The sequence below is a fragment of the Equus caballus genome, chromosome 19 (genome assembly GCF_041296265.1).
Source record: "Equus caballus isolate H_3958 breed thoroughbred chromosome 19, TB-T2T, whole genome shotgun sequence".
In the NCBI taxonomy this organism is placed as follows: Eukaryota; Metazoa; Chordata; class Mammalia; order Perissodactyla; family Equidae; genus Equus; species Equus caballus.
In genome coordinates, this window is record NC_091702.1 from 8,482,758 (window position 1) to 8,770,101 (window position 287,344).

At 43.6% G+C, this 287,344-nt stretch overlaps 4 protein-coding genes and 1 long non-coding RNA gene across 11 annotated transcripts; 2 read left to right on the forward strand and 3 right to left on the reverse strand.

Annotated features, from left to right (window-relative positions):
- Positions 1-58,541: 58,541 nt before the first annotated feature.
- On the reverse strand, positions 58,542-61,016 carry LOC138919025 (basic proline-rich protein-like). Its single transcript, XM_070242936.1, has 3 exons — positions 60,312-61,016; positions 59,333-60,249; positions 58,542-59,148 (listed from the first exon to the last, which is right to left on the reverse strand). The coding sequence occupies exons 1-3, from the start codon at positions 61,014-61,016 to the stop codon at positions 58,542-58,544; spliced, it is 2,229 nt and encodes a 742-aa protein (XP_070099037.1).
- A 2,523-nt stretch (positions 61,017-63,539) lies between these two features.
- LOC106781115 (ral guanine nucleotide dissociation stimulator-like) lies at positions 63,540-108,515 on the forward strand. Of its 5 annotated transcripts, XM_070243124.1 has the most exons (22): positions 63,604-63,784; positions 84,121-84,243; positions 86,037-86,108; positions 86,506-86,854; positions 92,036-92,146; positions 92,557-94,285; positions 95,487-95,636; positions 95,753-95,814; positions 99,043-99,153; positions 99,906-100,016; positions 101,047-101,228; positions 102,584-102,777; positions 102,920-103,299; positions 104,058-104,273; positions 104,628-104,731; positions 105,234-105,303; positions 105,411-105,437; positions 106,359-106,436; positions 106,870-106,944; positions 107,498-107,530; positions 107,899-108,020; positions 108,227-108,515. In XM_070243124.1, exons 10-22 carry the CDS (start codon positions 99,921-99,923, stop codon positions 108,261-108,263), a joined length of 1,614 nt encoding a protein of 537 aa, XP_070099225.1. In that variant the 5' UTR covers positions 63,604-63,784; positions 84,121-84,243; positions 86,037-86,108; positions 86,506-86,854; positions 92,036-92,146; positions 92,557-94,285; positions 95,487-95,636; positions 95,753-95,814; positions 99,043-99,153; positions 99,906-99,920; the 3' UTR covers positions 108,264-108,515. The 5 variants fall into 5 exon arrangements, with proteins under 5 accessions (XP_070099227.1, XP_070099225.1, XP_070099226.1 ...); XM_070243126.1 differs by lacking the exons at positions 84,121-84,243; positions 86,037-86,108; positions 86,506-86,854; positions 104,058-104,273 and having other exon boundaries at positions 63,540-63,784; positions 95,487-95,814; XM_070243125.1 differs by lacking the exons at positions 84,121-84,243; positions 86,037-86,108; positions 86,506-86,854; ... (1 more) ...; positions 92,557-94,285; positions 95,753-95,814 and having other exon boundaries at positions 63,662-63,784.
- Positions 108,516-130,507: 21,992 nt separating this feature from the next.
- LOC138919089 (uncharacterized) lies at positions 130,508-137,120 on the forward strand. Its single transcript, XR_011428991.1, has 2 exons — positions 130,508-132,079; positions 132,995-137,120. It is a non-coding gene; the product is annotated as an uncharacterized lncRNA (long non-coding RNA).
- Positions 134,923-169,468, reverse strand: LOC138919087 (ral-GDS-related protein-like). 3 transcript variants are annotated; one of them, XM_070243119.1, is made up of 15 exons: positions 164,149-164,416; positions 163,616-163,726; positions 162,753-162,863; positions 161,541-161,722; positions 159,992-160,185; positions 159,470-159,849; positions 158,496-158,711; positions 158,038-158,141; positions 157,466-157,535; positions 156,339-156,407; positions 155,831-155,905; positions 155,245-155,277; positions 154,774-154,895; positions 137,806-137,866; positions 134,923-135,226 (listed from the first exon to the last, which is right to left on the reverse strand). In XM_070243119.1, exons 1-15 carry the CDS (start codon positions 164,272-164,274, stop codon positions 135,071-135,073), a joined length of 2,010 nt encoding a protein of 669 aa, XP_070099220.1. In that variant the 5' UTR covers positions 164,275-164,416; the 3' UTR covers positions 134,923-135,070. The 3 variants fall into 3 exon arrangements, with proteins under 3 accessions (XP_070099220.1, XP_070099222.1, XP_070099221.1); XM_070243121.1 differs by lacking the exons at positions 134,923-135,226; positions 162,753-162,863; positions 163,616-163,726; positions 164,149-164,416 and adding exons at positions 167,088-167,237; positions 168,437-169,468 and having other exon boundaries at positions 137,008-137,866; XM_070243120.1 differs by lacking the exons at positions 134,923-135,226; positions 162,753-162,863; positions 163,616-163,726; positions 164,149-164,416 and adding an exon at positions 168,437-168,586 and having other exon boundaries at positions 137,008-137,866.
- A 149-nt stretch (positions 169,469-169,617) lies between these two features.
- On the reverse strand, positions 169,618-232,760 carry LOC138919088 (protein phosphatase 1L-like). Its single transcript, XM_070243127.1, has 3 exons — positions 232,004-232,760; positions 170,586-170,707; positions 169,618-170,175 (listed from the first exon to the last, which is right to left on the reverse strand). The coding sequence occupies exons 1-3, from the start codon at positions 232,550-232,552 to the stop codon at positions 170,166-170,168; spliced, it is 681 nt and encodes a 226-aa protein (XP_070099228.1). The 5' UTR covers positions 232,553-232,760; the 3' UTR covers positions 169,618-170,165.
- Positions 232,761-287,344: the final 54,584 nt, after the last annotated feature.

Sequence of the window (287,344 nt, forward strand, 5' to 3'; positions counted from 1 at the left end):
GCCTAATATGTTCATTTACTACTCTTTCTAGCGTAAATGCAACGGGAATTCATAAGGATAATCATTAAAATTACTTCTTTGTATTGCCTTTTTTATACTTTCAACTGAATTCTACTTTTATGCTCGGCAAACCCACAACACTATGAATTGGGGGGTGGGGAACAATTCAGCCTATAGTATCCATTATTGAAATCAGAGATTTTCCTTTTCAAACTTTCCAATTCACATTTATCAAAGATACAGGATTTCTTAAATATTTCAGTACTTTAAATGAGACTTTGTGGCAATTTAGAGTTAAGAAGTTATTTTACTTGTGAAAACAAAATGTAAACATAGTTTAAATGCTTAATTCTTTGAGTGTATGCAAACTTGTGTCAAACATGCTTACAAAGTGGGCAGTTGAGACTCTATACTAGAAACAATTCATAGGGTTATAATATAAACATAATATGAAATTAATATATTAATGATATCAGAAACAAGTGGAAGTCATGACTTTGAAAGAGTTATAGAAATGGAAAACATAAAAAATCTTATCCACTACATGATTTGTCGTAGGTAAAGAAAGAATTTTTCAAGTAAAAAACGGTATTCAAACACATAATAGTGTAGAGTTTTCTAGAATACATTAAAGTGTATTTACATTGAGGGAAGGAAATATCATGTTTTAGAAAACCTGAAAAATCTCCTGATAAAAACATGCAGAAATGCTAAATAAAATCAAATTAATATCATTTTTATTTGGTATAGAAGTAACACATAAGTGGGTTTTTCTCTTTATCCAGATTGATCACCTTTGCTTAATTGGGATTTATAATGCTTTATATTGAGTATAATTACTGCCATAATTTGCTTTAAGCCAGTGTGATACTGGTAAATATTGAGCAAGTTGGCCAGATAACTAAAACAATTAGTATTTTATTTTCCTAGGACCATATTTCCAGACCCTATCCTTGCCCTAATTGCTTTCTCCCAAACATCTGGGGACACAATATTGAGATTGAGTAACTCTCCTGTAGACTCCCATTTCGGGGTCTCCTTTGTGGATCTTGTTTCCCATGTTCCACTGTGAGAGTTGTTTGCAAAGGCACGGCACTAGGTCCATTTCCTGAAGGACATTTAGCCTCTGAATCCACTCTGTGTGGATCTTATCTGCAGTAAGTAGACAAGTCAAAGCTACCTGAACCTAATGTTTTGTTGGACTAGAATTCCTTCACTCCTTGATCACTCTGTTGTTTTTTGTGTTTTGGTTTTTCTTGAGTACTCTCACCACCATCAATCAGACAGGTTTATATTACTGGTTATATATTTGTCTCTTCTGATTCAATCTCCCCTTTATTGGTTGCAGTGAGTAAATATTTACTTTTTCCTAATTTATTTACGAAACTAAATAGTTCAGAGAAGTAGGAATGAAGTTTGATTTTTGTCAGCTTAAGCTTAGAGAAAATGATAGGATTCAAATTTACCCCTTCATATACTGTTCAAAATTAGTCTGATCCACTCTTCCTGTTGCACACACTTTCAACAATAAAGAAATTTTATAATCAAGTAATCTCGAAACAGCATGCTCTATGTGACTCTCATTCTCTAAGAAGATCAGTTTATTCAAAAAATCTAGTGTAATATAAATATCTTCTATCATTTCTCCTCTCTCTTCCTTCTCTGGGAATTATCTTAGAAATCCTTTAATAAACTGTATTAAATGGTCAGTGAAGCCATACGATTCTGCTCCATGGCCAGAGTAGTAATATGATATACTGGTTAAGAAAACAGATTATGAATCAAAGTATTCTGAGTACTTATCATGAGTCTATTCTCTATTTTTATGTAAACTGGGGAAAAATTAATTAATATTTCTGTACTTCAGTTTTCAGAAATAATATAAACTTCACACAAAACAAATCTAAAGTTTGCTTATTTTTCTTTAGTTACATTTTGATTTTACATACGAATGGACCAAATTTAAAGTGTAGATACTAGATATTGGAATACTTATGAAAACATTCCTTATTTAAATTTTAAAGATTGATGTAAAAATTTAACATGTTGTAGCTACCTCTGACTCTTCCATCTGAAGAAAAGAGGATTTGTATATGTTAGAATGAAGTAAGCCACAATTAACAGAAAACACTGAGTCCCATACACTTAAATAATAATTAGACTTGTTATATCATATCGGCTCCACTCCAGAGACCTGACTGATGGGTAATTGAATAGGTTAATGATATCACGTCCTTTGCATCTCTCTGCGCTGGCTGGCATCCTGCGTCTAAGTGTTACCTTCAAATGACTCTCATTATAGGAATAATACAGTTGTGATAATTCTATATAACAGTAACAAATGAAAAACCCACACCAATGCACAAATCAATTACCGGCGAGACAATGGAATCTCCAAAATGTAAGATTACTCACTTCGAGTGGAATGGATACTGAGGTGTCAACAAAGTGAACTAAGGAATTGTTTATGATCGTGAAAATATAGATTGTGGTGTCTGGTCTGCATACCACCCCCTCTCCCCGCCAAAAAGAACAACAACCAAAAAATCCCTGCGTGATTGATAGCATTTTCTTTTCAAATTTCTTTTTGAATATTATTTAGAAGTTTATTATAAACATATTTAAACTCAGAGAATTAAAATTTTAGTGCCATAAGAGACTTCACAAATAAAAATTCTGACTACTTCATATTGTGAACAGGTTGATTGTCTTATGCAATTGGTCTAAACAATGATCAATTTGATACAGTAACTAAAGCCCTAGGGTAAGGGTAAACTCTAGATGTATCAAAAAAAAAAAAAACCTTAAAAACAAACCTCAAAGAAGAGACTAAATTAACTACCTGACTGTAAAAACACAACAAACAAACAACAAACAAATCCCCACCATTCCTTTAAAAAAAGATCACAAAATTCAGAATTTCTATTTGCTCACTAAGTCCAGAGTACAAAATCACCAATTACTGGACCTAGTAAGAAGTAGGAAAACGTGACCCATAATTAGAAAATAAAATTGTTAAAAAAACAACTCCAAGAAGACTAGTTATTGGGTGTAGCAGGAAAGGCCATTGAAGTGACTATTACAAATAGGCTCAAGAACTTAAAAGAAACTATGGTTATTATAATGAAGGAACATACAAGGAATTTTAGGAAATTAAACTATAAAAATAAGCAGATAAAATTTTAGAACTGAAAAGTACAATACTTGGAATTAAAACTACAATAGATGGAATTGACATTAGATTTGAAACGGCAGAGGAAAATACTCAGATCAGTCAACAGGAATTATCCAATCTAAATATCAGAGAGATGAAAAATTGAAAAAAAAAAAGGAAGAAACAGGGCCTCAGTGATCAGCTGGATATTATCAAGTAATCAAATCTGCATAAAATTGAATCCTAAGAAATAGAGGCGAGCGGGAAAAAACTGCAAAAATATATTGGGGGAAATAATGACTATGAGATTTACATATTTGATAAAAAATATAAACTAATATATCCAAGAATCTCAGCAAATAGCAAACAAGATAAATAAAAAAAAAAATGCATCCTAGGCACATAATAATCAAATCTTTGAAAACCAACAATAGGAAGAAAAGCTGAAAGAATCAAGAGAAAAATGACATACTACACACAAGGCAAGAATGATATGAATAAATCTGACTTTTCATCAAAGACAATAAAAGTCATAAAAATATAACAATATACTTACATTTCTGAAAAGAATGTTAACCCGGAAATCTATATCCAGAAACAATATCCTTTAGAAATGAAGATTAAATAAAATAAATAATCAAGAAAACTAGAATATAGTTTATTGCTAGTAGACCTGCACAGAGGGGATGTGAAGGACATCTCTGAGTCCACAAACCATTGACACCAAACGGAGATCAAAAACTACAAGAACGACTGAAAGGCTGTAGTACTAGCAAATATTGCAGTAAATATAAAATACTATCTTATTACCTATTGACTTTCTTTAAAAACATATGGCTATGTAAAGCAATACTGTGTTATTGGATTTAGAATATATGTACTTGTAATATTTATGAAAACAGTGGCAGCCATGAGAGCGAGTGGTAAATAGCCGTAGACAGTCACTAGGCTGTCATTTTACGATGAATACAATGATACAATAAATGATATGATACAATTTTATGATACATAAAATGATACACTATTAACTCAATGTAGGTTTTAATAAGTTAAAAATTCATGTTCAAATCCCTAGAGAAAATAAAATTTAATTTAATGCAAAAAAGGATAGCTTAAAAACTAATAAAAGAGTTAAATTGGAATTATGCTACATTTCTACTTCTGGACAGTAAAGTGGAGTTCTGACATGTCACTGATAGTCCCAGGCTGGCTGAGCTCTTCTATTTAAAATCACTGGTCAGTGTGGTAGATGACAGGAAATGTGCTGAATCACAGAGGTGACACACATGTCATTGATCAAAGTCATTTAAACATGTCCAGCTACAGGTAGCCAGGGAAAGGCAACTGTACTAAGTGCCTTGTTCCTATTTGAAAGATACAAAAAATAAATTCTAATCCTCTGTTAAAAATTTTACGAGTTGCGGTAAACAGAATAATTGACCCCCAAATATATTAGATCTGAATACCTGTAATGTATAAATAATTTTATAAGGAAAAACATTTTTGCAGATGTGATTAAATGAAGGTATCGAGACAGAGAGATTACCTGGATTTTCTGGGTAGGCCCTAAATGCAATCATAAGGAGAAGGAGAGAAAACATTCCACAGAAGAAGAGAAGGCATTGCCATGAGGGAGGCAGAGATTGGAATGATGTGGGCACATTCCAGGATTGCAGGCAGCACCCAGATGCTGGAAGAGGCAAGGGACGGATTTTCTCTCACAGCCTTCTGAGGGAGCATGGACCACCTTGATTTCAAGCCCATAAAAATGGTTTTGGACATTTGGCCTCTAGAACTGTGAAAGAATAAATTTCTTTCTTCTTTTTTTTGAAGATTGGCACCTGAGCTCACATCTGTTGGCAATCTTTTTTCTTTCTTCTCCCCAAAGCCCCCCAGTCCATGGTTGTATATTCTAGTTGTATGGCTTTCTAGTTCTACTTGGGATGCCACCTCAACATGGGTTGATGAGTGGTGGTAGGTCCTCGCCTAGGACCCGAATCCGCACAACCCTGGGCCGCTGAAGCTGGAGCAAACAATCTTAACCAGCGGGCTACAGGGCCAGCCCCAAAGTCCTGTTGTTTTAAGTCACTGTTTGTAATCATTTCTTACAGAAGCCATAGGAAACTAATTTACCAAGTTTTCCTAAAATATCTTGCTACTTAATTTTCTCTACAACTTTACCAAAACACCGCATGTTGCATTTAATTACGTTTTGAAATATTAAGTGTATTCCTTTTAATTTGCATTTTATAACATTTTAAGATGATGCTTTGTGATAGTTTCCCCCTAATGTAGCTTTTTCTTTCATTGGTTGTATTCCACAGAGAGACTCAATTCGAGTAAATTTGATTTCTACATTCAAATCACTCTGATGAAATAAGTCAAGATATAAAATGAACATATAATTTATTTGCAGCCAGCATGTAAATTAACATTTTTCAGGAAAAAATCCTGCTTCTACTTTAGCATTTTCTGATAAATCATGACATCTACAAAATAATTTATTTATGAGCATATTTTATTGATTAAGCCAATAACTAAAGAACTCCCCTGAAGGTATTTACTAGAGCAATCAATGACAGAAATCAGTGACAGAAAATGACATTGTTATAATTTTAGGAGTTAAGCGCCTATGTTTATTTTTAAGAAGTGCATTCTGATTCTATATTTCTTTAACAAAGGAATCTATTACACGATTTACATATGATGAAATGTTAGCGAAATATTGTGAGGTTAATGTAAAATTCACACAGAGATTCAGGGTAGCAGTTACCCAAAGTCAAACACATATCTTCACTTCTTGGGAAGCATCTGACTTTAAACTTTTTAGGTCAAATATAAATGCTCAAAATGTGTGGAAAATATAAATCTGTGTCTCAATCAGGATCAAAAAATAAAAAAACTGTGAATCACCAACAAGTTCAGGAATTAATTAATAGGAAATTAATACAAAGAGTATCTTCTGATCCAGAACAGAGGTCTAAGAATCTAATCATACTCAGTGATGGGCTTTTGGGGGCTATGGGTTAAACAAAACTGGAGAGAATTAGGGGGAGGTGAGGATAATAAGCAACCCACCCTAGAAACCAGAGTGAACTTAGACAATGCTATTGCCACGACTGAAAGCCCAGCTTCTGATTTTTTCAAGCCCTAAGACTGGTTTAGGGATACCATCAAAATTTGCTAATGATCCTAGATTCCTATCAGAAAGAAAGGCAAATCTCTTAAAGAGAAGATAATACCATCTTTAGCTTTATTTTTTTTCTCTAATTCTTCGTACACAATTCTCAGCACTCAATCAAATATAACCAGGCACCCAAGATGACAAGATGACATAAAAGAAAACTGTAAGAGACAGCAAACCACACAAACAAGTCCACAGGGATAGTATGTATAGGAGGAGTCAAGTTAAAATAACTCTGTTTATTAAAATAGAGATACACAAAACGTAAGACTGATAAATTCAGAAGAAATCAGAAATCAGTTAAAAAGAACTGAATACTGTAACATGTTTATCCTGTTGAATTTTCTTGTCCACTTTGTTGAAAATCAACTGATTATATATTTATTGGTTTATTTTTGTACTCTCTAATCTGTTCTATAATCTCCATGATTCTCTTTATTCCAATATTGCAGTTATGATCTCATTAGGTTCATAGTTAATCTTGAGAACATGTTGTGAAAGTGCTCCAATATTTTTCTTCTTATTTTGAATTCTTTATGCTATTCTAGTTCCTCCGCATACCCTAGTAATTTTACATCCAGCGTGTCCATGTCTACAAAAAAGCCTACCAGAATTTTGATTGGGATTACATCGACTGCACAGAAAAGTTGGGGGGTAAATGACACCATTAATATAAATTCTTCCAATCGCAAGCGTGGTTTCCTCTTGTTTAATTAAGTATTGTGCCTCTTTTGTTAAATCTATCCCCAGAGATATCATAGTTTTGAGGCCATTCTAAAATTTGTCTTTAAAATTTTATGTTTCAATTGGTTATTGTTGGTATACAAAAATGCCATTTATTTTTGTGCCCTCTGTTTTTTATGCAACCCTTCTAAATGTACCTTCATCTGGAAGTTTTTAATAGTTTCCTTTGGATTTTCTACATCATATTTATATGCTTGAGGATTAAAAACAAATTCTATTCGTCATTTCCAATTTGAATTTTTGGGGGAAGAATTTAAGTTTACCTTAGTCCTAATATGACCTTGTTAGTAACATTGCAAGATAAAAGCAACCATGATATAATTGTGTTTAATAATAATTTCCCTCCAAAATTCTATAAGAAGTCTTTTTGAAACATGAGTTTGCTTCCTTTACTCTAAATGAAAAGCTTGTCATAAAATTATAGTAGATTATCCTTGATATATTAAAGTAACAATATTATAATGAAATATGCATAACTAATTAAATAAACACATATTAGAAGTGCAAACTGGAAATCTTTCTTATTCTTCTTTTGTCTGTTTTGATGAAGTCTACAGCAAAATAAAAATATGTCACCACTGCCCTAAATATAGGAGTATTAGTTACCACACTGGAAGCCCCTATATCAAGAACATTTTCTTTGCCTATTATATATCAAAGTCCAATAGCTGTTTCTTGTTTATTTATTTACAAATTTGATGTTCATATCTGACGTTTAAATTTGTAAGCAAATATCTGTAAAACTTCCTTTTCATTGTTTTCTTTAAAAAATTCCCCTTAGGAAACAAAGGAAAAGAGATATTTGGCATAGATAACACCCAGTGAGTAAATGACCAGGCAGCAGATATGGTGTCTCTGGAATAGAGTTTATCTCCTATTGATCAGTGCACTTGCCTCTGGGTTAGCACACAGGAATATACAGGGTTGTATTTTCACCTAAGGGGTCGTTTGCCTGGCCTTTCTACTGTGGTATTTTTAAATAACATATGAGGGAAAACACTCTCTCAAAGCCTAGTGTGATGGAAGATTGAGATACAGCAGTAAGATCATTTTGAAGAATCTTGGCCTCTTGCCCTGTATTGCTACCTTACTCCAATGAGGAAGCGCAAGCTACTTACCCACAATTGTCTGAAGCCAAGAGTCCAAGACTTGAAGCTAGTGCCACATGACGTGGTAGAAAATGGGCCTCACTTGAGTATCTGTGGCTGAGGAAACACTAGCCCTTCCCAAGCTGTAACCAGGGCTGTTTGATCCGAGCTTTCTGATACTAGCTCTATGGTTTGGGAAACCAGTGGCCTTTGGGACTGATTAGCTGCCTCAGCATTCTATGAGGATGGATGCACTTAAATTTCCATAGACTCTAACTGGAGCTCTGAAGAGGACAGCTCCCTCTCTGGAAGGCTAGTCTACAGGAGAGCAGTCACATTAGCCTGTACTTCTTGTTAGATTTAATCCAGGTAACAGAAAGCAATTTCTGTCTTGATAATTCTTCATTATGCATTTCAAGGGATGCAAAATGAATATATACAGTCATATTATACAGCGTTTATACTACTAGAGAAGCTAGACAATTTACATTGATTGTCCATGTTTTTTTACAAATTTCCGTAGGATTTTCTACCCAAATCCAAAATACCAATACTTTTAATATCGCTTGTCACTTTTCACAGAATGTCAGGCAAGATCCACAAAAGTTTTAGTCAGCAGAAATAGCAATAATGGTACCTTCGATGATGCTATGAGTTATAACATGCGACACTAGTCAAAATCCTGAAAAGAATATGACATTGAAATTAATTTTTTTTTTACTAAAGTCTGATCCCTTTTTCATCACGGCAATTCTTCCTAATGGCTGCATTTGCATTAGGCTGCAAATCCCTAGCATTGCTGTTGCAAGTGACAAATAAAAATGGCAAGCAATAGGATATATTGGAGTATATGAGGAAGCCATTTGGTATAAACCTAATTCGGCCTGACCTTGTCTTTCCAAAAGGGCCTGAGCATGGCCACTGAGCATGCATTGTATATCTGCTTTAGAGATTCCCTATGGCAAGAGCAAAGGCCCTTGAGATAAAGGTGCAACTTCTCTCCCCCTCCCAACCTTGGCATCTCCTTAAGGATTAAGTATCTTTCCTTAGGCTAGAAACTGATTGCTGCGCGCACCTGTGACCACCCAGCTTGAGACAATAGACTTGCCTCCTGCTACGCCCACCGAGATAGCAGACCCACTAACTGCTGTGTTCATCAAGCGCTGTGCTGACAGGGCAATCTTGTGACTATTGTGGGAGGGACATTTCAATCATATGTGAAACATACTCTTTGAGGGTATATAACCACCCTATGTACCCTCACTTCTTTGGAGTGCTCTGTTTCTTTGTGGAAAGACTCTCCCGGGTTATAATCCTAAGATTTAAGGTCAGAATAAACTCACCCAAATTTTCATTTATAGACTGGTTATGGATTATTTTCGTCAACACAAGAATTTCTAACTTGTTTCTTTATTTCTTGAGTTTATCTTTTTTGTTCATTATTTAATAACCAAAACCCAAGATTTTTAATTTTTTGCCCTGGTCGTCTCTTGTCTTCAGGGTGACCCATGGATGCTAGCCTCCATATTTCTAGGGCTTGTCATTACTTCTACTTCTCTCTTTCTTGGAAACATAGGAGATGTATTTCCCAGTACCCTGTGATAGTGGGGCCTGGACATTAGGTATATGTCACTTTGGGGATCAAGTATTGAAAGGCATTGTGGGATTCCTCATGCTTTCCTCCACAGCAGAAGGAAATGCTGAAGGCCTGTGTCGACCTGGTAGAATTATTAGCAGGGGAATCCTCTGTCACCCTTGCCTCAGGTTCCGAGGGAACTGGAATGCAGCCCACTTGCTGACTCATGTGACAAAACAAGAAATTGTCACATAGTGTATGTTTATATATGTTTGTATATATATATATATATATACATACACACACACACACACAGATACACATGTAAATAATGTATTATTACACAAATACGAAGCACCTAGAATAGTCAAATTAATAGCAATACACTCATGTATATCTGTATATATATGTTTAAACATACATATATGCAAACACATAAGCCTATATGCGTATATACACAAACATGCCATACATTACATGTATTATTAAATGTCTACATATTGAGTATTTAAAATAGTGCAACCTCTTTTGCAGAGTACTTTAACAATAATTCATCTCAACATCAGTGTATACACAATAAAAATTTATCAGTGTGTTTTTAGGTATTTAAAATAAGTGTTACTTTGATTAAAGGTATTTGTAAAAATAGTCCAATAAGGAAATTGTTTTGATGCAAGCAATCTTTCATAATCACCTGTCAGGAAAAATTTCTAGAAACAAATAAGGTGATCTTGAATTAAGCCCTCCCTCAAGGGAATTTTTGTTTTTATGAGGTATAAAAATATATATTTTTCAATTAAAAAATAAAATCCATCTATGTATATCCATGTTTATAGCAGTATTATTCATAATACCAAAGGTGGAAGAAATTCACAACCTCATCCATAGATGAATTGATAAAAATAATGTGGTATGTACATTCAGTGGGAAATTATTCAGCCTTAAAAGAAAAGGAAATTCTGACACAAGCTTCAACATGGAAGAATCTTAAAAACATTATACTAAATGAAATGAACCAGTCAGAAAAGGACAAATAAAGTATGATTCTAGTGATAAGAGATATCTAGAACAGCTAAATTTGTAAAGACAGAAAGTAGAATGGTGGTTGTCAAGGGCTGGGGGAAAGAGGAATGGGAAGTCATCGCTTAATTGTGCAAAGTGTCAACTGGGAAAGGTGAAAATGTTCTGAAGACAGATGGCGGTGATGGTTACACAACAATGTCCGTGTACGCAAAGCCACTGAACTGCATGTTTAAAATGGTTAAAATAGTAAATTTTATATTACGTATATTTTACCACAGAAAAAATCCGTCTGTGAAACATTAATGACTAAGTGTTTGGCTGAGACGGAAACTTAAAAATGAACAAGTTTCAAATTTAAAAAAAAGATTATTACTTTAAAAATATTTACCATAAATTGTAAACATCAGAAATGAAAAAAAATTTAGTACCACATTTCCTTCAGACATTGAAAAGAAAGTAAGAGGCTACAATGAATAAAATAAATACTATCTAAAAATATCTAATGAAAACTGGTTTTTTTCTTGTATGAGATGCCATTTACTGTTTTGTTCAAAGGCAAAACACAGCTCAAATTGTCAATTCTTCCATGTATTTATAAGGGCACCATACAAGTATTCTCTTAATTATGAATTCTGTCCAAATAAGACCTACGATATTTGTTCAACATTCTAGAGACTGCTTAGATAAAAAATAATACATGGTAGTCATTTCGAGTTTAAATTTTACAGCAAGTAATAAGACTGTGTTATTATTTTCCTTCTCAAGCATTGTGTCGTTTGAAGTTGGAATGTGAGTTACTGTGTGCTGTGCATGAACATGTATGTTTATGCAGAAGAAAGAGACACAGAGACATTTCTCTGATTTCACATGTTACTTTAAAAGGGAATAACTAAACTTTGTACTTCAGTTTCTAATAGGTTACAGATGCCAAAGATAAGGTAGGTGCAAGATGCTGACAATATTAAGGATACTAATAATCTGAAGCTGGAGTCCTTAATTTTTAATAATATTTTAAACACAGAAATCTGATTTAAATTCATCCATATGAAAAACGGGTTCATTTAGAAAAATACATTATAGTCTAAGTTTTTCATTATACTTTTGTTAATATTTTGAAATTCAATTCCAATGTGAGTAATAGATTTATGACTATACACTAAACTTTTATAATTGGAATAAATATGCATATTGTGGATACTGACACTATTTTTAGCTTTGTGTGCAGGATGCTTTTTCATTTGGTTTTTGGGCAGTGGTCAGGGAACCATCACTGGCAATTTATGACTCTAAAGTCAAACAATATTTTAGACTCATGATATGCCATTTAAGCCAAAGGACATATTTACGGTAAAAGCTCTTTTCCTCTTCTCAGCAATCTTTCTCTGTTTTTAGAAATATTTCAAATTCATGGTCTTCAATACGTGTTTGGCATTACAAAACTAACTTCTGGAATATTAACATGGAGCTAGATATAACCTCATCTGTACTTTCATTACTTTAACGATTCCACAAATATTTACTGAGGGACTTTTCATGTATCCCACACTGTTTTGGTTAACTGAGAAGCATCAGTGTATAAAAGAGAGGAAGTACGTGCCCTTGGGGAGCCTTCATTCTAGTGCAAAGAAGAGTGACTGACACAGAACACTGTGTTAGTTCTTCTACCAGTTAGTATCATCCCAAATGAAATCTAAATCACAAATTCTGTAGAGTAATTTGGTTCACTATTCTCCACAGTCTTTCTATCACTCTGGACTTGAACTTTATTTCTTTATTGACTCAACATTTACAATATTTTCTGGCTTATTCCTAACTATAATCTAACATTAACAAAGTTGAACACCTATTCCAGTCTTCAAGGCTAGAAGTCCAAGATCAGGTTGTTCCCAGAGTTGGTTTCTTCTCAGGTCTCTCTCTATAAAATGTCCATCGCCTCTCTGTGTCTTCACATGGTCTTCTGTATACATGTCTGTGTCCTACTTTTCTCCTCTTATAAAGACACCACTTCTATTGGATTGGGTCTTGCCCCTATGACCTCATTTTGCATTACCTTTCTAAAGGCCCAACCTCCAAGTATAGTCATATTCTAAGGTACTGAGAGTTAAGACTTCAAAATACAAATTCTAGGAGGCCACAGTTCAGTCCATAACATAGTCTTTATATTTATCCACATACTGATCATTTCTGGAGCTCTTCAATTCTTCATGTAGATTTGCGTTTCTGTCTGTTATTCTTTCCTTTAAGCCTGATGGAGTCCTTTGGTCTTTTTTTTTTAAGGGAAGTATGCTACCCATGCATTCTCTCAGCTTTTGTTTATCAGGAAATGTTTTGACTTTGTCTTCATATTTTTGTATGAGGAAGATTGGCCCTGCGCTAACATCTGTTGCCAATCTTTGTATTTTAGCTTGAGGAAGACCTCTTCTTCCTCTATTTTGTATGTGGGATGCTATCACAGCATGGCTTCATGAGCAGTGCATCAGTCCATACCTGGGATCTGAACCTACAAACCCCAGGCTGCCGAAGTGGAATGCATGGACTTAACCACTATGTCACCAGGCCAGCCTGTTGTCACTTCCGACTGATAACTTTTCTAGATATAATATTCTTGGTTGACAGATTTTTCCTTTCTGTACTTGAATATTTCATTTTATTTAATTCTGGACTTTCTTGTCACTAAAGAAATGTCAGCCATTAATCCTATTGTTACATCCCTGTAAGTGATGAGATATTTTTTTTCCTGCAGCTTTCAAGATTTTCTCTTTCTCTTTAATATTCAGTTGTTCTACGAGTTATTTCACATGTCTGACTGTGGATTTCTTTGTGTTTAGTCTAATTGGGATGGTTTTCATTAAATTTGGGAAGTTTTCTGTCATTATACATTAAAATAATTTTTACTTCTTTCCCTTCTCCTTTCTTTCTGAACTCCCATTATACTTATGTTGGTGTGCTTGATGTTGTTTTCTGTTACTTTTAATCTTTCTTCAGTCTTTTTTCTCTTAGTTCAACAGACTATTTCTACTCATCCATCTTCAATGTAACTGATTATTTATTTCACCTTAAATCCACTCTTTAGAACTTCTAGTGTATTTTTGTTTCCTTGTTCTAATTTTAGTTATTATATTTTTAAATTTAGAATTTCCATGTGGGTTATTTTTGAAATTTCAATCTCTCTATTGAAAGTATCTATTTTTAAAAACATTGCCATTATCTTTTAAAAATGATTTTCATATATTTCTAATAGCCACTTTGAAGTTTTTGTTTACTAAATCCAATATTTGAGCCCACTCATGTGTGGAACCTATTGATGGCTCTTGTTTTGCTGAGTATGAGATACATTTCCTAGTGTGAACATTTTAGATAATATATTTCACTAACGGTGAATTCTTATTATTTGTTTTTCCCCCACTTTGTAACTTGTCTGGACCTAAACTGAGGAATGCTTCCCATAGTCTATGACTGCTCATGTTTCTGCCTTTTAAAAAAAATATTTTTATGTCTTTTATCACTGCTTTCTATAGATTTCCCCTGTGTTTGTGTAACTTTGTGTTTGGCCAATGATTTGAACATAGATTCTGGTCAAACATCTGAAACCCACTAGGCTTCCACCCTCTGATAATCACTCTTGGTGGCTGCTTAAAAGCACATTCAAAATTGAGTTGGTTCTCGTTTCTCCATGGTTTTTCTTACCACCATGCTCACCCTGGCATCCCTGTGCATGCATATAATGTCCAGACAGCCAAGGATTTAGGGAGACTTAACTGGCCTTCCTGCAGCTTTTCCCAGACAACTATGATAAATTTCTGGCTGGTTCACTGCTTATCCTAAGCTAACTATGGCCCGAGTCTCACAAAACTGCAAGTTTCCCATGCCTTTTCTGTCCACATTTAACACTTTTTTCTGACAAAGTCATGTGTTTTGCTTGCCCCTTCCCTTAACCTAAAACATGTCCACTACATCTCTCAGCAAAGTTGCTAGCTTTCATAGCCAGCCTCACCTAGTGAAACTCTAGTTTTTGGCACAGCTTAGGTGAGGGAGGGAATGTTATAAATCAGCATACTCTATAACTGTCCTGAGTTCACAAGAAATCAATGTCATGAAATTTAAAAGTTGCAGCACCTTCACCTTTGATTACATTGACAACACTGCAAGAACATCATGCTATCTAATTCAAAAATTTTCATCAACCAAAGCAGACTCTCTACACCCATTAAGCAATAACTACTGATTCTCTCCTCTGTTCAGTCTCTGGTAACCTCTAGCCTGCTTTCTGTCTTTATTGATTTGCCTATTCTAAATAATATCAGTGGCATCATACAATATTTGTCCTTTTGTGTCTCCCTTATTTCACTTAGTACAATATTGTCAAGTCATACATTTTGTAGCATGTATCAAAACTTCATTCCTTTTTATGCCTGAACATTATTCCATTAATATTATACTACATTGTTTTATCCATTTATCTGTTGGTGGACACTTGAATTGTTTCCACTTTTTTGTTATTGCAAATAATTACTGCAACAAACATTGGTATACACTTACATGTTTGAGTCTCTGTTTGGAACATAATTAGGTATATACCTGGGAGTGCAATTACTGTATTGTATGGTAAATGTATACATAGCGTGTGCCTTCCAGGAGTCTATAGCTGTCTTTTTCATTTTTCCTCTGTTGAGGGATTACAAATTTCAAAATAACTTGTTTAAATCACAGCTGTTCTTTTCTAACACTTTTCACAAAATTTGATTACCACCTTTTGTTTCATAAACACTCCTTACTGCTTTGGTTATGTCTTATAGTGCATAGGCTGTGGTGTGATTATCTTGTAAATGGGAAATCATATTTTAGGTTCCAAGGACATGGCATCAAAATATTTTGCCATGTTGAAACTTATTACCTTTTGGCCTTGGACAATTTCTGAGTTTATGCCACCTTCATTTTTTCCAACATGTCTTTTGCACCTATTTTTACACATAGAGACAAAGTGGCCAGAAATTAATATAGGACAATCTTATAAAATAATTATATCTGATCTTAGCTAAGCTATTTCTACATTTTACATTTTATTTATTGTAAATACATAATTTAAAAATGATTAAATGATGAATCAAGATTCTACACTGTTACACAAAGGTATTCAATAAATATTGTGAAAGTCATTCCATATTCACTTGGATAATATTTGAATTCTTTAATAAATATAAAATCCCAAACTGGGCCCTGTTATGTGTATGCATCCAAAAATAAATAAAATAGGAGCATTACAAGAATTATCTGCTTATTTAGTTGCATAAATTTTACAAGTTGTACCTATAGTATATTTTAAAGTCTGAAAGAAAGTAAACTATTTGAAATTTACTTACTATTCAATTTTCAACAAAATGTTTTATGGTTACTAGATTAATATTTCTATAAATGTTACAGGATATATGCTAAATATTTTGTTCTTAATATGTTTTCATTAAAGAAGCTTACATTAAGCATCTACTATAGATAGTAGGAAAGGAAAGGGCTAGGTGCTGTAGAAGAGAGAAAGATAGAGACAGACTTTTGAAAGAGGAAGATATGAAGGCAAATATTAGCCAACATACTAAATGCACAATTGAAAGCTTTTTTGTAAGGAAGATTCGCCCTGAGCTAACATCTGTTGTCAATCTTCCTCTTTTGCTTGAGGAAGATTGTTGCTGAGCTAACATCTATGCCAATCTTCCTCTATTTTATGTGGATGCTGCCATGGCATGGCTTGATGAGTGCTGCTAGGTCCGCGAACGGGATCTGAACCCACGAATCCTGGGCTGCCAAAGCAGAGTGTGTGAACTTACTCAATACACCACTGGGCAGCCCACATGATTGAAATATTTTTAAAAGCCACTAGCATCATAGGCTAGAGAATGATTGATATTAACACTTCCATAAGGAATTTATATTTAACAAAGTAGGCAATTTTGATGTTAGAGCACACATTTAAATAAATTCGGATTGAATAATTAATATACTAATCACAATAAAATTTGGCAACTTTAAAAAAAATTTTTTCTTTAGCAGTTTCTTACAAATATTATCTGGTAAAAAATACAGAAATTATTTGAATTAAATAGAAGTTTCTGTGAGAAATATTTAACATAAGTAAGATCAAACATTTAGATATTTTTGAAAATGAGTAGTTTAAGCTTAAGTATATTTATGTTAGAATATGCTATATTTACAGACACACAGATAGTGATTTCATAGTTTTTAGTCTGTTAATTTTCATGGTACGTCAACGAATAATCAGCTTCTCTAAATAAGCTTATAGATGAGCTTCGAAATTACACCTCATTTGGAAACATTACAAAATAATATGCAGGTAAATTTATTCTAATATTTGTCAAAAGTAATTCCTTTAAATTATAATCATCATGCTATGTCTGATTCATATCTAGCGCAAGTTCTTGAATGAATTAAAAAATGTTTCTATTAAGTTTGATCTGATAGTAAAATAGTGAACGTTTGAAAGTAGTGCTCTTGGAAATGCATCCAGTGAATAATGATCAAAATTCTAAAATATGCAGTCTCTATATGTTTACTGCTAATTACAACCAAAAATTTTACAGCAACTTGATGACCTTCTAGGATGGAATTCAGAGATATAATACATTTAACTTGTAATTAATTTGTACAATAATTTGCCACCTTGAAGTTTTATTTTATTGAAGTTATATCAAAATAAAAATTTTATTGAAAGTGAATTATATTTGTACCACATATGATTTGTACTTTTACAGTTGTCACCCTATGACTGATTAACTCTTCCGGAAGATATTAACAGCCTAGCCTGTTGAGTTTTCACTTTTCAGCTCTGCTGCACTTCGCATTTCTAAGATTGTTATTATATTGCTTCAAAATCTATTTGCCTTTGAAGTCTAAAATATCCAACTGTCAGAAAGCAAAGGCATTTGGTAATTAATTTAACACCAAATCAGGCATCTGCCATGGCAATGGACAGAGTTAATTGCATATGCATTTTTTAATACTTGTTATGCTTTGAGTACAGGCTGATAAATTTTCTTGAAAAATGTTTAATTGATAACTTTTTAAGCCATGTTATCAATTTATCACATATCAATAATCAGTAGAAGCCTTCTTTGCTTACTGATTTTGATTGAAAACCTCAATGACAACATTGGTGATCAACATTTCAAATTCATGTATTTCTATGCCTGCGGCAGACAGACAGACACTCCAACCCGTACAGATGGAAAGCAATGTTTATCTCAATGTTGGTGTCTAGAACAAATGGCTAAACCTACAGAAAGAATATCATCAATCACTTTCTCACTAACTTATGACTCTAAGAATTTGGATAAAAAAAGGAAATTATAATGATAAACATATGGGTGCATTTATGTATTAATCATATCATAAATTATGGTGTCTCTGGAAGAGGTCAAATATTTCACATACAAAAGTTCACACATCACAGAATTATGTTCATTTGTTATGATAAATGAAAGCCTGTTGATGGCAAATAGCATCTAATAACAAAGTTATTATCATTTAAAGAAAAAGACCTTTCTAATTTTCACTAGACACACTTAAAACCAGAAACACGCCAAGCCAATCTTTGAGTTATTTACTTAATGTTAAAATACAGCTGATAAAAATATTCATAATGCTCTTTTATGTAGAGAGTTTGAAGGTAAAGTTCCTTGAGAAAACTACAGGTTTTTGTACTTGGTACACAAGGAATGAAATTCTAAAGCACGGAGAATGCGCATTTCTTCATGTGATTAGCTCCCCAGTTTTAGTGAATACCTCTGAGAGATGTGCAAATACAATAAAGTGTATGACTAAAGCATCACACTTAACTCAAGACTCATTCTATACAGTCACCCTATCTGCAAATATTTAGTATGTTATTTCTAATACTTCACAGTATCACTGCCATCGATGATAGTAATACTAAATTTCCCTTTGAAAGCATCATAACTTGCCAATTTCTTTGACTTTCTAATACTAGAACACTTATATAGGTAAACTGAATATGTTAAAAATGAAATGGAAAACAAGGTAAAATTAAGTTAGCATAACAAAATTATTTGATGTACTTAAATATTTGAAGAAGATAAAATTAGATAAAATTTATTTGAAAAAATAAAATGTCAACAATTTTAAAATTAAATAATGTGTTTGAAAATGGTTATATGCATTTAAATATAATGTATTTAATATTTATAATTAATTTGAATATTTGTATGATTTAGTGATGCTGCAAGTATACATTTTTACCAAATGAAATGGGTATATATTAAAATTAATTCCCTGTCAAAGACCAGATCAATGGCAAACATTGCTAAAAAGAACAAGCTTCTGAGATTAAGAATTAAATCTAAAAACTGAAAATTTTTACTATCAAATATAAATTACAAAAGGTGTTTTGAGTCAGATTTTTTAAAGGAAAATTATTTCTCAGCATTGCCGGATCTCATAGCATGCACAAGATGGCAACATTCTACATAATACCCACTTTCTCCAGAGGGGTGTGGAGAACCACATTAGATTTTGGTCAGCTCTGAAGTGGCTGCCACCAGGTTGTTTGTCTTAATTCTCTAATAGTAAATGAACTTGACAAAGATTTCTCTTTTTTTCCATACTTGGACTTGAATGATTTCATTGTTTGTGGTCAAGTAGATTGATTCAAATAATCTCATAAAGCAAAAGTGTTTATAGCTTGAGGAAGATGCTCTCCGAACATTTCCTGAATTGAGTTTGGATTGTCATCCTCATTAGATCTTTTACTTCTAGTGTTTCTCATACGCCTGCTGCCTGATTAAAACTCATCCTTACAATATGAATCAAGAAATGTGGCCAAAGAAGGATGTGATTGGTTTTCAAAATAGACAGATAATCTTTGAATTTTTAACTATGTCTTGCCTTTTATTTTACACACATTGAATAATGCACCTTTCCTGATATAAAATGTTAAGGGCTCTTTAGAGCAAGTAGCAAATTAGAATCCCCTTGCCTGTTAATGAGTGGTTCCAGCAACATATCGACTATGACTGCTTGTAAAATAAAATTTGTCCCCAGTTTGTGTTATTATTTGCAAAGTACAGTATTTGGGGGTTTTTGTGTGTAAGCAGAAATTTAAACTTACTTTTTGGATATTGTTGAAATTATGCTGTTGATTTTCCCTCAATTTTTATTATGAAAACACTTAAGTATATAAAATAGTTAAATAAATAATTTTACTCCTTCTTCACAGATTTCACGGTTAACCTTGGGCCTTATTTGCTGACTCTCCCTCTCTCTCTTTTTCTCTCTCTTTTATTTATTTTATATCACTTGTAATTCACATACAGATTCCATGATACTTCATGCCTAGATAGTATATTTATACTCTAAGTTTTTCCAAAAATGACTTCATAAATATTTTTAGATATATGATACAATATAATTTCACTCGTTGAATTTGGTTGTTATATCATCTTAGTCACTTTTCGACACTGAACTTGCTTCAACTTTTTTATTTTGTGACATTAATTTCTTATGAACTAATGACAGTTGTCTTATAGATTGTCCTGCTTCTGGATTTACTTAATGGTTTCTTCCTAATTCCATTTATTTCCTATAATTTAGAAACAAGGTTTAAGGAATTAATTATATTTAGATTAAATATTTTAGCAAATATACCTCATGAAGTATCATATCAGAAACACTATAAGTAGTTGCTTTTTCATTTTCTTTCAACATCATGTACAAGTTTGTGACAAGGCAAAAATTGTTTTTAGCTTTATTGAGATACGATTGCTAAGGTAGATCTTAAAAGGTCTCATCACCAGAAAAAAAATTGTAACTACATGAAAATATGGTTTTAATATCATTTTTAACTAGTGTCTTGTCTTTGAGGAAAGATAATGAAAATGGGCTTCTTTCTTCCCCACATTCAGTAATTCTGTAACATTAGGCTATGTGATAGTCACAAATAAAGGCTTAAAAAAGCATTAAATTTTTGCAGTTCCTAACTCACTCATGGACTTCATCATGCTTGTTTCATGAGCTTTAACATTTGTGTGACTCAAATATTTCACCAATATCTGAAAGTCACTATATAGCTATTAGCAATAATTTTATCAACAAGCTTTGCTCATGGTATTGGTGTTTTATTCTAATTTGAAATGAAGGTAACCTAAAAGATTTCACAGTTATTAGTCAAGAATATGCTCGATCAGCAATAGCAGTGTGAAAATCAATAAACAGAAACCTCACTGAAAATAGAGTTGAGAGGCCAGAAAGGAGAGCTCTCACATGTATTAACCATTGCAGAGCCCAACAGGAAGAAGACTTCCTCTTCCTGCCCAGTAATAGCCAATGAGAGACTGTCACAACACGGCCAACGAAAAGCCACCACACTTTGATCTCCTAGTCTCCTCCTATGGACTTTTTGCTTACAATAGCTCTCCCAACGGTCTTTGCCCTCTATAAGAGGGTTTCTCCTCCCCTTGTTGCTCAGGACTTGCATGTGGCTCGCCATAGTTGCACACTCCAAATTGCAGTTCTTTGCTGATCCCAGGTGAAGCCATTTTGGCTGGAGAAATAATTGGCTGTCTGTTTCTTTAAGGTCAAGACCAGAAAGAATGTTGAAGTCACCATGTAATAGAGCCTTCTAAATACTGACACTGAAATCAAATTGTAATTTAAAGCTCTTGTTTAGTTTATCCCTAACATGTGAATGCGTATACAAATGCAAAAATGAACAGTTTCTTATAGAAAAATGAAATCTAAAATAAAAGTCTCTCTATATCTTGAATCTAACTTACAATTTCCACTGTGTTATTCTATATCGGTCAAATGTTGCCAAAATAATATTGTGAAACGAACTACCCCAAAATTCTGGATCTTAAATGGGAATCATTCATTTTCATCTGTGTATTTGTACATAAGTTTATTTAGGGTGGGCTCATCTGGGCTTAGCTCCAAGCTGGAGATTGCCAGTTTGTTTCATCTGTTTCCCATCCTCTATGTATCAGCAGACTAGCAGAGACATCTTTTTCTTTTTTCTTTTTTTTTTTAAGGAAGATTAGCCCTGAGCTAACATCTACCGCCAAACCTCCTCTTTTTGCTAGGAAGATTGGCCCTGAACTAACATCTTTGCCCATCTTCCTCTACTTTATATGTGGGATGCCTGCCACAGCATGATTTGAGAAGTGTGTGTAGGTCCACACCCAGGATCGGAACAGGCAAACCGTGGGCCTCTGAAGAGGAGCATGCGAAGTTAACTGCTATGCCACTGGATGGGCCCCAGAGACATCTTCTTACTGTGGCAATACAAGAACCACATAAAGGAAAGTCCAACTGTGTAAGTCCATTTTAAGCCTCAATTTGCACAATGTCGGCTAGCATCCTTTGAATCAGGGAACCACATGCCCCAGTCCAAAGACAAAGGTTAGAGAAATAACCTCTGCCTCTAAAGGGAGAAAATGCAGGGTTATGCGATCAACTGCCTGGAAACAGAAAGGAAAGAAGCATTTGTTCCAATTACTCAATTTAGTACACTTCTGATGTATTGTCTACTATGGACTCATCAAATGTAAGAAGTATTTCCTGAACTTTCTATAAGCTTTCATGCTTTGGGCATTTAATTTCATTTTCCAATGACTTTTCCTAAATTTGTACTCTTTCCCTCTCTGTCTCCGTCTGTATCTGTTTCTCCCCCTCTTTCTTAGCCTATGAAAACAACATGAAGTGTCTATTCTCAGTGAGTTATTTTTCAAAACATCAAAATTCTTTTGTCTGTGACAGAGAGCAAAGAGAACAGAAAAAATGCGAAAGTCATTAAGATATTTCTGGGGAAAACTAAACGAACGAGGAGAAAGAGTACTCAAAACAACCTTGGTTACCTGTCCCCCTTAGCGAACAAGTGTGAGGAATGTGCCCGTGCAGGGTTTCCTATTGACCGGGTCCCGGCTTCCTTTGCACGTGTAGCGCTGTACAGATATCTGCGCTCATGCTCTCCATCAATACTGTGAATACAAAGTACATTGTAATTACAATACAATCCACTGCCAGGAACTGCTGAGAGGCTAATTAAGTAATTTCTACAAATTACTTTTAGATGCTTCAAGGAAAGTAGTTTATGGATGTCAATTATAGTTCTGAAGTATTTGCTGCTAGTTATTGTCTGAAAAAAATGACTACTCCCATCTTTGTTTAATGTGTTGAATATTGTCCTTAGTTGTATAATGTGTTGACAATCTTCCCTATTTTCCTTCCTAGAGAAGTAAATAAAATTTTGTTCAAATTAACTCTGAACATAGAATTTTTCAAACAAATAAATGGAAAATTACATTAATAGAAATTAATAAAAGTAATTAAATAGAAAACAAATCACATGTGATTCTATAACATCAGAATAATTGTAAAATATCAAAATATTTTAATAAAATGTTAAGGAAACTTTGAGCAGAATTTTGTATGTCATTAACCATGAAAGAATCTGTTCTTCAAAAGCGGAAGTAAGTTTTAGTATAATCTTACTAAGAGAATTGTTTCTGTAAAAACATTTCAATGATGCAATAAATAGACAAAGAATAAATATATAGAGCTATTCACAGCTAGATACATGGATAATCCACAGCTTCCTGGATGTGGGAGTAGTTCTACAATTTCATCATTCAGTATAAAAAAAGGAGTATTTTTAAAAATATATTTTACAAAACAAAAATACGTGTATGCATCATTTAAAGCAATTAGAAATCTACCAATCTTTTTTATAGTGGGGTATTTTATAAACATTTCATAACACTGTAATGAAATGGAAATGAAAATGACTATGAAAAGTAAGCCAGAGCAATTACCACAAAAGGAGGAAAGTCTGCATTATTTCTAAGATAACATTACCCCTTTTCATTTAGAAAATAGTAGGAAATGTTTTCATTAAAACAATTAGTAACTTTGAATTTGGGCACGTTTAAAGAAAATTTCCAAGTATTTCAATATTAAGGAATATAATGTATGCAGAATATTCATGTGTGAATTGTGAACAGAAAAAAATCAGCATATATGAAAAGGACATTTTGTCCTAGACTTACGGTCTCTTTTATTATATGATATTTATATATTTATTCTTGTATTTTTCTATTGACACTTCTACCTAGACTTATCTAGACTTACTTTTAACAGTTTCAAGCTGAATATACTTACACTTATAAGTATGATAAAAATGATGTGATAATGTTTCTCATACACTTTAATGCAAAAAGCTTAATTATATTTCACATTATATCTTAAGTATATTGACAGGCTAAAATACAAAAAAATGTGTGTTCATGACATATTTTGCATTGCATATCTTAAAACATTTTACATGGTTGAATATTAGTAAACATCAATTGAAATATTTATTTTATGTACCAAATTCGACTAATTATCACTCTCAGAAGAAGGCAATCTTTCTTTTGCTTTCTTTTTACTGAGGAAGATTCACTCTGAGTTGACATCTGTGCCAATCTTCCTGTATTTTGTGTGTGGGTTGCTGCCACAGCATGGCCAGTGATGAGTGGTGTGGGTCTGTGCCCAGGAACAGAACCCAGGCCACTGAAGCAGAGTGTGCCAAACTCAACCTCCAGGCGGTGGGGCCAGCCCCTAACACTTTTTTAAGATTGTAAAAATTGTAAGGGAAAACAAACTTTAGAATACACATACACACACACGTATTCACAAAATAGTTCATTTGATAAACATTTAATAATCATTAATTAATAAATGAATGAAACAGTTAATAGATTAAAAATTCTCAGAATTCTCTAATTATAGCTAGTTAAATCAGCATAGCCATAGATGTACTTGGAAAAATTAGCTGTACCATTTTTATGATTATATAATTTTTTTTAATTTTTATTTTTTCAGATGTACATCATATTTCGAATTCTGTATACATTACATCATGTTCACCACCCGAACACTAATTACAGTGCATCCCCTCACATGTGAGCCTAATCACCCCTTTTGCCCCCCCTCCTCCCCCTTCCCCAAAGGTAACCACCAGTCCAATCTCCAATGCTGTGTTTTGTTTTTGTTTTTGTTTTTATCTTCTACTTATGAGTGAGATCATATGGTATTTGACTTTCTCCTTCTGACTTATTTCACTCAGAATAATACACTGAAGGTGCATCCATGTTGTCACAAATGGCTGGATTTCATCATTTCTCATGGCTGAGTAGTAGTCCATCGTGTATAAATACCACATCTTCTTTATCCATTCGTCCCTTGATGGGCACCTAGGTTGCTTCCATGTCTTGGCTATTGTGTATAATGCCACAATGAACATAGGGGTGCAAGTATCTTTATGCCTTTGTGTTTTCAAGTTCTTTGGATAAATACCCAGCAGTGGAATAGCTGGATCCTATGGTAGATCTATTCTTAATTTTCTGAGGATACTCCATACTGCTTTCCATAGTGGCTGCACCAGTTTGCACTGCCACTAGCAGTGAACAAGGGTTCCCTTCTCTCCAAACCCTCTCCAACATTTGTCGTTTCCTGTCTTGTTAATTATAGCCATTCTGACCAGAGTGAGGTCATACCTCATTGTAGTTTGGATTTGCATTTCCCTGATAGCTAATGATGTTGAGCATCTTTTCGTATGCCTGTTGGCCATCTGTATATCTTCTTTGGAGAAATCTCTGTTCAGATCTTTTGCCCATTTTCCAATTGGATTGTTGGTTTTTTTTGTTGTTGAGCTGTATGAGTTCTTTGTATATTTTGGATATTAATCCCTTATCTGATATATGGTTTGCAAATATCTTCTCCCAATTGTTAGGTTGTCTTTTTGTTTTGTTGATGGTTTCCTTTGCTGTGCAGAAGCTTTTTGGATGATGTAGTCCCATTTGTTCATTTTTTCTTTTGTTTCCCTTGCCTGGTCAGACACGGGACTTGAAAATATGCTGCTCAGACCAATGTCATAGAGCGTACTGCCTATGTTTTCTTCTAGAAGTCTCATAGTTTCGGGTCTTATAATCAAGTCTTTAATCCATTTTGAATTGATTTTTGTACATGGTGTAAGGGAATGGTCTACTTTCATTCTTTTGCATGTGGCTGCCCAGTTTTCCCAACACCTTTTATTGAAGAGACTCTCCTTTCTCCATCGTATGCTCTTGGCTGCCTTGTCGAATATTGGTTGTCCATAAATGTGTGGGTTTACTTCTGGGCTCTCAATTTTGTTCCATTGATCTGTGTGTCTGTTTTTGCGCCAGTACCATGCTGTTTTGGTTACTATGGCTTTGTAGTATAATTTGAAATCAGGGAGTGTGATACCTCCAGTTTTGTTCTTTTTTCTCAGGAATCCTTTGGCTATCCTGGGTCTTCTGTTGATCCATATAAATTTTAGGGTTCTTTGTTCTATTTCTGTGAAAAATGTTGTTGGAACTTTGATAGGCATTGTGTTGAATCTATAGATTGCTTTAGGAAGTATGGGCATTTTAACGATGTTAATTCTTCCAATCCAAGAGCACGGAATATCTTTCCATTTCTTTGTGTCTTCTTCGATTTCTTTCAACAATGATTTATAGTTTTCAGTGGACAGATCTTTCACCTCTTTCGTTACGTTTATTCCTAGGTATTTTATTCTTTTTGTTGCAATTGTAAATGGGATTGTATTCTTAATTTCTCTTTCTGCTACTTCGTTGTTAGTGTATAGAAATGCAACTGGTTTTTGTACATTGATTTTGTATCCCACAACTTGACTGTATTCCTTTATTATTTCTAAATGTTTTTTAGTGGACTCTTTAGGGTTTTCTAGATATAAAATCATGGCATCTGCAAAGAGTGACAGTTTCACTTCTTCTTTTCCAGTGTGGATCCCTTTTATTTCTTTTTCTTGACTGATTGCTCTGGCTAGGACTTCCAATACTATGTTAAATAAGAGTGGTGACAGTGGGCATCCTTGTCTGGTTCCTGTTCTTAGAGGGATAGCTTTCAGTTTTTCTCCATTGAGAATGATATTTGCTGTGGGTTTGTCATATATGGCCTTTATTATGTTGAGGTATTTTCCTTCTCTACCCACTTTATTTAGACTTTTTACAATAAATGCATGCTGTATCTTGTCAAATGCTTTCTCTGCATCTATTGAGATGATCATGTGATTTTTATTCTTCATTTTGTTAATGTGGTGTATCACGTTGATAGATTTGTGGATGTTGAGCCATCCCTGCATCCCTGGAATGAAACCCACTTGATCATGATGTATGATCTTTTTAATGTATTGTTGTATTCGATTTGCTAGTATTTTGTTGAAGATTTTTGCATCGATGTTCATCAGTGACATTGGCCTGTAATTTTCTTTTTTGTGTTGTCCTTGTCTGGTTTTGGTATCAGGATAATGTTTGCTTCGTAGAAGGAGTTAGGAAGCCTTCCCTCCTCTTCGATTTTTTGGAAGAGTTTGAGAAGGATAGGTATTAAGTCTTCTTTGAATGTTTGGACAAATTCACCAGGGAAGCCATCTGGTCCTGGACTTTTATTTTTTGGGAGCTTTTTGATTGCTGTTTCGATCTCCTTACTGGTGATTGGTCTATTCAAGTTTTCTACATCTTCTTGGTCCAGTTTTAGAAGGTTGTATGTTTCTAAGAATTTATCCATGTCTTCTAGATTATCCAATTTGTTGGCATATAGCTTTTCATAGTATTCTCTTATTATCTTTTGTATTTCTGAGGTGTCTGTTGTAATCTCTCCTCTTTCAATTCTGATTTTATTTATTTGAGCTTTCTCTCTGTTTTTCTTCGTGAGTCTAGCTAAGGGTTTGTCAATTTTGTTTATCTTTTCAAAGAACCAGCTCTTGGTTTCACTAATTTTTTCTATTTTTTTTTAGTCTCTATTTCACTTATTTCTACTCTGATTTGTATTATTTCCTTCCTTCTGCTGATTTTGGGCTTTGTTTGTTGTTCTTTTTCCAGTACCTTTAGGTGCACTTTTAGATTGTCTATTTGGGATTTTTCTTCTTTGTTGAGGTATTTTTTGATTTCTTCTTTGATTTCTTCATTGGCCCAATCATTGTTCAGTAGCATTTTGTTCAATCTTCACATTTTTGTGGCTTTTCTGGTTTTCTTTCTGTAGTTGATTTCCAGTTTCATACCTTTGTGGTCAGAAAAGATGCATGGTATTATTTCGATCTTCTTAAATTTATTGAGACTTGTTTTGTGGCCTAATATGTGATCAATCTTGGAGAATGTTCCATGGGCATTGAAAAGAATGTGTATTCTGTAGTCTTTGGATGGAAAGTTCTGTATATATCTACTAAGTCCATCTGGTCTAATGTGTCCTTTAAGGCAAGTGTTTCCTTATTGATCTTCTGTTTGGATGATCTACCCATTGGTGTAAGTGGAGTGTTAAAGTCCCCTACTATTATTGTGTTGCTGTTTATTTCTCCTTTTACCTGGGCTAACAATTGTTGCCAGTCTTCCTTTTTGTTTTCCCCAAAGATTGGCACCTGGGCTAACAACTGTTGCCAATCTTTTTTTTTTTTCCTGCTTTTATCTCACCAAGCCCCCCACACACACACACAGTTGTATATCTTAGTTGCACGTCCCTCTAGTTGTGGGATGTGGGACGCCGCCTCAACGTGGCCTGATGAGCAGTGCCATGTCCGAGCCCAAGATCCAAACCCTGGGCCACTGCAGTGGAGCCAGCAAACTCAACCACTTGGCCACAGAGCTGGCCCCTGATTATATAAATTTAATTAGCACAACTTTCCCATTAAAAAGGTTATCCATAGCAACAGACTTTAGGTGCCCCTAGATTGCTATTGTTATTGGCAAATGAAATTAATAAAAGAATATTGGGCAAATAAGAAACCTAGGTGTTGCTTCTCTCACTGAATTTAATAGACAGTGGCAAGTGACCCTAACCTCCTGGCAAATCACTTAACCTCTCTGAACCTCAGTTCCCTCCACTGTAAAATGAATGGCTGTGCTAAATGAACACCACATTCACTTCACTTCGCTTTCTGAGATTTCCTGCACCTCTGAAAAAGACTTCTGAATATCAGGATGTAAAAACTCTGATTACCTGCTAAATCTTACATTTCTATTTTGCAATATGTTCATTTCCTAAAAATTTGAAACTTTATTTGTACATTTCCATTATGCTTATTTATGGACTTTTCACTAATGGAATTTTGAGCATATATATCTTCCTAGAAATTAAAAAATTTCTCTCAACTTCACCTTCATCGGACTCATTGTTGCAAATAATTAAATGTCTCAAGGTGTCAAAACTAATTTGTTCACAGTAACATGTAGCTTGGTTGTTCAAGGTTCTGAAAAGAGAAAGGCTAAAAGGGTTGGCAAATGGATTGCACTGTGAAAAATGAAGAAACTATGGCCTTAAATTGTATATATTTAAAACTTTCTTGAAAAAAATAAATCACCTCGTTTGTACTTTCCTATGCTGTGTAATAGCTATGAGAATACACAAGTTGTAATAGCACTATCCTAGGAAAATAACATGTACTCTTTTTACATTTTCTGTTACAGTTTTGATTCTTTAGCTTATAGTCGATTAAAAACAAAGTAAGAGAGAACATTTTAACTAAGAATTTGGCCCATTAAATTTCTTAGTCTTGGAATTACACAACTGTCATTATTTCAAATGCTGAGAAGGAAATAATATATAGTATATGCAAAAACAACACTTATAGACATACCTGAATGTGGATATAGGTCCATAACCATTAAAAAAATCAGTGGCTTTGGCTTACAATAGGTGAAGTAAGTAAATCTTGAAAATTGGAAACTAATTCCACTTTACTTTCTGAAGTTTTCATATCTTAAATCCATGTTTCTAAAATCTATTTCACATGTATTAATTAACTGAAGTTCAGTGTTTATTTTATTTCTTAACTATACACAATATCACTTTCTTCTTTTATTTATATACTAAAATAGTACATTTTTGCTTCAGATTATTGAATGACTTGGACTTTATTAAACCAATTTAATTCTGATGTTTCCTTCTAATCATATTAATATGTACATTCTATTGCTTTTCACTAGTCAAAGTAGAATGTCATTACTTTGATCCTTAAACTCAATACACCTATATACAATTAATCTTATGAAGACAGAATTTTTAAGGAGTATGATTTACTTTTTTTTTTCTGCTTTATCTCCCCAAACTCCCCCATACATAGTTGTATATCTTAGTTGCAGGTTCTTCTAGTTGTGGGATGTGGGACGCCGCCTCAAAGTGGCCTGACGAGTGGCGCCATGTCCGCACCCAGGATCCGAACCCTGGGCTGCTGCAGCGGATCGCGCAAACTTAACCACTCGGCGACGGAGCTGGCCCAGTGTGATTTACTTTTCACCGATCTGAGCGTAGAAGTTTGCTACATTAGAGTCAGAGCTTTCTATCCCTTTCAAGTTTCAAAACATAGGATCCCAACACTCAGAGCTACATTAATATTACAAATAGATTGATGATAATAAATTAAACTACACAATGAGAAGTAGGATTCTACATATGTCTACTTATTGAGTATCTTAAACAAGTGAGGCACTGTGTTAATTATGCTATAGATATAAGTTTTAATTCTCACAAGCCTTCAAGTTAGGTATTTTTTTCTTTTCATTTTTCAGTTAAAGTAATTAATTCACCCAAAAATCACACAACTAAAGGTTGACCCAGTATTAGAAGTCATGATTTCTCCAACTCCAAGGCATTTTTTGACTTCTTGATTGTACACACCAATATGTAACAACTATAAATAAAAGAATCGTGTATCCTGCTTTGCTCAAGCGAGCCCTGCTTTCCTCCTGTTGTCTTAGAAAAATAAAAATAGAGCTTTCTTCATTATCAGAAAAATCCTGGCTTGGATGAAAAATTATATGGTGTCCCTAAATATAGAAATTATATAAGGGATTTTTACTTTAATATCTAATCAACAAGGCATTTGTGAAAATCATTAATTAGCTCAGTATAATCTGTATTCCAGTAAAGTCTAGTTCCTTTTCTGTGGTTCCTCAGCTGCTATTTTCTAATTACTACTGTGCAAAGTGCCACTCTGTTGTGTCAGGAAACTTATTACTGAAATTCTGATTGTTTATTACATTGTTCAGTGCATAGATGTTTAAGCGCCAAATTGTCCATTGATTTCTGAAGAAGGCTTTGCAAATTTCAGTCTGCCTGTTCTTGTAATTGAAGAGTGGGGGTAAAATTTAGTTCTGTTTAATTAAGCAACCTGTTCTATGGTTGTGCCTATATGGGTTTTTGTTTGTTTGGATTCTCTATGTAGATACATCTGGGTCAAAGTTCAACATGTTGGCAAGGTAGGAGGTGTGTTTTAAATTTTTCCTTGCAATGTCAGTTGAAAAATGGATCTCTCCTTTCATAGTGCCATAAGATCCTGAAAAAAGCCACTAACCCTCACCTGGCCACAGCAGTTAGGGAGCAATTCTGATTAATGACGTGGTCACCTGCTTAGAGCAGGTTATTACACGTAAACTTCCATTTCTCGAAGAAGCATTGTGGACCTCTGACCTTGAACAAAATTTGTATCTCCACATTTCTTTTTAAACTACTTAAGATCTACAATTTCTCTAACTAATGGAAGAAGCAGAATGTAGAGTATGAAGAATAGGTTGTGAGTCATATAGATGCAATTGTTAATCCATGTCCTGCCACTTATTAGGGTGTGACCTCAGGTAAATCTCTTTAAACACCTTCAGCCTCCAAGTTCTTATCATCATATAAAGACCTGAGTGCATAATACACTATGCTGTCCAAGGAAGATATGATTTATAGCTCAGACAAAGCGTTTATCTCAGGGCCTGGAGCATAATACTTGCTCGGTAAAATATACCTGCTATGGTATGATTATTACATTGCACACTCGGTTTTAAACATCAAGTTTGCAACTACCCAGAGACACAAAGTTGTGAAAATCACAACGTAACTTCCACAGTCTAGATAGATGGACTGTAATGCAGAGTGAAAATACAAACTCAACTATTTTATTTGTAGATGTGACAACATTTTATAACATTTGAATTCATCATTAGTATTTATTATCTTCTACTGGTTTCCATACAAAACTATTTTCCTCATTTTCTTAAAAATAGACTCAAATAAATTTTTGATAAATTAATGCCTTAAACAAAAATCAAGGTATCTGCCTTCTAGTTCCTAGACTAACAATGTGTTCTTTGGGGAAAAAATATCAAATTGATTAATTCTTATTCATAAGGAGGAAATGTGTAAAATAATCTGTCCACAATGATAAAGATAAGATTTTGTTAACTCTTGTACGAGAAGGATTTGTGGCTGCTAAGTTTAATACCTCACGGGGAAAATATCTGTTAATATTCAGCAAATCTTAGGAATATGTGTTTGTTCTCTAAAATGAAATAAATATAATGGAATATTTAAAACAGATAAAAATCAATAACATTTCACCCATGTTATTTCAGAACTAATATGACTCTATGGAAGATCTTCATTCCATAATTTCTTATGTTATAGAAACTTTTTAAAGACTCCTTAACTATATTTTTTCTCAGTGGTATATTATTTTATGGTGAATACCGTTCTAATAATAGTAGTTAAAATTTATGATCCTCATATCAATAATATGATTATGTTTCCAAAGACACAGAGTTTCTCACATGTTTAACAAATAATTTTTAAAATTTTATTTAATAATTTTGATCTGAGGAAATCATTTTGAAATTTAATACTCACTGTGTAATCTTCACCGTGTCCATGGTGACTTTGCAACAGTCCAAGCCCTTTTTATAAATGCAGTTAAGCTTGTATCCTTAGCAGATCAAGTACAAATACTTCCACTCTGTTCTCTTGACTTTTAACTCACTCTTTTTTCAACTCAAACTTAAAATTCTCATTTTTTCCTCCTATTTTTTCCAGCTAGAAGTGGCCTTCTATATCTAATAGAACAAAGGTTTATCTCAGTTCAGGGAAAAATAGTTATTCTAATTGCAAGTGCCATAGAATATATTGTCTGTAAAAGATGAGATTGTGCTGAATACACTCACAAATCAGTTCATCATACTTTTTTGGTCTCTCTAATGTATACCAGGTAGTTCAGCTTCTGATTCTTTGCTAATATTCAGGGACACTGAGCATTAATAAGAAACCATATCTTTTAATTTGCATGAAAACATAGATTCCTATAGAAAGAACAGGAACCTGATTTACATTGCTATTCAGGATGTTTTGGAAATTATCACGTGTGAAGATGTTTTGAAGAGTAAGGCATACACTAAAAGAAAAGCCTAAATGTTACTATGGGACTTTACCTTTCCAGCCTCAAACTTTGCTCACCATTTCATTGTTTGTGTTCTCTAATGAAGCAAGAATGTGGTTGAAATCAAGAACCACTTTCCTGAGGGCAGCAGAGCTACTTCAGGACCCATGACCGCCTGTGCAAGTAGATTATTAGAAGAGGAAGAAATTCAGATAGACAAAGAGAAGTATCAGACAGCATTGGTTAAGAGACAATTAGCAGCAGCATCGGCAGCAATCCATGAAGAGAAAAATAATAATAATGCAAAACAGTTGTATGAGTCCCCTCCACGTTCCTCCATAAAGATCCTTGTTTTCTGAGAGTAATAGAAATGATACTACGGTGGAAGATATTGGATTTGCATGGTAAAGAAACAAGACTACTTCTTTGGGAAAATGTCTGTGCGCACCCTCTGCCCATTTTTTGATCAGTTTGTTTCTTTTTTTGTCATTGAGTGGTATGAGTTCTTTGTATATTTTGGAAATCAACCCCTTGATTTGCAAATATATTCTCCTGGTTGGTGGGCTGTCTTTTCATTTTGTTCATGGTTTCTTTTGCTTGCAGAAGGTTTTTAGTCTGACATAGTCCCATTTGTTTATTTTCTCTTGTATTTCCCAGGTCTGAGTAGACACAGTATTCAAAAAGATGCTGCTAAGACTGATGTCAAACAGTGTACTGCCTATATTTTCTTCTAGGAGTTTTATGGTTTCAGATCTTACATTGAAGTCTTTAATCCATTTTGAGTTAATTTTTGTGTATGGTGTAAGATAATGGTCTACTTTCATTCTTTTGCATGTGACTGTCCAGTTTTCCCAACACCATTTTTGAAGAGACTTTCCTTTCTCTATTGTATGTTCTCAGCTCCTTTGTCAAAGATTAGCTGCCCATAGATGTGTGGTTTTATTTCTGGGCTTTCAAATCTATTCTATTGATCTGTGTGTCTGTTTTTGTGCCAGTACCATGCTGTTTTGATTACTATAGCTTTGTAGTATTCTTTGAAGTCAGAGATTGTGATGCCTCCACTTTTGTTCGTTTTTCTCAGTATTGCTTTGGCTATTTGGGGTCTTTTATTGTTCCATATAAATTTTAGGATTCTTTGTTCTATTTCTGTGAAGAATGTCATTGGGATTCTGACTGTGATTGCATTGAATCTGTAGATTGCTTTCACTAATATGGACTTTTTTTTTTTTTGGAGTAAGATTAGCTCTGAGCTAAGGTCTGCTGCCAATCCTCCTCTTTTTGCCGAGGAAGACCAGCCCTGAGCTAAGATCCGTGCCCATCTTCCTCGACTTTATATGTGACATGTCTAACACAGTATGGCTCACCAAGCAGTGCCATGTCCATACCCGGGATCCCAACCAGCAAACCCTGGGCTGCCAAAGCAGAACATGTGCACTTAACCACTGCACCCCTTGGCCAGCCCCTGAGCATTTTAACTATGTATATTCTTCCAATCCATAACATTGAATATCTTTCCATTTCTTTATTTCTGCTCCAAAGGATATGAACAGACATTTTTCCAAAGAAGATATCCAGATGGCCAACAGACACATGAAAAAATGTTGAACATCACTAATTGTTGGGGAAATGAAAATCAAAACTATGAGATATCACCTTACGCTGATCAGAACGGCTATAATTACCAGGACAAAACGTAAAAAATGTTGGAGATGATGCGGAGCAAAAGGAATACTCATACACTCCTGGTCGGAATGCAAACTGGTGTAGCCACTATGGAAAACAGTATGAAGAATTCTCAAAAAGTTAAAAATAGAATGCCAAACAACCTACCTATCCCGCTACAGGATGTTTATCCAAAGAACTTGAAGTCAACAATTCAAAGAGGTTTATAAATCCCTGTGTTCACTGCAGCATTATTCACAATAGCCAAGACATGGAAGCAAGCCAAGTGCCCATCAACTGATGAATGGATGAAGAAAATATGGTAAATATACACAATGCAATACTGCTTAGCCATAAAAAAGACAAAATTGTCCTATTTGCAAAAAGATGGATGAGCCTTGAGGGTGTGATGTCAAGCAAACTAATCCAGACAGAGAAAAACCAATAGTGCATGATTTCACTCGCATGTGGAAGACAAACAAACATGTGGACAAAGAGAACACATCAGTGGTTACCAGAGGAGAAGCGTTGGAGGGCTGGACAAAACGGGTAAACAGGCACATATGTATAGTGACAGATGAAAACTAGACTATTAGTGGTGAGCATGATGCAGTCTATACAGAAACTGATAAGCAATAATGTGCCATGAAATTACACAATGTTATAACCCACATTATGACCTCAATAAAATAATTGAAAAGAAAAACAAGAGTGCTGATGTTCAGAGAAGTGTCTTTATGTGTATCTACTCACCAGCAAGTGAAGTATTCCTTCACTTCCAAGTTTTAATGCTAACTTAATTTAAAGTATTAACAATTTCTATTAGCAAACAAAGGGTTCTTCCATTTATTAAATTCTGAATATGTGCTATGAATTCTTTGGTGAATTTATGGCTAAATTTTTATTTTTATCATTATACCAATCTAAAGGCAATTAAAATTGCTATCACTCCCTCAGAGGAGGAACTAACTCTTTTCTTGTGTCACACAATTCTTGAGATGTAGAGCCAGGATTAATTGTTGCGGATGAGATACTAAAGCACAGGTTTCCACGATCCCATGGAAGAAATATTCCCATGATATTCCTTTTGTTGTTAAAAAAAACTATATCAAATGTAAAAATGTAAATAGGCTTACATAATTTAAATATCATATTAAAAAGTACAATTTGTCTCTAAATAGAAAATATTTTTCTGGGGCACTTTAAACCATAAAAGGAGAACAGGAGGAAATAAAGGCAATGGTGAAAGATAGCTCCCACTGGCTTTTAACGTTCATTTTTATTAATTTAATCCTGAATGTGTACATAGGGTATTCTAGATAAGAGACAGATTTCTCATGAAATGCCTCGCAGTAAATAATATGTCTGTTGGTGCCCGTTGCCCTAGTCCTTACCCCTAGATCAGCTTGATGAGAGCCAGGTCAGTTGTCCTAATGAGTAGCTGGATACTTCATAGGCAAGATATGGGGGAAAATGACACACTTCTGCTTATAAAGGGGAAGGGGGCAGTTGTTCCCTCCTGAAATATAATGGGCCTGAATCCTAACTGAACCCTTTGGCATGTAAATAATCTCTCCCGGAGTCAGACAGCCTCATGGTTTTGGCTTTTACCAACTAGAGGTGTCTCCAACCCTTGCGTCTTATTTCTCCTTGAAACGACAGTCCCTAGGGAGATGTCTTAGTGGTCCACCCTGACTAACTTAGGTGCCCATCTTAGGGTGTAACCATTTGGCTTTGGGAGATAAGAGAACTTTTAAACAAATGGATATGGATTTAATCCTTATAGTACATGGATGTTTCTTAGAGAAGTGAAAGCAAATGTTCTCCCATTTTACAGCGCGTGTTTCTGTGGCTCAGGAGACTAGGCCTTTTACAGGAGCACAGAGAATTTGCCAGCAGCAGCAGAACTGTTTTTGGAAATGAGCAAGTGGCAAAGTGTTGAGAAGGGAAAAGATCTTGTGAAGACCTGTGGTAAAGCATTGTTGGCTATACGATTTGGGGAAACTTTATAACTGGCACGACGTTCTCCTCTACTCTTAACAATTGTTGGAAAATTTTCTCTTGTAAACTAAGCAAGATCAGTCTTAGGTTAATTTACTCAGGTGGAGAAGCATGCTTTCTCTTGTTCACTGTACGATGTGTGAGAAAGTAGAGCGGCCCTCTCCTCTTTTCCCATTAGTGGGCCAATGAAAATGCCCCAGTGCATCCCCAGTTTACGAGTACTCAAGGCTACTAATTCTCAGTCCGCCAAACATTCATCACATATCTAAAATGCATGAAGTGTGTGAGGTTCCAATTTTTGAAGGTATCTGAATAATTAAAGTTTCATTATTCCAAACATCATATAGTGAAATGTGTTGATAGGTTAACAGATTACTTAGGAATAAAGTGCCAAAGGCAGTGTCACGATGTTCTCTTCTGAAGGCCATGCCCACAGCCAGCTCTGTGCCACAACACCATCTAAATTGCTATGCTGGGATGGGTTTAGGTACCTACCACATCATAGGCAAGAGGGCTAACCACTGACTCGTGGATCTGAAGCTTCTTATTACAAAGCTAATGCATTGTGCAGATTGCATCATGCCACATGGGTATAAGAAAAATCACAGTGCTTATTGTTTTGCTCAAGATTTTGTGGAAAATCGTAATGCTGGATTTTGTCCAAACTTTAATTCTTTGTGAATCTTCTTTCCATAAAATTGTCCACTTTGTAAAATGAATCTAGAATCTGAAATACAGGGCCTTAATATCATTGTCTTTGAACTTCCTTTTCTCAGCATTATCCTTGGAATTAGAGGAAAAAAAAATGATTATTTTATTGACAACCTCTAATAAAGCTTCTTTTATTGCCCCTTTTTTTTCCGCGCAAAAAACCGCCTGCATTTTATCTGCCCCAGCACTATAAAGTATTCTGCAGGATCATTTCTCATTCTTCATAAACCGGCAGCATGCCCCAAATCAACAGTGACTGGAGTTGCTTGTCTCTAGGTCAGTTTGCTCAAACAGTTAGAACTTGTTTGTCATAAATCAGTTGAGTCCACACGCAGAGATTGATATTAATGCTTTGTTAAGAGATTTTCAGTATGGTTATTTTATACATTGCTGGTTTTGTTTGCAAAATTTAACCAGTGAAAATTGCTCCTCAAGACTCAGAAGCAGGCAACGCCACAAAGTTTACTGTCCTAAGTGGAAGTAATTGCACTCAAATTGACCCAACCTGGAATAGGAAAACATTTAGTTACAGTAATGTTCCTTTCCCTTCTCCTCCCACATGATGATCAAGGCCTTGATGCTTACCACGTCAGAAATATTAAGGAAAGGCCTGTGATCTTTTCTATTGGCGTCATCCATTTTCCTTGTGCCAAGCTCAGAGCTTAGTCATGCAGATATTTGTCATATCTTCCAAGGTCAACTCACATTGTGATCTGTCTCCAGGTCTCATGCAGCCTATAAGAGATTTTCCATTTCTCATGGTCCTTGTTTGAACTTCTCAGTGACATTCCACAACTGGCATCTCTACATTGGTTTGTTCCGAGGGCTTACATATTCATTTTGTAGAGAAGTGTCCCCTCTGCTTGAGCACAATATTAAGAAAATATTGTGAAAGTTTCTCACAATATTTTCTTAATATTTCAACAGGCATAATGGTAAAAATACAACATTCAAAATGGTTGACATCCAGATACAGTAGTGTTTACAAGGTAAAATAAAGCCATATATGATAATATTGGAGAAGACAAATGTCATAAAATCAATGGTCTGACATTCCTGGTTAAAATACTTTAAAAAGGGGGGGAAATTATACAAAAGGTAAACAAATAAAAGAAACTAATAAAGAACAGGAATCAATGGAATAGAAAATAGAAAAACAATGAAGAAAATTAATAAAATGAAAAACTGATTATTCAAAAATATCAATAAGAGGGATGAACTTCTAATTAGGCTAATACAAATATGAGCAAAGGCAAAAATTAATAGTATGGAGAATGGAGGAGGGAACTTCCATAGTTATTAAGACATTAAAAAGATAATAAAGAGATGGTATTAAATTTTATGCCAGAAAATTTGACTACTTGGATGAAATATGCAAACTATTTGAAAGATACAAATGACCCATGAAGAAATAGAAAATCTGAATATCTCTATATGCATGAAAGATAATAAAAAATGTTTTGTTGAGTAAGCAACTTCCCACAAAGAAACTTCTAACGTCTGAAGAAAGACAAATATAATTCTTAAACAGACTCAGAAAATAAACTTGCCTTGTTAGAAACGTTAAGAAGTTCTTCAGAAAGAAGGAAAATGCTGTGAGTCAGAAAATGGGTCTTTCAATAGACGAACGGATGGAAAAACTGCGGTACATGCACACACTGGGATATTTTCATAGAAAAAAATAAATGAGCTATCAAGCCACAAAAAAAACCATGGAGGAACTTTAAATTTATATTTCCCAGGGTAAGCAGTCGGACTGAAAAGTCTACATATTATATCACTCCACTTAAATGGCATTTTGGAAAAGGCAAAACTACAGAGACATTAAAAAGATCCGTGGTTGCCAGTGGTTTTGGGGAGAGGGGAGGAGGGATGAATATGTGGAAAACAAGGACTTTTAGGGCAGAAAAATTACTCTGCACACTATTGTAATCGTGGATACACAATATTATGCATTTGTCAAAATCCATACAACCGTACAGCACAAAGCATGAATCCTAACAAAATTAATTTTAGTTGCTGATAAAGTGTCAATATTGGTTGTTCTTCACTTGTCACAAATGCACCATACTGAAAGAAAATGTTAATCACACGGGAAACTGTGAGTTTGGGAAGGAAGTACACGGGGACTCTCTGCACCATCCACTCTCATTTTAAATCTTTACAAAAGTAACTGACCAAGTTAATATGGAGGAAAAGAACTATCTTGACCTCCTTTACGCAATATCAGGTCAAATCAGTCGTTGATAAACTTTGTTTTAGCCTGGTTAAAGCAGAGTAGTACAGCTTGAAAAAATTGTGTGTTATTCCAGGAACGCAAGGTTTGTTTAATATATGAAAATTAATGCACTTCACTATATTAAAATAATACATAAGAAAAGACATGATCATTTTAATAGAGGCAAAGAAACCATGTGAAAAAACTTTTAAAAATTCATGGAAAACCTCTCAGCAAACTAAGAATAGAAAGACAAATGCTCAGTGTTGAAAAAATAAAAATAATGATTTCTACCTAAAATCTTAAACAATGCAAGTATATACTTGTCACCATTCCTTTTCAACTTTGACCAGATATCAGTGTAAAAAGATGAGAAAGAAGAAACGGAACATAAAATTCGAAAGGAACAAGTAGAACTCTATTTTCTAGAGATGATGTGATCATCTATGTAGATAATTCAAAGGAACCCCAAAAAAATGAATACTAGAAACAATAAGTAATTTTATTAAGTAGCAAGACACAAAGTTAATACACAAAAGTCAAATTTACTGCTATACCTCTCAATGGGCAGGTACAAAATAAAATAAAAAGTAACATCATTTACAAAAGCATAAAATTAAAATTCTAGGAGTAATTTAATTGGCAATTTATAAGATGTGTCCACTGGAAGTTAAAAGTAAAAGACTCAGAGAAATTAAAGATAGAGTAAAGAAATAAATATACAATTCTATCAACTGGAATATTTGACATAAAGATGGCAATTCTTCCCTGAGTTCATCTATAGATTAAATGTAGGCCTAATTGAAATTGAAATTCTAGCAGGATTTTTAAATTATATAAGAAACTGAATCTAAAACATATTTGCTAAGTCAGAGGTCCTAGAATATACAAAATGATTCGATTAAAGGAAAATACTTGAGGACAGATATTTCCTGTGTTTAATATTTACTATTAAGCTATATGGAACAAAACAGTGTGCTGCTGGCATATGGATTCGTAGATAAAGGAGTTGAACAAGCTAGAAAGTCTGGAAATACATCCCCTCTTACGTGATAAATTGGCATTCTACAAAGATACTAAGATTTGTATGATAAAATGAAAATGACTGTTAATATCAAATATCTGGCAGTTTTTATAATGTTAAACAAACACCAGATGACCCCACAATCCCACTCTAGGTATTTAACCTAGTGAAATGAAAACCTACGTCCACACAAAATCTGTTCGCAAATGTTTATACCAGTGTTTTCTCACAGTTGCCCCAAACTGGAAACAACCCAAATGTCCTTCAACCAGTAAGTAGATAAAGAAACGATGGTGCAGTCGTACCATTGGATACCATGCAACATTAAGAAGGAACCAACTGTTAATGCTCACAAATACTTGGATGAATCTCAAAGGTAATAAGCAAAGTGAAAGAAGCCAGACTCAGAAAGCTGCACACCATGTGAATCCGTTTATGTGGAAACAGAGAAGGCAAAACTACAGGATGGAGAAGAGACTAACTTCAGGGTTAGAGATGGGGAAGGCATTTGACTATAAAGAGCAGCTCAGTGATATTCTGGAAGACGACAAACTGTTCTGTATCTTGAGTGTGGTGGTAGTTTACACAATCATATGCATTTGTCAATTCTCACAGGGCTGTGCCTCTCAAGAGAGTGAATTTCACTTTAGGTAAATTACAGATAATTTTTTACAAGCAAAGAATAATGCACATTTCTGCCTATTTTCTTTCTTGGTGTGTCTTCTTTGCACCTTCCTCCCCAGTTTCTGTTGTCAAGAGAAGGCAAAGGTAATATATACGATTGTAACCTGTGGTGTCTTGCCATGAGAAAACATGTCATAGACAAACTGGAACTAGGGAGCATTAAGGTTCTTTCCAAAATGATGGGCAGGGTTTAGGTCAAACAAGATTTAGCAATGAAGAGATCCATTACTGCCTCTAGGCCTGAAAGAACAAAGGAGGGAGCAGTCTCCGGACTTGGAGAGAAAGTCATCTGGTGAGGGCTGCCTGGGGCCCTCAGTCCAGGGAAGCACCCTATCTGCACTGCCCAGCCCAGGGACCAGAGGGAATAAATATCCTGAGGGCCCTCTTCTTCCTGCAGGTGGCTGACGCTTGCAAAACTTAACCAGAAACTGTGAAGCAAGAGTTCCCACCAGTGCAGTCCAAGCAGGTCAGCCTCACTGGGCACAGAGCCAGGCAGAAAATGGGGACATATATCTGGATGGGCAAATGGAGGCCATCCAGCAAAACCATAGCATTTCCAATAAGGAACTGAAGGAATAGAATCCATATTATTGAAAAAAAAAAAAAAAAGCTGAAACACCTAATGTTAGTTATCCCATCTTTTGTAGCTCCTAAGAAGCTCCTGTTATTTCAGGATTACATATTCACACTAGCCTTTGTATTACTAGGAAATCGTGTGTAACGATGCATACTACAACATTATTTTTCAAATAAAAGTGAAATTTTGTAAATATATACTAAATGATCAAATATAGATAAATTAACTTTTTTTTTTGCTGAAAGCTATTCAAGGAAATTCCTTGTACTTTTTACAAAACAGACTATTCTTTTAGATATTTTTTCAGACATAAATTTGTATCTAACAATAGATATTGGGTTTCGCATTGTCTTTTCTCTGTTTAGTCTGTCACTTTTTATCCTATATCCAGAAACTCTGAACATCTCATCAAATCCCATAGCTTCAACCGTAATCTGTGAGTGTGTAACGAACACACCTTCCCCACTCGCCTTCACCTCCTTCCATTCTCCAGTCATAATGTCCTTCATTGGATGACATTTCCACCTAATGTACTGAAGTCACATTCTCATCAAAACAGTTCAATACAAAGCTCATCACACCCTCTTCTCCATGAAGAGACATTCTTTTTCCTTCATCCCATGAAGAGACAACCTTCTTTCTAGCTTCTCTTTTCATTAATATTCCATAAATAGGGCATGGGGTATTTATCTATGGTACCTTTTCAGAAAGATTGTTGTGAAGAATAAAAAGATAAAGAATGTGAAATATTCTGCTAAAACGTTAAATAAAAATGTTTTGAGATTTTATATTCCATATTTTCAATGTATAATAAAGATTGGCGTGGATTAGGAAAACTAGATTTATTTTTCAGACACACTCAGTGTCTTCAGTGATCTATTTTTACGTTATTCATGTTTAAGACGTTTCAGAATTTAAATTTCCAACATTTGGCGTTTACTTGAAAACATATGTACTGTCTATAGTAATTTGCTCACTAATAGGTTGGGTACCTTTTTATACATATGTCACATTTCTAAAATTTATTTGGCCACTTCCTATATTAGAGGCTTGCTAAATTTATCTCAACATTTTTAATAAGCACATGCTTATTTGCAGAATATCAGCATCCATATAAATTGCTTACAAAATATGGCTCTGTAAGTATTTTATATTAAAACATAAATATAGGTGATACCTTTGTTAATGATTCAAATAATATCCAGTGATATTATAAATTTGATATTTTCACATTTAATTGATTTTTTTTACATTTTAAGATTACGTGCTGTAAAAATGTCACATTCTATTTATTCAAGTGACTTTTGATTTCTCCATCTTGATTCAATGACAGATGCTGTCAATGTTTTCTACATTTGGTCACTAAAAAACATGTTTTGTTTGAATTACCAATGCTTCTACTTTTAACGTGACTATCCTAATTTAGCAGCTAGCAGAATAGTTTCCACATTTTCAATTTATTGTGCCCAGTGCACTAGATTCATTTATGAATACCTTTGTTAATGTCAGCTCCAGCTGAAAATTCTCAGAGGCTCAGTATAGTTTTAAGATTAAAATTGAAGCTCCTTCCATTAGTTCTTTTTTTATGGCTGAAAATATCTTCCTTTTTTCATTTTCCATTCTTTTAATTTCAACTTGTATCTTTTTTTATTGTGGTAACACTGTTTTATAAAATTATATAAATTTTAGGTGTACATCATTGCCTTCTGATTTCTGTGTAGATCGCATCATGCTCATCACCCAAAGACTAATTACAATCCATCACCACACACATGTGCAAATCACTACTTTCACCTCCTCCCTGTCCCCCTGCCCTCTGCTAACCACCAATCCAATCTCTGTCTCTATGCGTTTGTTGGTTTTTTATTTTGTTTTGTTTTCCCAGTAATCTTACTGAGATCACAATGGTTTATAACATTGTGTAATTTAGGGTGTACAATATTATTTATCAATTTCTGAATACACTTCATTGTGCTCATTCTCAGCAGTCTAATTTTTATCCATCACCGTACATATGTACCCCTCTGTCCCTTTCGCCCACCCAGCAACCTCCTTCCCCTCTGGTAACCACTAATCTGTTCTCTTTATCCATGTGTTTGTTATCTTCCACATATGAGTCAAATTATTCAGTATTTGTCTTTCTCTGTCTGGCTTATTCCACTTATCATACCCTCCTCAAGGTCCATCCCTGTTGTTGGAAATGGGACAATTTTGCCTTTTTTATGGCTGCATAGTATACTATTGTGTATATATATATATATATATACCACATCCTCTTCATCCATTCATCTGTAGAAGGGCACTTGGGTTGCTTCCACATCTTGGCTACTGTTAACAAACTTGCAATGAACATAGGGGTTCATAAATCTCTTTGGATCATTGACTTCAGATTCTTTGGATAAATACCCAGTAGTGGGATAGCTGGATGGTATGGTATTTCTATTTTTAATTTTTTTAGAAATCTCCATACAGTTTTCCATAGTGGCTGCACCAGTTTACATTCCCACCAGCAGTGTAGGAGAATTCCCTTTTCTCCACAACCTCTTCAACATTTGTTGTTTTTTGTCTTGGTAACTATAGGCATTCTGACTGGTGTAAGGTGATGTCTCATTATAGTTTTGATTTGCATTTCCCTAATAATTAGTGATGTTGAACATTGTTTCACGTGTCGTGGGCCATCTGTATATCTTCTCGTATTTTCAACCTAAATGTCCATTCTGGCTTTTTCTGCCCCTTCTGTCTAATAATAAGAAGGAGGAGGAGGGGGGGAGGAGGGGGAGGGGAGGGGAGGGGGAGGGGAGGGGAGGGGGAAGGGAGGAAAAGAAGAAAGAGCGTCAGTTCACTTGAACTGCACATTGATCACCAAGTGCATTATTTCATGGCCTCAGCTTTGTGGTTTTTTGAATTGCTGTTTCTTCGAATACGTACTTCCACACTTTCTATACCTATGAAAACCCATTTTATACTACAAGGTCAAATGACACCATGTCCCCTAATAAATTCAATTTTCCTTCTTCGAAAAACCGGGATCATTTTCTACTGTGCATCTCATCATATATAACCAACTCTGGAAGAGCCTCCATAACAGCTTATTGCCTAATAAAGCTTAAATTCCTTCAATGCAAAGTCTTTTCTATTTACATATTAAGACAAACCTAAATACACCCACACGTAGCTATTTAACACACCTTGATTTGATTTGACGATACATCACCATCTAGACTATCATTTAAATGTGTATTTGTTAGGATCCTACTCTCTCATATTGCTTCTTCTTGAAAAATACTGCTCTTTCAGATGACTGAGCTACGCAGTGATGGTAATGACTCATACATTCTCCTGAAAGTCTTAATCACAGAATCATCTTGATTCTCTATGCTTTTGACATTCAACTTTAAATGAAATTTGACAATTATACCTTTGTTTTTTGTAAGAATCCTTTTTATTTTTAGTCCAAAGTGACTCATAGAAGCCATCTCTTTGTTTACTTGTCATATCTGAGAGACGATGTCTACCGTTTAGGAAATTATTCCTTCTTCTGATTACCACTGTTGCATCCCCACAGCCGTGCACTGCATTCTATAACTTTATTCCAGAACACAGTAAACATTTACATAGAAAAATTTGTATTAAATATAACCTTCAAATTCTTGCAAACTCATGAGTCAGATACTTGGAGCAGAGGAAATAGAAAGTACCTTTAGCAGACATCATTTTCAAAAATACTGCCCTGAGTTTTCTTTGCTAGAAGAAATACTATTGTCTGGAGGTTCTGTTTCTGTTTTGTTAAAACACCTGCACAGCTTTCAAATTCTCCTCTGAAATCCCATGCTACCAGGAGAGAATGCTGACCTTTTAGCTCATTTTTATTTTCTGGCTGACTTTACAGAGGGTTACTTATTATATCTACTGTTGATAGCTATAATGACCAGTAATGCCAGGTCATCTTTCAGACTCTTTTTCCACAATACCAGGATTGTTACAGCGATTTAGAGATCTTGGAATACCTCCCACATTACTTTGACTTTCTCTCTATTCTACCAGCACTAGACCAACAGCTGCTGGGGTGTGTATGTCTATCCATAAAATGTAGATTTTTCCATGTTGGTACTCAAATTATTTCATTTCACTTAATTACACTCATGCCTGTCTGGCTGTGGCCACCATGATATCTCCCCAGACATGCTCTTCTGCACTTGACCTTGTCCTTCACCCATCAGGAAGGAGAGTCAAATTCCATGACCACTGAATTAGAGAGAAAAAACACATCATGAAGAAAAAAACATACTAAATAAGTAAAAGCCATATATACAACAAAGAATATGAGAAATAAAGCAGGGTAATAAATTACATAGTCCCAGGTGTGGACCTGATGCACCTTTTAAATAAGGAGATAGGAAAGTCTTCACTGAGTGGATGACATTTAAATAAAAACTTGAAGAGGGGGCCATGTATTCACTAAATTTTATTAATTCTGTTTTTTCATTAAATTCCACTTTATTTTCTGTAATTAATGTTTTCCCTCACTTTTTGGGTAGCTTTTTAAAGTTACTGTCTTTTTGATAGGCATAATTGTTTATGGTAAAGTTTATTTATGTACATGTTCAATAAATGTTTTCTTTTCCCCATTAATCAATTCATTAGAAATATTATAAATTCAGCTATTTTGTGTAGATATGAATTCCAGAAAAGAAAGATAACACCAGAATTATTAGAGCTATTACAGCAGCTACAAGGTGCTCTCTCTCTTTGTCCCATGTGACTCACAACTTTAGAGTTACTCTTTAAAAAGGGAGAGAATAAATTCTGATTTAAAAACTTACCAAAGAAAATCAGGCTTCGTTTTTCCTTTTTCAAATCTCTTGGACAAATCATATATGTTTAAAACTTGTTCTTTTATTTATTAGTTTTTCAAAAGAAGACATCTTATTCAGTAGTGTATATAATTAAAGGAAAACAATTTTCTTAAAAAGACAGTTTACAAAAAAATATATTTGGGTTTTTAATAATTCTCATTGAAAGAATATCTAGTAATTTAAAATGGAAAAATGCAAAAAGCCTGAGTGGAGCATGTTTTGTATGTTTATGTCATTGCAAGGGGACCTGTGTCATTGGAGTAGCATCAGGAACAATGAAGAGTACTGGGAGATAAGATCAGGAGGGAGCAAAAAGCTAGTTTCTGCTGGCCTCTGCCAGCCACTCTCAGGAATCTGCCTGCATTGTGAGAGCGACCGAGAGCCACGGGAGGAGGACTGAGCTATAGAATGACATGATGTCAGCTATGTTTTAAGAGGACCACTCGGGCTTTTATCTCAAGAGTAGACTACATGGAAAGGAGAGATTGAGTTACAGATTATTGCAATAACACAGGCAAGAGAGGCGGTGTCTTCATCCAGGGGGCCAGCAGTTGAGTGGTGAGAAACTTAATCACAGAGAGAACAGAACTGAGTGATTATATCAGAGGCACGAGAGAAAAAGAGGAGGCAGAGAGGACGCCAAGTGTTTGTCCTCAAAAATCGGAAGGATGAGGCTGTCATAAAAGGAAGCATACATACTGCAAGAAATAAGGTGATATAACATTCATCAATACTGAAATTAGTGTCTACCCTAGTAATATCAGAGACCATCAGTTTCCTTCGCTAAATGAGTTTATGAAAGCTAACAAACTTTGGTATAATAATAAAGAATAGGTAGAAAAAACTTAAAAATAAAAGAATTTCATTTGTAAAGCATAAGCTGTTCTCCCATACATAAATCTCTAGTTCCTATGAGGACATTTTACCCATACTATTAAATTAACTAATTAATCTATGCACTGATTTATTAACTTAATCAATAGGAATGAACACCTACCATAGGCTACTATTCTGTGATCAAGTAGTAAAAAATGTGTACCTAAATTCTAATGAGGATAAGATGTTAAGTAGATAATTTCTTTTTTTTAAGAGAACAGGAGGATGAGCCTTCTTTTTTGTTTTTAAGTAGGCTTTTTAATTTTTTTTTGGTGAGGAAGATTGGCCCTGAGCTAACATCCATTGCCAGTCTTCTTTGTTTGGTTCCCCCGGAGCCCCAGTACCTAGCTGTATGTGCTAGTTGTAGGTCATTCTAGTTCTTCTATGTGGGATTCCGCCACTGCATGGCGTGGTGAGTGGTGTGTAGGTCTGCGTTCAGGATCCGAACTGGGAAACCCTGTGCTGTGGAAGTGGAGCGCACAGACTTCACCACTCGGCCACGGGGCAGGCCCCCAAGTAGATAGTTTTAAGTAGACATTTATACAGTGATTTTTGATACTTACATTAATTCTTGGAGTGCTATCTTTAATTATTTTAAATATAATGTGCATGCAAATATGGCAAGGAGATATTTTTTGATATTGATTATTAATTGAACTTTAGTATTAATTGGGTATTTAGGATAAAACAAGAGAGAAAGGAAAATAATTGTGATAGACGCTGTGTATCTGGAGGACTATCATGTTCCAGAAGTTGCTTTTATAAAGAAAGCAGAGGGGGAAGAACTGAAGAGGTGGAAATAGGAAGCAGAAATGAGTAAAATTATGTTTAGAAATCATTTGACTTAGTGTGAAAATGAGGTGGTAGAGATTGTAGCAAAACATAAAACAGGGCCTCTGCCTAAAAGATTGTTTCAGGGACCAGCCTGGTGGTGCAGCGGTCAAGTTTGCATGTTCTGCTTCTCCACGGCCCGGGTTCATGGTTCAGATCTCAGGTGCAGACATGGCACCACTTGGCATGCTATGCTGTGGTAGGCGTCCCACATATAAAGTAGAGGAAAATGGGCACGGATGTTAGCTCAGGGCCAGTCTTCCTCAGCAAAAAGAGGAGGACTGGCAGTAGTTAGCTCAGGGCTAATCTTCCTCAAAAAAAAAAAAAAAAGAAAAGAAAAGAAAAAGAAAAAGATTGTTGCAGTAGAACAGACAATATATTTTGGAGGTCTATACTGTCCCTCAGTGATTGAGTAGCCTGGAGAAGAGAACACCAAAACCAAATGCAGAGCCAACGTACCTGTACAATTAAAAAAGGCATTTTCTTTAGCAAAACATTGGGCGTGAGGCATTGTGAAAAATTCCTACATTTTGGCATAACTGACAGTCTCTAGATAAGGTTCAAAGGAAGAGGCACACATTTTTGGAGAGAGTGGAGAATAGAGACAATCTTTTTCTCACCTCGTATCCTTCTGTCCGTGAACTGAAATCCATCTCATAGTGGCAAATTCTATGGGTGAAGAAAAAATATGGAGGCACTGTGGACAATTAGACCGGAGCAGGCTCCGGGCAGATGTGACTCAGCATGTTGCTGCAGGCAGCGCATGCGCCACCATGTATATGAACACCTTATGGAACCTACATAATGTAAACATCTGCTGGCTGTACGCCACTTTTGTCTAGGGTCATATAAAAGCAGCCACAAGGGGAACTGCTGCGCTCCCACTGTCTCTTGGCCAAAGTGAATAAAATGTATGTCTACCTTGCCCTCGGGTGCTCAGACCTTTTTTTCAACTCCTCCAGCACCGAGCCCCATGGTCCCTTCATCTGCTGTTTCTCTCCTGCATACACTTGGCATAGTCAAAAGGATTCTGAGGTGTATGGACCTATGGCTCCTGAGGCTGCCGGGACAGACATGTGGCCACCCCTGTGGAAGGATGGGAGTCCGTGGAGGGTACCCTGGTCAGCACTGAGATGGCTCTGCATGCCCAGGGGAGCAGGTGCCAGAGAACGCCTGGCCTGCCATGGGGCTGGCGGGCCGGCTGTTTTTGACAGCCTTAAGCCGGAACATGGATTCTGCCTTGTGGGATGCAGCCGGCATCGGGGAACTCCTAGCCGAGGAGGACACCCTGGAGGCACGGGTGCGGCAGTTGGAACAGGAGCTAGAAATGCCGCCTCGCAGCGACCGGCAGAGGACGCTGAGGACTGGGACGTAGAGGAAGCACGCCCTCTCCACGCTTCGCCAGTAATCCAGCCAAAGGTAAAGCATGAGCAGCCCTTGGGTCCAGGCGATGTTGCCCAAGGAGCCCTGATGGTGACAGAGTTCATGGCGTATACCACCTATACGCCAAAGGAACTGCGATACCACCTATACGCCAAAGGAACTGCGGGACTTGTGCAGGCAGCGGCTGGGGGAGCCCATACCAGCCTGGCTCCTGCCGCTATGGGATGAGGGGGCAGATCCCTTCGGCAGCTGCTACAGCCGCTGGCTAACCCAAGGGCAGGGAAATTACTCCATGACGGAGTGGGTGACGGCTGCCGCCTGGGACAGTGTGAGAGAATGCCGGGGAGCTCCCGGAGACTGTAAGCCCATGGCAGACCTATGTGGAACTGGTCCAAGTTATCCGCGTGCTGGGAACGAGATCCCGTCTGATTCTTTTGGGCCAGATACATGAAGTAGCCACTACAATGGCCACTTTGGGGAACGTAGAATGCCCAAGGAAGGAGAAAACCGTGCATGTCTCACTGCGGGGGAGGCCCCCAAGCCTAGAGCAGACTCGGCAGAGAATAGGCCCAAGCAAGTGACTGCATGCAGATGTAGATTGACCTGTTAGCTGCAGGCATTGATCAGACGAAAATAGACAGGCAACCAAACACTGTCCTGATGGCACTGAGGCACTGGTTAAACCCTGAGAAACAGTTCTAGAAGACAGCAGGAGTGGGGAAAAATCCTGGCAAGAGTCACCAGGCAAGCCTTCAGGATTTCTGAAGCCCTCAGGTGAGGAGCTCATGTACCTCTTTGACTAGGGGGAAGGCTGAGGTGCTCGGCTTAGGGGATCCCCAAAGGACCATAGGACTCCCGTGGAACTTGGGATTTACTGGTCCCCGAGCAATGTACAGTCTGTGCTGGTATTGGTAGATATTGGAGCTGATTACAGTCTGATTTACGGCAACCCGGTTAAGTTTCCAGAGAAGCTGGCATATGTTGATGGCAATAGAGACAGTAGGTGAAAGTAAAGCCAGTGTCTCTGTCCTTTGGCATTGGCCATTTACCACCCCGAGTGTACACAGTGTATGTCTCCCATGCTTGAGTATGTTCTGGGGGTGGACGTCTTGAAAAGACTGCGTCTACAGATGACCATGGGTGAATTCCACCTACAGGTGCGTGTGGTTGAGACCGTTGTCCTGGTGGACATGAGGAGATCACACAGACTACTGCAAAGTTAAAAGAGGTTGGGATGGTACAATCCACCCACGGTCCTTATAATGCCCTGGTTTGGCCCATGAAGAAGCCTGATGGCACATGGAGTATCACTGTGGACTACTGGGAATTAAATAAAGTGACTCCTCCATTACATGCTGCTGTGCCCTCAATGCATGACCTCATGGATCAGCTGACAGTCCGATTGGGACAGTACCACTATGCTGTAGACCTTACTAATGCCTTCTTTTCCATTGATGTTGCCACTGAGAGTCAAAATCAGTTTGCCTTCACCTGGGATGGCAGGCAGTGGACTTTTCATGTTTTTCCACAAGGATACTTGCACAGCCCCACTATTTGTCATAGATTTATCACCCAGGACTTGGCTGCCTGAGTTCATAGTGATACAGTGCTTGTATTTCACTACATTGATGTTGTGTTAAACTCTGACTGTCTTACAGATCTCAAACAGGCTACCAACTCCCTGCAGAGACATCTGGCAACATGTGGTTGGGCTGTGAATGACGCCAAAGTCCAGAGACCAGGACTTGTTGGGATATTAGCAAGTGTTTATCTCTCTTTTAGTCCAGGTGGTGAGACCCCGGTATGCTATGGAGAAAAAGCGGGCCCCTTGAGACTGGACACGCACTGCGAACCAAGCATTTAAGGTCACCAAGCATGCAGTGCAGCAGGTACAGGCTCTGCAAGTGGCTGATCCAGGACGGCCATATAAAGTGGGTGTCTGTGTTACCCAAGAGGGTTTTGGCTGAGGCTTATGGTAGTGACAGGACAGGATATGAGCTCCTGCTGGGTTTTGGTCCCAACTTTAGAAAAGGGCAAAAATGTGATATTCTCTACTAAAGAAACAGTTGACAGCTGCCTATGCTGCCCTGGTAGCATGTGAGGCCATCACACGAATGGCCCCTGTAAAGCTCAGAACTACATACCCTGTACAGGGATGGCTCAAACAAAGGAGTTCAGTGAGCTCCAGCCCCCTGAATATAGAGTTATAACAAGTGTTGGGGCCAGCTGAGTTCCTCGCTGTGGAAGAAAAGGCCCCAAAGTCTCCTCTAGAAATAGAGCCCACACCCTATGCTAAAGAAAAGTCCCTGTCCTAGAGAATGCTTGGTATACTGAAGGTACTAGTAGAGGGCATGCGCCCTTGGTCCGATGGCAAGTGGACTACATCGGACCATTACCAAAGACCAAAGGCACTGTGTACGCCTTTATGGCTGTTGATACGGCCACTGCTTTACTCTTTACATGGCCCTGTACGGCCACAGATCAGAGACAGACAATTCAGGCCCTACAGGTACTCTTTATGGTCTTTTTGGTTGACCCTTGGTTGTAAAAAACGACAAGGGGACACATTTTACAGGACAAGAAGTCCAACAGTGGGCCGGCCCAAATGTGCCTCAACATGAGACAAGTACAAGAATAAAAATGGTCATAAAATATGAAAGCCCCCACTGTAGATGGTTGGTGCTTTTAGCTCCATGGGGACTTGAAAAGCAGCGAGACTTACATATCACCCCGTGGGTGACTAGCAGTTGGCCCCCTTGGGTAACTGTCAGGCTGCCACAGACCAGTGCTGGTTCTATCCTAAAGGAAATGCATGTGATTTCTTTGTGGCCGATAATGAGTTCCCCTCTACTCCTCCATGTGGAGCCCACGCTTGCGGCATCTCTATGGACACGAAAAGTGTAATATCAATGGCCAGGAAGGCCCCTGTTGGTCGCCACCCTCTTGCCCCAAGATAAGGGACTAGCATGCATTTCGCTTAAAGAACGTGATTTATCTTTGTTGGCTCCTATCACTACCTTGTCCTTTTGCCCATAGATAAAGTACAGCGAACAGTATTGTAGAAGGGGCATACACCTGTACTAAGCTTGCCAATGTGTCTAACTGTTGGGTGTACACGGAACTGCCCACCGGAGCAGTAGAAGGCTTGCCATGGCGCATCCACCCCGCTTCGGAAAGAAACGAGACCTGGCTGTATTCCTAGAGACCATCTCATGCTCAGAGGTGCCAGGTGGCTCAACAGATACGCTGACAATGTGGACATAAGCAGCCCTGGCCAACCCCAAGCCTCTGAGACGGCTATGGGTGCTTACCCGGGGAGGCTGTTGTGCTCCACACACCTGTGCCCTTGTACATAGGACAACAAAAGGGAGAATACGACAACAAGGTGGATACCCCAGGGGCTCTGTCAAAAGGTTACACGAATGACCTGGCCCAAATATTGGTGAAACGTCCCTCCCTGTGTGGGGGTGGCCCCCACAGATATAGTACCCTTGGGCAGCTTCTGGGTCTATGGTAGTCATGAATGGCCTTATCTCCTGACTAACTTGATAGGACAATATACTTGAGGGTGGCCCTAAGCTGTCCTCCCTGCGGCAGTGGGTTCTCGCCACGCTGGTGGGTGTAGCTTGTCTCTTGGTGGCTACTTACTGATCATTGTATTGTTGTTGTAAAATGTAGCTTTAAGACGTCGTGCTGTGTGCACGTGCACACACCTCCTACAAGCCCGCGACTGCTGCACTCTAATGGGTGTAGAGTGAAAGAAAAATATGGAGGCGCTGTGGACAATTAGATGGGAGCAGCTTCCGGGCAGATGTGACTCAGCATGTTACTGCAGGCAGCGTATGCGCCACCATGTATATGAACACCTTATGTAACCTTCATAATGTCAACATCTGCTGGCTGTATGCCACTTTTGTCTAGGGTCATATAAAAACGGCCACAAGGAAAACAGCTGCACTCCCACCGTATGTAGGCCAAAGTAAGTAAAGAGTATGTCTACCTTGCCATCGGCGGCTCACCTCGTTTTTTCAACTCCCTGAGCCCTGTAGTCCTGTCCTCGGCTGTTTCTCTCCTACTTACAATGGGGCAGGACAAATATTTCTGTAATTAACCTGAAGTAGAGGCTCCAGAACCTGCTGGTCTGGGAGGAACAATAAAACCAGAGTATAACCTTGAATTTAAATGTTGACTCCTTCATATTAAAAGACCCTAGCAGCCCTTTATTAACAGGTTCTAATCGTGTCTTCACATAAAGGAATCCACACTCTAGATTGTAACGCTGTCCCTTCCAGCATGCAGCTGATGAAAGAGATATTTCTAGAGTGTCAAGTATTCGTTGATTCTAGAAGTCTTGAAAACGGTAGGTTTTATGTAATGTCAAAGCCTGTGTTTACTCCAGTGACCACTCAGATTATAGCTACAGTGTGTTTAGGAAAATGAACAGAATCTTTAGACTATATTTGCATATGTAGATGCAGCATGCATAATGGTTTCAACAAATATTTTTAAACCACTCTTCAAATCAGGATGAAAAATTGATCTTAAAATGGTTGACATTTTAATGATACAACACTAATCAAATATATTTAGAATTTTATTTCAGATTACATAATTTCATGATGGCTTTTAAAACTTGGCTGAGAATCACTGCATGGAAATAAATGAAAACTGGTAAGTATAGCTATGTACTGTGGTGTAATCCCTGATTTTCATCACAGGAATTTAGTCGTTGGTATTTTCTTTGTAGCATTAAATTGTTTTGTTTAAAAAGCTTTGTATAATTTGTGTTTTTAATTTTGTAAACAGCATCTATGTTGTAATGAGAGGTACTTAGAAAAATCATTAAAAAATTGTTTATTAACTTGCCTTGCCTTTTTGAAAATGCCTCAATATTCTGCACGTTATGAGTGCTCAGAACTATTGGCCAGCTGCAAGCATTCTGTTGAAATATTAGAGGACTTGTCCTGAATATCTTAAAGGAGACCTACTAATTAATTTAATCGTGATTTTTATTTTCAAATTAAAACAGCTGTGCTTTACCAAAGCTTATAACTGAAAATTTTTGTTTCCCAATTTCGATATACATTTGTAATTACACAGTACCTGATACGTCCCGAAACTGATAGGAACAAAAACATGGTGCTCCCCATTCATTAACTCAACTGTTTGGATTCAGGTAGTTGTAGGGGTGAGTAACATGTGAGGACACAGATATTAATTAAAAAACCTCACAACTAAATGCAAAATCTTAACTGGGACAAACACCCTGAAATATAAGCACACAATATCATGAAACCATGTTTTAGGAGATAGGACTTAGGGAATTTCTGAAAGGACTCCCTAAAGAAATAGAAATTGGTCATAGAAAAGTAAAATGAATAAAGCCGGGATTAAAAAGATCTCCAAACAGAGGATACAGGGTTGCAAAGCTCTCTGGCAGCACGAGCGTATGCAGCGCTGAAAGGAGGTCAGCATGTCTTGAGTTCATAGAGTGAGGGGGGAGATGGTACAAGACGAGACAGGAGGGCCAGGGAGCAGTCAGAACAGCAACATTTTGAAGGCCATGATTAATTTTTTAAAATTGTGTGAACAAGTATCTAAAACACAGAATTCTTTTTTAAAGCTGGGAGAAGATAATTCTTGCCTTATTACTCCAGAAAAACTATGGCATAGGAATTTACAAGTTCTGAAATATATGTAAGAAAAACAAATTTAAAAATGCTTCCTATTTCATCAATCTCAGCTATTACTGAAGAGCAGTTTTCTTACTAATTTTACCATCCCTAACATCTTTAGGAGACATTAAAATGTCAGAATAATTATTTTAACACTATTTTTGCATTGAAGCAAGATAAACCAAACAGATTATGCTTCTAGTCTAGGAAATTAGTCAAGAGCTAAAATTATATGCCTTATTATTTCACAGAAAGTCAAATGAGAGATGTGTTTCTGTTTCAATAAAATAGAGGTTGGCTTTGAGAGATTGGAATACCTAAATTTTCAAACAAAAATTATAGCATCGTTATAGATGTGACAATGTCCAATGAATAAACCATTTTTCAAGCAAGCTGGAGTGTGTGGGGACAGGGTGAAGAAAGATGTGATTTCTACAGTGATGTGTCCCTGGTAACCATGCCCGAACGGAAGAGGAAGATTGCATTCTTTGTGTACAGATTCCCCTAGTCAGGATGGCAACACTCACTGGGGAGAGGGAGAGACTCCTTCCAGACCACGAAGATAGAAACTATCTGGTGTCTATCTCTGATGTATTATATAAACATAAATACTCTTTTGTTTATAAGAGTGGTCTTTGTAGAGGGTAAATTTATCTAACTGGTCTAAAAAGGAGGAAGTACTCCTGTGGCAAACAGGTAACAGTATGGTGGAAAAAAAGCAGTGATATACCTAATAATTTTCTGTTGCATATTACAGATCATTTGCTTATACATTATTTTAGTTGACTCTCAAAACAAGCATGTAGAGAATGACTTGTCCTGCCTCTATCAATTAACTCATTGCCAGTTCTTACTTTTATAACGTGCATTCTGATAATAAATGCATGTCTTTATCAAGATAGCTCCCTAAAATAAGTGTTGTGCTATATAAGAAGAGATCACCAAGAAAGAATACTGGACTGCTCTTTTGGGGGGAAAGCACATTTTCCCTAGATAAGTTGTCAAATATAAGAATCTCCTTGATGTCTGGAAATGTGTTTCTTAATTAAGCATAAAGCTAGGTTTTAAAACCTGTTCTAATTATAATTTATCAAACAAATGTTTTAAAAGTTCTCAAATGTTTCTCCACTGGGAACCATTTAATAATTATATTGTAGATATAATTAATTAATTTAGGTCAATAAATGCATCTCATTTTCAAATTTTGGAGGTGTTATAAAATCCAGATTCTTTATCTGTGGTTTTCACCAGCAGCCGGAGTGATTTCTTTTCAACACTATTACTTCTTTTTCAGTGATGTTGTACCATCAATCATCTCTCCTCTTCCTATCGATGTCAATGTTTTCCTTTCCATGGCTTCTTCCCCTCAGCAGATGAGCAAAGTCAACATCAACTTATGCTAAAATAGCTTCCTCATTTTCTCATTTAATATTATATCCTTTAAAATCCTTTTCAAGTTATGTTTCTTCCACCTTCCCTCATATGTGCCACATTGGTCAACTGGCTAGTCTTTCAATGGATTCTGAAATCTTACTCTGTCCCTACAATCCTGTTGTTCTTTCCTTGGGGCACATGCTTCCTTTCCCTTTCTGCCTCCCTTGGTCCATTATAAATTCATTTATTCGTAAAATCCCAATTAAAATAAGACATCATCAATTAAAGATAACCACATATTCTCCACTAGAATCAGTATCTTGAACTCCCTAATCTCATCATATTTTGTTTCTCCACTGAGCAGCATGACCCTCATGGCCTGATTAGGGTTGCAGGCATGTACGTTTGATACACTAGAGGGCGGGGATTCTGTTTTGTTTATATTTCCTTGGGCATCACTCCAGCAGCAGTCTTGCTCAAAATTGCTACTAAGCAAGAATCTGACATGTGGAATATCAGTCTCATTCCAGCTTTGAGAGTGAACATTCAAGGAGGGTTCTTATATGCCTTTGTATTCGGTAGCCAACTGTTCTTGGGTTCTGGTCTGGAGTCAAATATTCTTAGATTCTAATGTTTAAATGATACCAAGAGTTTTCTTCTCAATCTGAGAAACCAAGAAACTGTGGCCTTCCAATGTCAAAGTGTTTTGCTGGGTCAAATACCTTAAAATCTGTACAAACCAGTTAATTGAGCCCAGCTCAAGAATACTTATGATTTTCTATCTACAGAGGCATTGCTACTTTGATATATGTTCTCAAATAAAAATGCCTCATGTGGCAGCTCAGTGTGTTATTTTTATACTTGTGTTTCTAATGTTTTGAATTTTTTAAATGTCTCTATGTGTGGTGTCTAAAATAAAACTTTACTTGAATTGCTGTGTAAAAATCTAGATCGCACTTGTCAAAATGGTCAAGAAGTGTGTTCCTCGATTTAAAAAAAGCTCATACATTATATTTATTTTTCAAGAACATTTCAAATCTCCACTTGATCATGCCTTATATGGACTTATGTTTTCTCCTCACTATTTTTCTTAAATTTTTGTACATTTGATTTATGTGGTTTTAAGATAATTTACTTTGAATTTTAATTTTTATTCAAATTCTAGAATATGGGTACCATAGGATCTCATATTTGTAAATCCAAGCAAACACCATGTGTCAAGATATCCTAATTTGAACAGAACACTTTGTTTTTAATTGTACAAGTTGTTTTTCATTAGTAATGAATAGAGAAAACTTGACATGGCAGATGGTGGGTGGGTGGACCCCCTGTAGGCACAAACTATCTTGGAAAACTAGAAGCCCTGGAGAAGGATTCTGGATAAATTGGCATTTGAGAGGATGATCTGTAGACAAAGAGGTCGGTGGGGGCTGGGGGGCGCTCCAGGGCTGAGCAGCGGGCGGGCTGCCACTTTTTCCCACTCTCGCGGTGGGCCATCAGAGTGGGTGGGGAGGGCCCCCAGGGCTGAGCAGCGCGGCGGCTGCCACTTTGACCCACTCTGGCGGTCGGCCTCCTGAGTGGGTGGGGAGGGCCCCCAGGGCTCAGCAGTGCAGCGCGCTGCCAATTTGACCCACTCTGGCGGTCGGCCGCCTTAGTGGGGGGAGGGCCCCTGAGCTCAGCAGTGCGGCGCGCTGCCACTTGGACCCACTCTGGGGGTCGGCCGGCTGAGTGGGGGGAGGGCCCCCGGGCTGAGCAGCGTGGCGGGCTGCCACTTTGACCCACTCTGGCGGTCGGCCGGCTGAGTGGGGGGAGGGCCCCCAGGGCTGAGCAGCACTGCGGGCTGCCACTTTGACCCACACTGGCGGTCGGCCACCTGAGTGGGGGGAGGGCCCACAGGGCTAAGCAGGGCAGTGGTCTGACACTTTGACCCACTCTGGGGGTCGGCCGCCTGAGTGGGGCTGGGGTCCTCAGGGCTGAGCAGCAGGGCGGGCTGACACTTTGACCCATCTGGCGGTCGGTCGCCTGAGTGGTGGGGGGGGGGGGGGGGGCCTCCAGGGCTGAGAAGCGCAGCGGGCTGCCACTTTTTCCCACTCTGGCGGTCTGTCGCCTGAGTGGGGGTGGGGCCCCCAGGGCTGAGCAGCGCGGCGGGCCGACACTTTGAACCAATCTGGTGGTCGGTCGCCTGAGTGGGGGGTGGGCCTCCAGGGATGAGCAGCGCGGCAGGCTGCCACTTTTTCCCACTCTGGCAGTGGGCCGCCTGAGTGGGGGTGGGGCCCCCAGGGCTGAGCAGCGTGGCGGACTGCCACTTTGACCCACTCTGGCAGTCTGCCGCCTGAGTCGTGGTGGGGCCCCCAGGGCTGAGCTGCAGTGCGAGTTGCCACTTTGACCCTCTCTGGGGGTCAGCAGCCTGAGTCGGGGTAGGGCCCCCAGGGCTGAGCAGCGCGGCGGGCTGCCACTTTGACCCACTCTGGCGGTCGGCCGCCTGAGTGGGGCTGGGGCCCCCAGGACTGAGCAGCGTGGCGTGCTGCCACTTTGACACACTCTGGCGGTCGGGCGCCTGAGTGGGGTGAGGGACCCCAGGGCTGAGCAGCAAGGCGGGCTGACACTTCGACCCACTCTGGCGGTCTGCCACCTGAGTCAGGTTGGGGCCCCCAGGGCTGAGCTGCACGGCGAGTTGCCACTTTGACCCACTCTGGCGGTCGGCCGTCTGAGTGGAGGAAGGGCCCGCAGGGCTGAGCAGCGTGGCGGGCTGCCACTTTGACCCACACTGGCGGTCGGCCGCCTGAGTGGGGGGTGGCCGCCAGGGCTGAGCAGTGAGGCGGGCTGCCACTTTTTCCCACTCTGGCGGTCTGCCGCCTGAGTGGGGCAGGGGACCCCACGGCTGAGCAGCACGGCTGGCTGCCACTTTGACCCAATCTGGCTGTCAGCCGCCTGATTGGGGGTGGGCCCTCCCGGGCTGAGCAGCGCGGAGTGCTGCCAATTTGACCCACTCTGGCAGTGTGCCGCCTGAGTCGGGGTGGGGCCCCAAGTGCTGAGCTGCAGTGCGGGTTGGGACTTTGACCCACTCTGGGGGTCGGCCGCCTGAGTGGGTGGGGAGGGCCCCCAGGGCTGAGCAGCCCGGCGGACTCCCACTTTGACCCACTCTGGCGGTCGGCCGCCTGAGTGGGGAAAGGGCCCCCAGGGCTGAGCAGCGCGGCGGGCTGCCACTTTGAACCACTCTGGCGGTCGGCCCTCTGAGTGGTGGAAGGGCCCCCAGGGCTGAGCAGCGCGGCGGGCTGCCACTTTGACCCACTCTGGCGGTCGGCCGCCTGAGTCGGGGTAGGGCCGCCCGGGCTGAGCAGCGCGGCGGACTTCCACTTTGACCCACTCTGGCCGTCCGTTGCCTGAGTGGGTGGGGAGGTCACCCAGGGCTGAGCAGCGTGGCGGGCTGCCACTTTGACCCAGCCTGGTGGTCGGCCGCCTGAGTGGGGTAGGGCTGCCAGGGCTGATCAGCGCGGAGGGCTGCCACTTTGACCCACTCTGGCAGTCTGCCGCCTGAGTCGTAGTGGGGCCCCCAGGGCTGAGCTGCAGTGCGAGTTGCCACTTTGACCCACTCTGGCTCTCGGCCGCCTGAGTGGGGCTGGGGCCCCCAGGACTGAGCAGTGTGGGGGGCTGACACTTTGACCCACTCTGGCGGTCGGCCGCCTGAGTGGGGCTGGGGCCCCCAGGACTGAGCAGCGTGGCGTGCTGCCACTTGGACATTCTCTGGCGGTCGGGCAACTGAGTGGTGTGAGGCCCCCAGGGCTGAGCAGCGCGGTGGGCTACGACTTTGAACCGGTGTGGCTGTCGGCCTCCTGAGTCGGGGGGTGGGGGGCCCACCCATGCTCAGCACCTCGGAGGGCTGCCACTTTGACCCACTCTGGCGGTCGGCCGCCTGAGTGGGGGTGGGAGCGCCAGGACTGAGCAGCGCGGCGGGCTGCCACTTTGACCCACTCTGGCGGTGGGCCCCCTGAGTGTGGGGGTGGCCGCCAGGGCTGAGCTGCGCGGCGGGTTGCCACTTTGACCCACTCTGGCTGTCTGCCGCCTGAGTGGGCTGAGGGCCCCCAGGGCTGAGCAGCGCGGCGGGCTGCCACTTTGACCCACTCTGGCTGTCCGGCGCCTGAGTCGGCATGGGGCACACAGTGCAGAGCTGCGCCGCGGGCTGCCACTTTCACCCACTCTGGCGGTCGGCCGTCTGAGTGCTTGGGGAGGGCCCCCAGGGCTGAGCAGCGCGGCGGGCTGCCACTTTGACCCACTCTGGCCGTCCGTCGCCTGAGTGGGTGGCGAGACCCCCAGGGCTGAGCAGCGCGGCGGGCTGCCACTTTGACCCAGCCTGGTGGTCCCCCGCCTGAGTGGGCTGGGGCTGCCAGGGCTGAGCAGCGCGGCGTGCTGCCACTTTGACCCACACTGGCGGTCGGCCACCTGAGTGGGGTGTGGCCGCCAGGGCTGAGCAGCGTGGCGGGCTGCCACTTTGACCCACACTGGTGGTCAGCCACCTGAGTGGAGGGAGGGCCCCCAGGGCTGAGCAGCGCGGCGGGCTGCCACTATGACTCACTCTGGCGGTCGCCCGCCTGAGTCGGGGGTGGCCGACAGGGCTGAGCAGCGCAGTGGGCTTCGACTTTTTCCCACTCTGGCGGTGGGCCGCCTGAGTTGGGGTGGGGCTCCCAGGGCTGAGCTGCGCGGCGGGCTGCCACTTTGACCCACTCTGGTGGTCGGCCGCCTGGGTGGGGAAAGGGCCCCCAGGGCTGAGCAGTGCAGCGTGTTGCCACTTTTTCCCACTCTGTCGGTGGGCCGCCTAAGTGTGGGTGGGGCCCCCAGGGCTGAGCACGGCGGCGGGCTGCCACGTTGACCCACTCTGTCGGTCGGCCCTGTGAGTGGTGGGAGGCCCCCAGGGCTGAGCAGCGTGGCGGGCTGCCACTTTTAGCCACTGTGGCGGTAGCCCGCCTGGGTGGGGGGCGGGGCCCCCAGGGCTGAGCAGCGCGGCGGGCTACGACTTTGAACCGGTGTGGCTGTCGGCCTCCTGAGTCGGGGGGTGGGGGGCCCGCCCATGCTCAGCACCTCGGAGGGCTGCCACTTTGACCCACTCTGGCGGTCGGCCGCCTGAGTGGGGGTGGGAGCGCCAGGACTGAGCAGCGCGGCGGGCTGCCACTTTGACCCACTCTGGCTGTCTGCCGCCTGAGTGGGCTGAGGGACCCCAGGGCTGAGCAGCGCGGCGGGCTGCCAGTTTGACCCACACAGGTTGTGGGCTGCCTGAGTGGGGGATGGCCGCCAGGGCTGACAAGCGTGGCGGACTCCCACTTTGACCTACTCTGGCGGTCGTCCGCCTGAGTAGAGGGGGGCCCGCCCGGGCTGAGCAGCGCGGCGGGCTGCCACTTTCAGCCAGTCTGGCTGTTGGCCTCCTGAGTGGAGCGGGGCCCGCCCATGCTCAGCACCTCGGAGGGCTGCCACGTTGACCCACTCAGGCGGTCTGCCGTCTGAGTCAGGGTGCGGCCCCCACGGCTGAGCTGCGCCGGGTTGCCACTTTGACACACTCTGGCTGTCGGCCGCCTGAGTGGGGCTGGGGCCCCCAGGACTGAGCAGCGTGGCGGGCTGACACTTTGAACCACTCTGGCGGTCGGCCCTCTGAGTGGTGGAAGGGCACCCAGGGCTGAGCAGCGCGGCGGGCTGCCACTTTGACCCACTCTGGCGGTCGGCCGCCTGAGTCGGGGTAGGGCCGCCCGGGCTGAGCAGCGCGGCGGACTTCCTCTTTGACCCACTCTGGCCGTCCGTTGCCTGAGTGGGTGGGGAGTTCTCCCAGGGCTGAGCAGCGTGGCGGGCTGCCACTTTGACCCAGCCTGGTGGTCGGCCGCCTGAGTGGGGTGGGGCTGCCAGGGCTGAGCAGCGCGGCGGGCTGCCAGTTTGACCCACACAGGTTGTGGGCTGCCTGAGTGGGGGATGGCCGCCAGGGCTGAGAAGCGTGGCGGACTCCCACTTTGACCTACTCTGGCGGTCGGCCACCTGAGTGGGGTGGTGGCCGCCAGGGCTGAGGAGCGCAGCGGGCTGCCACTTTGACCCACTCTGGCGGTCGGGGGCCTGATTGGGGTGAGGGACCCCAGGGCTGAGCAGCAAGGCGGGCTGCCACTTTGACCCACTCTGGCGGTCGCCCGCCTGAGTCGGGGGTGGCCGACAGGGCTGAGCAGCGCGGTGGGCTTCGACTTTTTCCCACTCTGGCGGTGGGCCGCCTGAGTTGGGGTGGGGCTCCCAGGGCTGAACTGCGCGGCGGGCTGCCACTTTGACCCACTCTGGCGGTCGGTCGCCTGAGTGGTGGTGGGGGGGGCCTCCAGGGCTGAGAAGCGCGGCGGGCTGCCACTTTTTCCCACTCTGGCGGTCTGTCGCCTGAGTAGGGGTGGGGCCCCCAGGGCTGAGCAGCGCGGCGGGCTGCCACTTTGACCCACTCTGGCGGTCGGCCGTCTGAGTGCTTGGGGAGGGCCCCCAGGGCTGAGCAGCGCGGCGGGCTGCCACTTTGAACCAATCTGGCGGTCGGTCGCCTGATTGGGGGCGTGGCCTGCAGGGCTGAGCAGCGAGGCGGGCTGCCACTTTGACCCACTCAGGCGGTCTGCCGCCTGAGTCAGGGTGGGGCCCCCAGGGCTGAGCTGCGCCAGGTTGCCACTTTGACACACTCTGGCTCTCGGCCGCCTGAGTGGGGCTGGGGCCTCCAGGAGTGAGCAGTGTGGGAGGCTGACACTTTGACCCACTCTGGCGGTCGGCCGCCTGAGTGGGGCTGGGGCCCCCAGGACTGAGCAGCGTGGCGTGCTGCCACTTGGACATTCTCTGGCGGTCGGGCAACTGAGTGGGGTGAGGGACCCCAGGGCTGAGCACGGCGGCGGGCTGCCACGTTGACCCACTCTGTCGGTCGGCCCGGTGAGTGGTGTGAGGCCCCCAGGGCTGAGCAGCGCGGTGGGCTACGACTTTGAACCGGTGTGGCTGTCGGCCTCCTGAGTCGGGGGGTGGGGGGCCCGCCCATGCTCAGCACCTCGGAGGGCTGCCACTTTGACCCACTCTGGCGGTCGGCCGCCTGAGTGGGGGTGGGAGCGCCAGGACTGAGCAGCGCGGCGGGCTGCCACTTTGACCCACTCTGGCTGTCTGCCGCCTGAGTGGGCTGAGGGACCCCAGGGCTGAGCAGCGCGGCGGGCTGCCAGTTTGACCCACACAGGTTGTGGGCTGCCTGAGTGGGGGATGGCCGCCAGGGCTGACAAGCGTGGCGGACTCCCACTTTGACCTACTCTGGCGGTCGTCCGCCTGAGTAGAGGGGGGCCCGCCCGGGCTGAGCAGCGCGGCGGGCTGCCACTTTCAGCCAGTCTGGCTGTTGGCCTCCTGAGTGGAGCGGGGCCCGCCCATGCTCAGCACCTCGGAGGGCTGCCACGTTGACCCACTCAGGCGGTCTGCCGTCTGAGTCAGGGTGCGGCCCCCACGGCTGAGCTGCGCCGGGTTGCCACTTTGACACACTCTGGCTGTCGGCCGCCTGAGTGGGGCTGGGGCCCCCAGGACTGAGCAGCGTGGCGGGCTGACACTTTGAACCACTCTGGCGGTCGGCCCTCTGAGTGGTGGAAGGGCACCCAGGGCTGAGCAGCGCGGCGGGCTGCCACTTTGACCCACTCTGGCGGTCGGCCGCCTGAGTCGGGGTAGGGCCGCCCGGGCTGAGCAGCGCGGCGGACTTCCTCTTTGACCCACTCTGGCCGTCCGTTGCCTGAGTGGGTGGGGAGTTCTCCCAGGGCTGAGCAGCGAGGCGGGCTGCCACTTTGACCCACTCAGGCGATCTGCCGTCAGAGTCAGGGTGCGGCCCCAAGGGCTGAGCTGCGCCGGGCTGCCACTTTGACCCACTCTGGCGGTCGGCCGCCTGAGTGGGGCTGGGGCCCCCAGGACTGAGCAGCGTGGCGTGCTGCCACTTTGACACACACTGGCGGTCGGGCGCCTGAGTGGGGTGAGTGACCCCAGGGCTGGACAGCAAGGCGGGCTGCCACTTTGACCCACTCTGGCGGTCGCCCGCCTGAGTCAGGGGTGGCCGACAGGGCTGAGCAGCGCAGTGGGCTTCGACTTTTTCCCACTCTGGGCGTCGGCCGCCTGAGTGGGGGTGGGGTCCCCAGGGCTGAGCAGCAGGGCGGGCTGACACTTTGACCCATCTGGCGGTCGGTCGCCTGAGTGGTGGTGGTGGGGGGGGGTACTCCAGGGCTGAGAAGCGCAGCGGGCTGCCCCTTTTTCCCACTCTGGCGGTCTGTCGCCTGAGTGGGGGTGGGGCCCCCAGGGCTGAGCAGCGCGGCGGGCCGACACTTTGACCCACTCTGTCGGTCGGCCGCCTGAGTGGGGCTGGGGCCCCCAGGACTGAGCAGCGTGTCGTGCTGCCACTTTGACACACTCTGTCGGTCGGGCGCCTGAGTGGGGTGAGGGACCCCAGGGCTGAGCAGCAAGGCGGGCTGACACTTCGACCCACTCTGGCGGTCTGCCACCTGAGTCAGGTTGGGGCCCCCAGGGCTGAGCTGCACGGCGGGTTGCCACTTTGACCCACTCTGGCGGTCGGCCGTCTGAGTGGAGGAAGGGCCCCCAGGGCTGAGCAGCGCGGCGGGCTGCCACTCTTTCCCACTCTGGCGGAGTGGACTAAAAATAAAACGGATTCTTACAAAAAAGAAAGGTGTAATTCTTAAATTTCATTTAAAGCTGAATGTGAAAAGCATTGAGAATCAAGATGATTCCGTGATTAAGACTTTCAGGAGAATGTATGAGTCATTACCATCACTGTGTAGCTCAGTCATCTGAAAGAGCAGTATTTTTCAAGAAGAAGCAATATGAGAGTGTAGGATCCTAACAAATACACATTTAAATGATAGTCTAGATGGTGATGTATCGTCAAATCAAATCAAGGTGTGTTAAATAGCTACGTGTGGGTTTATTTAGGTTTGTCTTAATATGTAAATAGAAAAGACTTTGCATTGAAGGAATTTAAGCTTTATTAAGCAATAAGCTGTTATGGAGGCTCTTCCAGAGTTGGTTTTATATGATGAGATGCACAGTAGAAAATGATCCCGGTTTTTCGAAGAAGGAAAATTGAATTTATTAGGGGACATGGTATCATTTGACCTTGTAGTATAAAATGGGTTTTCATAGGTATAGAAAGTGTGGAAGTATGTATTCGAAGAAACAGCAATTCAAAAAACCACAAAGCTGAGGCCATGAAATAATGCACTTGGTGATCAATGTGCAGTTCAAGTGAACTGACGCTCTTTCTTCTTTTCCTCCCCTCCCCCTCCCCTACCCTCCCCCTCCCCCTCCCCTCCCCCTCCTCCCCCTCCTCCTCCTCCTCCTCCTTCTTATTATTAGACAGAAGGGGCAGAAAAAGCCAGAATGGACATTTAGGTTGAAAATACGAGAAGATATACAGATGGCCCACAGACACGTGAAACAATGTTCAACATCTCTAATTACTAGGGAAATGCAAATCAAAACTATGAGACATCACCTTACATCAGTCAGAATGCCTATAGTTACCAAGACAAAAAACAACAAATGTTGAAGAGGTTGTGGAGAAAAGGGAATTCTCCTACACTGCTGGTGGGAATGTAAACTGGTGCAGCAACTATGGAAAACTGTATGGAGATTTCTAAAAAAATTAAAAATAGAAATACAATACCATCCAGCTATCCCACTACGGGGTATTTATCCAAAGAATCTGAAGTCAGTGATCCAAAGAGATTTATGAACCCCTATGTTCATTGCAAGTTTGTTAACAGTAGCCAAGATGTGGAAGCAACCCAAGTGCCCTTCTACAGATGAATGGATGAAGAGGATGTAGTGTATATATATATATATATATATATATATATATATATACACACACACAATAGTATACTATGCAGCCATAAAAAAGGCAAAATTGTCCCATTTCCAACAACAGGGATGGACCTTGAGGGTATGATGTTAAGTGGAATAAGCCAGACAGAGAAAGACAAATACTGAATAATTTGACTCATATGTGGAAGATAACAAACACGTGGATAAAGAGAACAGATTAGTGGTTACCAGAGGGGAAGGAGGTTGCTGGGTGGGCGAAAGGGACAGAGGGGTACATATGTATGGCGATGGATAAAAATTAGACCGCTGAGAATGAGCACGATGAAGTGTATTCAGAAATTGATAAATAATATTGTACACCCTAAATTACACAATGTTATAAACCATTGTGATCTCAGTAAGATTACTGGGAAAACAAAACAAAATAAAAAACCAACAAACGCATAGAGACAGAGATTGGATTGGTGGTCAGCAGAGGGCAGGGGGACAGGGAGGAGGTGAAAGTAGTGATTTGCACATGTGTGTGGTGATGGATTGTAATTAGTCTTTGGGTGATGAGCATGATGCGATCTACACAGAAATCAGAAGACAGTGATGTACACCTGGAATGTATATAATTTTATAAAACAGTGTTACCACAATAAAAAAAGATACAAGTTGAAATTAAAAGAATGGAAAATGAAAAAAAAGAAGATATTTTCAGCCATAAAAAAAGAACTAATGGAAGGAGCTTCAATTTTAATCTTAAAACTATACTGAGCCTCTGAGAATTTTCAGCTGGAGCTGACATTAACAAAGGTATTCATAAATGAATCTAGTGCACTGGGCACAATAAATTGAAAATGTGGAAACTATTCTGCTAGCTGCTAAATTAGGATAGTCACGTTAAAAGTAGAAGCATTGGTAATTCAAACAAAACATATTTTTTAGTGACCAAATGTAGAAAACATTGACAGCATCTGTCATTGAATCAAGATGGAGAAATCAAAAGTCACTTGAATAAATAGAATGTGACATTTTTACAGCACGTAATCTTAAAATGTAAAAAAAATCAATTAAATGTGAAAATATCAAATTTATAATATCACTGGATATTATTTGAATCATTAACAAAGGTATCACCTATATTTATGTTTTAATATAAAATACTTACAGAGCCATATTTTGTAAGCAATTTATATGGATGCTGATATTCTGCAAATAAGCATGTGCTTATTAAAAATGTTGAGATAAATTTAGCAAGCCTCTAATATAGGAAGTGGCCAAATAAATTTTAGAAATGTGACATATGTATAAAAAGGTACCCAACCTATTAGTGAGCAAATTACTATAGACAGTACATATGTTTTCAAGTAAACGCCAAATGTTGGAAATTTAAATTCTGAAACGTCTTAAACATGAATAACGTAAAAATAGATCACTGAAGACACTGAGTGTGTCTGAAAAATAAATCTAGTTTTCCTAATCCACGCCAATCTTTATTATACATTGAAAATATGGAATATAAAATCTCAAAACATTTTTATTTAACGTTTTAGCAGAATATTTCACATTCTTTATCTTTTTATTCTTCACAACAATCTTTCTGAAAAGGTACCATAGATAAATACCCCATGCCCTATTTATGGAATATTAATGAAAAGAGAAGCTAGAAAGAAGGTTGTCTCTTCATGGGATGAAGGAAAAAGAATGTCTCTTCATGGAGAAGAGGGTGTGATGAGCTTTGTATTGAACTGTTTTGATGAGAATGTGACTTCAGTACATTAGGTGGAAATGTCATCCAATGAAGGACATTATGACTGGAGAATGGAAGGAGGTGAAGGCGAGTGGGGAAGGTGTGTTCGTTACACACTCACAGATTACGGTTGAAGCTATGGGATTTGATGAGATGTTCAGAGTTTCTGGATATAGGATAAAAAGTGACAGACTAAACAGAGAAAAGACAATGCGAAACCCAATATCTATTGTTAGATACAAATTTATGTCTGAAAAAATATCTAAAAGAATAGTCTGTTTTGTAAAAAGTACAAGGAATTTCCTTGAATAGCTTTCAGCAAAAAAAAAAGTTAATTTATCTATATTTGATCATTTAGTATATATTTACAAAATTTCACTTTTATTTGAAAAATAATGTTGTAGTATGCATCGTTACACACGATTTCCTAGTAATACAAAGGCTAGTGTGAATATGTAATCCTGAAATAACAGGAGCTTCTTAGGAGCTACAAAAGATGGGATAACTAACATTAGGTGTTTCAGCTTTTTTTTTTTTTTTTCAATAATATGGATTCTATTCCTTCAGTTCCTTATTGGAAATGCTATGGTTTTGCTGGATGGCCTCCATTTGCCCATCCAGATATATGTCCCCATTTTCTGCCTGGCTCTGTGCCCAGTGAGGCTGACCTGCTTGGACTGCACTGGTGGGAACTCTTGCTTCACAGTTTCTGGTTAAGTTTTGCAAGCGTCAGCCACCTGCAGGAAGAAGAGGGCCCTCAGGATATTTATTCCCTCTGGTCCCTGGGCTGGGCAGTGCAGATAGGGTGCTTCCCTGGACTGAGGGCCCCAGGCAGCCCTCACCAGATGACTTTCTCTCCAAGTCCGGAGACTGCTCCCTCCTTTGTTCTTTCAGGCCTAGAGGCAGTAATGGATCTCTTCATTGCTAAATCTTGTTTGACCTAAACCCTGCCCATCATTTTGGAAAGAACCTTAATGCTCCCTAGTTCCAGTTTGTCTATGACATGTTTTCTCATGGCAAGACACCACAGGTTACAATCGTATATATTACCTTTGCCTTCTCTTGACAACAGAAACTGGGGAGGAAGGTGCAAAGAAGACACACCAAGAAAGAAAATAGGCAGAAATGTGCATTATTCTTTGCTTGTAAAAAATTATCTGTAATTTACCTAAAGTGAAATTCACTCTCTTGAGAGGCACAGCCCTGTGAGAATTGACAAATGCATATGATTGTGTAAACTACCACCACACTCAAGATACAGAACAGTTTGTCGTCTTCCAGAATATCACTGAGCTGCTCTTTATAGTCAAATGCCTTCCCCATCTCTAACCCTGAAGTTAGTCTCTTCTCCATCCTGTAGTTTTGCCTTCTCTGTTTCCACATAAACGGATTCACATGGTGTGCAGCTTTCTGAGTCTGGCTTCTTTCACTTTGCTTATTACCTTTGAGATTCATCCAAGTATTTGTGAGCATTAACAGTTGGTTCCTTCTTAATGTTGCATGGTATCCAATGGTACGACTGCACCATCGTTTCTTTATCTACTTACTGGTTGAAGGACATTTGGGTTGTTTCCAGTTTGGGGCAACTGTGAGAAAACACTGGTATAAACATTTGCGAACAGATTTTGTGTGGACGTAGGTTTTCATTTCACTAGGTTAAATACCTAGAGTGGGATTGTGGGGTCATCTGGTGTTTGTTTAACATTATAAAAACTGCCAGATATTTGATATTAACAGTCATTTTCATTTTATCATACAAATCTTAGTATCTTTGTAGAATGCCAATTTATCACGTAAGAGGGGATGTATTTCCAGACTTTCTAGCTTGTTCAACTCCTTTATCTACGAATCCATATGCCAGCAGCACACTGTTTTGTTCCATATAGCTTAATAGTAAATATTAAACACAGGAAATATCTGTCCTCAAGTATTTTCCTTTAATCGAATCATTTTGTATATTCTAGGACCTCTGACTTAGCAAATATGTTTTAGATTCAGTTTCTTATATAATTTAAAAATCCTGCTAGAATTTCAATTTCAATTAGGCCTACATTTAATCTATAGATGAACTCAGGGAAGAATTGCCATCTTTATGTCAAATATTCCAGTTGATAGAATTGTATATTTATTTCTTTACTCTATCTTTAATTTCTCTGAGTCTTTTACTTTTAACTTCCAGTGGACACATCTTATAAATTGCCAATTAAATTACTCCTAGAATTTTAATTTTATGCTTTTGTAAATGATGTTACTTTTTATTTTATTTTGTACCTGCCCATTGAGAGGTATAGCAGTAAATTTGACTTTTGTGTATTAACTTTGTGTCTTGCTACTTAATAAAATTACTTATTGTTTCTAGTATTCATTTTTTTGGGGTTCCTTTGAATTATCTACATAGATGATCACATCATCTCTAGAAAATAGAGTTCTACTTGTTCCTTTCGAATTTTATGTTCCGTTTCTTCTTTCTCATCTTTTTACACTGATATCTGGTCAAAGTTGAAAAGGAATGGTGACAAGTATATACTTGCATTGTTTAAGATTTTAGGTAGAAATCATTATTTTTATTTTTTCAACACTGAGCATTTGTCTTTCTATTCTTAGTTTGCTGAGAGGTTTTCCATGAATTTTTAAAAGTTTTTTCACATGGTTTCTTTGCCTCTATTAAAATGATCATGTCTTTTCTTATGTATTATTTTAATATAGTGAAGTGCATTAATTTTCATATATTAAACAAACCTTGCGTTCCTGGAATAACACACAATTTTTTCAAGCTGTACTACTCTGCTTTAACCAGGCTAAAACAAAGTTTATCAACGACTGATTTGACCTGATATTGCGTAAAGGAGGTCAAGATAGTTCTTTTCCTCCATATTAACTTGGTCAGTTACTTTTGTAAAGATTTAAAATGAGAGTGGATGGTGCAGAGAGTCCCCGTGTACTTCCTTCCCAAACTCACAGTTTCCCGTGTGATTAACATTTTCTTTCAGTATGGTGCATTTGTGACAAGTGAAGAACAACCAATATTGACACTTTATCAGCAACTAAAATTAATTTTGTTAGGATTCATGCTTTGTGCTGTACGGTTGTATGGATTTTGACAAATGCATAATATTGTGTATCCACGATTACAATAGTGTGCAGAGTAATTTTTCTGCCCTAAAAGTCCTTGTTTTCCACATATTCATCCCTCCTCCCCTCTCCCCAAAACCACTGGCAACCACGGATCTTTTTAATGTCTCTGTAGTTTTGCCTTTTCCAAAATGCCATTTAAGTGGAGTGATATAATATGTAGACTTTTCAGTCCGACTGCTTACCCTGGGAAATATAAATTTAAAGTTCCTCCATGGTTTTTTTTGTGGCTTGATAGCTCATTTATTTTTTTCTATGAAAATATCCCAGTGTGTGCATGTACCGCAGTTTTTCCATCCGTTCGTCTATTGAAAGACCCATTTTCTGACTCACAGCATTTTCCTTCTTTCTGAAGAACTTCTTAACGTTTCTAACAAGGCAAGTTTATTTTCTGAGTCTGTTTAAGAATTATATTTGTCTTTCTTCAGACGTTAGAAGTTTCTTTGTGGGAAGTTGCTTACTCAACAAAACATTTTTTATTATCTTTCATGCATATAGAGATATTCAGATTTTCTATTTCTTCATGGGTCATTTGTATCTTTCAAATAGTTTGCATATTTCATCCAAGTAGTCAAATTTTCTGGCATAAAATTTAATACCATCTCTTTATTATCTTTTTAATGTCTTAATAACTATGGAAGTTCCCTCCTCCATTCTCCATACTATTAATTTTTGCCTTTGCTCATATTTGTATTAGCCTAATTAGAAGTTCATCCCTCTTATTGATATTTTTGAATAATCAGTTTTTCATTTTATTAATTTTCTTCATTGTTTTTCTATTTTCTATTCCATTGATTCCTGTTCTTTATTAGTTTCTTTTATTTGTTTACCTTTTGTATAATTTCCCCCCCTTTTTAAAGTATTTTAACCAGGAATGTCAGACCATTGATTTTATGACATTTGTCTTCTCCAATATTATCATATATGGCTTTATTTTACCTTGTAAACACTACTGTATCTGGATGTCAACCATTTTGAATGTTGTATTTTTACCATTACGCGTGTTGAAATATTAAGAAAATATTGTGAGAAACTTTCACAATATTTTCTTAATATTGTGCTCAAGCTGAGGGGACACTTCTCTACAAAATGAATACGTAAGCCCTCGGAACAAACCAATGTAGAGATGCCAGTGTGGAATGTCACTGAGAAGTTCAAACAAGGACCATGAGAAATGGAAAATCTCTTACAGGCTGCATGAGACCTGGAGACAGAACACAATGTGAGTTGACCTTGGAAGATATGACAAATATCTGCATGACTAAGCTCTGAGCTTGGCACAAGGAAAATGGATGACGCCAATAGAAAAGATCACAGGCCTTTCCTTAATATTTCTGACGTGGTAAGCATCAAGGCCTTGATCATCATGTGGGAGGGGAAGGGAAAGGAACATTACTGTAACTAAATGTTTTCCTATTCCAGGTTGGGTCAATTTGAGTGCAATTACTTCCACTTAGGACAGTAAACTTTGTGGCGTTGCCTGCTTCTGAGTCTTGAGGAGCAATTTTCACTGGTTAAATTTTGCAAACAAAACCAGCAATGTATAAAATAACCATACTGAAAATCTCTTAACAAAGCATTAATATCAATCTCTGCGTGTGGACTCAACTGATTTATGACAAACAAGTTCTAACTGTTTGAGCAAACTGACCTAGAGACAAGCAACTCCAGTCACTGTTGATTTGGGGCATGCTGCCGGTTTATGGAGAATGAGAAATGATCCTGCAGAATACTTTATAGTGCTGGGGCAGATAAAATGCAGGCAGTTTTTTGCGCAGAAAAAAAAGGGGCAATAAAAGAAGCTTTATTAGAGGTTGTCAATAAAATAATCATTTTTTTCTCTAATTCCAAGGATAATGCTGAGAAAAGGAAGTTCAAAGACAATGATATTAAGGCCCTGTATTTCAGATTCTAGATTCATTTTACAAAGTGGACAATTTTACGGAAAGAAGATTCACAAAGAATTAAAGTTTGGACAAAATCCAGCATTACAATTTTCCACAAAATCTTGAGCAAAACAATAAGCACTGTGCTTTTTCTTAGACCCATGCGGCATGATGCAATCTGTACAATGCATTAGCTTTGTAATAAGAAGTTTCAGATCCACGAGTCAGTGGTTAGCACTCTTGACCTATGATGTGGTAGGTACCTAAACCCATCCCAGTATAGCGATTTAGACGGTGTTGTGGCAGAGAGCTGGCTGTGGGCATGGCCTTCAGAAGAGAACATCGTGACAGTGCCTTTGGCACTTTATTCCTAAGTAATCTGTTAACCTATCAACACATTTCACTATATGACCTTTGGAATAATGAAACTTTAATTATTCAGATATGTTCAAAAATTGGAACCTCACACACTTCATGCATTTTAGATATGTGATGAATGTTTGCCAGACTGAGAATTAGTAGCCTTGAGTACTCGTAAACTGGGGATGCACTGGGGCATTTTCATTGGCCCACTAAGGCGAAAAGAGGAGAGGGCTGCTCTACTTCCTCACACATCGTACAGTGAACAAGAGAAAGCATGCTTCTCCACCTGAGTAAATTAACCTAAGCCTGATCTTGCTTAGTTTACAAGAGAAAATTTTCCAACAATTGTTAAGAGTAGAGGAGAATGTCGTGCCAGTTATAAAGTTTCCCCAAATCATATAGCCAACAATGCTTTACCACAGGTTTTCAAAAGATCTTTTCCCTTCTCAACACTTTGCCACTTGTTCATTTCCAAAAACAGTTCTGCTGCTGCTGGCAAATTCTCTGTGCTCCTGTAAAAGGCCTAGTCTCCTGAGCCACAGAAACACGCGCTGTAAAATGGGAGAACATTTGCTTTCACTTCTCTAAGAAACATCCATGTACTATAAGGATTAAATCCATATCCATTTGTTTAAAAGTTCTCTTATCTCCCAAAGCCAAATGGTTACAATCTAAGATGGGCACCTAAGTTAGTCAGGGTGGACCACTAAGACATCTCCCTAGGGACTGTCGTTTCAAGGAGAAATAAGACCCAAGGGTTAGAGACACCTCTAGTTGGTAAAAGCCAAAACCATGAGGCTGTCTGACTCCCAGAGAGATTATTTACATGCCAAAGGGTTCAGTTAGGATTCAGGCCCATTATATTTCAGGAGGGAACAACTGCCCCCTTCCCCTTTATAAGCAGAAGTGTGTCATTTTCCCCCATATCTTGCCTATGAAGTGTCCAGCCACTCATTAGGACAACTGACCTGGCTCTCATCAGGCTGCTCTAGGGGTAAGGACTAGGGCAACGGGCACCAACAGACATATTACTTACTGGGAGGCATTTCATGAGAAATCTGTCTCTTATCTAGAATACCCTATGTACACATTCAGGATTAAATTAATAAAAATGAATGTTAAAAGCCGGTGGGAGCTATCTTTCACCATTGCCTTTATTTCCTCCTCTTCTCCTTTTCTGGTTTAAATTGCCCCAGAAAAATATTTTCTATTTAGAGACAAATTGTACATTTTAATATGATATTTAAATTATGTAAGCCTATTTACATTTTTACATTTGATATAGTTTTTTTTAACAACAAAAGGAATATCACGGGAATATTTCTTCCATGGGATCGTGGAAACCTGTGCTTTAGTATCTCATCCGCAACAATTAATCCTGGCTCTACATCTCAAGGATTGTGTGACACAAGAAAAGAGTTAGTTCCTCCTCTGAGGGAGTGATAGCAATTTTAATTGCCTTTAGATTGGTATAACGATAAAAATAAAAATTTAGCCATAAATTCACCAAAGAATTCATAGCACATATTCAGAATTTAATAAATGGAAGAACCCTTTGTTTGCTAATAGAAATTGTTAGTACTTTAAATTAAGTTAGCATTAAAACTTGGAAGTGAAGGAATACTTCACTTGCTGGTGAGTAGATACACATAAAGACACTTCTCTGAACATCAGCACTCTTGTTTCTTTTCAATTATTTTATTGAGGTCATAGTGGGGGTTATAACATTGTGTAATTTCATGGTACATTATTGCTTATCAGTTTCTGTATAGACTGCATCATGCTCACCACTAATAGTCTAGTTTTTATCTGTCACTATACATATGTGCCTGTTTACCCGTTTTTTCCAGCCCTCCAACCCTTCTCCTCTGGTAACCACTGATGTGTTCTCTTTGTCCATATGTTTGTTTGTCTTCCACATGCGAGTGAAATCATGCAGTATTGGTTTTTCTCTGTCTGGCTTGCTTCCATGTCTTGGCTATTGTGAATAATGCTGCAGTGAACATAGGGATTTATAAACCTCTTTGAATTGTTGACTTCAAGTTCTTTGGATAAACATCCTGTAGCGGGATAGGTAGGTTGTTTGGTATTCTATTTTTAACTTTTTGAGAATTCTTCATACTGTTTTCCATAGTGGCTACACCAGTTTGCATTCCGACCAGGAGTGTATGAGTATTCCTTTTGCTCCGCATCCTCTCCAAGATTTTTTACATTTTGTCCTGGTAATTATAGCCGTTCTGATCAGCGTAAGGTGATATCTCATAGTTTTGATTTTCATTTCCCCAATAATTAGTGATGTTCAACATTTTTTCATGTGTCTGTTGGTCATCTGGATATCTTCTTTGGAAAAATGTCTGTTCATATCCTTTGGAGCAGAAATAAAGAAATGGAAAGATATTCAATGTTATGGATTGGAAGAATACACATAGTTTCAATGCTCAGGGGCTGGCCAGGGGGTGCAGTGGTTAAGTGCACATGTTCTGCTTTGGCGGCCCAGGGTTTGCCGGTTGGGATCCCGGGTATGGACATGGCACTACTTGGCCATACTGTGTTAGGCATCTCACATATAAAGTCGAGGAAGGTGGGCACGGATCTTAGCTCAGGGCTGGTCTTCCTCAGCAAAAAGAGGAGGATTGGCAGCAGACATTAGCCCAGAGCTAATCTTACTCCAAAAAAAAAAGTCCATATTAGTGAAAGCAATCTACAGATTCAATGCAATCACAGTCAGAATCCCAATGACATTCTTCACAGAAATAGAACAAAGAATCCTAAAATTTATATGGAACAATAAAAGACCCCAAATAGCCAAAGCAATACTGAGAAAAAGGAACAAAAGTGGAGGCATCACAATCCCTGACTTCAAAGAATACTGCAAAGCTATAGTAATCAAAACAGCATGGTGCTGGCAAAAAAACAGACACATAGATCAATAGAATAGATTTGAAAGCCCAGAAATAAAACCACACATCTATGGGCAGCTAATCTTTGACAAAGGAGCTGAGAACATACAATAGAGAAAGGAAAGTCTCTTCAATAAATGGTGTTGGGAAAACTGGACAGTCACATGCAAAAGAATGAAAGTAGACCATTATCTTACACCATACACAAAAATTAACTCAAAATGGATTAAAGACTTCAATGTAAGATCTGAAACCATAAAACTCCTAGAAGAAAATATAGGCAGTACACTGTTTGACATCAGTCTTAGCAGCATCTTTTTGAATACCGTGTCTACTCAGGCCTGGGAAATACAAGAGAAAATAAACAAATGGGACTATGTCAGACTAAAAACCTTCTGCAAGCAAAAGAAACCATGAACAAAATGAAAAGACAGCCCACAAACCAGGAGAATATATTTGCAAATCAAGGGGTTGATTTCCAAAATATACAAAGAACTCATACCACTCAATGACAAATAAACAAACTGATCAAAAATGGGCAGAGGGTACACACAGACATTTTCCCAAAGAAGTAGTCTTGTTTCTTTACCATGCAAATCCAATATCTTCCACCATAGTATCATTTCTATTACTCTCAGAAAACAAGGATCTTTATGGAGGAACGTGGAGGGGACTCATACTACTCTTTTACATTACTATTATTTTTCTCTTCATGGATTGCTGCTGATGCTGCTGCTAATTGTCTCTTAACCAATGCTGTCTGATATTTCTCTTTGTCTATCTGAATTTCTTCCTCTTCTAATAATCTACTTGCACAGGCGGTCATGGGTCCTGAAGTAGCTCTGCTGCCCTCAGGAAAGTGGTTCTTGATTTCAAACACATTCTTGCTTCATCAGAGAACACAAACAATGATATGGAGTTCAAGGTTTGAGGCTGGAAAGGCAAAGTCCCACAGTAATGTTTAGGTTTTTCTTTTAGTGCACGCCTAACTCTTCAACACATCTTCACACGTGATAATTTCCAAAACTTCCTGAATAGCAATGTAAATCAGGTTCCTGTTCTTTCTATAGGAATCTATGTTTTCATGCAAATTAAAGGATATGGTTTCTTATTAATGCTCAGTGTCCCTGAATATTAGCAAGCAATCAGAAGGTGAACTACCTGGTATAAATTAGAGAGACCAAAAAAGTATGATGAACTAATTTGTGAGTGTATTTAGCAAAATCTCATCTTTTACAGAAAACATATTCTACGGCACTTGCAATTAGAATAACTATTTTCCCTGAACTGAGATAAACCTTTGTTCTATTAGATATAGAAGGCCACTTTTATCTGGAAAAAATAGGAGGGAAAAATGAGAATTTTAAGTTGGAGTTGAAAAATAGTGGGTTAAAAGTTAAGAGAACAGAGTGGAAGTATTTGTACTTGATCTGCTAAGGCTACAAGCTTAACTGCATTTATAAAAAGGGCTTGGACTGTTGTGAAGTCACCATGGACACGGTGAAGATTACAAAATGAGTATTAAGTCTCAAAATGATTTACTCAGATCAAAATTATTAAGTAAAATTTTAAAACTTATTTGTCAAACATGTAAGAAACTCTGTGTCTTTGGAAACATAATCATATTATTGATATGGGGATCATAAATTTTAACTACTATTATTAGAACGGTATTCACCATGAAATAATATACCACTGAGAAAAAAATATAGTGAAGGAGTCTTTAAAAAGTTTCTATAACATAAGAAATTATGGAATGAAGATCTTCCATAGAGTCATATTAGTTCTGAAATAACATGGGTGAAATGTTATTGATTTTTATCTGTTGTAAATATTCCATCATATTTATTTCATTTTAGGGAACAAACGCGTATTCCTAAGAGTTGCTGAATATTAACAGATATTTTCCCCATAAGGTATTAAACTCAGCAGCCATGAATCCATCTCCTCCAAGAGTTAACAGAAATCTTATCTTTATCGTTGTGGACAGATTATTTTACACATTTCCTTCTTATGAATAAGAATTAATCAATTTTATATTTTTTCCCCAAAGAACACATTGTCAGTCTAGGAACTAGAAGGCAGATACCTTGATTTTTGTTTAAGGCATTAATTTACCTAAAATTTATTTGAGTCTATTTTTAAGAAAATGAGGAAAATAGTTTTGTATGGAAACCAGTAGAAGATAATAAATACTAATGATGAATTCAAATGTTATAAAATGTTCTCACATCTACAATTAAAATAGTTGAGTTTGTATTTTCACTCTGCATTACAGTCCATCTATCGAGACTGTGGAAGTTACGTTGTGATTTTCACAATTTTGTGTCTCTGGGTAGTTGCAAACTTGATGTTTAAAACTGAGTGTGCAATGTAACAATCATACCATAGTAGCTCTATTTTACTGAGCGAGTACTAGGCTCCAGGCCCTGAGATAAACGCTTTGTCTGAGCTATAAATCACCTCTTCCTTGGACAGCATAGGGTATTATGCACTCAGATCTTTATATGATGATAAGAACCTGGAGGCTGAAGGTGTTTCAGAGATTTATCTGAGGTCACACCCTAATAAGTGGCAGGACATGGATTAACAATTGCATCTATATGACTCACAACCTATTCTTCATACTCTACATTCTGCTTTTTCCATTAGTTAGAGAAATTGTAGATCTTAAGTAGTTTAAAAAGAAATGTGGAGTTACAAATTTTATTGAAGGCCAGAGGTCCACGATGCTTCTTCGAGAAACGGATGTTTATGTGTAATAACCTGCTCTAAGCAGGTGACCACGTCATTAATCAGAATTGCTCCCTAACTGCTGTGGCCAGGTGAGGGTTAGTGGCGTTTTTCAGGATCTTATGGCACTACTAAAGGAGAGATCCATTTTTCAACTGACATTGCCAGGAAAAATTTAAAATACACCTCCTACCCTGCCAACATGTTGAACTTTGACCCGGGTGTCTCTACATAGAGAATCCAAACAAACAAAAACCCATATAGGCTCAACCATAGAACTCGTTGCTTGATTAAACAGAACTAAATTTTACCCCGACTCTTCAATTCCAAGAACAGGCAGACTGGAATTGGCAAAGCCTTCTTCAGAAATCAATGGACAATTTGCCGCTTAAAGAACTATGCACTGAACAACGTAATAAACAATCACAATTTCAGTAATAAGTTTCCTGACACAACAGACTGGCACTTTGCACAGTCGTAATGAGAAAACAGCAGCTGAGGAACCGCAGAAAAGGAGCTAGACTTTACTGGAATACAGATTATACTGAGCTAATTAATGATTTTCCCAAATGCCTTGTTGATTAGATATTAAAGTAAAAATCCCTTATATAATTTCTATATTTAGGGACACCATATAATTTTCATCCAAGCCAGGATTTTTCCGATAATGAAGAAAGCTCTATATTTATTTTTCTAAGACAACAGGAGGAAAGACGGGCTCACTTGAGCAAAGCAGGAGACACGATTCTTTTATTTATAGTTGTCACGTATTAGTGTGTAGAATCAAGAAGTCAAAAAATGCCTTGGAGTTGGAGAAATCATGACTTCTAATACTGGGTCAACCTTCAGTTGTGTGATTTTGGGTGAATTAATTACTTTCACTGAAAAATGAAGAGAAGAAAAATACCTAACTTGAAGGCTTGTGAGAATTAAAAATTATATCTATAACATAATTAACACAGTGCCTGGCTTGTTTAAAATACTCAATAAGTAGACATATTTAGAATCCTACTTCTCATTGTGTAGCTTAATTTATTATCATCAATCTATTTGTAATATTAATGTAGCTCTGAGTGTTGGGATCCTATGTTTTGAAACTTGAAAGGGATAGAAACCTCTGACTCTAATGTACCAAACTTCTACGCTCAGATCGGTCAAAAGTAAATCATACTGGGCCAGCTCCGTCGCCGAGTGGTTAAGTTTGTGCGCTCCGCTGCAGCGGCCCAGGGTTCGGATCCTGGGTGCGGACATGGCTCCACTCGTCAGGCCACTTTGAGGCGGCGTCCCACATCCCACAACTAGAAGGACCTACCACTAAGATATACAACTATGTACGGGGGGGTTTGGAGAGATAAAGCAGAAAAAAAAAGTAAATAGTACTCCTTAAAAATTCTGTCTTCATAAGATTAATTGTATATAGGTGTATTGAGTCTAAGGATCAAAGTAATGATATTCTACTTTGACTAGTGAAAAGCAATAGGATGTCCATATTAATATGATTAGAAGGAAACATCAGAATTAAATTGGTTTAATAAAGTCCAATTCATTCAATAATCTGGAGCAAAAATGTACTATTTTAGTATATAAATAAAATAAGAAAGTGATATTATGTATAGCTAAGAAATAAAATAAACACTGAACTTCAGTTAATTAATACATGTGAAATAGATTTTAGAAACATGGATTTAAGATATGAAAACTTCAGAAAAGTAAAGTGGAATTAGTTTCCAATTTTCAAGATTTACTTACTTCACCTCTTGTAAGCCAAAGCCAGTGATTTTTTTTTAATGGTTAGGGACCTATATCCACATTCAGGTATGTCTATAAGTGTTGTTTGCTTTTGTTTTTGCATATACTATATATTATTTACTTCTCAGCATTTAATATAATGACAATTGTGTAATTCCAAGACTAAGAAATTTAATGGAGCAAATTCTTAGTTAAAATATTCTCTCTTACTTTGTTTTTAATCAACTATAAGCTAAAGGATCAAAACTGTAACAGAAAACATAAAAAGAGTACATGTTATTTTCCTAGGATAGCGCTCTTACAACTTGTGTATTCTCGTAGCTATAACACAGCATAGGAAAGTACAAATGAGGTGATCTATTTTTTTCAAGAAAGTTTTAAAGATATACAATTTAAGGGCATAGTTTCTTCCTTTTTCACAGTGCAATCCATTTGCCAACCCTTTTAGCCTTTCCCTTTTCAGAACCCTGAACAACCAAGCTACATCTTACTGTGAACAAATTAGTTTTGACACCTTGAGACATTTAATTATTTGCAAAAGTGAGTCAGATGAAGGTGAAGTTGAGAGAAATGTTTTAAGCTCTAGGAAGATATATATGCTCAAAATTCCGTTAGTGAAAAGTCCATAAATAAACATAATGGAAATGTACAAATAAAGTTTCAAATTTTTAGGAAATGAACATATTACAAAATAGAAATGTAAGGTTTAGCAGGTCATCAGAGTTTTTACATCCTACTATTCAGAAGTCTTTTTCAGAGGTGCAGGAAATCTCAGAGAACGAAGTGAATGTGGTGTTCATTCAGCGCAGCCACTCATTTTACAGTGGCGGGAACTGAGGTGCAGAGAGGGTAAGGGATTTGCCAGGAGGTTAGGGTCACTTGCCAGTGTCTATTAAATTCAGTGAGAGAAACAACATCTAGGTTTCTTATTTGCCCTATATTATGTTATTAATTTCATTTGCCAATAACAATAGCAATTTAGGGGCATCTGAAGTCTGATGCTATGGATAACCTTTTTAATGAGCAAGTTGTGCTAATTAAATTTGTATAATCATAAAAACGGTATAGCTAATTTTTCCAAATACATCTATGGCTATGCTGATTTAAATGGCTATAATTCGAGAACTCTGAGAATTTTTAATCTATTAACTATTCCATTCATTTATTAATTAATAATTAGTAAATGTTTATTAAATGAACTATTTTGTGAATATGTGTGTGTGTGTGTATGTGTATTCTAAAGTTTGTTTTCCCTTACAATTTTTACAATCTTAAAAAAGTGTTAGGGGCTGGCCCCACCGCCTGGAGGTTGAGTTTGGCACACTCCGCTTCAGTGGCCTGGGTTCTATTCCCGGGCACAGACCTACACCACTCATCAGCAGCCATGCGGTGGCAGCAAACCACACGCAAAATACAGGAAGATTGGCACAGATGTTAACTCAGAGTGAATCTTCCTCAATAAAAAGAAAGCAAAAGAAAGATCGCCTTCTTCTGAGAGTGATAATTAGTTGAATTTGGTACATAAAATTAATATTTCAATTGATGTTTATTCATATTCATCCATGTAAGTTAAAATGTTTTAAGATATGAGATGCAAAATATGTCATGAAAACACATTTTTTTGGTATTTTTGGCCTGTCAATATATTTAAGATATAATGTGAAATATAATTAAGCTTTTTGCATTAAAGTGTATGAGAAACATTATCACATCATTTTTATCATACTTATAAGTGTAGGTATATTCAGCTTGAAACTGTTAAAAGTAAGTCTAAATAAGTGTAGGCAGAAGTGCCAATAGAAAAATACAAGCAGAAATATATAAATATCATACAATAAAAGAGACTATAAGTCTAGGACAAAATGTCCTTTTTATATATGCTGATTTTTTTCTGTTCACAATTCACACATGAATATTCTGCATACATTATATTCCTTAATATTGAGATACTTGGAAATTTTCTTTAAACGTGCCCAAATTCAAAGTTACTAATTGTTTAAATGAAGACATTCCCTACTATTTTCTAAATGAAAAGGGGTAATGTTATTTTAGAAATAGTGCGGACTTTCCTCCTTTTGTGATAATTCGTCTGGCTTACTTTTCATAGTCATTTTCATTTTCCGTTTCATTACAGTATTATGAAATGTTTACAGAATCCCCCACTATAATCAAAAGATTGGTAGATTTCTAATCGCTTTAAATGATGCATACACATATCTTTGTTTTGTAAAATATATTTAAAAAATACTCCTTTTTTAATGCTGAATGATGAAGTTGCAGAACTACTCCCACATCCAGGAAGCTGTGGATTATCCACGTATCTAGCTGTGCATAGCTCTATAGATTTATTCTTTGTCTATTTATTGCATCGTTGAAATGTTTTTACAGAAAGAATTCTCTTAGCAAGATTATAATAAAAATTACTTCGACTTTTGAAGAACAGAGTCTTTCATGATTAATGACACACAAAGTTCTGCTCGAAGTTTCCTTAACATCTCAATAAAGTATTTTGATATTTTACAATTATTCTGATGCTATAGAATCACGTGTGATTTGTTTTCTATTTAATTATTTTTATTAATTTCTATTAAGGTAATTTTCCATTTATTTGTTTGAAAAATTCTATGTTCACAGTTAATTTGAACAAAACTTTATTTACTTCTCTAGGAAGGAAAATAGGGAAAATTGTCAACATGTTATATAACTAAGGACAATATTCAACACATTAAACAAAGATGGGAGTAGTCATCTTTTTCAGACAATAACTAGCAGCAAATACTTCGATACTATAATTGACATCCATAAACTACTTTCCTTGAAGCATCTAAAAGTAATTTGTAGAAATTACTTAATTAGCCTCTCAGCAGTTCCCGGCAGTGGATTGCATTGTAATTACAGTGTACTTTGTATTCACAGTATTGATGGAGAGCATGAGCGCAGATATCTGTACAGCGCTACATGTGCAAAGGAAGCCGGGACCCGGTCAATAGGAAAGCCTGCACGGGCACATTCCTCACACTTGTTCGCTAAGGGGGACAGGTAACCAAGGTTGTTTTGTGTACTCTTCCTCTTCGTTAGTTTAGGTTACCCCCGAAATATCTCACCGACTTTCACATTTTTTCTGTTCTCTTTGCTCTCTGTCACAGACAAAAAAATTTAGATGTTTTGAAAAATAACTCACTGAGAATATACACTTCATGTTGTTTTCATAGGCTAAGAAAGAGGGAGAGACAGATACAGAGGGAAAGAGTACAAATTTAGGAAAAGTCATTGGCAAGTGAAATTAAATGCCCAAAGCATGAAAGCTTATAGAAAGTTCAGGAAATACTTCTTACATTTGATGAGTCCAGAGTGGACAATACATCGGAAGTGTACTAAATTGAGTAATTGGAACAAATGCTTCTTTCCTTTCTGTATCCAGGCAGTTGGTCACATAACCCTGCATTTTCTCCCTTTAGAGGCAGAGGTTATTTCTCTAACCTTTGTCTTTGGACTGGGGCATGTGGTTCCCTGATTCAAAGGATGCTAGCAGACATTGTGCAAATTGAGGCTTAAAATGGACTTGCACAGTTGGACTTTCCTTCATGTGGTTCTTGTATTGCCACAGTAAGATGTCTCTGGGGCCCATCCAGTGGCGTAGCAGTTAACTTCGCATGCTCCTCTTCAGAGGCCCACGGTTTGCCTGTTCAGATCCTGGGTGTGGACCTACACACACTTATCAAATCATGCTGTGGCAGGCATCCCACATATAAAGTAGAGGAAGATGGGCAAAGGTGTTAGTTCAGGGCCAATCTTCCTAGCAAAAAGAGGAGGTTTGGCGGTAGATGTTAGCTCAGGGCTAATCTTCCTCAAAAAAAAAAAAAAAGAAGAAGAAGAAGAAGATGCCTCTGCTGGCCTGCTGATACATAGAGGATGGGAGACAGATGAAAGAAACTGGCAATCTCCAGCTTGGAGCTAAGCCCAGATGAGCCCACCCTAAATAAACTTACGTACAAACGCACAGATGAAAATGAATGATTCCCATTTCAGGATCCAGAATTTTGGGGTAGTTTGTTTCACAATATTATTTTGGCAACATTTGACCGATATAGAATGACACAGTGGGAATTGTAAGTTAGATTCAAGATATAGAGAGACTTTTATTTTGGATTTCATTTTTCTATAAGAAACTGTTCATTTTTGCATTTGTATACGCATTCACATGTTAGGGATAAACTAAACAAGAGCTTTAATTTACAATTTGATTTCAGTGTCAGTATTTAGAAGGCTCTATTACATGGTGACTTCAACATTGTTTCTGGTCTTGACCTTAAAGAAACAGACAGCCAATTATTTCTCCAGCCAAAATGGCTTCACCTGGGATCAGCAAAGAACTGCAATTTGGAGTCTGCAACTATGGCAAGCCACATGCAAGTCCTGAGCAACAAGGGGAGGAGAAACCCTCTTATAGAGGGGCAAAGAAAGTTGGGAGAGCTATTGTAAGCAAAAAGCCCATTGGAGGAGACTGGGAGATCAAAGCGTGGCGGCTTTTCATTGGCTGTGTTGTGACAGTCTCTCCTTGGCTATTACTGGGCAGGAAGAGGAAGTCTTCTTCCTGTTGGGCTCTGCAATGGTTAATACATGTGAGAGCTCTCCTTTCTGGCCTCTCAACTCTATTTTCAGTGAGGTTTCTGTTTATTGATTTTCACACTGCTATTGCTGATCGAGCATATTCTTGACTAATAACTGTGAAATCTTTAGGTTACCTTCATTTCAAATTAGAATAAAACACCAATACCATGAGCAAAGCTTGTTGATAAAATTATTGCTAATAGCTGTATATTGACTTTCAGATATTGGTGAAATATTTGAGTCACACAAATGTTAAAGCTCATGAAACAAGCATGATGAAGTCCATGAGTGAGGTAGGAATTGCAAAAATTTAATACTTTTTTAAGCCTTTATTTGTGACTATCACATAGCCTAATGTTACAGAATTACTGAATGTGGGGAAGAAAGAAGCCCATTTTCATTATCTTTCCTCAAAGACAAGACACTAGTTAAAAATGATAGTAAAAGCACATTTTCATGTAGTTACAATTTTTTTTCTGGGGATGAGACCTTTTAAGATGTACCTTAGCAATTGTATCTCAATAAAGCTGAAAAAAATTTTTGCCTTGTCACAAACTTGTACATGATGTTGAAAGAAAATGAAAAAGCAGCTACTTATGGTGTTTCTGATATGATACATCATGAAGTATATTTGCTAAAATATTTAATCTAAATATAATTAATTCCTTCAACCTTGTTTCTAAATTATAGGAAATAAATGGAATTAAGAAGAAATCATTAAGTAAATCCAGAAGCAGGACAAGCTATAAGACAACTGTCATTAGTTCATAAGAAATTGCTGTCACAAAATAAAAAAGTTGAAGCAAGTTGAGAGTCGAAAAGTGACTAAGAAGATATAACAACCAAATTCAACGAGTGAAATTAAATTGTATCATATATCTAAAAATATTTATGAAGTCATTGTTGGAAAAACTCAGAGCATAAATATACTATCCAGGCATGAAGTGTCATGGAATCTATACGTGAATTACAAGTGATTTAAAATAAATAAAAGAGATACAGAGAAAAAGAGAGAGAGGATTTCAACAATATCCAAAAAGTAAGTTTGAATTTCTACTCACACACAAAAAAACAAATACTGTACTTTGTAAATAATAACACAAACTAGGGACAAATTTTATTTTACAACCAGTCATAATCGATATGTTGCTGGACCCACTCTTTGACAGTCAAGGGGATTCTAATCTGCTGCTTGCTCTAAAGAGCCCTTAACATTTTATATCAGGAAAGGGGCATTATTCCATGTGTGTAAAATAAAAGGCATGTCTTCGTAGTTAAAAATTCAGAGATTATCTGTCTATTTTGAAAACGAACCGCATCCTTCTTTGGCCACATTTCTTGATTCATATTGTAAGGATGAGTTTTAATCAGGCAGCAGGCGTATGAGAAACACTAGAAGTAAAAGATCTAATGAGGATAACAATCCAAACTCAATTCAGGAAATGTTCGGAAAGCATCTTCCCTGAGCTATGAGCCCTTTTACTTTGTGAGATTATTTGAATCAATCTACTTGACCACAAACAATGAAATCTTTCAAGTCCAAGTGTGGAAAAAAAGAGAAATCTTTGTCAAGTTCATTTACTATTAGAGAATTAGGACAAACAACCTGGTGGCAGCCACTTCAGAGCTGACCAAAATCTAATGTGGTTCTCCACACCCCTCTGGAGAAAGTGGGTATTATGTAGAATGTTGCCATCTTGTGCGTGCTATGAGATCCGGCAATGCTGAGAAATAATTTTCCTTTAAAAAATCTGACTCAAAACACCTTTTGTAATTTATATTTGATAATAAAAATTTTCCGCTTTTAGATTTAATTCTTAATCTCAGAAGCTTATTCTTTTTAGCAATGTTTGCCATTGATCTAGGCTTGGACGCGGAATTAATTTTAATATACACCCATTTCATTTGGTAAAAACGTATACTTGCAGCATCTCTAAATCATACAAATATAAAATTAATTATAAATATTAAATACATTATATTTAAATGCATATAACCATTTTTCAAACAGCTTATTTACTTTTAAAGTTGTTGATATTTTACTTTTTCAAATAAATTTTATCTAACTTTATCTTCTTCAAATATTCAAGTACGTCAAATAATTTTCTTATGCTAGCTTAATTTTACCTTGTTTTCCATTTCATTTTTAACATATTCAGTTTACCTGTATAAGTGTTCTAGTATTAGAAAGTCAAAGAAATTGGCAAGTTAGGATGCTTTCAAAGGGAAATTTAGTATTACTATCATCGATGGCAGTGATACTGTGAAGTATTAGAAATAACATACTAAATATTTGCAGATAGGGTGGCTATATACAATGAGTCTTGAGTGAAGTGTGATGCTTTAGTCATACACTTTATTGTATTTGCTCATCTCTCAGAGGTATTCACTAAAACTGGGGCGCTAACCATGTGAAGAAATGCGCATTCTCCGTGCTTTAGAATTTCATTCCCTGTGTACCAAGTACAAAAACCTGTAGTTTTCTCAAGAAACTTTACCTTCAAACTCTCTACATAAAAGAGCATTATGAATATTTTTATCAGCTGTATTTTAACATTAAATAAATAACTCAAATAAAGATTGGCTTGGCGTGTAACCGGTTTTAAGTGTGTCTAGTGGAAATTAGAAAGGTCTTTTTCTTTAAATGATAGATTTGTGATCACTGACTTAGCCTCCGTATCTGTCACTGGTCTGTTCCGTCGTCTGTTTCCTCCTGAGTGAGATTGGGTAGGTTGTTGCTAGGAACTTAGTCTGCTGGGTCACTCAGTGTGTTAGTGAGCAAGAGGATGGAGGGTCTCTATGATCTTATTTCTGAAGCATCGATTGTGAGGCCTCCTCTTTCACTTCTCATTTACTTTACTTGATTGTTCTCTCTTTTCTTCTGTCAGGCGTTCTGTCTTCTAAGGGTTGGTCAATTTTATTTTTTCAAAACATTGACTCATCCTTTTGATCTTTTGTCTTTCTCCTCTATTTCCTTTCTTCTGTTCTCACCTTTGTGACTTCCATCCTTCTGTTAGCTTTGGATTCAGTTTTCCCTTTTCCTAGTTCTGTGTGTTCTCACTTAGGTTGTCAATTTGAGGTCCTTCTTCTTTAAGACATTACAAGTTGATCACTGCAAACTTCCCTCAGTATTATTTTTGCTGCATCCCATAATTTTGGTGTGTTTTTAATTCTTTTTGTTTGTCTTGAGCTATTTTTTAATTTCTCTCTTGATTTCCTCTTTGACCTAATGTCTGTGTAAGAGGCTGCTGTTTAATTTCCATCTCTCAGGAATGATGCAGGTTTCTTCCCGATATTGATTTCTAGTCTCACTCCATTGTGTTCAGGACAGATGCTTGGTATGATTTCAATCGTCTTAATTTTGTTAAGATTTGTTTTGTGACCTCAAACGTGATCCCTTCTGGAAAATACTCTGTGTGCTCTTGAGAAGAAGGAGTATTCTGCTGCTCTTCAATAAAATGTTCTTAGTATTTAATGTCATTTATTTCTACCGTGTCCTTATTTTCCGTCTGGATGTTCTATCCATTGTTGAAAGTTGGGTCTTGAATTCGCCGACTTTCAACTTGTATAATCTAGTGTTCAGAATACATAAATATCTCTTAGAACTCAATAACAAGAGACAAATAAAACAATTAAAATAGGCAAATGGTTGAAATAGACATTTCTCCAGAAGATATGCGGATGGCCAATAAGCACAAGAGAGATGCTACATGTCATTCATGATTAGGGAAAGGGAAATTCAAACCACAATGTGCTACTGTTTCAAACTCAATGTGTAGGCTGTATTCAACATAAAGGAAAATCACAAGTGTTGGTAAAGATGAGGAAGAAGGGGAGCCCTCATACATCACTGGTGGGAACGTAAAATGATGCAGCCACTGTAGAGCACAGCTTTGCATTTCTTAACATCTTCAAGCAATCATTGCCTTTGAGTTGGACAGTCCATTGTGAGGCATCTCCAAAAGAACATGGAAAACATATGTTTGCAGGAAAACCTGTCCATGGACATTCAAAGCAGCATTATTCACAGTAGCCCAAAAATGAAATAAACCCAATTTTCCACCAAATTATGAACACATAAAGCAAATGTGGCATATTGATACTATGGGATATAACACAGCCCTAAAAAGGAAGAAAGCACTGCGACGTGCTAGGCCCTGGATGATCCTTAAAAAAAGTGTGCTAATTGAAGTGGTACACAAAGCCACAGATTCTATGATTCCATTTGAATGAAATGCCCAGAATAGCAAATCTGCAGGGAGAGGAAACAGATAAGGTCTTTCTGTGGACTTGGGTTAGGGCAAAGCACAGAGACAGCGAGACTGGGTTTCTTTGCAAGGTATTAAAACTGTTCTGCAATTAGATAGTAGTGAGAGCCACACAACATTCTCATTGTCCTAAACGTCACTGACTTGTGTACTTTCAAATACTTAAAATGGTGTATTTTATGTTGAGCAGATTTTCTTCAGTGAAAATTTGAAATTAGGGTAATTCATGCAGCTATTAGGGGTAAGGCACGGTGTAGCCCTGAGAGTAAACAGCTGATTAGGGTCTAGAGGCGAGTACGAAAATCACACAAGCAACAGTCTGACATCCAGTCCATAGTCATGGTCTCCACCTTGAAAAGACCAGTCGAGAAAATAGGTCAGTGGTCTTGGGGGCCCTGGGAATCTGTTCAGAGATCTCGGTTATACTGGGCAGTATTCTCACCTCTTGGACCCTCTGGTGTAGGTAGGTTTGAACTTGTCAGTTGTTGATGTACATGCAGGTGGTAGACCATGGGAGGGCCCCGACCCCTCCTTCCTTGGCCAGTAGAGATAGTCTGAGGCCAGGTGGTTTCCTAAAACCATTTGGCAGAGACTTAGGCGACTGTCCTACAAGGAGTAGAATAGAGTCTCATGGAGCTGCTGTCCGTGTTGGGTTGTTTGTCCACACTTCTGGGTGGCCTCAATTACCTGCTTTTCTGTGGCTACGGCCACTACCCTATGCCAGTCCAGTCATCCTAGTAGAACAGACATATCTCTTTGGGTCGGTGGTAGCCTGTCAGGGCAGGAAACTCAGGGACTCTTGGTCTGTGGGGTGCACCTCTAGGGGCAGGTCCGTGGAGACAATGATGTACTGCAGAACATCGCCTGGGGAAAGCTGGTCAGAGGATGTGGGGGAGAGCGGGGTACCAGGGAGCGCCTTGTGACGTGCGCCCACAGGAAGACCCGAAAGTAGATGTTCCTGCTATGAAATAGTCACCGGCTCTTGGGGGTCAAACCAGCGATTGGTGCCCATCCAGTGGCTCCCTGTGCTCTACGATTCCAGGTGATACAATCAAAGCGTGTGTGGGCCAAGAGCTGCTTGTGCCCGGGCACAGAATCACCAAGGTGGCCTCAAAGGCTCCCCCAAAATGACTCCTCAAAAAACAGCTGGGGCAGAAAATGTGTGGAGTATTTTGAAGGGAAGCTTGGGGCAAAGATGCTGTTTGATGGAGCTGGCTAAAATTGAGTTTCTCATCAGGGCAGGCACTTCAGCTGGGGTACCGGTGATTGGAGGCCATGTGACAGGCCCACCAGTTTCTGAGTCCCGATGCTGGGCAGCCCGCTCAGCCCACTGGACTGATGAAGTGGTGCTTACGAAGCCTCTTGCTGGCCTTGTGGAAAGCAGGGCAGTGTGGTGGGAGAAGTCGTGATAGTGTCAGAGGGAGTCATGGCGGGGATTGCGGTGTGGAAGGGGGAGAACTGGAGGCAGGTGCGGTGGATGTGTGACCAACAATGGTCAGGAAGGGAAACCCGGGTGTACCTGGGGCCAGCAGGGGGCCAGCAGAGTCATGTGTCAAAACCAGACGGCGGGCCCCAAGAGGAGCCTCTTACGCTAAGCCCCACCTCACCAAACTGAGTCTTGACTTCATTAGATTTTCGACTCTCCCGGAAACAGAATCTTAAACCAGTGGATCAGGAATCCCCCAATCAGCACTAGGTAGGTATTCCACGTCATAGACTGCTGCTGTCCCCTGAGGAAAGTAACCTTGCAATAAGCCAGCCACCCTCCCGCCTGCTGTGACTTCTTTTCCTTCTCCCTTCTGCCTTTCAAAGTCTTTCATTCCGTACAGCTCCTTGGAGCTGCTTTCTATCTGCTAGATTGGATGCCTCTGGGTGCAGGAATTGGTGAATAAAGCAATGAAGTTCTTTAGACTTACACAGTTGCATTTTGTTTCTTAACGGCTTGGTGGCAGCAGTGGGATTGGAAGGAGACTTCTCATGGCTTCGGGGATGAGAAACACGAGCGTTGGTAGCCATGAAGCCTTTGGATTCTACGTCTTTTTTCCTGTTTCTGAGGGCCATGGGTAAGCGTCTTGTGTATCTCAGATCCGCTGTCCTTGCATTGAGCTCCTGAGCTAAGTGACTTTCCAGGCCCAGGTTAACGGGCCAGTGTAGTCTGACAGGATGCTCTAGCAGAGCATCTGTCTCAGCCCTGGGTTCGTCCACAGTGCCAGTCAGAGTCTTAGCAGGCAGCTGGAGCTGGCAGATGGTTCCCTGGGACGCTGAGTCTCTAGCCCTTGGTTAGTCCACAGTCCCAAATTTGGTGGGGTCCGCTGGTTCTTCCTGCAGTCCCGAGTGTTAGGGTCTGCTGGTTCCGTGCGTAGTTCTGGCCAGGGGAGAGGGTGGCACAGACTTGTGCCATATCCACACCCGGTCCTTGAAAACTTCCCACATGCATTTGACACGCATTTTTCTCTCCTTTGACTGGATGCAGATGTCGATAAGTTCTGAGGAAATGCTGAAGGCACAGTGTGGAGGAATTCTGGGACCCTGCGTGACTACTTGGAAGAGTGCTGTCCCCTCCACCTGAACACCACCCGGCACTACCAGAAATGAGAGGTGTCCTGTGATCGTGGATTGGAAGCCTCCATGTTGTTAAGATGTCAACTTCTTCAAAGAAATGAGCCAATTAAATGCAGTCCTTATCAAAATCCCAATGACATTTTGTGCTGAAAAACACCCATCCTAAAACTCGTATGGAATCTCAAGTATGCCCAGATGTCTAAACTGGTCTTGAAAGGAAGTACTAATTTGGAGGACTCTCTTTTTACTGATTTAAAACTTGCTACAAACCTACAATATCAAAACAGCATTGTAATGGCGTAAAGACAGACACATAGACAATCGGAACAGAATAGAGAGCCCAGAAATAAGATTGCCAAGGTTATTCAACAGCGGGAAAACAGTCTTTTCAACAAGTAGTTCCTGAAAAAGTGGATATCTTCATGCAAAAAATAAACTTGGATTCTTGCCTCACACCAGATATAAAACTTAATTCTCAATGGATCATGATCCAAATGTAAGAGCTGAAACTCTTTGAAGAAAACATAGGAGAAAACTTTCCACAATAGGATTTGGCAATGATTTCATGGATATGACACTCAAGGCATGGGCAATAAAAAAAAAGAGTACACATGCCAAAATTCATGAATATTAAAACTTTTCGGCCTCTGAAGACAATATCAACAGAGTAAAAACACAACCCATGCAGCATGGGAGGCCATATTTGCAAATGATCTATCTGACAAGGGCTGAATATCCAGAATAGATCTAGAACTTCTAAAATTAACAACAACAAAACAAACAACCCAAATCAAAAACGAGCCAGGTACTTGAATAGACTTTTCCTCCAATAAGATACGCAAATGGTCAACAAGCATATAAAAAGATGCTTAACGTGACTAATCACTGGGGAAATGTAAGTCAAAATCTCAATGAGACACCACCTCACATCCATGTGACGGCACTCCAAAAAATAGACAGTGAAGAAAGGACTCAAACAAATGTTGGCAAAGATGTGGAGAAATTGGACGCAGGTACACTGTGGCTGGAAAGTAAAATGGTATAGTTGCTGTGGAAATCAGCATGGCAGTTCCATAAAACAATTAAAAAATAGAATCACTAAATGTCCCCTCAATTGTACTTTGGGATATATACACAGCAGAGCTGAAAGCTTGGTCTCAAAGACATATTTGAACACCCATGTTCATGGCATCATTGTTCATGATCGCTGAAATGTGGAACAACCCAAGGATCCATCCAGGGGTGAATGGAGAAGCAACATGGGCATATCGACACACAACTGCATATTATTCATCCTTAAAAACTAAGAATAATCTGAGATATGATACAACATGGATGAACGTTTAGGACAATCAACCAGTCCCAAAAATACAGGCCTTGTGTGACTCCACTTATATGAAATTCCTGAAATGGCCAGATTCAGAGAGACGGACAGCAGATGCAGTGGTCAGGGGTGGGAGCAGAGGAATGGGAGTGACCGATGAGTGGGGACAAGGCTTCAGTTCTGTGGGGTGACAAGAGTTGTGAAGATGCATTGTGCTGATGGCTGCACCACCATATGACTTTGGTCAACACACTGAAGATGCGCTTCATGAAATTAATGTGCTTAATGATGTGCACACAGAAAAATGGTCAAGACGGTAAGTTTTACATTGTGTGTATTTTAAGCGAATAAAAATAGATTTTCTGTTAAAAGTGCAAATACAAAGAAATGAGCAGAGTATGATTTAGTGTTGCCATTCGTGCTCTTCCATTCTGACCCTGGTGTTTGTCTCAGCCCTTGTACCTGAGACAACTTTGATCAGACAAATGCTTTCATTCTGGGCCTAAGAGAACCTTGAAATCAGAATTAAACAAATCTCTTCAAAATTTTTGTGACAATGTATTTTTCAGAGAAAAAATAATAAGACGACATTTTTAATATTAAATTTGTTTGTTTTATATTACTTTCAGGTCTACATCAGAATGATTCAATATGTGTGTATATTGTGAAATGATCACTATAAGAAGTCTGGTTGACGTCTATCATCAAGAGTTACAAATGTGTTTCTCGTGATGAGAACTTCTAAGATTTACGCTATTAGCAACTTTCAGAATGCAATATAGTACTATTAATTCCTTGACTGCTATAAAATACGCACCATAAAACAATTCCAGTGTATCCATTTTGTTATTAATTCACTGAATCTGTTTTTTCTCAGAATCAATTAATTGTTATGCAAATGACTGAATTTCTTTTAATCTACATCATAATGTACTGAGTACAGGTTCTGACATTTTAAGTTTTGTTTAGGTGTTATTCTTACTAGCAAGTAAACTTTCCTGAATCTTATCAGTCATATCAAAATATATTCGGATGTATTTCTTCTTCCATCGATATTTAGTCACTGATAAAGTTCACCGTGTGCCATTTTAACCATTATCAGTTTTGTGTGCTGAGGGTGATTTTACCCAGTAATAGACACCGTGTAGGTTCGAAGTCTCCTTGGAGGATAAGCAGTGGGGGGAGGTCAAAGCATGGAATTTGTTTCATTTGCTGAGGGTCCATTTTGACCTTGCTCTTACAAAACGTGTTCTTTGCCCATTTGGGAATCTGAAGCCCAGAAAGTTGGAGGGACTGGCCCAGACCTCAGGAGGGGGTCAGAATCCAGAAGATCAGGCAGGGCTCTGGCTTCCTTGGCCAGGGCTCAACCCCTTCCCTTCGGGTTTTCTTTGGAAACAGGGACCTCATGGTCCTAGGGGAGCCCTGCCCACCCCGTCCATGGGGGCGGTCATCTTCCTGTTCGCATCCAATCATGCACAGGCACACTCACACCGATTTCTCCTGTGTGGACCATGCAGGGACCCCAGGAAAGAGCAGACACCAGGGAAGTGACAAGAGGCCGAGGAGAAGGCGGTCGGAGGCAGCTCTGCCATGAACAGTAGCATCCGTCCTCCTGCCTACATGCCCAGAAGGCCCGAGACAGACCGAAGAATCCCTAAGGTTTCTAGGTGTGTACCTGTTCCAAGGACATCCCTGGCCCAGCCTGGAGGGCACAGGACTGGGGAGCTGGAGTCCACTTCTGTGGGCACCTGCTACTCTGATGAGCCGTTCTCCTCTTGTGTAGACATTGGTTAGAGGAGAGAAGACCTTGGTGTCCTCCTGTTTCAAGTGGAGTGCGTCCAGCGGGTGACTCCCTGGGTTCCGTATGATGCTCACGAAGGGTCTGTGGCCCTTGGTTCTCCATCGATGACGCCCTGTGCTCTGAGCACCTGAGAAAATGCTTTCCCACCTGCTGGAGATCCTTTAGAACTGAGAGAGGTTTGGGGGTTCGGGTGGATGAGAACTTGGGATAAGGAAGAACATGCCAGAGCACTGTGAACTAAGGCCAGAGTCCAGGGACAAGACCAGTCCTTGTTGGACTCCCGAGGCCCTCAATTGGCTGGAGAGGAGAATCATTGCCTTGGTTGAGGTCAGGATGCCTCCTGAGAAAAAAGGACACCCAAGTGGAGGGACAGAAAGAATGAGGGAGAGGGAGGCTCCTGAGGTTCCTCCCACGGCCTGGAAGCCTGCAGGTCCTGCTCCTTTACCCCTGGGACAGTGGGGAGCCTCTGCCTTGAGGACACCCAAAGAGACTTCCTGTTTGGTGGCTTCTGCCAGGGCTGCAGTGCTGGTGCTGGCCACCAGGGGGCAGGCAGCCTCCAGCGTCAGTGGTGCCCAATGAGGTTGCGTTTTCACTGTTGTCACTTCTATTGGGATGTAATTGCCACACAGCACTGCCTAAGTTAACACTGTTGTGTGGTACATTTCAAAATTGCTAAGAACCAAGAAGCTAAACTTCTCATCACAAGCAAACACTTACTTTTCTGTTTTCGGTGACGGATGTTAAGTGAACTGGTGGTGTCATTGCGCAGGCTGTGTGCATCCAGTCCCTGTGCTGACTTCTTAAACTTACACGGCGCCCACTCAGCCTGCCTCAGCTGCTGGAGCAGCGAATAGCTGTGCAGAGGCCTTTCCGGCTGTGCCCCGCCTCAGAGAGAACTCACTCCTCCTGGTACTAGCGCTCCTCTCCACAGTCTGACTTGGTGAAGAGCAGGAGGAGGGGACACGAGTTTCACAATTCTTCACTCAGCGACTGTGCACCGAGCACTCACCCTGTGCCAGGTGCTCAGGTGGGTGTAAGTGCAGGGCTGACAGTGACTGAGTGGTCCCTGCCGGTCAGGAGCTCACACTCTGGAGGGGACAAGGACAAAAGCATGAAAGCAAAGACATGAGAGGGGAAAGAGCCAGCGCTGAGGGGACATTCAGGGGCCTGTGAGGGAGGGCCAGGGGTCACCGGGTAGGGGTCTGAAAGGCCTCACTGGGGCGACATTTCCTGGGACCAGAATGACAAGAGGGAGCCAGCCCTGCACAAGTCTGGGAGCGGCGTGTCAGGGAGAAGGCACCCCTGCTGTAGACGCTCATGGGCAGAAGGGGGTTTGGCCAGAGGATGTGAGAAAGGTGGCCAGTGTGGCTGGAGGGAGCCTGGGGGGAGAGAGGAGGCGGCGGAGGGCAGGGCCAGATCCTGGGGCCTGAAATCACGGTTCCAGTGCCTTGCATCTGTAAACGGCAAATGCCTCATATCTCACAATTTTTGTGGTTGAGGAATCAGACAGAGATTAGCTTGGTTCTTCTGCTCGAGATGCCTCAAGGCCGCGGCCGCGGCCTCAAGTGATGCTCGACTGGCAGAGGATTTCCTCTCAGGTTCACTCAAAGGAGTCGAGGTGCACTTTGGACTCAGAGCATGGGTTCCTTTCTGTCTGTTGGCCTGGGCGCTGCCTCGGTTCTCTCCCATGTGGGCCTCTGTGTATGGCAGCTCAAAACGTGTGTGCTTGATTCCACAGCTCAGGGACAGGAGAGAGAGAGAGGCACGGGAAAGAGAGAGAGACGGAACTTAAGAGAGGGAATAAGAAAGAAGTCAGAGACTTTCTATGTTTAAAATTTAGACATGACACTCGTCCACATTGGCTGTGTTCTATTGGCGAGAGCCAGTCACTAAGCACTCAGTGGTCACACAGGAATCTGTGAGGGATGTGTGTACCACGGGTGGGGATCTCTGGGAGCCACGGTGAAGGCTGCCCACCTCACAGATCAAGATGAGGCTCTTGGGTCTCTTTCTAAACAGAAGAGGAAACAATGGAGAGGTTTGAATCCAGAGGATGACAGTGTCTGGATTTCATTCATCAACCCTCTCCTTGTGCTGACATTGAAATGAGGCCAAGAGAGGAAGTGCCTGTTGCAATAGCGCATTGCTGAACCCAGGCCTGGTTTGAGTGGTGTTCATGCTACATCCCTTCTCGTAATTCTTCCATCTCTTTGTTTGTGCATTCCTTGCACTTGACACCACCTCACAGGTGGTATGGATATTATTTCATATACACCTGATGATGTCCCTAGCAAGTAGATTCTAGGCGGATTCCCCTTGGGCAGGTTTGGAGACTGGGGAGGCCCTGAGAGGCACAATGAGTTTTCCAGGACAGAGAACTGGTAAGATAAAGGAGGTCTGAATTCTGCTCTGCCTCCTCAAAGCTGGGACCCTCATCACATTCCCAGGGAGCTGTGGCTGGGGCTGTGGAAGCTCCTCATGTAGAGTTAAGAAGAAGACATGGGGGTGGTTTGGGTAGGTCCGATTACAGGAAGCAGCCCAGGTAATGGAATCTTGAAAAAGTGACCTCACTTCCTTGGCGATAGACCCCAACAGATTTAGAACTCTGGTAACCAGGCAGTTAATTCTAGAGACAGACCCCTAGCCAGTTCATCTGACTGGAGACACTTCGGAGTAAAACATGTTTACTTGTTGTGTACCAGTTTTCAGAGGCTCTAGGCTCAGGAAAACCCAGAGTGTGAGATTGTTGTGTTGTTGTGGACATCGGATCAAGCCTCATGGCCAATTTGGCAGGAGGTACCCAAAGGTAATGTGGGGCAGCCCAGGGCAGCCCACTGTAGGGCAGGACACAACTCGGATCCCACCTGAGCAGCCCCATAGCCCTTGCACCTTGTGTGAGGGTTTGTGTGTGAGTGTCGGTGTGTGTGTGTACGCGTGGGCGCTGTGCGGGAAGGCAGCAGGTGAGGAGTGGGTCCCTCCTGGGCAGGAGGAGAGTGTTATGTGCTGTCAGCCAGGTGAGTCTGTCATATTGATACCCCGGGGCTTGGCTGGCAGCCTGAGCAGCTGGGTGCTGGGATCAAGCTCCTCTGCCCTTGTGTTAATCCTGAGCCGTAGAAGTTTCATCTAGTTCCCTCCCTGGTCAGATGTCTGTGCAGACGTCCCTCTGTGCCTGAATTAGGGAACAGAATTCCTCATGGGGGTGTCCCCCTGTGGCGATGTGCAGGCAGGCCCCTGATGCCTCCTGGCCCATCTGCCGGGCACTGTCTTTCCAGAACTCCACGCAGGAGATCTTTGAAGAGCTACATGATGGGTTCGACTTCTCTCCCTCCCTAGTCAAGGGGCAGGAGCAGCAGGCCGCCAGCAGCATCCTGTGCCGGTCTGAGGTGAGAGCAGGAGCAGAGGGTCTCCCCGCCCACCACCCCAAGATGTTCAGGTTGGGCCTGGAACCCAGGTCCGAATCTGAGCACACCCCTGGTGCCCTCACAGGGCTTTCCCACTGAGTGTCCTACGGCCTTACTCCCAAAGGAGTCTGGGCCTCCTCTCCTCCCCAGCCAGCTGAGGGCTCGGGTGGAAAGACACTCTCCACATGTTTCTTGGAATCGTAGAGGAAAGGTTTACTGTTGTTGTCACTTCTCACGAGGCCATGAGGACCTTAGCATTTTGCTCCTGTTTTGATTGATGTAACTTCCTGGCTGGGAAGCTGTAGCACTCAGCGCCACTGTGCTTGCAGACCTGCTCCAAGCCTCACAAATCATCACACTTGCTAGGCTGATTACACACAAAGAGCATGGGCGTGGATTACAGGATTCTATACATTTCTCTGCACCTTGTCATCTCACAAAACACTTCGAATCAGAGCAGTTTGTTACGTGCTGTAAAACTGGTGAGTCTGTGATATTCATACCCCAGGCTGGCAACCTGAGCAGGTGGGTGCTGGGGATCAAGCTCCTCTGCCCTTGTGTTAATCCCGAGCCTTAGAAGTTTCATCTAGTTCCCTCCCTGGTCAGATGTCTGTGTAGATGTCCCTGTGTGCCTGAACTAGGGAACAGAAATTCTCATGGGGGTGTCCCCCTATGGCGATGTCCAGCAGGCTCCTGATGCCTCCTGGCCCGTCTGCCGGGCATTGTCTTTCCAGAACTCCACTCAGGAGATGTTTGAAGAGTTATGTGTTGGGTTCGACTTCTCTCCCTACCTAGTCAAGGAGCAGGAGCAGCAGGCCACCAGCAGCATCCTGTGCCGGTCTGAGGTGAGAGCAGGAGCAGAATGTCTTTACCCCCACCCCCCCCAAGATGTTCAGCGTCGGCCTGGAACCCAGGTCTGAATCTGAGCACACCCCTGGGGCCCTCACAGGGCTTTCCCAACGGAGTGTCCTACGGCCTTGCTCCTGAAGGAGTCTGGGCCTCCTCTCCTCCTGAGCCAGCTGTGGGGTAGGGTGGAAAGACACTCTTCATGTTTCTTGGAATCATAGAGGAAATGTTTAATGTTGTTATCACTTTTCACGAGGCCATGAGGACCTTAGCATTTTGCTCCTGTTTTGATTGCTGTAACTTCCCGGCTGGGAAGCTGTAGCACTCAGCGCCACTGTCCTTGCACACCTGCTCCAAGCCTCACGAATCATCACACTTGCTAGGCTGATTTACACATAAAGAGGATGGCGGTGGGATTACAGGATCCTATACATTTCTCTGCTACTTGTCATTGCACAGAACACGGCAACTCATTGTAGGCCGCTCAGGTCAGGAGCTGAGGCCTTAAGTGACTTCATCATATTCCACAGAGGAGGACATTTTGCACAGTGATTCAGCCTTTCGATGCTGTTGGACCTTGACATGACCCAATTCTGTTGCCATTTGAGCCAGCACTGCAGGGCACATTTTAAGCGTGTCCGAATAGACTCTAAGTTTTCCAGGTCTGCCATGACATAGATCCGCAGATTGGCGGAAGGTCACTAATCATCTCTTTGCTCCTGTCTGTGGTGGGGATGTTCATTGATGACTCCCTGGGATAATGCTCTTACCTCAGGCTCTTAATGCACAGAGGTACAATTGTTCCTCAGGTCACAGAATGCCTTGAAGGTACTGAGTGTTTGTCATTCCCCTAAAAATCAAATTGTACTTTTAAGTCCAAAACCATTTTCAAGGCGGGCTCTCGTCTCTCTTGCACAACTTCCTGAGGTGCTGGGAGGTTCTGGTCTGAGCTCCAGACCCTGATGCTCCTGGTGGTTCATGGTGATTCCACTGACTCTGTGTCCCTCCTTGTCCACGTGGTATGCCAAGGAACCCACCCTGTCCGTGGCTGAGGCCCGCACGATGCTGACCCTCAAGGCAGGCGCAGTGCAGAAGGTGGTAGGCTGCCTGCAACCGTCTTTCCACGGCAGATCCATCTCCGTCACCACCTTCCCGTGTGTGTACCAGGCCTTCTACCCGACCCCACAGGTCCTGGACCAGCTGCTCCAGAGGTGAGTGCCCACCCCTCCACAGCACAGCAGGGAGTCTCCTACCTAATAAACGTGTGCCTTGGGAACGTCCCCACACCTCTCTGAGCGTCACCTTGCTCATCCAAATAGTGGGGTGGTAAGAGGATGAACCTCACAGGGTCACTGAAGGAAATCACGGGAGAAAGCACGGCAGACGCTTGCCTGGTGCCGGACTCCACAGAAGGGGCTGCTGCTCATGCTGCGTGTCCTCACGCTTACAGCTTCCGTCCCCAGTGAGGAGACTCCCTGCCTCTCCCCTCGCTGGCCTGTGGCCTTCCTGAGTGTGGAAAAGTACATGAAAGCAAACTGTTTTCCTATTGGCAAGACAATTTAGCGAGTCCATCTAGCTGATCCTGGTCCTTGTCTTCGGTGCGGCCAGAGCAGTGGTCTCTGTGGGCAGCAGAGGAGACGCAGGCCCACTCAGAATTCTGGGAAGGCTCTGGATGGGGTTCATTCATTCAATACTATATGTTAAGCTCCTACTACATTCATACCCTTTCCTACACACTAAGGATGTCCAATGAAGGAAGCAGACACTATCCCTGGGGCTCAATTCTAGCCTGAGAGCTAGAAGCTCACTTCTGGGCATCGTGAGTATTCATGCCCAGAGGACGTTAGATGTCACACCCTCTTGGCCTCCTCTAGATATGGACGCATGCTCTCCTAGTGAGACCACGATGACAGACTTCAAGGACCAACTAAGACCATGAGTGGTGTTGGGTCCAGAGGGAGGGCCTCCTGTGTCCACAGAAGGGGCTAGGAGACCATGGGGACTGTGGCTATGGATGGACTGGCAGACCCTGGATCTCACACCTCTTGGGGTTTCTGTGGGAGGCCTGAGGTCTGCGGTCTTCCCTACAGGAGGAAATGAATCAAAGAGACCTGTTCATGGGGTCTCAGTCCCGCCATGGGAAGCAGAGGAGAGGCTGGGCTGAGTCGGCCACTGAGAGACTCCTCGCTTCCACAGTTCCCTCTCCCTCTCCCTGCCCTCTGCACATGCACCTCTCCTAAGCACCACCACTGGGGCCCAGAACAGTAGGTGGTGAGCAGCCTGGTCACAAATCTGCCTCCAACCTCAGTCCTGATGCTCGAGCGTGGAGGATGGGGCAGGCCATGTCCAGGCCCTTTGGGAAAAGAGTGTCAGGTGGAAGACCAGACTCACACAGGCTCTCTGTTAGATTGGCTGATGACCAGGCCTTCCAGTGCAAGGACAGCCACCCAGGGATTGGAGTGGCTGGTCCACCCTCTGGGGCTCAGGCACAGAGAAGGTGCTGTGGGAACACAGTGTGGAACAGCAGGCCAGGCCTGTGACTCTCTTCACACATGCCTCTCCCCAGTGCCCTCTCTCCCATCTGGGGCCCCCGGCCTCAGGAGAACTCCCAGGATATGTGGCAGATGCTGCGCCACTCCAGGATCAACCTGACGTTGGCGTATCTCCAGGACCTCTTGCCTGGCTCGGTCCTGAAGCACCAGGCCACCCCTCTTCTCATCCAGGTGGACCTTTTCCAGGCCACTGAGTTGGAGACAGAGGGTAAGGGAGACCGTAGGCTTGGAAGACTACCCCAGTGGGTGGGTCACGACTGGGGATTCATTTAAAGACAGTGGGATCTTTCCTGTTTGGGGAAAGGCACATGGAAAGCAACTTATGTAGCTGACCCTTTCTCTTTCTCCAGCTCCTGCCCCAGCTCCAGCACTTCTGCCAGGTGCAGAGGCAGAAAAGGGGCCACATCTGGAGCTGGACGGAACTCCAGTTCTATTTCTGCCATCACTTCTAGCGCTGGAACCGGCAGCAGCGCCCTCAGCTGCTCCAGACCCCGAGCGAGTGCCATCAGCAGCCCCAGCCCAAGTGCCAGGTCCTGAACTGGACTCAACGGGACCAAGGGGTCTGCTGGGATTTCCACCTCAGGCTCCAGTAACAGCCGCAGACTCAGCTCCGGTTCCAGAGGCTTCCCACCCCTGTCGAGTGACCGGGAAGAAGCAGCCCGATGGGAAGCCTAGCCTCATGGCCTTCTCCCCAAGGGACGTGGCAGAACAGCTGACAGCCATTGACGCGGTGAGCATTCGGGCTCTCAGGGTGGGGTGGGGCAGCCCACCCCTATGCCATCAGCTGGCCCAGACCTGCTTTTCCCTGTGGCTGCTTCTGTGACCTGGGTCCCAATCCCAGCTCCACCACTTCCCAACCATGGGATCTGGGCAACTCCCCAGCCTTCGTGTTCCACCCTCACACTGTAGAGATGGGGACCAAGAGGCCCTGCTGGACAGAGGGGCTGAGCACATGGAGTGAAATAGAACACAGAGGAAGCCTGGTGGGGCTTCGCCCGAGAGGTCGGGGAGGAGAACTCACTGTGTGCAGCCAGGAACTCAGGCGGCCCAGCCATCTGCTCGGGATGCTCAGCAGCCTCAGCATTTGTGAGGCACCAGACGTGTACTTCACTAAAAGGGAGACAACCTGCCAAAGCCTGTGGGTGTAGCTGGCACAGGGGAATGTGCAGCGGAATGGGGCCTGGGACCAAGGATGCTCAGGATGCAGGGAGATGCCCCCTTGGGAGGAGCCAAGCGGAGCAGCCCTCTGGAGCTTGCAGTTTGTGGGGGTGGGCTGTGTGTAAATGCTCCTGTCCTTTCCCCACCAGTCTGGAGTCCCGGGTCCTCCTGTGCTGGGTGCTCTCAGTGGAAGAACAATGAAAGCGAGGGGCTCCCACCACGCTGAGAACACATCCTCAGCTTCCTGAGCCCCTCCTTAGACCGGTGACTCCTGCTTGGACACTCAGCTGGGCCGTGGCAGGGCTGAGTGACACTCCCCCTCCTCCCCAGGAAGTGTTCAAGAACGTCGAGCCCTCTGAGTGTCTGGGCTCCACCTGGGGCAAAAGAAACCGGCCCGGACATGAGAACGTGGCACCCACCGTCTGGGCCACAGTGGTGCAGTTCAACAGAGTAGTAAAGTGTGTCATGACGTCCTGCCTTGGGGACCCAAACGTGACGGCCCGGGGCAGGGCCAAGGTTCTGGAGCGGTGGATCGAGGTGGCCAGGGTAGGCGGGGGGAGACCCTCTCCAGAGCCGTGGAACTGCCCCTTCTCCTTGATCAGCTCTCAGGACTGAAGGCTGCACTCTAAGCCCCTGCACAGTCGCTAGGTCCTTCCTGTCAAGGGCACACTGACCTTGACTCGCATGTCCCAGTGGTGGGATGCTCACTTCCTCCCTGGCTCCTTCCTACTTTGAACGAAATTCCTCCTCCTGGAAGTGTTACTCTTTGGTCCACCTGTGCCCACCCTGGCACCCTGGCCATCTGTCCCACTCAGGAGGGGAGAGTGGAAGGGAGGGGGACTGAAGCCAGAGCAGACATGGCTCCTGCTCCCCCTCCCAGCTCCTCCTCTCCCTCCTCAGGAGTGCCGAGCCTTGAGGAACATCTCCTCCCTGCACGCAGTCCTCTCGGCTCTGCAGAGCGTGCCCATACACAGACTGAAGAAGACCTGGGGGAAGGTGTCCAGGTGGGGAGGCCTCTCCGCAGGAGGACCAGGGGGAGGAGGGAGCTCCCACGTGTCTGCCATTGCCCTCTCGTCGGCTGGAGCTTCCTGGGTGGCAGTAAGCCCTGGGCACAGGGCCTGGGTGGGTGTGCAGTGTCCCTGATCCTCACTGGCAACTTAGGCCCCCAGTTCTGCTTCAGGAATCAGGTTCCCTGGATGTCACATAGTAGGTTGAACCCAAGTGGAGATTTTCAAGTGTTTGCCATACAGCAACAGAACTCTGTGCCCAGTGGAAAACCAAACTGGTCAAAATACAGCTGCTGCATAGAAAAGGGAGTGGCAGCCCCAGGTGACCAACATGAGAGCCCCCTCTGCAGTCCCATGGTGACGTCAGTGCTCAGAGGACCCCCACGAAAATCCTCATTCGGGCAGTTTGGATTTTCCAGATTCTCATAGAGAAGGGACTTGCACTTATGCCCCCTGCCCCATTGTTCCTGAGTTTCTCCTTCCTCCTTTCCCCCCTCAGGAAGAGCTGCCGAAAATTTAAAAAGCTCTGTGATGAGGACAACTCCCTTAGCTGGGAGCTGCTCATCAAGGTAGAGTGGAGGCTGGCATGTGGAGGGAGAGGCGGGGTGTGTGGAAGGGGGACGGGGCAGGATGTGGACGGTCATTTCTCACTTGGAGTTTCTGTGTACAATTCCAGTCTTCCCTGGATGAACAGGAAGATGGGGTATGTTTGGTCCATGGGCAGGTGGGGGAGGTGTTTGTGGGGTGGGAAGCCCCGGTCATGGCAGGAAGTGGGGGTGTCTGGACTGATCCCGGAGGGGATGCTGAGCTGGCCGGTGGAGCAGGGGCTGCCTTCCATTTTGGTCCACGCTGTCAGCACTTAGATTCTTCCAGGCTGTTGCGTGCATGGGGTGGACGGGCGTATGTTTCTTCCCTGAACCAGCTCAGTGTGTCCTTAGGAAGCCAGGCCCCCACTGCTCCTTCTGTCTTCACCACTTCTCCACGAGGAGGGCACCCTGCCTGCCCTCGGGATGGGCACTGCCAGGCATTCCCCCAGGCCAGGTGGACAAATGGGCTGCCCAGCCTTGAGTCTGAATGGCTGGAGCATGACAGATGTTTGTGCATGTGTGACTCCCCACTGGCCCTACCACGGTCCCTGCTAGTCTGTCCCTGTCAGGAACACTCACCTGGGTCCTAGTCAGCAGTAACTGGTGCCCAGGTGGCTTATGGGAAGTGTCCAGGAAACTGGTGGTGCTCGGTGGATCTTTCCTGAGTGGACCTCATAGGCTTCACATGAAAGAGAAACCGAAGTGTCCTCTCAGCCCCGCCCCACCCTTTCACGCCGGGTGGGGTGAGAGCCAGAACCATGTAGACCGTCACTGACGCTGAGTCCTCAGGAGACCCTGCGAGGTAGGGGGAGTTGTCACACTTTCCAGATGAGGAGGCTGACTCAAGGAGGACAGGCGTTCGGCCCAAGGTCACACAGCAAGAGTGTTGGAGCTAGGACTGTTCTAGAATCAGAGTGTGCTGGAGGATGGAGTAGCATGGGTACCAGCTGACTTGGTTCAGACGTCCAGGGCTGAGGTCAGAGGGGCTGAGGAGAAGTGGGGTGAGGGGAGGATGGCCTCCTTGACCCTGTCCTCAGTCCTGGCAGAAGCAGCCCTCCAAGTTTGCCACCCTGCTGAGGACCCTGCAGAGAGGCCGGAAGAGGCAGCAGCAGAAGGTGAGTGCGCCTGTGGGGAGGGGCTCCAAGGTCAGAGGAGGGGACTCTGCCCTCCCAGCTGGGGGCTCCAATCCAGAGAGGGGGCCTTCCTCCTGCAGCCCTCCTCCTGTTGCCGCAGAGCCTGACACCCGCCCTTAGAAGTGACCAGGAGGAGGGCCTGGGGAGCTGCAGCAGGGTGGGTCGGGAGAGTGGCGGGGCCAAGGATTAAAGGCCCTGTGACCAGCCAAAAGCAGGCCCTGGGAGGTGACCAGGAGGAGTCTGGTGTTCTTGGAGGGTGAGGGGTGGGGATTGAGGGCCGGCTATAAAGGATTTGAGGCTGCTCCGTGTGGGGACCCTGGGCTGGGCCAGGAGGCTGAGCATGAGGAGTTTTCAGGGGAGGGTCATGGGGACACCTGAGACCAGGGCCTCATCCCATCTAATCCCAATGGCACAGGGCATCGTCCCCTTCCTGGGCACCATGCTAACTGACCTGATCATGTTGGACACTGCCATGGAGGATTACGTAAATGTGAGTGAGGCCGGGGGCCAGAAGGGGATGACCAGGTTGGGACTTGGGAAGACACAGTCCCAGTACCAAGACCTGAGTGGTCAGAATGTGGTAACTTCCTGTCATGACAGCCTCCCAGGCTCCCCTGTGGGCTGGGACAGTGTGCCCCTCTTAGGGATGAGGGAACGAAGGCTCCACCTGGAGCCCGTCCCGGGTCCCCAGGCTGGCGAAGCAGCAGAGCTGCCCGCCTGCAGAGCCGCATGGGCTTTGTTGGAGGCGAGAGAGAAGTCAGCCTCCAAGTCAGGCAGCACACTGATGGAGCTGTCCCTGCCTGCCTGAGGACTCAGCCTCCCTGTCCGTCATCAGAGGGGCTTGGGCTACAGGGTCTTTGAGTGTCGGGCCCCATGTCCTCCCTTCTCTGGAGCCCAGAGCCTGGCCTGGGTCCAAGTCCTGTTTTCTGTCAGGCTCAGCCCCCTCCTAGACCTGGAGCTGGGCACCATGAGAAGGGGTGTGCACGGGGTCTGGTCATAGCTAGGGGGCTCGTTCTGATGGACTTTTGCTGTCTGCCTTCCAGGGCAATGAGATCAACCACGAGAAAAAGAAAAAGGTGAGCAGCTGTGGCCTTCCATGTCAGGGAGGAGAGGGGCGTGGAAACCAGAGACGCCCCTGGGCGGAACTCTCCTGGGCACCACCCGCTGCATCTTACATTTATTGAGAGTGTTGGATGACAGAGAATCAGGAGACCCATCCAGTGGGGGGGGGTGGGGGCAGCGGTGGGCATCAAGCAAAACTTCCTGCGGGAGGGGCTTCTACCCATCTCTGAGAACAGGTAGGTCCTGCGTGGAATTGGAGGGAAGGAGGGTCCCATGTGAGCAAGGACCCAGGACCAGCCCCTTGCCCCACTTCTCACCCCCTGAAGACCCTGCAGCATCCCCAGCAGGCTCTGTCTGCATCCTCTCCTCCCTCTGGTGCCAGGAGCACAAAGTGATGATGGAGATCGTGCAGCTCCAGGAGGCTGCAGAGAATTACAACCTAGAGCCCCAGGAGCGATTCAGGGCCTGGTTCTGGGACATGGAGCAGCTCAGTGAGGACCAGAGGTGAGGCTGGACAGGACATGGGGAGGAACAGGTGCACTCTCCCTGCTGGCCAGTCCGGAGAGCCTGAGTCCATGACTCCCTTGTCAGCCCTGACCTGTCGCATGGCGATGGCTGGGGAAGTTGGGCTCCAGCTGCTGGGCAGATGCCGGGAAGGACACCAGGGTTGTGGATTGTGGGAGGCTGACAGGTGCCACTCTATCCTGTAGCTACAGCCTGTCCTGCCAGCTGGAGCCCCGGTGCTAGTTGGCCAGCAAATCACTCCAGGCCCAGAGAGCATGGCCATCATGAAGCTGAGGAGAGAGTGAGTGTCCCGTTGTCGTATGACCTCTTCCTTAGCAGCAGGGGCCCAGCTGGGGCACTCAGGGTGCAAGGGCCCCACCGCCTGCCACCCCTTCCTGAGGCCAATTTCCATCTCTGTAGGGGTGAGAATCACTGCTTGTAAATAGTTCATGCCAGATTTGCAGACTGTTGTATTAAAGTCCTGTTTCTCTTAGAGCCTGGGAGTGGTGGTTCTTTCACATTCTGTGCTAATTTAAACGCTGTCCAGACTCTCAGATCCCTCACTGGAGTAAGACATTTTGCAGTCATCCGATTATTGTGTGTGGGAGAGGGGGGAAGGTGCAGCCCCTCCCTGGCTGCTGAAGGAGACCCCCAAGTGCCCCTCCTCAGAGGACAGGTCCGTGTCAGCATCGTGAAGCTGGGCCAGGAGCAGAGACAGCCCCTCAGACCCCTGAGATGGGAGGACGAGGTGTTTTCTCAGGCCGAGCATCCACCACGGAAATGTGGGGGGCCCTAAAGCCACCACTTGCCAGGCCCACTCTGTGCCCCAGGAGAGGGGCTGCCCGTCCACACTCTGGAGGGAGAGGAAACATTTCCTGCGTCTCTTGTGGACGTGTCTCTGGACCCCATGTTGGGAACTTGTAGTTTTCTAGTTCAGCCACTGGAAACGCATCAGCTCTAAGTGGGGAAAACACGTAAGGAGATCAAACCGTGCGTGTGGAGAGGACAAGGCCAGGGGAAGGTCATTTGTGCAGGGACTTTGAGCAGGCAGGACCTCCCATCCTCAGTGTCCCCCTGGGGCTCCATGCTCACCCTTTCCCTGGGCTGTAATCCTGCTGGGAACTTGTCCCCAGCTCCGAAGTCCTCTCCCTGCTCGTCTCCTCTCCAGGGGAACACTTGTGGTGCAGCCGTCCAGGCTCCAGCTGGGCCCCGTTCCCGACACCCTCCTGCTCCCTGTGACCCAGGACCCCAGCCCCTGCACTTCCTTCTTCACTCTTGTCAAGTCAGAAGTCCCCTCAAGGCCCCACCCTCCCTCAGGTGCCTCACAGCCACTCCTCCCTGGCTGGCCTGATGGACCAGGATGGGTTCTGACAGGCGGGATAAGGGTCCATGTACCTGGCCAGACGAAACCCCCACTCGGTCCCTTGCTGACCAAGGTGACTTCCGGGTCTGTGTGGTGCTGACGTCCTTGGTCTAGGAGATCCGTCCGTCACACCCTGAGTCATGTTATTCCTGACTTGTCCTACGTTCTGGCTGGGCCCGAGCCCATAGACCTTTGCCCCTGGCATGGCTGTGCTCTCATCCGCAGTCTTGTGCTGTGGTTACCTCCTGGGCTGTGTGAGCCATTTCTGTTGGGGGCTTTGAAAGCTGAGGCTGAGAGGGGCAGGTGTAGGGATGTCCTCCAGGGGAATGCCACCCAACTATGATCTCTGGGCATCCATGGACAAGCCTTGCCTGTTTAAATCCTGAAGGGCTGGCAGTATGGGTGGACAAGAGCCACTGCGCTGAGTTCACCCAGAGTCCCCACCCGGTGATCAGGAGCTCAGGGGTCACCGCCGAGTATTGTGAACGTGCTCCCACGGAAACACCCAGTCACAGCAAGACCCAGATGACTTGTTTAGCGGTTCAGAGCTCTCCCCTCTGGATGGAGGCTGCCAGTGGCCCTCAGACACACAGGGGGCCTGGCCTCTGCCAGCGTGGCCTTCAGGCTGCGGCAAGGACGGAGCGCACATCCTGGTTGCCCACGGCCTCCCTGACAGGGCACAGCCATCCAAGAACGTGACTGGCTACACGGCAGACCATCCTTTACCTCCAAGAGCAAGAGAAGCGCCAGGACCCAGGGCTGAGCAGGGCCGGGGAAGGCAAGAGGTCTAGGTTAAGAGTCTTTGTGCGTATCCACTCATTTTGCCCTCAGAATAATTTGGAGTGTTGTGGGTAATATCCCAGGTTTTTAATAACGTAGAGGAAGCACAGAAAGGAGGAGTAATTGGCCGTTGTAACCCACACCATCTGGCCTGTCCTCCTCAAACATGCCTGGGCTCTCTTGCTCCCTCACCTCCGCTCTTCTTGCCCGCACCTAGAATGCCTGCCCACCGCATCTCTGCCCCCTCAGACAGATGGCTTAGCCAGGGACTCCATCTTGACGCAGGGAACCTGTTGTCCTCGATGCGACCAGGGCCCAGGTCAGTTCTGAGTTGGTCCCCCTCCCTTGGCCGTGAGAGACAGAGAGAGCTAAGTGTGTGCCTGATTGTCCTACCAGATTAGAGGCTGAAGTCATGAATTTCCTTCTATCCCACCCACCATCAGGCCCAGAAACGAAGGAGTAACTGGAATCTTGTTGGATTGGGGGCACATTTTGTGCCAGAGAAGAATAGCGTCACACAGTTAAAGGGTCCTGGTGTGAGACTTTACGACGTTCTTCAGTGACACAAAGTTCTGCCGTGTAGTCTCACTAGCTGTTTCTTAACAAGCATCCCCCCAAGGCTGCTCCTGACCACAGAGAGTGGGAGTCAGAACTGGGCAAAGTTTCATCATCAGAACTCTTCACTGGTCTGTGGTCTTCTTGCCAAGAGAGTGAAACAGACCAAGGGAGACATCCCTGCTCCCCGCAGTTCTCGTGCCATGAGTGCCATCCCACCCCATTGCAGGGGACAACTGCTGGGTAGTCGGGCCTTCTCTCGGGCAGACATTTTGGAATGGCCTGGAAGCAGATTTGGGAAGTCAGCGTCAGCTCTCCGACCATGTCTCCAGAATCTTCATGAGCTCACAGGAAGCAGGACCTGGTTTTGAGTTTCTGAGCATGACTACACTAAGGTGGTCACTCAGGGCCTTGCCCAGGAGGCACCTCCTCCTGGAAGCAGCCGAGATGCAGGGACCTAGGCTAGCATCAGAGCAGGTGGCCTGGGGGAGCGGCAGCTTGTCTGTGGTACTCAGAGGCTGTTTAAAAGCATCCTGGATGGTAGGAGGTGTGAAAGAAGGAGCTGGACCAGGACTCGTGGGGAGCTGAGGATGGCTGGAAGGATGTGAGGTTGTCACACAGAGCTGGGTGTCCACCGTGATGGAAACAGAGGTGAACAGAGGCCAGGGCAGTGCTGAGTGTCCACAGACCAGTCAAAGCCAACTGGTGGGCTTCCCAGCAGAAGGTAGAGCCCAGTAACAGGGGTGTGAGGGGTGGGAGCAGACAGTACACAGCTTGGAGCGGGCAGGAGTTGGAGGCCCAGAGAGCTTGTGGTGAACAACAGGGCACGTTAAGGAAAACGGGGCCCCATCTCAGAGAGCAGCAGGCATGCAGCCTGGGCGACGGATGGAGCCTCAGACAAACAGGGCTGGAGCCCTCAGCCAGCACGACTGGAGTTCATTTCCAGAAAATAGAGAGGCTCCCTGCCAGGAGGACACGACCACGAGGCTTCGGGGGTCCCATAGCCAGGCTGGAGGGGCTAAGCCTCCTGATGTCCTGGGTGGAAGGGCTCCCAGGGCATGGGGTATGGAGCAAGGGGGCAGGGAAGGGGCACCCGAAACACCTCAGGAGCCCAGGGGAGCCTAGGGTGCTTGTTCCCTGGTGTCCACCCCAAGCGTGGATTCAAACGGGACTGCTGACCTGCTGAGTGGTTCAGGCCCCAGGGCCTGCTGGCCTGCTGCCCCTTCCTCGCCCTGTGGCCTGGGACTGGGATGTGAGAAAAGCTGCTGAGCACGGGCTTGGTGTGACCATGGCCCACAGAGGGCATGCCAACCACACTGAACCCTGCATCCAGGAGGCATGTGAGGCCCGGCAGCACCTCTCAGGAGGGCCCAGGATGCGTTTTTCGTGTCCTAACGACGGCAACAATAGTTCCCTAGTGGAATGTGTCCTCATGTGAATGTAGCAATGAGGCAGACGGAGCTGGAAGGAGGCACAGAGATCCCATGCTAACCTGTGCATTGTATGGGGAACCTGAAGTGCAAAGGGCCCAGGAGCCGCTGTGGCTCATGTGGAGAAGCTCAGTCACTCAGCGAATGGATGGGGGCGTGAGCGCACACGGGCCAGAAACCAACACCAACTACCTTTGCTCCATGCACATCGCTCTGATTTTGAAGTGTTTCAGCTGAACAGACCATTTTCTTAACTAAACAAATGTCCAACTGATGCCCCCACTGATTCTGAAGGGGCCTCTTTCTCAAACTCTCAGAGCCACGCTGGCGGGCATGAGACCGCTCCTTGTCCCGATGGAGCTCCGCTGCCTCTTTCTGCCTCCAGCGTCCCTCACATGTGTGGCAATCTTCCTCTCTTTTGTCTGTGGGACACCTACCACAGCATGGCTTGATGAACAGGGCATAAGTCTGCGCCTAGGATTTGAACCTGTGAATCCTGGGCAGCCGAAATGAAACATTTGACTCAGCCACTACACCGCCGGGTAGGTTTTAATGCTTAAATATTCTTACGACATCAATGTGATGGAAAACTATGGCGCCTGTGTATTTTAGTTGGGGATATAACGCCTCCTTACTTTTCTACAGGATTCTGCAGCATTGTCTTGCGCCTTCTCAGCCTCAGCCTGGAATCAGCCTTTTCCTCAAGGAGCACTGGCTCCTTGTATGAGACCATGGCATTAAAAACGTGCATCTGTGAGCTCAGTGTGCTGGTTGCTCCGGGGTGTCCTTGCTTCTTGGCCCTCTCGGTGGCAGGATGCTTAAGTTAGGCTGGTGTGCTGACCTTACCGTGTGTACACTGTCTGCTGTATATGTGTCTATATGGAAACAGCCATGTTTAGATTAAGGTCAACGTCAGTTCAGAGCACGGCTTCCCAGTCGAACGCATGGCCACATGGAGCCCTCCAGCCCGCGCCCTGCCCTCCCCGAAGCCTGCCCCTGCAGTAGTGGAACCCTGGCTCCTGCCATCTGACGACCACTCAGTCCTTTCTCCAATCCCGGTCTAGATGCATAGGGGCCTCACAGTTATTAACCAGTAACTGTTGAGAAAGAACTTTATCAATTGGGGCTTTCTGCTTGCTCGGTGTCTTTTCCTGTAGTTGTACAGATTCCAGTCATTTCCAAAGGTCCTTAGGTCAGCACCACTTCCCCCACCACTTGCAGTGAGTTTGTTTCTTCCATTCTCAATACGGTTAGACTCTCTAGTCTCATCTGCATTCCATCCAAGGATCCACCCACCTAAATCATTTTACTAATTTGTGTAAGTCAAGATTTGCTCTTTCCACTGTAAAAATCTGGGGATTTCGTCAAAGGCAGAGAGGCAAGTATCCGCCATTAAAGCATCTCACGGATTTCCTGAACTCTTCATCCCTCTCCCCCGACCCCAGCCCTGCACAGCTCTGGGAAGCTGATCTGTGTATCAAATTGATAGCTTTGTGTTTGCAGAATGCCATATCAATGAGAGCGTACTCTACCCAGCCTTCGCAGATGCTTCTTTCTGTTAGAAAGGTGAATTTGAGATTCCTCCATGTGTTTTCATCTTGATAGCTCTTTCAGTGTTGGCACCTGATAGCATTACATTGCATGGATGTACCTCATTTGGGTGTCCTTTCATTTATGGAAGGTTATCTTTGTTCATTCAAGTTCCCTGCCTGTATAAATGAGGTGCAGTCTATATATGTGTGCTGGCTTTTTTGTTGACGTTCTATTTGAAAACATTGTGTAAATACCTAGGAAGATGGTTGAGGGATCACGTGTTAAGATGATGTTTAGCTCTGTAAGAAAGTGCCCAAGTGTCTTCCACAGTGGCCACACCACTCGGCATGGGCAGCAGTGACGACAGAGAGTCTGTGCCGTCCTACCCCCCAGCCATGAATTGATCTCGTCTATTTGTGTGTCGAGGCGTCTCACTTTGTTTCAACTTGCTTCTCTCTAATGATAAGTGATTTTGAGCATCTTCTTGCATGCTTATTGTATGCTTATACCTTCATTAGCGAGGTGTCTGTTCAGATCTTGACCCATTTTTCATTGGAATGTTTGTTTTCTTATTGTTGAATTTATGATGCTTTGTACATTTTAATACAAGCCCTTTCTTAGATAGGCTTCTTCCAAAGATTTCGCACAGTCTAGGGTTGGTCTTTTTCTTCTCTTAACAGTGATTGTCACAGAGTAGAAAATTTTAATTATAACAAAGTCCACCTTAACTGGATTTTTCTTTGAAGACTCGTTCTTTCAATGTTGAAGATAAAAGGTCATTATGAAAACTCAGGTCGTATCTTCTCCTTTGCTAGTTCTAGAATTTTGATAGTTTCGCAGTTTATGTTTACATCCATGAACAATTTTTGTGAATATTTGTGTCATGTGAAAAGTTGGCATCTTTGCTAAGTTTTTTCCATATGGTCACCCGATTGTGCCATCACCATTTGTTTAAAAGACTAACTTTTCTCCATCAAATTGCCTCTGATCTTTTGACAAAGATCAGTTGCCCATGTTTGTGAGTCTATCTGTGGACTCTGTATTCTTTTCCATTTATCTCCTGGCACATTCTTACCCCAGCATCACACTCCCTGTACCTTTCTAGATCCTGGGAATGTTCATCACCATTCTACTCACCATAGTGGAGAACTGGAAACAACCTCAACTTTCCATCAAATAGGATAGATAGGTAACTTGAGTATATTTACACAATGGAATACTACACAGCAACAAAAAGCAATAAGCTCCTGCCACCTGCAGCAACAGTGTGACTCTCCCAGACATCATGATGAGTGAAAGAGCAGGACAGAAAAGACCACCCACTAGGATCCTACTTCTATCTCTGGTGGTAGACCTCAGCATAGCCATTTCCCAGGAGAAGGGTTGTGACAAGGGAGGGGCACAAGGGGTGGAGGCATGGGAAATATTCTACATCCTGCCCTGGGCGGTGGTACACAGGTTGTATGCTGCTGACTGAGTGAAAGGTCCTGGTGACATTAGTGATGGAGTTCATTCAATACTCGGGGTGAGGAGTGGGACCCCGAGAACCAGTTCCACAGGGTGCTCTGAGGGGACTGCTCCGAGGGTGTGAGCAGTCAGTGTACTGTGCAGGGAAGAGGAGAAGAGGGAAAAAATTTGTGACCAAGTTTCATCTATGTCAAAAAAGGATACGGTGCATCTGGGTGACATAAACAAGCATCTTCAGTCACACATCAAACAAGTTCAGAGATGCTGACGTTATCTGCGTGTGGAGGGAGACGAGGACCAGGGTCGTTAACTATTCCCACAATCTCTAAGCAATGCAGCGGGGGAGGGTGAGAGCGAGCTGCCCTTCACCTCTTCCTGCTCTGCAGAGGTTCAACAGGCGTCTTCAGTCATGAGACGTGGGGACGCAAGGTCGTGTGACACAGGCTGAAGACGGCCTGCACGGCTCCTGCGCAGCACAGCGTGGGTGTTATCGGACTGACTTAACGCCTATGCAGTTTGCGGGCGAGATTCACCCACTGGGCCAGGGAGAAGGGGTCCAGAAACCTGTCCACAAGACATAAGTGACACTTGTGCAGCTGCATACTTCATATTCACGCAATTCTCTGAATGTATGTTATAACCCAATGACACATTTTAAAGTCAAAAATCAAATAACAAACACACAGCACAGAACGTTATCACTTGATATCCTAGAACACAGAAAGCATCCCCAAGTCATAGGAATGATCAACAATAAACCGGAAAAATGATGTGATTCTGAAATATAAATGTTCCAGAACCAGGAAGATCACAGGACAGGTAGAGATCGGCTTGGGACTGACCGCAGGCACAGCCTGTGACTCTGGGCGACAGCTCCCTGGACCTCACTTCCTGCTGATTAACACTGGTGTTAACAACAAGGTAATTACATCTGAATTTGTCTAATATTGTGTCTGCACATACACTTTCATCAATAATTGTTACAGCAAGTACGTCAGTCTTTTCTACAGTGACTCCCATGTTTTGAAGCGTGAGCACCTACTTCAGTTTTTCCCAGTGAAAGTCTTTTTAGTTTTAAGTAGAAACATTTTCAAGCACATGGAGAAGTAGAGAGAAAAGGGCAATAACTACCCTAATACATCCATCAACCTATTTAATAATTAACATTTTGTTATATTTGGCACATTATTTGTCTGAATTAGACTCTTTTAAAATCCATCTTATTATGGAAAGGCTGAGTATTAAAAAACAGAGGAGTAGAAAGAATTGGATCCTTCTTCATTCATTACCTGGCCCATTTCTATAAGGAGACTTTCTCTCGTCAACTGTTTGAATACCCTAAGGTAGGGTTCTTACAGAAGTCAGGATAAATGCTTGAATCTCTCTTTTCATTAACCCATTTTCCACAGACGATGTTGGTTCTCTGGCATCCTGAGCCACCAAAGGGATGTTTTCTGTTTGCCTTTTTGAATCCATGCTAGTCAATTCCTGAATACAGTCACACCTGGCATAATGACGTTTGGATCAATGACAGACCACATATACATCAGTGGTCCCAAAAGATTCGTACCGTAGAGCCTAGGTGTGAAGGAGGCTATCCCACCTAAGTTAGTGTAAGTACACTCAGTGATGTTCACACAAGGGCAACACTGGCTAAGGATGGATTTCTCAGAACGTATCCCGTCGTTAAGTGATGCATGACTGTACAAATATTTTGGTGTCTTTCAAGTCACTGTTATTACTTTTGATGCTCACATTGCTCCATCTTTGACTAATGGGAGCCTAGTCAGGTTAGATCCTAAGACCTTTTCACAAGACTCGAGTTATGGTTGATGGCTTCCTATCTTTGGATACGACAAGATTTTCAGGCTCACCTGCTACATTGCTTGTCCCAGACCTAGAGTCATCCATTTCTCCAAGGAGCCCTGGTTGCAGTTAATGAGAAATGGTGCTTGGAGTCCACAGTCTCGTCACTAGAAGCTTTCACTAGTGATGGGTTGGTCATTGTTTCTGTATTATCATAGATTTTCTCTTCCCATCATGTATGTCCAAAGTTTTAAAGACCAAGAAGAATACATAGAAACCATAAAGGAAGATCATGAAAAGATGTTATTTTTAAAATATCTAGCAAAATTGAAAAAGAAAAAATAAAAATTCTATAAATGAAAAATTAAAGGTATTCAAAAATGCAAAGTAAGTCTATACAGAGTTTAAACAGCAATTTAGTCACAGCTCAAGAAAGAACTGTGAAATGGCATTTAGACTTGGACACATCACCTGGAATATAGAGCAACGTGATAAAGAGACAAAGAGACGTTAAAAACAGGATGACTAAATGATAAGGTCCAATTTTGTATAATAAAAGTCCAAAGGAGGCTGAGAGAAAATAAGCACAAGACAGCAATTGAAGAGATAATGGCTAAGAACTTTCCATAATTGGTTGTATTTAAGAAGCCCCACAAAGCCAGATATACATAAATTAAAAATTCATCCACATCAAATAACAATAAAACTACACAACCACAAAAAAACAAAGAACAACCTTAAAAGCAATCAGCGAATAAAGCAGGTTTAGTGTGAAAGAACCATCCTTAAACTAAAGTCTTCTCAGCAGTCACAGCAGAGCCCGGGATCCCGCAGGTCATATCCGCCAAAGGAACATAACCGTCCCCTGGAGTTCTGTATACACTCACGAGAAAGAGCGAACAAACATTCTCCCAGCAGACAAATACACAGAATTTGCTACTCATAGACCTCAATGCAACACTACTTAGGTGAGAGGCAAACTGAATCCAGAAGGCAGAAGAGGTTTCCCAGAAGCCATGGTGGAGAAGAGGAGCTTGCTACACGGGATAAATCAAAACAGGACTGGACCATGAGAAACAAAAACAGAGAGCACCACCAGTCCAGTGTGGTTTTTGATGAGATACGTTTCAAAATGGTAGAACTAGAATGGTAGCCAACAATAATGATAAATGGCAGGAGCAATAAAGGCACTCCAGCATGCTCAGCCTGTAGAATGGTTTGGGGGGAGGCCAGAATTATTGATTACCTTTAGATCTGTTACCTGAAGTGCAAATGTTAAAACTTTAACAGTGCTACTGAAAATGTGGAGACAGAATAGTTAACCTCTAAGCTAATACAGCCGGAGAGAAGTAGGCATAAGTAGTCCTTCAGTAATATAATAGGAGATAGAAAAAAGAAAAGTTATTTAAAAAGAGCAATGGTAAATAGAGAATAAAATGGAAGAAGAATTCAAAAATATTAAAGGTCACAATAAATGTGAATGGATAAAACTAGTTAGTTAAAAGGCAGTAATTATAAAGATTAAAAACTCCAGGCCTATTTTGTTTATAACAGACACATGTGAAATATAACACCATGGAAAATTTGGAAGTAAAGATATAGGAAAAGATAGACCAGAGAAGTACTAATCAAATAAAAGCGACACAGCAATATTTGTCTTAGGCAAATCTGAAGCTGTATATAGTTGAATGGAGTCAACAAGCCAGCCTCAAAATGTATAATGAAAAAGCAGACAGATTACAAGGAGAAATGGAAAATCCATGATTACATTAGATTTTTAAAGCCTCTCTTAGAAACAGAAATATTGAATGAAAAATATTCATCATGATAGAAGATTTGACATCAGGTAACAAGCTTAATCTAATTGACATATGTAGAACTCTAGACTCAATACTTAGTGCATATACATTATTTTCAAACACACATGTAATTTCTACAAAAATTAACCATGCATTAGCTCATAAAGAAAACTTCAAACATACGAGAGTCAATAGGACACAGATCACTTTCTTTGACAGCAGTGCACCAAAACCAGAGATCAATAACAAAGATAATTGACCTTATTCCAAGTATTTGGAAAGTGAAACACATACATATACACCAATCAAAACGTGTCTAGGGGCCGGCTCCGTGGCTGAGAGGTTAAGTTCACGCGCTCTGCTGCGGCGGCCCAGGGTTCGGATCCTGGTTGCGGACATGGCACCGCTCGTCAGGCCACGTTGAGGCGGCGTCCCACATCCCACAACTAGAACGACCTGCAACTAAGATCTACAACTGTGTACAGGGGGGCGGGGTTGGGGAGATAAAGCAGAAAAAAAAAAAAAGATTGGCAACAGTTGTTAGCCCAGGTGCCAGTCTGAAAAACAAAACCAAACCAAACCAAAACGTGTCTAAATAATTTTATATCATAAAATCATATACAGTTTATAGACTATTTTGGAATGGATAACACAAAACTGAAAACAAAATGTGTGCACCAGTGACAGCAGGAATTGGAGGGAAAATGTCCCCCTGTGTGGATATAACAGAAGAGAAGGATGATTGAAAATGACAGAGATAACCTTTCAAAAGAAGAAAGGAGAACTGGAAACAGAACAATAGTATAAGCTCTAGGAAAGCAGAAAAAAGGGACACACTTAATGACATAGAAAACAAAGATAAAAGAGATCTACAAAAGAAAAATGCAACAAAATTCTTTCATAAAGAAAGAGAAAATATGAATAGCACTGTAACCATGGAGGAGAGTGAATCAAGTGTCAGGTTTCTGATGAAAGAGCACCACACTCCAATGATAGTTAGACAAGTTCCAACCACTGTTGGGAAAACAATCACCTCTTATCCATAAGCTGTCCTAGGAACAGACCAAGAAGGAACCTCCCTAACTCACTTTATGAGGCTAACAGTATAGCTTTGAAATGAAAACTAAACAAAGACAGTTGGAGAACGGAAAATTAGAGACCAACGTTGTTATGAACATGGCCCTATAATTGGGCTAAAATCTGAAACGAAATCTTAGTAAATGGGATCCAACATTGTATTTTAACAAAGCATCCAAGTCATGGAGGATTTACCTTAACTATTCAGGATGGCTTAACGACATGAAATCCACTAACATAAGCGCATTACACTAGGAACCCGGGCGGGTAGGGAATCAGCACCAAATGAACAAGTGCTCACACCTACAGATGGGGAGGAAAAGTGCGAAAAATTAACCAGCAAACATTTTACCAAACTTGCAGTACAGGGAAATGGTAAAATGATAAAACGCATCAAACAAAATGTTGCCGTAAACTTCTTGATCAGTGGTGAAAGCAAAAGTTATTCTCCTTAAAGTTAAAAGAAGCCCCAAGGACACTTGGAATCACCACTTTTGCTCATCATTGTAGTGGAGGTGCTAGCCAACAAACGAAGAAAAATAGAAGAAGTAGAACGCATAAGAACTGTAAAGGGAAAAACAAGATTCACTGTCATTTTCAGGTGATTGTTCTCTTAGAAGCTCTATGAAGCCAATCCTCAAACTGTTAGAACTAACAAAAATGGAGCAAGGTTGCTGCAGTCAAAATCAAAATACAGAAATCAATAGCACTCATTTATTACTGAAAAGATAACACCAACTAGAACTTTTAAAAAAGATACAATTCCACAGATAAAACAAGAATGGCTGGGAGCTGGAACTTGTAGAAGCTGAGTAATAGACACGCGTGTTCATTATTCCAGTCTGTCTCCCTCCGCATAAACCTAAAATTTTCTATTTTTAAAAGTTAAAATCTAAAATAGATCGTGACCCACTCAGAATAACAACAAATCTATCAGGTACTTAGGATACCTCGAAATGTATCTTACAAAGATGTGCAAGAATTTTAGAGAGGAAATTATTTAAAACTCATTGAGTAACATTAAAGGAAACATATAAATAAAGAAATGACCATATTCATGACATGAAGCTTTTTTAAAAGTTTTTTGGTGAGGAAGATTGGCCCTGAGCTAACATCCGTTGACAATGTTTGTCTTTCTTTTCCTCCCAAAGCCCCAGTACATAGTTGTATATGCTAGTTGTAGGTCATTCTAGTTCTTCTATATGGGATGCTGCCACAGCACAGCCTGATGAGCAGTGTGTAGGTCCACGCCCAGGATCTGAAGTGGCAAACCCTGGGCTGCTGAAGTGCAGCACGTGAACTTAACCACTCAGCCACGGGGCGAGCCCTGACATGAAGCTTTGATGTTATGAGGATGTAGTTTTCCCCCAAATTATAAGTTCCCATAGGGTATTATGGAGAACTCAGCAAGAAGATTCTAAAGTTCATACGAAATTCTATCAGTTCAAGAATAGTGAAGACAATTTTAAAGAGGAGGAAGGGAGAGGAGGAAGGGAAATGAACTTTTTTCAGCACTTAGCCCAGGCCAGGTGCTGGTCGCGGCCCTTTCCCTGTATGACCTCACTAATCCTCCCGGCAGCCCTGTGGGGCAGATACCAGTATCATTGCCATTTCCTAGAGGGAGACACTGGGGGAAAGATGACATCATTTGTCTGAGGTTTAGGGGGACCGATCTTTACTGTGTGCCCAGCACTGATGGGGTCCTGGGACATGGGATTCTCAGTGCTCACACCGGGGAAGTCCCCACAACACAGCCTGGTTAATCACCTCCCCAAGGCCCCATGTCAGGAACCAGCTGGCAGAGCTGATATGCAAAGCCTGGCAAGCTGACCTCGGTGCCTGTCCTCGACACAACAACGCATCTAAACCCTTAAGGCTTAGGTTAAATTACAGAACACTGAAACCACTGATACTGGGCAGGGCATAAGTCAATAGTCCAACAGAACTAGGAACCCAGAAGCACACCTGTCTATACTTGGTATTATCAGTGGGGGAAGGACTCAACAAATGTCACTAGGATGACTGGTCATCTCACCTATGTGGGGGAAAATAGATGCTGACCCCATGCAATAAACAATAAATTCCAGTTATACTAAACGTGAGCAGCGAAAAGTTAAAATTTAGAAGAAATGATAAAAAATCTCTTTTGGAGCTTAGGAAAGAGAGTAGGATATCTTGAACCAAATTTAAAAAGAAAAATGGGCAAATGATGAGAATAAGTAACTCAAAGAAGAAACACAAAGAACAATATAAACACAGAGTCTGCGAGTCTCCAGTAATAGGAAAATGACAGTGGGGACAATGAAATATTTCAGTTCAGCTTGGCGCCACTTAGGCTGAAAATGTCACGTTAGAAAAAACGTGGGTAACCAGAACCAGCAGGCATCTAAATTGGTACAAGCAACTTAGAAAGCAACAGAGCAAAATACATTAAAGGAGAAAATGGGCTACAACTCAACCACTCATTTATAACAGACTCCCCAGAGCTCACGCCGGTGTGTACACAGAGAGGTGCAAGTATCCTCCACCACAGCAACACCACAAAGTTGGGGAAAACAGATGTTTATCACCAGAGGAGTGCACACTTTATGGCTTAGTCATTCAGTTAAAAGGAATGAAGCGGGGCCGCCCCAGTGGTGCAGCAGTTAAGTTCGCATGTTCCACTTCAGCGGCCTGGGTTCACTGGTTTGGATCCTGGGGAGAGGACATGACATGGCTTGACAAGCCATGCTGGGGTAGGTGTCCCACATATAAAGTAGAGGAAGATGGACATGGATGTTAGCTCAGGGTCAGTCTTCCTCAGCAAAAAGAGAAGGATTGGCAGCAGATGTTAGTTCAGGGCTAATCTTCAAAAAAAAAAAAAAAAGGAACAAAGCAAGTGCATATATCAACATGAATAAGTCTTTAAAAACATATCGATTTAAAAAAAACAAGTGGCAAAGGCTGTTGTTGTATATAGTAGGGTACATTTACATAATATTTAAATACAAGAACAATATCAAGTATTGATTAGGGCTCTGCATATGCACATGAACCCTCCAACTTAGGAGCAGTGGTTGCTTCTGCAGGAGGAGGAATCAAATGGGGAGGGAGACAGGGATTCTGATAAATAGATCTTTAACATTTCACGGCTTAAGTTTTAGTACTTCTGAAGCGTATATTTAGTAAAATCTGGTTGGCAAGAACATGTGTATAACAGTTAGTGTCGTTTTTTCAACTTCTAAAATATTTCACATTTTATGAGACAATGGGAGATGGGGACCAAAATTGTTTTTCAATCATCTTTTCCATGATAATATCTCAAATTATACTGAAATTGGCTGGAAAAATGATTTTAGTTCAGAAGTTCCTTGGCATGCCTCACTTCAGGAACGCATCGTGGGCGCAGCTGCACTCTGAGAGTTAACACAGACTCTGATTCCAGTGCGGGCGCCCAAGATCACTGCCAAAACCCAGGATTTAAAAGACAAAAGCAAAAGAGCCAAACCAGGTTCTCAGATGACATTCAGATACATGTGAGCATAGACCTCATGAGAAATGCTTAAATCCTATCCTGGCTTTAATTACAAATACAGCAAAACACAAAACGAGGAATCTTTTGGTCAAGCTGCAGGGCGGCACTCAGCACGGCCCACGGAGGGATGGCGTGGCAGGGTCCCTCAGCAGTCCCCAGAGTGGCCCATTGAGACTGCCCCAGCGGCCCCAGCTCCCAAAAGCAGGTGAACGGCCGGAAGGTCCAGGGTGAGTCCGAGGAGATGGCCTGAATTTTTAAGCAGTTGCCTGGAAGCTGAGCTCATAATGTAGCCTTGGGATGACATGAAAGCTTAAAGGATAAAAAAATATCAATATGATGCTGAATTATTTGGCTTCTCCATCCCATCTAGCAATTGGAGGCAAGGTATTCTGGGCATTAAACAAAGCACAAGGAAGCCGAATGAAGAATGAGCTGGAGGAAGTGTGAGGATGGAAACGGCAGCCTGTCACAAAGCGTGAGATTCAGTGCACACAGTTCAAATGACAAAGTTTATCACAACCACCTTGCCATTCTATTTAAAACCCAATGAAATTACAATCTCATTGCTATAGACATGATAAGTATCCCAAAGATAGAGTACAAGATTACAAAATGTCTACCACGGCCTGTTAAGACCCCATCTGCGTCATGACACAGGCTGGGGAGCGCCTGCACCTGCCTCTTAGCAGAGGCTCACCCGCCGAAGCCGACGTCCCTCCTTTGCACGGCGAGGGCACTAACAGGACAGGCTGCGGGACTCCTCCGCCAGGACTGTGAGACCGTGCCGCCAAGGTCTGTAGACAGCTCCCGGCAGGGAAGCAATCAGTACACGCCTTTTTAAGTAACAAGTGCTGGGATAAGAACGTTAAGTTTAATAAAATACTAAACACACAGAGAGAAACAGCTACGGAGACTGTTTCCTAAAACATTGTGTCTAGATTATATCTGCTTCACTTTCTCCATGGCAGAGAGCTGATAATTAGAAAACTGAACAGATTACGGAGCTGGTTAGTACAGCTCCGGGGGTCACAGGGCCCCAGGGCCAGCCATTTGGTACAGAAGAAACATCGGAAAATGTTTCTCTCACCGGTCTTGGTAAATCATACTGTAGGAACAATTTAGCTTAAAAGGCCTCTGGAACACATTCTGATACAAAACAAAATTTTTTGGCAACTGTAATGAGTTCATTACAGCATCATCTATGCCAGGAAGAAAAACGCTCAGCTTCTTTAGGTGATGTAGTTGCATTCCTTAAAAGAGCCTTTACTTTCCGCAGCTGTAACATCTATCCAATTAGGTCTATGTTAACTGTATTTATAGATTTTTAAAAGAAAGCTTTGAAGCATTTAAAAATGGATGTGATGTTTGTTTCCACAGGCAGGAACAGAAAGAGCAGAATGAGAAGTGAGAGAAGGAACCGCGTCCGTCTGGGGAGCACGGTCACAACAGCAGGGCTGATCGCTCACGGACACGGCGGACCCTCAGGGTCGTCTGCACGCCCTCCTGAGATCCTACCGTAAGGAATCCTAATAATCACCGTAAAACACTCAAAGAGTTGGAGAGAAGAGAGAGCGACCGAGCTTTGGAAGACGGAAGAGGTTGTCCACTCAGCAGAGGAGAGCAAGCAGGAACCCCGTCTCCCGGTGGGGGGCCATCAGCAGGGTGAGATGGCTGAGCAGCATCCCAGAAAGGCTTGGGAATGGCAGACTGGGGGCATCTCTGGGGCCAGCACAGGCTGGGCTTAGGGGCCGTCCAAGTAGAAGCAGAGCCCCAGGTCCCTTGCCAAGCCAGCAGAGCTGGCCGACTGACCCCGTGTCCCACAGACTAGGAGATGTACTTTCTGGAGACTCTGAGGCAGGGAAGATCTGTACTCAGGGACCCCAGTCATAGCTCGAGGGAGGGTGGGAGCAAGGTGCCCACCAGGAAACGGAAGGATTAAAGAACAACCACAAAGCACACTCAAGGGTGAGACATCCACCTGAACTCTGATCCCGTCAGCTCACAGGTCCTGCATCCAGCTTAAATCCTCAGCAGGAGGCTTCAGGGTTCTTCTTTGGGGAACCAGACCAGGCTAAGAAAACACAGAAGGTCAGCGATGCATGAAGGTCCCTGTGCCAAATGTGTGCTTCTGAAGCACAGACAACTTTCGATCAGCTCCTCGGTGTCTCCTTAAATATAAACAGAGAGCCGAAATTCAGACGTTTGGAAAAGTCACGGCGGGGGGGGGGGGCGGGGGGAGGAAACTCAGAGCTACTAGTGAGAATGAAGTCAGCAAAAGAATGCCTAAAAAATAAAAATGAACGACTCCAAGAGTTTAGAGAATTCTTGCACCCAGGAAAATGAATAGAACACTAAAAAAAGAAACATTCACAGAACAAGAATATCTCTTGGAAATTAAATATCTGGTAGCAGAAGCAAATAACCTGAATAGCAGGGTTGGGAAAGGAAATTAAAGAAACTCTCCCAGAAAGTAGAACAAAAATGCAAAGATGAAAAAGACGTAAGAAAATTAGAGGATGCTGTCAGGGATCTGGGACATCCAGCTGATAGCAGTGTCAGAAAAAGCAGGATAAGGACAGTGAGGAAGAAGTAACTGAAGAAATAATACATGGAATTATCCCGGCACCTTACAGCGTGAGCTTTCACAGGAAGGGCCGCAGAGTGCCCAGCACAGCACTGACAAGCACTTAGCTAAAGCACACCATCAGGAAATGTGGAAATACCAGGGATCGAAAGAGGAGAAAAGCTTCCAGAAGAAACAAACAGGCTAATTCCAAGGATTGGCAGAGTGCCACCCGCTTCTCAAGCAGCAATGGGCCTAGAGACCATGAAGAGATGTCATAAAATACTGAGGAAATGCGACTTCCACCTTGGAATTTTATACCTAAACAAACCAGCTGTCAAGGGTGCAACACATAGACATATTTGCATGCAAAGTATAGCAGACACACATCCCAACCTTCTTTCTTACTCGCAGAACCCTGTTTTGTTTGAAACAACAATGTGTACAGCTATTTCCTTTCCTATCTTCCCATGTGGGTAGCAGTGGCCCTGTGCCACAGTAAGGCCAAGAGAAAAATCTGCTACGAAGGTTTCTGGAAATGTTCTTATTCTCCCGATAAAATAGATTTCACTGACTCTGATTTTTGCCTCTTCTGCCCTATTACTGCCTGGAATACAGATATAATGCCAAGGGCCACAGCAGCCATCATGACACCAGGAGTCAGTAAGCATAAAGGCAAAAGTCAACATGTAAGTATGGCAGATACAAACAAAAGTAAGATCCTGGGTCCCTGCTATTATCAGATCCTGACTCACTACACCAGCTTCCACACTGCTTACTTCACAACTGCTTCTCACGTAAAGGCAAAGAAAAAAAGGAATGAAAATTGCTGTAGTCAGGTTTTCTATTATTTCCATTCGAAGTCATTCCAAACAAGTTATGAAAAATTTTATCTCCCACACACTTCACACCTCAGGTAGTTACTAGAAGATGTGCTCCACAAAATTAAGGAATAAACTAAGAAAAAGAAAATTATGATGCTCAGAAAACAGGTGATGCAACTCAGAAAGGACACAGAGGCATTCCTAGCACCTCGGAGAAAGGGCAGTCCAGAGAGGGCAGCCGTATGGCATGCCTGAAAGTCCCCGTTTTATATTGGAGCAGGTGGATAAAGGGCTCCAGGAGAGAGACCGCCAAGGAAAACAGATAATGGGTAATTCCCTGTGTGTCTGATCACACTGAAAAGAGTTTAACAATTCTCCCAGAAAGTGCAGAGGTAAAGATTGGGACACAGGAAACAAAGCCAAACAGGAACAAAAACAAAAACAGAAAGCAATTATTAACTGTAGGAAAAACAACAAGTTGTAAGAGGGATGAAATAGAATTATAGGACACTGCAGCTCAACTGTGAACAGTACGTGCAAAGTGTTCAAGTGCAAACATGGGACTTTGTTTTTTAAATTGTGGCAATATTACTCTGGAAAGTTGGAAAGAAGAGAAGCCAGTGTGGCTGGAGGAGAATGAGCAAGGGGGAGAATGGTCAGAAAGCAGATCATAGAGGAGAACAGAGACTGGGTTATCCAGAGGTTTGGATCACCCTAAGAACCACAGAAAGCCACCGGGGAGTTTTAAACAAGAAACCGGCAGGAGTCAACTCATGATGGACAATGATGACGCTGGCTGTGGTGCTGGCAAGAATGCGCTGGGCAGGGCAAGAGAGAAAGCCAGCAGACCAGTTAAGAGGATACGACAACAGGGGTAAGAGGCTTCTGCAGAAGAGAGGAAAAGGAAAAAAACGTGGCCAAGATGGGAGAAATGGGGGCAGGTGGGTAGATAGAACACATTTTGGAGGTTAGTGCCTTACAGGGGGAAAGGGGAGCCTCCCAGGGTTGGCTTTCCAGGTGTTATGAGGCATCTTGAGGAGGCAGAGGACGTTGTTACTGAGGTGTGAATTCTGGGGGAGGAACGGGTTCAGGAATGGAGGGTCTGGAATCCAGTGTTCTGTTTTGGACCTGTTAGGACTGAGATGCCACTGAAGGGCACCAGGCAGGCGAATGTTCTGGACTCAGGGTAACACACAGAGAGACAAACCCAGGAATGTGCTCTGCCTTCAACAAGTAGCCTCCTCCCTTGTCTCTGGCCAACATGAAGAATCTCTCATGAAATGCTTGGATTCTGAAATAATCTCAGTGATACAATCTGGTGCACTGACTAGGAGCTGATACTGAGAATCCAAGTGAATCCCGGGATGTCACAAACTGTGACCCACTCAAAACGTTTAGGCCTAACTGGTTTTCTATTTCGACTCATATTTATCCTAAGGGAAAGCTCTCTCCACCAAAGCTGCAGTCGTAAATTAATAAAGTCCCCCTCTATGAAATAATTTCCCATTATTAGCTTGATTTAGTAAACATTGGCTCTAACAGATAATACCGTCCAGGGTCAGTGGACTTCTGTTTACACGGAGAGCTTGTGCCCGGTTGGAGATCCCTCAGGCACACTCTGAGATTCAGTTCCAGGTTTTGAAAAGGTCTCTCTGAAAACACTTTCAAAAGGACCAATTTGTAGAAAAGTCTTTCAAAACACTTTGGACTACCACTATTTCCATTTGCAGCTCATCGACTTCTTTGATGGCCAGCGGTATTCTTTCTTGGCCTTCTTACTGCTCCTTCATTACTTTGTGCAAGTCTTACTTAATCATTAATTCCCAAATGAGTCTTCACTGCCCTGTGGATTTTAATGAGAGCTGGGTTTTAGCCACATTACTGTACGTGTGGTGGGGGCGGAGGGCAGCAATGGCAATTGCAAAATAAAATGTACCATAAAGTGGTACAGTTCGCGACTGAGGCCTGTCGTTGAAAAATAAACGCCTGTTACATAGAATCACAGAAATTGAGAGTTGGAGGCCAAAGCAAGTCATTCGTAGGTAGACCGACAGCGCCTCTAGCGGCAGAAAGGCGATGGCGGCGGTGGCGGAGATCCAGAGAAGCTTCTGAACTTTTAAAAAGGCACCTGCTGGGTCAGTGCTCATTATGCAAAAAGAAAGGATCCACGGGTGCCCAATTTTAAGGAGATACAACTCGGGAAAATTTAGATCTATAAAATAGCTATAATAGCCACACTTTAGTTTAATTTCGAAATGAGCTGTCGCTTTACACAAGGCTGATTTGACTTTATAGGTGAGAAACTGATGGCGTGGAGGGAGGCGTGAAAAATCTGCTAAATTTGGCCGCCACAGACAACTAGGGAGCAATTCGGAATTTAAAAAAGAGAAAGAAAAACTAAAGAAGTCGACCAAAGTGTCTATTTTACAAATAGAGAGCGTGGAACACACCTGGCATACCTGCGGAGAAGGGGACTGCTCACCTGCGTGGCTACTGCGCGTCCCCCAGGTGTATCTCTGGGGGAGACAGGGGTGGAAAGGAAACTTCCAGAGGGCCGACCCAGAGCCTGGGGGGCGGGGCGTTCACTCAGGGACAGGGTCAGTAAGATGACCCGAGGAGCATCAGCCAGGGCAACACTATAACTGTCAAGACATAGACAGACACCCTAGCGAATGACCCCCAGGGGGAGGGTTGGGAGGCGATGGGGCAGCAGCCTCGAGGCTGTGCCATCCGGCTACCCGCAGGCAGCTTCTGGGCCCGACCCAAGCGCTCCTTCTCCCGCCGGGAATTGGCATCTGGTGGGGGGCTGTCCCCTCCGCCAGGAGCCTCAGGACCCCCAGCTGCGCCCCAGTGCGCCCCCTCGCGGGGCAGCCCCGCCACTTGGCGTCGCCCCAGTGCTGCGAGTGGTGCCCCTCGGGGCGAGGTCCCCAGCAGCGGCCGATCCCGGGCGGCGGGCGGGAGAGGAGAGCTGGGCGCCGGCGGGGAGCCGCCTGGGCTCGGCGACTTACCTCGGGCGGCGCGCTCGCTGCCCTCGTCCCTGGCCTTCAGTGCCGCAGCTTGCGGGCGGGGAGCGGGCGTGGGACCGAGGGATTCCCTGCTGCAGGGAGTCAACTCCAACCGCTCCGCAGCCCCGCCGCCGGTGAGCTCGTCTACGCCGTCATTTTTTCAAAGCTTTCCCCCGTGTGCGCGCGCGCTGTGCTGGCAGGAGCCAGCCTGAGCCTTAGGCCGGGAGGAGGAAGATCCCTGGTGAGAGAAGGAGGTCAGTGGTCTGGATCCCCGGCCAACAGTCACCGGCCTCATTACCAGGGGCAAACGATCGTCTCCCCCGCACCCAGCTGCCGGCGACGTCCCGCGGGCTCTAGAGAGGGCACACGGTCGCGCCCGGGGCGGCTGGGGGCGGGGCTCCCTGGGTCGGCGCGCCCAGCGTCGCAGACGTGGCTTGGTAGCGGCGCGGGCGCCCGGAGCGCTCGCATCCCACCCCGGAGGATGCGGCCGCGGGGGCGGGCGCCGGCTGCCAGCGGCACGGTCCGCGGCCCGGCCCAGCTTCCCAGTCGGAGGCGGGGAGCGGTGGCTCGCGGATCCCTCCCCCACTCCCGGCGAACCTGCAGGAGGCGGGTGGCGGGTCTGAGAAGCGGTCCACCGCCCACGTCTCAAAACCGACCCCGACGGCGGCGGCCTGAGGAATCAGCCTGGACTCAGGGGCGGGCGGCTCCGGGCGTTCGGTTCTGACGCAGTGCTTCAGGTTTCCGGGGGCGGGTTGACTCCCGTTTCCTTCCCATGGCCTGGACCCAGGAAAGAGCGCATGGCGATGTTTCCCAAACTTGCCTGATCCAGAGAAGCATCTGGGTTTGTGTGTGAGCAATACAGATTCCCGGGCGCCCTCCCACGCCCTTGGAATGGGACTCTCCAGGCCGGGGACCCAGGGGACCGCTGGGGGTGGGGGTGGGCAGCATGCCGCGCGTGGAGGGCCCTGCCCTCAATCCTGGCTCCTGGCGTCCCCGCCTCCTCCACTGCAGCCTCCCTGAGCTGTGAAGTCAGGACTCCAGTGCCCTCTGGGGACCATCCGGAGCTCAGCGAGGGGGTTACGCAGACTCAAGGGGCTGGCTGGCTGTATCAAGGGGGGCTGCGACCCACCTTGGGGGGCTATGGCGATCCCCAACCTTGGCGACTTATTAGAAGGAAGCGCGTTGAGATAAAACCACCCCACCCAGATTAATTAACTCGGAATCCCTGCAAATGGGCAGAGCCTGAGTCAAAGCCCCAGGTGCTTCCACTGTGCAGGCAGGCCAGAGGACCAAGCGCCCCGCCGCAGCCTGTCCTGTGCCCTCCCACCCAGTCTCAGGGGCCAAGAGCCCGCAGTTGAGGAAACCCCCTCCCTCACCATTCCTTCCTACTGGAAAGTGGCTGTTGCTCCATCTGCCTCCTGCCCCCACGTGTCTGCAGTGCCCAGGAACCCTCAACCCTCTCAATAAGGCGCAGGCCTTCTTCACAAACCAAAAGCGGGACCCACTGGCCCAGAGGCCCCCGTCAGTGCCAGGGCATCTCAACACTCCTGGAAGCAAGGCTAGGGTCCAGCCCTGCCACATACCCGCTCTGCACAGCCTTTCCTTGTTCATTCGTTTGCTCCATCAGCAATTAGCAACGCTGTGTTAGGGGCTTGAGAAACCCGACTAATGAGAACCCCCGCTTGCCTCAGAGACTTTTCTGTCTGGTAGGACAGACTGACAAATCAGGACTATCAAACGAACCGTGTGAGCTGGCTACTTAAACTTTCTAATAAGCATTCGATTGTTTGTTAACTGCTACATCAATTATTATGTACTTCAAATAATCGTAGGATTGTGCTAAAGTGCTTCCCATGCATTATTTCATTTTAAAATCCTGACTATCCGAATGAGAACCTGCAGCACAGAGAGGTTAAGTAGCTTTCCCATAGTCACACAGCTAGGAGGTACGTCAGAGCCCCCACCAGAGCTGTCTGCAGACACAGCCTGTGTGTTTCTGACTGCCAGACTTCGAGGACACATCTGTTAGGGGAAAGTAAGAGGCAAACCTTCCAGGGGGCTGTGAGCATGGAAGGCTGATGTGACGCCTGAGCTATGGTGAGAATTCCCGCCCTGGCGTTTGCAGTGGCGATTCTCCCTAGGAAGGGTGGCCTGAGAAGGACAGTTTCACTGGGACTGGGGCGGTTCTGATCCCTGTGTTCCAGAGAACTTTCAGAAACGCTGCTCCTGAAACTTAAACACTGTTTCCTTTGAAGTCAAGGGGACGGACCAGCTTGGGGACAGTCCAGCTCCGGCCCCTTGAATCCTCCTGACTGGTCACCTTGTCCGCTCGTAATGGACCTGGTAGGTGCTGGGCATTACACACTTTCCCTCCTAAAGACCCACTTCTTTTCCATCTTTAATATCCAGCTGCTAGCCTTGACTGTAGGAGTCCAATTTTCTTTTTTTAAACCTGGAAGTTGCAGAGCTCTTTCCAAGGGGCTAAATGTGCCCCAGCACTGACCTTGGTTTGTTCCTGATGGAATGAAACAGAAGAGCCAGTGCAAGGGGAAGAGGACAGGAAGGGAAATCCACCCGCAAGCCCTGGTTCCTCAGCCTTCTAGTCCCCGTCTCCGTGCAGCAGGGAGCCCGGGCTGGCGCTATGTCCATGAGGACTCCACGCTCCTCAGTAACAGCCAGCGGGGCCGAGAGCAGACCTCCCCTGGGGCAGATGGTGGGCCCCTGCGTGGGAACCACCTCCTCGCTCACAGTAAGTGAGAGCCGGCATGGCATTCGGCCCTGGACTGGTAGGTGACGGTATGGGTCGGAGGCCAGGATCTGCTCCCTGAAATCTCAGATAGGTGGCTCCTTGTCCCTTCCTCTCCAGAACTGCCCTGTGCCTGTGTGCTATTTTGTTCAACAGCCTGGGCATTCACCACGAACAGGGCACTGATCTCTTACCCAAGCTCACATTTGGCTCCATCTGCTTTGAGTACCAGCAGGTGGAAAATGGAGGCCGATTTTCCTAAGCCAGGATTTTCCAGGCAGCCGATGCTGATCTCTGTGTAAGTGAAGGGCCGGCCTCCTTGTAGCTCCACCTGTTGATGGAGCTTCAGACATGGGCTCCCAGAACAGCTTTGACCTCTCCAAGCACAGCTCCCAAGGCTTGCTGCAAAAGGAAATGGACAACCCCCCATGATTACCATTTTGGAAATCGTGTCAATTCCATCTGTTGGGGAGATTGAGGCTCCTGATCCTCGCACCCGCTTCTTTTCCCAGATCTTCTCCCTTCAAGAATCCATGCCTTCACCTCCTCAGAAACCTGCTCCTGAGAGCCTCCTCTGGGCCGATTAACCCCTCTTGGCTCTGACACCTCCGTTACCACACAGCACAGACTCGGTACTTATGTGGCCCATCCAGATGCCAAAGTAAACATGTTCCTGGGGGGATCAGGAACTCATGGATGCTCTCGGTCAGGAGGGACACGGGAGGTCGCTTAGGCTAAATCCTCCCCATCTCTACTTATCTGTGTCACCTGCCGATTGACCATCCCACTTCCCCTTATATACATACCGTGATGGGGAACTCATTACCTCCCAAGAGAGCCCATCTTTGAAGTACCCCAAGTGACTGAAAACCCCAGGGAGGAGCGGAGAGCCAGCGTGGCCAGAACAGCAGCTTCTGAGACAGCCCTCCTGGCTGCACACGCCCGTGCTTTCCCGGGGTTCCCTGGGGCAGGCTGAATGAAAAGGCAGCGCTCGGAGAAAGGCAGACAGGAACTCACGACAATGGCCAAACACTTGAAGACTGTGTTTCATTCCACAAGGAAAGCTTCACCTCCGTGCCTCTTAGTGTGGGCTGGGCTCAGTGGCTTGTTCTAATGAAGGAAAAGTGGCCACAGTGGCAGTGCATGAGTCTGAGACGAGATCAGGACAGGCCTAAGGGACTCGGGTCACTGTCTCTGGGGACACCAGCAGCCCTGTGGTGAGGACACTCAAGCAGCCCCGTGGGGAAGAACTGAGGGAGAAGCCGAGGTCTCTTGCCAAGGAGCCCCGAGAGTGCGTCAGCTCGGAAGTGGACCTCCCAGCCACAGTCAAGCTTTCAGATGGTGGCAGCCAGGGCAGTGTCTGACGGAGGCCGACGGTCTGGCTAAGCCGCTCCCGCATTCCCCACCCACGGAACCTGCAGGACATCATGAATGTGGCTTTGAGCCACTAATATGGGGAAGTGACTTGTTAAGCAGCAATAGATAACTAATACACATTTGATAAAACAGATGTTCCTTTTCTGTATTTTCTTCTAGCTTCCAAGGATTCCTGAAGAATTTCAATACCGAGGGCACCTCCCTCTTATCTTTGAGCTTTGAATATGAGTGATAGATTGTGTGGCCATAGGTGGCAGTTTTGTTCTAGCGTGATTATCAACAGCACCCCTCCTTCACTATCACAAGTGTCCTGGTTACTAACAAACTGCACTGTTATCCTGTCTGTGGGTAAATACGTCTCCTACGTGGTGTTTTGGGGGCGGGGGGAGGCAGGCCCTCAGGCTTGGTTCTGTGTCTTGACTCGGTTCCTTCCGTGAGCAATGGGTGGCTGAGGGACTGAACTCCCAGTGGTGGACAGTACACGTGAGCCCGGTAGCAGCCATAGCCAGCAGAGCAGAGCTGCCCGGGAGCTGGAGCCTCCCAGGGTTCTCTGAGTATCTTCACTGTGCCGGGAACCACACACACCGATCAGACCAAACTGCCACTTGCGGAAGGTGTAAGACACTTCCTACCAGCTGCCAAAGAACCTGCAGGCGCCTGCTGTTGGCTGTATCTCGAACACAGCAAAGAGAAAACGGGATTAAAGTCAGGCTTGTTCTTGGATCGGGAGCCCCACCAGGGGAAGCACAGATGCTCCCATGGTCCAGGCTGGCCACACCCTTGTCAGGTTTCTGCTCTGAAGAGATGCCAGGCTCCAGGCGCCAGGAGAGCTGGGATTGGTGGGTCTCTGGAGACAAGCCAGGGCCTCATATCTAGTCTCCAGCAGGCTGCCCCCAGGGAGAGGGGACAACCGTACTTGACAGCTCCTCCAGGGCAGGCCCTTCCAAGAGGTACAGACATTTGGGAAACTCCTTCTTTACCTGATCTCTCTCGTGGCAAGTTAGGCCATTTGCCTGTTATTCTGTACTCTTGAAATTGGGAAATAACTGGACCCCGGCCCCTCTTCATGAATGTGAACGCCGTTCCCATTTCCTCTTTGCTGTTTTAGGCAAATCAGCCCCGGTTTCGTTAACTTGCCTCGTGGGTCCTCTTCTCACTCCCTGGATCATGTTTTGCTCTCCTTTGGCTCCACTCCAGTCCCTTGATTTCTCTTAGACTGTGGAGGCCCAGTGTGGCCGTGCAGCTCCGAGAAGGGTCTGCAGGAGGCCGTGGGAAGCAGCGGCTGGTTTGTTGCGTCTGTTTGTTGGTGGTGGGTCTCTGTGCGGTGGAGACTTGGAACTCCTCTTCAGAGGCTGGACTGGCTTCCCCTGTGGGGGTAAAGGAGCAGTTCCCAGTGGGTCTGCGGAGGCCGACTCCTCTGACATGGGTGTGTTGGGCCCCCAAGCCTCGCTACACAGCCTTGCTTGTGGCGTGCTCGGCCTTACTCCTTCACGGGAGTTATTCCAGCCCGCTTCCTGGGTCTCAGTGTTCTGTGCTGCTCTGATGAGCACTTTCACACAGAGCCCCTTTCTCCCGTTAACTCCTCGATGGACTTGGGCAGAAAAGCCAACTCAAGTTCCCAGGGCCTGGGGGTCCTTTGTTCTTCCTCCTGCACTGAGCTCTGGTCTAGGATCTGATGTAGCTTTAAATTTGTAGCAATTACCAAGCATCTGACACTTTTTCTCACCACCGCATCCTGACCAGCAGCATCCCAATGCCATAAGCCTCCAAATCCTCTCAGTGGGAACGTCCCCCACTGCCTCCCTGGCATAGACCCTGCCAGCATTCCTTTCCCTACTCTCAACAGTACTCATCACAGGCCCTCTTCCAATGACCCACCGGTCCTGTGACAGGGCATAGCTTTGAGCCTGCCTACAATAATCCTCACAGACAGCCTCCATCCTGCCTCGGATCTCTCTGCCCCAGGCCTCCAGGATCTCATCAGCTCCCACCGAATCCTGTTCATTACTCTTCTTTAAGGAACAAATGGAGGCTCTGAAAAGTGACCCGCCCATGAATGCATTACTTGATAGCAGGACAGCTGGGGTTGGAAGCTGGGTCTGTCTGGTTCCAAGGATCTCCGTTCCATTCCCCCCTGCTGATGCTGGCCCCAAACCCAAGTCACACCTGCCCCTTCCTTTCTCTCTCTCTCAACCAGGCCCTTCTGATTGGGTGTCACGTCCTGTCCATTCCACCTCAGAAATCCCTCCTGAGTCTGCACCCCTCAGCCCTGCCCCCCAATCCCAGGGCTGGGAATCCTGGGGCCTCCTCTTGGTGATAGTCACAGGCTCCTGAAGCTTGTTTTTCTGTCAGTCCAACTACTGCTACTGCAAGAGCACTTTTAAAATGAAAATCTGACAAAGCCTCACTGAATCCCTGTTGTCTCCACTGACATATTGAATGTCCTTCAGAGACATATGAGGTATGTGGGACCTGACCACAGCCAGCGTTCAAGCTGTGTCTCTCTCCCACCCCGATACACAGCCCCTCCTTTAGCCATCTGGGACAACTCGACATGCAAAAGTGTTGAACATTCCTGGTTTTCCACAGGCTTCTCCCGATGTCAGAATGCCCTCTACTTCTTTCCACCAGCTGATCCACCCTTCAGGGCCCAGAGTGGGGCCATTTCCTCTGTGTTGTCTTTTCTATGACTCCAGGCAAATTGGAGACTTCCTTCTTTTGCTTGCACACTTCTGTGTATCCACTGCTAGTGTCAGGCTCCACACTCTGCACTCTAATTATTGTTGTGTGAGCCTGTCTGCCTCGCTAGACAGGGAGTCCCTGGTGGCAAGGCCCCTTGACTTGCTCACGGTTATGTCTGCCGACCCATGCCTGGCCCAGAGCCTGGCAAAGAGAAGGGACAGCAATTTCTGGCTGAGCGTGTTCCCACTTGGGTCTCTAAGACTTCTCCTCTCTGTTCAGCTTTCCATTCCAGGCTCAAGAACAGTGATTCCGTGCGTGTGTGTTTGTGCTGAGGTGGAAGAGGATACGTAGACAATACTTCATTCCTCTCCCTGACCATTCTCCCAATAACCTCCATAATTGTTCCAACTAAGGCCTATCACCATTGCAAATGAAGTTAGAACTGGTTTCCACAGAGCTAGCAATCTGTACTAGGACATGTTTTATTTTCAATCTTTGACTTTTAACTAAGTCTGTTACATCTGATACTATTTTTAACTTGAATGGAATAAAATAAAACTCTTTTAAAACTCTGAACAATCTCTAACTGTGTTTTGTTCTGGGAATCAGACAATGGATGAGCATTGTGGTGACTGGGAGATATTACCAACAATGGGAAAAATAAGTAAGCATGAGTGAGAATCATCTGAAACCAGAAGTGTGGGCTGGTACTTACTCAGAAAGTCACATGGAAGGGACTGGGTCACAAAATCAAATTTGAAGGTTTTTTAAAAATTATCATCTCATGTACTAGAGAACCCCTTGCACCTGGTAGAGTGCCAAGTAATGTGACAAAATCTAATCATGGGAAATCAAAACCCTGTCCCCTCAGGAAAATGCTGTCTCTCTTGGGGGCAGGATGCAGACAGTCTTCTGTGCCGTGTGGACAAATGACCCACCGTGGTGAGCAAGCAATGAGGCAGCAAAGAGGAGACTGTTGAAGTCGGGTGGAAGCCGTGCCTGCAGCCCGAGCCGCTAAGGCACACTTCCAGCAGCCCAGGGAGCTGCAGCCTCGCTCTGGCTGGGCTGACGTGGAATTGGATTCCATGTCCCATGCCACTGCGTTGGAACACCAGCAGCAGTACCCAAAAGTGTGGTTTTGCTGTTCAAAACCAGCCACTGCTTCACCTGCCCGTGGAAGGAAGAACGTGCCCTGCGTCTTCATCCCTGAGCAGCATGTTGTCCCCAACCCCATGTTGAGCTTCCTAATGACCATCAGGCTTACATCTGCCAGTGTGGGCCCAATGGTGACCAGCAACACGATCTCCATCCTAGAGGTGACCATCCTGGGGAGAGAAGATGCATGCAGTCAGCGCTGAGACAATAGAGCATCTGTGTCACCCCCCAAATTGGTCCCTTAGTCCTTAAGAGAACAGACGCCAGCAGTCTCAGCACAAATTCTTTTACAGCTGAACCCCGCTTCCTTCTGGTGCTTATACTTATGGCAATTGACCTATTTCACGCTTCTTTCACCGACTTACGTTTGAGTTCTATTTTGGGAAGTGACACAAAAATCTCTTGTATCCTTGCAAAAGAGGAAGAGGAAGAAATACACACAGGCACACACATACACGCTCCCCAGAATTCTAGGCTGTAGTAATAGTCTACAAAGGAGCATTTGTTTTCTGTCACCAAAAAACCTTGTCAGAAAGCACTTAAAAAGTGTCAACAGTCCTTTCAGAAATAAAACATATATATGTTAACTTATTAGATGCTTATCTGGTAAGATGTCTGCGGAGTAATGTCAATACCTGTTGGTGGAAAGTCCCATCTCAGAAACAGGGCCAGACAGTGATGGATGAGTCCCTGCAGGTTCAGATGCCAAGGGCCCTCAGAAAGCCCCCCACTGTGGTGGTGTTGGTGCCCTCCACGGATGCCCACTCCCAGGGCACCCTGTGCACAGCAGAGGGGAGCCCTGCCTGGGGCCGTTGTGCTACCCTCTCACCTTCTGGCACTGTGTCAGACCATGCTTCATGGCTAGCCACAGGGTTTCCTCTACGTAGTGTCACTTTAATCAGAGGTTGGATATCAGAGTACTGACCTGACAATGAGCCACTGGAATAAAAACTACATACCTGAGTATACAAGACAATTACATTCCGGGTGGCAGATGACCAGACACCCAGTTCCCAAGTGCTATCTTAGGCCTGACAGCACTGACACTATGACAATGGCAGTGCCCATTTGTTGAGTATATATTACAGTCCAAACACCTCACATATATTGTTTATAAACTTCCCTATTCCCTGTGAGGGATATTTTAGCTTACCATTTTAAAAACGAAAAACTACGCCTCAGTGATATTAAATAAATTACTCAAGACACCCCAACTACTAAGTAGCAAACCCAAACTAGGACTCGCACCCAGGTCTGCCTAATTCCAGAGACTGCATTTTCTTCCCCTAAACCAAATTGCCTCTTATAAAAGCAGATTCCTCCCAGATTTGGACTTAAATCCTGTGATCATCCCACTGCCAGTAAAGCATTTGGTTTCTTTCCCTTATCGCCTATAAGATGAGAGCACTCTTTAACCTTGGTAGATTTTTAAGGCAATTAAAAATGGAAAGACATTAAAAATGATATGGCATCCTGGATCAGATCCTGGAAACAGGGCATTAGTGGAAAAACTAGTGAACTCCGAATGGAGTCTGGCATTTAGTTAATAGTAATTTACCGATGTTAGTGTCCTGGCTTGGACACATGGACCGTGTGATTTTAGACGTTGACAATAGGGGAAACTGGGCGAAGGGTATGCGAGAACTCTCTGTGCTATCTCTGTCACTTTTCTGTAAATCTGAAGTGATTCCAAAATTTAAAAGTTTACCTTTTTAAAAAAGGGACACCTAAATAAATAAAAGGACAAAAATGGAAATGTGGTAATCCTCCTGTGGTTCCTGAGTCTCAAGATTTGCACAAGTAGATTTATCATAAGCTGAAGAGACAGGAGGACTAACAATTTCTACTTGTACATCAATGCATTGGGATTAATATACTTAACAAATTTACTTAAAAACACTACCAAATGCATTGTTGTTTTTTGTCCTTGTTTATTTTATTAATCGACGAATGCCGAGTGGAACTACTATCCAATGTAAACATTTGTTTTCTAAATGAAAAGATAAGCCATAAATATTTTTAAATGATTCCATATAAGGGGAAGAAGGGATCGTGACAAGGAGGAAGGAAGAGGCTAGACTCCACTGAATATACTTTGTAGGTGTGATTTTGAAACCATGAATGTAGTCTTATACAAGTATAAAATGAAGTGAAATATTCAGGAAAGAAATCCCTAGAAGTCAAGAGCAAATTGAAATAAATAAACCTAGCCATCTACTGATTTGTGGCATGACCACAAAGACAGAAACTATTCCATGTGACTTTAAAATACTCATTTGACTGTACATCCTTAGTAAGACATACCCGAAGAACAGGAAGAACATACAAAAGAAAGAACAACTTAAAGGGTATTCACAATCGTGTTATTGACTCTATGGTTAGGGTTGTTCTTCTGAGACTTAAGATTGATGGGATCAAGTGAAATAGCTCCTGAATTTTAACCAGAAGCAGTCTGATCAACTCATTATACGTTGTATTTTAAAAAACGCTTTCCAGCTTTATGCACTAAAATGTCTGGAAACAATGACACACCCATCACTAGTGAAAGCTTCTAGTGTCTAGATTGTGGACTCCAAGCACCATTTCTCATTAACTGCAACCAGGGCTCCTGGGAGAAATGGCTGCTTCCAGGTCTGGGACAAGCAATGTAGCAGGTGAGCATGAAAATCTTGTCGTATCCAAAGATAGGAAGCCATCAATGATAACTCGAGTCTTGTCAAAAGGACCCAGGAGTTGACCTGACTAGGCTCCCATTAGTCAAAGATGGAGCAATTTGAGCATCAAAAGTAATAACAGTGACTTGAAAGACACCAAAATATTTGTACAGTCATGCATCACTTAACGACGGGATACGTTCTGAGAAATCCATCCTTAGCCAGTGTTGCCCTTGTGTGAACATCACTGAGTGTACTTACACTAACTTAGATGGGATAGCCTCCTTCACACCTAGGCTCTATGGTACTAATCTTTCAGGACCACCAACATATACATGGTCTGTCGTTGACCTAAACGTCATTATACCGGGCGTGACTGCATTCACGAATTCACTAGGATAGATTAAAAAAAAGGCAAACAGAAAACATCCCTTTGGTGGCTCAGGATGCCAGAGAACCAACACAATCTTTGGAAAATGGGTTAATGAAAAGAGAGATTCAAGCATTTATCCTGACTTCTGTAAGAACCCTACCTTAGGGTATTCAAACAGTTGACGAGAGAAAGTCCCTTATAGAAATGGGCCAGGTAATGAATGAAAAAGGATCCATGGAGTGAGGGCATAACCATTTTGCACCCCCTAATGAAACAACAGATCTAGGAATGGTCATTGGTGGCTACAAAGGTCTCAAAGAGAGATGGCCAGACATGGTGCCTCCTGATGAAAGTCTACAAATTTGATGTCTGAATCTAGCTGAGTCAATTTTAACAAAATGCCTGAGGAGCAGAAAAACAGATTCAAAGTCTCCGTGGGGACACAGCTAGCTAACTCTGGACTGTAGGAAACTAGAGCAGTGCCACCAAACGTGCCTTCACAGACCAGCATCAGCGTGATTCGGGAGCTTGTTAGAAATGCACATTCTCAGGCCTTAGGTTATTGTTAATTTTTTAAGGTATGGCGGTGCTTTGGTGGTTCTATTTTACAAAGTCCTTTCTTTTAGTAATGTGTATTTAAATATTTGTGCATGAAATGATATCCTATTTGAGATTTGTCTCTACTAATTTTGGGGTGGGAAGTGGGAAAAGAGGTGGGGTTATAACAGAAACAAGATGAGCCATGACTTCATAATGATGGAGGCCGGGTGCTGGCTACATGGCAATTCTTTCTACTCCTCTGTTTTTAATACTCAGCCTTTCCATAATAAGATGGATTTTAAAAGAGTCTAATTCAGGCAAACAATGTAGCAAATATAACAAAATGTGAATTATTAAATGGGTTGATGGATGTATTAGGGTAGCTATTACCCTTTTCTCTCTACTTCTCCATGTGCTTGAAAAGGTTTCTACTTAAAACTAAAAAGACTTTCACTGGGAAAAACTGAAGTAGGTGCTCACGCTTCAAAACATGGGAGTCACTGTAGAAAACACTGACGTCTTTGCTGTAACAATTATTGATGAAAGTGTATGTGCAGACACCATATTACACAAATTCAGATGTGATTACCTTGTTGTTAACACCAGTGTTAATCAGCAGGAAATGAGGTCCAGGGAGCTGTCGCCCAGAGTCACAGGCTGTGCCTGCGGTCAGTCCCAAGCCGATCTCTACCTATCCTGTGATCTTCCTGGTACTGGAACATGTACATTTCAGAATCACATCATTTTTCCGGTTTATTGTTGATCATTCCTATGACTTGGGGATGCTTTCTGTGTTCTAGGATATCAAGTGATAACATTCTGTGCTGTGTGTTTGTTACTTGATTTTTGACTTTAAAATGTGTCATTGGGTTATAACATACATTCAGAGAATTGCGTGAATATGAAGTATGCAGCTGCACGAGTGTCACCTATGTCTTGTGGACAGGTTTCTGGAACCCCTCTCCCTGGCCCGATGGGTGAATCTAGCCCACAAACTGCATAGGCGTTAAGTCAGTCCGATAACACCCACGCTGTGCTGCGCAGGAGCCGTGCAGGCCGTCTTCAGCCTGTGTCACACGACCTTGCGTCCCCACGTCTCATGACTGAAGACGCCAGTTGCACCTCTGCAGAGCAGGAAGAGGTGAAGGGCAGCTCGCTCTCACCCTCCCCCGCTGCATTGCTTAGAGATTGTGGGAATAGTTAACGACCCTGGTCCTCGTCTCCCTCCACACGTAGATAACGTCAGCGTCTCTGAACTTGTTTGATGTGTGACTGAAGATGCTTGTTTATGTCACCCAGATGCACTGTATCCTTTGTGACATAGATGAAATCTAGTGGCAAGTTTTTTCCCTCTTCTCCTCTTCCCTGCACGTACACTGTTGGTAAAAGAGACAGAAGCTGCCCTTCACCTCACACCCTCGGAGCAGTCCCATCAGAGCACCCTGTGGAACTGGTTCTCGGGGTCCCACTCCTCACCCCGAGTATTGAATGAACTCCATCACTAATATCACCTGCAGCTTTCTCTCAGTTGACACTATGCAACCTGTGTACCACCTCCCGGGGCAGGATGTAGAATATTTCCCATGCCTCCACCCCTTGTGCCCCTCCCTTGTCACAACCCTCCTCCTGGGAAATGGCTATGCTGAGGTCTACCACCAGAGATAGAAGTAGGATCCTAGTGGGTGGTCTTTTCTGTCCTGCTCTTTCACTCATCATGATGTCTGGGAGAGTCACACTGTTGCTGCAGGTGGCAGGAGCTTATTGCTTTTTGTTGCTGTGTAGTATTCCATCATGTGAATATACTCAAGTTACTTATCTATCCTATTTGATGGAAAGTTGAGTTGTTTCCAGTTCTCCACTATTGTGAGTAGACTGGCGATGAACATTCCCATAAGAGTCATCTGGCAGATGTGTGCAGCCACGTGTCATGGAATAAACCCTGGGTGGAATTGCTCAGTCAGAGGAAACCAAACCATATGTTTACCTTTGGGAGGTCATGGGCAAAGCACTTCCAACAAGGTCCTCACAACTATGACTCCCGCCAGCAGCAAATGAGAGTCCCTGCTGCTTCATCTTCCCAGTGACACAGTTGTCACTGTCCTTGCCATTCTGCTATCAGCATTTAGGAACCTCCTCCAAACTGTCCAGTGTTCCTCTGCAGAGTCAGTGTGCCCTCCTGTGGCTCGCACAGCATCTTCTCCATCTCTGCCACAGCTCTTGCCATCTCTGGTGGAGCTTTGCTTCCTCTGTGTCTCCCCTCATTAGAATCTAACTCCCCAGGGGCAAGGGCGGTGCTTTCTTCTTCTTCTTGATATTCCAGGAGCTTACACAGGGCCAGGGACACAGTCCTGGCTCAATCAGAGTTTGATTCAATGAGTAAATGAATGAGTGGATGAATGAATGAATCAGTCAATTAATCAATATTCTGAAGAAATTAAAACCTACTTACCTGGCGGGACATGGTGCACATTTTATATAAACAACTAAGCTCTTTGGGCCACGCGAACCTCTCTCCAGAGCTGTACACACAGGGAGAATTTTTGGCCTGAAATTCAGAGAGCGCTCAGGGATGGGGAGAAGCTTTCATCTCCAAGGCCTCATTTGCACTGGGCCTGCAGCACAGAGGAGCAGGACTCGGTGCCAGGATGGGGCTGCCCAGGCTGTGCTGAGCTTGGATAGTGTGGATCCGCTTTGCAAAGCCCACCTCTTCCCCTCGAGCGACCGGATCCCCAGGATCCCAGGAAACAGCATGTGCACGCCCTTCCGTTTCTCAGTCGCTGCCGAGACCAGCAGGCTCCTCCGTGTGCCGGCTTGGTGGGCTACAAAGGCTACGCCCACCCTGGCCCCACCTCTGAGTTCAGGGATTCCCAGCCGTGACCTCGGGGTCTAGACGCACGTGCCCAGAGGAGAATGATCATGGAGATGCAGTTTTGGTCTCCTCTAATAGACAGGTCTGCCTGTCTATTATGTATAATTTATTATATTTTTATATATATAATATATAAATTATATAAATATAATTTACAAATTATATTTATATAATTTATATAATATATATAATTTATAATATATAGTAAAATATAATAATTTATATATAATATAAAGGCTGCCATTTGTATAATGGGAGATTGAGAGTGCCCTGCTGTGTTACAATAACCTGAGAGCCTGTGGAGACAATTCTAACCACCAACAATTCAAAGGCAAAGCCCATCGTTCAGGAAAACATTTGGTTTTCATTGAACTTCTGCATTGTGATTACCCCAGTGGACTGATATCTGCGACTTTTGTTATGAGCTGTTTAGGAGCATTTTGACATGTAGGGGGTGCTGCCGAATGGAAAACAAATGTTCAAAGAGATGAGCACTGAGAAAAGCAGAGTTCTGAGAGAGAGACCGTGGGCACTGGCATGAACGTCATTCTAGTCTCACCAGGGTTTCTTCAAGTCACACCAGCCTGGAGGTGAGAAGAGGCAGAATTCTTACTGCATTTATCTAAGGGTTTACTGCATTGTCTCTACTGGCTCCTGAGGGCACAAGACTCAGCCCTTTACTTCCAGGTGGCCCCTAGGACTGTCACATGTACAACTTGAGCAAACATCCTTGGCCTCCGTTGTGCCCCACTTCCCCTGGCCCTGCCCTCAGCCCCATCTCCCTGAAGCAGTGAACAAGGAAACGGCAGAAGTGCCCGATGCCCAGGGCTGAGCTCTGGCAGCATGCCCTGGGACAGGTGACCACAACCAGCCTGCCTGCTTTCCCAATGTCCCCTGGGAGTTTTAGTGAAGACAGCAGCTGTCAATTCAGCCTGAAATGTCTATCACAGTGGCATACTCTCATGCTTACTTCCCCTGTTCCCCCAAGGAAAGACGGTCCTGTGTGGCTGTCCTCATTTCTCCAGGCTGCTGGACCATTTCTGCCAGGCAAATTCCCAGCTTTGTGTTACAGGAGGAGAGGATGGGATGGGGACGGCAGGAGAGAGGCCAGCGAGAGAGGCGAAGCTTCCTCCCGAAGTCCATTGACGCGATTTGTGTCCCAAAAAGAAGGTCTGGACTTCCTGTGGGTCTGCTTGTGGCTTTTGAACCATGCTTCTTGAACGTCACCCCAGCTGTGGCCTGAGTAGGCCCCATTCCAGTCCCCTCTTCTCCTAGGACTCAGACGTGAACAAATGTAAACGCGAGGCAGCCTCAGTCCTCAGAACAGCCCGTCCTCTTGGGTGACCCAGGCCCCCCGAGCAGACCTGCAGCCTGAAGGGCTGTCTCTTCTCCAGGATGAGTTCCATGCAGGAGGCTGCCCGCCTGTCTGCCCACCCAGGTCACTGCCCCCAGGGAGCAAGGCTGGGGGTTAAGCTGGTACGGGAGTAAATGGCCAAGAAGGGCTTCCTCCAGCAGCTCTTCCCATCCCCTCAGGCTGGGTCCTGCAGCAAGGGGCAGCGGACACACCCCAGGAAGGCCGGAGTCACTGTCCCCAGTGACAAATGTAAGCAATCAAAGCTCACCCCCTAGTCAATTATTCAGATAAATCTGAACAACATCAGATGGCCCATAAAGGTCTGTTTGTTTCATTTTACCCCAATTACACTAGATTTATGGCACTTGGATTCATAGGTGCACACATCCATCAGTGTCGGGGAACATCTACATGTGGCTGACCAGGAGTGAAATTGTGGTGTTTGAAAGATGTTTCCAAGTCAGTGATGTCCTACTTTCCAGAAATAGTTAATGACAGGAAACAGTGCTAATTAGTGGTAATGAGGGCAAAACGCAAGACTTCAATTACATAACATCCTATAAATTCTGTATGCGTTTCTATCATCTTCCTGTTTCTCACTCTGTCTCTCACTCTCTAGCTACATAACTAATAAATGTAAAAATGATAGAAAACACACCAAAATATTCTCACTGGTTATTTTGGGTTGCTGGAATTGTTGGTGACTTTTCTTTGCTTATTAAAATTTTTTGCAGTTTCAAATTTTTCTTCACTTTTATATAGTTAGCCTTTGTTGTGTAACAAACTACTCTAAAACTTAGTTACTCAAAACAAAAAACAAGAAATATTATTTCTGACAAGTCTGTGGGTCCATGGGGCTGGTCCCTGGATCCAGGCCTGCTTGTTGGGTCTCTGCGGTCAGCTGAAATGGAGCTTTAAGTTTAATATATTTCATCTTCAATGATTTAAGCAGTATTTTTAATCACTTTAATGGTATTTTAAAAATCACTATTGTGTTCGGATCCCCTCTAAAACTGATTCAGGATATATTCTTATCACATTCTCACAAAACATTTGGTAGTGGCCTAGATTTATTACTATTTTGTAACAATTCTAGTCACATTGGAATCCTGCAAAAGATGTTTCAATAAGCTAATATTTAGAAATATTTAAGACTGTCCCTCTGTTAGGAGAAAATGTCGTCAATCACGGCAATATTCTCATTTGAAAACAAGATAAGCAGAGAAATGCATTTTACAAATAGTATAGATAATTTGGCTTTCTTGAAAGCCAGGAATGTAAAATTATAATAATTTCTGATTTTGATATATATAAAACATTGAAAATTAAAATAATGTTTATTAATACATCTCATCTTTATCTTTCAATATATTTTCAGCTACTTCCATGTCATAGGAAATTTAGCATTAACAATTCTTGCAGCGGATGTAGGTTTGAACATTTTTCCCTTTCGCCCAGGAATTCTGTAGTCTCCAGGCGTGTCCTGTGTCCCCAGCTCCCTCCCGGGAAGGCCCAACATCTTGCACATCCTTTCACGAGGGCACCTGTGTGTCTGAATCTGTGCACGATTCCTCCCACAAACCTCACAAGCCTGTGACACAGCACAGCGGGCTGTGATCGCCCCAGGAGCCCCATAAAGGGCGATCCTGTGCACAATAGGCCTCAGGAACACACGCCCTGAGGGAGTAGAGAACAAGCCCCAGGAACAGTCCAGACCATGCAGCTCTGTGCGCATGACCGAAGGAGAGTGTCAGAGGAGGCACACAGGCCCCTGCTGGGCCGGAAGCGGGCAGGGAGCATCCTCTTCCCGAGGGAGCGGCACGTCGATCCTGGGGACAGGAAGCTCTTGTCTCACTGCGGCCAGGAACCAGCATCCATGGGCAGCACACCCAGCACCACACCCTGGTCTCTGGGGCCCCGGTCAGAACAAGGCGGTGGTGTGAGCCCTGTGCCCCCGGCCGGGGAGCAAGCTGGCTACCATTAAGCAGGGACTCCTAAGCTGAGGCACAGCAGCTCAGTGGTCACACTGTTCAGTCCCTTAATTTCTGAAGTTCAAATGGAATGGGCACCGTATCACAGGCCTTGATGAGAGTGGATTATGATAACAAGAAGTACAGGTCAAAGTGCAACACGTGGTGCGTATTCTCTGTGCTGCTAATGAATGAGGAGAATTTAAAAGAAAAGAAAATACCCTTCACAAAAGGGTACAAAATCAAAATAAATAAAATCCTTACATAAACATCTAAACAAGTAAAGACAAATCTGTATCCAGAAAACTACCAAATGCTGTGAAAAGCTAGCAAAGAAAACCTACCTAATAGGAGACGTATTTCACTTCCACGATCAGTAGACTCAGTATAATGAAGATGTCAGCTCTTCCCGACTGGACCTACAGAGTCAACACAACCCCAGTCAATGTCCCAGTCAGACACTTTGTAGATATCTACAAACCGTTTCTGCACCTGGAATATCCTGCACAACACTGAAGAGCAAAGTTGAGTAAGCCGCACTTCCCCATTCCAGGATTTAGAAAGGTACAGGGAGTGTGATGCTGGGGTAAGAATGTGCCAGGAGATAAATAGAAAAGAACACAGAGTCCATAGATAGACTCACAAACATGGGCAACTGATCTTTGTCAAAAGATCAGAGGCAATTTGATGGAGAAAAGTTAGTCTTTTAAACAAATGGTGATGGCACAATCGGGTGACCATATGGAAAAAACTTAACAAAGATGCCAACTTTTCACATGACACAAATATTCACAAAAATTGTTCATGGATGTAAACACAAACTGCGAAACTATCAAAATTCTAGAACTAGCAAAGGAGAAGATATGACCTGAGATTTCATAATGACCTTTTATCTTCAACATTGAAAGAACGAGTCTTCAATGAAAAATCCAGTTAAGGTGGACTTTGTTATAATTAAAATTTTCTACTCTGTGACAATCACTGTTAAGAGAAGAAAAAGACCAACCCTAGACTGTGCGAAATCTTTGGAAGAAGCCTATCTAAGAAAGGGCTGGTATTAAAATGTACAAAGCATCATAAATTTAACAATAAGAAAACAAACATTCCAATGAAAAATGGTTAAAGATCTGAACAGACACCTCGCTAATGAAGGTGTAAGCATACAATAAGCATGCAAGGAGATGCTCAAAATCATTATCATTAGAGAGAAGCAAGTTGAAACAAAGTGAGACGCCTCAACACACAAATAAATGAGATCAATTCATGGCTGGGGGGTAGGACGGCACAGACTCTCTGTCGTCACTGCTGCCCATGCCGAGTGGTGCAGCCACTGTGGAAGACACTTGGGCACTTTCTTACAGAGCTAAACATCATCTTAACACGTGATCCCTCAACCATCTTCCTAGGTATTTACACAATGTTTTCAAATAGAACGTCAACAAAAAAGCCAGCACACATATATAGACTGCACCTCATTTATACAGGCAGGGAACTTGAATGAACAAAGATAACCTTCCATAAATGAAAGGACACCCAAATGAGGTACATCCATGCAATGTAATGCTATCAGGTGCCAACACTGAAAGAGCTATCAAGATGAAAACACACGGAGGAATCTCAAATTCACCTTTCTAACAGAAAGAAGCATCTGTGAAGGCCAGGTAGAGTACGCTCTCATTGATATGGCATTCTGCAAACACAAAGCTATCAATTTGATCCACAGATCAGCTTCCCAGAGCTGCGCAGGGCTGGGGTCGGGGGAGAGGAATGAAGAGGTCAGGAAATCCGTGGGATGCTTTAATGGCGGATACTTGCCTCTCTGCCTTTGACAAAATCCCCAGATTTTTACAGTGGAAAGAGCAAATCTTGACTTACACAAATTAGTAAAATGATTTAGGTGGGTGGATCCTTGGATGGCATGCAGATGAGACTAGAGAGTCTAACCGTATTGAGAATGGAAGAAACAAACTCACTTCGAGTGGTGGGGGAAGTGGTGCTGACCTAAGGACCTTTGGAAATGACTGGAATATGTACAACTACAGGAAAAGACACCGAGCAAGCAGAGAGCCCTACTTGATAAAGTTCTTTCTCAACAGTTACTGGTTAATAACTGTGAGGCCCCTATGCATCTAGACCGGGATTGGAGAAAGGACTGAGTGGTCGTCAGACGGCAGGAGCCAGGGTTCCACTACTGCAGGGGCAGGCTTCGGGGAGGGCAGGGCGCGGGCTGGAGGGCTCCATGTGGCCATGCGTTCGACTGGGAAGCCGTGCTCTGAACTGACGTTGACCTTAATCTAAACATGGCTGTTTCCATATAGACACATATACAGCAGACAGTGTACACACGGTAAGGTCAGCACACCAGCCTAACTTAAGCATCCTGCCACCGAGAGGGCCAAGAAGCAAGGACACCCCGGAGCAACCAGCACACTGAGCTCACAGATGCACGTTTTTAATGCCATGGTCTCATACAAGGAGCCAGTGCTCCTTGAGGAAAAGGCTGATTCCAGGCTGAGGCTGAGAAGGCGCAAGACAATGCTGCAGAATCCTGTAGAAAAGTAAGGAGGCGTTATATCCCCAACTAAAATACACAGGCGCCATAGTTTTCCATCACATTTATGTCGTAAGAATATTTAAGCATTAAACCCAACCCGGCGGTGTAGTGGCTGAGTCAAATGCTTCATTTTGTCTGCCCAGGATTCACAGGTTCAAATCCTAGGCGCAGACTTATGCCCTGTTCATCAAGCCATGCTGTGGTAGGTGTCCCACAGACAAAAGAGAGGAAGATTGCCACACATGTGAGGGACGCTGGAGGCAGAAAGAGGCAGCGGAGCTCCGTCAGGACAAGGAGCGGTCTCATGCCCGCCAGCGTGGCTCTGAGAGTTTGAGAAAGAGGCCCCTTCAGAATCAGTGGGGGCATCAGTTGGACATTTGTTTAGTTAAGAAAATGGTCTATTCAGCTGAAACACTTCAAAATCAGAGCGATGTGCATGGAGCAAAGGTAGTTGGTGTTGGTTTCTGGCCCGTGTGCGCTCACGACCCCATCCATTCTCTGAGTGACTGAGCTTCTCCACATGAGCCGCAGCGGCTCCTGGGCCCTTTGCACTTCAGGTTCCCCATACAATGCACAGGTTAGCATGGGATCTCTGTGCCTCCTTCCAGCTCCGTCTGCCTCATTGCTACATTCACATGAGGACACATTCCACTAGGGAACTATTGTTGCCGTCGTTAGGACACGAAAAACGCATCCTGGGCCCTCCTGAGAGGTGCTGCCGGGCCTCACATGCCTCCTGGATGCAGGGTTCAGTGTGGTTGGCATGCCCTCTGTGGGCCATGGTCACACCAAGCCCGTGCTCAGCAGCTTTTCTCACATCCCGGTCCCAGGCCACAGGGCGAGGAAGGGGCAGCAGGCCAGCAGGGCCTGGGGCCTGAACCACTCAGCAGGACAGCACTCCCGTTTGAATCCACGCTTGGGGTGGACACCAGGGAACAAGCACCCTAGGCTCCCCTGGGCTCCTGAGGTGTTTCGGGTGCCCCTTCCCTGCCCCCTTGCTCCATACCCCATGCCCTGGGAGCCCTTCCACCCAGGACATCAGGAGGCTTAGCCCCTCCAGCCTGGCTATGGGACCCCCGAAGCCTCGTGGTCATGTCCTCGTGGCAGGGAGCCTCTCTTTTTTCTGGAAATGAACTCCAGTCGTGCTGGCTGAGGGCTCCAGCCCTGTTTGTCTGAGGCTCCATCCGTCGCCCAGGCTGCACGCCTGCTGCTCTCTGAGACGGGGCCCCGTTTTCCTTAACGTGCCCTGTTGTTCACCACAAGCTCTCTGGGCCTCCAACTCCTGCCCGCTCCAGGCTGTGTACTGTCTGCTCCCACCCCTCACACCCCTGTTACTGGGCTCTACCTTCTGCTGGGAAGCCCACCAGTTGGCTTTGACTGGTCTGTGGACACTCAGCACTGCCCTGGCCTCTGTTCACCTCTGTTTCCATCACGGTGGACACCCAGCTCTGTGTGACAACCTCACATCCTTCCAGCCATCCTCAGCTCCCAGGAGTCCTGGTCCAGCTCCTTCTTTCACACCTCCTACCATCCAGGATGCTTTTAAACAGCCTCTGAGTACCACAGACAAGCTGCCGCTCCCCCAGGCCACCTGCTCTGATGCTAGCCTAGGTCCCTGCATCTCGGCAGCCTCCAGGAGGAGGTGCCTCCTGGGCAAGGCCCTGAGTGACCACCTTAGTGTAGTCGTGCTCAGAAACTCAAAACCAGGTCCTGCTTCCTGTGAGCTCGTGAAGATTCTGGAGACATGGTCGGAGAGCTGACGCTGACTTCCCAAATCTGCTCCCAGGCCATTCCAAAATGTCTGCCCCTGAGAGAAGGCCCGACTACCCAGCAGTTGTCCCCTGCAATGGGGTGGGATGGCACTCATGGCACGAGAACTGCGGGGAGCAGGGATGTCTCCCTTGGTCTGTTTCACTCTCTTGGCAAGAAGACCACAGACCAGTGAAGAGTTCTGATGATGAAACTTTGCCCAGTTCTGACTCCCACTCTCTGTGGTCAGGAGCAGCCTTGGGGGGATGCTTGTTAAGAAACAGCTAGTGAGACTACACGGCAGAACTTTGTGTCACTGAAGAACATCGTAAAGTCTCACACCAGGACCATTTAACTGTGTGACGCTATTCTTCTCTTGCACAAAATGTGCCCCCAATCCAACAAGATTCCAGTTGCTCCTTCGTTTCTGGGCCTGATGGTGGGTGGGATAGAAGGAAATTCATGACTTCAGCCTCTAATCTGGTAGGACAATCAGGCACACACTTAGCTCTCTCTGTCTCTCACGGCCAAGGGAGGGGGACCAACTCGGAACTGACCTGGGCCCTGGTCGCATCGAGGACAACAGGTTCCCTGCGTCAAGATGGAGTCCCTGGCTAAGCCATCTGTCTGAGGGGGCAGAGATGCGGTGGGCAGGCATTCTAGGTGCGGGCAAGAAGAGCGGAGGTGAGGGAGCAAGAGAGCCCAGGCATGTTTGAGGAGGACAGGCCAGATGGTGTGGGTGACAACGGCCAATTACTCCTCCTTTCTGTGCTTCCTCTACGTTATTAAAAACCTGGGATATTACCCACAACACTCCAAATTATTCTGAGGGCAAAATGAGTGGATACGCACAGACTCTTAACCTAGACCTCTTGCCTTCCCCGGCCCTGCTCAGCCCTGGGTCCTGGCGCTTCTCTTGCTCTTGGAGGTAAAGGATGGTCTGCCGTGTAGCCAGTCACGTTCTTGGATGGCTGTGCCCTGTCAGGGAGGCCATGGGCAACCAGGATGTGTGCTCCATCCCTGCTGCATGCTGAAGGCCACGCTGGCAGAGGCCAGGCCCCCTGTGTGTCTGAGGGCCACTGGCAGCCTCCATCCAGAGGGGAGAGCTCTGAACCGCTAAACAAGTCATCTGGGTGTTGCTGTGACTGGGTGTTTCCGTGGGAGCACGTTCACAATACTCGGCGGTGACCCCTGAGCTGCTGATCACCGGGTGGGGACTCTGGGTGAACTCAGCGCAGTGGCTCTTGTCCACCCATACTGCCAGCCCTTCAGGATTTAAACAAGCAAGGCCGTGTCCATGGATGCCCAGAGATCATAGTTGGGTGGCATTCCCCTGGAGGACATCCCTACACCTGCCCCTCTCAGCCTCAGCTTTCAAAGACCCCAACAGAAATGGCTCACACAGCCCAGGAGGTAACCACAGCACAAGACTGCGGATGAGAGCACAGCCATCCCAGGGGCAAAGGTCTATGGGCTCGGGCCCAGCCAGAACGCAGGACAAGTCAGGAATAACATGACTCAGGGTGTGACGGATGGAGCTCCTAGACCAAGGACGTCAGCACCACACAGACCCGGAAGTCACCTTGGTCAGCAAGGGACCGAGTGGGGGTTTCGTCTGGCCAGGTACATGGACCCTTATCCCGCCTGTCAGAACCCATCCTGGTCCATCAGGCCAGCCAGGAGTGGCTGTGAGGCACCTGAGGGAGGGTGGGGCCTTGAGGGGACTTCTGCCTTGACAAGAGTGAAGAAGGAAGTGCAGGGGCTGGGGTCCTGGGTCACAGGGAGCAGGAGGGTGTCGGGAACGGGGCCCAGCTGGAGCCTGGACGGCTGCACCACAAGTGTTCCCCTGGAGAGGAGACGAGCAGGGAGAGGACTTCGGAGCTGGAGACAAGTTCCCAGCAGGATTCCAGGCCAGGGAAAGGGTGAGCATGCAGCCCCAGGGGGACACTGAGGAGGGGAGGTCCTGCCTGCCCAAAGTCCCTGCACAAATGACCTTCCCCTGGCCTTGTCCTCTCCACACGCACGGTTTGATCTCCTTACGTGTTTTCCCCACTTAGAGCTGATGCGTTTCCAGAGGCTGAACTAGAAAACTACAAGTTCCCAACATGGGGTCCAGAGACACGTCCACAAGAGACGCAGGAAATGTTTCCTCTCCCTCCAGAGTGTGGACGGGCAGCCCCACCCCTGGGGCACAGATTGGGCCTGGCAAGTGGTGGCTTTAGGGCCCCCCATATTTCCGTGGTGGATGCTCGGCCTGAGAAAACACCTCGACCTCCCATCTCAGGGGTCTGAGGGGCTGTCTCTGCTCCTGGCCCAGCTTCACGATGCTGACACGGACCTGTCCTCTGAGGAGGGGCACTTAGGGGTCTCCTTCAGCAGCCAGGGAGGGGCTGCACCTTCCCCCCTCTCCCACACACAATAATCGGATGACTGCAAAATTTCTTCCTCCAGTGAGGAATCTGAGAGTCTGGACAGCGTTTAAATTAGCACAGAATGTGAAAGAACCACCACTCCCAGGCTCTAAGAGAAACAGGACTTTAATACAACAGTCTGCAAATCTGGCATGAACTATTTACAAGCAGTGATTCTCACCCCTACAGAGATGGAAATTGGCCTCAGGAAGGGGTGGCAGGCGGTGGGGCCCTTGCACCCTGAGTGCCCCAGCTGGCTTCCCAGTGCTAAGGAAGAGGACATACGGCCACGGGACACTCACTCCCTCCTCAGCTTCATGATGGCCGTGCTCTCTGGGCCTGGAGAGATTTGCTGGCCAACTAGGAAGGGGGCTCCAGAAGGAAGGACAGGATGTAGCTACAGGACAGAGTGGCACCTGTGAGCCTCCCACAATCCACAGCCCAGGTGTCCCTCCCAGCATCTGCCCAGCAGCTGGAGTCCAGGTGCCCTAGCCATAGCCATGGGACAGGTCAGGGCTGACAAGGGAGCCATGGACTCAGGCTCTCTGGACTGGCCAGCAGGGAGAGTCCACCTGTTCCTCCTCATCTCCTGTCCAGCCTCACCTCTCATCCTCACTGAGCTGCTCCATGTCCCAGAACCAGGACCTGAATAGCTCCTGGGGCTCTAGGTTGTAATTCTCTGCAGCCTCCTGGAGCTGAACGATCTCAATCATCACGCTGTGTTCCTGGGACCAGAGAAAGGAGACGATGCCGACAGAGCCTGCTGGGGATGCTGCAGGGTCTTCAGGGGGTGAGGAGTGGGGCAGGGGACTTGTCCTGGGTCCTTGCTCCCTCCAATTCCATGCAGGTCCTACCTGTTCTCAGAGATGGGTATAAGCCCCTCCTGCACAAAGTTTCGCTTGATGCCCACCGCAGTCCCCACCCCCCTACTGGATGGGTCTCCTAATTCTCTGTCATCCAACACTCTCAATAAATGTAAGACACAGGGGGTGGAGCCCATGAGAGTTCTGCCCAGGGGTGTCTCTGGTTTCAACACCCCTCTCCTCCCTGACATGGAAGGCCACAGCTGCTCACCTTTTTCTTTTTCTCGTGGTTGATCTCATTGCCCTGGAAGGCAGACAGCGAAAGTCCATCAGAACGAGCCCCCTAGCTATGACAAGCCCCCGGGTGCACCCCTTCTCATGGTGCCCTGCTCCAGGTCCAGGAGGGGGCTGGGCATGACAGAAAACAGGACTTGGACCCAGGCCAGGCTCTGGGCTCCAGAGAAGGGAGGACATGGGGGCCGACACTCAAGTACCCTGTAGCCCAAGCCTCTCTGATGACAGACAGGGAGGCTGAGTCCTCAGGCAGGAAGGGACAGCTCCAGCAATGTGCTGCCTGACTTGGAGGCCGACTTCTCTCTCGCCTCCAACAAAACCCATGCGGCTCTGCAGGCGGGCAGCTCTGCTGCTTCGCCAGCCTGGGGACCCGGGACCGGCTCCACGTGGAACCTTCGTTCCCTCATGCCTAAGAGGGGCACACTGTCCCAGCCCACAGGGGAGCCTGGGAGGCTGTCATGACAGGAAGTTACCACATTCTGACCACTCAGGTCTTGGTGCTGTGACTGTGTCTTCCCAAGTCCCAACCTGGTCACCCCCTTCTGGCACCCAGGCTCACTCACATTTACATAATCCTCCATGGCAGTGTCGAGCATGATCAGGTCAGTTAGCATGGTGCCCAGGAAGGGGACGATGCCCTGTGCCATTGGGATTAGATGGGATGAGCCCCTGGTCTCAGGTGTCCCCATGACCCTCCCCTGAAAACTCCTCATGCTCAGCCTCCTGGCCCAGCCCGGGGTCCCCACATGGAGCAGCCTCAAATCCTTTATAGCCGGCCCTCAATCCCCACCCCTCACCCTCCAAGAACACCAGACTCCTCCTGGTCACCTCCCAGGGCCTGCTTTTGGCTGGTCACAGGGCCTTTAATCCTTGGCCCCTACACTCTCCCGACCCACCCTGCTGCAGCTCCCCAGGCCCTCCTCCTGGTCACTTCTAAGGGCGGGTGTCAGGCTCTGCGGCAACAGGAGGAGGGCTGCAGGAGGAAGGCCCCCTCTCTGGATTGGAGCCGCCAGCTGGGAGGGCAGAGTCCCCTCCTCTGACCTTGGAGCCCCTCCCCACAGGCGCACTCACCTTCTGCTGCTGCCTCTTCCGGCCTCTCTGCAGGGTCCTCAGCAGGGTGGCAAACTTGGAGGGCTGCTTCTGCCAGGATTGAGGACAGGGTCAAGGAGGCCATCCTCCCCTCACCCCACTTCTCCTCAGCCCCTCTGACCTCAGCCCTGGACGTCTGAACCAAGTCAGCTGGTACCCATGCTACTCCATCCTCCAGCACACTCTGATTCTAGAACAATCCTAGCTCCAACACTCTCGCTGTGTGACCTTGGGCCGAACGCCTGTCCTCCTTGAGTCAGCCTCCTCATCTGGAAAGTGTGACAACTCCCCCTACCTCGCAGGGGCTCCTGAGGACTCAGCGTCAGTCTACATGGTTCTGGCTCTCACCCCACCCAGCGTGAAAGGGTGGGGCGGGGCTGAGAGGACACTTCGGTTTCTCTTTCATGTGGAGCCTATGAGGTCCACTCAGGAAAGATCCACCGAGCACCACCAGTTTCCTGGACACTTCCCATAAGCCACCTGGGCACCAGTGACTGCTGACTAGGACCCAGGTGAGTGTTCCTGACAGGGACAGACTAGCAGGGACCGTGGTAGGGCCAGTGGGGAGTCACACATGCACAAACATCTGTCATGCTCCAGTCATTCAGACTCAAGGCTGGGCAGCCCATTTGTCCACCTGGCCTGGGGGAATGCCTGGCAGTGCCCATCCCGAGGGCAGGCAGGGTGCCCTCCTCGTGGAGAAGTGGTGAAGACAGAAAGAGCAGTGGGGGCCTGGCTTCCTAAAGACACACTGAGCTGCTTCAGGGAAGAAACATAAGCCCGTCCAACCCATCCATGCAACAGCCTGGAAGAATCTAAGTGCTGACAGCGTGGACCAAAATGAAAGGCAGCCCCTGCTCAACCGGCCAGCTCAGCATCCCCTCCGGGATCAGCCCAGACACCCCCACTTCCTGCCATGACCGGGACTTCCCACCCCACAGACACCTCCCCCACCTGCCCATGGACCAAACATACCCCATCTTCCTGTTCATCCAGGGAAGACTGGAATTGTACACAGAAACTCCAAGTGAGAAATGACCGTCCACATCCTGCCCCGTCCCCCTTCCACACACCCCGCCTCTCCCTCCACATGCCAGCCTCCACTCTACCTTGATGAGCAGCTCCCAGCTAAGGGAGTTGTCCTCATCACAGAGCTTTTTAAATTTTCGGCAGCTCTTCCTGAGGGGGCAAAGGAGAAAGGAGAAACTCAGGAACAATGGGGCAGGGGGCATAAGTGCAAGTCCCTTCTCTATGAGAATCTGGAAAATCCAAACTGCCTGAATGAGGATTTTCGTGGGGGTCCTCTGAGCACTGACGTCACCATGGGACTGCAGAGGGGGATCTCATGTTGGTCACCTGGGGCTGCCACTCCCTTTTCTATGCAGCAGCTGTATTTTGACCAGTTTGGTTTTCCACTGGGCACAGAGTTCTGCTGCTGTATGGCAAACACTTGAAAATCTCCACTTTGGTTCAACCTACTATGTGACAGCCAGGGAACCTGATTCCTGAAGCAGAACTGGGGGCCTAAGTTGCCAGTGAGGATCAGGGACACTGCACACCCACCCAGGCCCTGTGCCCAGGGCTTACTGCCACCCAGGAAGCTCCAGCCTACGAGAGGGCAATGGCAGACACGTGGGAGCGCCCTCCTCCCCCTGGTCCTCCTGTGGAGAGGCCTCCCCACCTGGAGACCTTCCCCCAGGTCTTCTTCAGTCTGTGTATGGGCACGCTCTGCAGAGCCGAGAGGACTGCGTGCAGGGAGGAGATGTTCCTCAAGGCTCGGCACTCCTGAGGAGGGAGAGGAGGAGCTGGGAGGGGGAGCAGGAGCCCTGTCTGCTCTGGCTTCAGTCCCCCTCCCTTCCACTCTCCCCTCCTGAGTGGGACAGAGGGCCAGGGCGCCAGGGTGGGCACAGGTGGACCAAAGAGTAACACTTCCAGGAGGAGGAATTTCGCTCAAAGTAGGAAGGAGCCAGGGAGGAAGTGAGCATCCCACCACTGGGACATGCGAGTCAAGGTCAGTGTGCCCTTGACAGGAAGGACCTAGCGACTGTGCAGGGGCTTAGAGTGCAGCCTTCAGTCCTGAGAGCTGATCAAGGAGAAGGGGCAGTTCCACGGCTCTGGAGAGGGTCTCCCCCCGCCTACCCTGGCCACCTCGATCCACCGCTCCAGAACCTTGGCCCTGCCCCGGGCCGTCACGTTTGGGTCCCCAAGGCAGGACGTCATGACACACTTTACTACTCTGTTGAACTGCACCACTGTGGCCCAGACGGTGGGTGCCACGTTCTCATGTCCGGGCCGGTTTCTTTTGCCCCAGGTGGAGCCCAGACACTCAGAGGGCTCGACGTTCTTGAACACTTCCTGGGGAGGAGGGGGAGTGTCACTCAGCCCTGCCACAGCCCAGCTGAGTGTCCAAGCAGGAGTCCCCGGTCTAAGGAGGGGCTCAGGAAGCTGAGGATGTGTTCTCAGCGTGGTGGGAGCCCCTCGCTTTCATTGTTCTTCCACTGACAGCACCCAGCACAGGAGGACCCAGGACTCCAGACTGGTGGGGAAAGGACAGGAGCATTTACACACAGCCCACCCCCACAAACTGCAAGCTCCAGAGGGCTGCTCCGCTTGGCTCCTCCCAAGGGGGCATCTCCCTGCATCCTGAGCATCCTTGGTCCCAGGCCCCATTCCGCTGCACATTCCCCTGTGCCAGCTACACCCACAGGCTTTGGCAGGTTGTCTCCCTTTTAGTGAAGTACACGTCTGGTGCATCACAAATGCTGAGGCTGCTGAGCATCCCGAGCAGATGGCTGGACCGCCTGAGTTCCTGGCTGCACACAGTGAGTTCTCCTCCCCGACCTCTCGGGCCAGGCCCCACCAGGCTTCCTCTGTGTTCTACTTCACTCCATGTGCTCAGCCCCTCTGTCCAGCAGGGCCTCTTGGTCCCCATCTCTACAGTGTGAGGGTGGAACACGAAGGCTGGGGAGTTGCCCAGATCCCATGGTTGGGAAGTGGTGGAGCTGGGATTGGGACCCAGGTCACAGGAGCCGCCACAGGGAAAAGCAGGTCTGGGCCAGCTGATGGCATAGGGGTGGCCTGCCCCACCCCGCCCTGAGAGCCCGGGTGCTCACCGCGTCAATGGCCGTCAGCTGTTCTGCCACGTCCCTTGGGGAGAAGGCCATGAGGCTAGGCTTCCCATCGGGCTGCTTCTTCCCGGTCACTCGACAGGGGTGGGAAGCCTCTGGAACCGGAGCTGATTCTGCGGCTGTTACTGGAGCCTGAGGTGGAAATCCCAGCAGACCCCTTGGTCCCGTTGAGTCCAGTTCAGGACCTGGCACTTGGGCTGGGGCTGCTGATGGCACTCGCTCGGGGTCTGGAGCAGCTGAGGGCGCTGCTGCCGGTTCCAGCGCTAGAAGTGATGGCAGAAATAGAACTGGAGTTCCGTCCAGCTCCAGATGTGGCCCCTTTTCCGCCTCTGCACCTGGCAGAAGTGCTGGAGCTGGGGCAGGAGCTGGAGAAAGAGAAAGGGTCAGCTACATAAGTTGCTTTCCCCGTGCCTTTCCCCAAACAGGAAAGATCCCACTGTCTTTAAATGAATCCCCAGTCGTGACCCACCCACTGGGGTAGTCTTCCAAGCCTACGGTCTCCCTTACCCTCTGTCTCCAACTCAGTGGCCTGGAAAAGGTCCACCTGGATGAGAAGAGGGGTGGCCTGGTGCTTCAGGACCGAGCCAGGCAAGAGGTCCTGGAGATACGCCAACGTCAGGTTGATCCTGGAGTGGCGCAGCATCTGCCACATATCCTGGGAGTTCTCCTGAGGCCGGGGGCCCCAGATGGGAGAGAGGGCACTGGGGAGAGGCATGTGTGAAGAGAGTCACAGGCCTGGCCTGCTGTTCCACACTGTGTTCCCACAGCACCTTCTCTGTGCCTGAGCCCCAGAGGGTGGACCAGCCACTCCAATCCCTGGGTGGCTGTCCTTGCACTGGAAGGCCTGGTCATCAGCCAATCTAACAGAGAGCCTGTGTGAGTCTGGTCTTCCACCTGACACTCTTTTCCCAAAGGGCCTGGACATAGCCTGCCCCATCCTCCACGCTCGAGCATCAGGACTGAGGTTGGAGGCAGATTTGTGACCAGGCTGCTCACCACCTACTGTTCTAGGCCCCAGTGGCGGTGCTTAGGAGAGGTGCATGTGCAGAGGGCAGGGAGAGGGAGAGGGAACTGTGGAAGCGAGGAGTCTCTCAGTGGCCGACTCAGCCCAGCCTCTCCTCTGCTTCCCATGGCGGGACTGGCACACCGTGAACAGGTCTCTTTGATTCATTTCCTCCTGTAGGGAAGACCGCAGACCTCAGGCCTCCCACAGAAACCCCAAGAGGTGTGAGATCCAGGGTCTGCCAGTCCATCCATAGCCACAGTCCCCATGGTCTCCTAGCCCCTTCTGTGGACACAGGAGGCCCTCCCTCTGGACCCAACACCACTCATGGTCTTAGTTGGTCCTTGAGGTCTGTCATCGTGGTCTGACTATGAGAGCATGCGTCCATATCTAGAGGAGGCCAAGAGGGTGTGACATCTAACGTCCTCTGGGCATGAATACTCACGATGCCCAGAAGTGAGCTTCTAGCTCTCAGGCTAGAATTGAGCCCCAGGGATAGTGTCTGCTTCCTTCATTGGACATCCTTAGTGTGTAGGAAAGGGTATGAATGTAGTAGGAGCTTAACATATGGTATTGAATGAATGAACCCCAACCAGAGCCTTCCCAGAATTCTGAGTGGGCCGGCGTCTCCTCTGCTGCCCACAGAGACCACTGCTCTGGCCGCACCGAAGACAAGGACCAGGATCAGCTAGATGGACTCGCTAAATTGTCTTGCCAATAGGAAAACAGTTTGCTTTCATGTACTTTTCCACACTCAGGAAGGCCACAGGCCAGCGAGGGGAGAGGCAGGGAGTCTCCTCACTGGGGACGGAAGCTGTAAGCGTGAGGACACGCAGCATGAGCAGCAGCCCCTTCTGTGGAGTCCGGCACCAGGCAAGCGTCTGCCGTGCTTTCTCCCGTGATTTCCTTCAGTGACCCTGTGAGGTTCATCCTCTTACCACCCCACTATTTGGATGAGCAAGGTGACGCTCAGAGAGGTGTGGGGACGTTCCCAAGGCACACGTTTATTAGGTAGGAGACTCCCTGCTGTGCTGTGGAGGGGTGGGCACTCACCTCTGGAGCAGCTGGTCCAGGACCTGTGGGGTCGGGTAGAAGGCCTGGTACACACACGGGAAGGTGGTGACGGAGATGGATCTGCCGTGGAAAGATGGTTGCAGGCAGCCTACCACCTTCTGCACTGCGCCTGCCTTGAGGGTCAGCATCGTGCGGGCCTCAGCCACGGATAGGGTGGGTTCCTTGGCATACCACGTGGACAAGGAGGGACACAGAGTCAGTGGAATCACCATGAACCACCAGGAGCATCAGGGTCTGGAGCTCAGACCAGAACCTCCCAGCACCTCAGGAAGTTGTGCAAGAGGGACGAGAGCCCGCCTTGAAAATGGTTTTGGACTTAAAAGTACAATTTGATTTTTAGGGGAATGACAAACACTCAGTACCTTCAAGGCATTCTGTGACCTGAGGAACAATTGTACCTCTGTGCATTAAGAGCCTGAGGTAAGAGCATTATCCCAGGGAGTCATCAATGAACATCCCCACCACAGACAGGAGCAAAGAGATGATTAGTGACCTTCCGCCAATCTGCGGATGTATGTCATGGCAGACCTGGAAAACTTAGAGTCTATTCGGACACGCTTAATATGTGCCCTGCAGTGTTGGCTCAAATGGCAACAGAATTGGGTCATGTCAAGGTCCAACAGCATCGAAAGGCTGAATCACTGTGCAAAATGTCCTCCTCTGTGGAATATGGTGAAGTCACTTAAGCCCTCAGCTCCTCACCTGAGCGGCCTACAATGAGTTGCCGTGTTCTGTGCAATGACAAGTAGCAGAGAAATGTATAGGATCCTGTAATCCCACCGCCATCCTCTTTATGTGTAAATCAGCCTAGCAAGTGTGATGATTCGTGAGGCTTGGAGCAGGTGTGCAAGGACAGTGGCGCTGAGTGCTACAGCTTCCCAGCCGGGAAGTTACAGCAATCAAAACAGGAGCAAAATGCTAAGGTCCTCATGGCCTCGTGAAAAGTGATAACAACATTAAACATTTCCTCTATGATTCCAAGAAACGTGAAGAGTGTCTTTCCACCCTACCCCACAGCTGGCTCGGGAGGAGAGGAGGCCCAGCCTCCTTCAGGAGCAAGGCCGTAGGACACTCCGTTGGGAAAGCCCTGTGAGGGCCCCAGGGGTGTGCTCAGATTCAGACCTGGGTTCCAGGCCGACGCTGAACATCTTGGGGGGGGTGGGGGTAAAGACCTTCTGCTCCTGCTCTCACCTCAGACCGGCACAGGATGCTGCTGGTGGCCTGCTGCTCCTGCTCCTTGACTAGGGAGGGAGAGAAGTCGAACCCAACACATAACTCTTCAAAGATCTCCTGAGTGGAGTTCTGGGAAGACAATGCCCGGCAGACGGGCCAGGAGGCATCAGGAGCCTGCTGGACATCGCCATAGGGGGACACCCCCATGAGAATTTCTGTTCCCTAGTTCAGGAACACAGGAACATCTGCACAGACATCTGACCAGGGAGGGAACTAGATGAAACTTCTAAGGCTCGGGATTAACACAAGGGCAGAGGAGCTTGATCCCCAGCACCCACCTGCTCAGGTTGCCAGCCTGGGGTATGAATATCACAGACTCACCAGTTTTACAGCACGTAACAAACTGCTCTGATTCGAAGTGTTTTGTGAGATGACAAGGTGCAGAGAAATGTATAGAATCCTGTAATCCACGCCCATGCTCTTTGTGTGTAATCAGCCTAGCAAGTGTGATGATTTGTGAGGCTTGGAGCAGGTCTGCAAGCACAGTGGCGCTGAGTGCTACAGCTTCCCAGCCAGGAAGTTACATCAATCAAAACAGGAGCAAAATGCTAAGGTCCTCATGGCCTCGTGAGAAGTGACAACAACAGTAAACCTTTCCTCTACGATTCCAAGAAACATGTGGAGAGTGTCTTTCCACCCGAGCCCTCAGCTGGCTGGGGAGGAGAGGAGGCCCAGACTCCTTTGGGAGTAAGGCCGTAGGACACTCAGTGGGAAAGCCCTGTGAGGGCACCAGGGGTGTGCTCAGATTCGGACCTGGGTTCCAGGCCCAACCTGAACATCTTGGGGTGGTGGGCGGGGAGACCCTCTGCTCCTGCTCTCACCTCAGACCGGCACAGGATGCTGCTGGCGGCCTGCTGCTCCTGCCCCTTGACTAGGGAGGGAGAGAAGTCGAACCCATCATGTAGCTCTTCAAAGATCTCCTGCGTGGAGTTCTGGAAAGACAGTGCCCGGCAGATGGGCCAGGAGGCATCAGGGGCCTGCCTGCACATCGCCACAGGGGGACACCCCCATGAGGAATTCTGTTCCCTAATTCAGGCACAGAGGGACGTCTGCACAGACATCTGACCAGGGAGGGAACTAGATGAAACTTCTACGGCTCAGGATTAACACAAGGGCAGAGGAGCTTGATCCCAGCACCCAGCTGCTCAGGCTGCCAGCCAAGCCCCGGGGTATCAATATGACAGACTCACCTGGCTGACAGCACATAACACTCTCCTCCTGCCCAGGAGGGACCCACTCCTCACCTGCTGCCTTCCCGCACAGCGCCCACGCGTACACACGTATGGGGCTGCTCAGGTGGGATCCGAGTTGTGTCCTGCCCTACAGTGGGCTGCCCTGGGCTGCCCCACATTACCTTTGGGTACCTCCTGCCAAATTGGCCATGAGGCTTGATCCGATGTCCACAACAACACAACAGTCTCACACTCTGGGTTTTCCTGAGCCTAGAGCCTCTGAAAACTGGTACACAACAAGTAAACATGTTTTACTCCGAAGTGTCTCCAGTCAGATGAACTGGCTAGGGGTCTGTCTCTAGAATTAACTGCCTGGTTACCAGAGTTCTAAATCTGTTGGGGTCTATCGCCAAGGAAGTGAGGTCACTTTTTCAAGATTCCATTACCTGGGCTGCTTCCTGTAATCGGACCTACCCAAACCACCCCCATGTCTTCTTCTTAACTCTACATGAGGAGCTTCCACAGCCCCAGCCACAGCTCCCTGGGAATGTGATGAGGGTCCCAGCTTTGAGGAGGCAGAGCAGAATTCAGACCTCCTTTATCTTACCAGTTCTCTGTCCTGGAAAACTCATTGTGCCTCTCAGGGCCTCCCCAGTCTCCAAACCTGCACAAGGGGAATCCGCCTAGAATCTACTTGCTAGGGACATCATCAGGTGTATATGAAATAATATCCATACCACCTGTGAGGTGGTGTCAAGTGCAAGGAATGCACAAACAAAGAGATGGAAGAATTACGAGAAGGGATGTAGCATGAACACCACTCAAACCAGGCCTGGGTTCAGCAATGCGCTATTGCAACAGGCACTTCCTCTCTTGGCCTCATTTCAATGTCAGCACAAGGAGAGGGTTGATGAATGAAATCCAGACACTGTCATCCTCTGGATTCAAACCTCTCCATTGTTTCCTCTTCTGTTTAGAAAGAGACCCAAGAGCCTCATCTTGATCTGTGAGGTGGGCAGCCTTCACCGTGGCTCCCAGAGATCCCCACCCGTGGTACACACATCCCTCACAGATTCCTGTGTGACCACTGAGTGCTTAGTGACTGGCTCTCGCCAATAGAACACAGCCAATGTGGACGAGTGTCATGTCTAAATTTTAAACATAGAAAGTCTCTGACTTCTTTCTTATTCCCTCTCTTAAGTTCCGTCTCTCTCTCTTTCCCGTGCCTCTCTCTCTCTCCTGTCCCTGAGCTGTGGAATCAAGCACACACGTTTTGAGCTGCCATACACAGAGGCCCACATGGGAGAGAACCGAGGCAGCGCCCAGGCCAACAGACAGAAAGGAACCCATGCTCTGAGTCCAAAGTGCACCTCGACTCCTTTGAGTGAACCTGAGAGGAAATCCTCTGCCAGTCGAGCATCACTTGAGGCCGCGGCCGCGGCCTTGAGGCATCTCGAGCAGAAGAACCAAGCTAATCTCTGTCTGATTCCTCAACCACAAAAATTGTGAGATATGAGGCATTTGCCGTTTACAGATGCAAGGCACTGGAACCGTGATTTCAGGCCCCAGGATCTGGCCCTGCCCTCCGCCGCCTCCTCTCTCCCCCCAGGCTCCCTCCAGCCACACTGGCCACCTTTCTCACATCCTCTGGCCAAACCCCCTTCTGCCCATGAGCGACTACAGCAGGGGTGCCTTCTCCCTGACACGCCGCTCCCAGACTTGTGCAGGGCTGGCTCCCTCTTGTCATTCTGGTCCCAGGAAATGTCGCCCCAGTGAGGCCTTTCAGACCCCTACCCGGTGACCCCTGGCCCTCCCTCACAGGCCCCTGAATGTCCCCTCAGCGCTGGCTCTTTCCCCTCTCATGTCTTTGCTTTCATGCTTTTGTCCTTGTCCCCTCCAGAGTGTGAGCTCCTGACCGGCAGGGACCACTCAGTCACTGTCAGCCCTGCACTTACACCCACCTGAGCACCTGGCACAGGGTGAGTGCTCGGTGCACAGTCGCTGAGTGAAGAATTGTGAAACTCGTGTCCCCTCCTCCTGCTCTTCACCAAGTCAGACTGTGGAGAGGAGCGCTAGTACCAGGAGGAGTGAGTTCTCTCTGAGGCGGGGCACAGCCGGAAAGGCCTCTGCACAGCTATTCGCTGCTCCAGCAGCTGAGGCAGGCTGAGTGGGCGCCGTGTAAGTTTAAGAAGTCAGCACAGGGACTGGATGCACACAGCCTGCGCAATGACACCACCAGTTCACTTAACATCCGTCACTGAAAACAGAAAAGTAAGTGTTTGCTTGTGATGAGAAGTTTAGCTTCTTGGTTCTTAGCAATTTTGAAATGTACCACACAACAGTGTTAACTTAGGCAGTGCTGTGTGGCAATTACATCCCAATAGAAGTGACAACAGTGAAAACGCAACCTCATTGGGCACCACTGAAGCTGGAGGTTGCCTGCCCCCTGGTGGCCAGCACCAGCACTGCAGCCCTGGCAGAAGCCACCAAACAGGAAGTCTCTTTGGGTGTCCTCAAGGCAGAGGCTCCCCACTGTCCCAGGGGTAAAGGAGCAGGACCTGCAGGCTTCCAGGCCGTGGGAGGAACCTCAGGAGCCTCCCTCTACCTCATCTTTCTGTCCCTCCACTTGGGTGTCCTTTTTTCTCAGGAAGCATCCTGACCTCAACCAAGGCAATGATTCTCCTCTCCAGCCAAGTGAGGACCTCGGGAGTCCAACAAGGACTGGTCTTGTCCCTGGACTCTGGCCTTAGTTCACAGTGCTCTGGCATGTTCTTCCTTATCCCAAGTTCTCATCCACCCGAACCCCCAAGCCTCTCTCAGTTCTAAAGGATCTCCAGCAGGTGGGAAAGCATTTTCTCAGGTGCTCAGAGCACAGGGCGTCATCGATGGAGAACCAAGGGCCACAGACCCTTCGTGAGCATCATACGGAACCCAGGGAGACACCAGCTGGACGCACTCCACTTGACACAGGAGGACACCAAGGTCTTCTCTCCTCTAACCAATGTCTACACAAGAGGAGAACGGCTCCTCAGAGTAGCAGGTGCCCACAGAAGTGGACTCCAGCTCCCCAGTCCTGTGCCCTCCAGGCTGGGTCAGGGATGCCCTTGGAACAGGTACACACCTAGAAACCTCAGGGATTCTTCGGTCCGTCTCAGGCCTTCTGGTCATGTAGGCAGGAGGACGGATGCTACTGTTCATGGCAGAGCTGCCTCCAACTGCCTTCTCCTCGGCGTCTTGTCACTTCCCTGGTGTCTGCTCTTTCCTGGGGTCCCTGCATGGTCCACACAGGAGAAATCGGTGTGAGTGTGCCTGTGCATGATTGGATGCGAACAGGAAGATGACCCCCCCATGGACGGGGTGGGCAGGGCTCCCCTAGGACCATGAGGTCCCTGTTTCCAAAGAAAATCCAAAGGGAAGGGGTTGAGCCTTGGCCGAGGAAGCCAGAGCCCTGCCGGATTCTCTGGATTCTGACCCCCTCCTGAGGTCTGGGTCAGTCCCTCCAACTTCCTGGGCCTCAGATTCCCAAATGGACAAAGAACACGTTTTGTAAGAGCAAAGTCAAAATGGACCCTCTGCAAATGAAACAAGTACCATGCTTTGCCCTCCCCCCACTGTTTATCCTCCAAGGAGACTTCGAACCTACACGGTGTCTATTACTGGGTAAAATCACCCTCAGCATACAAAACTGATAATGGTTAAAATGGCACACGGTGAACTTTATCAGTGACTAAATATCGATGGAAGAAGAAATACATCCGAATATATTTTGATATGACTGATAAGATTCAGGAAAGTTTACTTGCTAGAAAGAATAACACCTAAACAAAACTTAAAATGTCAGAACCTGTAGTCAGTACATTATGATGTAGATTAAAAGAAATTCAGTCATTTGCATAACAATTAATTGATTCTGAGAAAAAATAGATTCAGTGAATTAATAACAAAATGGATACACTGGAATTGTTTTATGGTGCTTATTTTATAGCAGTCAAGGAATTAATACTACTATATTGCATTTTGAAAGTCACTAATAGCGTAAATCTTAGAAGTTCTCATCACAAGAAACACATTTGTAACTCTTGATGATAGACGTCAACCAGACTTCTTATAGTGATCATTTCACAATATACACACATATTGAATCATTCTGATGTAGACCTGAAACTGATATAAAACAAACTTAAATTTAATATTAAAAATGTCTTACTATGTTTTCTCTGAAAAATACATGGTCACAAAAATTTTGCAGAGTTTTGTATAATTCTGATTTCAAGGTTCTCTTAGGCCCAGAATGAAAACATTTGTCTGATCAAAGTTGCCTCAGGTACAAGGGCTGAGACAAACACCAGGGTCAGAATGGAAGAGCACGAATGGAAACACTAAATCATCCTCTGCTCATTTCTTTGTATTTGCACTTTTAACAGAAAATATATTTGTATTGGCTTAAAACGCACATAATGTGAAACTTACCGTCCTGACCATTTTTCTGTGTGCACGCCATCAAGCACATTGACTTCCTTACGCGCACCTTCAGTGTGTTGGCCACAGTCGTACGGTGGTGCAGCCATCACCACAGTCCATCTTCAGAACTCTTGTCACCCCACAGAACTGAAGCTCTGTCCCCACTCATCGGTCACTCCCCTTCCCCTGCTCCCGCCCCTGGCCAACAGCATCCGCTGTCCGTCTCTCTGAATCTGACCATTTCAGGAATGCCATATAAGTGGAGTCACACAAGGCCAGTATTTTTGGGACTGGTTGATTTCATTTAGCATAATTTCCTAAAGGTTCATCCCTGTTGTCTCATATCTCAGAATATCCTTAGTTTTTAAGGATGAATAACATGCAATTGTATATATATACATGCCCATGTTGCTTCTCCATTCATCCCTGGATGGATCCTTGGGCTGTTCCACGTTTCAGCGATCATGAACAATGATGCCGTGAACATGGGTGTTCAAATATGTCTTTGAGACCAACTTTTCAGCTCTGAGGTGTATATATCCTGTAGTAGAATTGTTGGGTCATTTAGTGATTCTATTTTTAATTGTTTTAATGAAATGCCATGCTGATTTCCACAGCAGCTATACCATTTTACATTCCAGCCACAGTGTACGTGGGTCCAATATCTCCACATCTTTGCCAGCATGCCTTTCTTCACTGTCTGTTTTTTGGGGGTGCCGTCACATGGATGTGAGGTGGTGTCTCATTGAGATTTTGACTTACATTTCCCCAGTGATTAGTCACATTAAGCATCTTTTTAGATGCTTGTTGACCATTTGCGTATCTTCTTGGAGGAAAAGTCTATTCAAGTACTTTGCTCATTTTTGATTTGGGTTGTTTGTTTTTTTGTTGTTGAGTTGAGAAGTTCTATGTCTATTCTGGAGATTCAGCCCTTGTCAGATAGATCATTTGCAAATATGGGCTCCCATGCTGCATGGGTTGTGTTTTTACTCTGTTGAGGTTGTCTTCAGAGGCAGAAAAGGTTTTAATATTCACGAATTTTGGCGTCTGTACTCTGTTTTTTATTGCCCATGCCTTGAGTGTCATATCCATGAAATCATTGCCAAGTCCTATTGTGAAACGTTTTGTCCCATGTTTTCCTCAAAGTGTTTCAGTTCTTACATTTGGGTCTTGATCCATTGAGAATTAAGTTTTATATCTGGCGTGAGGTCAGAATCCAAGTTTAGATTTTGCATGAAAATATCCACTTTTTCAGGAACCACTGGTTGAAAAGACTGTCTTTTCCCCGTTGAACAACCTTGGCCACCTTATTTCTGGGCTCTCTATTCTGTTCCGATGCTCTATGTGTCTGTCTTTATGCCCTTACAATGCTGTTTTGATATCGTAGGTTTGTAGCAAGTTTTACATCAGTAAAAACAGAGTCCTCCAACTTAGTACTTCCTTTCAAGACTATTTTAGACATCTGGGCATACTTGAGATTCCATATGAATTTTAGGATGGGTGTCTTTCAGCACAAAATGTCATTAGGATTTTGATAAGGACTGCATTTAATTGGTTCATCTCTTTGGAGGAAGCTGACATCTTAACAACAAGGAGGCTTCCAATCCACGATCACAGGACACCTCTCATTTCTGGTAGTGCCGGGTGGTTGTTCAGGTGGAGGGGACAGCACTCTTCCAAGTAGTCACGCAGGGTCCCAGAATTCCTCCACACTGTGCCTTCAGCATTTCCTCAGAACTCATCGACATCTGCATCCAGTCAAGGGAGAGAAAAATGCGTGTCAAATGCATGTGGGAAGTTTTCAAGGACTGGGTGTGGATGTAGCACACGTCTGTGCCACCCTCTCCCCTGGCCAGAACTACGCATGGAACCAGCAGACCCTAACAGTCGGCACTGCAGGAAGAACCAGCGGACCCCACCAAATTTGGGACTGTGGACTAACCAAGGGCTAGAGACTCAGTGTCTCAGGGAACCATCTGCCAGCTCCAGCTGCCTGCTAAGACTCTGACTGGCACTGTGGACGAACCCAGGGCTGAGACAGATGCTCTGCTAGAGCATCCTGTCAGACTACACTGGCCCGTTAACCTGCGCCTGGAAAGTCACTTAGCTCAGGAGCTCAATGCAAGGAGAGTGGAGCTGAGATGCACGAGACACTTACCCACAGCCCTCAGAGACAGCAAAAAAGATGGAGAATCCAAAGGCTTCATGGGTACCAATGCATGTGTTTCTCATCCCCGAAGCAATGAGAAGTGTCCTTCGAATCCCGCTGCTGCCACCAAGCTGTTAAGAAAGAAAATACAACTGTGTAAGTCTAAAGAACTTCATTGCTTTATTCACCAATTCCTGCATCCGGAGGCATCCAAACTAGCAGATAGAAAGCAGCTCCAAGGAGCTGTACAGAATGAAAGACTTTGAAAGGCAAAAGGGAGAAGAAAAAGAAGTCACAGCAGGCGGGAAGATCGCTCGGTTATTGCAAGGTTACTTTCCTCAGGGGACAGCAGCAGTCTATGACGTGGAATACCTACCTAGGGCTGATTGGGGGATTCCTAATCCACTGGTTTAAGATTCTGTTTCCGGGAGAGTCGAAAATCTAATGAAGTCAAGACTCAGTTTGGTGAGGTGGGGCTTAGCGTAAGAGGTTCCTCTTGGGGCCCGCCGTCTGGTTTTGACACATGACTCTGCTGGCCCCCTGCTGGCCCCGGGTACACCCGGGTTTCCCTTCCTGACCATTGTTGGTCACACATCCACTGCACCTGCCTCCAGTTCTCCCCCTTCCACACCGCAATCCCCGCCATGACTCCCTCTGACACTATCACGACTTCTCCCACCACACTGCCCTGCTTTCCACAAGGCCAGCAAGAGGCTTCGTAAGCACCACTTCATCAGTCCAGTGGGCTGAGTGGGCTGCCCAGCATCGGGACTCAGAAACTGGTGAGCCTGTCACACGGCCTCCAATCACCGGTACCCCAGCTGAAGTGCCTGCCCTGATGAGAAACTCAATTTTAGCCAGCTCCATCGAACAGCATCTTTGCCCCAAGCTTCCCTTCAAAATACTCCACACATTTTCTGCCCCAGCTGTTTTTTGAGGAGTCATTTTGGGGGAGCCTTTGAGGCCACCTTGGTGATTCTGTGCCCGGGCACAAGCAGCTCTTGGCCCACACATGCTTTGATTGTATCACCTGGAATCGTAGAGCACAGGGAGCCACTAGATGGGCACCAATCACTGGTTTGACCACCAAGAGCCCTGTGAATATTTTAAAGTGGGAACGTCCACTTTCGGGTCTTCCTGTGGGCGCACGTCACAAGGCGCTCCCTGGTACCCCGCTCTCCCCCACATCCTCTGACCAGCTTTCCCCAGGCGATGTTCTGCAGTACATCATTGTCTCCATGGACCTGCCCCTAGAGGTGCACCCCACAGACCAGGAGTCCCTGGGTTTCCTGCCCTGACAGGCTACCACCGACCCAAAGAGATATGTCTGTTCTACTAGGATGACTGGACTGGCATAGAGGAGTGGCCCTAGCCACAGAAAAGCAGGTAATTGAGGCCACCCAGAAGTGTGGACAAACAACCCAACACGGACAGCAGCTCCATGAGACTCTATTCTACTCCTTGTAGGACAGTCGTCTAAGTCTCTGCCAAATGGTTTTAGGAAACTACCTGGCCTCAGACTATCTCTACTGGCCAAGGAAGGAGGGGTCGGGGCCCTCCCATGGTCTACCACCTGCATGTACATCAACAACTGACAAGTTCAAACCTACCTACACCAGAGGGTCCAAGAGGTGAGAATATTGTCGAGTATAACCGAGATCTCTGAACAGATTCCCAGGGCCCCCAAGACCACTGACCTATTTTCTTGGCTGGTCTTTTCAAGGTGGAGACCATGACTATGGACTGGATCTCAGACTGTTGCTTGTGTGATTTTCGTACTTGCTACTAGACCCTAATCAGATGTTTACTCTCAGGGCTACACCGTGCCTTACCCCTAATAGCTGCATGAATTACCCTAATTTCAAATTTTCACTGAAGAAAATCTGCTCAACATAAAATACACCATTTTAAGTATTTGAAAGTACACAAGTCAGTGACGTTTAGGACAATGAGAATGTTGTGTGGCTATCACTACTATCTAATTCCAGAACAGTTTTAATACCTTGAAAAGAAACCACACTCACTCCCTCTGTGCTTTGCCCTAACCCAAGGCCATGGAAGCACCTCATCTGTTTCCTCTCCCTGCGGATTTGGTATTCTGGACATTTCATTCAAATGGAATCAAAGAACCTGTGGCTTTGTGTACCACTTCAATTAGACACTTTTTTTAAGGATCATCCAGGGCTGAGCACGTCGCAGTGCTTTCTTCCTTTTTAGGGCTGTGTTATATCCCATAGTATCAATATGCCACATTTGCTTTATGTGTTCATAATTTGGTAGAAAGTTGGGTTTCTTTCACTTTTGGACTACTGTGAATACTGCTGCTTTGAATGTCCATGGACAGGTTTTCCTGTGAGTGACCATATGTTTTCCATGTTCTTTTGGAGCTGCCTCACAATGGACTATCCAGCTCAATGGTACTGATTGCTCGAAGATCTTAAGAAACGCAAGGCTATTCTCTACAGTGGCTGCATCATTTTACATTCTCACCAGTGATGTATGAGGGCTCCCCTTGCTCCTCATCTTTACCAACACTTGTGATTTTCCTTAATGTTGAATACAGCCTACATACTGAGTTCGAAACAGTAGCACATTGTGGTTTGAATTTCCGTTTCCCTAATCATGAATGACATCGAGCATCTCTCTTGTGCTTATGGGCCATCTGGATATCTTCTGGAGAAATGTCTATTCCAACCGTTTGCCTATTTTAATTGTTTTATTTCTCTTTTATTACTGACTTCTAAGAGATATTTATGTATTCTGAAGACTACATTATACAAGTTGAAAGTCGGAGAATTCAAGACCCCACTTTCAACAATGGATAGAACATCCAGACAGAAACTAAGGAAATGGCAGAAATAAATGACATTAAATACTAAGGACATTGTATTGAAGAGCAGCAGAATACACATTCTTCTCAAGAGCACACAGAATATTTTCCAGAAGAGATCATGTTTGAGGTCACAAAACAAATCTTAACAAAATTAAGACGACTGAAATTATACCAAGTATCTGTCCTGAACACAATGGCATGAAACTAGAAATCAACATCGCAAGGAAACCTGCATCATTCCTGAGAGATGGAAATTAAACAGCAGCCTCTTACACAGACATTAGGTCAAGGAGGAAATCAAGAGGGAAATTTAAATATAGCTCAAGACAAAAAGAATTAAAAACACAACAAAACTACGGGATGCAGCAAAAATAATACTAAGAGGGAAGTTTACAGTGATTAACTTGTAACATCTTAAAGAACGATCTCAAATTAACAACCTAACTGACAACACACAGCACTAGAAAAAGGGAAAACTGAACCCAAAGTTAGCAGAGAGATGGAAGTCACAAAGGTGAGAACAGAAAAAAGGAAATAGAGGAGGAAGGCAAAAGATCAAAAGGATGAGCTAATGTTTTGAAAAAAGAAAATGGACCAATGCTTAGAAGATAGAATGCCTCAGAAAAGAGAGAAGAAGCAAGTAAAGTAAATGAGAATTGAAAGAGCAGGTCTTACAACTGATGCTTCAGAAATAAAAAGATCATAGAGATGCTTCTGAGCTCTGGCTCACTAACACAATGGGTGACCCAGCAGACTAAGTTCCTAGAAGCAACCTACCCAGTCTCACCCATGAGGAAACAGACAACTGAAGAGACCAGTGACAGAGAAGGAGGCTGAGTCAGTGATCACAAATCTCCCACAAGGAGGAGAGGGAGGGCCCGACTTCATCGCAGACGCAGAGCCGGCCTGCCCAGCAGCAGGCTGACTCCTATGCACCTGCTGGCGCCCTGCATGCTCCTGCAGACGCAGGCCACTGGCTCACCCTGGCACACGCCAGCTCTAGTGGCCTCAAGCAGAGTCCTTGGCACCAGGGACTCAGCAGGCTCCAGAAACCCAGGCCCCCATCTCAGCCTAGTGCCTGCCATCTTCAGCAGCCCGAGGTGGCTCCCGTGACCCCAAGTTTTGTCCCTGGGACCAGGCTCCTGGTGGGTAGTGGAGGATCCACACTGTGGCTGACGCAGTGCCTGCCTTCTCCCGTGGCCTCAGGCAGCTTCCATGGCAGGGCTCCCAGTGGGTTCTGACAAACCAGCACCCCAGCTCACTTCAGCATTTACTGACTCCAGCGACCCCAGGCAGATCCCAGGGCGCCAGGCTCCCAATGGGCTCCTGGGAACTCAGGCCCATGTCTCACCAGGGCACCTTACAGGTCCAGCAGCCCCAGGCAGCTCCCAGGGAAACAGGCTCCTGGCAGGCCCCTCCACAACCAGGTCCCCAACTAACACATGTGCTTGCTGACTCAGGTGGTCCCCGACAGCTCCCACGGCACCAGGTACCAACAGCTTCCCAGGAACCCAGGCTTCCACCTTAAAACAGCACCTGCTGGCTCCTGCGACCCCTGGCTGATCCCATAGCTCCTGGCTCCCAGCTGGCTCCCAGGATCCCAGACTTCTGACCCACTCCAGCACATGCTGTCTCTCATGACACCTGGCTCTGTCAGACTCCCGTGAACAAAGACTCCCAGCTCACCTCAGCACCAACCAACTCCCATGGCCCCAGATGACTCCTGCCGCCCCCGGTTCTCAATCACCACGTGCAAACCCATGCTCCAGGGCTGGTACTCACCAACTCAGGTCCCAGCTGTGCCCAGGACCAGACTGGATGACATGCACCAAGCTTTCCACTCACCCCAGCACCGGGCTGCCCAAGGACTCCAGCAGCAAGCCTGCCCCGGGACCCCACCAGATGGCCCACATGGAACCCCAAGATGGGCTCACTGTGCCCAAGCCCGTCAGTAAAGCCTGGGAGAGGCACCCACTTCCTCAAATTTTCTGACCTCACAGCAACGCCACAAAGATCGTGAATAATCAAAGACCCATAACACCACCAAAGAGAATTATAAAACTCCAATGTCTGAAGAAGAAATGGGGATATAAGAACTATCTGACCAACGCTTCAGAACACTGCTCTTGAAAAATTCAGTCAGCTCTTGAATTCAGATCCCTACTAACGGAAGTTAGGAAAATCGTGCAAGAACAAATGAGATGATCAACACAGAAATAGAAATCATTAAGGCAAAACAAACAGCAATACTAGAGTTAAAGACACAAAGACTGCACTGAAAAATTCCATAAACAGCTTCAAAATCAGATTCAACAAGGTAGAAGCCATAAGTAGTGAAGAAGAAAACATGATGTTTGAAATCATCCAGTCAAAGGAGCAAGAAGAAAAAGCATGAATGGGGTGAGGAAAGCCGATGTAAATTATGGGATCCCATAACCAAAACAGCTGTGCATTATTGGATCACCAGAGGAAAAGAGAGGGAGAACGGAAAACAAAGTTGATTAACAAAAATAATCGCTGACAAGTTCCCAAATCTGGAGAGAGATTTAGACATCCACGTTCAGGAAGCTAATACGTCACCCCAACATTTCAGACTCAAATCATCTTCTCCAAGGCAGATTATAATAAAACTATCAGAACTCAAAAAAGGATCATACAACATGATCAAGTCCAACATTTGCAAATCGATAAATGTGACATGCCACACTAATCGAATGAAGGTGAAAATCAGAAAATTAACTCAGCAGATGTAGAAAAAGCATTTGACAAGATCCAGCACCCCTTCAAGATAAAAACTATCAATACATTGATTATTGGAGGAACATACACAAACTTAATAGAAGGTGTACACGACAAACACACACGTAAGAGCATACTGAACGGTGAAAGGCTGAAAGCTTTCTTGCAAAAGATCGAGAGCAAGCCAAGGGTGCCCACTCTCAACAAGACTTAGGAAGGCTTAATCAGAGAAATTTGGCAAGAGAAAGGAATAAAACGCATCCGAACCTCAAAGAAAGAAATATAAGTACCTCTGTTTGCAGACGGTATGATCTTATTTAGAGAAAGTCCTAAAGACTTTCCCCTAAACTGTTAGAACTAATAAATGAATTTAGTGAAGCTTCAGGATACAAATACACAAATCAGTGGCGTTTCTGCACGCTAGCAATGAGCCATCTAAAAAAGATATGAATGAAACAATCCTGTCTACAAAAGCATCACAAACAATGAAATGCTTAAGAATAAATTTAACCAAGAAGGTGAACCATCTATACACTGCCAGCTATAAGACAGTGATGAAACAAATTGAAGAAGACACAAAGAAATGGACAGACATCCTACGTTCACGGATCAGAAGGAATTAATGGTGTTAAAACTACCACCCAATGCTATCCAATGCCATCTCAAGATTCAACGCAATTCCCATTAAAATTCCCAGGGTATTGTTAACAGAAACAGGAAAAACAATCCTAACATTCTTATGGACCCACAAAAGACCTCAAATAACCAAAGCAATGCCAAGAAAGAAAATCAAAGCTGGAGACATCACAATTCCTGATTTCAAACTTTATTACAAGGATATGGTAATAAAAATGGTAAGGTACAGGTTTAAAAATAAACACATAGACCCACACAACAGAATCAGGAGCCCAGAAGTAAAACCACACACATACACTCAGCAAACAGTTCACATCTGAGGTAAGAAGATTCAAGGCAGAAAGGAAAGTCTCTACAATAATTGGTGTAGGGAAAACTGGGTAAGCACATGCAGAATGAAATTGGACCCCAATTTCACACCACTCTAAAAAATTATCTCTAAAGGAATTAAAGACCTAAATGTAAAACCCATAACGGTACCACTACTACAAGAAAACATAGGGGAAAAGCCCCTTGAAATTGGTCTTGGCCATGATTATTTGGATGGAACACCGAAAGTTCAAGCAACAAAAGCAGAACTTAGCAAGTGGGATTACATCAATCCATAAAGTTTCCTCACAGCAAAAGAAACAATCAGCCAAAAAAAGGGGGTTAATATCCACAATATATACGGAATTCTTACACGTCAAGAGCAAAGAAACCAAAAGTATGATTTACAAATGGTCAAAGGACTTGAATACTTTTCCAAAGAAGACATAAAAATGGCCAACAGGTACATGAAAAGATGCTCATAATCACTAACCATTGGGGAAATGCAATCAAAACTGTAATGAGCTATCACCTCACACCTACCAAATTGGTTATCCAGAAGACGACAGACAGAAAGCACTGGTGACGCTGCATAGAAAAAGGAACCCTGTGCACTGATGGCATGAAGGTAAATGGCTATAGCCACAGTGGAAAGTAGTGGGGAATCTTCTCAAAGAAATAAAAACAGAACTACTCTAGGATCAAACAGTTCCATTCATGGGTGTATATCCAAAGGAACTGAAATCAATAAGTTGAGGAAATGTCTGCATCCCCATCTTCATTTCAGCATTATTCACAGAGCCAGGACATGGAAATGATCCAAGTGCACACCAATCGATAAATATGTAAAGAAAATGTGATATATAGATATGTAACTACAAATATAATATAGAATGCAATATTATTCAGCCATAGAAAACAATGAAATCTGGCCTTTTGCAACAACATGAATGGACCTTGAGGGCATTATGCTAAGTGAAATAAGTCAGACAGACAAAGAAAAATACTACATGTTCTCACTTACATGGAATCTAAAAAAACTGAACTCAGTGAAATAGACAGGAGAATAGTGTTTGCTAGGGTCTGCAGGGTGGGGGAAATGGGGACATGTGGGTCAAAGTGTACAAACCTCCGGCTATAAAATGAGTAAGCTCTGGGGATCTAATGTACAGCATGGTGACCATAATTAACAATACTGTATTACATAATTGGAAGATTATAAGACAGTAAATCTTAAAAGTTATCACTAGAAAAAAAAAAGCTAATTATGTGATGGAATAGAGGTGCTAACTCACCTTATTGGGGCAATCATTTCTCAACACATACCTGTATCAAATCATCGTCTTTCACACCTTAAACTGACATATGTTTTACGTCACTAACATCTGAATAAATCTGAAAAAATTCTCCGAACAAATGAAAACTTAGGAGTAGATAACGTACTGGTGAATTCCACCAAACTTATAAGGAAATATTAACAACAAACCTCCTTACACTCGTCAAAGAAGTGAAAGAAAGAGAATAGTTCCACACTCATTTTCTGAGGCCAGCATTACCCTGATAGCAACACCAGACAGGGACAACTAAAGAAAATAAATTTGCAGACCATTACCTCTGACGACTAGAGTTGCAAAATCCTCCACAAACTATTTCCAAACAAAATTCACCAGCACATTAAGAGTATACGATGTGACCAAGAGAGATTTGTTCCTGGAATGCAAGGATGGTTCAACATACAAAAGTCCATCAATGCAACAGGCCAATCACAAAAAGGAAGGGAAGAAAAAACATTATCATCTCCATCGATGCAGAAAAGCACTAGACAAAATACAACACCCTTTCATGATAACACCATTCTACACATAGAAATAGAAGAAAATGACCTCCACATATTAAAAGCCATATAGGAAAAAGCCGCAGTGAACAAAATACTCAATGCTGAAAGACTGAAAGCTTTTCCTGTCAGATCAGGAATAAGGCAAAGATGTGTGATCTCATCACTTTCATTCAACATAGTACTGGAAGTGCTGACCAGAGCATTTAGGCAAGAAAAAGAAATAAAAGCCATCCAAATTGGAAAGGAAGAAGTAAGACTATCACTGTTTGCAGATGATATACTCTTATACAGAGAAAATTCTATAGAGACCACTGAAAATCTACTCAACCTAACAAATGAATTCAGCAAACTAGCAGGATACAAAGATGGCACACAAAACTCAATGGCATTTCTACACATAAATCATGAAAACTCTCAAAAAGGAAGTTATCAAAAAGACAGTCCCTCAGGCCCCCGCCCATGAATCCATGAGAGAACACGAGGGATGAGAGACACAAGGCAATCAAGCAAGATCCTCATATTTATTGATGGTAAAAAACAGATCTCTATAAGGAGCTTGAATTAAAAAACATAACAAGGCCATGAACCCCACGTAAAATAGCCTTTACGTGGAAAGCAGTTGATGCTCCTTATTTCTTTAAGCCCATTTTCCCTCATGTCAATACCTTCATGAAAAATCTTCGCCTAGGGAGATGTTATTCCAAAGACCACCCAAATACTGCTTTCCTTAAGACTCTTCATACTCTCCTCAAGCCTCATTTCTATGGGCATCTTCCAGACTCAAAAAAGGTGATGGAGAAAAACCTGCCAACCTTCCTTTTCATTCCATGCAGGAGGAAGAGAATTCTTTAGATGTACTGATCTCAAGTCAAAGGGCAACAGGTATGGACTACAAGGGGCATCTCAAAAGGTACGGAGAAAAAACATCCAAGAATGACGGAAAGGAAACCACAGGTGGTACCACTAAAGTTGTGGAGGGCCATAAGCTGCCATTCCTTGAAAACAACGGCAGAGCAGGTCATGACAGCAGTAGGGAGAAGGAAAGATGACATGGAAATGACTGCAGAGGGACAGATAACACCCAAGGCCTTGCTCAGACTGTGCATTTGAATCAAGCTCACACAAGTCACAGGCAAACCCAGGGTTCCAGCCCAGGGCTGCGTTCATGATTGGCTTCCCTAAAAAAGCTGCTTCAAGTCAACGCCCAAACTGGATGCCGGACACAGAAGGTGAGCAACAGAGGAGTGGGTGTGGACAGACACCGGGAGGTCACTGTGGCATCTCCAGGTCCCACGATGAACACAAGCGACTGGGACTGATCACTACACACGGGGCCAGAAAGATGAATCCTGCGATAAAAGCATGGAATTACTATTGTTAGTACTTTTACAAAAAATGCTAAAGCAATGAGACCACTGAATCTTTACAATCTGTAACAGCTGAACGAGCGAGCAGCACCTGAGCCGTTCATCATTTAATGTACGAACAAGTAAAATTCGTGTTGTGTATCTAAAGCTCCATTTTGCAAAAATCACTCAGAACAGGAAAGCCTACACAATATAATTATGGTACTTTCTGCTACACAGGAATGCATACAAGGGACAATTAGCATACAGCAAACCGGGATTCCGATGTACTGATCAGGAACTCTAGATGAAGAAAAGGGCCAACAGAATTTGGAGATGAGTCTGCAATATAGTGATGATAAGAGCTGTGCTTATTGAGGGGATGTATGTTATCTGCCACACCTTGTTCTATGTGTTTCCAAGGGATCACCTTTCTAAAAACTACAATTCTATGCAGGAGGAACTATTGCTACCACACCGTTTCACAGCTGGAGGAGCTGAGGCTCAGAGAAATTCACTTCTTCTAGGTTACGCACCTATTAGGTGTCAGGGACAGGATTGGAACCCAGGCAGGTTGACTCCAGAGCTCATGATCTGAACTCCCATGGTAAACTGCCTCCTAAGGTGTGTCAAGATAGGAAGGAGCGCTTCTCTAAGAGGCAGGCCCGCAATGACTGGAACATCTCATTCGGGAGACCGGGAAGAGCAGAAGTCTTAGAGTTAGGCCAAACTGGGTTCACATCCCGACTCTGCCAACACCTGTGTAACCACAGAGACGTCACTTCACCTCTGTGATCCTCAGTTTCTTTATCTGAAAACTGAGATGGTCACGCCTACCTTACAGGGTTGAAGAATGAGATCCCATGGAAGGCACTGGGCTCACTGGTGAGGCCTCATGGTAGCTGCTATTTGTTGTTAACCGGAACAGAGCATCTCTGAGAACCCTGGCAGAGTCTCTGTCTGGGAGAACAAGAGAAAACCAAGAAGGCACTTCAGGAAGCTGACAGACTGAGGAAGTGGCAGAGCTAACGGAGCATATAACATTGAGAATTTAGTTTCCTCCTGCAATCAATGGAAAGCTATTGGATGATTTAAATAATAGGGTAATATAGTAATATTTGTACTTTTTAGTGATAAAAGTGCTACATGCCTGTTTTGAAACTTGCAAACAAGATAGAGCTGCTTAGAAGGAAGAGCTCCCTTGACCCTCCCATGAGCACTTAGAAATGTCACTGCAGCAGCCACATGGGAGTTGGACTGAGGCAGAGGACAGTGGTTAGGGTACTTCTCCAGTCCAGGCAGGAGACCGAGGAGGACTGAACTCAGAGGGTGGCAGTGGGGCCGGGCAGGAGGGGACAGAGGAGCTCGTGGGGGAGCTGTGAGAAAGAAGTCTGCAGTCAAGTGGAGAGGGAATCAATGCGATGCTAGGAAAGGAGGTCAGATGGAGAGTCACGTGCCAATGAGAGGAAGCCTTGGGCTTCAAAGGGCGCACAAGTGACCAGGAAGAGAGGAAGATGACAGACCTGCTGGTGTTGAACGGGCTGCAGAGTGGAAGCGATGCAAATGGGTATCCCAGGTCCAGAGCTCCAGTGTCTGGGGGACCCCGGGAATGGTTTATTGCCACCTGCTGATTCAAGGACCATAAGCACACACCTACAGTCAGAAACACTTAAAAGATTACTCACAAACGCAATGTTCTATGAGTTTTAACAGAAAAATTGAGAAACAAGCCATGAGAAACAAGGCTAAGATATCATTTGGCTTTGAACACTGGACTTTGATGAAGAAAGGAGGAAGGAGTAGAAAGACAAAAAGGAACGAGAAGGACGGAGTGGGGTCAGGGACTCAGCAGCACTTGTTAACTGGGCTTCAGACCTTTAGTCAACTGCTTCAGACTCAGGCCATCTGCTTCCTAACGTGACTGACCTGTATCCTCAAGCAGTGTCATCCAAATTAGAAGTACCATGTGGTCAAGCTATTGTAGAGGCGCCTTCTCACTACACAGGGACCTTATCAGCACTGCCTGGCGCTGGTTCTGAGCAGCTGTCCTGCATCATCGCTGTGTGGCAGGATGTCCCACCAGGTGGAAAGTGCCCATCACCATTTCTCTAGCACTTTCTTCCTTGTCCTTCCCTCAGGCAGGTCCAGGATGCTCTCTTTTCTGAAAACTGCTCCCACGCTGGGATTCTTCGTCCCATCAGATTGACTCTTGTTCCCCCTGTGCTCCATTCTCCTGTTCAAGACAAGCACAAGGGCCCTCTGCACGGTGAGGGTTTTGCTTTGACTCACTCTGGGGAGACAGACAGAAGACAACACAAAGAATAAATGTGGGGAATTGCGAAGGTCATGGAGCTGTATAAATTCCTAAGAGGCACCTCTGATTCACATTACCATCCTCAGTGATATGGCGATTACTACGATCCCCCTGGGCCTTATTCCCGAGTGGGGTCTCATCCAGCTTCCCCACTTCACACAAAGCTCCGAAGCCATAAAATAAAAGCGTGTTCATTCTGTCTACATAAAAAATCTCAAACAGCAAACACTTCCATGAGCAAGGTTTAAAAGAAAGACAACACTTGGGGAACAAGTAACTGAAACTTCCCTACAAAGGACCAATTTCCTTAGTATATAAAGGGCTCCTGCAAAGCAATAACAAAAGACCACTCATTCAGTAGACAAACGGGCAACGGATATAACGAGGCAGTGCAGAGAAATGGGAATATGGATGGCTCTCGAACATGTGAGGTGTTCCTACTGAAGAGAAATTTAAAACCCTACCACGAGATGTCCCTCACCCCTTAGACTGGCAAAGCAGGAGTCCGGCCACATTCTGTGTGTGTGCGTGTGAGGAAACACGTGCTCTCTTACACTCCTGCTGGTGTGTAGACTGGCATCACCTCCACGGACAGCTGTCCAGCAATATCCACCACACTACAGATGCACCAACCTTCCATTCCTGAAATCTGACTTCCAGGAATTCACCCTCCAGATATCCTCACGTGTGCAAAATGACATAGAAACAAGGTGACTGACAGCATTGCTTCTCACACAAAGGGACTGGAAACAACCCACGTGTCTCTCAATAAGACAGTGCTTAAATACTGTTTCTGCGCGATAATGTTCCTACCAGCTATAAGAAAGACCGTGGGGTCAGCCCAGTGGCGCAGTGGTTACATTCGTGGGCTCCTCTTTGGCAGCCCAGGGTTCGTAGGTTCGGATCCCTGCTCTGGACCTGCTCACTGCTCATCTGGCCATGCTGTGGCACTGTCCCACAGACAAAATAGAGGAAGACTGGCACAGGTGTTAGCTCAGCGACAACCTTCCTCAAGCAAAAAGAGGAAGATTGACAACAGATGTTAGCTCGGGGCCAATCTTCTCAGTAAAAACAATAAACAAAACAGAACAAAGAACAGAAGCTGGGGCCGCGCCGATGTTGTAGTGCTTAAGTTCATGTGTTTGCTTTGGCGGCCTGGGATTTGCAGGTTCGGATCCCAGACGTGGACCTCCACACCAGTCATCACAGCATCCCACATCAAAATAGAAGAACATTGGCACAGACGTCAGCTCAGGGACAATCTTCTTAAAGATAAAGAGGAAGATTGGCAAGAGATGTTAGCTCAGGGCCAATCTTCCTCATCAAAACAAAAAACAACCAGAAGCTTATCCTAAGAAAGTGTAGACTTTGGTGGAAGTCCTAGGAATCTGGTGCAACTTCAATGCAAGGCAGACGTTGGAGAATCTCTGGAGATGAGAATCGCAAGCTAGACACGGACTATTCAGTGACGCTGTGCTAAGGAGTTTGGATGTGGTTCTGAAGGCCATGGGGAAGCTCTAGGGAATCATAAGGAGGGGCTTTAGAAAGATGCGACCACACCAGTGCCCAGGACGGAAAGGACAAGACGCAAGGACAAGATCGATGTTCACTGCACAACGTCATTCCGAGGGAGACAGGCTACCTGTCGACGACTAAGGCAGAGAAGCAAGAGGAAAACACGGGGATGACCAACCACTTACAACCTGCTCTGTGTCTGCATCACAGTACACGATTGTTTCTGAAAGGCATGAAAGTAAATTAATTACACTCTCCTTTCTAAGAAGCATGCCAAACAGCTTTTACGTTTGTAGCAGGGCTCATCAAAAAAGTTTGGAATCATTACTCTGGTCATTTTCCTCATTTTATAAACGACTCACAGGGCCTGACCCGTGGCCGAGTGGTTGAACTTCCAAGTGCTCTGATTCAGCAGCCCAGGTTCAGGGGTTTGGATCCTGGGTGGAGACGCACACCACTCGTCAGCCATGCTGTGGGGGTGACCCACACATGAAATAGAGGAAGACTGGCACAGAAGTCAGCTCAGGGCTAACATGCCTCAAGCAAAAAGAGGAAGATTGGCAACAGATGTTGGATTAGGGTGACTCTTCCTTGGCAAAAAAGAAAGAAAAATAGACCCATTCATAGTGTATCTATAAGCACAGATGTGAGATGCATCCCTGTCCTCACCCTCACTAGAGTCCTTTGCAAGAAGCTGGCAAGAAACCTGGCTTCTTGCCAAATGTGCCGGGATTAGGATGAAAAAACGAAACAGGACACAGCAGAGCACAGGTAACCGGAAGGCTGACAGTTTTGTTTTCGTTTTTAGGCAAGCAAAACTATTTAAAGATGAAGAAATAGAGCAGAAAAAAATCCACTGACATTCTCCTATGAAAGAAACAGGATGGCCTTCTAAAAGAAAACAATTTCTAGGCCAATGTTGCCTGACACCCTAAGACTATTTTCCCTTAAAAATAATCTTTGGGGTCCATTTCCAGTAACATGGGGGCCAAAATCACCTGAAACTCCTCCCACAGAGTGACACACTTAGAAATAAGGACTAAAAAACGTCAGCCTCTTTAAGTAAAGCTGAGTTTGCAGGTAATTGAAGAAACTCCTAGGGGTCCACGCCCAGAGCATTTAGCGGACGTGAGTTCAGCAGCTCTGAGGCTGGGCCACGGCAGCTTGGTCATCTCCCTAGTGAGGTCCTCAGGTTCTGGTGGCCATGTGGAGGCAGGAGACAGAGCCTTGGACCTCAGTACGGCCGGGGTTGGAATCGAGACCCCTGGGGAAAGTTGGAGCCTTCACAGGCCCACAGCTTCAGTGAGGGCGAGCTAGACAAGAACCAGCTCAGGAGCGTGGAGACAGCCTGGGCCTGGTGAGGTGGAGGGAAAGGTCCCCCATGAGGACGCGGAGCTCCAAGCCTGCTTGCACACGGGCCTGGGCCTCAGGATGTGTCTCTCCTGCAAGGTCCAGTGATCCTCCAGGTCAAAGTCAGCATGAAGGACCCCTCGCAGTTGGTCTCCCTCGAATCCAGGCAGAAGCAACAAAGATGGCTCTGGAGGGTCATCTTTCCCACAGGATCCACACAGGCAAAGCCGCCCCGAGCACGATGCACAACAAAAACTCACAGAGCACACGAGAGCACCACCACGAGCCCCTGTGAGAACCAGGAGCTGCATTCGACACCAGCCCTTCAGACAGTGGAATCATCTGACCCACAGGCTAAAACGGCCGTGTTAACACGATTAACGGTGTAAGTGAAAACAGGGAGTAAGAACAGACTTTTATTTTTAGAAAAAGACCAAGTGGTTGTGAAAGAGAATTCCAGAAATTAAAAAGAAAAACGTTTTCAAGTTAAAAACTCAATGGAGAGGTTAAACCACAGATTGAGCACAGCTAAGGAGAAAAGTGGTGAAATGGAATACGGACACAGAACACAGCACAGAGAGAGAAACAGAAATAGGAAAGAGAGGGAAAGAGACACAGAGAGCTAAGGGAAAAAAGTCACCTTCACAGAAGCAATGGGGAGAGTGTTCCCAGACAGATGGAGTGCGATGCGAATGCTCAGCTCAGGAAGTGAGTCCTGAGCAGGAAGAACACAGCTGCCTTCACACCCAAGGCACTTAGGTGAGTCACCAGAACACCAGCACAAGTGATCACAGCGAGAACACAGCATCTCCTATGTGCTCAACGCTTTACTCAAAGATCATCCTTTTAATATGTTGGCCTATTTCCTTCCAGTCTTTCATCTATGCATGTTTAGTACACATACAAAAATTTCAGGGGAAAATAAGATTGATACAATACATATAATTTTGTATGTACTTTTTTTACTCAGCGTTTTCCCATGAGCATTTTCCCAGGTCATTATGCAGCAGCAGCGGAACTGCATCAATAAGAGCGAAGAAGACTTGAGTTGTGGTTACGAACGTGGGATGTGAAGTCAAGCGTTCTGTGTCTGAGTCCCAGCTCACGACTCACCAGCTGTGTGACCTTGGGTAAGTTACTGGTCCTCTCTCTGCTCCCATTTTCTCATCTGTAAATTAGTGTGAGTTGCTATTTACTAAGCTATCTGCCAGGCACTGTGCTAAAGACTTGAATAATCCCATTTGATTTTCACAAAACCCCTATGGATTACATGTGTTATTGGCATTATTTTACAGACGAGAGACTGGGCCTTAGAAAGAATGTGAAGTGATTCGCCCCAAATCACACGGCTGCTGATGGTGCTTCGACTTGAATTGAGATGTGTCTGCAAAACCTGCGCCCTTGATGCCACACTCTTCTTCCATACGTTTGAACAGCCTCAGAGTACGCACAGACTGTGAAGCTGACCACGAGAGGCCCCGAGTGCTGCTCATCTCCACTTATTTCCTTATTTATGTGCTTTGTCCATGTTTCTTTAGACATGTTCATTTTTCTAATTTCTATGTTGTATAGTTATATATTACATTATGTCATACATTACAGTATATGTTATGTGTGTATATATGCATATATGTTACATATATTGTCTATTAGGTTTTATATAGTTATATAGTATAGATATTAGCCAGTTTTATCAGGAATATGTTTAATAAACTTTGATTTTAGAACAGCTCTGGAGTTGCAGAAAAGTTGGGAGATAGTAGAGCGCGCTGTCACATGCCCCACACCCAGTTTCCCCGCTGTGAACACCTTCCGTGGGATGGTACGTTTGCCGGTAGTAGTGAACCAGTACTGACGCGCTATTGCGAGCTACAGTCCACACGTCACTCTGTTTCCTTGTTCCCACCTAAGTCCCTCGTCCCAGGGTCCCACCCAGGATGCACCCCACGGTTAGCCGCCAGGGCTCCCTGGGCTCCTCTCGCTGAGGTGGGTTTTGCCTAGCATTCATTTTTGCAAATCCTCCTTCCAATTTATAATCTCCCTTTCTCATTTGTGTGTGCTGTTTCCTGATGTATATGAAAAATAAACTCTATATTCGAATGGATCAGTCTTTTGTTCTGTGGTATCTTCTGCTGTATTTATTCTTAGAACGTTCTTCCCTACATCAGAATGGCAGAAATGTTTACCTATAGAAATTCACACTGTTTCACATTTTCACTTTTTATGTATATCTAATTCACCAAACCATACGGGATTTCTTTTGGAATATGGTATGAGGGGGGTCTGATTTGCTCTTTTCCAAATAGTTACCATTCCTCTGAGCACCACCTCTTACAGAGTCCTTCCTTGGCCCCTTGATGTGTGATCCTCTGTTCCCTGTGAACGTTTGCTCTTCTGAGCTGCCCGCTCTTTCCCACGGCTATGCCGACCACTCACCCCAGTGTGCTCAGGACTGTATCAGTTTTAGCGCTGGCAGCCCCGGTCCTGGGCACTCTCAGTCCCGGGCAAACTGGGACAGTTGGTCACCCACCCACCACCCAGCCTTGCACCACTGCCATGCTGTACTGCTTACTGTTGTGCGCCTGTTGTGCTCCCCCAAAATGGGCTGTTTCTCTTTCATGAAATACAGAATATTTCACCAAATTGCAGCATAAGAATCCTACGGGAGCTGCAATCCAGGGAAAAATAATTTGAGAGCAGACAGTGTTGCAGTATCGAGTGTCCTCCTGGGAACACGCAATGCCTCTGTCCAGCCTTCTTTATGTTTCTCAGTAAGACGCAAAGTTCTCTACACACAGGCCTCTACATCCACCTCATTCCCGGGCAACCTAAAAGTTCACACTGCTATATTAAATGGCAACTTTTCCCCCATTATATTTGCTAAATAATTTTTAAAATATTCCATGTATATTCACACAGTTTTTCCTAGATGCACCAGTGTGAATATGCGGGTGCTTTATTGATCAACCACAGCCTTTCTTTCTTTTGCTTTTTCTGGGTTACCCTAAGTCTTCTCCACTTCTACCCCCGCCCCACATCTCAACAACCTAATACGTATCTTTTTATTTTCCCCATACAGAGATACACCTAGACAGACAGATGGATAGATAGATAGACACATAAAGTAGTTACGTTTTTTTGATCATTGACTGTTTGGAAAGATGAGACGTTATTATATACATCTTTAAAATCTTCAATACCTCTCACCAGATTGCTTACCATGGCTGTAATACTAAATATTTCTCCCATCAATGTGTGAGAGTGCCTGCACAGAAAAAACACTCTTCCTCCCGGGTGCCTCCTGACTCTCACTCCACTGCCACACAGCACTCCTGACGCCAGATGTGTGGGTGCTCTGCTGGGAGCCGTGGCTACATCATTTGATCGGCTGTTTGACAGGGTCCAGCCGATTAACGCCGAGGGGTGCAGGGTCGCCCCTTGGTGAAGAATAACTGGCCAGCCCCTCACATAGTTCTGAAACCTGTGCTGCTTCTAATTGCCCTTCATTCCTTTTCCTTTCTTAACCTCCAGTTTTCACTCCTTTGGGTGGCTGCTTGGGAGGCACTACCTCCTAGGAAAATTAGATATAGTAAGAGAATGTGACCACCTGCAGGTAACTTTCAAGATATTTTTCAGTTAATTATTGGAGGAGCACACAGTCCCATCTGAGACAATCAGAAAGGAATCCTGCCCAGATAAGATGTCGAGTTAGGTTTATGGCCCCTGTCTGCTTAATGTTTCCTTCTCCCTCCAGTTCTTTGTCTAAATATATATATGCATCGTCCTTCTAAGTTGGTTGATTGGATGATCAAGAAGTATCTACATATTATTCTGGACCTTCTGCTTTCTGTTAAAATGTTATAGAGGTTTTCTCCTAAAAGCAATAAATAATAAATGATTGATGAGTAGAATGGCCGAGGGGTGCAAGAATGCCCCTCGGTGAAGAATGGCCGGCTGACACCCCTGATATTTTCTGAATTATATGCACGCTTTCTAGTAAGGTTATGTTTATACTTATTTCTGTTTTTTATTCCTGAAGATATATAGTTTAGCTTAGCTTTTCAGCCCTTTACTTTACTAACAAAATGATACTTTCTCTGGCAGTGTGCTTAAGGGACTGTTAGCTCTACAATCTAAAAGACAAAGGAATGCTTCCACCCCCTAAAGGGCACGAAAAAGTAAAGATGTTTAACTGCCCGCTGAGAATGCAGATAGCCCTGGGGATAAGACACCCTGGAGTCGCCTTTTGTTCCCATTAACCATCTACACTAATGGCGTAAATGATTGAGGGAGGCAGGGATGGCTCCACCAGGATGCAACCAGACGGACTGCTGTCCTGTCCGGAGGCCTGGACCTTCTCTCTTTGATTTAACTTTGCCATGAATTACAACAGGTGTCTAGGTACCTATCTCCTTTAGCTTAGAGACAACAAACACTAGTTAATTGCGGAGAAGACTACCATTAACCTTATGCTCTATAGAATAGAATGCTAATAAATATTCTTGTGCTCGTTTTTTACTTCCTTATGTCTCTGAGAATATTCATAGAACCATTTCTGTACTAATCCTGAAAAATATATACACAACACTTGTGCACAGTAAAGGCGGACTTGCTAACACCAACCCAAGTCTCACGTCCTCTTTATTTCCCCCTCCCTCAGGTTTTCGCCGGCGCCATCTCTCCCGTGGGAACCTGGACTCTGCCGAGGCTGGACCCCGGCAGTGCTCCACACACCAAGCCATCCTCCAACCCCAGCTGGGCTTCCCCAATTCAACTCCGTTCTAACGCTGACTACTTAGAGTGGGCACCACAGCTCACAAGTTAAGGGCTCAGTCCCACGAGACTGGCCCCACTGCAGACGCTAGTTGAAAAGGGCCAGTTTGTCACCTGCACTTCGGACTGACCAGCTATCAACTGGGGCACACATGACCCCCTCCCTGGGTGTGACAATTTGCTAGAATGGCTCACAGAACTCAGGGAACACTTACATTTACGGGTTTATTAAAGGGCATAATAAAGGATGTGGATAAAGAGCCAGATGAAGACATTTATAGGGCGAGGTCAGGAAGGGCCCTGAGCATAGGAGCTTCTGTCCTCGTGGGTTTGGGATGTGCCACCCTCCTGGTGTGTAAACGTGTTCACCAACTCAGAAGCTCTCCAAACCCTGTACTACTGGGATTTTTATGGAGGCGTCATCACATAGGTCTGATGGACACTAATTCCATTTCCTGACCCTCTGCCCTTCCTGGAGGATCGGGTAGGACTGAAAGTGCCAAACTTCTAATCACCCCTTGGCCTTTCTGGTGATGAGCTCAGATCCTGAAGTTATTCAGGAACCCATGAAGAGTCACCTCGTTAGAACAAGGGATGCTCTTATCACCCAGGAAATTACAAAGGATTCGGGAGCTCTGTGTCAGGACCCAGGCTCAAAGAACAAATGCTAGAACAGAAGATGCTACTGGTGCTTCCATCATTTAGGAGAGCACAAGGTTTCAGGAGCTCTGTGCCAGGAACTGGGAGCAGAGGCCAAAATAGATATTTCCTATTATTTCGGAGTACTTTTTTCCCACACACCCAGCAGCAATAACTTTTGCCAGCAAGAGTCACATCATAAAAGATTTCCTGGATAAAATATGGTGCATCGGAGCAATGGAACCCCATGCAGCTGTCAAAGGAAATGAGGAAGGTTTCCATATACTGCTACGGACTGATCTCCAGGACACACCAGGACGGGAACGAGCAAGGTTCAGGACAGTGTTACAGGAGGTACTTTTCACGAAACAAAGGGACAATATAAGACCAGATATGACTACTTGTTTATGTTTTCAAAATAAACAATGGAAGTAGAAACTAAGAACTAATAAAAATGGTTACCTCTAAGAAGAAGGACTAGGTGGTTGGGGGTCAGGAGGGGAAGCTAGACTTCTCCGAATGTGTTTCATCATTTTCACTTTGGAATTATTTTCATAACTATAAAAATTACACCAAAAAATTCCTAAAACATGAAAAAAAATACAACAAATGACTCAAATATAAATCAGCTGTTGGCAGGAGCAACAGAGAGAATTATTCCAGGTTTCTTAAGGCACAGGAATTGCACAAAACTGGTAGGAGATACCCCAAAGACAAAAGGAATCCAAAAGAAATTGTAAATGACATTCAATAATCATATTTGTTAGTAATAATACTGGAATTGTTATTTTTAAACTGTAAGATATATATCGTAGAAGAAAGTAAAGAAATAATTATGTTAATGTAATTAGCATCTGAGATTTCAGCATAAAAGAGAGATGAATATAAAATTAAGGAAGTTGAGAACAAACTCTTTAGTCTTAATGTTGAAGTGGAAATATCAGAATAAATTGATTTATATTTCTCTTTCTAAAATTACACTTTTAATGTTTATAGTGGAATAAGTCTCTCCTCTTTTCTGGAGCTTCTGGGTACGTGGTCTTCACTAGAAAGACTACAAGGCGATGTTTTGATATATGTATACTTTGCGAAATTATTACCAGAATCAAGCTCATTAACATATCCACACCTCACACAGTTATGATTTTTTTGTGCTGAGAACACTGAAGATTAACTCTCAGCAAATTTCAAGGACACGATTCAGGATTGTGAGCTGCAGTCACCATGCTGGGCATTAGATCACCAGCACGTGTTCATCCTACAGCCCTGGAACTTTGTACCCTTTGACCCACGTCTCCCCATTTCCCGCCAACCCCCCTAGACCCAGCCACCACTCTACTCTGCTTTTATGAGTATGACTACTTTAGATTCCACACATAAGTGAAATCAGGCAGTAGATCTATTTCTGTGTCTGGCTTGTGAGTTGTTTTTTCAGCTCTTGTAAATGTAATGTTTGTCTCATTTCCCTTTCTAGGTGTATACAGCTATAACACAGAAAATTATTCATTGTGTGTTTCTGTTGGATCTAAATTGGCTCGTTCATTATACATTTTGGTTACTAAAATCTCCTGGGTTGTCTACGTATATAAACATATGTTAACCAAAAGAGATGGATCATTTAATCTCATCTTTCATACTATACATACAGATATTCTTCTCTGACTTCATTCTCTAGAACAGCATGGCCCATGGAGTTTTCTGATGATGCAAATGTTCTACAGCTGTGCTAACACAGTAGCCACTAGGCACACGTAGCTGTAGGGCACTTTCAGTGTGCCTAGTGAGACTGAGAAACCTTTAAATTTTATTGAAGTTTAACTACTTTAGATGTAAATAGCGACATGTGACTAATAGCTACCCTATTGAACAGATCAGATCTAGAATATCTGAAACAATGTCAAATAATAATGAAATCGTAGGAAAGTCTGTATAGTCCCGGCTTTACTCAAAATAGTTTCAGTCTTTTGCTACTTAGCGTACCCTTTGCTGACAGTTTTTTGGAAACCGAGTATTACATTGAGGTATTTTTTTTTTCTATTTCTATTTTACTTAGACTTTCTATTAGAAATTCTGGCTAAAGTTTACCAAATTACTTTTCTCTATTTATTTATGTAATCGTGGGACTTTCTCCTTCATTTTGGAGACACAATGGATTACGATGATAGATTTTCTAATATCTGACTAGCCCCATTGCTGAAATAAGCCATATTTGGTCATAGTCTAACTTGATTCATGTGATTTTAAAATACAAATTAAAAAGCGACGTTTAACTGGAAATTACATTCCGGCCTCTTCAGCAGCACCTGGCTCTTTCCGTTTCTTCCCCATGGGTGACAAGGGAGGACTCTGCTCTCCCTGTTGGGCAGAGACCAGCCTCACTGCAGAGCCCGGACTTAGGCTAGGCAGTTCTTATAAAAATGCTTAGGAGGACCAAGTTAACTACAAATTCCATGTGCCACAAACACTTTTTTCTAGTGTTTCAATAGAAATAAAAATTGCTAATTAGTTCAATTCTACTGGGTAACTCCTAGGAATAAAGTAAGGAGCAGCAAAGCGCATGTAGAACATAGAAATTAAAGAAAAATTTATTTTCTCTTTATTGCAGAGGTACCAATTTAAGCAATGTTAGATGGCAGGCTTTATATATGGGGAAATATTCATTGAAATATACAGTATTTTCCAAATACTCTAAAAAGTAAAATATCTCCTAAATAAAGAAAGAGGTCAGGGAAATAAAAGATCATTCTCAGCAGAAGTAAAACATTATCACCTAGAACTAATTTGGGAGTATCCACATTAGAAACAGGAATGAGAAAGATAAAGGAGCACTTATGACAATACTAAGAGGAGTCCCAGATAAAGCATCTTCAACCTGTGTACCTGACTCCCACTCAGTCCACCCAGGGCTTGTGAGGACAAAGGCACAGGCTTAAAAACCGGCAGCCTCTCCACTTCCTATGGCAAAGAAGACATGAAGTCCACGGTTAAGTGAGGGAGGCGACTATAGACAAAACTTGGCGTGTCTGTAATATTCTTTACATAGACTACACTTCCGAAAGTTCAGTCCAGCCCACGTAAAGCATCAGAGCTCTTAAACAGAAATACGTGCTGTATACACCCTGAACCCTTACCGAACTCCACTTTAGCGCTACCTGTTTTCCTGATGCAATAAATCCCACGGCAGCTATAAAACAAAGAAGTTCTTACTGATGCCCTGGTGGTTTCTATCATCATTCCAGTGAGCCAAGAGCGAGGTTTTTTTTTTTTTTAGATTGATAGTTTCTAATATGTTATGACCCACTAATGAAAGCAGAAAAGCCACAAGGTACAGACCATATGAAAAAGTTCATAAAGAAGCTCAGGGCAAGAGAGGAGACAAAAAATAAGGACATTAGAGGAATCTGATGCCCTGTCATGTACAGTGGCCACTACAGTAGAGACTAGACACACAGCCAGAACGCTAGCCAGGTTAACATGACACCTCAAGCTAAAGGCCTATTTACCTCAGTTTCTATTATCTGGTACATCATGTCCACCTTTCAAAAAAAACAAGACATGCTAGAGACAAGAGAGAATACAGTCAGAAGAGACAGAGCAAGCATCAGAACCGTGCTCAGATATGGCAGAGATTTTGGAATTATCAGACTTAGAATTTAAAATTACTGTGATTAATATGCTAAGGACACTAATGGAAGAAACGGACAACATGCAACAACAGATGAGGAATGTAAGAAGAGAGAGGAAGTGGTAAGAAAGAAACACAAGAAAATGCTGTAAACCAGAAACACTGTAAGAGAGTGAAGAATGCCTTTGATGGACAAGGCTGAGGAAAGGATCTTGGAATCTGCACATACACCAATAGAAACTTTCCTAACTGAAATGCAAAAAGAGAGAATGGGAGTGTGTGGGGGGAAACAGGATATGGAAAATTTTGGACAATTACAAAAGTAATACCTATCCACAATGGAAATAACAGAAGGAAAAGAAAAAGAGAGAGGAGAAGAAAAATATGTGAAGTAACAATAGCTGAGAACTTTCCCAAAGGGATGACCGATTCCAAAACACAGATCCAGGGAGCTCAGAGATCACCACAAATAACCAATACCAAAACATCTACATCTAGGCATATACTCAAACTGCAGAAACCCAAAGACAGAGAGACTCTTGAAAGAGCCAAGAGGAGCTAAAGCCTTTAGTGCAAAAAGGGTAAGAAGTACAGTGCCCTTCTCATTAGAAGACATGCAGGAGAAGAGGAGAATTCTACATCCAGTGAAGCCATCCTTCAAAAGGAAAGAGGAACTGAAGAGTTTCTCAAATAAACTGAGGGATCTGCTTGCCAGCAGACATGCCATACACAAAATATTAAAAGAAGTGCTTCAGCAGGAAGAAATAGAGAATCGGAATAAACCAATCACAAGCAAAGAAATCAAAACAGCAATCCAAAATCTCCCCAAAAATGAAAGCCCAGGACCAGACTGCTTCTCTGGAGAATTCTACCAAACATTCAAAGAAGATTTAATACCTATCTTTCTCAAACTATGCCAGAAAATTGAGGAAGGTGGAGCATTCCCTAACACATTCTATGAAGCCAACATCACCCTGATCCCAAAACCTAACAAGGACAACACAAAGAAGGAAAACTACATGCCAATATCACTGGTGAACATAGATGCAAGAATCCTCGACAAAAGTTTGGCAAACCAAATACAGCAATACATTAAAAAGATTATAAACCATCATCAAGTGGGATTTATACCAGGGACACAGGGATGGTTCAACATCCGCAAGTCAATCAACGTGGTACACTACATTAACAAAATGAGAAACAAAAACCACATGATCATCTCAAGAGATGCAGAGAAAGCATTCGACAAGATCCTACATCCATTTATGACAAAAACTCTCAATAAAATGGGTATAGAAGGAAAGTACCTCAACATAATAAAGGCCATATATGACAAACCCACAGCTAACATCATACTCAATGGGCAAAAACCGAAAGCCATCCCTCTGAGAACGGGAACAAGACAAGGGTGCCCACTCTCACCACTCTTATTCAACATAGTACTGGAGGTTTTGGCCAGAGCAATTCAGCAGGAAAAAGAAATAAAAGGAATCCAAATAGGCAATGAAGAAGTGAAACTCTCACTGTTTGCAGACGACATGATCTTATATATAGAAAACCCCAAAGAATCCATGGGAAAACTATTAGAAGTAATCAACAGCTACAGCAAGTTGCAGGATACAAAATCAACATTCATAAATCAGTAGCATTTCTATACTCCAACAACGAAATAACAGAAAAGGAACGCAAGAACTCAATCCCATTCACAATAGCAACAAAAAGAATAAAATACTTTGGCGTAAATGTAACCAAGGAAATGAAAGACCTATACAACGAAAACTACAAGGCTTCCCTGAAAGAAATGAATGACGACATAAAGAAATGGAAAGACATTCCATGCGCATGGATTGGAAGAATAAACATAATTAAAATGTCCATACTACCTAAAGCAATCTACAGATTCAATGCTATCCCAATCAGAATCCCAATGACATTCTTTACAGAAATTGAACAAAGAATCCTAAAATTCATATGGGGCAACAAAAGACCCTGAATTGCTAAAGCAATCCTGAGAAAGAAGAACAAAGCTGGAGGCATCACAATCCCTGACTTCAAAGCATACTACAAAGCTACAGTAGTCAAAACAGCATGGTACTGGTGCAAAAAACAGGTGCACAGATCAATGGAGTAGAATTGAAAGCCCAGAAATAGAACCACACATCTATGGACGACTAACCTTTGACACAGGAACTGAGGGCCTACAAGGGAGAAAGAAAGTCTCTTCAACAAACGGTGCTGGGAAAACTGGACAGCCACATGTGAAAGAAGGAAAATTGGCCATTCTTCTTCACCGTTCCCAAAAATAAACTCAAAATGGATCAAAGACCTAAAGATTACACCTGAAACACTAAGTCTTCTAGAAGAGAATATAGGCAGTACACTCTTTGACATCAGTATCAAAAGGATCTTTTCAGACACCATAACTCCTCAGACGAGGGAAACAATAGAAAGAATAAACAAATGGGACTTCATCAGACTAAAGAGCTTCTTCAAGGCAAGGGAAACCTGGATTGAAAAAAACAAACAGCCCACGAGTTGGGAAAAAATATTTACAAGTTATTTATCTGACAAAGGGTTAATCTCCATAATATATAAAGAACTCAAACAGCTCAACAACAAAAAATCAAACAACCCAATCAAAACATGGGCAGGGGACATGAACAGACATTTCTCCAAAGAAGATATATGGATGGCCAATAGACACATGAAAAGATGCTCACCATCACTAGTCATCAGGGAAATGCAAATCAAAACTACACTAAGATATCATCTTACACCTGTTAGAATGGCAAAAATAACCAACACAAAAAGTGATGAATGCTGGAGAGGTTGCGGAGAAAAGGGAACTCTCATACACTGCGGGTGGGAATGCAAACTAGTGCAGCCACTATGGAAAACAGTATGGAGATTTCTCAAAAAATTAAAAATATAAATACCTTACGACCCAGACATCCCACTACTGGGTATCTATCCAAAGAACTTGAAATCAGCAATTCCAAAAGCACCATGCACCCCTATGTTCATCGCAGCATTATTTACAATAGGCAAGATGTGGAAGCAACCTAAACATCCATCAACCTCGTAGATGATTGCATAAAGAAGATTATGGTATACATACACAATGGAATACTACTCAGCGATAAAAAAGATAAAATCGTCTCGTTCACAACAACATGGATGGACCTTGAAGGTATTATGTTAAGTGAAATAAGCCAGATAGAGAAAGTCAAACTCTGTATGACTCCACTCATACGTGGAAGTGAACATAGAGACAAAGAGAACTGATTGGTGATTACCAAGGGAAGGGGGGTGGGGAGAGGGCGCAAAGGGTGAAGCGGAGCACCTACAAAATGACTAACAATAATGCACAACTGAAATTTCACAAGGTTGTAAACTATCATCATCTTAATAAAAAGTAAAAAAAAAAAAAGAAAAAAAAGAAGTGCTTCAGGGAGAAGGAAAATGATATAGGTCAGAAACTCGACTCTATATAAAGTAAAGAAGAGCATTGGTGAAGGAATCAATGAAGGTAGATAAATCTTTTCTTTTTCTTATTCTTAATTGACCTAATAGGTAAAAGTTTGTTCAAATTAATAGTAATGATGTGATTACAGCATAGGCATGAGTGAAATGAACGACAACAATTTTATAAGGAATGCAGGAGCGGAATTGCGAATATCCTGTTACATGGGACTTGCACGACCCATGGAGTAGTATAGCGTTATTTCAAAGTGGACCTAGGTTAGTTGTAAACATATAGTGCAAAGTCTAAGACGAACACTAAAAACGTTTTAGAAAGAACTATAATTGATACTCTAAGAAAGGAGACAAAATGAAATAAAATTAAATGTTCAGTTTAAAGCAGAGAAAGAGAAAAGAAGGAAGTAGAAAGCCATTACAAACGTGACAGATATTAATTCAAATGCAGCAATAACCAGACTAAATGTGAATGGTCTGAGTACACCATTATGAGATGGAGACTGTCAGAGAACACAAAATAAACTATATGTTCCCTATAAGAAACCCACTTTAAGGATATACACAAATTACAAGTAAAGGGATAGACAAAGATATATCCTGCTAACACAAATTAAAAGAAACCTCGAATACCTATATTATTTCAGACAAAGCAGACATTAGGACAAGAAAAATGATCAGGGATAAGGTATTCCATAATAACAAAGGTGTCAATACTCCAACACGTAATAATCCTTACTATCTACGTACCTAACAACAGAGCATCAAAGCGTGTGAGACAAAAACTGATAGAACTGCAAGGAGAAATAGACAAATCCGCCATCATAGATGGAGACTTCAGCATCACTCTGTTAGCAATGAACAGATCCAGCAGGCAGAAAATCAGTAACAACACAGTTGACCTCAACAGCACCATCAATCAACCAGATTTCAGTGATATCTATAGAGTCACAAAGACCCCAAATAACAGCTAAGGCAATCCTGAGAAAGAAGAACAAATCTGGAGGCATCACGCTTCCTTATTTGAAACTATACCACAAAGCTATGGTAATCAAAACAGTATAATACCCGCATTAAAACACACCCAGAAACCAACAGAACAGAATCAAGAGCCCTCAGCGAAACCCATGCATATATGGTAAACTAATCCTTCACAAGGAAACCAAGAATACTCTATGGGGAAAGAATAATTTCTTCTGTCAGTGGTGTTGTGAAAACTGGCTAACCGCAGACAAAAGAAGGAAATTGGACCCCCAACTAGACCACTCCCAAAAATTAACTCCAAATGGATGAAAGACTTAAATGTAGGACTTGAAACCATAAAGTTCCTAAAAGAAAACATAAGAGAAAAGCTCCTTCACATCGGTCACGGCAATGACGTTTTGGATATGACCCCAAAAGGAAAGACAAGAAAAGCAAAAATAAACAAATGAGACTACAACTATCTAAAAACTTACACACAGCAAAATAATCAACAAAATGAAAAGGCAGCTTGTAAAATGGGAGAAAATATTAGCAAGTCATCTTCTGAGTTTATAAATAACTCATACTACTCAATAACAAGAAAACAAAAACAAAACAGTCTGAGTAAGAAATGGATAGAAGGGCTTAACAGATGTTTTTCCAAAGAAGACGTACAAACGTCCAACAGGTACATGAAAAGATGCTCAACATCATTACTCGTTAGGGCAATGTGAATCAAAACCACAATGAAATAATACCTCACACCTGTTAGAATGGCTATAGTTGAAAACTGGTGTGGACAAGGATGTGGAGAAAAGGAGATCCTTTTGCACTGCTGCTAGGAATATATATTAGTACAGCCATGATGGAAAACAGTTTAGAAGTTCCTCAAAACATTAGAAGGAGTTACCCAGTTTCCCAGTACCATTTGTTGATGAGAATATGCTTTCCCCCATTATGTGTTCTTGGCTCCATTATCAAAAATTACATGACCTCACATGCAGAGGTTTATTTCTAGGCTACCTATTCTGCTCCCTTGTTCTCTAGGCCCATTTTGTGCCACTATCCCATTGGCATAATTTACTATAGCTTTGTAATGTAGTTTGAAGTCAGCAAGTGTGATGCCTCCAGATTTATTCCTTCTCAAAATTGCTTTGGCTGTTTGGGGTCTTTTGTGGTCCCATCCAATTTTAGAATTGTTTTTTCTGTATCTATCTATGAAAAGTGCCACTGAAATTTTGATAGGGATTGCACTGAATCTGGAGATGGCTTTGGGATTGTGGACATTTTAATAGTATTCATTCTTCCAGTCCATGAACACAGGATATCTCCCCACGTGTTTCTATCTTTTTCAATTTCTTTCACCAAAGTCTGGTAGTTTTCATTGTACAGTTCTTTCACTTCCTTGCTTAAATGTATTCCTAAAAATTTTATTGTTTTTGATGCTATTGTGAATGGGAAAAGGATAGTCTTTTCAATGAATAGTGGTGGAAACGTTGCATACTCATAGGCAGAAAAATGAAATTGGACCCCTAAATTGCACCACTCACAATATTACCTCAAAGTGGATTAGAGACTTAACCCTAAGTCCTGATATCCTAAAACTCCTGGGAGAATACATGAAGAAGCTCCTGACTCAGGTCTTGGCAATTGCGTTTTGGATATGACATCGATAGCACAAGCTACAAAAGCAAAATCAACAATTGGAACTATAAAGCTATATAGCTGTAAACTATAACTATAAAGCTTCTTCACAGCATAATCACAATCAAGAAAATGTAAAAACAACGTATGGAATGGAGAAACAATTCACAGACTGTAGAGTGGAGAAGGGGTTAGTACCCGAAATATAAAAGGAACTCATACATCTCAACAGCAAAAAACCCAAAATAATCCGATTTAAATATGGGCAGAGGATCTGAATAGATATTTTTCCAAAGAAGAAATCCTAATGGCCAACAGGTACATTAAAAAAATACTCAACATCGCTAATCATTAGGGAAATGCAAATCAAAACAACGTTGAGCTATCACCTCACACCTGTTCAAATAGTTGTCATCAAGAAGACAAGTGGTAAGTGTTGGCCACATTGTGGAGAATAAAGAAGCTTTGTGCACTGTTGGTGAGGATGTTGATTGGTTCAAATACTATAGAAAATAATACGGAGAATCCTCAAAAACTAAAAGTTGAACTACCGTATGCTCCAGTAATCCCACTTCCTGTTATACATCCAAAGGAAGCGAAAACAGGATATGGAAAAGATATCTGCACTCACATGTTTATTACAGCGAGTAATATAGCCAAGCTATGGAAACAACCCAAGTGTCCATCAATGGATGAATGGATAAAGCAATGAGGTGTATGCACACACAAGGGAATATTATTCAGCCATGAGAAAGAAGGCTATCCTGCTAATTGCAACAACATGGGTGGACTTTGAGGGCATTCTACTTAGTGAGATAAGCCAGATAGAGAAAGACAAATATCGTATGACATCATCATATATGGAATCTCACATGTTGAATTCATAGAAACAGAGAGTAGAATGGTGGTTACCAGGGGCAGAGGGGTGGGGGAATTGGGGAGATGTTGTTAAAGGGTAAAAACGTGCAACTAGAAAAGGAATAAGTTCTCAAGATCCAGTGCATAGCACAGTGATTACAGGCAAAAACACTAGATTATATACTTCAAAATTCTTAAGAGATCTGTTCTTAAATGTTCTCACCACAAAAGAAGTTATAATCATGTGATGTGATAGAAGTGTTATCTACAGCTATGATGGTAATCATATGAAATACATAAATGGATCAATCAACACACTGGACACCTTTAAGAAATTACAAGCAGAACTACCATGTAATCCAGCAAACCCATTCTGGGTATATATCCGAAGGAAACGAAATCAGAATCTTGAAGAGATTTCTGCACTCGCATGTTCACTGCAGCATTCTTCCCAATAGCCAAGACCTGGAAACATACGAAGTGTCCAGCAACAGATGAATGAGAAAGACCATGAGGTATATACAGAAAAGGAAATATTATACAGCCATAAAAAAAGAAGGAAATCCTACCATTTGTGACAAGGAAGGATCTGGAGGGCATTATGCTGGGTGAAATAAGTCAGACAGAGAAAGACCAATACTGTAAAATCTCATTTATATGTGTAATCTAAAAGAGCCAAACTCGGAGAAACAGAACAGAATGGTTTTTGCCAGGGGCTGGTGGTGGGAGTCTAACAGCTAGATCTGAAGTTAGCATGAGGGAAGCCAGCTTAGGAAAGGAAGCAATTCTGTAACCAGGACCCTGACTCACTAGTCTCTGGGAATACCTTCTCGCCTGCACGCAGCCTACGTGATTAAGCACCTCTCCCTGGTGCAAAATACATCACCTGCTCATTCTGAGACTCTTGCTTATGTACATCCTCCAGCTGTGACAAGACAACTTTGTTCTCTGAGTTCCCCAGGAACATGACAACCTCCAGAAAGAAAAATCCTGCACTGCTACCCATCATGAATGACAGACCAAAGAGATAAATCGGCGCCTTGCAGTTTGTCACACCAGATGGTTGACATCCCTAAACCCTCTCTTTCCCTGCCCATCTCCCCTCCATAAACTGCCTCAAGGTTCTGTAGGATTGGAAGGTGGTTCTTTCGGACACTAGTCCGCCATCTTCCGATTATGCTAGCTAACTGCATAAATTTTCCTTTCTCAGCCACAGGCCTGTGTGCAATTGACTGGCATGAGATTGTGGTGAGCAGAAGGCGCCCCTTTTGCTTAGTTACAGAGGAAATGAGGAGATGTTGGTCAAAGGCTACAAATTTCCAGTTACATGATGAGTAAGCTCTAGTGAATCTAATGGACAGGATGGTGACTATAGTTAACACACTATATTGTATACTTGAAAGTTGCTAAGGGAGTAGCTCTGAAATGTTCTCCCCACAAATAAATGGTAATTATGGGAGGTGATGGAGGTGTTAACTAACCTTATCATTTCACAGTGGTAATCATTTCACAATATACATGTGTATCAAATCATTGCATTGTACACCTTAAACTCAAACAATGTTATATTACATCAACTATATGTCAATAAAACTGTGAAGTAAAAAGAATTTCAAGATGACAACAATGGAGCAGGAAATCAAGGAAGGGCTTTTCTGCACGAAGGACCTTGTGTGACAGCACAGGTGTCACACCTGTGAATCTGGCAAAAACGCATCTAAAATCTGAGCACTTGTCGCCATCTCCACTGCTGACCACCTGGCCTGTGCTCCCACCAGGGTTACTACTGGTGCCCCAATGGTCATCAAGATCAAATGCAACCAGCCACCGTCCCACAACTAACGACATTTAGCAAATGCTGAAATACGTGTACACATATGTATAAAACATGTTAGTTTATAATACATACCTGAAAATCACATATTATCTTATTAGAATTAGATGTAATGTAAAATGAAATTGGGAAATACCCCAGGCTGAAAGCAGAAGTGTCCTGGTGCAAAGAGACCACAGATCTGTACGCAGTTCCCATGACGGGATGACTGTGTGCAGCAAGTGGAAACTGTCCAGGGAGCTCTCAGCGAAAACTCCTGATCCAGATGAAGACGCGCCGAGTACAAGGCCGCACCCCTTGCCCACGGCCGCCGTGAGAAAGGAACTGAAATCTGCGAGAGAGACGCAGAAACATACTTTCTGATTTACACAATAAACAACAAGAAAATAAAGGAGTGAGCAAGGAAGAAGCTACAGATAAAAATATCAATTCTGCTGGGAAAGACGTTTATAATAAAACTAAGGTATAGATATCTTACTTTTACCTTTTGAATGGACATATACAAACTTAAGATGTTTTCAGATTTTACATTTTTAAAGGAGAAAATCTGTTTGCAATGAATGTATCTAATTTACAAAACTGTCATTGTCTTAGGTCTTTAATATGATGAAGCTTTAAGTTGAGTATATTTCATGTTAAATGCTTTAAGCAGCATGCAATGCTGTTATTTTAAAAATCACCATTGTGCTTGGATTGTCTAAAACTGATTCATGATATATTCATATCAGATTCTTACCAATAATTTGGTTGGGGCCTGGATTCATTATTGATGTTTAACAATACTGGCCACATTGGAATCCTGCAAAAATGTTTCAACGAGCTCATATTTAAAAATATTTAAGATTGTAGCTCTGTTATGAGAAAATGCCCATCATGGTAATATTCTCATTTGAAAGCAAGATAAGCAAAGAAGTGTATTTTAAATATATTATAGATAATTTGTCTTCCTTTAAAGCCAGGAAAGTAAAACTGTAATAACTCCTCACTCTGATATACTTAAAATATTGAAACAATGTGTATTAATACGTCATCTTTACCTTTGCAATATTTTTTCAGCTACTTTCTCGTTACAGGAAAAATTACCCATCAACAATTCATGTAGTGCGTGTCTATCTGTACACTTTTTCCCTTTCGCCCAGCAATTCTGTAGTCTCCAGACGTGTCCTGTGTTCCCAGCTCCTTCCCCGGGAAGGCCCGACATCTCGCACATCCTTTCACGAGGGCACCTGTGTGTCTGAATCTGTGCACAATTCCTCCCACAAACCCCGCGAGCCTGTGACACAGCACAGCGGGCTGTGATCGCCCCATGAGCCCCGTAAAGGACGATCCTGTGCACAACAGGCCTCAGGAACACACGCCCTGAGGGAGTAGAGAACAAGCCCCAGGAAAAGTCCAGACCATGCAGCTCTGTGCGCACGACCAAAGGAGAAGGTCAGAGGAGGCACCCAGGCCACTGCTGGGCCGGCAGCGGGCAGGGAGCATCCTCCTCCCCAGGGAGCGGCACATCGATCCTGGGGACAGGAAGCTCTTGTCTCACTGCGGCCAGGAACCAGCATCCATGGGCAGCACACCCAGCGCCACACCCTGGTCTCTGGGGCCCTGGTGAGAACAAGGCGGTGGTGTGAGCCCTGTGCCCCCGGCCGGGGAGCAAGCTGGCTACCGCTAAGCAGGGACTCCTAAGCCGAGGCACAGCAGCTCAGTGGTCACACTGTTCAGTCCCTTAATTTCTGAAGTTCAAACGGAAATGGGCACAGTATCCCAGGCCTTGAGGAGAGTGGATTATGATAACAAGAAGTACAGGTCAAAATGCAACACGCGGTGCGTATTCTCTGTGCTGCCAATGAATGAGGGGAACTTAAAAGAAAAGAAAATACCCTTCACAAAAGGGTACAAAAGGAAAATAAATAAAATCCTTGTGTAAAAATATAAACAAGTAAAGACAAATCTGTATCAGAAAACTACCAAATGCTGTGGAAAGCTGGCAAAGAAAACCTACCTAATAGGAGACGTATTTCACTTCCATGATCAGTAGACTCAGTATAATGAAGATGTCAGCTCTTCCCGACTGGACCTATAGAGTCAACACAACCCCAGTCAATGTCCCAGTCAGACACTTTGTAGATATCTACAAACCGTTTCTGCACCTGGAATATCCTGCACAACACTGAAGAGCAAAGTTGAGTAAGCCGCACTTCCCCGTTCCAGGATTTAAAAAGGTACAGCGAGCATGATGCTGGGGTAAGAATGTGCCAGGAGATAAATGGAAAAGAACACAGAGTCCATAGATAGACTCACAAACATGGTCAACTGATCTTTGTCCAAAGACCAAAGGCAATTTGACGGAGAAAAGTTAGTCTTTTAAACAAATGGTGATGCCACAATCGGGTGACCTTATGGAAAACAATTAACAAAGACACAAACTTTCCACATGACACAAATATTCACCAAAATTGTTCATGGATGTAAATGTAAACTACAAAGCTATTAAAATTCTAGAAATAGCAAAGGAGAAGATATGACCTCGGTTTTCATGAGGACCTTTTATCCTCAACATTGAAAGAATGAGTCTTCAAAGAAAAATCAAGTTAAGGTGGACTTTGTTAGAATTAAAATTTTCTACTCTGTGACAATACTGTTAAGAGAAGAAAAAGACCAACTCTAGACTGTGAGAAATCTTTGCAAGAAGCATATCTAAGAAAAGGCTGTATTAAAAGGTACAAAGCATCATAAATTCAACAATAAGAAAACAAACATTCCAATTAAAAATGGGTAAAGATCTGAACAAACACCTCACTAACGAAGATATAAGCATAAATTAAGCATGCAAGAACACGCTCAAAATCACTTATCATTAGAGAGAAGAAAACTGAAACAAAGTGAGACAACCTTTACACACAAATAGACGATATCAATTCATGGCTGGGGGGCAGGACAGCACAGACTCTCTGTCATCGCTGCTGCCCATGCCGACTGGTGCAGCCACTGTGGAAGACACTTGGGTACTTTGTTACAAAGCTAAACATCATCTTAACTCGTGATCCCTCAACCATCTTCCTAGGTATTTACACACTGTTTTCAAATAGAACGTCAACAAAAAAGCCAGCACACATATATAGACTGCACCTCATTTATAGGGGCAGGGAACTTGAATGAACAAAGATAACCTTCAATAAATGAAAGCACACCCAAATGAGGTACATCCATGCAATGTAATGCGATCAAGTGCCAACACTGAAAGAACTATCAAGATGAACAGACATGGAGGAATCTCAAACTCATCTTTATAACTGAAAGAAGCATCTGTGAAGGCTGGGTAGAGTATGATCTCATTGATATGGCATTCTGCGAACACAAAGCAATCAATTTGATACACAGATCAGCTTCCCAGTGCTGTGCAGGGATGGTGTGGGCGGAGAGGTCAGGAAATCTGTGTGATGCTTTAATGGCGGATACTTGCCTCTCTGCCTTTGACAAAATCCCCAGATTTTTACAGTAGAAAGAGCAAATCTTGACTTACACAAATTAGTAAAATGATTTAGGTGGGTGGATCCTTGGATGGAATGCAAATGAGACTAAAGAGTGTAACTATATTGAGAATGGAAAAAACACACAGCAAGTGGTGGGGGAAGTGGTGTTGACCTAAGGACCTTTGGAAATGACTGGAATCTGTACAACTACAGGAAAAGAAACCGACCAAGCAAAGAGCCCTACTTGATAAAGTTCTTTCTCAACAGTTACTGGTTAATAACTGTGAGGCCCCTATGCATCTAGACTGGGATTGGAGAAATGACTGAGTGGTCGCCAGACAGCAGGAGACAGGGTTCCACTACTGGAGGGGCAGGTTTCGGGGAGGGCAGGGCGCGGGCTGGAGGGCTCCATGTGGCCATGCATTCGAGTGGGAAGCCGTGATCTGAACTGATGCTGACCTTAATCTAAACATGGCCGTTTCCATATAGACACATTTATAGCAGACAGTGTACACACGGTAAGGTCAGCATACCAGCCTAACTTAAGCATCCTGCCACCGAGAGAGCCAAGAAGCAAGGACACCCAGGAGCAACCAGCACACTGAGCTCACAGATCCATGTTTTTAATGCAATTGTCTCATACAAGGAGCCAGCGTTCCTTGAGGAAAAGGCTGATATCCAGGCTGAGGCTGAGAATGCACAAGACAATGCTGCAGAGTCCTGCAGAGCTGGAAAGTAAGGCGGTGTTAAACCACCAACCACACATGGCATTTTTCGATCACTTTCACATCCTAAGACACATTAAGCATTAAAAATAAAGAAGACACCTATACGATTGCAACCATTTCCCCTTTCACCCCAGGCTGCCATCTGCCAGTCCCCATCACTCATGATTGAAAAGTTCCAATATCTGGCATATTCACTTCACAGTCATGTAGGTTTCCCTTCTCCTTTAATTTGTATCAGAATTTCTCCCCAGAAACAATCCTGAATATGCAACAAATACCCAGCATGCTGTGATTCTGAGCCTTCCAACACCTCAATGAAGAGATACTTTTATAAAGTAAGTCTTCTTAAAACATGACTGAGAAAGTAGAGAATAAACCACGAGGGAACAGCCCAGAAAATAAAGTTTCTGTGCTGACCGTTTAAGAAAAACGTCGCGGGGCCCCGAACGCAGCCCCCTCGTCAGCCATGAGGGCCAGACAGGAGGTGTGTTCTTTCTGAGCAGGAGACCCCAACATGACCGCAGCTGTGTCTCCTCCATCCTCCTGACAAGCGAAGCACCTTCCCCGCTGAGGATGCAGCTCCTGCGGCCTCTGGCAGAACCCGCAGGCACCCCACGCTGCTCACAAATGGAGGTCCATGCGCCCCCTGCCGGACACCGGGGGCAGAGCAGGAGGCTCAGAACTCACAGCTGGAGGTGGATGGGCGCCCCTTCCGGAAATGGTGCTAAATTACTCAAACCCGAGTGCCCTAGTCTCTTTGCGATGGTCCCGAGGACGCTCTGCTGCAGCCAGCGCTGCTCTCTTGCCCAGGACATGCCCCACCCCTTGGAGCCATGGCCTGGAGAACAAGGGAGTCACCAGGCTTTGGAGTCCTTGAACAAGACCGCCTCGATGCCACGGCACAATGAAAGCACCCATTTCAAGTCCCTAGAATACAGCCACCCATTTTCATCATCAGAGTCTCCACAGGATGTTAGGTGTTAGACTCAAAGGACTGCAGCTCTGCTTGTGATCAGACCCTCTTTGATAAACTGCCCTACAGACTTGATCACAGTCACAGAGAACTGAAGCCAAAGATGAGAGCTGAAAATCTGTTGGCTCGTCCTCATTTGTGGTCCTGAATTGTGGTCCAGAGGTGCTTCCGAGGAATCCGCAGCTCTCTGAAGCCCTGGAGGACAGCTGGTCGGCCTGAGAGCTTGTCGGGGAGGGAATCCAGCTGTGTAGCAAGTGCATCCAAAACTGATGAAGTGAGGAAGAATATTCGGGTCCTGACTGTCTCTGTTCGATTGTATTTTTAGGCACAAGAAAGTAATCTGCACTTCTACCAGCTACAAACTATCTGAAAACAAAAGAATGGAAATATATTTAAAATGTGATACATCTTTAATATCAAAAAATTGCTGGGAGAGAATGTGATTTTCGTTTTTTAAATAAACTTATGCACAGGTGGCAAATTATCATGCTCTACACCTGAAACTTATACAATAGGAAAAAATAAATAAATAGACTTAAGAATTACATTTTTAATTTACCCTTTCAGCTCTTCAAGGGCTATTTACTGTTTCCAGATTTGGAAACATATTTTTTCATGGAAAACTTGCTTCAGAACAATTTTTGTTACAGACTTCTTTAAAGTCAAGTCAAGTCATCTGCTGGCCCAAAGATATATGAAAATATCAGTTATTGGAACATTATATAGATTTGTTTCCTGCATATAGCATCTCAACACAAGCTTTCAAATAGCAAGTGACTCTGCCTATTGATTTTCCTCCAGTCAGAGGGTCAGGACCCAGCTACCTTCAATTTGGGGATTTGCCCTCTTCGACATGTGGATTCGGCTCTGGGCGTGTCCTTAGGTTCCTTCCAGAACGTTGCAAAGGGGAAATGTATGGCACATCCTGAGGCACGTTTTCATGGACTGAGCCTATACATGCAAACAGCCCTTCCAGCCCATTTCTTTGCTGAACACTACTTCACATGGGCACAGAGTGAAGAGAGCAAAGAGGCTGGAAAGGAAATATTATTGTGGTACTAGTGGAAAAAGAGAGAATTTGGTCTAGAAGCCTCTTTTGGGGTTGTTTTATTTGTTTTGTTTTTTGATGAGGAAGATTGTCCCAGAGCTAACATCTGTGGCAAGCTTCGTCTGTTTTGCATGCAAGTCACCGCCACAGCCTGGCTGATGAGAAATGGGTAGGTCCGCACCCAGATCTGAGCCCAAGAACCCCCCCGCCCGGCCTCTGAAGTGCAGCACATGAACGTTATTAACCACTATGCCACCGGGCTGGCTATTGCTTTTTCAATATGTTCACAAATGCTACTTTTAGAACAAACAACCAATTTTCTTGCTTGCACACATTTTATTCAGTAAAAAGTGTGACTCAGTGTCTGATTACCCAAACTAATCACAGGGAACAAACTGATGGAACAGGACAAGGATGTCACTCATTAAAGTTCATGGCATCACTGGCTCTTTGAAAGGGTGATTCCCATTGATTATCAAAGGGCCATTGTTTTCTAAAATGTCAGAAAGATACGATAATAGCTGTAGTAGCAGGTGTGGGTTGATGTGAGTGCCATCACTCAGTCGCGACGAGACGTCTTATGCATCCAGGATGGTCTGTGTTGCTGTCACTCAGTGTGCGGAGAGGTGGGCAGGGGACTCACTCCCTGTGCTTGGAGCACTTCGCGCTGCCCTGCAGTCTACATGTCCTCAGTGCATGGACACACAGGTTACATTCTCTACCTTCACAGAAATTAATCCTGACAAAATGTACAAAAGGCTGATAGATATTCCTGAGAAGAAACACTTAATCGGCTTACTTCCAGATGTACAACCACGAGGTGAGTGAGAAAGTGGCCAAAGTGGTCCTTTGACTGTGAGGAGGAATTCTCCTTCCAGTCTCCCAGTGCCTGGGGAGCAGCATGCCCCTAATCAGAGCCCCTGAGAAGTCAGCCAAAGTCCCGTTACGGAGAAGCCTTGAAACGTGAGTATGTGGATTTTTCTTACCTTACATTTTCTTTAAGTGTGGACTCTAAAAAAGCCAAGCTCATGGAAACAGAACAGCATGGCGTCTGCCGGGGGCTGGGAGGTGGGGGCAGTGGGGGGATGTAGGACACAGGGTACACACTTTCCTTTAGAAGATGAATAAATTGTGGGATCGACTCGACAGAATGATCACTGCAGTTATCAATACTCTATGATACACTAGAATGTTGATAAGACAGCGGATCTGAAATGTTCCCACCACACACGCACACAAAGGTAAATATGGGAGGGGAGGGAGGTGTTCACAATGCTTACTGTCCAATTCATTTCACAAAATGTGCGTGTGTCAAAATATGGCCTCGCAGTCCTTAACCTCACCCAATGTTACACGTCAATCATAACACGATAGAGCTGGGGGACGGCACCTCAGGATGGCAGCAGGAGAGCATGAGAGCAAGCACGGGGCTTTCCTGAGCGAGGGGCCTCATATGACAGCACAGTCACATGCCTGCGGAGCCAGCCCTGGTTCTCCCTGCAAATGCACATCTCAGCCCTGAGCACGTGTCGCCTTCTGCACCACTCACACCCCGGCCTGAGCTCCCCACGTCACTCCTGTGGCCTCCTGGCTGGCCCTGCTTCTGACTTGGCCCCTGCTCCTGACTCACAGCACCAGGGCCATAGTAAGTGGGATGGCGCCCCTCCTTGCTCCAGCCCTCCCCTGGCTCTTCATCTCGCCCAGAGTCAAACCAGGCTGCACAATGGCTGACAAGTGTTCTCGTCCCCCAGGAGTCTCTCCCTTGCTCACTTGGCTTCAGTGACACGGAATTCCAAGCAGTCCTCAGACAAGCCAGGCCTGTTCTTGTGGCGTTTGACCTTGCTCTGTGTCTGCCTGGAACCTCCTGGGCATTGGGGGCCCGTGTGTGTGCTCCCCCCACACTTTTAGGTCCCATTCATTCACACGTCTTTATCAGGCCCCAGACTCTATTCTAGGCACAGATGGCTGGACCCAGCCTCTCTCTGATCAATATGAGGTGGAACTTCATTGCATAAGCGTATTGACTATTTTATAGAGATTTTGCTGGAAAAACAAACGAACAAACAGAAAAGTAATAGGAAGAGAACTAGTCTCTCCTAGTCCCAAATAATTGACATGCAACACAACGCACCATCCTTAATTAGGGGTTGGGTTCAGGGTTAGGGACAGGCTTAGCCATCCTGCAGAGGAACCCTGAGCGAGCAGGTGGCCGGTCCCTGGGGGCCAGGCCTCGGGGAGGGCGGGTCTGGCACTTGTGTGGCGGACACCTGGCAGTCAGGTCTCAGAGGTGTGGGGCCGCGTCCTGAGCCTTGGCTCAGGGCGGACCTCTCCTCATGGTGGTGACGCTGAGAAGGAAGAACGCAGTCAGCCTCGTGGTCCGGAGGGAAGTCAAGGCACGAACTGCCCGCCCACTTGTCCGACACATGAGGGACGCTGGAGGCAGAAAGAGTCGGCCTAAGTCCATCAGTAGAAAGAGCGGTCTCATTCCGGCCAGGGTGGCTCTGAGAGTTTGAGAAAGAAGCCCCCTCAGAATCAGTGGGGGCGTCAGCTGGAAGCTTGTTTAGTTAAGAAAATAGTCTGTTCACGTAGGATTTGAGCAAAATGGCGGGGTGAGCTGACCCGGGACTCTCTCCCCTCCAAAGTACAACAAAGGACTGACAAAAAAACCCTGAATTGCAGCTAATGAACCTAATGCCACGACTCAGAGACCTACAGTATCAAAAGACAGAGGACGGACCCCCTGCTGCCCACCTCGGAGGAGCTGGAACGGGGTAGGAGAAAACTTTGCTCCCTCCCCTAGAAACCGGGATTGCTGCACTGGTCGGGAAGGAGCGGGGGCGGGGACGCATGACGGGGGATCACCTAGGACTCCCGTCCACCAGTACAGTGGAAACCCGCTGACGGGGGAAAGCCTCCGTGTGCGCGGACCCCATAAACCCAGGGCCCCGGGAGACCAGGGAACAAAACTGATGAATCCACATTGGTGCGCAAGAGAAACCGCCCCCACCTCCCCACCCCCACCCAGCAAAGCGCACTGGGCGCCGCCATCTTGCCCGAAGGCAGAGAGCTCAGAACACGCGGCACTAGACCCCCATCTAGTGGCGACGGGCTGTAACTGCAACCGAATTCTACCACCATGCGAAAAAACCACTCCTCTACCACCCAGCAATGTATAAAAGCCCCAGACCAGAAGGAAAACAATAAAAACACAGAATTAGGTCCTGAGGACTTGGAAATAGGTAAACTAAGTGATAATGTTCTTTTGCAGTGAGGAACATATGTAGGCATTTCTATTGGGTGTTTATCTAAGAGAGGAATTTTGGGGACCTAGAGTATGTGAAGCTCCATCTTCAGGAGATCTTAAAACAGCTTTTGAAAGTGGCTGACACCCTCAGCAGTCTGTGAGGGCCCAGTTACTCTCCATCCTCACCGACTCTTCATATTTTCAGTGGTTTTGTTTTAGTCATTGTGCATTAGTATCACATCTTGGTGTTAATTTACATTTTCCCCAGCAGTAACAATGTTATGCACCTTTTCAAATACTTGTTGGGCATTTAATTTTCTTCTTTGTGAAACGCCTAGTTGAATCTTTTGCCCATTTTTTTCTGGTAAGTTGTCTGTTTTCTTAATAATTTACGGGAGTTAGTTACGTATCTTACATGAGGCTTTTCCAGATAAAATATGGCAAGTGTTTATTCCCATTCTGTTCTTGCCTTCTCACTCTCTCGAAGATATCATTTGACGAGGAGATGTTCTTAATAATAAAGTCCAATTTATACATTTTTGTGTTTATGTTTAGTGTACCCTCTGACCTGCCTAAGAAATCTTTGCTTGCCCCAAAGTCATGAAAATATTCCCCTGTATTATCTACTACAAATGTCATTGTTTTAAACATCCACATTTGGATGTAAAATCATCTGGAATTGACCTTTGTTTATGGTGTGAGGCAGGAGTCAAGGTGAATTCCTTCCCGTCTGGATAGCCAGTGCCCCTGGACCACTGACTGAGAAGACTGTCTTCTCCCCAGTGCTCGGCCTGACTCTTCTGTCACATACAAATGTTCACGTCTGTGGGTCTCAGGGGGACTCTCTCTTCTTCTTCCTTCTCCTTGTGGCTGTCCTTGCAGTAGGACAGCACGCTGCCCTGATGCCTGTAGCTTTATACTAAGGCTTCATATCTGGTAGTGGAAGCTCTCCGGGGTTGTTCTTCTTCTAGATTGTCTTGACTATATGTGGCCACTTGTATTTCCTGTGCCAGGTGACGTAGAGGGTCAAATTTGAGTGCTGAAAATGGCCAAGTGGTCTCCATCCTCCAGGAGCTTTCAGTCTGGCTTAGAAATGGAGAGCCATGCCAATCTTCTCTGGATTCCAGCTGGAGCATCTAGAGCCCATTGAGGCAGAGCGAGAAGGTGAGGGCATGCAGTCTGGAAAGACTCTGCTTGGGTTCGTGGGCTGGAGTTCCCTTAAAGGCACTGGAGTCCTTCTGTTCTGGTGGGTTCTGGGGGCACCTTGGTGAGAGGAGGGACGTCTCCAGAGACTGAGACATTGGTGGGGGCCATTGTTCTGAACTGGTCCAGGCATGCTGACACACAGACCCTGGTGGGTGCTAAAGTTGATGATTTCTATTCCTTTCTAAGGTGTTCCCACACCATCAATAAACTGTTTTCTGTTCTGTCGTGAAACCTACTTGATGCCTCTCTTCTTGACTGAGTACAAACCAGGAAGGTCTGGGGTGCAGATCTCAAATATATGAATCATTGTTTCTGCCCCCAGGCAGCTGAAACTGTTCACTTATATTTCCTCACTCTTTGATACTCACTAAATACTACAGATAATCTTATTTCACATGACGCTTTGGGGAGGGAAGCTACAGATTGAACTTTTTTTCAAGTGAGTCTAGGACACGTTCTTTTGTACTTACATTTGGAAACTGAGGCATGCCTAACGTCCTATAATCCATACACCCCTAATCAAATAACTGAACCACCTTTTCAAGGGCAGACTGAGTTCAACCTAAGAATGTTGCCTAGCTTCCTCTGAGAAGCTAGCCTCACTTCTCAAAATTCCTGCCCTACAACCAGAAATCGAGTTACCTGTCAAACTGACAAAAACCACTTGCGTAGGCTAACCTTCAGAAACCTATATACGTAATCTGCACTTTGCTTGGCCATTATTTAAAGGGCTTCTGAATGGACTATACATTGCACAAACCGTGAGAGTCAATGAGAAAAAGAGAGTAAATACGAGTGAATGGTGTAAATGAATTGCTTTATCTCCTCAACTTAATTCCATTCCCATGTACTTGAAACATTTACCACAGATAATCTGACATCTTAGAAATGGAGTGTTAACAGTACCTCAGAATAACCCCCATATGAAGGCCTCGCCAACCAGGCCTGCAAAGACTATGGTACAGGGAAGAGAAGGTTTGGGAGTCAGACAGACAGGGGAAATATTTTAATCCCAGCTCGGCCACTAAGCAGTTGCGTAGCTCTGGGCATATACGGGTGTAAGCTTCAGTTTCCCCAACTGTAAAATGGGGATAACAACAGCTGCCTCAAAAGACCACTAGGATTCAGCATGAGGGAATCCGTGAGAGCACCTGGCACATGGCAGGCACTCAACAGTCAGAATGAGTGGAATCTTTTGGTTTCCACCAGATATCAGTGCTAGCAAATGCAGTCATACAACCCGGTGTTTCCTCTTCCTTTGTCAGGCATCATTATTTCTAGAATTATTGTAAGGCATCATTACGATTAGAACTCAAGCATCTGGAAGAGTGCACGCGCACCACAGGGACTTAGAGACTTCGAACTCAGGGAAATTGAATTCTGGTTAGAGAAGAAAAGTTCCTTAAAAATGAACAATAACACAAAAGGTTCAACTGCCTGTCACAGACCATAATTTCAAAGGAGAGAATGATTACTTAAAGATGACACGACCAAGCAAGACTTCAGGGAAGAACTGGAAACAGGAAAACCTTGAAATAAGGCCAAGACATAGCTATGGGGAGGAGGAATGGGAAATCTCTCAGAGAATGGAACAGATTTCACAGAGTAGCAGCAGTGGGCATGTGTATCCATCAGGTAGTCAGGGAATAATAAAGAGACCAATTCTGCTGTAGCGCAGAGTTTTGTGTAGGTGAGTGACAGAAGATAAGACCGTAAAGTAGTCAGGGATGACATTAGGAGAACCCAAAAAACAAATTTCAGAGAAATAAATCATGTTTGGCAGAAATCATAGACTTTTTCAAAACAAACCATGAACAACCCAGTGAGCTAACAAGACCGATCGATCAGAGATGTCAGTGAGTAGACTGGAGAGGAGAGAGACAGAGACTAAGTGACCAGTTAGGAAGCCACTGTCACAATCCTAGCAGAGAGTGATGAAAACCTGAATTGGCATGATGGTGGCATGACGGTAAAGATGGAGACAGAGATGAGAGGTATAATACAAAGTCTCACAGACCTGAACGCAGAGGGAAGAAGCATGGATGACAGGGTAGACTCAAGAGTGGGAGCCTGAGAGAATGGCAGCACCATGAGAGGAAGAGGCAAGTCTGGAGTCATCTAGGGACACAGGAGGCAAATGTGGTTTCAGATGGGTTGTTACCAAGGTGATACCCAGAAAAAAAATACTAAAAGTCAGCACACAAAGACCTGAGTTCTAGATGGGAAGGGAAGCCCTCTGCTCACCAAGCGTGGCTGAATCCACGCAAGGTGCAAAGATTCCAGCGCAAAGAAACAAAATGGGACCAGCACACTGAGTATGGCCCTCCCTGAAACCCAGGTTCATGAAACAAGTGAAATCCTCAAAGAAATCAGAGAAGCAGCAAAAAAAAAAAACCCAAAATTTAGTGGTGTCACTAAGGCCAAGGAGATGAGTCTCAAGAAGAGAGAGGAGGTCAAGAAAGCCGCATCCCACAGAAAAATCTAAGATGAGAGCTTGAAAACAAGTCATCACACATGACAATTATGAGGCCCCTGGAGACGTTCAAAAAACCAGGTTCAAAGAAGTCTCAGACGGCAGGAAGAAATAAGGAAGTAGGAAGAAAGCAGGAGCAGTATCTACACTCTATACTTTCAAAGGCACTTTCCTAGTAGAAGTCTCATTCAGATTTGTAATCTGGAATAAAGAACATGTGGTTTTAAGAAAATGAGAGGCCGGCCCAGTGACACAGTGGTTATTTAGTGGCCCAGGGTTTGCAGGTTCAGATCCAGGGCAAGGACCTACACACCACTCATCAAGCCATGCTGTGGCAGTGTCCCACATATAAAATGGAAGCGGATGGGCACAGATGTTGACTCAGGGTGAATCTTCCTCACTGCCCCCCAAAAAAGAAAAAAAAAAGCAAATGAGAGAATCTGATACTACAAACTTCCTTTAGTGGTCACAGGCCCACATCTTTCCCTTCCACTCTTCTTGTTTCATCTGATTTCCTTACCTTGTGTAGCCTCTCGACAACCCTATTTCTAGGCTGTACTTCTGAATCTCCTTTCAGTAAGAGAGGGCCAGGTCTAGTCACGCCTGCCCTTCTCACCTCTCTCTTTTTTTCACTCACATCATATAGGCAAGGACAAATGTCAGATTTTACAAGAAAACCAAGATTTGATCAACATTTCTCTTTCATGTTTTCAAAAGAAGGCCATTTTCCAAAAAGTACATAGACAGATACTCAACATTATTAGTTATTAGGAAAATGCAAATTAAAACCACATTGAGAAACCACTTCACAACTACTAGAATGGCTAAAATTAAAAAGACTGGCCAGGATGTGGAGCAATTAGAGCTCTCAAACACTGCTGATGGAAATGTAAAATAATACAACCACTTTGGAAAACAGCTGAGCAGTTTTTTTAAAAGTTAACATACACCTACCCTACAATCCAGTCACTCTACTCCCAGGTATTTACCAAGAGAAATGGAAGCATATGTCCATACAAAGACTTGTATGGCCAAACACTGGAAGCAACTCAAATGTCCAATAACAAGCCAATGGATAACCAAGTTTTGGCATATCCATACATTAGACTACTAAGCAATAAAAACGAGTGAACTATTCATAGGTCCAACAACATAGATGAATTTCAAAATGAGTATGCTGAGTTGGAAAAAAAAAAAAGCCAGAAAAAAGGGCATGCAGACTGCATATTTCCATTTATATAAAATTTTACAAAATGTGAACTAAATCTACAGTGACAGAAAGCAAATTCATGGTTGCCTGGGGATGGATGGACGGATTGGAGAAGGACATAAGAGAGGTATCACAAAGGGCCATGATGGGGGCTGTTCCCGTGGTGCAGTGGTTAAGTGCGCACGTTCCACTTTGGTGGCCCGGGGTTTGCCAGTTCGGATCCCGGGTGCGGACATGGCACCACTTGGCAAGCCATGCTGTGGTAGGTGTCACACATATAAAGTAGAGGAAGATGGGCATGATGTTAGCTCAGGGCCAGTCTTCCTCAGCAAAAAGAGGAGGATTGGTAGCAGTTAGCTCGGGGCTAATATTCCTCAAAAAGCAAAAACAAAGGGGCATGAAGGAACTTTTGAGGGTGACGGATATGTTCATTATCTTGATGGTGATGGTTTTATAGGTATACACCAAACTGATCAAACTGCATATATTAAATATGTACAGCTTATTTTATGCCAATCATACCTCAGTAAAGCTGTTTTTAAAAAATAAAAGTTGAGACAATTGGCAAAATTTGAATGAGGACTCTGTATCGTATTATAAAGCAAAGTTAAATTTTTCTTTTTGACGAAGATTAGCCCTGAGCTAACATCTGCCGCCAATCCTCCTCTTTTTGCTGAGGAAGACTGGCCCTGAGCTAACATCTTTGCCCATCTCCCTCTACTTTATATGTGGGACGCCTACCACAGCATGGCTTGCCAGGCGGTGCCATGTCCACACCCGGGATCCGAACCAGCGAACCCCGGGCTGCCGAAGCGGAATGTGCGCACTTAACCGCTGTGCCACTGGGCTGGCCCCAAAGTTAAATTTTTAAAAATGAAGAAAGTGGATGTCCTAAATCCCCATAATATAAAGTCACCATGAAGGCTGGGGACAAGGGCTTCTCTCTGATAAAGTGGGAACATCAGTTGCGCACTCCCACTGCTATCCTATTTTTGAGAGAAAAACAACCAGCTGTGCCCTTCATCAAAGAATGCCCTCTTAAGCAATCTTTCCAAAGTACATGCCTGCCTGTACTCTTTCATGTCTAAAACTGTTTGCACTACGTCATCCTCCGAGGACAAACAAGTTCCATCTCCCTGTGGCTCCGCAGACCAGAGCAGGGCCCGTGGCCCTAAAAGGAAGGTGTAGAGAGCTTCTCTCGCCAATGTCAGGATACCAGTTCTTTACCTGCGTGATTTCTTCATCAGCAGCCGCGTGGATCCCCCAGACATTACAAAGACGAACTTCCTCTCCGAGAAGTCCTTGCTGCTCAAAGAGTCTCACTCTTAGACAAACCAGAACCAGACATTTACCAAACAGTTTAGGCCTGAAGGTCCCATTTTGGATGCTCAGGAGGGGTGCCAGGCAAGCAGGAAAGGTCAGAATCCCCAGTTAGTCTCTCTTCGGAAATGACTGGAGGATAAAATCCCCCAGGTCTCAAGCCACACGCAAGAAAAAAACAGCAATTGTGAACTTTTCCTACGTATTTATGAGAATAATTACCAGGCTGAATGCCCATCTCTACGTTCCCATCCGGTGTCAAAAAGATATGGCTAGCACTTAGATTAAAAACAAAGCATCCAGGGGCCAGCCTCGGCCGAGGGGTTAAGTTCACATGCTCTGCTTCAGCAGCCCAGGGTTTGGCCGGTTTGGATCCTGGGTGTGGACATGGCACCACTCAGGCCATGCTGAGGTGGCGTCCCATACAGCACAACCAGAAGGACCTGGACAACTAGAATATACAATTATGTACTGGGGGGCTTTGGGGAGAAGAAGAAATCAAAAAAAGAAGATTGGCAATAAATGTTAGCTCAGGTGCCAATCTTTAAAAATAAATAAATAAATAAAGCATTCAATATGGCATTATAATTATCGTTCTAAAACTGACTTTAAAAATAATCAGGATAAATAAATGTTAACTCCAAAATAGCCACATGTTTATTCTGCTTTCTATCTTTAAAACTTTAAGAAACTAAATTTTCTCAAAGTAATCACACACAGAAATATATAATATGCTCTATTTAAAACATAAAAGAGTTCCTGTCGCCACGTGAAAATTTCAAAATATTCTTCAATTTCTTATTCTAGCATCTTACAGAAGGTACAGTGAAATGATACCATTCACAAGTTTACACAAACTCAAGATACTCTCTTATATCAGTTAAAACACTCTAAAACTGTATTTTACATGCACATACTTTATTCTGTACTATACCTTAGTTCAGATACTACACATCCATAACTACATATTGCTCTACAGAATAAGAGGCACAAAATCCCATACATGATTCTTTATGGGCGATTTGGGGGGTCTTTCAAGGGAAATTGTGGCCATATGTGATTCTGTCTTTATACACCAACCTAGGACCCGACCCCACAGTATAGACTCTCCTGGAAGCAGCTGCAGTTTCCTTACAGGACAGGTAGTTGAAATTAGGGCAAGGATTTTATGCACAGGAAATCCACAAGGACAACCTTCACCAAAACCGGCAGAAGAGCCCAGCAAGAAGGCTCCACACCTCCCACTGCTCTGGAGCCAGAGGGACAGATTCCTGTGTGTCTCACTAGCGCCTCCCCAGCCTGGAGAATCGTATCCTGTCGAGTCAGATGTTTTGCCTGTAGTTCAGACAAATGCTTCCCGGACATTTCCATGAGATGGCTCTAGTGATGATAGTTTTTTCCCAAAGAAGACAAGACAGACTTGCTTCTTCCTTTCACGTGATCAATGCACGCTCATCTCCATTATGTTCTAGTCCATCCTCGTGATCATTCTCTATATTACTATATCTTGAATATCCTTTCTTCTTTGGCTCTTACTTTAGCACTGGTTTCCATTTTTCATTATATCAGCAAGGAAACTTTAGCCCTATTATCCATAAACTGAAGCCACCTCATAGTCCCCTCATGTCAAACTTTTTAACTAACCTCAAATACAGGAACATGATAACACTCATTATCAATGAGAATTCAGAACATTGTTCTGTTCTAGTTAATGAAGTGAGGCAGAAAACAAAAAGTCTAACTAGAAAGGAGGAGACAAAATCACATTATTTGTACACAACATGATAGCATATCTTTAAAAAAAAAAGTAGAGAAAGACTGAATCGCCAGAAAAGCTACTAAAACTAAATGGGAATTCAGTCAGTAAGCACTGCTATAGTCTGTCAATAATGAGCGAGGACAACATAATGAAAAGATGCCCTCATTTTCATCCACTTACAGCACCAGCAGCAGGACGAGTACTTCATCCTCACACGCAGAATCTACTCCAAGTGCGTTCACTTGGCCCACAGAAAAATCCGAAGACTTTAACATCCTCCCCCTCCCACTGTAGCCTAGACCACTGCCCGGCTGTCCCCCTCCAAAACGGGTACAAAAATTCTGAACCTTCCAGGAATCTCTTCTCTTTGGCCTGGAGGAGATTTGAATCTTTTAAAACAAAATAATAGAACTTAAGATACGTAGGGGCCGGCCCCGTGGCCAAGTGCTTAAAGCTCCGTGCGCTCCGCTGCAGTGGCTCAGGGTTCGTGGATTCGGATCCCAGGTGTGGACCTGCTCCACTCCTCAGCCAAGCAGTGGAGACATCCCACATACAAAGTAGAGGAAGACTGGCACAGATGTCAGCTCAGAGCTAATCTTCCTCGGGCAAAAAATAAAGGAGGAGGATTGGCAACAGATGTGAGGTCAGGATGAATCTTCCTCAAGAAAAAAAACTTATGATATGTAAACATTAAGAAATAAAACTCCTTCTAAGTTTGACCAGCAAATTCATTGTCTAAAACAAGAAGATAGTAAAATCAAAATGAATAGCCAACAAAAGAACTGCTGTGACACTCCCACGTTCATCAGTAGCATTAGCTGTGCTGAAAACTGAGTTAGAGAGAGAGAAAGACCACACGCTGTTGTTCTCAAACACTCAGGCCCCTGCTTGTGCTAGTTTACACAGAACTGAGAGAAAACCTGAGTGAGAAAACTACCTACTAATAGCTTCTTAAAACTTGTTGGGACCCTAAAAAACCATATTTACATCTCAGCTCCTAGGCAAAGTCATCTCTAAGCCAATGCAAAAATAAGATGGTTTACTCTTTTCTACAGCCTTGTTAAGCTAATTTTTCCCCATGTCAGTGGTATATACTTTACAGCAACATTCTTCAATGCAGTTGCTAACGTGCAGACAGGAAATGTTCCAGGCCATCTTCTCTGAACTCCCTTCCCACCTGTGTGGCCCACCCAAAAACCATTCCTCTTCTTCCTAGCTAACACAACTCTAGTCTTTTTCACCCTCCTGTGCTGTCATGACCTCCAGAGAAGGCGAGACTCCTCCCCAGTCCAGAGTGAATTATGTTGGGTCAGAGTTCATCACAGTGATGGTATTTCCACGACCAAGCCACTGGTTTAGGCATGGACACAATTCTGGCCTGGGAGATGGGAGGCGTAGTTTCTGGAAAGTTTTCCTCAGGCTTTAAGAACACAGAACGGGTACAGTCTCTTTTTCACGTCTCTGGATGTGTAGTTACATAAAGACTTGAAGTCACTGAGCTGCTGGACCAACCAGCCTTGGAAACTCCCACTTCAAGACCTTTTGTTATGTGAGATAAGAAATGCCCCCGGTGTTCAAGCTGCTTTTGTTGAGTTTTCTGTCACTTACTCCCAAAAGCTTCCAAATAAAGCACCATCTAGTCTTCTAGCTAGTATTACTCCACCTGTAGAAGAAGCCTCTGACAGCGGACAGAAAAGACAAAATCAACCAATCTGTGAAACTGGAAGAGGATCTGTCCTTTACGGCCAAACTAGCTCTTCACAAAGAGGAGCTATTATTGATCATTTGGAAACTATTCTGTCTTTGGTAGCAATTACCCTCTCTCTTTTTTTGAGATGAGTGCTTCTCCCATAAATCAAATGTCCTTATTTAATATGGGGGGAGGCAGGGAAGAGATTTTGATTACTATAATCTTACTAATTTACAAACAGTAACAACCTAATCCTAATTTATCTCTCTTGGGACCAGACTAAGAAATAGGCCTAAATCAAAGGGACCTAGTTCACACATAAAGATGAATTCCCTGAGAGAAAGGACTATGGAGAAAAAATTCTCCAGGGACAACGTGGAATCTCCTCGATGAAAGCCTGTAGAAACAGAAGATTCATGCAGCTGTGAAGCCTTAGGCACTATACTTGGATCATACGGCAATTCAAGATCCCTGCCACGCTGATCTAAAGAGAACATTTATCTTCTTTCTAAACAGAAATGTAGAAAAACATCTAAGTGTTAAAATAAAAGCAAAAACTTCTTAATCTCAAACTCTACGACAATTATATATACTTATGCAAACCATTTGCTATGGCAAATCCACCTCATTACTCTAGGGAGCAAAAAAGGCAAACAGTATGACCAAAACTCCTACTATGTCTCAATTCCCGTCAAATCCGGACGGTGTCAGGAAGTGCCTTATTCAGCCAGAAAATGTCCAGTGACTAATTTAACTGAAAGGTAATTTATTTAATTAAAAAGAGAAATGGAAGTACTTACTGGATTAAAAAAGAAATGGTATATATACTTATCAGAATCAAACAGTTTCCGCCCTATGGCAATTCGATAACTAAGTGAATACACCTTTTTAAATGTTTTTAGATTAAGAACTTTACTGTCCAGGAGTAGTGCTGACTATAGACTGTCCTATTAAAAATACAGTTTGAAATATTTAACATTTATGGCTCCAGGGCACTAAATCCCCACTCACATTTATAATGACCAAAACGTAGAAGATGAACATTGAAAAGCAACTGCAAATAAGTGTTCACTTCTCCAGGGAAGTCGCAAGGTTTGCCGACATGATGTGCAATGGATAACTGGTCTTCGGTTCAGCAACTAAGACATAAATTATGTGTCAGCTGCTCACACAGGTGCAGGACAAGGAGGGCAGTGATGGTATGGGAAAGAACGTGAGTCTCAGAAATACAGCCTACTGCTATCGTCCCTTTCCCGCTTGTACACATTACATTCAGGCACCATTTCCAAGTGATTACAGACCCAGAGATGCCTAGCCTGGGGAGCAGACAGTTCTTCTGCACATGTTAGGAAATGGAGACTCTATCTGGTTTCGCTGTACAATGCACATCTTGCACCATCATACGTAGTGGCCCCAAACTCACCTTCCGGAGCCCCGTGCCCGGCAGCAGACGGGAACTCCCAGGTCTTTTAGGAATGGGGGAAAGGAAGTCTCATTCTTAACAAATTCAACCACCAAAGCCATCCCTCATTCTAGAAAAGTTGGAGGCAGCAAAGGTTCCATTAAATTGGGCCCTATTTCTCACTAAACAGAGAAAGAAAGAATTCTCCAGCGAGATCAAGGAGTCAAGATTTATAGGTTTGTTGCTCAGATGGAAAGTAAATCTTCACTTTTTCAGCAAGGCTTTTTACAGCACACACTTCAACTTTATTGAGAGGATATTAATATATCTGTATTATGATTTTTCTGTATATGATTATTCACTTAAAATGCTTTGTATTTTTCAAAGGAGGGCCTATAACTATAAAAGAAGCTATAAAAGGTACAATGTGCCATTAATGATTTTTTTAAACGATGGCTTTGTTTTTTATTTGTTTATTTAAACTTTGCCTTTGAAGATTTATATGAAAAGCACATTATAACTGGGGCCAGCCCAGTGGTGTAGTGGTTAAGTTCTTGTGCTCCACTTCCGTGGCCCATGGTTTGTGGGTTTGGATCCCAGCCACAGCCCTACACACCGCTCAGCAAACCATGCCGTGGTGGCATCCCACATACAAAATAGAGGAAGACTGGCACAGATGTTAGCTCAGGGCCAATCTTCCTCACACACACACACAAATATTATAACTAACCATCACCAAAGCTTGAACTTGACTTAGGTTAATTGAGGGAATAATGTAATAAGTAGTCTTCTGGAATAGAAATACAAGACTAGCATCTACTAAATAGACCAACTCAGTATTACAAACAAATGAGAAAATATTTTGCTGTTTAAAACTGGCAATCATTTATATATTAGGAAATTACTTTGGTCCTCAAAAAAAAACTGCTTCAGCATAAAAGAAATTATACAAATACATACATACCCCAACATACTTATCCTAAAGTCAAGCCTTTGGTACTTAGAAGTAAAATAAAACATAAATCACTATTGCTTATTGAGAATGGCTATGTTAATGCCACTCTAAGTTCTATGCAAGCCTTTCACGAGCCAACAGGCAAAAATGTTAGAGATTCTCTGTAGCGGGATGGAGATTCTGCCAGCAAACAAGGGGAGTGGGTGAGAACAGCTGTTTGAATGTGACTCACCGTCTGCTCTGACTTCTGACCCCACTATGTTTTTAACTGCAGGGCTTTCTTAAGTAATTGCGAGATCCACCGACTAAGGTTTCCAGCATAGAGTTTTCAAGACCACCACCACATGTCGCAGGGACACAACCATCAGAATCAAACAAGAAACTCCCAGTCCTACTGAGCAACATGAGAAGACCAGGCAGCGTGCACCTAACAAGGCCGTGCACGCTTCATGACTCAGATGATGACATCTGCGAGCTTCAACCAGAAACTGATAGCACACGCTCTGGAGACAGGCGGCTCCAAGTCTGAATCCCAGTTTCAAAGCCTCCTTTCACCACCTGTGAGCTGTGAGAGATCCTGGGTAAATCACTTCACCTCTCAGTGCCTTTATTTCTACAGAGATACAACGGGGACAACATGGCACCTACCTCAAAAGCTGTTATGACAATTAAAATTAGGTGATATATATCAAGTACTTTGAAACACTGCCTGGCATTTTATACAGTCGATAAATGTCAGCCATTATTATTATTACCAGTAATAGTGGTTTCTTTACTTCTCCTCCAATCCAGAAATCCCACTTCTGGAAATCTACCCTGGAGAAATAATCCAAACTACAGTACAGGCACAAAAATACTTAGTACCATGTTATTTACAATGGTGAAAAGTTAGAGAAACCTAAATGTACACTAATAAGGAAGCAATTGAGTCATTTATCCAATATCCATCCAGCAAAATATTACTCCGTAACTAAGAATACATTAGAAACACAGTAAAGAATTATGGAGCAAAATGGCTATGTGTTTATACAATTATACAAAGCGAAAAGAGCCAAAATTTAAAACTATATGTACATCATTATAACAATCTAAAATTATACTTAAAGTGCATACTAGAAAAACTAAAGCAAGTAATACACCAAAATCATCACAGTGGATGTGAAGATAATATTTGGGGTGAATTTTTTTCTTTTCTGTACTATCACATAGTCATATTACTTTTATAATTTTAAGATTATTTTTAAATGTTTAACTTGCTACAGACTTATTTTAAGACTAATTAAATAGGGTTGGGAAAATGGTAACAAAAGTTAAACCACAAATATATTACTGAAATGGTTAAGAATCAAAGTAGAAATTAAGAATAAAACAAGTGCCTGAAATATTAACACTCAAAATAAAAATATTATTTAAAAAACTGAGTCCCTAATGAGTTACCCAGTATTTAAACTGGACAGAGTCCAGGGACCACTTACATCTGAGACTGAATGATAGACATATTTTTTATTGTAAAATGACTGTCAGGGAAACGAAATGATTTAAGAGAAATGAAGACATTGCGCTGTTTTTTAGTCTTGGAAAAGCTATCTCCTGTAACAAAACCTAAATTAGTCTCGGTAACAAAGTAACATAGTAATAAATGCCTTTCCATTGAATAAATCAGACCTTATATATAACATATCTTTTCATTGTTTTAAAATGAGTCCATTTAGATAAGGTATGACAGAAATAACGTTTTACAAATTGGGGAGGAAATGGTCGATGAACATTTTATGAATTCCAGAAAATATCTAAATAGAAGGGAGGAAGGAAACAAATTTCTAACCAAACTCACTATTGTCCAAATCTGTTAGCTCAGGGCTAATCTTCCTCACCAAAAAAAAAACGGGGGGGGGGGCGGGCTCATCTCTCCAAGTAGATGGAATGCTCCCTGAGGGCAGAGAATGCACTGCTTGATCTTCAGGCATCAGAGAGAGTTTAACACTGTTTTCCACACGTGGCAGACTATATAGAAAATGCTGGTTTAACTGAACTGAACATCTAAATAATCCGTTCAGAAGAGGCACCAAGGTCAGCAGTCAACTCAAAAAGGTTCCTAAACACAGGATGGGGGCAAGGGGAGGGGGCTTATTAAGGGGGAAGTGCTCCTTGCCTTTTGGCAGAAATCTTAATGTGCCACTTTAAACCAAAATAATGTGAATTTTCTCTTAAACCATAAGGCATTTGTCCATACTAAATCCACAGGCCTCTTGTACATCAGTAATGTGGGAACCCAACATTTACTAAGAGCAGCTGTAACGTCTGAGAGCAGATCACTCGTGCCACTCATTATTTATTTATTCAGAGCTATATCTAATTTCAGAAAGGATCCAGTGAAACGTACATAAGTACATATACCACAACAAGATAAAATGACATACCTAAGAGCAGAAAGAGAAAAATGGGACAAAAGAACGCTGAATGCAGGAAAGAGAGGCTGTCCTGGGAGTAGGTTCATGCACCAAATTAATGTATTCTATAAAATTCTGCACATTTGCTCGAGGAAGGTCAGAGGTTTGGCTCTAAGAATTCTAGCAGCCAACAAAAACAGGACGATCCAATCAGTTACACGAGTCAGCATCCTTAAGATAAAAATAAAAGCTATCAGAGAACTCTCTCCCCCTTGGTCCTCATAAGAGGAAACTACATCGTGTAACAAATCAAATACTCAACGACATCCTTGCAGCTGACTTGTCACAGCTTCGGAAGACCATCCCTCTTAATGACCCTCCCAGGCACATGACAGCACACAAGTCAAATCAACGCAAATGATGAAGAGGAAGGCAACCCACCCAAGGAAAGGGTCCACTACACAGCCCCTGCAGGTCTAGCTTTATCAGAAACAGATTTCATTCCACCTACACTAACCTAAAATCCAGAGGCTTCATGCATCCACTTACCTTGAAATTATAAACAAAACTTGATGCACAAGTCCATTTCTCGGAGGGATACGTTTGTAGTTTCATAACATCCTCAGAGAAGCATGACTCAAGAAAGGATAAGAGCCCCTGATCTACAGCACTAGACTGTGTGCATCCTTCAGGCATCCCTCCACAAGCACTTTCTCTTCGGAGATTTGGAGAACTGCTGAGCCTCAAGACCGCAGCTCCTGACAAGCATCTGATGGGTGCTCCTCTCTGATGTCAATGTGGAACTCTGAGCTTAACCACTGGCGAGGCTGTGTCTCAGCCGTACAAGACAATGATACGTGACCTTTCAGACCATAATGCCCACAAGCACATGGAGCACCTAACAATCTGCTCTTCTGGGCAGCTTTCCGCTATAAGCATTCACAAAGTTACCTCAAAGGACTGGTGATATTTTCTCTAGATAACATAAAAAGTAAAAACAAAAACCCATCTTTTGCTTGCGGATAAAAAATTACAGGTAAGCACAAAAAAATCGTTTTCCTACATAAACATTATTTTTTAATTTTAAAGATAACCTTCCCACGTCAGTTGATACAATTTGAGCTATGTTCTTTTTTGCCTTTTTGTTGTCTTCATCTTTTGCTATACCGCAACACAAGCACTGCCATAGCCTTAGACACACACACACACACACACACAGTCAACCATCCACCCATAGTATCGTGGTTAGAATGTCTCAAGGGCCCAAGGCCATCAAGTGAGGAAGCTGGCCTGTAGGGCCACCGAGACAAGGCCCTTTAAGATCTCACCCATCTAGAAGTCACAGGCATCCAGAGTCTGGTCCTCAGCATAACAAGGCCAAACACATATCTTTATCAAACATACACACTTGAGTAGACTCAAGAGAACTAACTCATCCTAACCCAACTAGAAGGGACTGAAATGCAAATGACAATACCAATTTACTAATTAATCAAAGAGAATATCCCTTCTCACTAATCAGAAAATTCACATCTGAAGCCACAACGCTGCTTGCCTAATGCTAGGATACGAGGTATCCTGGATTGATAGTCAATTCACCACAAGTTAGACCAAAGAGAGACAGAGAGTTTGGGGAATACCCAATGAATTATCCAACCTACACCTTTTTAGGGACAAAGTTGTCCCTTTCACATGCAGGTCTCCTTCCCTTGGACATCATCGCCCTAACACTGCAGGCTTCTTGGTCTGTGAGCTTTCTTCCTCCACAGCCTTCTCTCCATTAGGAACTTCTCTAGAGAGGGTACAATACAACTGATGAGGGGGTGCCGTACATGCATCATTAGCCTTGTTTCAGATCAAAATCTCCCAGATAAAGCTGCTCAAGCCACCCACCCGAGGCCACAGCTGGATAAGGCAGAGCAGAGATTCAAAGCCAGATCTCAAGCCCAAGCCCCCTTTCGAGCTTGCAGTAAATCACTGCTTTCAAGTGTCTTCCCACAGCTTCCACCTCCCAGCCTGATTGAAATGCCCCTCCTCAGGGTCCCCTAACACCCTAAGCACCCATGGCACTAAGTGCTGGTACACAAATCTCTCACTCCACTGAAACGTTCTGAGGATGGGGATCATAGCTCACTCATCTCTGTATCCCTCGTGTGCTATCCATCTATCCAGATAAATATGCCAACTAATTTGTCAGTGGTTTAATATGAAGGTCACCAAACTGAAGGCCTTGAACTCGCTGTGTAGGATTAGGAAGGTCACAACTTCTCCAGCCATCAACAAACATCTCATCTAAAACATGGGATGAAATGGATATATGAGGTGGCTTTAGGTCCCTTCTGGATCTAAAAAGCACTAGCACTATAGACGGGCCCTGGTTTTTTATAGCCTATCTTAGCAGTTTGAATTATTAGAAATAAGTTAACCTCGTTGGTCTTCTGTACCACTCAACAGGAAGCATATACATAAATAATAGTTCAGAAAAAGCTTCCTCTTTTCTGAAAGGAGATAACTATCATTTACACCAAAATCAAACAGTGGCACCCTCCTCTGGTGAGTGTTCAAGGAGCTGAACACCACAAAAGGCAAGAATTTGATGGTGGGATTTTCTTTGAATAAAAGAAAAATCAGAGAGAAATTACCACCTAATATTCTTTGTTATTATCATATTCCCAATAGCAACTAACTCACTCCTTTTTACAGCACTTTCCTCATTTTGCTCTAAAACAAAGCCAAAATGAATGAACTGGCTCCATACTGCAGGAGGTTAGAAATAGAAAATTACTTTATTTTTAAGGGTACTGATTATATTAATTATTTTGCAAACAGCAGGCTTTCTAATGTAAGGCACAACGGAAAGCATTTCATAGTTTGGCTAACAATGATCATCTTCTTGTTTAGCATTTAAGAACTTAATGAAAAGCCCTGTACATGTAAAATACTCCTGGTTAAATAAGAGCATTTATCATGTCCCTTTTCTGGATGGTATATTTACTGGAGGACAGTACTGGAAATGTTTCAATCTGAAATCTGCTTGGGTCTGAAACTTTCAGGTTTTAGAATATCAACTTAATAGAAAACTTAAAATACCCATTCACTTACACGTGCGGGCTCAAAATATGTCAATATAGCACAGCCAAACAAGTACAACCCAAAGTTCCACAACATTAATAGTATATCCAGACCTTTCAATTAAACACAAAACTGTGCTAAGGCCAGAAGCAGACTATCATCTGCCAACAATTTTAATGTAAAACGTATACAGTAAATATAAGCTTTGCTGAATGGTTTACGACAGTCCAGGCACATAAAATGAAAATATGCACATTCTAACTCAAACCAAGGAAACAAATCAGTCATTATACTGGCGACCTCATCATTAAGGTGTGTCTTCCTCAAGTACACAGCACGTCTGTCAATCAAGTTCACATCCTCCTCCTCCTGTGAGGGGAAAGGAAGCCCACACTACACCAGAGGCTGCGAATCACAACCAGCGAGAAACCCTGAGTAGCAAAGCCAGAATACAGAAAGGGCTGGGGCGGGCGGAAACAGGAGAAACTGACTTCAGCTCTACCAAATACACTTTCCAACTAAGTTTGTCACTCCTGTCAAAGTTGGTTCTACAAGGCAGGAAAACACACTGTCCTGGAAAGATGAGCAGAGCAATGGGTGAAGTGATTTTGCGTCGAAGATGCAGATAAGCTAACCAATTGAAAACTTTCTCAACGTCCACCCAAAACAAAGACTGAAGAGCAAGCAAGCCCTTGAAAAGGAGTGACATGCCCTACCGCCCATCCAGATGCCAGAAGGGCCGAGAAGAGAGGTGGGGGAAAAGTTGGATGGGAGCATGGGGGTGTGGGGGAGCGGGAAATGGCGAAGGAGGGCGAGCATGAGTAAGAAATTATGCTGCAAAAAAACAAAAAAAAGTATTCAGCAATAAACTGTCACAAACTGCCAAACTGAGAGAAATGGGGCCGGCCTGGGGCTCTGTGGAGCGCGGCGATGCGGCCACCTGTGCCACTCACCCCACCTGAGCCCATGCCCGAGGACCAGAGCCAAGCCCCGCCTCCACCTCCAGGAATCCGAGCCCCGCGCACAACCAGGGCGCCACAGAAATGCGGGAGAGAGACCTGACTCGGCCTCTACCTTCGCCTCTGGCTCCGAGACAACCCCAAATAAAGGGGTTTAGCAGCAAGGACACCTCTTCGCGCTCACGCCGGCCAGGGCGTGGGGGTGAGATCCGAGCGCCGCCACCCCTGCAAAGGCCGGAGGCAGCTCGGTCCCGCTCCCCGATCCAGCCAACGCGGGCGGCCGGCTGTCACCTGGCCGCACTGCACCCGCCAAGTTAATGGAGTCGGGAAGCAGCGCAGAGACGCCCCTCGGGCGCCTCCTCGGGGCGCAGGCACGGCACGGAGTCCCAGCTCCTTCACCCACCCTGACTCGCCTCTGAAGATTCTGTCCCTTTCCCTAACAAAGCGTCACAGACACTTTCTTCCGTCTTTGTGTCCAGCTCAGCCCAAACCTCAGAACTGAAGCTCTGAGGCCCCGGGCCAAAGGCCACCCCAGAAACCACTCACTCTTCCCGCGAAGCCCGCACGGACACCGCTGGGCTCCGGCCCTGGGGAACCTCACAAGTCACGAGGCACGAACCCGGCTGTGGACGGCCCTCCCTCCCCCAAACGGGATCCAGCCGTGTTTTGGGCAACTTGAGCCGCATTTGAACGAGCGGCCTTGTCCAGCCGGCACCAGGTCATCACCACGCCCCTCGCACCCAGGTCCTACCCCGCGGCGCAGGCAACGTCCTGGTGTACACACACACACACACACACACAAGCACACCCTGTCAAACAAAGCCCCGGAGAACTCCTACCTCGCCCCCGTGCCCGTCGAAGATCCCGAAGATGGACGGGTGCGACTTGTTGGCCAGGTCCGTGAGAACTTCGAAGCGGTCCTCCATGTGGTCTCTCCGGCCCTGGATGGAATACCCCGCCACGTTGTGGCTCTTGAACTCCCAGGTCTTGGAGAACTCCGCCTCCAGCACGTCGAGCCCCCCGAGCCGCTCGTTCTGGACCATCTCGGCCACCTTGCCCTTGACCATCTTCACGCCGTCCCGGCTGGACTTGACGATGGTCTTCACTTCGTCCGTGTGGAAGAAGTAACTCCACAGCGCCAAGCTGATGCACAGCAGGAAGAGCGTCTCGGGTCTCAGCAAGAAGTAGCGCATGAGGCGACCCAGCAGAGACAGCAAAGTCACTGTATCCTCGCTAGAGCCCGACCACCAGCACGCGCGCGCCCCGAAGGCTCGCCGGTCCGGAGCGGGGGGGACGGCCCGCGGGAGGGGCAGCAGGAGGCTGCGGAGCCGAGCGGGGGGCGGACGCCGGCGGCTCGGCGCGGCCCGGAGAGCAGAGGCAGCCTCCATTTTGTCTCCCGGCCTCGCGGCCCGAGGCCCGCGCCCTGCGCACCGGCGCCCGCGCCCGCCGCCCGCGCCGCCGCCCCTTCCTGCGCCCCTTTGTGAGGCGGCGGCGGCGGCGGCGGCAGTCAAGCGAAAGTTGCGCCGGGCAGCTCGGCCGCGGCGGGCGGGAGAGTCCAGGGGCGCCGGCGCGCACGCGGCCCCTCCGCGGGCCCCTCGCCGCTCGCGGAGCGGTCAGCAGGTGAGGCGGCGCGGGGCGCGAGAGCCGGCGGGGAGCGAGGCGAGTCCCCTCGGCCGCCGCTGTAAGGGAGCGCTGAGCCGCGAGCCCGCCGACCCCTTCAGACGCCGGTCCCCCGAGAAAAAAAGTTTTGCGGGAGCCTGGGCAGAGGCGGGGTCCGCGGAGCCCGGCGACGCAGCACGATGGACGCGGAGCCGCAGGCGGCCGGCGGCTCTGCGTGCTTCTCCCGGCAGCTCGCGCTCCGCTCGGCTTGACTCGGCTCGGCGTCGCCCGCGCGCCCGCTCCTCGGCCTGGCTCTCGCTCGCCCCGCCCCCGCGCTCGCCCCGCCCCCCGCGCTCGCCCCGCCCCCCGCGCGCTCGCCCCGCCCCCGGACCCGGGACTCGAGGCCCCGGGGCTCGGGGCGAGCTGTCAGAGGCCAGGGAGCCTCGGCGGCGGCCGGCGCACACGCAGCTCCGGGCGGCCCAGCGAAGCGAGGGCGAGGCGAGGGGCGCGTCCACGACCGAGCTCGAGCGGACGCTGGTTCCTCCTCCCGCGCGGGCTCCCGGGACAACACGACACTGACCCTGGTCGTCGTCACGCTCCTTGCCCGGGAGCCGCGGCCGCCGGCTGGAAAGCAGAGGCCCGGCCGTGAGCGCCCCCCTCCGGCAGGCCGCGCGGTAGCGCCGTCCCCGCGTCGCCCGCATAAGGCAAGCGAGAAGGGACGCACGTCTGCCGCCTCGGAAAGCGGGGCGGAGCGGGCCGGCCGCTGGGGTTCGGTGGCGGGGGCCTGCCCGGATCCCCCGAGGCGAGGAGGATCGGGGCCTCGCAGCCTCCTCGCGACGGGCCAAGACCCTCTGGAGGAGGACAGCAAGTGAGGACTGGGGCGCCTGGAGGTCGCTAAGATTCTCGCCCCCGGAGGCCGAGGAGGGGCTGCCTCTGCGAGCTGCCGCCCGCGAGCAGGGGACTCCGGCCCGGAGGCTCCCCTGGGCGCTGCCGTTCCCCGGAGGGACAGGGAGCCTCCCAGCGTGGCCGGCGCGGCCAGTCTTCCTCAGCAAAAAGAGGAGGATTGGCGGCAGATGTTAGCTCAGGTCTAATCTTCCTCAAAATAAATAAATAATTACAGAGATAGATCAAGGATAGTTGTTTTCCGAATAAAATTTTTATACCATTGCACCAAGTGTTTACATAAACCCAACTTATCCTAAGAATCTTGCATCTGATTGCCCTAGGCTTCTCTAGGAGAATCTTCAAACAAGCTTCCTAAATTATAATCTTAATCTAAATCATCACCTAAATTTTTTTATCCTAATTAACACACATCAACATTCTAGCTAATTTATAATATGAAACATCGTGAATAGTTGAATAATCCTGCTTAAAACCCTTAAATGACTTCTCATTGCTCTTAGAATAAAGACAAAAGTCTTAGCTATGGCCTTCCTCTCCTTCTCAGCCTTATTCCACACCCCCTGCTCCCTCAGCCCACCCACTTCAGCCACATTTGCCTCCTCACACTTCCTGTAAAGCATCAAGCTCCCGCTTGCCTCGGGCCTTTCTTCCTGCAGTTCCGTTTAGCTGGAACGCTGGCCTTCCCAGGCCCACTCTCCCACCCACACTCCTAACTGGTGTGCCTCAGGCCTCAGGTCACACATCCTTTCCTAGAGCCTTCCTGACTCTGCAACCTGAGTCAGCTGCCTCTTGCCCCGCCTCATGGCAACGTGTTCTTTTACTTCAGAGTGCTCATCAAAGTTGTAAACACATATTTTTTGTGAGTTTTTACAAATTAACATCTGTTTCCCCCCACTCTCACTATGATTTATATGCTCCATGAGGGCAGGAATGTGTCTGTTTTGTCCTCCATGGTAACTCCACCACCTAACACACTGCCTTGCACACAGTAGGCATACTGTAAATGTCTGTTCATGAATGAATGAAGTTATTCTGAAATCATCATTTCAGCCCAACTCCAATTTTCTCTACTATTGCTGGTGATAAATGAAACACATTAATGTGCCTTTGAATCCCAGATAACAATAAAAAAAAAAGAAGTCAAAGAATAGCTCACCCATTGGTTAGTTGAAAATTGATTTTACTAACAGATGGAAAACATCAAAGGCCATTCAGATGCTTTTACTTTTTTTTTTTTTACATCTTTGCTCATCTTCTCTTAAGATTATATTTTCATTACAAAGGGAAATTCTTTGCAAGAGCAAACATCTTTTCAAAATGAGTGTCCTGTGTCCATTTTTCTACTAAGATATTTGTCTTTACTTCTACAGTGTAAAAGGTTTTTAATATATTAAGGCTATCATTCCAGTTGTAAAGATATTTCCCATCTTGTCATTTACCTTTCTATTGTTTACAATGCTTTGAAATATAAGGAGCTTTATTTGATTTCATTTTTGTTGTTTATATTTTCTTTTTATAAGGCGAATTCTATCTTTTCCTTCAAAATTTGTGCTGTTTATGTCATGCTTAGAATGGGCAAGTAAGCTTTTTATTCCTCCATGCACAGCAGAATCTGCAATGCACCCAGGGTACTTTTCTCCAGCTATTTTTCCCACCACCCCCAAGACAATGTAGAGTATAACTCATTCATTTACTCATTCCTCTATTTATAACTTTGTCATTTATTCGGCACCAGGAACCTGGAAAACTGACACAATGCCTATCTTCATGGAGCCTGTAGTGAGAAGAACCAATCATAAATATACTACAAATAGACAAATGTCATTAACAAAAGCATACGCGTACAGTATTAATTCCTGTGGTGAACTTGCTGATTGTAAAGTCATGCTTAAGGGGCTGAGGGCCCTTCTATAATGGAAGGAATTGCCATTCTCGGGTTGGCCCTCCCTTTTCCAGAGTTCACTACTTCCACCATGTTGATCTCTTGTCACGTCCACCCCAAATCACAAGCCCATCTCCACCACTCAAGTTATTTAACCTTTTTGTACCTCGATTTTCTCATCAGTAAAATAGATATACTTATCACACCTAATCTATAGGTCATTTTAAGGATTACAGGAGCTAATATACATGAAGCGCTTAGAAGAGTGCCTGGTACATAGTAAGCACCCAATAGAAGTGAATTACTATTAGTTGAAGGGCGTGAATAGATACAATAAGTTTATAGGCAACTCATAAATACAGAGCAGGGTATGATAAGACCCTGCCTGACAGAAGACCTTATGAGGATTCTGAGGAGGAGGCAATCGTACCTGGTTAGAGGGATCAGGAAGGCCTCGTGAAGGGGGGATGGGGCATTTGGGATGGCAGGGTTTGGACGTGCAGAAAAAGGGGGGTAGGACTGGGGGTATAGACTTCCAGAAGGAAGGAATGGCACTCATTCTGTTTGCTCACTGTGTTTCAAAAAGAGGAAAGCTTAGAGGACTAGCAGGAGGGAAAGCAGGATTGGTCCCATGGCACTGTATTTCGAAGAGCTTTGAATAATAAGTTTATATTACTTCATTGGTCATACAGAGAGGCTGGCAGTTTTCGAAAGGGGAACAGTAGCAAGATCGGAATCCGGTTACTAGAATGTGATTAAATCTACTCAAATCCATCATGGTAATAGGAAACGTTTCCTCAGAACTTACACATTGTATTTGCACACCCATGTTCATAGCAGCACTATTGACCAGAGCCAAGAGGTGGAAGCAACCCGCATGTCCATTGACGAATGAAGGGACAAATAAAATGTGGTCTATACATAACACGATGGGATATTATTCAGCTTTAAAAAGAAAGGAAATACTGTCACATGCTGCGACATGGATGAACCTGGAGGACGTTACACTAAGTGGAATAAGCCAGTCACAGAAAGACAAACACTGTATGATTCCACTTACACTATGCGGTATCTCGAGTAGTCAAATTCCTAGAAACATAAAGTAGAATGGTGATTGTCAGGGGCTGTGGGAGGGGTTAATGGGGAGTTGTTCTTTAATGGGTATAGTGTGTCAACTTTGCAAGGTGGAAAAGTTCTGGAGATTCGTTGCACAACAATGTAAACATTCTCAACCTAATGAACTGAACGCTTAAAAATAGTTAAGCTGGTAAATTGTATGTTTTTTACCAGAATAATAAAAATAAAACGTAGATTTGCTGCTGGTGACTTCAGCTTTTGCCACTAATAAGCTGATTTGGAGTCCTTTTTGAAAGAAGAGTCAGCCTTATCAACGTTCATTTAGGAATCAATAGTGTCAGGTGCCTCTTTTCCCCAGTCGTCCTTTGAAACGGGCTCATCACAGCTGGACTTGGTGGCCCCACAGTCACAGTCCTAGGGAAGGTGAGCGCAAACCAATGCGACTTTAGTGCCAGAGTATCTAGAATGACATTAAGAAACAGTAGGTCTCAGAGGTTGGGACAGCCACAACGTGAAGTGACTGCATTTAGGACACATGCTGAAATCCTGGGTACACTTCTGGGCGGAGAAGTTGTGAGCAGACATAAAGTAAGTGTGCTTGCTGGGTGAGACCCAGTTGGAAGTTGAAGAAAAGACCTGATTGCAGTGATTATGTGCCTGAATCTAATTTTAAAATATCCTGAACCTTACAACAGAAAAATCCTGTGGTTTGGTAGCTTAAGAGGGGAGCACATTTTTATTTGAGATTCATCCTGTTGACCTTAAAAATAAAACAGCCAATTATTTTACCTTCAAAACAAGTTTACTTGGGAATAGCCAAAGACTAGCAATTCAGGTTATGCATGCTGTGGGAATCACAGCAAATCCAATGAACAAGGGAGAGGGACGTTATTTTATAAAGAAAAAGGAGAAATTTGGGAGGGGTTGTTTTGCAGGAAAGTCCATTGGAGAAAAGCAAGCATTCAACGATGGTTTCTCATGCTGAGTGTTGTTGGGGTAGCCAATTTCTGTTTTGGATACAAGGCACATTTCTTCCTGTAATTAACGAGTCTTTCCTTTTAACGACTTCCGTTGGGCTCTGTAATTGACTATCTTTCCTGTAATTTAGGTCCAGTGGTGTTCCTGGGGGCTCACCCTTCTGGCCTCCTGACTCCATTTTCAATGAGGGTTTCCCTTATCAATCTTCACAGTCCCAAAGAGTTACAGATACTGAACAATAAAGCCTCCTCGTCATTCACACAGATAATTCTCACCGGGGATGAGGGCAAGGAGGAGAGAAAAGAACACTTATGAGAATTAGATCCGAGGAAGAGGGAGATGTAGTTTGACCAAGCATATTGTTCAAGCTCCCTTTTTAAATGAAATGTGAATGTAACAGGTTGAGTTAAAAAGAAGTAGATCCTTTTACAAAGAATTGTTTTTTATGTTTTGCTCTTGTAGCCTTGAGAACAAAACAACAAAGTGAAAAGGTAACTTCCCTCCTCCTCTCTTGGGGAGGAAGAGCCTCCAGACCTCGGGCTCTGGGCCTCTGGGTCCCTCACACAGGAGGGCACTGACAGCTCTTCAGTGCTGGGAGCTTATTCCACAGACCACCCCGGCGGTGGTTTGGAAGGTCTGTGCCTGTGGAGAGAAGGGGCCTGGAATGGGGGTGGGACAGAGAGTTTTCAGAGAGGTGGAGCACCAAGGGGTAGGACCCTAGCACCCTGGGGCGGGGGCTGCTGTGTGAATTCCTGAGGATGGAGCACCAGGTTCATGACCTTGGGAGCCCAGGCCAGGCTCAGAGGTCCAAGCTGGGGACAGAGGGAGTGGATGCCACGTCAGGATCGTCTGCTGCCTCAGGGTGCAGCCAAGAGTGAGCTGACCTGGGCCCAAAGCCGGGTGAGCAAGCCCTGCTTCTCTTGCATTCGGGGTTCCTTAAGACCCTGGTTGACAGCGCTGCTCTACAACAGTCATAATCCCCAAGCACGCACTTTCAGAGACCCCATCTTACATCATATAAAAGGTACTGAAATGCACCTGTGTCCCACATTAAATAAAATTTTTGTCCAAAACATTTTTTTGAGTTTTCATAATTTTGCTTCCAAGATTTTTCTATGCCTAACTCATTTAATTTATGTTTGGCTCTAATTTCTGAGGAAAATATTGTGTGTATTGTAAAAATTTGTTTTTTTAAGTTTTTTTATTTTCTCTTTTTCTCCCCAAAGCCCCCCGGTACATAGTTGTGTATATTTAGTTGTGGGTCCTTCTAGTTGTGGCATGTGGGATGCCGCCTCAGCATGGCCTGATGAGTGGTGCCATGTCCACGCCCAGGATTCGAACTGGTGAAACCCTGGGCCACCGAAGCAGACTGTGTGAACTTAACCACTCGGCCACAGGGCTGGCCCCTAAAAATTTTTTTGAACTGTTTTCAAATTTGACAGTTTGTCTTGTTGTTTTTTTGAGAAAGATTGGCCCTGAGCTAACATCTGTGTCAATCCCCCTCTATTTTATATGTGGGACGCCTGCCGCAGCGTGGCTTGACATCGGTCCTAGGTCTGCACCCGGGATGTGAACCTCGGGCCTCCAAGGCGGAGCACACAAACCCAATGGCTCTGACACCGGGCCAGTCCCTGTGGCAGTTTTTTAATACTAAATTTAATTACTAATAAATAGGCAACAATAGAACATTTTCCAAAGTTTAATTAAGCATCGATTAATTGTGATTTGGCTAGTTTTTTTGAAATGAGTGGCCTTTTCTCATCTTCAGGTCTAAGAGATTCTCATAGGCCCTGAAAAGCTCATGGGTCCTGGCACTCTGACTCTAGGGTCTACTCGATAAAGTATTCCTGGATGTGTCGCAGGAAAAGGGAAGGGGCTAGAAGGATGACCAACATTCCATCTATTACCAGCCTTGTTGAGTGGAAAGCTGAAATCGCATTTAATTTAGGATGTTCAAGAAATGCAGTATTTCTTGTCTCCAGTGTCGTGGAAGGATCCATGCCTGAGACACACACTGAAGAGAGTAGCTACAGGGGGCACAGCTGTAAAAGTTTGGGAAGCCCTGACCTGGTCAGTCTTACTCCAAGGGTCTTCAGGCAGTACCTAAAAAAGGTGCTGACTGGGAGGGGCTGGCTGTCCTGATGGCCCATGTGAGGTGCCCATACATCAAACTCACCCACTAGTTCCCAAACTGTTTTGAATAGTTGCACGAATTTTGAAGTTATTAGCCTCCAAGAGTAAATATCTCTCTCTATTTTGGTGATGAAGATTAGCCCTGAGCTAACGCCTGCTGCCAATCCTCCCCTTTTTGCTGAGGAAGAGTGGCCCTGAGCTAACATCTGTGCCCATCTCCCTCTATTTTCTATGTGGGATGCCTGCCGCAGCATGGCTTGACAAGCTGTGTGTAGATCAGCTCCCCGGATTCGAACCGGCAAATGCCAGGCTTCCAAAGGGGAGCACACGAACTTAAACCATGCGCCACCGGGCCGGGCCCCAAGAGTAAATATTTTTAAGGACAAAACTCACTTAGCTGGATGTTTGCTAGTGTGTTTAATTTAATTTTATGTTATGCTTATTGCTTGTGTGCTTGTGGTACATAGGTTAAAATGCTGATTTACAAGAGGATATTTTAATTTAGCAAGCTGGCTGTGGTATAAAGTTTTAATTTTCTTTAAAAAATGTAAATTTGCATACCACATAAAATCAAGTGGTGGTTCTGTCTAGCAGCAAGGAAGTAAACTCGAGAGTCTTGTTTGTCCAGATTGATGTATTGTGTCTTGATGACCTGCTCTACTTGGCACCAACACTTTCCCCCTGTGTGTGTTAGTCTCTGCTCTCAGCATGTGATGCTTCTTTGTAAGAGAAAATGATATACTGTCTTACCCCAGGTCCTCTAGAAAACAGAGCCTGAGGCACAACTAATGTGCAAACGCGATACCAGGAAGCAAGAGCAAGGGGAAGGCGTGCTCAGTCACGCCATTCGGCTCTCAAGCAGCTGTATGGGAACCTTACTTCTCAGAACAGTTCGTGGGAGGGAGGGCAGGGAGAAAGGAGAAGTATTCATTTTTCTGCTTCTTCACATTTACTCTCTCTCAGTGGTCAAAGTTAGCCCCAAGGGGCACTCACTTCTGCATTCTTCCTAATTGTTTCCTGGCCCTCTGGGCAGCTGTTGGACACACCAAAGCCTTTGTCAGCAGAAGGGCCTTCCTCTGAGTGAGCTATAGGTCGAGGGAGAGCCAGCAAGATGAGGGCAAGACCCAGGGACACTCCTGCCTGCCTACCTGCAGCCTCAGGACTTGCCTGGTCAAACCAGCACGTGTCAGGAATGCTAGGCAGGTCCTGAGGTGTGTCATGCCTCAGTCGTGACCGTGAGGCCCCAAGGGAGCAGATGAGAGGGATACGGGGTGAGGCCTGAGGTGAGGTGCTAATGAGTTGTTCTGTGAGCACAAGGGACTGGGAGCAACTGCTGCAGAGAGCCCAGCTGGCACCCTGGCGGAGTGCTGTAAGCCCTACTTCCGAGGTGAGCTTGTTGAGAGCCTCCCTCCAAAAATGATCCAGACCTTCTCTCTAAGCCGTAAGAACAAGGTCCATGGCAAGCAACCTTCCCAGAGGGCCATCGGTAGCATTGAGCAGAAAGGCATCTTAGAGGAAAAGTGGGAAGGTTCATAACTAAGTCTAGCACTTACTCCACTAGAAAATAAGTAGAGATCCTTGCAAGGCAGGACAGGTATGTCCCACAAAACATCTTCCCTGGGAGGATGCCTCTTGATTTCAGTGGTTTTTAATATATTTACAAGGTTGTGCAATCATTACCACTATCTATTTCCAGAACATTTTTGTCATCCCAAGAGAAACCCCATATACGTTAGCAGTCAGCCTCATTGGCCCTTCCTCCAGGCCTGTGAACCACTAATCTAATCTATTTCTGTCTCTTTGTTTGCCTATTCTGGACATTCCATATAAATGGAGTCATACAATGTGTAGCCTTTGGCATGTGGCTTCTTTCACTTAGCATATTTTCAAGGACTATCTGTGTTGTAACATGTATCAGTATTTCATTCCTTTTCATGGCTGTCTAAGATTCCACTGTTCATATATAACACATTTTGTTTATCCTTTGATCAGCTGATAGACATTTTGTTTGTTTCCACTTTTTGATACTTCTTGATTTTTAATGCTCAATTCCATACAATGTCATATCTCTTGAAATAATGTTTTCAGCAATATTTATATAGAACGATTTATATTTCTATCCTGAAAACTTAATACAACATTTTAAACAAAAGGAAGAAGGAGAAAAGTCATGATTTATATTCTAAATAAAATTGGTAGAATCACACATAGATATTTTGAAAAGTGTGCTGAGTGTCAATGAAGGGGATGTCCATCTGGGACGTTGCTGGAGCTAAGAAAGAGATCAAAACATCATAGTCATCCACAGTGCATAAAGTTTGTGGTTAAATATTTGGTTTAGTTTCCTCAAAAGCAGAAAATAGAGACAAGGATCCGAGTTTAAATATCTTATTTGGTTAAGGATCTGGGAAACACCGGTAAGGTAGTCAGTGTTGGACACATGCCTCAGAGTTACTCCACCAGGAGAGAGGGAGCAGTGGTCTTTAGCCACCCACTCTGTCAGTCATTGGGTGAGAACTGCTCCCAGGGGGCGTTATTGGAGACATTTCGACCCTGTGACAAAGTCCTAGTCCGGGGACTGTGAGCTCAGTGGACTGTGAAGCCCTCAGGCGGAGTCTCAGGTGCTGGCAGCCGGAACTCAGCAGCTGCAGGAAAGGCCCGGGCCACAGACAGGGTCCGCTGCTGCGTGAGTCAGGCTCTCCAGAGAAGCGGAACCGGAAGAACCAACACGTGAAGGGAGTAGAGGAGATCTACTGCAGGAACTGGCTCACGCACTTCCAGAGGCTGAGTCGTCCCACCACCTGCCATCTGCAAGCTGGAGAGCCAGAGAGCCAGCAGAGCCGGTGGTGTCCTTCAGCCTGAGGCCTGAGGCCTGGGACCAGCCCAGTCGGCCAGTGTCATGCCCGGAGTCTGAAGGCCGAGAACCAGGAGCTCTGAGCTGAGGGCAGAAGATGGACATCCTCGCTCAAGAAGGGGGGTGGGGGACGGCCCGGTGGCTGCTGCAGGGGTCAAGTTCGCCCTCTCGGCTTTGGCGCCTGGGGTTCTCTGGGTCAGATCCCAGGCTCGGACCTACGCACTGCTCATCGCGCCATGCTGTGACAGGCGTCCTACATATAAAATAGAGGAAGACGGGCACAGGTCTTAGCTCAGGGCCAGTCTTCCTCAGCAAAAAGAGGAGGATTGGCGGCAGATGTTAGCTCAGGGCTAATATTCCTCAGAGAAAAAAAAGAAGAGAGAGAGGGCATTCATCATTCCTCCACCGTTTTGTGCCTTTGGGGCCCTCAGTGGATTGGATGGTGCCCACACACATTAGTGAGGGCCATCACTTTACGTAGTCTACTCAAGCAAAAGCTAATTTCTTCAGGAACACCCTTGCAGACACACCCAGAAACAATGTTTTACCTGCTGTCTGGGTATCCCTTGGGCCAGTCAAATTGACACATAAAATGAACCATCACAGCAACATAGGACGTGCAAACTGTTCACATTGCTGCATACGAAGCAATCATTAATACAAGAATAAGCCTGTTAATTTTTTGGTGATCCGAAAGTCACAATTTGAGACATTTACATTTTAACATGAACATTGTTTATTACATTTGGGCTTTTCACTGTGTAGTGTTGCATTTTAGGAAAAGCTTAAGCATTGACCCGTAGCCGTTACAGTTTTTCCCTTTCAAAACAATGGCAAATAGGACCGGTTGTGTTTGTGGCATTTAACACTGGATTTTCAGGACTGGCGTACTCATGTTCAGAGGGAGACGCCTATTTATAAGCAAATGCTATATTCTAGGTCAGATCTCATTCTGGAAAAAGACACCATCCACGTGCACCTTAGTAGGTGGCAAGTGCTTCACTGAAGAGCCTGCGAGGAGCTGTCAGCGAGGAGCAGAGCTGAGGGCGGAGGGGGCGTGGCTGGGGGCGGGGCGTGGGTGTGCTTCCCACGCTCCCCGCAGTGTAGTCACAGCACCCTCTTTATTGAGCTACCCTTCACTAGCGGACATCTAAACTTGTCTTTTCCTGAAACGTCCCTGGAACCACGCTCACATGACCACGGGAACTGTTTACCAAACAACTTTGTCCCATGAACTTTTACAATAAATCAGAGATGAAGACACAGCAATTTATCAGCTACTGAGTAACGTTGTAACAAATCCTTAGTAAGCCATTTATGAAAGATCTTTCCCAACAATGCATTCATAAAATAAACATCAAAACAGGAGATATTTTTCTTTTTCCCATGGTCTCAAACCCTTGTACCAATGCGGAACACGTGAAGGACGTGTCCCACCCTCACTAGCTGCCGGCTGCCCGGCAGCGCTTCCCCCCGAGGCCGCAGGGCCCACGGCGTGAGGACATCTCGAGTTGGCGGAGGGGCTCCGCGGGTGATCCAGTTACCTCCTCTGTGGCCACGAGACCGCGCCTCTCCGCCGTCACCCGCGGCGCAACTGACGGAGGGCCCCGCGCTGAGCTCCATCGCCGGGCTTGCGGGGAGGCTGGTCCCAGCCAACGAGCGAGGGCTGCAGGGACGCCGGGCACCACGACGGGCCGGGCCTGGAGACAGGCCTGCTCCAGCGCGGGACGCGGCTCCGGGACTCTGGCGGCCGCGCTGAAGCTCCCTCAGGCTGTGGGCGCCCTGGGACGGCTGCCCAGCCTTCCTCCCGGCTCCTTCCCTCAGTCAGACCCGCAGCAGTTGGACGGGCCCCCAGCTCGTCTGCCTTTCTCCCCGTTTTCTCTCACACAGATGTTTCCCCTAATAAAATCCTTTGCCTTCTAATCCCATCTTGGAGGCTGATTCTCAGCAGACCCAGAATAACACACTTTCTTAGTTTAGAACCACTGAATTAGATTCTCTTTACCCAGAATTTCTGGCTCTGCCTCCGAAATAGAAAGCTTATAATACTCAGTTGTGCGTGTTCCTCCAAATCGTCCTCTAGCCAGGTGGCTGCTTTTCTGTGAAGTCACCTGCTACTGTTTACAAGTTGCCCTCAAAATAAACTCTTCCAGACTTAACTCCTCGGCTTTGATTCCGCTAATTAGTAATTTTCTAAATGGTGCCCTATCCACAAAACCTTAAAAATGAATAAATAAAAGCAATTGTTTTCCTTTATATTTCAATTTTCAAATTAAGATAATCAAAAACGTCTATTTTTCTGTTACTGTTTTGTTCCTTTGTGATTTTTTTAAAAAAACAAAAATATTTCTGAGTTCTGAAACACTGTTCACTGACGTGGTTATTCTCAAGTTTTACTGGGTTCAGGGACCCAGCACTTGCCCCAGAAAAAGACTTAGACATGCAAAATTTTCACAAAAACCCTACACCAAGGGTCTTTCTAGGCTAAGGAACATTTCAGAATGTCCTCGTTGCTGCTCTGAATTTAATGTATTTTGCTTCCTACTCTGAGCTACTTTTGAAAAGGAAAAGTTAAATTTGTTGTTCATGCTGATTCTTTGGAATTCATGTATAAGTCAATGGAACACATAAATGTAAGATTATATAACTTATATTTAACTCAGATGACCATTTTTTCACATAATCTTCCTGTCTGAAGCAGAGAGTTTATGGAGGAAAGTGCAGAAGATAATGTGGGACTATGGAATGCAGGTTCTGGAGACAGACTTCCTAGGTTTGAATTCCACATTGCCATTCCTTACATATAACAAGCACTCTCCCACCTCAGGGCCTTTGCACTTGCTGTACCTTCTTCCTGGAAACCCCTTTTCTCAAATATTTACATGGCTGATTCACTCACTTCTTCAGGTCATTTCTCAAGTGTGACCTTATCAGAGAGACCTTCCTTATGGGCGCCACTCTCCATCAGTCTCTACCCTGACTCTGCTTTATATTTCTTCATAGAACTTGTCACCACCTGACATATCATCTATTTGTTTCTTTACTGTCCATGTCCTCTTGAAAGGATACAAAGCTCCATGTAAGGAAGGATTTTGCACAAACATACACACACATACCCATCAACCCCATTCTAGAACAATGCCTTACACAGGGTAGGTGCTCAATAAATATTTGTTAAATAAATTGTAGAACCTTAAAATAATGTACATTTTGGGATGTTTGCACAGAACAAAGACTACTTCTAATATAATAGTCTACATTACTTTTAACTAATAGTGCTACTCGTCTTTTAATGAGATAGATAAATGACCTTTTAAAGCAGATACTTTGGTCTGCAAAAACATAGTATGGAAGTACATATTGATTTAGTCATCTCGAGATTCCAATAAAACTTCCTTCAGTAAATGTATGTGAAAGCTCACAAATAATTATAACTAATGCTTAAATGGTGCTTACTGCTTTAAATGGTCTACCTATGTTAGTTCGCTAAGTCTTTTAACAGCCCTGTGATACAGACAGTGATCCCCAGGTTACAGATAAAGAAGCCCAGGCATGGAAAGCTTGTAATCTACCCAAGATCACCTTGTTAACCAGTGGCAGAGCTGGGATTCAGGCAGTCAAGTCTGGATGCAAGCTCTTAACCACTACCTTATACGGTCTTTCTAGAACATGAAAGAGAAAACTGGAATTAATGGTCAGGGAAATGTCTATGTTTCCATTGTTTGTACTTCCTACTTACAGTGTGAACATAGCACTGCCGTGGTTATTTAAAGTGCTCAAATTGTCTTTTCTAAAACTCGAAGAAAAAAACCCAAAAGGTTAATTGCTTGAACAACCATCCCACACCACTAGTAAAGCACAATCCTTGGCCGCCTCTTTCCTGCCCCTCCTGAGCAGCTTGTTTCTACACACATTGCACCGCACTGAGTTTTCAACATCACCCTTGCAGTTCAGCCCGGGAATATATTTTCATACCAAAGGTAGTTAGCTTGTAGAATGGTTTTCTGAGAGACAGTAGCAAAGTTGTTATAGTTTTGGGCTTGGAGAGCATTACCTGTCTAGGAATGTTCCTGAGGGGAGACGGCCCCGGGCCGGCCAATCCTGGGAGCACAGCTTCTCCTTCCTAGTCTGTGCTGCCCTGGTCCTTTGAGGGCATCAGGGTCCTTTCTGAAGGAGATATCACATTTTTTACTAATTCCAGATGTCCAATGAATTTGAGAACTGCATTTAGTCTGATCTATAATTTTGTACTGTATGCTGGAATTTTTGCCAAATCAATCTGAGAAAATAAGTTGGCAGTATTTCCAGTTTCAAAAGCAGGTGTGAAATGAATTTAAGCTTTGCAGGATGGTGAGGACCTAGGCCAGGCTCTTGATGACCACGGCTTACCACCGAGGACCGTGTGCCGGGAAGCTGTGCAGACACAGGCTGTGGATTGCAGGTGCCTCTGCAAAGACCTAGTTGTGCATCCGGCCAGTTCTGCTTCATTTTCTGATGCAAATGGCAGCTGTGCCAGTAAGTGTCTATGGATTTGACTGAGTTGCACTGTGTTCTTTTTTTATACTCATAATTTTGGATTTCAGAAAAGTGAAGGTGTTGAAAAGAGTTCACAGATTTTAAAACTTTACATTAACATTTTTAAAGAGCATAGAGTTTGACATTTCTCCTGAAGCAGCTGCTTCATCACTATTGATTGCCTTGACTTCCAGTTCTAGAAATAAACAGAAGTTCTATCTCACAAATGTTCAAACTAGGACTTAGCAGAGGCTCACGGACAACTAAGTCTATTCTCAGTTCCCCAAGAGCTCACCAAACCTCGTGCTTTATTCGTAATCCATGGGCCTAGCATTATTGGCTCTCTCTATCTCACATTCTTTTGAGAATAAGTAGAATATAAATAAATTCCAAACACATTTTTAAAAAGTCCCTTTGTATTATAACCCTCATCCATGCAGTGGACGCTTCATGATTGGGTCCTAGTATTTCATTTCTCCTTTCTAACCTCCACTTTCCTTTTAGGGACCCATGAGGTTCTCGGAATACTGTTTCTATCCTCAGCCCCTAAGATAGAGCAGGTGACACAGGCTAAGTCAATGACTCAATCAGAGTCTGAGGGGTGGGATGTGGAAATGGGAGGCTTGAAACAAGAGCAAATGTTTTGCTACCATGAAGAAAGCCAACCTGAAGAAGGAGCCAGTACACGGGGCAGACAGAGTTGAGAACATGAGGCGGGAAAAAAGCCAGAGTACTGATGACATCAAGAAACTCTAGCTCAAACCCCCTGAAGCCTGCCTCCCTCTGGACTTCTCATTTACATGAGCCAATGAATTGCTTTTATTGTTTAGATCTGAACTGTGGCTTCTGTTACTTGCAATTTAAAACTTTCTAATAATAGTCTTTTGCAAGGTATAAACTGGTACACAGAGGCAGTTTCTTAATACTGGAACTCTATCTGCCCCACTTTATGGACTAGGATGCTTTTGGCTGCAACCGCAGTGGCTTAACCAATGAGATCCAGGACCTCCATGCTGTACGACGTGGAGAGTTCTCCCCGGAGTCATGCAACACAGTGGCTCTGATGAGGCTGTTTATAACACCACTCAACAAGAAGTTCAGAAGCAGGCCTGCTCTAGGCTTGGTTAATGTGCAGCTCGAGAAGTCTTTAAAGACCTGGATCCTTCAGCTTTCCACTCTGCATCCTCAGTGGCTTGACTTGGTTCCTCGTAGCCCCAAGACACCTGACAAGGAGGAGATATTTTCCTCAGAAGTGCCCCAAAGACTTTGACTCATATCTCATTGACCAGGACTGGGTCACCTACCTACACAAAAGCAAAAATAGATGGGGTTGGGCAAATCATAATCTATATTTTTGGGCTCAGGATGGATCCCACTTCCCTGTGTACACTGCCGTTTGATAATCTGAAAAGAATTAGCGTTCTTAACATGGCTGCATTGGCAACTAACAGTGTTTGCCATATCCACCAAGGATGTCATCAAAAATATCTGTTACAAACCTTTTTATGTTCTACCTTGAGAGAAATATTTTTATCAAAATGTTGAAAGCACAATCATACAGTGGAAATAAAAAAGTGATTTTCAAATCCAATTTTTTATGTCTGTTTTATTGTATGTCAATTTTACCTCAATAAAGCTATTAAAATATTTGTTATTAGTAGTGGTATCACAACTGTTATGCTTGACCCATATTTTAATACTAAAACACAAAGTCCCTGGACCTGGGTGAATTCAACATCAAAGATATTAAAAGAAGAGGACGCTCAATTAATCTGTTGTGTAGCAAGATCTTTCAGATGTAGAAGCTACTATCCTCTCCATACCCTCTCTTGAGGAAAATAAGCTGAGAGCCACACAGGAGTTAAAATATTTGTTTCATATGCCTGTGATTCAAGATATATTATTGCAAAACCTAGTTATATTTTTGAGACTAGAAGCAAAGTTTAACCAACAACAACTTAAGAAATGACAAAATGAAGAAACAGAAAAAACTAGATAGGTAAGGAAAAGGAAATTGAACTAAAGAAAAAGGAAAATAGACAAGGGGAGTAATAAAAATATTTTTCAAAAATTACATATGCCTGGCTATCGTTAAAAAACCACCCAAATATAAGTGATATCTATGTTTTCAGAGATATTGCTATTCGTATAATACTCATTTCTTTTGAGTTTTTCAGTATCATCAGTCTCTCGCTATAGAATTACATTTGCTATGCCATATTATTTATTCTGTATTAAATTGCTCTGGCAATAATCAAAGACATGCTGTGGGTTTCTGTAACGTTCTGACCTATGGTTCTCCTTCAGTCCTCTTACTTTGATTAGTATGGTAGTTCTCCTGCTACCCTAGAATGGATTCCAGAAATGGAGAAATTGGCTTTGGCTTAATATTTATTACTTCCACTTTTCTTATAATAAGCTCTTAGGCCCCACTTATTTCAACATACATCTCCTGCCTTTTCATTGTTTTGTTGTTTATAATGTCATTGGCAAACACTGCGGGGGGGAAAAACAGCTCTAACATAGAGAAATTCTGTCTGTAATTATCATGGTAGATAGTGGTAACAATTGTATTATGGCTTCTCTTTGTTTAATATAATTCAGCTTATATTTGTTAATCAAACGCTTAGTGACAATATGTTGTAAATTGCTGCTTCTGAGATGCATCATTTTCTAGTGTCACATCCTCTACATCTCTCTCTCCTTGACCGGGGTTAAATTGACACACATTTCTTTGTGTCCACATGTACTGGATGGATTCCAAAGCTGCAGCTGCAGAAATCTCAGGTGAATTGTCAATGACATTTTAAATTGGTGCTTCAACTGGAAAAATCTCAGATGGTGGTTGTGATAGGCAGCCTCTAAAACAGCTCCCAGCAATCCCCTCCTTCTGGTGTTCATGAGCTTGTGCAGGCCCTCCCCTGGAGCGTGGGCTGGACCAGTGCTCCCTTCTAATAGATAGTGTACGGCAAAAGTAAGTGATGGGATGTCGCCCCTGAGATAAGGTTACAAAAAGACTGTGGCTTCCATCTTGGGCTTTCCCTCTGAGGGAAGCCAGCTGCCGTGTTGTGAGTCCCCAGTGGAGAGGCCTACGTGGCAAAGAGCTGAGGGAGGCCCCCAGCCCCCAGCCAGCAGGTAACTGCAGCACCTCAGTCCAACAACCCCTGAGGAACCGAATCCTGCTGAGAACCACGTGAGTGAGCCTGGGGGTGAATCCTCACCCAGTCAAGGCTTTAGATATCACCCTGACTGCAACTGGAGCCCCAGGCACCCTGCTAGGCTGCACCCAGACCTCTGACCCAGAGGAACAGTGAGGTAACAAATGTTTCATGTTTTCAGTCTCTAAATTCTGAAGTAACTTGTTAAGCAAGAATTGATAACTAATATAGTGGCCAATTTAGTCCTTTTTTCCCCCAAAGACTGAATTGAGAATATTGTAAAATGGACTGCTAGCTCTGAAAAAACAAGAGCGGTTCAAGATTACCAGCTCACTTCTTGAAGTAGCCCCACTCCCTCTGTTTCAATGGTGAGGTGGGGAGTGCGGGGCGGGACCTCCTCCACCACCATATAGTCTGTCCATAATCAGTATTTGTTAAATATATTAGGGTCCATTTTTCATTGCCTCTTTTGCAAAATAGGTTTGAGGCAGTTTATATTAAAGAGCATAAACACAATACAATTAACATTGCAATAGGAAATCAAGGCCAGGAGAAGAAGACTGCATTGCATCTACCGAGGGCGATGGTGGGAGGCAGAACGATGGCCCCCAAAGATGCCCACATCCCTAATCCCTAGATCCTGTGAGCGTGTTATGTTAGATGGCAATGGGGAGTCAAGTTTGCAGATGGAATTAGATGTGCTGAAAGCTGACCTTAAAATAAGGAGATTATCCTGGATCACCTGGGTGGGCCCGGAGTAATCCCAAGAGCCCTTAAATGGGGAACGGGAAGAACCAGAGACTTGGCGTCAGGAGAAAGAATTGACCGGCCACTGCCGGCTTTGAAGATGGAAGGGGCCCAAGCAAGGGAGTGATCTTTTTCTAAGTTTTCAGACCCTTGTCATTTTATCTGGTCATCAGACGAAAAGATTTCAGGGGCAAGTAGGCACCAAGGCAGGCTAATAATTTCAAGCAACTTCAAGCCTCTGCTCTTTCAGTATTGACTCACCGTTTACGTAGAGAGGCTGAGAGTAGTGTGCAGGAAGGGCCCTGCTCTGAGAAGTTCAGCTTAGGCTGCAAATCTGCAAGTCCCACACACTCGGGGAAACAGAAGCCCCATCACAAACACACCGCACAGACCTACACATCTTAGAAGGAGTTTAGCCATGATTTGCTGCTTCTTGAGCAAGCCGCCTTGGAGACGGGTATCCCCCACCCATCACTGTAGAAAAGTGTTCTGACCCGTCCCCTTCCCCTGTCTTTCTCCACTGCAGCCACGCTGGCCTCGTTCCTGTTCCTAAATGCCCCTGCAAGCTCCTGCCTCCTGGCCTTTGTGTTTCTGTTTCCTCTTTCTGGTATGTTCTTCCCCATTGTTCCCTCACCCTTTTCAGATCTCTGCTGAAAGTCACCTTGACAGAAAAGCCTTCCCTCTCCATCCTGTGTAGAGTGCTCCTCCCCTGTCACTGTCCCCTTAATCTGCTTTCCTCTCCTTCGTAGCCCCTGTCACTGCCTGACATTTTCTATAGTGATTCTGCACCGTCTCGTCCCCCACTAGAATGTGGTCTCCACAAGGGCAGGGTTCTGGCTTTCTGATCACTCTTCATCCCCAGCATCCAGGACAATGCTAGGTGTACAGAAATCACACAGTGAGTATATAATGAACAAGTGAATGAATGCTTTCTAACCACCTATAGTCATCTTCCCCAGAGAAGTTTCCATAAATGGACTTTTCTCCATCTTGCTTCATTTTCACTGCTGTCTATGCCATCCAGTGATGCGGGGAGTTCTCTGGCACCTGGGACGCTCCTTGTTGGCCCCGTCCTTGACTGGACTCTGTGAATCCACAAATTTGACCTGTATATGCTCGTTAGAGGGTCAGTAACATCTGTTCTATTCACCTAGAACTTACTTATCCCAAGTCGAATCTAGATCTCTAATAAATAACAGATCTTAGTGCATTGTTTTCAAACTTATTTTAGCCCCAATCCCTTTGTTCAAAGGAGGAGCAGAAGTCTAACACGTAAAACTAAATAAAGCAGCTATGCTCATTCCTGCTCCAAACTCACCCCTCCACACCTAAAACTCCCCAGGGGGCTCCACACCTCCCTGCTCTTCTGAGACCACACAGCAGAAGACATCCGTCTCCCGGCATATGTTATTCCTGGGGATCCCTCAGTTCAGGGGTCAATAACAACAAGGTCTCCTGAGCACTGTATACTCTGAGCATTTTTTTACCACTTTACTACCATCGGAGTCATGGGAATATGTCTAAAGAGTAAGAATTTAGGGAGTTCCACCATCTCTTTCTTTCGGCAGACATGTCCCTTTGGTCTGTGTAATCCAGGGTCTGCTAGTCCTTTCTCAGATTCCACAACATCTTCCCAAAGGTTTAAGATGTTTAAATCCCGGCAACGTTAATGAGACAATATCGTTAATGAAATGGAGGGAAAGCCCTACATAGTCTACTTTTTTCTGTTACAAAAGTCATATACGGTCATTGTAAAAGTTCTCTCAAATACAGAAATGAATGAGATAGACGTGCCCCCCGGCGTCGGGCTGCGGCACAGCTGCAGTAACATCTCCCCTCTCTTCCCTTCCGTCACCTGTGCCCCGTGTGCTCCTGTGTGCAGGAAGTCCAGGGCCTCCTTCCTGAGGCTCCCTCTCCTTCTTCCCCCTATCTGGCCAAGAACCCCGGGCTCACTCAGGCAGAAGTCCCAGGCCTGCTGCTTCCAAACAGGACAGTGTCACCAGTCAATAGCTGATCCCTTTCTTGGCTGATTTTCTTGTGTTGCTTCCACTCAGGATTGCTGTGAAAGTGGTGGTCTGCTGCCCTTGCTGAGCCACACTTGACAACGTCACCAGGGTCCCTGTATCCCTCCTCAGCACTGTGAACATTCACCATACACACGCGGCTGAATGTGGCCACTCAGACAGGGAGGAAGACTCAGGCAGGAGCTGCTCCACAGAGGAGTCCTCCTCTGGAGCCCACAGACCCCGGAATTTCACTGTAATTTGTTTCTGTGAAATGATATGTATTCAATTTTGTGCTTTTAAAAATGTTATTCTGAGAAAGTGTTCATAGGTTTCACCAGGCTATCTAAAGAGTGCATGGCACAAAAATGGTTAAGAACCCCTTGGAGAATGACAATTCTCATGCTCAAAGTTCTGTACTCTCTCAGCCACCCATCACATATAATACATAAAAAGTAAAAGTCTCTTGCAATCCTGGTCTTCATTGTCTCCCCTAAGCCTGGTTCTCCTCTTGAATTTCCTAATAAATTTGAGATTCTTCCTTGAGCCCTCAAATGCCAACCGCTGTGGATTTTCCCTCCTAAGTATTTCTTGAATCCATCTACTCCTCACCTTCCACGGCTACCGTGCTGGGCCACCATTCTTCTCTTCCCAGGAGCATTGCCATGGCCTCCCGGCAAGTCCACTGCTCCCCTACTAGTGCCCATTCCTGCTCCTGAACTCCTGACATTTGAGCAGACACCCAAAGAAGGTGAGGGAGCAAGTTAAACAGATGATGGGAAATCTGGTAGGAGGATCGCGTCCAGGCAAAATGAATGGCAGGTGCACGAACTCTGAGAAGGGAGTGTGCCCAGGGATTGGAAGCCAGTATGAAAGGAAAGGAATGAGTGTGTCAGGGTGAATGGTAAGAAGGTGGGGGACAGTGCACAGATCAACTAGGGCATTCTAAGTCACTGTAAAGACTTTGGCATTTACTCAGAATAAGATGGAAGCCATTGGAAGGCTCTCGGCAAGGAAATAATATGACTTGACTTCCGGTTTTTGTGTTGACAATGGACTGCAGATGAGCTAGGGTGAAATCAAGGAGACCAGTCTGGATTGCAGTAATCCAGGGACCCACGGTGGGAACAGAAGTGGTCAGATTCTGTATATATTTTGAAGATAGAGCCCACAGGATGTGCTGATGGGTTAAGTGTGGGTGAGAGAGAGAGAGAACAGTCAAATATGATTCCTAGGTTTTTTCCCTGTGCACCTGGTAAAATGGAGTTGCCATTTACTGAGATATTAACCTATCAATAATGATGCCTATCTTTCTAGATTCATTTTTTCAATGCACAGAGAAAAATAGGTTTATTTTACAAAAATAGGATCAACTTGCTTTAAAAAGTCACACTTATAAGAGTAACACATCCTCCGGGTAGAAATTCAAACAGGAGAGACGGGACTACATTGAAAAGTGAAGTACTCCCCATCTCACATTTCCACACACTAGACACAGTCACTTTTAAGATTTCTTTTTGTATCTTTTCAGAAAAAAATTTTTGCATATACAAATATTTATGTATGTTCTTTTTCATATTAATAAGATGATACTATTCGTAACATTTTTTATACTTGATTATTTTTATATCATTTATAGATCTACCTCTTCATTCTTAATCTTCGCACAATATGCCACTGCGTGCATGTACAATTATCCCTTACCTAGATAGGTATTTTAGATTAACTCTAGTGTTTTACGACTTTCTTTTTTAAATGCCTCTACTGTCTCAGCCAGGTGATCAAGAACAACATCAACAGTGATAAATCATGTTAATAGCATGCACACTTGATATGATATGTTCAAAGTGACATTTTACCTCTGTGGTCTTCCTCCCCAAACTTATAACTGCAGTCTAACCATGAGAAAAATGTCATACAAATTCCAATAGAGGGGTATCCTACAAATTGCTTAACCAGTACTCCTCCAAACTGTCAAGATAAGCAAAAACAGGGTAAGTCTGAGAAACTGTCATATCCAAGAAGAGTCTAAGGAGATATGGCAAGTAAATATAACATAATATCCTGGATGAGACCCTAGAACAAACAAAGACATTAGGTAAAAAACAAGAAAAAAAAATCTATGTGAGATGATGGACATTAGCTGAACCTGTTGTGGAAATCATTTTACAGTATTTGTAAATCAAACCATCATGCCATATACCTTAAACGTACGTGGGGTTGTATGTCAATTATTTCTCAATAAAGAAATAATACTTTTTTCTCTGGAAAATAACTAAGGAAATCTGAGTACATTACAGACTTTAGTTACTAATAATGTATCAATATTGGTTCATTAATTGTAACAAATGTACTAATGTAAGATCTTCATAATAGGGGAACCTGAGTGCGGGGGTTTATGGGAACTCTCTGTGCTATCTTCTCAACTTCTCTGCAAGTCTAAAACTGTTCTAAAAAATAAAGTCTGGCAAAAAAGGCAAATTTCATAGAGAGAACTTGTGTATATCTTTATATATATTTAGAAAAGTGGAATGCTGAGTTAAAGCATTTCTGCATTTAAATTTTTGATAGTGACAAACTGCCCTACTGTTTACTCTCCTGCCAGCCAGATATGAGTGCAACTTGTTCTTTTCCTCTTAGTAATGTTTAGTAGCCTATGTTGTTAGTTCTAATGGTTACGTACTCTCTTCTATGGATATAGCTTAATTCATTTAACCAATCCCCTGTCATAAAATGTAAGCTGTTTCTGATGCTGCAGTATACATCTTTGTTCATCTTTACACATGATGCTTACTTAGGATTAACTCCTCTAAGTGGAATTGCTGAATTCAAGGCCTTACACATTAAAAAATCTCCACACATATTAACTCTAGAAAACCTCTAGAAAAGCTGTGCCGATTGACATTGCTACCAACAAAGTCTGTTTCCTCACATGCTCACCAACGTGACTTTTCATCTTTGCCAACCTAACAGGAAAAAGAAAAAGGTATCTCACTCTAATTTACGTTCCTTTGATTGTTCCTGAGTCTGAGGTCTTTTCAAACGCTTGTTGGTCATTTGCATTTCTTCTTTGAGTTGTCTTTTCTTGTCCTTTGCTCATTTGTCTATCAAGTAGGTTATCTTTTTCATAATTTACTTGCAAAGGCTCTTTGTGCGTTATGAATATTAACTTTATTTCCTGTCATATATGCCTAAGTATTTTCCTCAATTTTGCATTTTAGCTGTTTTTGGTGTCTTTTGATGCACTCGCTGTCAATCTTTTTTTACAATTTCTGGTTTTGGTACATGCTAACAAAACTTCTTCCCTTCAAAGACTATATTTTCTCCTATTACTTCAATGTTTTCCCTTTTACATATAAACATTTCACATTCCTCATAATTATTTTAATGTATGGTATGAAGTAGGAATATGTACATACTCCTGTATTATATTATATATATTTCAAATGGCTATTCAATTAACATATATTGAACGATCTGTGTATTCTCCCCTTGACTGGAAATATGGAAATACACTATCTTCATCATATCATTAATCAATTAGTATGCATAGAATCTCTACATTTCACTTTATTTATTGATTCCTGGATGAGTACCACACTATTTAATAACTGTAATTGATGGCATGACCATATGTTTTGATATTGTGTAGGGCAAGTCTCCTATGACTAATCTTCATCTTCAAAATATTCATGGTGATTTTAAGTAATTTATTCTCCCAGAGGAACTTTAGAATGCATTTTTCATCTCTTCTCCACACCCACCCAGACTCTTTTTGAGGTTTGGATTAGGAGTGCATTGAATTTATTAGGGAGAATTGTTATGTTTAAAATATTGAAACTCCTCATTCAGGAATATGACATATTTCTCAAATTATTCAAGTCTTCTTTTAAATTCAATATATTAGTGTCAGATATTCCTTGGTAAGTTTATTCTACTTATTTTATAGGTTATTATTGTAAGTAGAGTTTCCTTCCAGTATACTTTCTTACCAATTATAGCTAAAGAAAAGCTATTGCATAAATGAGATTGGTCTGCGTGTGTGTGTGTGTGTGTGTGTGTGTGTGTGTTTGCGAGTGTGTATGTGGTGGTGGTGGTGGTGTGATTCTAAACTTCATCAAGTTTCGTATTAATGTTATGCCAGCCTTGAATGTTATGTGAGTTTATCACTGTTGGCTTGCCTATAATCTCTGCTTAGTCCATATGACCATGATGTATATGCTAATATTTTTAAAATATTCATCTTATATCTGGATATCTGATCTTTCCATCGGTCTGATATATTTTTAAGTTGACTATCCTGGGATTCCTAGGTCTATATCTAGAATATATCATTGCAAATAATAGTTTTGCTTTTCCTTTCTGATACTATGCTTTTTATTTTTCTTTTGCATTGACTAGAACATTCAACAGAATGATAAAAAATAGCAAAAATGATAGTGTAAAAGATGATATGAATCGAACTATGTTAAAATAGAGCTAAGGGCAGGCCCCATGGCCGAGTGGTTAAGTTCGCACGCTCTGCTCCCGTGGCCCAGGGTTTTGCTGTTTCGGATCCTGGGCGTGGACATGACATCACTCATCAAGCCATGCTGAGGCAGCATCCCACATGCCACAACTGGAAGGACCCACAACTAAAAATACACAACTATGTACCGGGGGGCTTTGGGGAGAAAAAGGAAAAATAAAATCTTTAAAACAGAGCCAGAGCAGCCATTTCAGAGGAATTGCCTTGCATGTCTTGTTTTCTTTATCTTCCAAACTAGACCAAACCATCAACATTCCAAGAAGTCACTAACAAAAAGAATATCTTGTTTGTTACGACTCATGAAATTGGACTCTGCTGATGACTGAATCACTAAACAATCAACGAAGTACGAGTCTAGCCTTTTTGCCTGATGGCTGAACCTCAAGCCAATCTATGAAGGACATCCCAACCTCACCTCATCTAGTGTCACTTAACCCTCTTGATACAACTCACCTCAGCTTCCTCCATTTTTCCTATGAAAATCCTAAGCCCCTCTCCTGTAATTGGGACACTGTTTGGGTTTCTATCTGAATCTGTCCTCCCCAATTGCAATTCCTTGATCCCAAATAAACACTTTGCCTCTTAAACTGGTTTTTGTTTTTGTAGGTTGAAATAGAAACCCGTGCCTAATTTCTAATCTTAACAGAAATAGGTCTAAGTCTGGTATTTCACTCTTAAGTACAATGTGTGCTATTGATTTATGGAACATAATTTTGATATTATTAAGGTAGTTGTCTTTTTCTCCTAGTTTACCATCAGGAATTAATATTTAATTTTATGGAATTTACTTTTTCATCTATAGTGATGATGATTTCATATTCCCCCTTTAATTTGTTAATGTATAGTAACTGATTCTATAATATTGAAGCAATCTTGCTTTCCCTTGAGCATCCTCACTTTTGCTGCTGGGCTCCTGGCTGACCAGTACTCACTCTGCCCCTCATCTAGTGGTGTATATTGTTACCTCCCCACCAACAGTGTCTGCTTGGACCAATAAAAATACGCGATCGATGCACTTCAGTCCACAGGCATTATATTACCTGACTGAAAAAGATGAGTTCTTGGGGCTGGCCCTGTGGCCGAGTGGTTAAGTTCGCGTCATCCGCTTCGGCGGCCCAGGGTTTCGCCTGTTAGAATCCTGGGTGTGGACATGGCACCGCTTACCGGGCCATGCTGAGGCAGCGTCCCACATGCCACAACTAGAAGGACCCACAACTAAAATAAATAAATAGAAAAATGCATTTGATATTCTGCAAACCTGAATGATTGGTTATCTGAAAATGTCTTAGACAGATGATGTGTGTGTTTGAACAAGATAGTTAGTTCAGTTGTTCCCTTTTTAATTATACCATATATAAAAATCAGGTCTAGCTTGTTTATTCCAGACTTCATGGTAATCTGTTTTTATAAAAGTTAGTTTGAAGTTTATGAGAATATAAAATCTTAACTCTTAAGTCTTTGTTGTTTGAGAAAGTGTTTCTGAGCCAGCCCTGATGGCCTAGTGGTTAAAGTTTGGTGCATTCGGCTATAGCAGCCCAGGTTCAGTTCCTGGGCACGGAACCACAACACTTGTCTGTCAGTAGCCATGCTGTGGCAGCAGCTCACGTAGAGGGCCTTAGAAGGACCTACAACTGGGATATACAACTATGGACAGGGGCTTTGGGGAGGAAAAGAAGAAAAAGGGAGATTGGCAGCAGATGTTGGTGCATCTTTCCCCGCAAAAAAAACCAACAAGAAACAAGAAAATGTTTCTATCAAGGAGAAAAAGAACAGAAAATCTGCTATCACTCTCTCATGCTACTGTCATCCTTTTGTAACTTTGGAAGTAGAACTATGTGATTGTGCTCATACTCTTCTAATTTTCTGTATCATCTCCTGTTAATTTTATTAGTGTTTCATGCCTTTAATTTGCCACTAAAATAAGATGTGTATGTGTCGATTCATTTTTATAATGGAAAGTAATTGAGCATGTATTACTTAAAGATGTTTTTATAAAAGTTAGTTTGAAGTTTATGAGAATATAAAATCATGCATATTTTAGCATACTAAATACTATAACATATTGGGAAGCTGTCACAAGGCATACATTTTAAATAACACTTTTGCATAAATTCACTTGATAGAGCAAATCTCAATAGACACTGTGATGATTCCCCTTTTCCCTAAATCATTAGGCTGACGGTATCTTGAATCATTATATTCAAATATGAAAACACACTTTAATAAATAATTGTACTTAGAACAATATAACATCTATACATCATATAGCAGAGAATTCATAGAAACTTCTTTCCTCCCAGTTTGTTTACCATAGAAATCAAATAAAAATTGAATTAAGCATGTATTTCTTCTTATGCCACAGTGCTCCCTAGGTGCCACTTATAAAATAGGTGACATATAGAGATTCAATGTCAATTCTTTATGTCTACATGATGCTGAAAGTGACTTCAGAATTTATTTTTACCGTAATGCTAAAGTCAACCAATATAAAAAAGAAAGCTCTCTGTAGCTTGTAGTTCACATACTTTTTCTTTATGGATGACTGTTGTTGTTTCTGGAACCCTGGGTCTTTTGGGAATGCAAGGATATTAACAATTTGGTGAATGTGACCTTGATAATAAGGCCAAGTTGCATACTTGGGCTCCTTGCCACTTTAGTGATTTTCCCGGTACCTGGCAGTATCAGAGGTTTTCATTACTGTACCTTCATGGCTCCATTATCCTTTACTGTCACAGGGCAGTTGCAGGAGCACCTTGGAATCAGATGGTGCCCTGCATGTCACAAAGTGATGGTGTTAGAGGTGGGGCCTTTGGGATGTGATTAGGTCAGCAAGGTGAAGCCCTCATAAAAAGGATTAGTGCCTTTACAAAAGAGACCCCAGAGGACTCCCTTGCCCTTTCTGCCATGTGGAGACACAGTGAGAAGTTGGCTGCCTATGAACCAGGGAGCGGGCCCTCATCAGACACCGAATCTTCCCGGCACCTTGATCTTCAACTTCCCAGCCTCCAGAACTATGTGAAATAAATTTCCACTGTTTATAAGCTAGCTGATCTGTGGTATTTTTGTTGCAGCAGCCTGAATGGACTAAGACAGTGGTCTTAGGCTGACGGAGCTAGGACAATTTGGAGTCTGCTGAGGTTTGACCTACACCCTCGCTGCAGTGAATTAGGACCTTGCGTTTGGCAGTAATGTACATATCTGAGGCCTCTTGAGGCCCCCTGTCCCTGATTACATGGATTTTGCAGTGCATCCGCATTCTGATGATCTCTTTGACCCCGATGTCATGCTTATTGTCTCCTGGGGTTTGGGGAATCTGATCAGACTTCGGAGTCCTCTGGTGAATTTGGCTTTAAGTCCCATCTCCTATCTTGTGCCTGCCCGCCCACCATCTTCTATTGTCGGTGAAAACTTTCCTCAGTCTTTGTGTATGAGAAGTCGGCTTGGGGAGAGACCTTCCGTCCACCCACGTTGCCTTCTAACCCCACGTTTCTCAGGTTAGCAGTCAGGCGGTCTAACGTTAGGGTTAAAGCCCGAGGCAGACATGGAGTGGTTTGCGTTTGATAGAGCATCAGGCGGCTTTCCATGGGGCTGTCAGCGGACGGACTTGTGCTACCTGCTGGCGCAGCTGCAGCCCGGAATCGTAGTGGCCGCTCTGGGGAACTTTGAAATGAACAGGACTTTCACTGGAGAGGCGCCTTAGAAGAACACACCAACAGAAAAACAGCAGACAAACCCTCAAGAGGAGAGCCTCTGTGTCCTTCGTCTAAAAGAGACCACTGTGTTTAGGTAGACCACTCACCTTTCATGTCATTCTTAAGGGCTTTTTCACTGTGTGGCTAACATTTCAACTTTCTCTTCTCCGTGAAGAGGAAGGCAATCAGCCTTTTCCAGGGGTACTTTCACGGTAGTAGTATCAAACTCAGTAACCGAGGAGGCCCATCAGACAGGGGCTTTAATGCCTTAGCAGCCTCTGTAGGCAAACCAAAGCCTAGGCCTGTAGCGCCCCGGGGCTGAGAGTTGCGACCGCAAACCCTCGGGCCCCAGCCACCCACCAGGCTTCCCAAACAAGGCGCCCGCGGAAGCCGCAGCCCGCCGAGTGATCGCCTTGCTTGGCCTCTGCCTCTTCTCTACAAAGTCTTCCCCTGGCTCCCGCTGGTGGGCTGTTCCTGACCACTTCCCATTTGCTGCTGCCAGATTTCAACCCATTTTTGCTCAAAGTCAAAATTTTTAATATGCCTCAATTTATCTTTTAATGGTATAAAGCTGGCTCTAGCTCACCTTTTTTCCTATTTCTCTTTTTCCTCTCACTTGAAAATTTTTAAAGATGAATTCAGAAAAAAATAATTTTGTCATATGTGCAATCTAGGACTATCTGGTGCAAATGAATATCCAAAATGGCTAAGAGAAAAAAGCCAATAAACTATTTGTGCTGCTTTTGCATAAAATGTGGACGAGCGAATTTAAATAATAGCCTTTGCTATTATGGTTATAAGCAGAAAGGTTTTAAGATAAAAGAGGAGCTTTTAAATATGATTTAATGATTATGAATATAAGGTTTATAAAGTATTTTTAAAAAAGGTTTATGAAATATTTCCGGTAAGTGGATGAATTGGAGCAAACGAATGAATATTTCTTTAAATCAACTATATGTCTTCTCCAGGTTTTATTATTTAAAATTAATGCTAATAAAATATTCTAGCTTATATAAAACTAAGGTTGAACTTCTCATGATTTAAATTTTCTAACTTTCCTATATTCACCTTATAGGTCAAATAAGTTATCACTGACTCACCAATTATGTAAGGTTACAAAATATAAAATGGTGTTTAAATAAAGCTGTAATACAGATATCCTTTAAAGGGGTTTTGACCTTATGAAATTGTAATTCTATTAATTATAAGGACCAAATGTGTTAGCTAAAGTTGTAATTATTCAAATCCTCAGGTAACTTCTCAAGACCTTAGAAAACGTGCAATTAGCCCTTAGATACTTGCATAATTTATAAGTGAATAATGGTACAAAGCTTTGGTCACTAAAGATAGTTTCAATGTATCTTTATTCTTATACATTTATAAAGTGACTGGATTAAAAGAATATGCAAATGTTTTGGATGATACCATATATGTGTATTTTGCCATTGTAAAACTTAACAGAGGTACCATATAATGTGTACACATAAGAATTTAGCTAGAGACTTCTTGGTTTTTTGTCTTTTAGTTTCCTCTGTGGAGAAAATAGTTGATCCCTTTGGTTAAAAGTGATTAATAAAAATAAGATATAATTTGTATAATAATTACGGAAAAATATGAAAATATACACACACAGAAGATAATGAGTATGAATTTTTCCTCAAGGAAACTGTTAAAGTGGTAATTTCAGTGTAATAGATGTACTGTTTTATATGTACTATTAAATAATTATATCTTAAAATTTTATTACCATTTACATAATTATGTGTTTATATATTTTAAACAAATACATATAAAGGCTTCTAAGACAATCTTCGAAAGTCTATAAATGAAAAAGTTTATTTAATGGTATATTCAGTGTTAACGGATTTACTCATCAAAGAAGCTTCATCTTTTTTTGTAAATTAATATATGGATGATATACAAAAAGTAAATTCGAAATTCATTACTGAGTCTCTGGTTTTACTTGCCCCTTGTAATTTACTCTGATTTCTATTTATTCGATCTCGTTCATTCCACAAATATCATTGAGCACCTAGCCCACGCAGGGCGACACAGCGATCCACAGCCCAGTCACTGTTCTCACGGCATTGACCTCACTGGGAAAGGAGACAGCGCTCAGGTGTGTGAGACGTCTGGTCTGAGAAGCGCTCTGCAGAGCGAAGCCGCACGAGAAGAGCGACGGGGAGGAGCTCGCGGGCGCGGAAGAGCCGGGCCTGGAGCACCCCGTTGAGCGGCCGCCTGCACGGAGGGAAAGCGCGGGCAGGAGCGGCCGGGCGGGGCGGGGGGCAGGGGGCAGGGGGCCGGGGCGGGAGAGGCGGGCTGGCGCGCGGCCCCGACCCCCGGCGAGGGGTTAAGGCACGCGCTGCCAGGAGACGGCGCGCTCACAGCGACTGAGTGCGGCACCGGCTGCGGTTTATGAGATGAAGACGACTGCAGAAGACGGTGCTGGGAGGGAGATCAGACGCTCCGTTTCGGACATAGTAAGTTCGCGATGCCTCCAAGTGGAATCGTCAAGGAGGCTGTCTTCCATATGAACTGGCCCTAAAACGCCTAACACCGAAGAACGACGGAACGTTCGAGATGAGAAAAAGCACTTGTAATTGATAGTTCAGTCATCATTTTTCCACATTCTTTTCAGGTCGTGTCCTGTAGATAAGTATTTTTTCATATCTGTGATGGTAGCATAGGTGACAACTGCTCTTTTTGTCACTTAAATTCTGTTAAAAAACGTTTCTCCAGGTTGCTACAGTTGGCACCACATCCCAAAAGGCTGCAGCGCTCTGGGAGCGTGCAAGGCTGGATGAGCTCGGTGAAGCGACTGCAGCTCCACGTCCTCGTCGGCAGAGGGCGCCCGGGCAGGGGAGGGCGCTGCTCGGCCCTGAGATCCGGGAGCTCCTCCCTCTTTCCCTTCGTCCCTCCGCGCTCGCGTCCTTCGCCCCGGAAGTGCTCTTCAGGCGCTGCTGGCCGGCGTGACTTTGAAGGTCTCCCGCCGCGGTGCCGGTTGCTGCGCATCCCGGAGCCGCGGGCCCTGCGCGCCCGTTCTGCGCCGGCCATGAGGCTGCTGGGGACGGCCGCGGCCCTGGGGCGCGGGCTCCCGCGGGTCCCCGCCGCGCTGGGCTGGCAGGGGAGGCAGGTAGAGTGGCCGGGGAGCGGGGCCGAGCCCGGACTGTCCCCTGGCCGCGTGGCCCTCGGAGCGGCCCGGGCCCCTCTCCCTGTCCGTGCCGGCCGCGGGGCGCGCCCGGGGGCTGGCGTCGGGTGGCGGTGGCCCGCTGTGCCCGGGCCTGGCGCGCGCGGCTCGCAGGCTTCCCTGGGTTTACTCTGGAGGCGCCCGGCGCCAGGGTTCCCATTAGTTTTACCCGCCGCTTCCAAGTTGTGCTTCCCTCTGCCCACAAGTGACCGCAGTGCACTTGGATGTGCAGCCCTGTGGGCAGTGGTTTACATTGTGTCTTAATTCCATAAAATGCAGGATTCTGCCCTGTCCCCCCCGTCCCGCCCCGAGTAAAATAAAGTTTAAAAAAAAGGCGTTAACTTTGTGTAGAAGGAATTGGAAACCTTTTGTGGGCTGCGTTAGAGCTGTCGGTACCACCGCGTGAAGCACGGAAGTCCTCGGACGGCCTTGCCAGCTGTGAACGAGACTAAGGGGGAAGGGGAAACAGCAGAACTTAAGCTGAAAACTCTAGTTCCTAGTAAAGTAGTTGTTAGGATCTATCTTTCTGATTTTATTATCCCCAGTGTATACTTTCAAACCTATAACATTTGATAAAAGTAGTTGTCCCCTTTTAATTAATTATATAATTAATGCGAGCATCTTTTTCTGATTGGTTGATTATGTATTTGTTTTCAGGCTGTGTCTTCTCTGCTCTCCCCTGCAGCCTTCCCTTTGGTAGCGGGAGTTGCAGTGGAGACGTGCCCTCTTTTGCCTTTCCAAGCTGTGTCGTATGGTGTTTTGTGTCCGTTGAGTTTCTCTGGAGGAGCGATGTCCGCTGAACCCATGCTCTCTCTTAGAAAAGGTGCACTGAATTGATCGCTCTTACTTTTCAGGTTAATTGGAAGGTCTGCCGATGGTGTTCGTCAGGGGTGATTCCCAACGAGAAAATACGAAATATTGGAATCTCAGCTCACACTGATTCTGGGAAAACCACATTGACAGCACGGGTGCTTTAGTACACCGGCAGGATTGCAAAGATGCATGAGGTGTGTGGTTGTGGTGGGCTCCAGAGTAGTTAGAGCTTGGTTTTACTTGTTTTGTAGTTAATGGTTTGATAAACTTCACAAAACTTGAAAGGTTAAAAGAATGGTAACCGTGGATCTTTAGTCAGTCATATCACACAGAGGATTGCTCAAGTTGGCCTGAAATGTTGCTCTCAGGAATCCGTCTAGACCATCACTGTGGGTATCCTGAGTAGATTGTCTTTTAAGAGTGTTGTCAATATGATGTACCCTTCAACAGCCATTAAAATAGTATATACATAATTTTTAATGTTATTTAGAGATGTTTATAATGTTAAGTGGAAAAAATGGTTTTAAGTAATATATAGTATGAGCTTGAGTTGAATACATATAGCAGAAAAAAATTTTTTTAAATCTTGAAAGTCTCTTGAAGAAATTATTATATCATTGAGTGACTTAACTTTCCATTTAAAAATATTTCTTCAGATAAAAGATCGTCTTGTTAAATCATACGCTTTAAAAGCTGAATCCTTCCCACCTGGGCCTCAGACTCTACATGCAGCAGAGCAGGGCAGAACCCGTTCTCTGAACATCTGCTCCTGGACTAACACGAGGCCGGAGGGCAGGAGCGGGGCAGAGGGAGCAACAATGGCTCTCAGACCAGGTGATTGCTCTGTGGGAGCCTTTGCTGGGAGCAGCAGTGAAAAGAGGGTTAGACAGTTCACAGAGGGTAAAACCTATTACCAGTTTTCTATTTCAAGAGATGATCTGGTTTGGTGATTAGGCTTCTTTGGAAATTGCCCAGTTAACCATCTGTGTTCTAGTTCCACCTCAGTAAAGACTTCTTTCCTTCTTGGAATATAGGGACAGAGAAATCTGAATCACTGTGCTTGTGTTTAGGTGAAGGGTAAAGATGGCATTGGTGCTGTCATGGATTCCATGGAACTAGAGAGACAAAGAGGAATCACTGTTCAGTCAGCGGCCACCTATACCGTGTGGAAGGATGTCAACATCAACATTATAGATACTCCTGGTAAGCTGAGTTCTTGGTTTTGTTGCAGCTTATTTTGGCAAAAGCCCATTTAGTTCTTTTCTATTCTATGACCTAGCTCATTGTTGAGTATCAAATAATACTCTAAAGTGTGACTGAATTTCCTATTAGAGAAATCTGACTTGGGACCTAGAGCATTTCGTCCTTATGTAGTTTCCTTGAAAAATAGTGCAAAGAATTTGTGACTGGGAAGGTTCTCACGTTTTATGTGTTGTAGCTGATCCAAAGGTGCCCATGTCCTGGTATCTTTTTGAAGTGATTTGGGGCTCTGGACCTTATGCTGGGTGAATGGTATGAGTGATTTAAGAAATCCACATTCTAGGGGCCGGCCCCATGGCTAAGTGGTTAAGTTCGCATGCTCCCCTTCAGCAGCCTGGGATTTTGCCGGTTTGAATCCTGGGCGTGGACATGGCACCGCTCATAGGGCCATGCCGAGGCGGCATCCCACATGCCACAACTAGAAGGACCCACAACTAGAATATATATACAAATATGTACTGGGGGGCGTTGGGGAGAAAGAGGAAAAATAGAATCTTTAAAAAAGAAAAAAGAAATCCACATTCTAATTAGAAGACTTATGTCGTGAAAGATAAAAAACTTTTAATTTTGCATGTTATAAAAAAATCAGACCGCTCTTTAAGACTTTCCCACACTTCTTTGTCTCATTTAGGGCACGTGGACTTCACAATAGAAGTTGAAAGGGCCCTGAGAGTGTTGGATGGTGCAGTCCTTGTTCTCTGTGCTGTCGGAGGGGTGCAGTGCCAGACCATGACTGTTAATCGTCAGTGTGCTAATGTGCTAGTTATTGAATTAAGTTTGTTGTGGGTGCCTTCAGTCAATTCTGACTCTAGCGACCCTATGTACAGCAGACTGGAACCCTGCCTGATCTTTTTGTGCCATCCTCTCACCTTCCATCACTGTATCAGACAAGGCTCTGGTGTTATTCATAGGGTTCTAATGACCAGTTCTTTTGGAAGTGGGTGGCCAGTCTTTCTTCCTAGTCTATCTCATTCTAGAAGCTCTGCTGAAGCCTGTCCCCCATGGGTGACCCTGCTGATATTTGAAACACTGGTGGCATAGCTTTCAGCATCACAGCAGCATGCAGTCACCACAGTACGACAACCAAGAGGCAGGTGGTGTGGTTCCCTGACTGGGAAAGGAACCTGGCCTTAACGGTAAGAGCACAGACTCATAACCAATAGATTGAGCAAAGCACTTTTACTGTACTCTCAAATTTAATTTACAGCAAATTCTTTTCTTTGTTTGTTTTCTGAGGAAGATGCACCCTGAGCTAACATCTGTTGCCAATCTTCCTTTTTTCTTTTTATGTGAGCTGCCATCATAGCATGGCCGCTAACAGACAAGTAGTATAGGTCTGTGCCTGGCACCCGAACCCGGGCTGCCAAAGCACAGTGCGTCAAACTTAACCGGTAGGCCACCAGGGCTGACCCTACAGAAAATTCTGATGAGAAGCACTGCACCCCAATTTTACAGTTAAAAAATGCAGCACTGAGAAAGTAAATGACTTGTCCAATTTTACAATTTTTGCAGAAATTCAAATCTAGGTTTATGTGGTCATAAAGCAGATCTTACAATGTCCTCACCTCAATTCCCTCTTATTTTCAGGTATTCTTTGAAGAAAAATTCAAATAAAAGTAAAATATAACATTTTAAACATAAAATAGAGCTTTTCTTACATTGTTCTCTGACTATTTAAATAATAAATTATCCTAAATTAAAGTTTTCAGAAAGGGTTATGATAAACTTGAAATAAAAGACATTGTAATAAAACTGTTTTATGACAATTAATCTAGATTTTGTGTGGCACTGGAACTTTATTTTCTTCTATAAAATTTTTATTTTTGTTTCTCCTTGGCATTTTTTTCTATTAAAATCCAGAAAATGTTGGGCTTCACGAAGTTATTGGCGTCTTAATTTGATCAAAAGCATTTTATTTTTTAATATCAACTATATAGTTTTCAAAACAGGATCTAAACAAAGTCATTTTAGAAATTTGTGAGGAATAGAGACGCAGTACTATGATCTCTGAAATTGGGCCACAATTTTAATTTTTCAAAGCACTTAGTTTTTAAAATAAAATAAAATCACTTAGTTTTTATTTTGGGTAAAATAAAAGGCTCCATAGATATTTCTACTCCTCAGGCAGGGGAGAAAAACACTAATAAACTTTATAATAGTTATAGCAAAAATATTGTTTCTGTAACAAATGAATGGCTTCATTTTCTCAAACTCTAAATACATTGTACAGCCATCAGAAGTAACCTAAGAGAGTTAAATGCAAATATCATTTTAAATATAGCACTTATTGAAAGGACTGTACTTACAGTGTACCTTTTATACCTATAAATCAAGGGAAACTAAAATCTTCTTGACTATCATTATATTTTTAATGTTAGTAGGAGAGGAACTGATGTGATTAACATATTCAGGCAAGGCCAAATTGAACTTTAAAACTTCTGTTTTATATTTTTATTCAAGTTTGTTCCAACCTTTATAAACTGTCAGCAAATGAGCAAAATAATGAAGATCTGAGGAGTCACAGGGTGTTCTGCAGTGAGTAGAATACTGACCTGGTGATCCACACAGTTTCTCTCACTGACACTTCTACTGCGGGTAGGATCCCATCCAGTTATGTAACACTCTGCCTGATCTGTGCCTAATGCACAAGCACACGTAATATACTCGTGGGGAGGATACAGTAAAAAAAGAAGACTGATGATGCGTGATATATAGGGGGAAATTACAAGAATCAATGTTTTTGAATTAGGACAATAGAGCTTGAGCTCAAATGGAGGGTTTGATGATGGATTGAAGAGTGAAGACATTGCAGTAGGTGAGAAGGCAGATTCATGGATACAGATACAGGTAGAATTGCAGAGGTGAACTTTGAGGTTCTGATTTACTTCTGTGATTTTTAAAAAGCAGCCCAGGTGATATAGTGAAAAATCATTGTTGAGAACTATTCTAGGGTCAGCCTATGGGAGGAGAGCCTGAGATTGGAATTAGAGGAGAGTGTCAAGGAATTGAAAAAACAAGCATTGGCTGAACTATTGCTATCTTTAGAAGTTAAGATAGGATTTGTGGTAGGGAGGTAAACAGTGACCCCTGTGCTGGGAAGAGCTGCCATTGTCGGAAGGCAAGAACTTCAAAGGTGCTAAAATCCCCTCAACAGGCTTAGCTTCACTTCACAATTTCAGTCCAATCCTTGCCTCAGTCTAGGTGATAAGTTTTGAAATTGTCTTCACATTACAATAACTTATGGAACATTAAAATAATAAAAACAAAAAGCTAGTGCCGGGTCTCCCCTTGCTTGAGATGCTATTAATTGATCTGATATGGGGTTCAGTCTAGGTATTTTTAAAAGATCCCCATGTGGTTCTAAAGTGCTGCAGGATAGAAAACCCGGCTCCGGGTGAAGGAAATATAAAGCATCAGAAGCACGTTAGTTAAAACAAAACGAAACAGAGAAAGATTTTCGCTGGTTCTTCTGTCATTTTCCGCAGTCACATGCCCACCCTAGTAATCAGAAAATAAAGCATCTATGACCCCTCTCTCCTTCCTTGAATTTCTCGCCTCTTGCCCTCTTCCTCCACCCCTCCTGCTCCTTTTACTGGATGCTATTGCCAACCCCCACTGCAGAGCACATTGTGAATAACTTTTAGATTATTGTGAAGCATTCTCGTACCCACGTTTTTGCCTCCCCCCACCTCCTTCCTTCCTTTTTTTCTTCCTTCGTTCTATGGGCTTCAGGAAAATGCCTCAGTTTAAGATATACTTTAATTCAAATTTTCAGGAACACTAAATTAGACTGCAAAGCTCTGAACATGTGCTCTTTTTCAATACTTCTGTCCCTTTTTGGACTAAAAGCATATATCACCCAGCACTCTGAGCCTAATTCTTCTGTCTGGACCTCCTCACTGCATCCTGAGCACTTGACTTGGCGTACAGCTCTCTAATTCAACCTGAAGAAATCAAATTGGCTTACACTTACATATATGTCACATTTTTCAAGCATTCATTTTAAAAATAAATTTATTCTACTTAAGTGTATTTTGTTTGACATAAAGCTTTGATTATTGTATTTGAATAAGGATCACACCCTCAAATATTAAAAGAAAATTTTCATTGAAAACCTCTTTTAAAATATTTAACACTAAAAAATTTGCTTGATTCTTTTCATGGTGCAGTTACCACAGTGAAAATGTGTGAAAACTCAACATTTTAGTTACTGTTTGAGTTTGCAGTACCTCCTTGTCCAGTTTGATGAAATGAGTATTTCATGGAGAATCCACAGCAAGAACGATAAAAATGTCCTTACCCTTCCCACAGAAGCTAACATCAAGAAGAGTTTTCAAATATTCCCTCTATGCCATGGAAACACCTAGAGCAAGATCGCTCAAGCTGTGCTGTTGATCTATTTTCACTAGGGCTTTCATTTGATCTTCAGAGAAAGGGGAGGAAGGCTGTGGCATATCACTGGCCCACATTCCCACCTCTAACCAGAGAACCAGAGCTAGTGCAGGGCCACGTGACATTTATTGAATCTACACTTAACATTTTGTTCTTGAGTAAAGAGTTTGGCTATTACAAAATTTTTCTTTTAAAAGTAGAAAATCACTAACTAGAGGCAGATAAGATAGGAAATTGTGAAGAGTCTGCTGAGTACATTGATTATAGACCTGTGTGTGTGGGTGGGTGTGTGTGTGTGTGGTCCTAAGTTATTAAGATTTTGTCATGAATTCTAGGAACATTTCGGGCTCCACACAGCATAGGCGTTGGTCATCACCCTGCTTACAAATTATACACTTATAAATTGTTCTCTCTGTTTATCCTGAGGAAAAGCAGAAGGATGAGCCTATCCATGAAGGGAAGACAGGAAAAAAGATCGAATGCTTTAATCACAGTGTTATCTTGGGGAATTGCTCCAGGTACTTATTTCCTCGTAAAGTATCTTTTAATGGAAAGCAACAGGAAAACAACTGATATCTGGTAGTGGATACTGCCGTGAATGATGCATGTATTTCTACTTTTGAGAGAAATGCTGATGATCCAAATAAGTACTATTAGTCCTCAAAATAGAAAACAAAATCTTGTCATGGAATTTTGAAACGTTGTTGAGTCTATTATTCTGACAATAAATGGAACTGATTTTTACAGCAGATATAAAGTTAGTATAAAGTTAATATTCTCTTAATAGAGAATATTAAGCTGGAAACTTAAAGCAGCCACCAGAGCTTCAGATGTTTCAGGGAAAAAATAGCTCAAATCCTCCACTTTTTTTATCTGTAGACAGCAGTATTTGTATTTAAGAAAAGAAGAGCTTCTACATTATTGAAACACTTCTGGAAGGGGAAATTTCTCTAAATGTTTTTGTCTAAGATTATTGTTATTTATAAGTTGTACTCCAGTCTAATCATAAAGAAGACTTGAAGTCCACATTAATTTTTCAGTATCCAGCAGGCACTTGAAGACATGTGATTTTCCTTGTGAAACTAAGTAAAAGATTGGCCTAGAGTGGAAAAAATCCTTCTGTGATAAAAATAATATAGAAAGGCTGAATAAAAAGTGAAATATTATGGCGGTCATGATTCTAAACAATGGCATCAAGAATCATAGAAACGCAGGAAATACAGACCCATCATTTTCAGGTTCAGATATTTACAAGTGACTCTGCAGGTCATTGATATGTGGCTATTTTTAGTTTCTTAGGAGGCTTCTGGATGGGAATGAACAACTGGGCTATGGAGGTAGACAACTCAGTTGCTGACCAGCCACCTCACAAAGCATGTAAGCATGATTTTCTCCTTCGTTTCTGCCTTTGCTAAACGTATTGTGATTAGGCTTACATGGCATTTCTTAGTGCAAATGGAATGAAAAAGAAATCCAAGTGAAGGGCTGTTTACACTAGTGATGAAGGGTTAGAATTGGAATCTTTTATGCGAAGTCGAATAAATTGAAGTGCAAGAGTTGAACTGTGGGGCAGTTTATGCATAGGTTTATATGCATATGTATAATTTTAGACAGTGCCCCAATAAACATAACATTCTTCCTCAATGCATAGATAAAAACGGATGTAAGATGGCTGACTCATTCATTTGATTTCAGGAGATGTTCACAGGAAAGTTGAGACTCTCATGAGACATAATAATTCTGGGTAAAATCAAACTTCCAGGTATTGATTACATGAAGGAGCTGATATTTAGGGCACATAAGCTTGAAAGCACTGATATGAATATACCCTTGCTCAGGAATTACAAGAAAAAACAACTTTATGTGCATAAGGATAAGTTAAGAGAAGAAGAATCATTCTCTGACCACATATTCGAGAGAAATATTCTAATCTAGCAAAGAATCTCTAGAGAGAAGTATAAGACATAATACCCTACATATACTGGATGACAAAACCTTCTGAAACATGCACATCTAAGGAAAAACAAGTCAAGGGTACTGATCAGTTTATGGGCAATGGGCCAAAAATTTAAATAGAAAGAAGTTTACTGTATTATTCTACAAACTATAGGTCATTAAGGGGTGAAGAATAGGGACCTGTTATATGCTGGATATAATAAAATAAATGATTAGCTGAAAGTACAAAGTACAAAGTTTCTGTTTTCCTTTAATTGCTTTGGGATCGCAGCAAAGAACAGATATGGTACAGGGTCAGGTGTAAGTCACTTGTGCATCTTAATGTTGCGATGTTTATTTTCCCCTTATAATGTCATATACTTTCAGCCTCTTGACCAAGATACAATACATACATTCAACAGGATCACATTTAGTCTTTGAATATACTGAGTGTGATGTGGGAAGATATTGAATGGAAATTCATAATAAAGAACCATTAGATCAAGGGAGGTCTAAAACATTAAATAATTTTGAAGAGCTCTGTGGAAAGAAAGGAAATTATTTCAAAGGATAACCTCTTAAAAATAAAATACTATATTTCTAAGAGAGCAGATGGTAAAATTATTGAGTACAATGCTTAAACTGAGTTGAAAAAGCTGATTCAAAGGCCACCAAGGAGGAGCTGCTGGCATATCCAGGAAATGGGGTTAAATTTGTCAAAAAAGACAAAACTGCAATTTCAAGAATTAGGAGAAGGTATTTGGGAATCTTTAAAACGTAGTAAACATTTTTTATGCAGTATGCTGTTAACCAGCAGACCATCCAGTTGTGATTTGCTAAGAAAAACAAGCAAACAGAACTTTGAGATCATATCTTTTTCTGATTCCTCTAAAAGTTGCCAATCATAATGCTCTTAAAAATAAAATTTACCTCTTTGTGTATGGCTATTTCCATAAATCACTCATAGCCTCCTCTTCAACCGTCTCCCAAATATTTTCCACCAACTAATTCACTTACACAGGATGATGCAGTCACTTATTAGAATGCCAAGAGGAGATTTGATTCATCCTGTTATTTATCCTTTTTTTTGCAATTTTTCATCAACTTCAGCTATATTTACTGTAAGATCCATTAGGACAAAGAGGTTACTTATTTTTATCACTGGAGTATCCCAAGCACAACATCCTAACACAGACTCCAACACAGAATAAATATTCAAAGAATCTCCCTGGATAAATGAAGTCATAGGTACATAAATATGCATTAAATGCAGACATTATTCTCTTTTTTCTTTATTCTCAATTTCAGCATTATCAACAATGTGATTGTCATGCTTCAGTTTAATGAGCTGAAGAAATATATGGCTCATGCCAGTGCATTGAAGAGTATTAATACCATACTGAGAGATGTAAAAGACTGACGTATCCATTCTCGATAAGTATGAACTGAATAGCCCCTAGTCTCATATGAAAGATAATATAAGCATCAGTTTAATTTCAGAAGCCCATGTATGTGGGTGCATGTATTTGTGTGTATACATATTTATGCAGTGAATTTTTTGAAGGCTAATGTGACTTACAGTATTTAAGATTTTGTTTTTAACAGAAAGATGCTGCAATATTAATTAAGATAAAGAAAAATCAATTTAAAATATATACATTGAGCTTATGTTTCTAGTAATGTGGCAGAGTAAGTATATGAAAGATCCGTACTCCTCAAAACAATTGAAAATTCAGACAACAGATAAAAATCACTTTTTTATGAATGGGTGATATAGACAAAATATTAAAGAATCCCCTCTCTGCACCTCCACTCCAAAAAAGAGAAACTGCAAAAAAAAATCCAGAGAAGTAAACAAATATTGCTTCAGTAAGCTAGTGGTTCCGGTGGGAATATCCACCGATCAACTGTGACCAAAGGCTTTGGTTTCTATAGCCACTTCAGAGGCAAGGGAGCCTGCAGACCAAACAAGATGAGATATTTAGATTAGTGAACCAAGCCCCAAAATAAACTTGAGACCATGGAGATCTAAACCCTCAATGAAATGGTGAACTAGGGGGAAAAATCTATCTTACAAGAGAAGACAGGTTTTCCTGCTAAGTCACCAACAGCTACTAACTACTGCTGATCTATGATCTACTTCATATGCCCTCCTTGCCTCTCTGGCCGTTAATTTTGTAATGTGACAAGACTCAGTAGTTTGACTCCTTTATTTTCTATCCATATTAATTTCCTTGTGGCATCATCCTGTCTGATAAATTACATTATATATAATATAAAAGATATCATATATAGGTGTATATAGTGTGTGTGTAAAATATATATATAATGATTATTAGAATTGACTTTCAAAATTATATTTTATGCTGTTCTTTTCATGTTGTTGATTTCTGTATAATTACTTTTCAGATTAAAAAGCACCACATTACTATTTGTGTTTTATTTAGTCTCTCCTACATAATGCTGCAGTTTACCTTTATTTCCATTATTATTACATATTTGTGTCTCTTCTGCTGGTGTTTGCATCACGAGAGCAGTATCAAGCCTACTGTTATTCACCAGTGTCCACGGCACACAATAAAAGTTCAATACCATTTTAAAAAATAAATACAGGAATATAAGGAGGATAGTAACCCTGCGTCCACTTGATTAGAATTTGTACCTTCCAAATTATATAAACTCATCTACGTCCAGAGAGGAGGCTGTAGAGTTTTTCTTTGACTCCTACTGGATAGTTCTCTGCACCTTAACCTTTTTATTTGCTCTGAGATCCTGGACCACTCAAGTACAGAAGATAAGACTCCACCTTTTTACTCTACTTTGTAAGTTTATCAGTTCTGTGAAGCAAAACACACAGAAAGGCCTAGCAAGTGACTAACCTAAAAGGAAAAAAGAAACCTACATATTGATAAAAGTAAGCAACAGCAAATCCATCCGACCATTTACATTTTCAAATATTGTTCATCTACATTTTAATTTTTATGTTTGTTTTTACTGCAGTAACATTGGGTTATAACATTATATAACTTTCAGATGTATATCGTCACGTATTTCAGATTCTGTGTAGGTTATATCACGTTCACTACCCAAAGACTAATTACAAGTCATCACCACACCCATGTGCCTAATCATCCTTTTCATCCTCCCCCCTCCCCTTCCCCTCTGGTAACCACCAATCCAATCTCTGTCTCTATGTATTTGTTTGTCGTTGTTTTTATCTTCTACTATGAGTGAGATCACGTGGTATTTGACTTTCTCTCTCTGACTTATTTCACTCAGTATAATACCGTCAAGGTCCATCCATGTTGTCACAAATGGCCAGATTTCATCATTTCTTATGGCTGAGTAGTGTTCCATTGTGTATGTACACCACATCTTCTTTATCCATTCGTCCCTTGATGGGCACCTAGGTTGCTTCCAAGTCTTGGCCATTATGAATAATGCTGTGATGAATGTAAGGGTGCATATATCTTTATGCGTTAGTGTCTTCAAGTTCTTTGGATAAATACCCAGCAGAGGAATAGCTGGATCATATGGTAGATCTATTCTTAATTTTCTGAGGAAATTCCATACCATTTTTCCACAATGACTGCACCAGTTTGCACTCCCACGAGCAGTGTACAAGGATTCCCTTCTCTCCATATCCTCTCCAACACTTGTTATTTCCTGTCTTGTTAATTATAGCCATTCTGCTATACTATACTATAATTAGTATACTGTACTATACTATAATCAGATGATATCTAATTGTAGTATTGATTTGCATTTCCCTGATAGTTAATGATGTTGAACATGTTTTCATGTGCCTGTTGGCCATCTGTATATCTTCCTTAGGGAAATCTCTGTTCAGATCTTTTGCCCATGTTTTAATTGGGTGGTTATTTTTGTTGTTGTTGAGATGTATGAGTTCTTTGTATATATTGGATGTTAACCCCTTATCCAACATGTGGTTTGCAAATATCTTCTCCCAATTGTTAGGTTGTCCTTTTGTTTTGTTGATGGTTTCCTTTGCTGTGCAGAAGCATTTTAGTTTGATGTAGTCCCATTTGTTTACTTTTTCTTTTGCTTCCCTTGCCCAGTCTGATGTGGTACTTGAAAATATGATGCTAAGACCGATGTCAAAAAGCATGCTGCCTATGATTTCCCTTGTCAGAAATTAGCTCTCCATATATTTGTGGGTTTATTTCTGAGCCCTTGATTCTCTTCCATTGATCTGTGTGTCTGTTTTTGTGCCGGTACCATGCTGTTTTGGTTACTATAGCTTTGTAGTATATTGTGAAATCAGGGAGTGTGATACATCCAGCTTTCTTCTTTTCCCTCAGGATTCCTTTGGCAATTCATAGTGTTTTGTTGTTCCATATAAATTTTACGATTCTTTGTTCTATTTCTGTGAAAAATGTTTTTGGAACTTTGATCAGGGTTGCTTTCAATCTATAGATTGCTTTAGGAAGTATGGACATTTTAACTATATTAATTCTTCAAATCCAAGAGCACGGAATATCTTTCCATTTCTTTGTGTCTTCTTCAATTTCCTTCAACAATGCTCTATAGTTTTTGGTGTACAGATCTTTCACCTCTTTGTTTAAGTTTATTCCTAGGTATTTTATTCTTTTTGTCGTAATTGTAAATGGGATTGTATTCTTAATTTCTCTTTCTTCTTCTTCATTGATAGCGTATAGAAACACAACTGATTTTTGTATGTTGATTTTGTATACTGCGACTTGACTGTATTCATTTATTATTTCTGAAACTATTTTAGTAGATTCTTCATGGTTTCCTATATATAAAATCATGCCGTCTGCAAATAGTGAGAGTTTCACTTTGTCCTTTCCAATTTGGATCCCTTTTCTTTCTTTTTCTTGCCTGATTGCTCTGGCTAAGGACTTCAAATACTATGTTAAATAAGAGTGGTGACAGTGGGCATCCTTGTCTGGTTCCTGTTCTTAGAGGGCTAGCTTTCAGTTTTTCTCCACTGAGAATGATATTAGCTGTGGGTTTGTCATATATGGCCTTTATTATGTTGAGGTATTTTTATTCTATATCCATTTTCTTTAGAATTTTTATCATAAATGGATGCTGTATCTTGCCAAATGTTTTCTCTGTATCTATTGAGATGATCATGTGATTTTTTATTCATTTTGTTAATGTGGTGTATCACATTGATTGACTTGCAGATGTTGAGACCCATCCAGGAATCTCATCCCTGCATCCCTGGAATAAATACCACTTGATGATGGTAAAAGGTCTTTTTATTGTATTACTGTATTTGGTTTGTCAATCTTTGTGCTGTCCTTACCTGGTTTTGTTATCAGGGTAATTTTGGCCTCATAGAAAGTGTTAGGAAGCGTTCCATCTTCTTTGATTCTCTTACATAGTTTGAGAAGGATAGTTATTAAGCCTTCATTGAATGTTTGTTAGAATTCTCCAGAGAAGCCATCTGGTACTGGACTTTCATTTTTTGGGAGGTTTTTGATTACTTGTGTTTGGTCTATTCAAATTCTCTAATTCTTCTTGATTCAGTTTTGGGAGGTTGTATGAGTCTAAGAATTTATCCATTTCTTCTAGGTTATCCAATTTGTGGGCATATAGTTTTTCATAGTATTCTCTAATGACCCTTTTTATTTCTGCAATATCTGTTGTAATTTCTTCTCTTTCATTTCTAATTTTATTTATTTGAGCCTTCCCTCTTTTTTTCTTGGTGAGTCTGGCTAAGCATTTGTCAATTTTGTTTATCTTCTCAAAGAACCAGCTCTTAGTTTCATTGATCCTTTTTACTGTTTTTCATTTTTAGTCTCGATTCCATTTATTTCTGCTCTGATTTTTATTATTTCCCTCCTTCTGCTGACTTTGGGCTTGTTTGTTCTTCTTTTTCTAGTTCTCTTTGGTGCATTTTAAGGTTATTTATTTGAAATTTTTTTTGCTTGTTGACATGGGCCTGTATTGCTATGAATTCCCCTCTTATGACCTCTTTTGATGCATCCCATAGGAGTTGGTATGTTGTATTTTCATTTTCGTTTGTCTCCAGGTATTTTCTAATTTTGCCTTTGATTTCCTCATTGATCCAATGGTTGTTCTATAGCATGCTATTTAGTCTCCACATATTTCTGACGTTCCTAGTTTTTTTCTCATGATTGATTTCTAGCTTCATAGCATTGTGGTCAGAAAAGATGATTGGGGGTGATTTCAATCTTCTTAAGTTTATTGAGGCTTGCCTTGTTTCCCAACATATGGTCTCTCTTTAAGAATGATCCATGTACACTTGAGAAGAATTTATATTCTGCTGTTTTTGGATGGAATGCTCCCCATATATCTATTAAGTGCATTTGATCAAGTGTTTCATTTTAATCTACTATTTCCTTGTTGACATTTTGTTTGAATGATCTGTCCATTGATGTAAGTGGGGTGTTGAGGGCCCCTACTACTATTGTGTTGCTGTTAATTTCTCCCTTTGGGTCTGTTAATAATTGCTTTATATACTTTGGGGTCCCTGTATTAGGTGCATATATATTAATAAGTGTTATGAGCTCTTGGTGGAATGTCCCTTTCATCATTACATATTGCCCCACTCTGTCTCTGATTGCCTTTTTCAACTTGAAGAATGCGTTGTCTGATGTAAATATGGTAACTCCTACTTCCTTTTGTTTGCCATTAGCTTAGAGTATTATCTTCCATCCCTCCACTCTAAGCCTATGTTTGTCTTCAGAGCTGAGATATGTTTATTGGAGGCAGCACATTGTTTGGTCTTATTTTTTAATCCCTCCAGCTACTCTACATCTTTTGATTGGAGAATCAATCCATTTTCATTTAGAGTCATTATTGATATATGAGCACTGAATACTACCATTGTATCTCTTGTTTTCTGGTTGTTCTCTTTATTTGTTGTTTCTCTTTCTTTGTATTCCTGACTACCATTTCATTTCAGTAGTTTTCTGAAGACGTTTTTCTCCATTTTCTCTCTTTTTATGAACTGTGGCTTCTTCTCTGATTTTTGTTTAGTGGTTACTGTGAGGATTGTATAAAAGATAGCATTGATGAGATAGTCCCTTTTCTCATAGCCTGTTATCTCCATTAACCTAAGCAGGTTCCTTCCCTTTCCTCTCCACTTCTGAGTTATTGTTACAAATTTCTCTGTTTTTTATGATGTGAGTTTGTGACTATGTTGAAGCGTTTACCATTACTCTTGATGTTTTCTTTCCCTTTCTCATTTAATTTATAATTCAGTCTTTGCCTCTCTGTTCTGACAGAGAGCTGCAGTTTTCTGTCTATTTATCTCCTTGCTCAGAGCTTTGTAGACTTTGGCTTTTTGTTTCAGTGTGAGGGCATCTTTAATTATTTCTTGTAGGGGAAGTCTAGTGGCAATGAACTTCCTCAGCTTTTGTTTATCTGCAAGAGGTTTTATTTCTCTATCATATCTGAATGAAAGTTTCATTGGTTATTTTTATATAAAGTTATTTTCTTCTGCCTTGCTGCTCTTAATATTTCTTCCTTGTCATTGGCTTTTGCCATTTTTACTATTTATGCCTTGGATAAAGTCTTTCAGCATTGGTGTGATTACATACTCTATTAGCTTCATATACTTTTAAATCTGGAAACTCCTTTAAATTGGGAAAGTTCTCAGGTATTATTTGTTCAAACAAGCTCTCTGTTCCTTTTTCACTCTCTTCCCTCTGGAATACCTATAATCCTTTTGTTGCTTTTCCTAGTTGAGTGGGATATTTCTTGAAGAATTTGTTCATTTTTAAAATATCTTGGTTCTGTCTCCTCCTCCACCTGTAGAATGTCTATATTTTTATCCTCTAAATCACTAATTCTTTCCTCTGTAACATCTGCTCTATTTCTTAAGGGTTCTGGATTATTTTTTATTTCACTAATTATGCTTTTCATATCCAGGATTTCTGCTTGATTCTTTTTTATAGTTTCAAGCTCTTTACTGAAGATATTCATTTTATTTCTGATCTCATTATATTGTCTTTTGGAGTTCTCTTGTAAATCATTGAGTTTCTTATGAGATAGATTTTTAATTCTCTGTCATTTAGATTGTAAATCTCTGTGCCTTCAGGGTTGATTTCTGAAGAATTGTAATTTTCCTTCTGGTCTAAATTATTGCTGAATTTTCTCATGGTGTTTGACCAACTAATTTTTTGTCAGGGCAATTGTGGTATTATTAGGTTGCAGATTCCACCTGTTACTGCTAGGGGGAAGCAGAAGAAGAATTTCTGGCCACCACCCCTTCTGCTGGAAGCTGTGGGGGTAGTGTCGGCACTTGCCCTGGCCTGGAGTGGGTTCAGGCTGTTGTGTGGACTGTGCTTGGCAGGTGGGCCTCCTACTGGACTGATCTATGGCCACTTTTTGGCACTTCAGTGGCACGGTGGTCTCCCTCTCCTCATGGGGAAAGTGATCACGTGCAGGCCAACGGTTGCTACTGCCTCTTCCCACAGCCACCCCAGGACATGCTCCCTCCTTTGGTGCTTAGCAGGACTATGGGTGCCTGTGCAGGTCCGGAGTGTGCTTTCCCCAGCATTTTGACCTGCTGACCCTCTGCTTGTGGTCTGGGGAGCTGTGCTTGATGGACTGGGCTTCTTCACTGGGACCAAGCTTGGGCCACTCCTTAGTGCCATAGGTGCTTAGTGGGCTCCCTCTCCCTGCTGGGAAAGTGATCGTGAGTGGGATAATGGCTGCCACTGCCTTTTCCCACAGCCACCCCAGGACATGTTTCCTCTTTTGGGGTTCAGCAGTACTATGGGTGCCTGCACAGGCCTAGAGTGTGCTTGCCCCAGCATGCAGATCTGGGCCTCTGCTCATGGGCCAATGTGCTTGGTGTGTGGGGCTTCTTTGCTGGGACTGAGCTAGGGAAACTCCTTGGTGCCACAGGTGCATGGCAGGCTCCCCCTCCCCACTAGGAAAGTGATCATGAGTGGGCTAAAGCCTGCCACTGACTCCTCCTACTGTCACCCCTGTGCATGTTTCCACTTTCTGCTCACTTGTACCAGGTGGAAAGTATTTGTCTGCAAGCACAGGGCTACCAGGGGAGAGCAGGGAGTGCTCACCTATCTCTGCCACTTACTGGGTGGCCAGTCCATCCAACCTCAGGTGTAGAGCTGGGTGTGTCTCTCAGGCATCCTCTTGTGCTTCATAGGATTCCACCATTGGTCAGTGAATGTCCATTTAGTGATAGTTAAAAATGGGGAGAGACAAAGGGAACGTTTAACTCTGCCATGTTGCTGATGTCACTCCAGTTTTTATTCTTAATATACTATGAAATGTGATTTATTTTGAGTGGAAGACATTTACTATTAATTGCTGCAATTAATTATTATAATTAGTAACTATTAATAATACACAACTTTGCAGTGAAAATTTTTCAAGGATCAATAAAGATAAAATAACCATAGAGCATATGGAGAACTGCAGTATCAAAGTTCAGAGCTTTTGGGGCTTTTATTGTTAAAATATACTTTATTTCTGAAACAATAGGTTATATGTAACATCAAGGCAACTTGAAATACATTCTTTTCTTTCTTTTTCTAGTGAGATATAATTGACGTATGACATTTTGTAAATTTAAGGTGTACAACGTGTTGATTGAAGGCATTTATACATTGTAATGTGATTATCACCGTGGGGTTAGCTCATACCCTGTTTCACGTCACATGATTATATTTTTGTGGTGATAAAATTTAAGATCTAGTCTCTTGCAACTTTAAAGTATATAATACAGCATTGTTGACTACAATCACAGTGCTGTACGTTATCTCCCCAGAACTCGTTCATCATCTAACTGGAAGTTTGTGCCATTTTAGCAGCCTCTCCCTATCCCCCCCCCCAGCACCTGGTAACCACCATTCTACTCTCTGTTTCTATGAGTTCAGCTTTTTTAGAGTCCACATACAAGTGATAAATCATTGAAAATATAGATGTTATAATTGAACCAGTTGAGCAAGGTTTCATTATCTGTATTTTTCTCATTACTATTATTTCTTATCAAATTTCCACAACCCAGAGCCAGGAAAAAGATCATGGCTATTCCATAAAAATCTCTACCTTATTTTTAAACAATAGTTGCAGAACTGTAAAATTATGGAAATTTGCTTCATATACCTCCTAATTTATATTTAACTATCTTTCCTTTTTTTCCTTTAAGGAATTCAACTTGAATTTGCCATCTTTACTTTCCAAGGTTCTTAATAGGCATTAAACGAATGTATTCATGTTAAAGAAAAATAGTAAATTGAGAATTTTTATTAATTTTTACTATTTTTAAGTAATATTCCTAGAGGGAAATTTAGACAAATTATTTTCTATATCTAATATAGATCTAAGTAATAAACTAGCTCAGAATATTCTCTTTTTATAATGTGTGAAATACAGATTAAATTTTACATAGATTAATTGGAAAATATAAATATAAACCAAAAATTATTTTTGTTAAAATGAACTACTTTCATATATCATGTTTTTAACCTTGGTTCAAATAATAGTAAATCCAGAAGATATTCTAAAGTAGATGTTATAATGTTCTTAAACTTTTGAAAGGAGAAACATCTTGCCTTTTTCAAAGTATTCCTGTTTAATACTACACATATTTGTAGTATTTGTGTTCAGCAAGTGACACCTTTTGTCACTTTTAGAGGAGGAGTCCCACTCCAGCAGGAGCAGCAATCCCAGGATGTCAACTCACTTCATGGTTTGGGGTCACCAAGAAAGGTAAAAGTCACCAGGAACTGGTGATGGAACAGTGCTTTACTCACACTGGGAAGAGACAGAGTGAGATCAGCTTGTACAATGAGCCTGGGTCCCCAGTGGCCAGCAGGTCTTGCCCCACTGCCAACACAGTGTGATGGTCTGCAAGCAGCCCCCCTCCTGCTGCAAGCAAAGGATCCCATCCTTCCCTGGTGGGGTTCACATACCGAAGGCTGGGACTGTGCCTGAGAGCTATCTGAAGCACAAGCTTAAGCAAGACAAAGAAGCACATCAAGCCTGGAATAGGGAAAGAGACTCTCAAGCAAGGCCCTATGTCTAGCAAATGCTGTGAGGGCTCACCATCTCTTTTGCAAGGAAATGTTCCAGGCCCATTACAGGGCCATGCAAAGGTCAAAAGACTGCACACACAAGACTGCATTTTTCAGCAATTTGCAATCCAAAAATATTTATAAACATGATGTGTATAATAAAAGAGTACTAATTCAAAAATAGTTAATAATTTTCTTAAAATATTTTGCATTTCTCCTTTTCTTTAAAGCACCTGGTTTGGGTTATTATAAATCATATTTATTTAAACTACATTATTTGCTTTATTAGTTAAAAGATTCAGCATACTATTAATTCAGTGCTGATGAAATCTACGTTTTCTTTTACAATATTATTGTCTATATTCATTATACTGTGCATTAGATCTCGATGGCTGATTTACTACTCATTTCAAGTTTGTACACTTAAATACCATCAGTCTTATCCCCCCTTCCCTGGGTAGGCCACCCTTTTACTCTATTTTTTAGAGGTTTAACCTTTTTTAGATTCCTCATATAAGTGATATCCTACAGTACTTGTCTTTCTGTGACTGACATCTTGCTTAGCTTGGTGTGCTTAAAGTTTATACAAGCTGTGGCAAATGGAAGGATATCCTCCTTTCTTATGGCTGAACAATATTCCATTGTGTATGTGTACCACTTCTTTTTTGTCTATTCATCCATGATGGGCATTTGGGTTGTTTCCATATCTTAGCTATTGTGAACAGTGCTGCGATAAACGTGAGCATGCATATATCTCATCAAAATGCTGTTTTCATTTCATTTGGGTGTACAGCCAGAAGTGGAATTGCTGGATTATATGGTAGATCTATTTTTAACTTTTTGAAGACCTTCCATTATGTTTGTCATCGTAGTTGGACCAATACACATTCCCAAGACCTATGTATAAGGGTTCCCTTTTCACCACATCCTTGCCAGCACCTGTTGTCTCTTGTCTTCTTGATGGTAGCCATTCTAATAGGTGTGAGGTGATGTCTCACTGTGGTTTTGATTTGCATTTCCTTGATGACTGGTGATGTTGAACATCTTTTCATGTGTCTGTTGGCCACTTTTATTTTTGAAAAATGTCTATTTTGATCTTTTGCCCATTTTTAAAAATCAAATTTTCTGAGTGTTTTTTGTTATTAAGTTGACTGAGTTCTTTGCATATTTTGGATATTAATCCTTATTAAATATATGGCTTGAAAAGATTTCCTTCCATTCTGTAGGTTGTCTTTTCATTTTGTTGATTGTTTCTTTTGCTTTGTGGATGCCTTTGATTTGATGTAGTCCCATTTGTTGATTTTTGCTTTTGTTGTTTGTCCTTTTGGTGTTGTGTTTAAAAACTTACTGCCAAGACCAATATCACTGAGTTGCTTCCCTGCATTTTCTTCTAGGAGTTTTATGATATCAGGCCTCATATTTAAGTCTTTGATCCATTTCAAATTAACCTTTGTGAGTGGTGTGAGATAGGGGTCTAATTTCATTGTTCAGCATGTGTTTCTTCAGTTTCCCCAGCACCTTTTATTGGAGACTATCCTTTCCCCATTGGGTATTCTTGGCTCTCCTGTTGAATATTAGTTTTCTGGATATACTGGGATTTAGTTTTGGGTCATCTATTCTGTTCCATTGGTCTATATGTCTGTTTTTGTGCCAGTACTACACTGGTTTTATTAACATGGCTTTGTAGGATGGTTTGAAATCCAAAAGTGTGATCCTCTGGCCTTGTTCCTTTTTCTCAGGATTCTTCGGCCATTTAGGGTCTTTCGTGGTACCATGCAAATTTCATGATTGTTTCCTCTATTTTCGTGAAGAATGCCTTTGGTATTTTGATGAGGACTGCATTGAATCTGTAGATGGCTTTGAATAGTATGGCCATTTTAACAGTATTAATTCTTCCAACCCATGGACATGGGATGTCTTTTCATTTGTTTGTGTCTCTTCAATTTCTTTCAGCAGAGTCTTGTAGTTTCATTGTACGAATCTTTCATTTCCTTGGTTAAATTTATTCCCAAATATTTTATTGTTTTTGATGCTATTGTGAATGGGATAGTTTTCTTTATTTCGTTTTCAGATGCTTAATCATAAATGTAAAGGAATGCAATTGATTTGTGTATGTTGATTTTGTATGTTGCCATTCTACCAAAATTGTTAATTAATTACAACCATTTTGGGGCTGAGTTTTGAGGGTTTTCTATATATAAGATCATATCATCAGCAAACAGTGACAATTTTACTTCTTCCTTTCTGATTTGGATGCCTTTTATTTCTTTGTCTTGCCTAATTGCTCTAGGTAGGACTTCCTGTACTATATTGAATGTGAGTGGTGAGAATGGAGATCCTTGTATTGTTTCTTAGAGGAAATAATTTCATTTTTTCTCCACTGAGTATAATGTTAGCTGCAGGTTTGTTGTATATGGTCTTTATTATGTTGAGGTATGTCCCTTCTATACCTGATCTGTTAAAGGCCTTTCTCATGAAAGGATGTTGTATTTTGTCAAATGCTTTTTCTATGTCTATTGTGACGATCATGTGATTTCTATCTTTCATTTCATTGATGTGCTGTATTACATTTACTGGAAATATGCATTTTGATATATTAATGTTTTATCATGTAATACAATTTGTAAGCAATTGCATAGACATTTACAATCCCAAATGTTTGTAAAATAAATATATAATATAAAATTAAATTATATATTATGTACAGTATAAAATATATATATTTCTGTGTGTCTGTGTACACTTCATACTCATTGTCAACTTTGTCTTAATCATACCATCTAATTGCTTAGATGGGGAGAACCCTTATGTAAGAGAATAAGCTGATGTTACTAACTTATATGTATTTATGCCTTCTGAGATCGTATAAAAAATAGCACATATACTCCCTGGCCTGTCTGAGTTGGTTGTACAACTTATGCATATAAGGTGTTCCCTCCATAATTGTTTTCTTGATAGAAAAAAAGAGAAAAACTAATTCTACATTCAGCCTTTGTTCTTCTTCATTTTGTCATGCAATACGTGAGCGTAAGTACTAGTGATAAAGCATTTATTCTTCTTCAACTTCTGCACCAATTATTTTTCCTCAGTTCTTACATTCTTATGTTGTTTCAATTCAAAATATACTGACAGATTCACAATGCAAACTTAGTCTTTGTTTATCTAGTTATAGATATTCAAAACTACCAGAATAGTCAGATGGTACTTCAAATGCACATGAATAGTATAAAACATCTTTTCTTATCTAAAAAGCTTTTTTTGTGGTCATAAAATTCTTTATTTTGATTACTTCAATTAAAAGAGAAAATAAAAAATATTTTTGGTGTTTTGACAACGTTGGGAAGGTAATTCTAAGTTGTAATGATAAGCAATAACAATAAAAGTATATTTGGAGAAACATAGGAATGGTTTAGCCTCAGGTGTATATAGATGAATAGCGTAAGCTGACACATTGAAGACATTGATAGATCTCTATCTTTCTAAGTCAGGATATGCATTTAATTTTTAAAAAT

Coding starts and splice junctions, on each gene's coding strand:
- LOC138919025 (XM_070242936.1), bottom strand. CDS start 61,016: ATGCCGACTCAGGCGCCGGACAGCCAGAGTGGGTCAAAGTGGCAGCCC. Junction 60,250..60,311: donor CTCAGGCGGCCGACCACCAG/GCTGGGTCAAAG, acceptor CCACCCACTCAG/GCAACGGACGGCCAGAGTGG. Junction 59,149..59,332: donor TCAGGCGGCCGACCGCCAGA/GTGGGTCAAAGT, acceptor CACGCTGCTCAG/CCCTGGGGGCCCCACCCCCA.
- LOC106781115 (XM_070243122.1), top strand. CDS start 98,986: ATGTGCAGGCAGGCCCCTGATGCCTCCTGGCCCATCTGCCGGGCACTG. Junction 101,229..102,583: donor CTGGACCAGCTGCTCCAGAG/GTGAGTGCCCAC, acceptor GCCTCTCCCCAG/TGCCCTCTCTCCCATCTGGG. Junction 107,531..107,898: donor ACCACGAGAAAAAGAAAAAG/GTGAGCAGCTGT, acceptor CTCTGGTGCCAG/GAGCACAAAGTGATGATGGA.
- LOC138919087 (XM_070243119.1), bottom strand. CDS start 164,274: ATGTTTACTTGTTGTGTACCAGTTTTCAGAGGCTCTAGGCTCAGGAAA. Junction 160,186..161,540: donor CTGGACCAGCTGCTCCAGAG/GTGAGTGCCCAC, acceptor GCCTCTCCCCAG/TGCCCTCTCTCCCATCTGGG. Junction 154,896..155,244: donor ACCACGAGAAAAAGAAAAAG/GTGAGCAGCTGT, acceptor CTCTGGTCCCAG/GAACACAGCGTGATGATTGA.
- LOC138919088 (XM_070243127.1), bottom strand. CDS start 232,552: ATGGAGGCTGCCTCTGCTCTCCGGGCCGCGCCGAGCCGCCGGCGTCCG. Junction 170,708..232,003: donor TCGACGGGCACGGGGGCGAG/GTAGGAGTTCTC, acceptor CTTTCTTAACAG/CTTGGTGGCAGCAGCGGGAT.